This window comes from Tursiops truncatus, chromosome 3, assembly GCF_011762595.2.
Source record: "Tursiops truncatus isolate mTurTru1 chromosome 3, mTurTru1.mat.Y, whole genome shotgun sequence".
In the NCBI taxonomy this organism is placed as follows: Eukaryota; Metazoa; Chordata; class Mammalia; order Artiodactyla; family Delphinidae; genus Tursiops; species Tursiops truncatus.
This window is the reverse complement of record NC_047036.1, coordinates 151,818,532-152,058,716: the sequence shown is the minus strand read 5'-3', so window position 1 is coordinate 152,058,716 and position 240,185 is coordinate 151,818,532. Positions and strand designations below refer to the sequence as shown.

The following is a 240,185-nucleotide window of genomic DNA, read 5'->3' as shown; positions in this document are numbered from 1 at the left end:
CTTTAGCTGCCCCTGAATTGCCACAGGAGTTCCCGGCTGTTGGGGTGGGAGTGCCCCAGTCTGCTTCAGCACCCCACCCTTCACCCCCAACCTTATTCCAAGGGCCCTGGCTGTGGGGTTGTGGGGCATGCAGAGCTGAATTCCAAGCTCTGGAAGAGCATGAGTCCGTTTTACTCTGGGGCAGTGAGCCAGGCTGGGCTGGGACTGAGATATTATACGGGACAGGAAACAGAGGCACAGTAAGGACAGAGGTGAGGAGCCTGTTTCCTGCTAAGGGTTGGGGATGGGGTTGGGATGTGGGGACCCTGGACTCACCTTGGTGTTCTGTGTTTCAGCTCCTGCTCAGATGCTCAGGGAAGCCCTAGGGGCCTGAGGAGAACCTGGGATCCTCTTCTTTATACCCTCGGGTCAAGGGCAAAGTCCCTGGAACCCTAGCTGCCCTCCCTCTGTTCCCCAATTAACCTCACCCCGGTAGATTCCTCCCGGTTAATTGCTAATCGTCAGCTCTGCAGGGGGAGTCTGTGGACAGGCTCTCCCCTCCCCCACACAGATACTCAGCTAGAACCATGACCCAGACCCAGCAAGGAGGGCACAGATGCATCCCATGCCCCCAGGCAGAGACCCTGATGCCACTCAGGCACCTCATTCCCAGGGTCCCCAGAGATTCCATGGCTCTGGCCCCTTTCCCTCCTTCTTGGCCTGACAGTACTCTGCAAGGAGTAACACAAACACCCTTCAGCCTTGCCTTGCATCTGAGTGTCTATGGGTCTCTCTGTGTGTCTTGAGGGACATTTAGAGGAGAGGGAGTGTGTGATGGAGGAAGCAACAGAAGACAAACCCAGAGAAGCTATGTAGCGCTGAATTGTGGAGGGTCCAAGACCACAGATCCAGGATGTGAGCCTGAGAGAATCTGCCCCTGGCCAGATGGGGCAGGGCCTGGTCTGCATTTTAGAATGGTCCCAGGTGTGTGGGGTTCGGATGTGTCAAAGGGAGTGAGTCTGGAAGCAGAGAGACCGGTTAAAAGGGTGATGAGATGGTCCAGGTGAGAGAGGATGAGGTCTGAATCTAAGTGGGAAGAAGAGGGATGGAGAGGAGAAGATGCATCCCAGGGATACTTGGGCAGGACAATTGGTGTTGGGAGGGTGGGAGGGAGAGGAAATATATCACAGTTGGGCTTCTGGATCAGGAAGTTGATGATAACATGAGGTCTGTTGTAGAGTCCCTGAAACCCAGACAGGGGTCTTAGGGAGTCTTTGAGAAGCTTATTTCTCTTTACAGGACCTTGGAGCCTGAGTTGGGGCCCATATTCACAGAGAGATGAGAAGGGAGCTTCCCTTCTAAGGGACTAAGATTTTCTCAGATCCAGGAGTGGTGAGTTCCATTCAAGATCTAGCTTGGGCAACTGTCTGAGTGACCTAACATCCATCGGCCCATCCATCCATCCATCCATCCATCCATCCATCCATCCATCCATCCTTCCATCCATCCACCTAGCCAGCCAGCCAGCCAGCCAGCCTTGTGTCTATCCATCCATTTCTAAGCACAGTAGTTGAGTTCCTATTCCATGCTGAGCCAAGATTGCAAGGCCAGCTTCTCTCCTGATCCAAGAAATGGTCCAGTCCCTGAGTCGGCCTGGGATTCTAAGTACTCACCTCCCTGAGCCCTAGTCCCTTCCCTTATAAAATGGCAATGAGCATGAATTTTTCAGTGAGTTGTAGGATTCAATGAGATAAATGACCCATCTCAGTGCCTAGAACAAAGTCCCTTAGCATGTTTGTTCTCTTCATGCTCTCATGCCCTTTTCACTGTCTCCAGGATGGCTGAAGTGTCCCCGCCAAAGAAATGGCCCCATCTCCTCTAGATTCTCAGCCCTGTTTCAGGTCAACAACTCTTGGCTCACCAGCTACTCTGTTTGCTCAGGGTCCCCTGAGCTACAAATCTTACTCAACATCTTACACATCTTAGGGCGACACAGACAACAGACTCTGTCGAAGTGGCTAAGAGCAGAGAACAGGCCAGCCTGGGTTTGGATCCCAGCGCCACCACATTGTGGCCGTGGTAGTTTAGGCCACAGAACCCACAGGGGAGAGAGGGGTTGGGGGGGCGGAGGTGCGGCTGGGATTGGTTTTGAGGAGAGTGACTGTAAGTCCTGGTTTGCCTGGCCAAGTCCGGGTTTATGACTGTTGGCCCAGAGTCCCCTTTCACTCTGCAAAGTGCCCTGGTTTGGACAATAAGCCATATAGTCTTATGGCTTGTTCTGGAAGATTCTGGGGAAATAAGGCAGGGAATCAGCTACGCAGTGCTTGCTAGAAAGGCCTCCATTCATATCAAAAAGGAAAATAAAGACAATCCTGCTTCTCAAAAACATCACCGTGTTGTTTAAAACACCGCCTTTTGTCCTTTTCCCTGTGCCTTTTCTATCTACTTTGGATTTTATTGTCTCTGGAAGATTGCATCTTGCTTTTTTTCATCTAACATAACATAAGCCTTTTCCTGTGTCTTTACACTCAGCACAGATGTTGTTTTTAATGGTTGCATCACGTTCTGTCATGAACCCTAATTTATATGGTGAACCCTTGGGTGTCCTAGAACCTCTCCTACCTGGAGGGAGTGATTTGGGTAAGACTGGCATTCATGCACGGGTGGGAGGGGCGTTGCTGATCCAGGGAAATGCAATTATTACTGAGTTCTTGTGTTGGATTCATCCTTGAGCTGATGGGCTCAGAGATTGTCTGGGTACGTCCTCTCCCCTGCCTGCTCCAGTCAGACCCCGGGCGGGAGCAGAGGTATCCAAGGCACTCCTTATGGGCTGGGGGTGTGTCTCCTTTTTAATAAGGTTTGGATCTTTGACAGCTTTGAAGCCTACCTTCCCTGCCCTCGTGGAGCTCAGGGTTTAGCGGGAGAGGCAGTTATTAATCAAATGCATTGCAAGAGAAACAATTATGTAATGCTATGGATCTCCACCACTTGCAAAAATATTTTGTGGGGAGTGGGGCTGCCACAGCCCTAGCAAAAGCATGGAGACTTGGGAGCTGACCAGAGCTGCCTTTGGGACTCTTGAGAGCAGTGGAGAAGGTGGCCACACCCCAGACCCCAAGCATTTCAGCCCCTCTGCTCATCTCAGCCCACTCCTGCTCATGGCCTACCTCCTCTCTGTCTGTGACAGACCCTGTGTTCCCCTGAATGGTAAGTCCTGCCCTGTCTGCTCACCTGCACTCTGGCCACGGCTTCCCCCAGACCTCTGGGCCCGGAGCCTGGGTGGCTGGTGGTGTCTCACACTGAGAAAGGCACCCAGGAGGAGGAGCAGTTTTGGAGGGAAGATGCAAAGATCCGTCTGTACTGAACTGTACCACTGTGTCTGAGGTGTCTCTGGCGCGAGCAGTTGGAGCTGCGGGTCTGAAGCACGCGATGTTCTCCTTTCCCCAAATGGGGCCTCTTGCATGTTCCAACCTCAGTGAGCAGCATGTGGTCCAGACACGGAGCCAGACATGGAGGAGGCATCTTTGACACACGCTTCTTCTCTACCTCTTGGTCTCAAATTCATCCCCCAATTCTCCCAATTTTCCTTTTCTGGGAGCTCCCTAATCCTTTTGCCCCCTCCCCGGTCTGGCCACCATCTCTCAGCTGGGTTATTGTAGTAGCCTTTCTCTCTGATGGCTCCCCTCAATCTAGTCTCCAAAAAAGCAGCCAGCCAGCCTTCCAAAATGCAAACCTCACCATGTCACCCCTCTTCCTTTTAAATCCTACCCCTGCTAGCCCAAAGACCAGCATCCTGTCACAGCCTCAGGGCGCAGCGTGACTTGGCTTCCTGCCTGAGTGGGCTCAGGTGAAGGTGCCCCCAGGGAGAGTGTGCACAGTGAGGAGAGACCCAGCCAAGCCCAGAGGAGCACCCACATTTGAGGGAGGACACAGGAAGAGGCACAGCAGGGATAGGGAGGAAGAGCAGAAAAGCAGATGCCCCAGAAGCCAGGGTTGCCCATGTTTTGAAAGAGATACCCTGGTCAGCAAGATCAAATGCTGCTGAGGTGTCAGGAAACGTGAGAACAGAGTGGATTTAGTGGCCCTCGAGAGCCTAGTCGGGGCAGTGCTGTAGGAGGGGAAGGAAAAGGAGGTGGGAGCAGAGATAGCATGGCTAACGTGCATGGGACAGGCTGACAGACACTGAATTTCGTCACACCGACGACAAGGATTTCTCCAGGAGCGGCATGATTGCTGAACGGAGTAGAGAATGGTCCCAAGAGCAAGTGTGTGGTCCAGAAAGGGAGCAATCTGGACCACAATCTGGACCAGCAATCTGGGAGAACAACCAGCTCCAGTTATTCTCCTTTTCTACAATTCTCTGTTAAGATCCATTTGCTCCTTAAATACACACAATTTGCTGCACGTAAGTTTTCTGCAGGACCAAAAGTTTAACGACAATCAAAGGAGGAAAAATTGACATTCCAGACCATCTGTTCATGACCTGGATTTTTTGAGGGGATCTGGTTAATGACAACAGGGTTTCCCATCAGCACAGTTTGAGAAACTTGTGCCTCTTCTCATCAATATGTTTATTTAATATTCAACCAACATATAAGCCCCACGGAGGCGGCACGGTGCTGTACACCGGGAATATGGGCATCAACATTCCTGCCCGGCATGCAGCCAGCACAACTGCACACCAACACAGCATGAGTGTGCATTGCACACATGGGTGCATCCTCTCTGTGTCTGTGGTCAAAGCATCCACTCTCACCAGCAGGCTGAGTGACACGGTAGGGGTCACCTGTCACCTCCCTCTGGGAACAGAGCAGTCCCCCCCCTGGCCCTCTTGACTGTCCTCTCTTAGAGAGCCTGGATTTTGATCTGAGCTGCCCGGCACAGATCAGGCAGGGCCCTGAGACATTGTCCCATCTGAGCCCCACTTTCCAGAGGGGTAGCCCAAGGCTACATTAGATCCTCTGGGTCCAGGGCAGGGGCGGCTGACCTGAGGATGCCCTGTCCTTGTTTGGGGGATAAGTGCCCCATGTAATGATTAATCCTGGTGGCCCAAGTGCCGGTCACTCATTGACTGACAAGGCCAAAGTCTGTGGCCAAAAGAGCTGAGGCTGCTTTGGGCTTTTCTCAGAAATCACCTCTTCCCCCGCAGTTCCCTTCCTTACATGGCCCCAGCCCTATGCCCTTCCTGCTGGCCTCAGGGACCAGGCCTGAATGGGAGGCTGTGGACTCCCAGTTGGTTGTCCCAGGCTCTGGCTTCTGAGTTCCAGACCTGAAGCTCGGAGGTTGGCTTCAGACTTCAGGTCCTGGCCTTCATGCTCTGGGCCTGGAGCTTGTCTCCAATTTCTGGGGTCCCCACTCTGGTTCTGGCCTCAAGTGGGCTCCAGTATCTGAGTTCCAGTCTCGGGCTTCAGTTTTAGACATCAGATGTCAAGCTCGGGGCTCTGGTTCTTGGCACTGGGCTCTGGGTTCTGAGCCCTAATCTTCAATTTCAGATTCCAGACACCAGGTTGGGCTTCTGACTCTTGCCTCCAGGTTCTGGGTCTGTGCTTCAGGCCCCAGATCCAGGCTTTGTGCTCCAGATTCCAAGCTCCAGTTCCACACTCCAAGCTTCAGGTTTTTGGTCTGGGTTCTGGGTTCCTTCAGTGCTTTGGCAATGGGGCAGGAAGATGGGGGCCTCCTCGGCTTGTAGGGTTACCCCGGTCCACCAATCTTAGCTGGCCACTTCGTCCTAGCAGCTGGCACTCTGGGCTGGCCTGCAGGTAGGACGCTCATTCACCTCCTTGGCTTTCTGTCTCCGCTTTACCCCCAAGCCGGTTCTCTGGAGACAGGAGTTGAGATGGTCACAGAGCACCACTCACTCAGTCCCTCCCTGCAGGAGTCAGGACACATGCACATGTTCATGTCCCTAGCTCTTCTTGGACACCCCCAGGACCATGGTGGACATGAATGGTGACCCCTGTGGTTGTACAGTGGTACGGGCCTGTGCCCAGCTCTGGCTACATTTGACTCACTGTAACCAACCATATGTGTTCCTCCCCATCTGGGCCTTCATTTCCCTGTGGAAGCTGAATTCCAGCCTCTAATCCCCCAGAAGTCTGAGTCACCTGATCACCAGACCAGGCCCCCTACTGGGTGCACTCTGTGCTCGCCCTTGGGGGTGGGGTGGCTGTCCCCAGAGAACAGTGCATCAGCACTTGCAGCCCAGCTCCAGGTGAGCAGCCAATGCCTGTAACTGCCCCCACGCTGGCCCAGAGCCAAGGTCACTGTGTGCCCTGTTCTCGCCCTGTGCCCATCCCGTACCCCAAGGCTATTAAGGTGGGTGGGGGGACAAGAGACAGATTCTTAGAGGCTTGGAGCCACATGGGGTTGGGCCCCACGGGTGTCCTTGAGGAAGTCACGCCTCCTCTCTCAGCCTGTGAACTCTGTAGGATGGGGGTGTTGGAGGCTGCAGAGTGGTCAGCAGATGTGTGTTCGCTCCCTTCCTTCACACTGGGTGCTGGGTGAACAGGCCGACTCCTCTCCGGGCTTCCCACCTGGTGGGATGAGGGGAAGCAGCTCTGCTACCTTTCCCGACCACCCAGGAGTCCACCTCTGTGCAGTGACTTTGAAACATGGCCTCAGGGGTTAACCAGCTGGTGCTCCTGGCCCCCTTCCTTGTAGCTGGGGCCTGACCAGGCTGGGACAGTGAGGGCTCAGGGCTGCTTCAGGGGGCATGATGGGGAGGAGATCACAAGGGGATTGTGGCAGAGGGACACACCCAGCCAGTCAAAATGGGCTGAGGGGGCAGTGGGCTGAAGCCCCTAATGGAAGAGTTGGGTACCACTTCTGGAGAAAGGGATGGCAGGCCAGCAGTGACAAAGAAGTGGCTTTGGGGAGTTCTTTGTGATATTATAATTATTTTTAATTGCATCCTTTAAAAAAAATTAAAGCAAAGGTGAAAGTCTCCTTTGACCACTACCCCTTCTGCTTCCCACCTCCCTGTCAGTTTGGTATGTATCCTTGTAGAACATTCTCTCTCTTTTCTGTACATTTATAAGTGCCTGTGTGTTTGTGGTTTATATAAAGGTATCATGCCATGTTCATTGCTCTGCATTCTCTTACCAAACTGTCTTAGAGAACCTTCCATGGCAGGACATGCTGTACCCAATTCTTTATCTGCTGTGTGGTATCGCAGAGCGTGTGTGTGTTACCCTACCCCCCGCCCCTATCCACTTTTGCCAGTTTTCAGGCAATAGACAACCCTGCAGCGATGGGCCTCCACGTGCCCAGAAGTGAGTGATTCTCTAGTGGCACTGCTGGAGTCACATGCCGTGTGTTTTTAATTTTTAGCAGAAATTCCCAAACTCCCCCCAACCCAGAGTAGCCACATCAATGTGCCCTCCTCTGAGAGGGCCCTGGCTCCCCAGTGGGGGTTTCTACAGCATCCAGGCCCTCCTTGGTGTGTGTCCCTGCGTCAGACAGCCTGAGTGCTGGTGACACCCCAGCGGCAATCCCCTGCATGATCCTGGACTAGTCACTTACCCCCCTGCAGCCTTGATTTCATCCCCACCAGGCTGTTTTGTTGTGAGGACAAAATGAGATAAAGGATGGAGGACGCCTAACTTGGGGACCTCGGGAGATGTGAATTCCTCCTCCTGTAGGGGCTGACCTCTACGGAGGCTCTTCTACCTAGGCTTCAGCCCTCTGCCCCCTTAGCCCATTTTGTTTGGCTGGCTTGGCCCAGCCCTCTGGCTGTTGAGGTCATCTCATGAGCCAGGCTTGGCTACTCAGTGTGGTTCAGGAATGACCCTCTGACCCCAGTCAGAATCCCAATCCTGGTCATTTTCTACCGTCCTTTGGGGATTTGCAGAAAGGACATGCAGGGAGAGAACACGCGTGCAAATGAAGCCAACACAAGAAAGCAGGACTGAGATGGACAGAGATTCCTGACTAAAATGATCTAAACTCCTAAATTTACCCAGCCACTCCTAGACTTCTTCATTAGATAAGCCAATGCATTCTTTCAGTGTGTGTGTGCTTGTGACTCTGAGTGGGATTTCTAAGACTTACAAACACAGAAGTCCCGCTTCATTGAAGGTCTCAGCTTACACAGCTCAGGAGAGCTTTCCTGGTCACCTTGTGCTATGGTCTAAATATTTGTGTCCCTCTGAATTCATATGTTGAAATCCCAATGCCCAAGGTGATGGTATGTGGAGGTGGGCCTTTGGGAGGTGATTAGGTAATGAGGATGTAGTGAGATTAGTGCCCTTACAAAGAGACCCCAGAGAGCTCCCTGACCCCTTCCACCATGTGAGGACACAGAAGTTGGCTGTTACAACCTGGAACAAGGTCCTCACCAGAACCCCACCATGTTTGCACCTGATCTTGGAGTTCTGACCTCTAGAACTGTGAGAAATAAATTTTTCTTGTTTACAAGCCATGAAGGCCCCCTGAGGAAGGCTTGCGCTTGACTTCTAGAGAAAGGCCAGCAAACCGCACTGATCTCTCCCAGGAACTTCAAGGGTGAGGAGCCAGTTACAAGATAGGGGGCAGGTATGGGGAGCCCCTGGCAGAGGGGACAGAAAGTACAAAGAGCTAGAGTGGGGAAGAGAGCTCAACCTGTTGGAGGTGGTCAAGAGGGCCCCTCACTCCCCCAGTGCCTTCTCAAGGCTCCTGCGTCCCCTTGTTTCCTCTGTCACAGCAGCACCGGGACTGAGTCTAGCTTCTCTGCCCCCAGGCTGGGGCTCTCCTTCTGGGGTTCTCCCTGTTCCTCCTCCCTGTGTGGGCTGTGGGCTTCTCTGGCCACTGGGGGACAGAGAAGACCACCCAGCCAAAGCAGGCAGGGGGCAGAACCTGCCCCCACCACAAAAACCAGTGTCCTCCTCGAGGCCTTCGATGAATCCAAAGTAGCCCACTGCCATGTCTACAGAGACACTTTCAGTCCCCAGTAGAAACAGGACAGTGACCAGACACTGTACTCAGATTCAGAGAACAGCACAATGACACCAGCAGAGGCACAGCTGCCCAGAGGGGTCTACCCCTCCCTCCTCTTCCTCCCTCCCTCCCCTGCTTCCTCCTTCCCTCCCTCCTTCTCTCTGGCTGTCTCTGTCTGTCTCTCACACTCACACCCCATACTCTGTGCAGTCAGGAAGACAGGTTCTGACAACAGGAAGTCAGGGGGTACATCCTGAGGTCCCCAAGGGCTTCCTGGCATTGACCCTGGTGACAGAGGCAACACAGTTTGGGGGTGGGGGCGGCACACAGGGTAGACTGGCACACAAGGAACACGCCCTATGGCAGAATAATAATTATTATTATAACAATATCATACATCCAGGACAAACCCAGCTGCCCCAAGCCAACTGCAAAATCCAAAAGTTCAGTAGCATCTCTGTGGGTAGAGGGAGGGGCTGCCTGCCTGCCTGCACCCCCAGGCCTTACTCATACCAGCTCCCCGAGGAAGAGCCGGCCCCTCTTCCTACTCATTGCTGAGGCCTGGCACATGGTGGGGAGGCTGGCACTGCCAACGCCGCCCCTCCGTGTTGGGCACACCTGCACTGGGGGCTAGGCCCACTTCCCCCTGGTGGCCTGGCAGCAAGGGATGGACGAGCAAGCCTGTAAGGGACCAAGTGGTGGCAGCTGTGGAGTGTCACTCCTCTGATTCGCCTCTCCATCCCCTCCCAGCTCTTCCTGCGGGCCTGCCCGTGGCAGGAAGGGGCCAGGGACACTCATGGCACAGACAGGGCATGCAGAGCGGGCCCATGGCATGCTTGGCCCGCCAGGTGCCATGCAGCCGGCCTGGACGGTTGGGCAGCTGTCAGAGGGCCGAGTGCGCAGTGGAGTCTGAGGGGCTCCCCTTGGGCTGGGCCGCTGATTCAGTCTGTGTTGGGGCTTCCTGGGAGTTGGCTCCTTGGGCAGGCAGCTGCAGAAATTCTGGAAGCACCAGGTCCTCTTTGCGCAGAAGGCCCCTCTGGTCATGGGCTCCACTGCTCTGCACCCGGTTCAGCAGCTCCACCAGGCCTGGGGATGGCCACAGAGTCAAGGGGACCATGGGTGCAGACCCACCTATGCTGCCCTTACTATGGCCACAGCCTCCCTGACCCCAGCACCAATGCCCCCATCCCGCCCCCTGTCCCAGCCTTTCTGGTCCCTCAACCCCAGTGGACCCTGTTCCAGCCCCAGTGACATCCAGGCCCCTGCCTCAGCTCAAGGCTCTCTAAGGCCACCCACCCTCAATGGTCCCCAACCTTCTGGTCCCTAGCCACCATCATCCCCAATGTACCTTCAATGTCACAGGTCTGCCGCTTCCCAGTGATACTACTGGGTGCCTGGGCCAGCGAGTTCAGGGACAGTGGAGGGAGGTGGGCGGCCTTGTCCTGGATTGTAGGCGGGCCACCCTGTGAGAATGTGGGGTTAGAGCCACAACCGGAAGGGGAGGCTGGCGGGCAAAAGAGGGTGCCCAGTCCCTCGCTCACCTGGCTGAGGCAGGGCGATATGTCGCCAGCTTCAGTGATCTTCACACCTGTGGCAGAGAGGGCCACCGTTCCTGTCTGCCTCTCGCCTGGACCCCCTTCCTCTTGGGCCAGAGCTGTCCCTTACGAGCCCCTGGGCCAACGTCCCTTACCTGGGAGAGCGTCCAAAACCAATCTCTCGGCCGCCACCGAACTCACTAGCTTCCTCAGATCTAGTGGCTGCTTCTCGCCTGGCTGAGGGGACAGGTCAGCAGCCCGCGGGACAGGCAGTCCGCCCCGCTCCGCCCCTGCCCCTCGGCTACACGGCTCACCCGACGAAGCGACACCTGTTGCGGGCTCAGGCCGTGCTTCGCCAGGATGGGCTGCAGCGCCTCCTGCAGCCGCTTGGTGGGCTTGGCGGAGATCCGCACCACGCGCTCCAGCGGCGCCAACTCGAGCCTGCGCGGGACCCCGGCGCTGCGGAAGGTCGGAGAGCCCGCCGCGCCTCTCCCCCAACCCACCTGGGACTGGCCGGAGAGAGGGTGGAGCCTGAACTGGGGAGGTGGGACCTCTTGGGGGTGGGGCCTTAGCCTAAGGGGCGGGGTTAGCGCCAGGGGCAGGACTTGGAGGGAGAACAGCAGCCAGAACTGGGACCCAAACGAGTGCTGGGACCCCCGGACCCTAGACTGGAGCGACAGACACTTACTCGAAAGTGATTCTGTTCTCCAGCCGCACTTCCTGGTCCGCCAGCACGGTGCAGTCCTGATCCAGGACCAGGGCCTTCTGCAGGAGCCAGGCAGGGTCTCAAAATTCCTTCTCCTTCCCTCCTCCCCCATCCCCGGGGTCTGAGGGAATAATCATCACTTCCTCCCAGGGCCTCCACTGAGGCTCCCTAAGGGCCAGAGGGAAGGGCCGGTGGTCGGGTAAGCCATAGAGATGCCGACAGAATACAAGACCGGGCTGGATCAGAGCCTAGTGGCAAGAACGCTGGACATGGGGCTTCTCTGGTGGCGCAGTGGTTGAGAGTCCGCCTGCCGATGCAGGGGACACGGGTTCGTGCCCTCGCCCGGGAAGATCCCACATGCCGCAGAGTGGCTAGGCCCGTGAGCCATGGCCGCTGAGCCTGCGCGTCCGGAGCCTGTGCTCCGTAACGGGAGAGGCCAGTGAGAGGCCCGCGTACCGCAAAAAAAAAAAGAATGCTGGACAGACTTGGAAAAGGAACAGAGTTATGAGAAACATGGAGGTGGGGTGGGCACGAAATGGTAATGGGGCTGCTTGGTTAAGGGGTAGGCTTAAGTCCTGGAACATGGGGGCCACCTCTTCCTGAGCCAGGTCAGGATCTGCCTCCTGGACAGCTGCCCCTTGTCCCTCAGGCATGGGAAAACCAACTGGACCAGCTGGACGCATTTCCTCCCTCACCACCTACCTTTGGTCAGCCACCCAGGCCTTGTCCCTTTTTTTTACACTTGTCCACTTCTCTCCATTCCCACCTACTAAGGACACTTCTTGTCTCCTCACTGCAAAAAGGGCTTTTCCCCGCAAGACAGCTGTGAGGCCAGAAGGATGCGAAGTATCTGGCACAGTGCCTGGCACACAGTAGGTACATAAAAGTAGCTGTAGTAATTACCACCCCTGGAGGCCCTGCTGCCTGCACCAGCCCGGGGCTGGGAGGCAGCCTCTTCCAGGCAATAGGCCTGTGCTGTGCTGCAGGGACAGGTGGAGTGTGGGTGGTGAAGTTATATTTAGCAGACATGAAAACCCATCAGGGCTGCAGAGGCTGCCTGGGTGGCCCAAGAAAGTGGGCAGAGCTTCTCTTACTGTGGCCCTCATACTCCCATGCTCCAGGCCCCTGAACCTGTACTGCACTTCTTCCCACCTGTGCCTGGAATGTCCTCCCCGCACAGCTCTGCCAGGCAAACTTGTCCTCATCCTCATCAACGGCCACCTCTCCCATGAAGCCTCCTGGGACCAACCAGAAATGCCTTCCTTGACCCAGAAACTCTCTGGAACTTCAACTCCTCCTCCTGATCACATCCTGCCTAGCTCACCTCCAGCCTTTGGACCTGGAGGACAGAACTCAGCCTGGCTCCCTCTGCCCCCACCTGGCAGGGGCTTAGGACTGTTACTGGGTGAATGAAATCCTGACGCGTCTCCCTGGGATACAGCATCCTTCCTTTAGATTTCCCCTTATTGGATGGTTTAGTTTAAGTGAATTTTGCCCTAGCCTCCTCTTTAAAGCTATGCTAGTTTGTACCTAAAGGAAAGTTTTTCATAGGTTGGGTGCAGTTGGGTGCCCCTGGTGGCAGAGGAAGTAAGGGATCCCCAAATGGCCATTTCAGGGATGGGCAGTCTGAACTCTGGGAGTGACAGGGAAAAACTCAGCTCCAGCAGTGGTTTTCCCCTACTCTTCCTCCCAGAGACTATCACAGTGAGGATGATGGCTGAAGCTAGAAACCAGGATGGGAATGGGGTGGGGACAGGATTTTCATGGGATGAGAGTGGATATCTGAGTTTGAGTGAGGAGTTGGTGCTGGGTTGATTTGGAGTTGGGCATGGGGCAGGGGGCTGGAGTTAGGAAGGGGGTGGGGATAGGGGATGGGGTTGGAATTAGAAGTGGAATTGGTGTTGGGGTCATGGCTGAGCAGAGACAGGAATGGGGGTGGGTTCAGGATCAGAAAGGGAGTTAGAGTTGGGGAACAGGCCAGGTTCGCACCTGCTCATTGCCCACCAGGTAGACCTTGATGTCAGGTAGAGAGAGGCCTCGTTTCTCACAGATGCCTTCCAGCATGTCACGGATGGTGAGGCCAGGTCGGGCTAGGGCCAAGGAGGCTGTGCCATCAGGCAGGTACACGCAGCAATACTTCCCTGGTCGGCTTTCACTCTCGCCTTCTGAGCTCCCAAGGCTCTTCCGGTGGCTCTGATTCAGAGCAGGTGTCAAGGGAGGTGATGTGTACACACGCAAGGACACACAGACAGGTACACAGACAACGTAAGCTCACTGGGGCACACACAGGCATACACATGCCCAAGGGCACACTTGTAGGCAGGCAGGATACATCCTCCTACAGGAATACATGTATGCTCACCCAAACGTATGGGCACCCAGAGACAGGTCCACCCACTGACTGCTACACACGTGTTGTACACACCTGGGCACCCACATGTGCACACACATCAGCTGAAGAGGATGTGCACCCATAACATGCATGGGGCCCAATGTGGTGAGGACAGGAAGAAAGTGAGGAGGCTGAGTGGTTGGCCATGTGGATCAAGTGGAGGATGAAGTGGGGCTGGTGACTTGGAATGAGGGTGGTCACACAAAGGGGCCTGAGTAGTGGCCCGAGCCCACACCACGTCTCCCCCAGCAGTGGGCTCACCTCAGATTTGCTGCTGACAAAGGCAAGAAAGCCGAGGTCCAGACTGGCAGAGGAGTTGAGGGACCCCTGGGACTCTCGGCGCAAGGCTGAGTTTGACGCGCCGCCCCCTAGTTCTAGGGGAGAGGGAGAATGAGCAGGACAGCCCCTCCCCCAACCCCTCTGCCTGGGCCTCTCCCCAGCCAGGCGGACCCTGTTGGAGCCCTTTACAGGGGTCTAACGTGGTTTGGGTTCCTGGAAGCTTCGCTGCTGAGGGGGGCTTCCCAAACTTCTGGGGTCTAGCGTGGGAACCGAACCACCAGGGGAACATGGGGGGCACACGGACCTGCATTTCGATTTTCACAGTCTTAGAGACTGCGGGACCAGTAGGAGGAAGGGGGTGTTCTCCAGGCTTGCCCGGACTCCCGACCCCGCTCATCTCTGCGGCCCGCTCCTGCCCTCACCTCTGCGGAAGGACAAGCGGAGTGGGCGGCCCCCAGGGCCCTCAGCAGGAGGCAGCTGCCCCAACTCCTCCACGCCCAGCGGCAGCGACTTTCCGGGCTTCAGCTTCGGCTTCTGCAAGATACAGGGAAGCCACTGGCACTGGGCCGGGCCCCACCCGCAGGCAGACCGTGGGCACACCCTCGCAGATCTGCACCCGGTCGCCTGCCCCCACAGGCCGTCGTCCGCACCTTTCTCGTGGCGTCAGGGCTGCCAAGGCGCGAAGAGCCAGGTTCCCGCAGGGGGCGACCCTCGGCCTCCGCAAGGAGGCACTCGCGGTACAGCGGGGATTTGACGAAGCGTGCATAGCTGTCAAACTTCATCAAGTTGAAGATCTGCGGAACCGGCGCCGGGGCGGTGAGCTGGAGTGGGCGCTCTGCGAGCCGCCAGAGTCCCAGACCCGGCCCTGGGGCTTGGCGGCGTCCGCAACCTAGGGAGCGAGCCCCTAGCCCTTCCTTGCTCCAGGTCCCGCCCCTAGTCCCTCCTTCACTGTCTCCTCTAGTCTTACCTCTGACCCGCGCCCTGCCCAACGTTTAGCTGGGTCCCAGCATCCAGATTTGCACTCTTCCCCACCCCATCCCCACCATCTCTGCCGCTCAAGGTCCGCCGCTGGATCTGGCCCTGCCTCTCCTCCACCGAGCTCCCTTCCAAGGCGCTGCCCCTTATCTCAGGCCGCGCCTCCGGGACCGCTCACCTGAAGCTGCTGTGCCCGGAACATGTCTGGTCGGGGCTCTGCCAGCACCTCCTCGCCGAGCCAGGCCTGCCTGTCGATGTTCACAGGGCTCAGTGCCTGGCTGGACAGAAACTCCTGGTAGATGTTCCGGGCCTCCTGAGCTAACTGGGGCAGGACGGACAGGAGAAGGTCAGGGGCATGGCTCAGGCCCTGGTCTCATCTCGCCACCTCAGTTCCCCCTTCTCCCCACCTGCTGGGTGTCGCTGGCGGGGATCTGCTGGAAGCGCTCGCAGGCCTTCCAGAATGTCACGTTCTCAGCACTGAACTCCTTCTTCAGGAACTCCTGGGGGTGGGGAGAAGGGGGCACAGACACAGAGGCGAGACACAGAGACCCAGTCAGGGGATGTGGTCCAAGAGATTGGTATAGAGAGAGGGCCAAGAGGCCAAGCCAGACAGATAGGGTCAGACAGACAGATGGGATGAGATCCGGAGGCACAGAGAGAAAATAAGAGGCAGAGAGAAGGAAACATCCCAGCTGGGAGAAGAGTAAGAGAGTGCCAAAGAAAGGCCAGATGAGGCAGCTGACAGAGGAGTCCCACTCTGGCCAGCCTGAAACTCCATCCATGCCCTCTCCCATGCCCCCCACCCTTCCCCCCATGGTGGCCACTGCCATCTGCCCTCCCTATCCCACCCCAGGGCTTACAGTGAAGTAAGCCAGGCCCAGCGGGTCCTGCAGCAGCCGCTCGAAGGACAGGCCCCAGCTGGCCACAGGCTGCTCCTCGGTGGGGAAGGGGCTGCTGGGGCCACTGGGAAGGCTGTGGATGCTGAGGGAGCTGCCTCGGCCCTCTCCCTGGCCCTGGGGCCCCGCCGTGCTGCTCAGCTCTGCAGGGGGATGGACAAGTGCAGCTGAGCCTTGCAGCCTTCCCCAGCCCCTGGCCCAATCCCATCTCAGGTACTTTTCCTGGAAAGACAGCAAATGGCAGGGGTATCCCCACGCTGTTTCCACATACACCCCCCTCAGCCCCCACCCCCACCCCAGCCAGGCTTCCTCCACATACTCTGTCACTTACCTCCATCTGAGACAGCCACAACCTACAAGAAACCCGAGGTAGAAAGTCAGAGTAGAGCCCAGGGTGGATTCTCAAGGGATAGTTCTAGGCCCAGCCCCCAAGACTGGAGCTGTGTTCTCTGCCTGCAGGGCCACACTGGGCATTCTCAGCCAGGTCACTGCTTGCTCAGGGTTTTGCTCAGGCTGCCCCTGGCTCCCCTTCCATCATGTGCCAACCACTGTGTGCACTGGGACTTATACCAGGTACATCCCAGTCACCCCTGTTGACCCCCAGCACCCACTGGGTGAGCCTGGGTGTAGAGCATGGTGGGTAGGAACACAAACTTTTAATCTTGTCTCTGCCACTAACTAGTTGTATGACTTTGGGCAAGTAACTTGTTTGTCTCCATCTGTAAGTGAGGGATGATGATAATAATAGTTAACTTACTTCCTGGGCCTGCTGTGAGGATCAAATCAGTTTAATATATTTCCAGCGTCTAGAATAGTGGCCAGCATGTGGCAGGTGTTATAGCAATGTTTGCTGTTGTCTTTGAGGAAGGAGAGGTGTCTCTGTAACTGATGATCTCCTTATTGCAACTGCCTCCTCTTGGAAACACCCCACCATGGGCAGGGCATAGGATGCTATTTTATAGTAGAGAGCAGTGGTTCTCAAACTTTAGTGTGCATTAGAATGATGGCGGGGGGGAACCTCCAGAGATTCAGTTTCAGGAGAGCCTAAGACTCTCCGTTTCTGACAAGATTCCAAGCACTGATGCTGCTGGTTATGGACTACCCTGTGAGTAGCTGTAGAGGCCAATCCCTTCCTCTGCGCATCCCCCCTTCCCCCACATGCACAACTCTGGCTTCTCTGGGAATCCCAACCATTAGTGAAACAGAAAAACCCTCCTTTCAAAATGACTCTTGCAGTGGTTTCCCTCGGTCTTCCTACCTTCCTAGCAAATCCTCCAGCTTCCTCATCATCTATACACACAAGGTGGTCTCTACCCCTCTCTGACTCTGTTCTGGGCCCTTTCTCCCTCCCACATCTCCCCAGCTTCAAACACACATAGCCAACTTCCTGCTGACATCTCCACCCAAATGCCCCACAAGCCCTTCCAACTCAGCCAGTCCCAATTGGAAACCACGTCTGCCACCACCAAAGCAGGGCACGGAACCAACTTCCCTGAATCTGGTTTTCCTCCCATCACCTGGGCTCCTAACACCAGGGCTTGACTGATCCCCAGTTCCTTCCTCCCTCTCACCTCCTACATTTTCACTAGGTCCTGTCACAGGAGCTTCTGCCACCTGTCCCTTCGTTCCATCCCTACTGGAAACAAGTCTGCAAACATCTCCTCCCCAGGAAGCTTCTCCCTGCCCTCCCAGCTGGAATCTCCCTCTCTGTTCCCCAACCTGGGAGCACCCGGGTCACATATCTGTGGGCCAGAGCTGGCCTGCAAATAAGTAGGACATTATTAATATCAGAATGTTTTTGGTTTTTTTAAACTTTAAAGGGGTTTCCCACATATGAAAGTCAGGAGTTTTACATGAAACCCCAGCTACCTTGAGCTTCTTCCCAGCATGGCAACCTTGGCTGGCCCTGAGCAGCAATCGCTTTCCCTAGAAGGGTTTCACACTCTCCTCAGAGGTCTCTGGGGCCAGTTTGATGCATTTATGTTATTTATGGAGGCAGACCCCACACTACCTGAGTTCACATTTGTGCTGTGTGACCTTGGGCAGAGTACTTTACCTCTCTGTGCCTTAGTTTCTCCCTCTATACAGATGGGGCAAATAATGGTCAGGACTTCAAAGGCTTGCTGTGATTAAATAAGTTAAATATACATAGAAAGAGAACTCATAACACTGTCTGGCATGTGGTAAATATTTAAGGAACATTACTATTATTGTTGTCGCATTAGTATTGGTGTCTGGCCCTGCTTCAGCTTTCAATTTTGCCAAGCCCTGCGGTAGAGGGAAGAACACAGGGATCGGGTCTGTCAGACACGGATTCAAATCCTAGCCCTGTCTTTTTCTAGTTTTATAACCTTGGGCCCCTCCCTGAGCCTGCCTCCAAGCTGGAGCACAGGGCTAAGACATTATGGAGGAGGAGGGAAAGCTTGTGCAGAGGGAGGCTGGACATGGAACTACCCTGCACGCCCTCCCCTGGCTGCCCCAGCCTTCGCCTTCCTGCCTTTGCACTTGCCCATCTCACAGCTTCATAGGAATTCTCTCCCGGGGCTGCAGGACAAAGTCTCAACTCCTGGGGTGTGTGAAGGGGACAAGTTGAAGCCCAAGGTCCCTTCCAGCTGTTCTTTCCCTTTCCTGGCCGCTGCCCTCATGCCTGCACCTGCCTGTCCCACGTTCTTCCTCCCCAGGCTGCTCTGTGGCTGTTCCCAGCCTTGGTTACTGCCCTCCGTCCAGGTCTCCAGGAACCATCCTGACTTTCCTCTCCCACTCTGCGGTGGCCACCTGGCCCTCCCTCTTCCCCGCACCCAGCACACACCGGGCCTCTCGCTGGCCCACCCTCCAACCCAGGACTCAGCTTCTCCCTTGCTCAGGGCTCTCCACGGCACTTTTCGTGTGTCAGGGGGTGGGGCACGGGATGCTCTTGGGCAGCCCAGGACCCCAGGGAAGGCAGAGGGCTCTGGGCTTGGCTTCACTCCTATTTCGTTTTGTTCTTTACATCCTGTTGAATGGATTGTGTCTTTATGTGGGGCTGGCTCCCAGGCCCTCTTCCGGCCCCACTCCTCACTCTGGGAGGCAGAGCAGTTGCTGGGTTACCGCTGAAGCTCTGCCTGAGCCTGACTAATAAACCCCTTCAGCCTCCCCCATTGCCCTCCCCCTCACCTCCACCCTACACTTCATCAAACTTCTATTTTCCCCACACCCCTTCACACTCCTGCTTCCTGCTTTACTATTTCCTCTGCTTGGTATCTGCTCCTGCTTCCCCCACCTTACAGCTCTCCAGTCTCTGCCTGTTGACATCAGTCTTCCCTAAACTCCAGTTGCCCCGAATCCCCCTGCCCACCACACTGCTGCCCACCTATTTGTAGGCCTCTCCCCTACCAGCCTGTAGCTCCTGGAGGGCAGGCCTATACCGTAGGAGAGAATCAGCCTGAACTCCCTCCTCAAAGAGCACCCTCTTTGCCCAGGTGCTCCCAAGCAGCCACAAGGGCCCAAGTTGCCCTCCCCTGCCCTCACAGGAGGCGCTGGCACCCCCTTTGCCAGGGATGCTTTGACTCCGAATGCCCCATGCAGTTCTTCCTGGGCCCCTCTAGATATTAATAACCTGGTCTGAGACAGGACGGAGATCCAGAAGTGGCAGGGAGCGGGGATGGGGTCCAATTCCAGATTGACCATTCTGAGGCAAGTAACTTCCCTTCTCTGGGGCTCAATTTCCCCCTGGGTAGCATAGGGCTCAGCATTCCCAACCTCCTGGAGCTGCCAGGAAGGGTGAGTCTGCGAGGCCCCATTTGTGAATGTGGCAGGTGTGCAGCAGGGAGAGTGGCATGCTGCTGCTGCCGCTGCCTGGGGCTCTGATCTGCCCAGGCTCCTGGGTCTGGGGAAGTTGTGCTGAGCAGGGCTGGCCTTGCCCCACCCTGGCTTGCCTGAGGAGAAGTGGTGAGTGAATGGGAGAAAAGGGGAAGAAAGGAGGAGGAAGGGTGTGGTGGCCAAGCGGCAACCCCAACCCATGGTCTGGACTCAGTTTGCCAAACATTTTTCCTTGGAAATGGGCCCTGGGGGAGCCACTGGTATCTGAGAATACAAAGATGAGGGTGACCCGACATTTCCTGAGCTCTCTGACAGAGAGAGAACATGGACGGCACACATCCATGTCACACATCCAACCTCACATCCTTATCCTATGTGGCAGGTATTATTATGCCCATTTTACAGATATGGAAACCTTGGCCCAAAGAAATCACACAGCTGGGAAGTGCCTGAGCTGAAATTAGGGCCAAAGTGTGCCTGACTCTGGAAACCTAAGGTCTCCCCTCCACTGAGCTGCCTTCCTGGGTGAACAGCAGACGTACCGGGGACCTGGGAGCCCCAGGGCCTCAGCCCTTGTGGCATAGATGGGCAAGGTCGATTGGGGTAAAGGGCTCAGGGGCTCCTGGATGAATTCTGCCCCCTGGAGGGGTGACTTCAAAGGGAGGGCTGATTTACTGAGCGTCTTCTGGGCTTGGCCCTCTATATCATCATCTTATTTCATCCTGGCTTGGGGTGACTGAGGCCCAGAGATCCTCTCTGGGTAGACCCACTGAGAACCCTGGCTGCCTGGCTCTTCAGCCTGAGTCAGCTTTGTGGAGCTGGCCTATGGCCCTGAGCTAGACTCCAGGAATGTAGGCCAAGGTACAGTGGGCTCTGCTTTCCAGGTCTTCCTGTGCAGGGAGACTAACTGGGCACCCTGAGAGTGACAGGATGCAATAACTGCTCCTCTCCAGGCTTTAGGCTCGCCAGCCCTTGGGCCTTGTCCCTGTACACACATCATGTTTCCCTGCATGTAGGCCTTTCCCCATGCTGTTCCCTCCTCCAGCTGGCACATCCTTTCAGGACATCTTCCACACCAACAATGCATGAAGTGAGTGGAGAAGTTTGTTCTCCCTCCCGGTCTTCCTCAAGCTTTCTCTATTCCTGACCTACTGCTCTTATCCAAACCTTAATTTTATTCTGGTATTTGCGCTCGTGCCTTTTGTGCCTTGCCAGACCAGGAGCTGTTTGAGGGCAGGGCCTAGGGCGATGGGCCTTGGTCTTGATGCCTGGGACAGGGCCAGCACTGAGCAGGCCCTAAGGAGGGATTGTTGAATGAATGCATGAGTGAACAAATGAAGTGGGAGTTGGGACTCTGTGAAGGCATCTCTGGGAGGGAGGCTGGGAGCCATCTGTAAGTGACAGGTTTCATTGCAACCCCCTGACAAGCTGAGTGGCAGAAAGACGAGGCTGACAAATGAAGTTGCCTCAGCAGGGAATGACGGTGGTGGTGGGTGGGGTTGGTGGCAGGAGGAGATGGGGGAGGACGAAGCCAGGCAGTTCTGGGAGGTGGAGGAGACCTGGCGTCGAGTCAGATTGGCCTGGTTCAAAAGCGGGTCCCTCTCTTGCCAGCTGCCCTTAGCATGTCATGTACTCCTTTGAACCTCCCTTAGGAGGTGACTCATGGAAGGAGGCTGACAGCTGGCCTACATCTATGCACATCCAATGCTGGTCTGTCCCTCCCTGTCTCAGCTGAGTGTGGCCTCAGAAGGCTGCCCGATGGCCAGCAAGTGGCCAATCTGTGACCCTCGGGATTCCAAGAGGTGGCACAGAGTTCAGAATGGGCCCGGAAAGGGCAAAGATAAACCTGTGTGTGAACGTCGCTGAGAAAAGCAAGTCCCTGGGCTTGCAGGGCTGGGGGTAGAGCTTGGGGGCCTTCCCTGCTCTGAATGACTCTTGAGTAGAGAAGCTATAGGTTGATGTGGGATGGGCAGAGGCTGGGTCTGTCTCTGGGCCCCCTCAGCTGCCCTGCAGTTCTGGGCACTGCCCAGAAGCAGCAACCCAGTTGCCCTCTGGGGTGGGCGTGGGAGTGGGTGTGTTCCTCCTTGGCCTGGATGCTTTGGGAGGGGTGAGCCAAGCATCATGCCTCCAGGGAGTGCGAGGCCCATGGATGCTCGAACTTCCAAAGTCATTTTGATGGTAGAGATAGTGAGGTGGGGGACATGGCCAGCTTGGAGGGATTTGCCTCTCTCCTGCCCAATAAAGAGATGCTGGAGGAAGAGGTATGGAGACAGGTCTTGGGAATTAGGAGGAGGAGTAAGGGTGGGGAGTGGCTCAGCTTCTTGGTGAGGCAGGGGATCCTTGAAAAGGGGCTGAGAATGAAGGGGGGCATTGGGCTGACATTTATGGAACCCCCATGGTGGGTCAGGGGGCTCATATTCATTATTCCACTTAATCGTCTCAGCAAGCCTTTGAAATCCCTTTCAAACTCCTCCTTTTATAGATGAAGAAACTGAGGGTCAGAGAGGACCCTCTAGTAAGGGACAGCAGAGCTGAGATTAGAACCCAGGTCTCTCTGGACCCATTGGCTTTGTCCCACAGTACTAGGCTGGGGCTGGGTAGGCGACTAGGACACTGGACTTTCTGGAGTTTTTAGGAGGGGCTGGGACTCTGCCAAGTGGCCTGGTGTCCTAGGGAGAGAAGAGAAGACCGACACAGCCAGTTCCATCTGCTGAAGCGGGTCTCTTCAAGGGCAGCTCTCACCTGGATGCCAAGCAGCCAGGGAGAGGATTTAGCAGCAGCCAGGGGCACCCTAGTGCTCAGCTCCCCCCACCCGTCCTAGTAGCCCAGGAATAGAACAGACAGAAGCTGTGCCAACCGGGCCTGACCCTGCTGACCCATCCCAGGCTGCCCAAGGACGGCTAGTTCTGGCAGGACGCCTCTGGAGTAGGTCTAGGTGGAGGTCAGTGACCCATTAAAGGCTGCCCCTTACCTGACCTTGGGCATCAGGACACTGGGTGAGGGAGGGGGCTGAGGTTAAGTGAGGTATGGGGGCTTGGGTCCCCGTAGGGGTATACAGGGGGCAAAGGGCATGCCGGGACTCCCTGCTACCCTAGGATGCAGTCAGCCCCAGATGGTGCCAAAGTAGTAGGTAAGAGAGCAGTGGGGACTGGGCCAGAAGCCTATGCCTGCTCTCCTCTGGCCTCATCACCGGAGTGGCCCCAGGTCCCCATCAGAACCATCTGGAAGGTCCTGGGATGAGAGTGCCAGGTTCTACCACCTGCTGCTGCCTCTCCCCAACTTCTCCCGCCCGATGGCAGCATGCAGGCTCTAGCCCAGCCCTGCCGGGTGTGCCTGTTGGGCTCCACCCTGGGTGTGCCCACCCCCTCCCTGTGGGCCTGGCCTGGAGCCCGCACTCACCATGCGTCCGTTGGGGACGCCCAGGTGCTTGGGCTTCCCTGGCATGCCGCTGCTGTTCACGGGTCCCCACTGCGGGGGGCGCCCACCATGGGGACTGTAGGCAGCTCTGGCCAGAGCCTGCACGGCGAAGGGCAGGCAGCAGAGAGAGAGCCCAGCTCCGCTCCTGCGGGCCCTCACATCCTGAAACACCAGCTCACTACCTCTTTTCTCTTCCACAGGAAGTGTCTCTATAGAAACCGAACCACAGAAAGAAGCAAGGTCTAAGAGAGCGAATGTTTCTTCCTACACACACACACACACACACACACACACACACACGCGCGTGCGCACGCGCACACACACATTCACATGCACATACACATGCTGCCAATGCACCCTTGGCAGTGCCCCATGCAGGCACCAACACACAGCAGAGGCCTCTGTGTGCCCAACAAGGAGCCCAGCCTGGTCTGGCCCAGCCTGGGGAGTTCCAAGGGCACATCTGGGCACACAGAAGTACACATTCACACACCTAGGCAACTTCATACACCCTGCAGGGGCTACCATAGACACAGGGACATGTGTACTGTGATGTAAGTGTCCACTTACGTACTTTACTTAGCACATACCTATCCCACACCGGCTGTGTGCTTGGCATGTGCACACTCAGCACCCCTCCCCCGGCAGTTGTGCACGTGCAGTTACTACCTCTGTCCTGAGACATCTCCAGGCTGTCCTTTGCAGGCCTGTTCCTGGGTGTGGACAGATACATTGCATGCATGGTCATGCACACACAGACCCTTCAGGTGTACAGGTTAGAAACACACAGGTTCTCCCTCATCAGGAACACCTGAGCGTTCGGTCATATGTATGCACAGCCCTTCGGACATGTGCATGTGACAGGCACATCTGCCTGTCACATATGAACACAGGCACATATGAACTCAGACACCCCAGTGACATGTGCAACCAAGTATGCACACGCTCGCCCACCTGGGCAGGGAACAAATAAGGTGCATCTGTGCCCAAAGACACGTGTGCGTTTATAGTCATTCACATAAAAGTCCTACCTTGGTGTAGTACTGTCGACTGAAGAGGGACACCCTGCTTCCTCAGCCTGGCCCAGTCCTCAGTTGGCCTCTTTCTTACATGTGCATGTACCCACTATGGGACTTGTATTTTACCTAAGTATGGGCTTACTTAGAGCCCTCAAGTCACCCACCACTCCAGTTTGGACCCCTCTTTCTACAAGGATAAGGTGACATCCCTCTTTCATATTCTACCCTCTACTCCACTGCCCCCTTCTAGGGCCATGACCCAAAACCTTCAGAGGTGGAAACTGAGTGATTCTTCACCACAAATTCATGTCCTAGTCCTCCTGGGCACACAGCTAAACTTTAATTTCCCAGGCTCTCTCACAGTCAGGTGTGGCCATGTGCTAACTAGTTCCCGCCAACTGAATGTGAGTGGAGTGATGTGTGCCAAGGCTTTTCAGCCCTTTTTGTCCTCCACATTCTCTCCTTCCCCTTTAGCTGACTGGATACAGAAGATGATGAAGCCCTAAGGGCTTGTGGAGCCACAAAAAGGAAGGAGCCTAGGTCTCCACATTAGTGTAAGAAGACAAGCCATCCATCAACCAGGAACACCAGCCTTGGACTGTTAAGGGAGAGAGAAATCAACTTCTTCTAGCTGTTTTACACATTAGAGTCTATTTGTTATAGCAGTTAGCATTATCCTAGTTAATATAGCTCTTCACCCAGTCCTAACTCACTTCTTTCCAGACACCTTGTTCCAGGTCAGACAGACAGAGAGATTCAATAAAGTCAGACTTGGTGTGTGTATTGGGAGTTGCATTTGGGCCTGGAGCATTGCCAATGGTGGTCTGAATAAGGTGCATGACGGTGTCAGTATACCTGTGATGGGGGGTGGCTGTGTCATGGATCCGGGCCTAGCCTCATAGGGGGTTTTAAAGTTTACAAGCTCTCCCCCCTAACATGACCTCTAGACCAAACATTCATTCTTTCACCAATTACTTATTAATCAACTTCTATGTGCCAAGCACTTTTCTAGATGCTGGGGATTAAGTAGTGACTATAGCTGATAAAAATCTAAGCCCTCATGGAGGTCTAGTGAAATGCACATGTCCTTGTTTGCACAGATACAGATAAATCTCTGAAATATACATACATATATATATCGCTAATTTTAAAAAGATGTCTCAGCACTTAATCCTGAAGAAATTCATTCAACAGGACAACTTCTTAAAGGAGCAGGAAACCAACTGTCCCACCCTGTGATCTATAACAGGGGTCATTAATTCAAGCGTCTAGAAGGGCCAGGCAGGTGCTGTAAATTAGTGGCCAGAGTGGAGACTAGCTTAGAAAAGTAAGGCATTTTTAGCAGGGCAGCCCCATGAGCCTAGTGTGGTTGGGTCTTCCAATTTTTCCTGAGAAGCTGGAAACTTGGATTTTTAATTTGAATTTGTCTCCTGATTTAAAATATCGGTAAAGTCGTTTACTGAAATAGCATCAGCAAGAGCTCTATTTGGCTGTGGGCCACCAGTTTTCCACCTTTGCTCCACGGCCAGCTTTCCCGGACCTTTCCTGGACGCTTCCTGCTGCGCCAGGCAGGCACTACAATCGTTTGGATACGAATGGGCCCCAGCTATCACTGGGACGGGATACGGGTCTGCTCCTCCTGCTGAAACCCAACTGGGCCTGAGGAACTGGGAATGCTGGACGCCATCAAGTAAAGGAATTCTGTTTCCAAAGGCGTGGAGCCAGAAATGGCTAAAAAGTCTCGCCCTAGTGAGTTCTATGCGGCGCGGGAGTTGGAATTCTAGTCTCCGCCTTCAATTTAGAACTCACTTCTGCTTGGACTGGGAAAGGTTACTCCAGGGACGCCACCAGTGGCCAGAAGCCAAGAGAGTTCTAGGCTTCGTCTTCCCAGCCCGCGCGAGCGGCCCATGAAAACTACAAGTTCCAGCATGCCCCACTTCACAGACGACCCTCGCGCTGCCCGCCGACACAAATCATCCCTCTGCTCCCCGTTGGCCCACAAGCCGAAAGTGCTGTTCCATGATTGGTTGCTGCTCTTGTCGCTCATAAGAACCCACTGCTGAGGCTGGCTGACAGGTGCCTCGCAGCCGCCAAGGCACTCGACCAGGATGGGAGGCTGCTCAGCAAATACAGCCGCCGTCTCCACGGCAGCGAGGCTTTACTTTTGCTGGCAGTTCCCAGGTGACACTAGGGTTGGAGGGCTTCCGGCCGGAGGCTATTAGATGGAACACCCGGAAGGCGGAAGTCCTAAGACGGAAGTGGTCGAGAGGAACGGAGAATGGCGGCGGCGGCGGTGGCGGCGGCAGGCTGGGTTTGGCGCTGGGGCTGGGGCCGGCGATGCCCGGGGAGGCCTGGGCTTCCCGGCCCCGGCCCTGGCCCCACTACACTTCTACTTTTTCTCCTGTTTCTGGGGCCGGTGGCTGCCGATATAACTGACGGCAACAGTGAACACCTCAAACGGGAGCATTCGCTTATCAAGCCCTACCACGGTGAGGCCTGGGGCGGGAATGAGTTCAGGGTGAGGGCGAGGCTGGATGGGGTTGGGGAAGGGGTGCCCTTTATCCTGGTCAGAGCAGTTAAGTGGGTTCTCTGCCTCTGGCAAAGCGAGTCCTGGCCTGGCCTTTTACGCACCTGTCTGTGCCCGTGTCTCTGCCCACAGGGGTCGGTTCCAGCTCCACGCTCCTCTGGGACTTCCAAGGCAGCACAATGCTCACGAGCCAGTACGTGCGTCTGACCCCTGACGAGCGCAGCAAAGAGGGCTCTATCTGGAACCACCTGGTGAGTGGTTCCGAAGAGGCTAGGCAGAGCATTAAGTAAGCCACTGCAGTCAGCAGCCTAGACCTGAGCTTAGTTTGAATGCCGCCCTTCCCTCCTCCGTCCCCTTCCCCATCTTGGTCACACCCGCCAGTAATAACAGGTAATGACAATTGAAGTAACCATGTGTAAGGAGCTGTGCTTGACATTTCGTACACTCTTCTTACTTCCTTCCTTCAAAAGCCATGTGAAGTAACTGATGTTATCTCTGTTTCACTGACTAAGAAGCTAAGACTCAGAGTTGAAAGTGCCTTCCCCAAAATCACATAGCCAGTAAGTAGTGGGGCTGTCATCTGCCTGAACTGAACCCTCTCATTAGTGGGATAAGTGGAACGAGTGGGGTCTTCATTGGGTATTTTTTGTGTGTTAGGCACTGACTTCAACGTGCCTTATCGCACTTAATTCTCAAACAGACTGATGTAGATGGCTATCCTGAGTTTTTGCAGAGCTAACAGACAGCGAATGGCATAAACAACGTTTAAACTCTGATCGGTCTCATTTCCAAGCCCAGCAATTCATTTGCTACACTTGACCCAGCCTGGACAGTGGAGGAACCCCTTAGAAATACTTGCAGACTCAGTCCCCTTCCTTAGTGCTTGATTGAGGGTCTAGTCATCAGTGGACTCATGGGCAGTTTAGTTTCTGTGACCTTTGCTGTAGAGGTTAGGGAGCCTCAGGTGTCACTGGTGTGTCATATATAAGCAGTGGCCAAGATCAGCTGCTGCACAGACTCCACACCAAGGAAGATCAGGAAAGGGGTGAAAGGGGAATAATTGGGGGCAGAATGTACTCCTTCCTCAGCCTGCCTGATCCCAACCGTTCCCATGGCCTAAGCTGTTGGCGAGTGTCCTAGTTTTCTTTGTTACTCTGCTCTTTGGTCCCTTCTGGATGACGTCCCCATTTAGTTCTGAGAGCCCACACTGTCCTTGTGTTGCCTCATCTGCCTGTTACCTCAGCTCCACCTCTCCTTCCAGCTAGGGGCATCTGGGGATACTTTGTTTAGCTTTCACTCTGATCCTCAGAGCCTGGGGTCTCCTGTGAAGGGACAAACATGCATTATGTCTGCACAGTCCGGCCTCTAGTGCCTGACATTTCCAGTCATTCGCTCTGTTAATTTTGTTCCAGCCTCTCTGGCTGCCTTCTTGCCTCAGGACCTTTGCACTTGTTACCTCTGTCTGGGACACTGTCTCCAGTCTCTTCATGCTTGCTTGGTTTCTTCTTATCTGTTAAGTCTCAGCTCGAGTGCCACCCACTCAGAGAGTACTTCATTAACTATTTCCCCCGGAGTCACATTCTGTCACATTTTTCTGTCATATAAATTTTTTAAAAAATTTTATTTTATATTAGAATATAGTTGATTTACAATGTTGTGTTAGTTTTAGGTGTACAGCAAAGTGATTCATTTATACATATACATATATACATTCTTTTTTCAGATTCTTTTCCCATAGAGGTTATTACAGAATATTAAGTAGAGTCCCCTGTGCTATACAGTAGGTCCTTGTTGTTTATTTTATATACAGTAGTGTGTATTTGTTAATCCCAAACTCCTAATTTATCCCTCCCCCACGTTTCCCCTTTGGTAACCATAAGCTTGTTTTCAAAGTCTGTGAGTCTGTTTCTGTTTTGTAAATAAGTTCATTTGTATCTTTTTTTTTTTTTTTTACATTTCACATAGAAGTGATATCATATGATGTTTGTCTTTCTCTGTCTGACTTACTTCACTTAGTGTGGTAATCTCTAGGTCTATCCATGTTGCTGCAAATGGCATTATTTCATTCTTTTTTATGGCTGAGTAATATTCCATTGTATATATGTACCACATTTTCTTTATCTATGTCAGTGGACATCTAGGTTGCTACCATGTCTTCACTATTTTAAATAGTGCTTCAGTGAACATTGGGGTGCATGTATCTTTTCAAATTAGAGTTTTGTCTGGGTATATGCCCAGTAGTGGGATTGCTGGATCATATGGTAGTTCTATTTTTAGTTTTTTAAGGAACCTGCATACTGTTCTCCATAGTGGTTGTACCAGTTTACATTCCCACCAACAGTGTAGGAGAGTTTCCTTTTCTCCACACCCTCTCCAGCATTTATTGTTTATAGACTTTTTTTTTTAATAGTTATTTATTTGGTTGCGCTGGGTCTTTTAGTTGTGGCATGAGAACTGTTAGTTGCGGCATGCATGTGGGATCTAGTTCCCCTGACCAGTGATTGAATCTGGGCCCCCTGCATTGGGATCATGGAGTCTTAACCACTGCGCCACCAGGGAAGTCCCTGTAGACTTTCTGATGATGGCCATTCTGACTGGTGTGAGGTGATACCTCATTGTAGTTTTTTTTGTTTTTTTTTATCCTTAGGTAGCTTTTTATTATATCATCATTCAAAGGAGCATATGATAAGAGAGCAGTGGTATAAAGTGCCAAAGAAGATCAGGAGAGAGTTGACTTGTTGACTTCAGGCTGGGGTGAACATGGCTTCACAAAAGAGGTAGCCCTTGAGCAGAAGTAGGTTTCTTCTTTCTCGAGAAACCAGAACCCCTTTTGCTTTCTCCAACAAAACATCCATTCAGAATACTATTCTTTGCCAAAAGATAAAATTTTGAAGTCATCTGAGGCCATCAAGGAATTACATAACAAAAATCATGATAGGTTTCCAACTTTCTTCAACATGCAGGGTTATCTGCTCCTTCATGGAAGCTAGAATAGTGGTAGCTGTGGTCTCGGGTTCCATGCCTGGGCCAGTGGAGGCAGCTTCCTGATGGGTCTGTGGTTGCCTCTCCTCCACCAATGAGGCCTGCTCAGGAGCTGGCATTCTTCTTTCCAGGTTAGGCAGCGGCCGTTGTCACCCTGGGGATCAGGAACATCAGCTCCAGGGGTCGCCTCTGCGGCACCCCAAAAAATTTAAAGAGTGCCGCAGCCGAGCGGCTGCCTGCCTTTCCTTCTCCCACCTGCTCCCTACCCGGAAGTGGCTCTCCTCCCCAACCCCCCCCCCCCGGCAGCGGTGGTGGCCAACTTGCCCCTCTACCCTTGCCCGTGGTGCCACCCCAGAGCCCCGTCTACTGCCCAGAGGCTGCTGCCACCCACCTAGCCGCCTGCCTGCCTGCTCAGCCACCCCCTCATTCTAGTGTTGATGTGCACTTCTCTAATAATCAGTGATGTTGAGCAGCTTTTCATGTGCATCTTGGCCATCTGTATGTCTTCTTTGGAGAATCGTCTATTTAGATCTTCTGCCCATTTTTTGATTGTATTGTTTGTTTTTGATATTGAGCTGCGTGATCTATTTGTATACTTTGGAGATTAATCCCTTGTCCATTGCTTTGTTTGCAAATGTTTTCTCCCATTCTGTGGCTTGTCTTTTTGTTTTGTTTATGGTTTCCTTTGCTGTGCAAAAGCTTTTAAGTTTAATTAGGTCCCATGTATTTTCAGATAACTTTTTCTTTTGGCCTCACTGTGCGGCATGCAGGATGTTAGTTCCCCAACCAGGGATCGAACCCGGGCCTTCTGCAGTGGAAGCGTGGTGTCCCAGCCACTAGACCGCCAGGGAAGTCCCCATGTTTTCTGGTAACTTTTAAAAATTATAATGTAGCCTTATATTTTTCAAGGAAGTGAGTTCAGCATAACATTACAAAAATTTTTTTTTTTAAATGAGGTACAAATAGTGCTGGAACTGCTAGAAATTGGTTCAGTCCCCAGTAACTTAATTATGGTTGGAGGTAGTTGGTGGTTGGCAGTGTCACAGGCTGAGAGAATTCTGTACTTGCCTTCATCAAGTTTTTCAGTCTGGAATATAATTGTGCTGTCTTTCTTCCCCCGCCTCCTGTTCAGTGGAATCTAAATATTGCAATTTGAGATCCACTCTTTTATTTATTTATTTATTTTTGGTATCTTTATTGGAGTATAATTGCTTTACAATGTTGTTAGTTGCTGCTGTATAAGAAAGTGAATCAGCTATATGTATACATATATCCCCATATCCCCTCCCTCTTGAGCCTCCCTCCCACCCTCCCTATCCCACCCCCTAGGTTGTCACAAAGCACCGAGCTGGTCTCCCTGTGCTGGGCAGCAGCTTTCCACTAGCCGTCCATTTTACATGGTAGTGTATATATGTCAGTGCTACTCTCTCACTTCCTCCCAGCTTCCCCTTCCCGCCCTGTGTCCTCAAGTCCATTCTCTACATCTGTGTCTTTATTCCTGCCCTGCCACTAGGTTCATCAGTACTGTTTTTTTAGATTCCGTATATATGTGTTAGCATACGGTATTTGTTTTTCTCTTTCTGACTTATTTCACTCTGTATGACAGACTCTAGGTCCATCCACCTCATTACAAATAACTCGATTTCGTTCCTTTTTATGGCTGAATAATATTCCATTGTATATATGTGCCACATCTTTATCCATTCATCTGTCAATGGACACTTAGATTGCTTCCGTGTCCTGACTATTGTAAATAGTGCTGCAATGAACATTGGGGTGCATATGTCTTTTTGAATTATGGTTTTCTCTGGGTATATGCCCAGTAATGGGATTGCTGGGTCATGTGGTAATTCTATTTTTAGTTTGTTAAAGAACCTCCATACTGTTCTCCATAGTGGCTGTATAATTTACATTCCCACCAACAGTGCAGGAGGGTTCCCTTTTGAGATCCACTTGAATAAGCCCAAATTGTACATCATTTTTAAAAATTGAACTTGTATTTTCATTTCATTTCCCACACAGAATTTTAACTTAATGCAGTATATTTAATGCTTGAAAATTTTACTGATTAGCCTATCATGTACCTCTGCAAATAAAATAAGTGTAATAATTTAAGCTTTTAACCTTGTTGGGACCTTGAAATTAAGTTTTAATATTTTCTTTGGGATTATTATAATTATCATTGGTATACAATTGATCAAAAGAAATGCCTTACCCAATTACACAATTTTTGAATAATTATTACACAAAGTAAACATTTATCGAAATGCATCTCATCCAGCTGTCATCTCCCCACCCCTGTTTGGATGGATGTCATTGTCAGAATGAGAAGCTTTAGCGTGACTTCTGCTTTTTGTTCTTACCTGTGTGAATGCTGAGAACTTGTGTTTGCTTAAATAGTAGATGGAGATGCAGGGAGTTTTGTTATAGCAGGGTCACTCAGTGTTTTGAACTTCTTTGGTTTATAAACCCTAAATCATGTAGTGATCTTTCATCAAAAATTTTAACAATGTATCAGCTGACTGTTAGGTTAGCTCTGCCTGGATGTGGATAGACCTAGAGACTGTCATACAGAGTGAAGTAAGTCAGAAAGAGAAAAACAAATATCGTATAATATTGCTTATATGTGGAATCTAGAAAAATGGTACAGATGAACTTATTTGCAAAGCAGAAATAGAGTCACAGATGTAGAGAACAAACTTATGGGAGATTGGGATTGACATATATGCACTACTATAGATAATATAAAATAGATAACTAATGAGAACCTACTGTATAGCACAGGGAACTCTACTCCGTGGTCTATGGTGACCTAAATGGGAAGGAAATCCAAAAAAGAGTGGATATATGTATACGTATAATTGATTCACTTTGCTATACAGCAGAAACTAACACAACATTGTAAAGCAACTATACTCCAATTAAAAAAAAAAGGATTAGGTCTGCCTTTCACTTTATTGCAAGCCAAGACACAGAAACTACCTAACTGTAAAATGGTCTGTGACCGCCAATGATTGATTCTGATTTAGTTGGCCTGGGGGAGGGCCAGGGCATTAAGATTTCTGAGCTCCCCATGTGACTCAGCTGTGCGGCCAGGATGGAAAACCATGGCCATGTCATGTTCTGCCCTCAAAAGCAACTTCTACATCAGTTCTAGCCCGTACCTCATCTGCTTAAAATCCTTCTTTATATTGTCTGTATCACAGTATTCTGTCTGATGTTCTGCAGTCTTACCTGCAGTACACAGAGACTTTTTAAGGCCGGGATAGTCTTGGAGGTCTAGGTCTAGGTCTAGGTCTAGGTCTTCTAGGTCCTCAACTTCCATGTGTACTCTTTCCTGAAACTGATCTCCCTGCAAACATGCCAGGGACAGGAGGGGAGGTTTTCCTTTCCCACCTTCCAGTGCATCGTTGCCCTTCTCAGAGGCACACCTCCCACCAGCTTGGAGTCTTATTCTCAGTGCATTGTTCCCAGGCATAGAAAACTCCTGGGCACCAAAGAGCCCATTTGAAATCTTAGTTTCTAGGCTGACTTTTGTGTATGTAAGATATGTTTTTAAGTTTTTTCAAATACATGAGGGCTTTTCTAGTTATCTTTATTTTTTAAGTTATTGATACCTAGTTTAATTTCATCGTGGTCAAGGAACAGGTTCTGTGATTTCAATCCTTGGAGGTCTGTTGAGACTTGCAAATGGTCCTTCGAATGATCAGGATTTTGGGGAAACATTCCATGTGTGTTTCTGAAGGATGTGGATTCTTTACTGCTTGAGTGAAATGTGCCATTTAGATCCTTAGGTCATGTTTGCTGATTGGGTTCAAATCTCTATCTTTCTGACATTTTTGCTTGTTTTTATCAGTTATTAGGAGAGGTGTATTAAAATGCCTGTGTATGGATTTGTCTTTATCTTTGTAGTCTGTCAGTTTCTGCTTTATATATTTTGAGACCAAAATTTTCCTGAAAAATGGAGTCTTTTGTTCTTAAGAAGAGTCCCCTTCTAAACTTTGTTATTGGCATAGCTGCACAAGCTTGCTTTTGCTTAGTTTTTGCATGCAATATCTTTTTCTATCCTTTTCTTTTTCCCACTTCTTTATGTTTTAGAGTTGTCTCCTGTAAACAGCATAAAATTAGGCTTTTGGACAGTTATTCATTTATTTTTATTGTGGTAAAATACAATAACATAAAATTTACCATTTAACCTTTTATTGTTTTTTACTTTTAAATACTTTAATATTTTAAACCATTGTCTTCAGTACGATACTCAATGGCATTGGGACAGTTTTTTTAAATGTAATGGTCACCACAAAGGATGCAAGAATATACAATGGGGAAAAGACAGTCTCTTCAGCAAGTGGTGTAGACAGCTGCAATACAGCTGCAATCAATGAAGTTAGAACACACCCTCACACCATGTGCAAAAATAAACTCAAAATGGCTTAAAGACTTAAATATAAGACATGACACCATAAAATTCCTAGAAGAGAACATAGGCAAAACATTCTCTGACATAAATCCTACCAATATTTCCTTAGGTCAGTCTCCCAAGGCAATAGAAATAAAAGCAAAAATAAACAGATGGGACCTGGTCAAACTTATAAGCTTTTGCACAGCAAAGGAAACCATAAACAAAATGAAAAGAAACCTATGGACTGGGAGAAAGTATTTGCAAATGATGCGACCGACAAGGGCTTAATTTCCAAAATATACAAACAGCTCATACAATTCCATAACAAAAAAAAAAACCCAACCCAATCAAAAAATGAGCAGAGGGCTTCCCTGGTGGCGCAGTGGTTGAGAGTCCACCTGCCAATGTAGGGGACGTGGGTTTGTGCCCCGGTCTGGGAAGATCCCACATGCCACGGAGTGGCTAGGCCTGTGAGCCGTGGCCGCTGAGCCTGCGCGTCCAGAGCCTGTGCTCCGCAACGGGAGAGGCCACAACAGTGAGAGGCCTGCGTACCGTGAAAAAAAAAAGAGCAGAAAACCTAAATAGACATTTCTCCAAAGAAGACATACAGATGGCCAATAGGCACATGAAAAGATGCTAATCATCTCTGATTATTAGAGAAATGCAAATCAAAACTGCAGTGAGGTACCACCTCACACCGGTCAGAATGGCCATCATTAAAAGGTCTACAAATAATAAATGCTGGAGAGGGTGTGGAGAAAAGGGAACCCTCTTACACTGTTGGTGGGCATGTAAATTGGTGCAGCCAGTATAGAGATTCCTCAAAAAACTAAAAATAGATTTTCCATATGATCTGGCAATCCCATTCCTGGGCATATATCCAGATAAAACTCTAATTTGAAAAGATACATGCACTCCAGTGTTCATTGCAGTACTATTTACAATAGCCAAGAGACGGAAACAACCTAAATGTCCATCGACAGATGAATGGATAAGGATGTGGATATAGAATGGAATATTACTCAGCTACAAAAAAGAAGGAAGTAATGCCATTTGCAGCAACATGGATGGACCTAGAGATGATCATACTAAGTGAAGCAAGTCAGACAGAGAAAAACAAATACATCAATTATATGTAGAATCTAAAATATGACACAAATGAACATATTTATGAAACAGAAAGAGACTCACCGATATAGAGAACAGACTTGTGGTTGCCAAGGGGGAAGAGGGTAGGGGAGGGAAGGATTGGGAGTTTGGGATTAGCAGATGCAAACTATTATATATAGGATGGATAAATGACAAAGTCCTACTGTACAGCACAGGGAACTATATTCAATATCCTATGATAACCCATAATGGAAAATAATATGAAAAAGAATATATATATCTGTATAACTGAGTCACTTTGCTGGACAGCAGAAATTAACATTGTAAATCAATCTTCAATATTTAAAAAAATGTAAATACTGTAAAAAATGTAAATACTTTGATTACTGTAAATATGTATCTGCATGAAAAAGAAAATAAAATTTCTCAAAATATTTTTATTGTAACATAGAATGACATAAAAGTTACCATCTTAACCACTTTTCTTTTTATAATTTAAAAAAATTTATTTATTTATTTTTGGCGGCATTGGGTCGTTGTTGCTGTGCAGGGCTTTCTCGGCGAGCAGGGGCTACTCTTCATTGTGGTGCGCAGGTTTCTCATTGCCGTGGCTTCTCTTGTTGTGGTGCACAGGCTCTAGGCATGTGGGCTTCAGTAGTTGTAGCGTGCAGGCTTCAGTAGTTACAGCTCGCGGGCTTCAGTATTTGTGGCACGCAGCCTCAGTAGTTGTGGCTCATGGGCTCTAGAGCTCAGGCTCAGTAGTTGTGGTGCACGGGCTTAGTTGCTCCGCAGTATGTGGGATCTTCCCGGACCAGGGCTTGAACCTGTGTCCCCTGCATTGGCAGACGGATTCTTAACCACTGCGCCACCAGGGAAGTCCCTTAACCGCTTTCAAGTGTACAGTTTAGTGGCATTAAGTACATTGACCTTGTTGTGCAACCATCACCACCATCTATCTCCAGAACTTTTTCATCATCCCAAACTGAAACTGTACTCATTAAACACTAACTCCCCGTTCCCTGCCTCCCCACAGCCCCTGGTAACCACTATTCTACTTTCTGTTTCTGAATTTGACTCTTCTAGGTATCTCACATAAATGGAATCATAATATATTTGTCTATATCTGGCTTATTTCACTTAGCATAATATCTGCAAGGTTCATCCATGTTGTAGCATGTGTTAGTACTTCATTCCTTTTTATGGCTAAATAACATTGTGTGTGTGTGTGTGTGTGTGTGTGTGTGTGTGTGTGTGTGCGCGCGCGCGCGCACACCACATTTTGTTTATCCATTCATCTGTTGGTGGACACTGGGTGGTTTCCACCTTTTGGCTATTGTGAACAGTGTTGCTACGTACATGGGTGGACGTAGATGGTTGTTTTCACTTTTTTTTTGGTAAATAACTAGGAAATGGAATTGCTGGGTCATATGGTAACTCTTTGTTTAACTTTTTGAGGACCACCAAACTGTTTTCCATAGCAACCACACCATTTTACATTCTCACCAGCAGTGCATCAGGGTTCCAATTTCTCCACATCTTTACAATACTTATTTTCCTTTTTTAAAAAAAATTTATTTATTTATTTATTTTTGGCTGTGTTGGGTCTTCGTTTTTGTGCGAGGGCTTTCTCTAGTTGCGGCAAGCAGAGGCCACTCTTCATCGCGGTGCGCGGGCCTCTCACTGTCGCGGCCTCTCTTTTTGTGGAGCACAGGCTCCAGACGCACAGGCTTAGCAGTTGTGGCTCACGGGCCCATTTGCCCTGTGGCATGTGGGATCCTCCCAGACCAGGTCTCGAACCTGCGTCCCCTCCATTGGCAGGCAGACTCTCAACCACTGCGCCACCCCCTGATTTAGTGAATGGTCAGACTGAAGTCTCAGTCTGACCCTTTCCAGTTTTTTGATGATAGCCATCCGAATGGGTGTAGAGTGGTATCTTGTGGTTTTGATTTGCATTTCTCTAATGACTAATGATGTTGAGCGTCTTTTCATGTGCTTATTAGCCATTTGTATATATTCTTCTATGAAAAAATGTGTATCCAAGTCCTTTGCCCATTTTTGAATTGGGTTTTTTGTTGAGTTTCAGGAGTTTTCTATATATTCTGGACATTATATATGATTTGGAAATATATTCTCTCAGTCTGTGGATTGTCTTTTCATTCTCTTCATGTTCTTTGACGTGTAAAAGGTTTTAATTTTGATGAAGTCCAATTTGATTTTTTTGTTGTCTGTGCTTTGGTGTAATATCTAGAAAATTATTGCTAAATCTGGTGTTGTGAAGATTTTCCCCCATTGTTTTTTCTAAAGAGTTTTGTAGATTTAGCTCTTAAGTTTAAGTCTTTGATCTGTTATTTATTTTTAAAATTAAACTTTTTATTTTGAGATAATTGTAGATTCACATGCAGTTGTAAGAAAAAATACAGAGATTAAGATAAGTCATGGGGATGTAATGTACAGCATAGGGAATGTGGTCAGTAATATTACAGTAACTTTCTATGGTGACAGATAGTTACTAGACTTATTGTGGTGATCAATTCGTAATGTATATAAATATCAATCCCTGTGTGGTGCACATGAAACTAATATTGTATATGAACTGTACTTCATTAAAAAAAAGAAGAAGGAAAAATAATACAGGGAGATCATGTGTACCCTTACCAGCATTTAGTCTATCTACATTTAGTAAGATTACTGATACGTTTATTTGGGTTTAATCTGCCATCTTACTATTCACTTTCTGTTTGTACTGACTGTTCTCTGTTCATTCTTCTCTCGGGTCTTGGCTTCTTTTGGGTTGGCTAATTTTTATTACACTTTTCCTCTTCTATTAGGTTGAAAGTTCTGTGCTTATTTCCCAATATTTTAATGGTTTCTCTGGAGTTTAAAGCACACATGTTTTACCAAAGTCTAATGATAACGCGTACTTCTAACTCCTTCCAGGACAATGCAAGGCTTTTAGAGCACTTTAACTCTTTTTACCCCATTGTTATTAATCTTTCTGTTTTAAATCACACAAAGCATTATTGTTTTATGCAGTCAAATATTTATTTAGATTTTTAGTCTCATATCTACTTTAGTCATTGTTCTTCATTCCTTCGTGAATCTCTGACTTTACGTCTGGATCCGGATCACTTTTCTTCTCCCTGAAGAATGAAAGATAACTTTTTTCTTTTTTTTAATGAATTTATTTATTTATTTTTGGCTGCATTGGGTCTTTGTTGCTGTGTGCGGGCTTTCTTTAGTTACGGGCGAACGGGGGCTACTCTTTGTTGCAGTGCGCAGGCTTCTCATTGCGGTGGCTTCTCTTGTTGCGGAGCACGGGCTAGGTGCGTGGGCTTCAGTAGTTTTGGCTCACGGGCTCAGTGGTTGTGGCTTGTGGGCTCTAGAGCACAGGCTCAGTAGTTGTGGCGCACAGGCTTAGTTGCTCCGTGACACGTGGGATCTTCCCGGACCAGGGCTTGAACCCGTGTCCCCTGCATTGGCAGGCGGATTCTTAACCACTGCGCCACCAGGGAAGCCCCTGTGTTTGCAAGATTTTTTTTGCTGAAATGTGAGGCTTGGGTGCGTCTGTTTAGTCTAATTTCAGGGATTGTGAGGACTCATAGCTGAGCTACAATCCCTGGGAGGCCTTTCTCATTCATTCTTACTTTTCAGTTGCAGTTTTTGTCGTCTCAGTCCAAAGCAAGACTGGTTCACCAGGCCTTCCATCCCCTCAGCAGGTCTTGGACTTAGATTCCGTGCCCATATGTCCTTGAGACCTGGTTCTTATCACCTCACAGTTGCCCCCTCCAGAATCTTCAGGGTCTCCCAGAGCCAATGAACTGTCAAGAACTGGGAGGGCTGACTTCACACTGTGTCAGGCTGTAGTGCAGGTGCCTGCAAACCCTTTGTTCTCAGGGGCCAGGTCTCCTCACCTGGGCTCCTGGTGCCCAGGCCCAGAACAGTGAATCTGGTAAATCAGTGATGCACAAGCCAGATCACCCACAATGGGACATAGGGTTTTTATTTTTCATTTGAGTTTTTTCTAATTACAGAAGTAATATGTTCAATACAGAAGATTCAGACATAGAAAGTAGACATTCCCCTCCCAGAGTTAGCTTTCATTAATGTTGGTTCATATTTCTTTCAGTTCCTTCTTTCTCTACACATATGCTAATTTCTTTTTCAAAAATGAGCACATAGTGCTGATACTGTTTTGCAACTTATCTTTCCTCTTTTAGTATCTTTAATATCTTGATCTTGAACTGTAAGTGCTTATGGAACTCCCTTATTCTGTTAAAAAGCTGCCTCAGCAGCCTTGGGATACTCTGTGGCCTCCCACTCCCGACCTGGGAGGCCCAGCAGCCCCTTTCTCCCTGCTGAGAATGCTGGGGGGTCTGTTGGTCAGTGACACTCATGACCCTGCTGCCTGGCCCTGTTCTGAGTGTCATCTCGGTGCAGGGTCTGTGCCCGGTCACCTCCATCTGGCAGACAAGCTGGGGAGCTCTGAACAGCCCTCTCTGCTCTCCCTCTAGCCTTGCTTCCTCAAGGACTGGGAGATGCACGTTCACTTCAAAGTCCATGGCGCAGGGAAGAAGAATCTCCATGGTGATGGCATTGCCTTGTGGTATACCCGGGACCGCCTGGTGCCAGGTAGGGTGGCGCTCGCACAGGTGGGACCTGTGCATCTGTGGCCAAGGATCCTCCACTCTGCACCCCTTGTTAGGGCGCTGCTGCTCCTCTTTGAGGAAACCTGGGACCTGGGGGCAACTGAAGGGAGCGTCCTTTTAGAAGATGACCCTGTGGCTCAACTCTGTGCCCCATTGTGGCCTGGTGTTCTACACCAGCTAATAATGGTTTTACCATTCTACCATTTTATTTTATTTTATTTTATTTTATTTATTTATTTAGGCTGTGCCAGGTCTTAGTTGCAGCACGGGGGATCTTTAGTTGCAGCATGTGGACTTCTTAGTTGTGGCATGCATGCAGGTTCTAGTTCCCCAACCAGGGATCGAACCTGGGCCCCCTGCATTGAGAGCACGGAGTCTTACCCACTGGACCACCAGGGAAGTCCCTCTACCATTTTAAAAAGGATAAAACAAGGAAGACTGTGTGACAGAGACCATCTGTAGCCCACAAAGCCTAAAATGTTTGCTGTCTGGCCTTGGACAGAAGGGTTAAGGGATGGTTCTTACTGTAATGGCCACCTGTTTTTCACAGGTTGGGTATCCCCTTGTCACCTGACACCTCAGAGCACATAGGCAGGTGCTGTTCCTTCACAGTTCAGGCTTCAAACTTGAGTCCTCTCTGCCACACCCCTGAGACCACCCTCCAGTCCCCCACCCCACCCCCACTTAAAGATCCCTTCTCTTTCCTGGGAGAATGACCACAGATTAACCCACCCATGCTGGCATTACTTTGTCCTTCAGGTATCCATGGGACAACTCCAGTTTCTCCCGTTACAGGAGCATCTCCTTCTAATTCCAGGGCCTGTGTTTGGAAGCAAAGACAACTTCCATGGCTTAGCCATCTTCCTGGACACGTATCCCAATGATGAGACCACAGAGGTAGGCCCCTGCTCTCCTGCAGAGCAGAACGGGACTTCTCCCTGGTCCCTGCATGAGAGGAGCCTCCAGGGATCAGGGTGGTGGGTGCCCTGCGGCCTCCCACGGGCTGGGCTGGGCTGGCCTCAGAGTAACCCGTGTCTTGTTTCAGCGTGTGTTTCCGTACATCTCCGTGATGGTGAACAATGGCTCCCTGTCCTACGACCACAGCAAGGATGGCCGCTGGACCGAGCTGGCAGGCTGCACGGCTGACTTCCGCAACCGCGATCACGACACCTTCCTGGCCGTGCGCTACTCCCGGGGTCGCCTGACGGTGAGCGGGCGGGAGGGGCGGCTCTGGGGGGGCTCGGGAAGGTGGGCAGGCCGGCCCCAGGCTGCCCTTGACCTGCTGGTCGGCCGCAGGTGATGACTGACCTGGAGGACAAGAACGAGTGGAAGAACTGCATTGACATCACGGGCGTGCGCCTGCCCACTGGCTACTACTTTGGAGCCTCAGCCGGCACCGGCGACCTGTCTGGTGAGTGTGTGGGCTGAGCGAGGTGTGAAGTCTCAGTCTGACCTTCCCTGGTACTTTGGGAGCTTGTGACACAGCCAGTCCCTGTCCTTCTGACCTTCCTTCATTTGATTCCACGCTTGCCTGGTTTTCTTCCTCCTTTTCCCATATCCATGAGCAGTCCCTCACCGCCATCTCTCTCTGTCCTCTAGGGGCTGGGGTGCTTTGAATCTGGATGCAGTGGACCCCCAGATTTCCATCTCCAGACCTGTGTCACCAGCATCCTGCTCAGCATCTCCGCCTGGTGCCAAGCAGGCCTCTCAGCCTTCACACACCCACAGCCAGAGATAGAAACGAACCTCTGTCCTTGTAGTTGCTCAGGTCAAAACACCTTGGTATCATTCTGGTCTCTGCATTTTCTCTCACACGTCACCTCTCATCCGTTGGCTGGTCCTGCTGGCTTTGTCTTCTCCCTGCCTCAGACCACTTTTCTCCCTTCCTCTACTGCTGGCACGTCCGGGCCACCATCCTCCCTCACTCGGACAACCACAGGAGCTTCCCGGGGGTCCCTCTTCCCACGCCAGCCCCAACAGTTTCTCCCAGCACAGCAGCAGAGCTGCTCCTCCCACCTCCCTCCCAGCGGCACACTGCCAAGCCTGTGTGCCGCCTTCCCACCCCCTTCCCTCTGGCTCATCCTCCCTGCTCCCTGGTGACACTGCCCCTAGCCGCTCTTCAGACCCACCCCTGCCCTCCTGCCTTGGGCCTTTGTGCTTGCATCTCTCCCTTGGCTTCTCCAGGTCTTGCCCAGATGTCACTTCCTCAGTGGGACTGTCCCTGATTCCCTCATTTAAAGTCGCATACACACATCCCAGTCCCCTGCACACTTCCCATCACCTTTCCTAGCTTTATTTTTCTTCATAGCACTTAACCATCCTGGAATCTGCCATGTAATTTATTTCATTATCTGTGTCCCCCTCACTGAATTGTAAGCTCCACAGAGTCAGGGCTCTGTCTTGTTTGGCCCACGGTGCATGCTGTAAGCATTGGGATGCTGCCTGCCTACACAGGCCTCTTGGGGCCACCAGGCCTGGGTGGCACTTGATGGTGGCCTTTGGCCTTGGTCCTTAGTCCCTTCTCAAGGTCCTTGGGAGGCACCAAGCCTGGGGCTGGCTCCTGCCTACCAGAGCTAGGAAGCAGTGTGGAGAACTAGTCAGAGGCTTGTTTATTGTCAGGACAGATGTTTCCAGGGCCTGTGAGCCAGCACCGTTCAGGAGCCTGCCCTTCACCATGCAAATACCTGGGTCCACCCTGTCCCAGTGTCTATTTTGCGGGGCGGAGGGGGGGGTTTGTTTTTAAGTTTTTAATGTGGAAATTCCACTAAATACCCATAAGAGGGGAGGTGGTCTAATAAGCCCCTTGTTGCTGTTAACCAGCTTCAGTAATTACCAGCTCATGGCCTGTCTTGTTCCATCTGTGGATTCACTACAGCCCTCCTCTGGGTTACTTGGAATTCCATCTGACAGTGTTTCAGCAGGTGTCATGAGAAGGTTCTGGGAACAGAGCCAGATCTGTGGCAGGTGGATATTCTCTAAGGTTGTTTAGAGAGGCCCCGGGAAGGGCAATGGAGGGAGCCATGCACACAGTAGTGTCCGACCATTAGTTGGAGGGTTGTGCACGCCAGCCTCCCGTCAGGCATCGCATGCATAAAGGCACGTGGTGTGTTCTTAGATAGGTAGCCGTCTCTTTCCCATTTTATACACCTGGGACCATTGGGCATTTGGGAGTTGAAGGGATCTTGTCAAGTTCATGCACCCAGGGAACGGCAGAGCTCAGATGGGACCTACCTGATGCCTGACTCCAGAGTCCATGCTTGTCCCTGGGCTTCCAGGGGCTGTGCATACTGGTGTCAGGTATGGCTGGGCTCTGCCCAATCCGGCCACGGGGGTCCTTGCTCTTTAGGCTCTCCCTTTTCTGGACCTTTCCTCAAATTCTAGTCAGTTAGCTGAGCTGATAGCTGGAGTCAGGTCCTTGACTGGGACCCTTGTCTTGGTTCGGAGCCTCAACCTCCCCATCTCAAAAATGGGTTGATCAGTTATTGTCAGTGTCATTTAGAGGTTCTCTCCTGCCCATACTAGTTGGACCCAGGCCTTTCTCAAGTCTCCTCAGGTACAGTCGCTTGACTGTGTGTCTGGCTGAGCTTTCAGCTGGCTGCCAAGTCGTTTGTCCGCATTCTGTATTTGGGTCTCTGTGACAGGAATGTCTGGGGGCTGCCTGCCCTTGGGAGGATCAGGCTTCTCAACCAGTCATAGAACAATGTGTGGGTCCTTATCTGGTTCTGTTTTCAAAGACATACTATCTGCAAGCAATACGCCTGTGCCTTGTCTGTACTTTCTCATTTATATGCCTTGATAACCATGCAAGATGGAGATTACCACCTGCATTTACAAATGAGGAAACTGAGCCTCAAAGAGGACAGCAGAGCCAGGATTAGACCCAATGATTTTCATTGTAAAACTCCTACTTTTTCCTGTCTGCTCTGCCTCCTTCCAGGTTTCTTGTTGCTGAGTTCTGGAGGTGTTCCAGCCCCTGGAATGCTGCCTGCTGGGGGCTACTGGGTTCTCCCCAGGGAACCTGGCCACTTTATGTGGTGGTGGGGGTGGTCGTTGGGCCACGTGCGCCGAAGCGTCTTCAGGCCCCTTAGAAGCTAACTCTCATCCTGCAGACAATCATGACATCATCTCCATGAAGCTGTTCCAGCTGATGGTGGAGCACACGCCTGACGAGGAGAACATTGACTGGACCAAGATCGAGCCCAGCGTCAACTTGCTCAAGTCGCCCAAAGGTATGCACTTGCAGCCCCTCCCGGTGGGGCCTGGGCCGGCTCGGGCAAGTGCCCGGGGTCCATCTGCCCTTCCCTGGTCCAGCCAGGCCCTTGGATCAGCAAATAGTGCTCATGAGCAGGTGTGTGGGCACCTGGTGTCTGCATCCTCCTGCACTCAGTGCTGGGATAACGGCCAGTGAAGCCAGAGGGGCTGTTTGTTGGTGTGGGTGGTGCGTGGGGCACTCTGATACCTCAGTGCGCGGCCTCAGTGAACGGCGTGGAAGTAGGTCCTGTGACTGCTGGGAGAGCTGATCCTCAGGTTTCCTCAGCTAGAAAGAGGTAAAAAGGCAAGATGTGAACTTGAGTTTTGGCAAAACCCCAAGCCTGAGTTCTTCCCAGAGTACTAGTCAGCCACCACTTCGTCCTCATGGAGCAAGGGTTCTCGTGCGGGAAGTGAGGCCCCTGTGTGTGTGTGTGGCGAAATCTATCCCAGGGGCTCCAAAGTTGTGCATGTGGGCCCAGCGGGTGATAGAGCACCAGTGGAACCCAACATTTTATGTGACATCTCACTTTTCTAAGATTCAAATTGCTTTTAAATGTTTTGGGGGCCAAACAAATCCTGCCATAGACCAGTTTTGCGACCTTTGGTTGAAGGCTTTCTGCTGCCGAGGGTTTTCGGACACATCATCTGCTCTAGCCCACCCAGCAACCCCATGCAGCTGGCCAAGCAGGGGTTAACTCGTTTTCAGTTGGGTGGACCCATTGGGGTAAGAGGGTCAAAGCAGAAGGATGGGGGGTTGGGGGTCGGGGCCCTGGGAGAAACCGAACGCATTCAGATGTGATTGAGGGCAGCCTGTGGCCAGGGCTGTGTTTCTTCAGATGGGGACCTCAGACCACTGCATTGGGCTGGGAGTGGGCTTGTGAAAGCAGGTCCTGGGCCCGTCTCAGGCAGACTCAGGCTGTCAAGGAGACCCCAGGAGTCCAGTGTTCACCAGTTTCTTGTAGCAGAAAGCACCTCAGCCTGGATCCCTGGGAGCCTTGATCCCTGGGAACCTTGGTCCCAGTGAGGTTGGACAATCTCTGTGCATGCCCCTGCCCCTCACTGGTGCGGTGTGAGCAGGCCATAGCTGACGCCTCTAGGGTGGGTGTGGGGGCCTAAACGGGCTGTTGCCCTGCTCCCCCATCTCCTGGGAGCCTGTCCGGCCTCTCATTCCCCCCTCTCTCCTCCCTCAGACAACGTGGACGACCCGACGGGGAACTTCCGCAGCGGGCCCCTGACGGGGTGGCGGGTGTTCCTGCTGCTGCTCTGCGCCCTCCTGGGCATCATCGTGTGTGCTGTGGTGGGGGCCGTGGTGTTTCAGAAGAGGCAGGAGCGGAACAAGCGTTTCTACTGAGCAGCGGGCGCTCGATTTGGGGAAGGGCCCTGGCGCTAATGTGAACTTTTTTTTTTAACTAGGATTATAAAAGAAAAATAAGATGACCTTATTTCTTAACCATTTCAAAGAAATAATTAAAGAAGTATTTTCGTACATTTTGCTTCTTGCCCAGTGGGGACAGGCTTCAGGGCTGGGGAAAAGGGTTTGACATCCCCACAGCTGGGTGCAGAGGCCCTTGCCCTATGCCAGCCTCTCAGGAGCAGGAGGTCTGTGCCTGGTGCTGGGTCGAGACACCCGCAGGTGGCTTTTGAACACTGGAGGCCCCCAGACCACACTGGGGTGGGCATCTGAGGACATGAGCAGTGATCTTGTTCTGTGCTGTGTGGTGTGTGTGACAGAAGAGGAGGCCAGCTGGGGAGCCTGGGCCTTCCTGTTCACCCTCTGAGCTTCTTTCCAAGGCAGACCCTTGTGGGAGGCTGGAGGAGCAGTTTGGTGGGGCCCATAGTGTGACGGTTTGCTAAATAAAGTGAAATAACCAACCTCAGCTGTGTGGCTGTCCTAAGAGACTTGCTTTTCTTTTCTTCAAATGACATCCAGCTGGCCACGCTTTACAGCTCCTAGCCTCGTCCCCTCAGGCCTGCGGCACAGCCCCAGGAGGCAGGTGCTGTGGTCCCCATTTCCCAGGTAGGGAATCACAGCTCTTGCAGGTCAAGCAAAACGTGCCCAGTGTCACACAGCTGGTGGCGTCATGGGCGCGGGGCCTGCACCATCTCCATGTTCCCTGGGCCTCTGTGTGAAAGGATCCGGTGAGGTGAAGATGTGGTTCCCATGTGGTGGGTGCGACCTCCACCCAAGGGAACTCTAGGGGCTCCGGATGATCTGGAAGGGATTGTGGGTGCAGGAGGGCAGGTTGGGGTCAGCAGTGGTGTTCCCACTGGTGCCATGAAGGGTCAAAGGCGGTTCAGGGAGTGAAGAAAGCCCACAGCGGAAAGTGCCATGTGTGGCAGCTTCTGAGGCTCTCCCCGCGGTGCAGCTGGCTGCTGCGTCCAGTCCTCCCCTGACCCCCTGCCCACCATGGGACAGGGCCTCCATCCAGTCCAGCATCTTCCCACTCACAGTTAAGCAACATTTCAGCCATCACTAACTGCTTGATCACGTTCCTTCTCCACAAAAAGAGTCATGGGATGGCCAATAAATTGAGAGTTTCTTTTTTTTTTGGCTGTGCCCTGAGACATGTAGGCATGTAGGATCTTAGTTCCCTGACCAGGGATCGAACCTGTGCCCCCTACAGTGGACGTGTGAAGTCTTAACCACTGGACCACCAGGGAAGTCCCTGAGAGTGTTTCTTCATGATCTCCTTTATTCTTCTTTCCTCCAAGGACTTGGTTTGGTCTTCTTTCAGATACAGAATAATCTTTCTTCTACAGCCCATAGGTTTGCCTGTGTCAGTTCTAACCAGATGGTCCTTCTACAGAAGGCTCTAGGCATACTGCTCAATGTGTTTGGTGATAAAGACCACTTTCAGCAACGAAATAGGCAGAATAAAACTCGACACCAAACTGGTCAGTCACAGGGAGGCTTCGTACCAGCCTAAAAAGCCTCCATGAATGCTTTGGTCCCAGACTTGGTGATAGCACCAAGGATATTGATCAAATCATCCTTGGTCATTCCTATTTTGGTACCCACGATAGTGAGGGTTTGATCTTACTTGTCTGGAGTGAGATTAATGTGCAGCTGTTTCCCAGAGTCTAGTTTACTGGGATCTGTCAAGCTTTCATATCATGATTTTGTCCAGAGCATCTGATGAATTTGAAATAAGCTCCCTCAGAAAGAGCTCTATTCGAGTAGAAAGTATTGATGCTCAGTAACATCAACTGGGCAATTTCTGCCTGAAAGGCAAACGTCTCAACCTCCTCCTCCGTCTTGGATCTGGGTTTTCTTAAGCGTCTTGGCTGAAGAACCACACGGGCTCTGCATCGACACAATGCCAGGACACAGAAGCAACTGAGCCTCCATCTTAAAGCAAGTGCAAACCCTTGCTCCCCGTTTCGGCCAGGCTTTTTGTAATTGACGTTATCAGTTAGATTTTCGTTGTGAAATAGATCGTGTGGAAGTAGATGAGGTGAAGGGTAAGAACTTATTTTCTCCTCGATCTTTCAGGCTCACTCCCAGAGCTCTTCTCTGATCTACTCTTAACTGTCTCCTGTCCCTCTCGATGTTTCCTGCACATACACAGGTTAGGTGTTGAGAGATTGTTCACAAGTTTGACCAGGAGGTCTGAGCTGCCTTTCCTTTCCCTCACATGGGTCTGGGAGCTTGCTAATGAAGCCATAAGAGTAAACATGATCCTCATTAAAATATTTTATTGAGCACTTTCCTCAAAACAGTTTACTTACTTGAAAAGTAGCTAACATGGAGTGCTTACTATGTGCCAAGTGTGGTTCTAAGCGGTTGTTGTGGATTAACTCACTTCACTCCATGCCATTTACTCACGTGGAGGCAGAGAATCCTCTAGGGAGGGTGGCTCCGCCTCACCGAGCATCTCCCTCCTGGAGGGGAGCGCTGTGTCCACACTGATACACGTGGCCGAGACCTGGAGCTTGGAACCCTCCGTGGCCTCAGCAGCCATGTCATCAGGACCACACTCACCATACTTGATCTCCCCTGAATTTCTGAAATAGGCAAGTTGGCATCTGGTACTATATGGTTCTCACCCTTGACTGTGTGTTAAAGTCACCTGCAGAATGAAAGCGAGCCTGCCTCATTCTCCAGCTCTGGTTTAAGAAGTTGGTGGCCCAGGCAAAGGCAGTTTTACAGTTTTAAAAGCACCCCCACTCCCGCCCGAGGGTTCTCATGAGTATCCAGGCTTGAGAACCAGCAGGTGTTAAGGTACTGATTTGAAGGCAGAGGTTAAAGTGATGGTGCTGGTCTGTGCTTGGCTCAGGGGCTTATTTGCATCCCTTTCAAAGTTCACACCTAGAGGTGCTTCCTCAGAAGATTAGTTGGTTAGATGTGTGTTCTTAATCTGTCTTTTCACACATATGGGATCATGATGCTGTAACCTACATTTTTCCCAAGTGTGTTTAAAAATTGAATTATTTGATCGTTTGAAAGTTACATATAAATTTATATCCCTGGAGCTGCTGTGCAGTATGGGAAAAAACATTGCCGACATGCTTGCATACCTCTTTGTCCCCTGCCTTAAACCTGTGTCCTTCCCCCCAGAGGTGACTGCCCCTGGTTCTGACTTTTTATGTGCTTCTGAAAAATTTTACCATGGAAGTATGTATACCTAAGTACATAGTATTATTTTGCATTTTTAAAAATTATAAATGGCACACAGATGTATTCCTCAAAGTTTATTTATTTATTTATTTTTGGCCGCACAGCACGGTTTGTGGGATCTTAGTTCCCCAACCAGAGACTGAACCCTCGCCCTCAACAGTGAAAGCACAGGCTCCTAACCACTGGACCGCCAGGGAATTCCCTTCCTCAGCATTTAAAATTCAGCATTGTTTGTGAGCCTTTGGACCTCATGTAGCTCAAGATGTGGCCTGAGCAGACTCTAGTTCTCCATTCTGCACTGTTGGACATTTAGGCAGTTTCCAGGTTTTTCCCTTAGAGCGCTGCTCTAAACATTTGTGAGCAGTCTTTACGCACAAGTGTGCAGGAGCTACTGTTGTAACCCATGTGCGTTTCAGTTTTACTACAGGTCAGGGTGCTCTCCAAAGGGGGTTGCATCCATTCTGCACCCATCTTGGCTGCCAGCTACCTGCCACTTCTTAGCACTTGATGTCATCAGAGTGCTTAATTTTTGATAGTCTGCTGGGTGCAAAAGTTTTTCTGTTTTTTAACATCTTTATTGGAGTATAATTGCTTTACAGGGTGCAGAAGTTTTAATTTGTGTTTCTCTTCTAGTCAGTGGAGGATCTTTGTATCCTCAAAGAGGCATCAAGAGCTTGGAATGCCCTATGGTTGGTGCTCAGGCCTGTGAGAAGGTGGGAACTAGCAGATACCTGGACTCCAAAGGAGGCACAGCCTGGGCGGGGAGGAAGTGCAGTACAGACACTGATGGACAGGGCAAGGTCTGTGCCGCTGAAGAGGCTGGAGCCAGCTGGCTACTGCTGCCGGCCTTGGAGAAAAGGAAATCAGCCCCTTCTGCCTTCTGCTTCCAATCTGCATCTAGTACTTTCCAACAGCAGAACCCAGCAGGAGGCTGGCTGATTAAGGAGGCTGTGAAACGTAATTTACATAGTTCCAGACCCAGAATCACAAAACAGTATAGAAAAGTGGGCTTGTGGCTTAGAGGCGATGATGAATAACCCGCAGGCAGCAGGCTGCTGGCCGCGAGGCTGCCTGGAGGGTGGCACACCAGGGTCCCTGGACCTGCCACTGCTGAAGCGGGCATTCACAAGGAGAGAAATCAACTTCCATGCATGTGTTGTTTCCTTTTATTCATGGTTGAACCTAATTCTAACTCGTGCAAGTGTAATCAGAGGGAGAATCTAATATGTAGAAGGAGGAAATACATTAAATGGCTAAGTTGGTAAATTTAGGAGAAATTTCACCAGTCATTGAGAATGTGGGAGGGAGTGGATCTCATGGAGAGGGAAGGTTAGGAGGGAAAGGGGCAAACCCTGCACTGCCTTGCCGGAAGCCTTGCAGGGGAGATGATGATTCATAATAAACTGGGTGGCTTGGGGCAGACCCTCCCAGTCTCAGCTTTACCTGAACCGGGGTCCTCTAGGGATCCTGTGGTAATAATCTTGCCCTCACCACCATCCTGGGAGGGGTGGAACAGAAAACCAACAGAAATTATTTGGGATTTTGGTTTTAAACTGCTACTTTAAAAATATGCACTGACTTGCCTTCCTTGTCTCTTTGCTCTCCAATTCTTGTGTCCCAGGTCCTCCTTTTGTGTTTTTGGGTTTTGTTTTGTGGCACATGCCCTTTAGAAACTCTCTTAGAGATGGTTCAGGGGAGGTTATCATTCTGAACTCCCCTCTGCCTGAAAATAGGTTTATTTTGATCTTATACTTGTGTTTAGTGTTGCCAACTAGAAGTCTGACGTCATCTTCTGATTCTTGTTCCTCTTCAGTAGGTTCTTCTTTCTGGAAGTTTTTAGGAGTAGTTATCTTTGGTGATTGGAAACATTGCCAGGATATGTCCAGATTTGAGTCTTTTTTTTTTTCTCCTACTTGGCACTGGGGAATCCTCTTTCGATTTGAAACTTGTGTCTTTTTTCAGCTCTGGGAAATTTTCTCCTGTTATCGTTTATTATTTACTCTTCTGATGACCTACTATGTTGGTTCTACAACACTGCCCCGAGGTCTTTGATGTTTCTCCCCTCAAGAGGTAGGGTCCATGTTCTCTTTCCCCCTCCTTGAGTCTGGCGGGTTTGTGATTGCTTCCATTAGTGGAGTATGGCAGAGGTGACATGCTGTGACTTCCAATGCCGGGCCATAAAGGCCAGGCAGCTTCACCTGCTTATCTGGGACACTGGCCCTTGGAGGCACTTTGGAAGCAGGCCTACCTTCTGAAGCCCCAGACCGGGGAGCCCTGGGCAGGCCTCCAGGTGACAGTCCCAGCTGGTCCCAGTCCCAGTCCCTTCCTTAGCCATCGGAGCCCAGATGTGTGAGGGAAGAAGCCATCTGGGCTCCCACATCAGCTGTTGAGGTCATCCCAGCAGAAGCCCCAGACGTTGTGGAGCAGATGAGGAGCAATCTGTGCTCTTTTCATATCCCTGACCCACAGAATCCATGAGCATAAAAAAGGATTGCTGGGAATTCCCTGGTGGTCCAGTGGTTAGGGCTCCGCGCTTTCACTGCATGGGGCACAGGTCTGATCACTGGTCAGGAAACTAAAATCCCATGTGCCATGCGACACAGCCAAAAAAAAAAAAAAAATTCCAAATGCCCATCAATAGGTGAATGAATAAACAAATTGTTAGAAAAAAAGGGGGGGAGATTGCTGTTTTACACCACCAAGCTTTGGGTGGGCTTTTATGCAGTAGTAGATAATTGGAGCATACACACACCCCCACCCCTCCTCACCATCTCCTGATTCTCTCCTTCTAAGCTCCATTCGAGGGGAAAAAGTGTTGAAGTGGCCTTGGCCTTAATCATCCTGTGGTCTTGTGCTCTCGGTCATCTGATCGTTGGAAAACAGACATTTCCTACAGCAGATGTGAGCCTTTTGCCAATGCCTTATGTTGACTCTGCCGTTCAGATTGGTGATGTTTGGACTAATGTTGTACTGACCCTTGGAGACATGGCACCACCACTCTGGCCTCCTCCCACTTCTGGCAGGAAAGGGCAGTCCCTGCACATACAGGGCCACAGGGATGCATTATCAGGATAAGTGGCTGCTGACCTATCCCACCTACTTTAACATACCACAAGCATGCTGTGCAACTAGTAACCAGAGACGTTCTTCAGAGCATTGGGTGCCGAAGCCCAGGTCTTTGAGGACCGTGAGCGTTCCCCTTTCCAGTCTTGGGAAGGTTGGGTACAAAAATCCAAGCGATCAGCATAAGGTAGACTATGGCTCTCAGAGTGGGGTCCCAGAGGCACCAGGCCTACTGACCCAAACTGTTGGGGGCGGTGCCTGGGAATCTGCATTTTTAATAAGCATGTGAGGGGAGGCCTGTGCACACCACAGGTTGAGTCATGCTGTCCGAGTTAGCATTCTCTGGTGGCTTACACAAACCCACTACAAAACATTCTGAAAACCTATGATAATAGTAAAACAATCCAATAAAAGTAATGCTTTATCTGGTCTAGAATGAAACTGGGGAAATTTCAATATTCATCATCGTGGACACAAAATCCATTTGGTAATGGTATTCCCTACTCTCCCCCAGAAGGCAGACAAGCACAATATTGAAACTCTAAAGCCCATCCATCTCCTTAGCCAATCTCCACTTAAGGGTGGGTGCAAGGAACAGGGTTGGGATAAGCCCCAGAAAGCGCCCCCTGGTGGCTCATTCCTGCTAACACTCCAGAGTCAAATATGGAATCACTTACTAAGAAAATTTGCAAACTGAGGACGGAATCCAGTTGGAATTTTAATCTCATATTTTCTATCTCAGAGACCCAATGTCAGAGTTCTCTCAGTTTCCGAGAGCACAGCCTCCCTTGAAGGGAACTTCATTCGAGGGAGAGCCCCCAATTTTTCCTGGGCTGGTTTTTGAAGCCCCAGAGTTGTGGGTTGGAGCTACACTTTAAGCCAGCTCTGCAGCCTTGAGCGATCTGATTCAGGATTTTGATAAGGAGACTCTCTAAAATCTACTTATAGAAATTTCAACCTGGAATGCAAAAATAAACGTTTTTAGGATGCAGTCTAATTCTTAACATCATTACTTGAATTGCTTATGTTTCTGTTCATCCCTGCACATGATTTGGAAACAAATTTAATATCACCCAGAGTGTGCACAGCAATACAAGTTCCCTTAAATAAGCCAGCTCGCCATTTAAGTAAGAGGGTATCATCCCCCTGATGCAAGAGAGTCATGCCCCAGAAATGTTTATGACTGAAAAAGGATGAGACCCTCTCAAAGTAGAAACTTATCATATCAGGAACTGAAGTTTTCACCAAGGAAAGAAAAGACTGTGCTAAAAACAATCATGTGTGTTAATTGAAATAATTTATACGTAGTATCAATTCTGTTCTGTGTTTAAAAACAGAAATAATACATGCAGTTATTTAAAAATCAAATATACCGGGCTTCCCTGGTGGCACAGTGGTTGAGAGTCCGCCTGCCGATGCAGGGGACGTGGGTTCATGCCCCGGTCCGGGAAGATCCCACATGCCGTGGAGTGGCTGCGCCCGTGAGCCATGGCCGCTGAGCCTGCGCCTCCAGAGCCTGTGCTCCGCAACGGGAGAGGCCACAACAGTGAGAGGCCCGCGTACCGCAAAAAAAACCCCCCAAAAAACCAAAATCAAATATACCACGCACCGCAATGAAGAGTAGCCCCTGCTGGCCACAACTAGAGAAAGCCCGTGCGCAGCCAAAAATAAATAAATAAATAAATAATAAAATAAAAATCAAATATACCAAAGGCCATAGCAGCAGCAACAAAAATGACCACTCTCCCATGATCCCAGTTCCCTCCAGGGACAGTGATTTTCAACTCTTTTAGCTCTTTCTCCTGGCAGTTACTTTTGTATTTCTAAATGATATGCCTGTTTTGTCTTAATTTGTAAGTGTTCAGCATTATATATTCACTTCCTTGTGTGATGCTTGAGGTTTAGCTCTTTTACATCCGCCTTCTCTCCAACCTCCAAGTGTGATTATGTCCCTATTTTTAGCTAAATACATGATAATTATCAAGATGCAAATGTATTCTACTCTCAAGCCAGGTAGAGCGCCCCAGATACAGCACCCCGATTGTGCAGCTTTGAATTTTTTCTTGAGTTGACACTTGCCTCATTTTTAACTTGGAATATTTCCCATGTACAAATCCTCAGTCCTTCCTAAAGCTCCTTCACGTCATCTCCGCCTCCTTTCCCAGTCGTTCCCTCTCCGGCCCAGGGTGGCTGCCCGATGCCCAGGTCTTGGTTCTTTGCCCTCCTGAGTTGGAGCCACTTCTCCAGGGCCTCATTCTCTCTCTTCCCAGGCACAGCTTCCTAGTTTTGCTAGAATCTAAACTCTGACTCCTGGTGTGACCTTGGGTTCTCTTTCTACTCCCAACTCTAGAATAACCATAGACAGAACTCTAATCAAGCATCTACCTCAGGCTGTTACATGCACCCAACAGCTCCAGGCCCCTCCTTCCCAAACACACTGTAAAGAAAGTACTTTAACCTATACAACGTTATGTCAATTGTACCTCTGCAAAGCTGGGGGGAATTACATGAAATTTTAGATTGAAATAGTGACAAATGTGGTGGTTATAGACATATGGCTGTGCTTGAATCCTTCCTTCATCCTTTTCCAGATGTAGGAAAGGAGCAAGTCCAAATCCTGTGTGTCTCAGCGTAATCTTAAATAGGGGGTCATGTTACTGTCTGCCTCAGGACTGCTGGGAGTAATGCATGCATGAACCCATTACACGGAGTAATGTCTGTCTGCTACAGACGGAGCCCCCAGTAACTGTTGCCATTATTAAAAATTATTCTCATGCTAATTCTTTCTATTTTGTAACATAGACTCTCCGGTTGTGCAGATTAGTTTTGTGTCCCTCAGAAAAGTTGGTAGTTTTCTGTTTAAAAATTTCTATTTCTCATTACTTTCTTTTTCTTTTTTTGGCTGCGTTGGGTCTCCACCGCTGCGTGCGGACTTTCTCTAGTCGTGGCGAGCGAGGGCCACTCTTCGTTGCGGTGCCCAGGCTTCTCATTGCAGTGGCCTCTCTCATTGCAGAGCACAGGCTCTACGTGCGCGGGCCTCAGTAGCTGTGGCACGCGGGCTTCGGTAGCCGTAGCTCACGGACTCTAGAGCACAGGCTCAGCAGTTGTGGCGCACGGGCTTAGCTGCTCTGCGGCATGTGGGATCTTCCTGGACCAGGGCTTGAACCCGTGTCCCCTGCATTGGCAGGCGGATTCCCAACCACTGCGCCACCAGGGAAGCCCTCTCATGACTTTTATTCTAATTATTTTATTGTATGTTGAACTCAATCTAGTTTATTAAATCTTTTCTGTTATATTTTCTCATTTCTCTTTTAAAAATAGGCGATTTTTGTTTTGAATTAATTGAAATCCAGTATCTATTTTACTTTCTAGTCATATCACCCTCAAACAATAAAAGATTTTCTATCTAAAAAGTAAAAGAAAGAAGGGCTTCATACATTGCAGTTGGGAGACTGCTAGCTGTCTCCTGGATACGTACTGTCTCCTTCTTCCTTCCTGTCAAAACCTAGATTTAATCTGGGGTGACCTTTTCTATCTCTCTTCCTGATGGTGGTTAGAAGTTAGTGGGAGTCATCAGGTGGTGCTTCTAGAATGTTCTTTGAAGGGGCTGGCTCAGGTGGAAGATCAACCTTCTGCCCCTGCCCCTGCTCCTTCTTGGGATGCCCACCTAATGTTTGGAAGTGCAGTGGCCATCTAAGACCATGAGGTGAACTTCAGAATGGCATCCCATGCTAGGGATGGCCTAGCAGAAAGGCAGAAGGAGCTGCTGGCTGCAGCCGTTCAGCTCCACACACCTGATGCTGAACACTTCCTCTACCTGAGAGAAAAACAATATATAACAAAACAGAAACAGACTGGGACTTCCCTGGTGGTCCGGTGGTGAAGACTTTGCACTTCCACTGCAGGGGGATGCGGGTTCCAGTCCCCGGTCAGGGATCTAAGATCCCGCATGCCACGCGGCAGCTCAAAAAAACAAAAAGAAAAACAAAAAAAGAAACAGACTCACAGATACAGAGAACAAACTAGTGGTTACCGCAGGGGAGGGGGAGGGGAGGGGCAAAATCGGTGAAGGGGATTACGAGATACAAATTACTATGTATAAAATAAATAAGATACAAGGATGCAATGTACAGCACAGGGGATATAATCACTATGTTATAATAACTTTGTATGGTATGCAATCTATAAAAATATCGAATCACTGTTGTACACCTGAAACTAATATAATTTTGTAAGTCAACCATACTTCAATTAAAAAAATTAAAAGCCCTATGTGATTAAACCACAGATTGGCCTCTGTCACCAGCAGCCTGACTCAGTTTCTAACGGATGCGTGAGAGACTTCAATTATTTAATGAAAAGACTGCTTTCCCTAAAGGATGATTCTGAAGAGTCCCAGTTAACTATGAAGCGATGTACATTTACCCAAAAATGTGTCTGGGAGCTAATTCTTAACTCAGAAAGATTCAAGCCCTATTTGTTTTTTATTTATTTATTTTTATTGAAGTATAGTTGATTTACAATGTGGTGTTAATTTCTGCTGTACAACTAAGTGATTCAGTTATACATATATATGCATTCTTCTTTTAATGTTTATTTTCTTATTAGTCATCCATTTTATACACATCAGTGTATACATGTCAATCCCTATATGCATTCTTTTTTAAAATATTCTTTTCCATTATGGTTTATCATAGGATATTAAATATAGTTTTCTCGTGCTATACAGTGGGATCAAGCTGTATTTGAAAGTAGAAAAGGAATCGCCGCATTTTCATGAAAAATGTTTACGATTCTGCAGTTATCTCTTGTATGCTCTGAGTCTCACCTAAGGGCTCGCGCATTTTACTCAGCTGTGATACCCCTCATCCTGTGTGCAGGGCGGTGTGGGGAGATGGCTCACCTGGCTCTCCCGCAAGCCCTTCCAGGTGTGCAGGGGCAGAACCCTGCTGGCATTTTTGCTTCTGTTTCCCATGCCTTTCCCATTTCCCTGAAGTTTTTCAGTGCTCTCCCCTCTACTCCTCCGAATGTTTGCGGCCCAACTTACTCTGGTCTGCCCCTGGATCTGTTCACTATTTGTAGAGCAAATTACACGCCCACCTCCCCAGACCACACAGATGGAAACCAGTGTCTTATTTTAGTTCTCTTTCCTTGAGTGCTATCTACTTCTGAACAGTCTTATCCTGTGGGTTTGGGGGTTTTGTTTTTTTCTGCTTTAGTTTTTCTGTTAGTCTGTACTCAACTTCCCGAAATTTCTCTCAACATTATGGGGGGTGTGTGTGTGTGTGTGTGTGTGTGTGTGTGTGTTTTCTAATTAATGGGGTTTTTGGAGAGGGGAGAATTAGACACACGTGCCTTCTGTTGGGATCTGGTCTGTATTATTCTTCTGGCAATCAGTTGAGCTTTTCTTTGTGATGTAAAATGTAGATAAGCTCTTGCATTGTGATTGTACAGTTGGTCTTCAGAGGTGGAGCTCGATCTGTTTGCGTTAGGTCAACCTTATTCTATTGCTCAGATACTCTATATTTTTCCTTTTTGTGGTTTGTGTGATGAACAATGAGAAAAAACAAATGAGGTTGTTTGTTTTAGAGTACTGTTGGTATTTCTGATAACTTTTTTTTTTTTTTTTTTTGCGGTATGCGGGCCTCTCACTGCTGTGGCCTCTCCTGTTGCGGAGCACAGGCTCCGGACGCGCAGGCCCAGCGGCCACGGCTCACGGGCCCAGCCGCTCCGCGGTATGTGGGATCTTCCCGGACTGGGGCATGAAGCCGCGCCCCCTGCATCGGCAGGCGGACCCTCGACCACTGCGCCACCAGGGAAGCCCTCTGATAACTTTTTATTCATGCATAACCATAGGTGGTATTTTTTTAATGTTTTTTTTTCTAAGAGGCGTATGAAGAAGCGCTTGACTTTCTTCTTGTCTGTCTCTAGTCTTTAGTTTACCAGGCTGTCCTTATACTAACTAGAATGAAGCAGTCTTTGAGTGATTATATTGTTCCAACTGAATGAAAACAATCAGTACTAAGGAAAAATATCCATTGGGAGATCATGTAGATTACAGGCTAATAATTAGGGGAGATCTTAATAAGATATTGATTCTTTGAAAATAGGACATATTGACTTGCCTTTATCTACAAAACCACCCAGATTTGTGGTCAAATGTTAAACAAACTGCCTGCGCTAAGTCACTTTACTTAAAAAAAAATGTTTAATAAAATGTATATAAACATTAAATTGACCATTTTAACCATTTTTCAGCATACAGCTCAGTGGCATTAAGTTTTGCATTCACAGTTTTGTGCAACCATCACCACCATCTGTCTCTAGAATTTTTTCTTCATCCCAAACTGAAACTCTGTACCCATTAAACAGTAACTCCTCTTTCCCCGCTGCCCCAGCCCCTGTGAACCTCTATTCTACTTACTTTCTCTTAATTTGCCTATTCTAGATTCCACATTTAGTGGAATCATGTAATATTTATCCTTTCGGGTCTGGCTTATTTCATTTCACATGTTTTCAAGGTTAGGATTAGGGCTTCAATGTCACTAAGGTTAAAAAGTATCAGAATATGATGACCAAATAATATTCCATTATATGGATAGACCACATTTTGTTTATCTATTCATCTGCTGTTAGACACTTGGGTTGCTTCCACCTTTTGGCTATGGTGAATAAGGCTGCTGTGAATGTGGGTGGACAAGTGTCTGAGTCCCTACTTTCACATCTTTTGGGGATAAACCTAAGGGTAGAATTGCTGGGTCATATAGTAATTCTGTGTTTAACTTTTTGAGGAACCTTCAAACAGGTGACCTGACTTCGCATGGTGCTGTAACCACTGGCATAGGCCCAGTCAGTCGGCCCTCCTTCCTGCAGGGTATTGCTGGATAGACCGGACTTGTGACCATGCCGCGCCCAAGCCGTGTCCCACTCACTCAGGGCTGGCTGCCCTCCCTGGGAGCACACGTGGAAAAGATACCTGTAAAGTGTTTCAGGAAGCAGGCCTGCTGTTGGTTTGATGGTCCATGAATTCCCAGCCTATGGGCAGTAAGGAGGTCACTTCCTGGCAAGTCAGGCATGTTGGTGAACTTGGGATCTCAAGAAAGACGAGGAACTGCTGAGGATCTTAGATAATACTTCCTGCTTGACGGAAGTTGTGAAAACTATGACCATGGGGGCTTTACCAAGCCCCAGCCTCAGTGCCAAGGTCAAGTTTTGTCAACTGCCTAAAGAGACTGTAAGTATTAAAGAACAACTTTTGTTCCACCTCTGTAGGGAAAACATGCCAAATAGTACTGCACAGCAAGGTAATTATACACATTGAAAAACATGGTGAAGGTTCTTACCTCACTGGTGGAATTATTGGTTCCCTGACATGGTCTCAGGATGAACGGGTTGGCTTTTCCAAGGAGCAGTGTTGTTGGTGATGGAGCTGTAATTGTCCGAGGTACTTGCATGTGCTTTTGGATCATAGTATCTCATTGAGCAAATTCTGTTCAGTCCAAGCCTCTACCTTGACAGGCACACGGTCCTAGGACAGACGGAAACCAAGCAACTCTTCGTACCGGATGCCCTAGGGCACCTCCTCCATCCTCTTGGCTATTTTGAACCTCAGTGGCCTACAGAGGTGACCAAGTCCATGACACCCCCTTGTATTTATTGACTTCCCTGCCTCTCACTCTCATTTCCTTGGCCTCCATTTCTGTTTCGTTGGATTGTTTCTCAAAATAACCCACTTGCACACAAGCCCTGGCTGCAGCCACCACTTTCAAGGGTGGGGAGGACCTGGCCTAGAAGCCCATCTAGTCCAGCCTAAACCCTGATACCTAATACTTGTTCCCATCCCTGCCAAATGCAGAATATGACCAAAAGGGGAAACTGAGGAAGGCCCTGACCACAGTAAGTGTTGGACTCCATCTTTGCTTGGTTTCCTGCTCTGGGTTGGTTTTGTCAACATCAGCAGAGAACAGACAGCCCAGCTTTCAGAAAAAACAAAGTGTAATAGACTGGATCAACCAACACAGTCCTTTGGAAAACCACAAGTTCACAGATCAGTAACCAGCCCAAGCTGTGCACTGCTGCACCCAACCAGTTCTGAATGGACCACCCACGGGCTTCACTAATGGACCATTCAATTTTGTGTGTGGATTTTGGTTTTTGATCTTTTGGCTTTTGTAAGCCTTGCCTTTGTGCTTTGTTCAGGAGAAAGTCTTAAGAGAGACTGTTCTCTCTGGCATGAAAAACATCAGTCCTATGGTCCCCATGCTCCAGCCTCAGGGAACCACTTTTTAAACTCCTCTAGTTGTTTCTTCCAACCCAGGATAATAGTGGTGGGAGGACACAGGCCCACAGAGAGGCAGAGACCTAAGGAGCACCTGGCCCAGATGAGAGCAAGATGACACAGGACTCGGGTTTGGGGCTTGGGGTGGGTGTAGATCTTAGGCGCAGCATCATATCCTGGGGACAGAACATTTGAGAAGAGAAATGTGTTAGGTTAAGAAAAATGCACACAGAATATATTTGGCTTTAGGGTTTATTAAGGTGTATGTACGTCATGAGATGAGCTTAGAAATAGTCTATGATATATCTGGAGAAACAGAATTAATAGATTTGTGAGGACATAGCTTGGTCCATGTACTAGTTTTCTTTTCTTTTTTTCATGTACTTGTTTTCTGTTGCTGCTGTAACAAATGTCTGCAAACGTGGTGGCTTAAACAACACAAGTTTAGTTCTTGCAGTTGTGTTGGTCAGAAGCCCAACCAACTGAAATCAAGGTGTCACCGGGGCCACAATCCTTTCTGGAGGCTCTAGGGGAGAACGGTGTGCTTGCTTATCCAGGTTGTGCCAGGATTCACTTCCTTGCGGACATAGGGCTGAGTCCCTGCTTCCTTGCTGGCTGTCAGCTTAGGGCCATCTCCCGCTTCCAGAGGCCACCCGCATTCCTTGGGTCGTGACCTGCTTTCTCCATCTTCAAAGCCCGCAATAGTGGACAAGTCCTTCTTACACTTTGAACCTCTTCCATCATCACATCTCTCCGACTTCTGCTGCTGCTTTTGAGAGCCCATGTCATTACATTGGGCCAACATGGATAATCCAGGATAATCACCCTATTTTAAGGTCAGGTGATTAGCCATCCTAATTCCCCTTTTGCGATGTAACATTAACATATTCACGTGTGTGATGCCAGGGATTAGGATGTGGGTATCTCTGGGGACCATCATTCTTATTACCATGGTCCATAAGCTGAGACCTGGGTAAAGGTCTCGCCTGGACTGCTGAGTATTTATATTCAACAACTGCTGGGAGGGCAGAAGCCAGGATCACAGAGTAGCTGCCCTGAGCAGAGGCTCCCCTGGGTCTGAACTGCACAGATATCAGGGCCTTTCCTACTGTTTGGATTTTTTTCCACCATAGTCTAGTCTTGCCCCCTTTAGAACTTCTTCTCAATGGAATCATACAGTATAATTTTTTGTGTAAGGCCATTTTCACTCAGAATAATGTTTTTGAGATCCATCTCTGCTGTTGTGTGTCTTAGCAACAACATGTAAAGACCAGCCACAGATTGGGAGATGGTTTTCACAGATACGTGTCAAAGAACTTGATCTAGAGCATATAAAGAGCTCTTAACACTCAATAATAATAGTGGTTTTTTTATATAAGTGGGGTGAATCTACATGCATTGTTCTATTGCTAGTTTTTATACTTAATAAATAGATTGTGGGTGTTGTAGGCTAAATATTGGCTTCCCCAAAGATGTCCACATCCTAATCCCCCAAAACCTGTGACTATGTTACTTTAGATGGCAAAGGAACTTTGCAGTTGTGATTAAGGATCTTGGGGATGGGAAAACTGTCCCAGGTTACCTGGTTGGGCCCAATGTAATCACAGTGACCTTAGAAAAGGGAGGCAGGAGGGTGAGAGTCAGAGGAAAACAGATTTGAAGACGTTACATTTTTGGCTTTGAAGATGGAGGAATGGGTTACAAGCCAAGGAACGCAGGTGGCTTTAGAAGATGGAAAAGGCGAGGAAATGAATGACCCTCTAGAGTGTGTAGAGGGAACCCAGCCCTGCTGTCTCCTTGATTTTAGCCTAGTGAGATTTCTGATCTACAGAACTATAAGATAATAAATTTGTGTTGTTTTAAGCCAATAAAATTCCACACAAAAGGCAGTAATAAGACAGTTGATCCAATAATACAAGTGCAAAAGATTTGAACATATGCTTAACAAAAGAAGACATACAGATGGCCAATAAGTACATGAAAAATACTCAACATCGTTGGCCCTGCCTGCTTCTCTGGGCCTTTCTCTCCAAGAAAAAATACTGAATCTTCTCAGTTTCCTTTCACTTTATTTATGATGTCCTTTGAAGAACAAAAGTGTTACATTTTTTAAAAATAAAATTTTAATTTCAGAACAGTTTTACAGAAAATTTGCAAAGATAGTACAAAGAATTCCCATATACGCTACACCCAGTTTCCTGTGTTATTAACATCTTACATTGGTATGGTACATTTGTTACAATTAATTAACCAATATTGATGCTTTATTCAGATTTCTTTAGTTTTTACCTAGTGTCCTGCTTCCGTGCCAGGATCCCATCCAGGGCACCACGTTACATTTAGTGATTGTGTCTCCTTAGGCTCCTCTGGGCTGTGACGATTTCTCAGACTTTCCTTGTTCTTGATGACCTTGACAATTTTGAGGAATACTGGTCAGGTATTTTTTAAAATGTCCCTTAGTTTGGGTTTATCTGATGTATTTCTCTTAATTAGACTGGAGTTAAGTGTTTTTCTGGAGCAAGACCACAGAGGCAAAGTGCCATTTTCGTTACATCGCATTAAGGGTACATACTCTCAACATGATTTATCAGTGTTGATGTTGAACTTGACCACTGGGCTGAGGTAGTGTTTGTCAGGTAAAGTTGCTCTCTCCCCCACCCCCTTTCCATACTGTCCTCTTTGGAAAAAAATCACTATGTGCAGCCAACATTTAAGGACTGTGGAGTTATGCCAACTCCTTGAGGGCAGAATAGCTACATAAATTATTTAGAATGCTTCTGCATGGGTGACTTGTCTCTTCTTCTCATTTATTTATTTATTTATTCAATCATTTATTTATATCAGTATAGACACATCAATATTTATTTTTATACACCAATACAACTTTATTTATTTTGTTGCTCAGATTGTTCCAGCTCTGCTTTGAGTTGGTCCTGGGTTCCTTTGACATTATTCCCATCACTCTGTGTGTGTGTGTGTGTGTGTGTGTGTGTGTGTGTGTCACTTCTTTACTTTCTGGCACTATAAGATGTTTCAGTCTCATCTTGTATAAATTCTACCTGGTAGTACTAGAATCAGCCATTTCTCCAAGGAGCCCTGGTTCCTTTTACTGGAGAATGGTATTTGAAACCAAGATCTCAGTACTAGATGTACACTCAAAATTTTAAATTTTTATGAAGTTCAATTTATTTGTTTTTTCTTTTGTGCTTTTGGTGTCATATCTAAAGAGGCTTCGCCTAACCTAACTTCATTCTAAGAATTTTATAGTGTTACTTTTTTCATCTAGGCCCATGATCCATTCTGAGTTCATTTTTATGCATGGTGTAAGGAAGAGCCTAGAGCCCGTGCTCCACAACAAGAGAAGCCACCGCAATGAGAGGCCCACATACCGCAACAAAGAGTAGCCCTTGCTCGCCACAACTAGAGAAAGCCCGTGCGCAGCAATGAACACCCAATGCAGCCAAAAAATAAAATAAAATAAATAAATTTTTAAAAATCAATTGATATTTCTTCAATTCTTTTTTTTCTTCATAAATTTATTTATGTATTTATTTTTGGCTTAGAGCACGGGCTCTAAGCATGTGGGCTCAGTAGTTGTGGCACATGGGCTCAGTAGTTGTGGGTCATGGGCTCTAGAGCGCAGGCTCAGTAGTTGTGGCTTGTGGGCTCTAGAGCACAGGCTCAGTAGTTGTGACGCACGGGCGTAGTTGCTCCGTGGCATGTGGGATCTTCCTGGGCCAGGGCTCGAACCCCTTTCCCCGGCATTGGCAGGTGGATTCTTAACCACTGTGCCACCAGGGAAGCCCCTTCTTCAATTCTTGAATGTATAATTGGAAAAGACACAGCTGGCAACTGGAAGAATGTTGATGTTGGCTCCCTGACCCATGGAGTGAAAGCTGCCATGGTGGGGAACTAAGTGTAAGCACCAGAAACTTCCCCTCTGTACCAAAATAAGAACACAGAAACAATACTGCATCCCAGGGGTAATTGCAGAGGTTAATGCCACATCCCCATTTAACTCAGCTGTTTGGATGGTGCAGAAGTCAGATGGAACTTGGAGAATGACTGGCCTGTCATAAACTTAATCCATTGGTGACTCGGATTGCATCTGCTGTCCCAGGTGTAGTATCTTCACTGGAGCAAGTCAGCACAGCTCCTGCCACTTGGTAGCTATTGATCTAGCTCATGCCTTTTTCTCTATACCAATTTGTAAGGACCTCCAGAGGCAGTTTTTTTCATCTGCTGCAACCAACAGCTCACCTTCAGTCTTGCCTCAGGGCTATGTCAGCTCTCCTGTTCTGCCATAATATGATCTATAGACCGCTTGACCACCTTGACATCCCATAAGACATCACAATGATCCTCTACGTTGGCATGCTGCTGATCGGTCTGATGAACAGGAAACAGCAAATACTTCAGATATCTTAATAAGATGTACACAAATCATATGCTGAGCAATAAACCTCATACAATTTCAGGGGTCCACCACTTCCTCACTTGGGGGCTTTGATGATCTGGAGCATGTCAAGATATCTCTTCTCAGATAAAAGACAAATGTACCTTACACAACCTACCACCAAAAAAAAAAAAAAAGGCACAATTCTTGGTGAGTCTTTTCAGACGGGGGAGACAACACACACCATGTTTGTGTGTGATCCTTTGCCCAACTGCGAGCCACCTGGAAAGCTCCCAGTTTTGAGAGGAGACCAGAGCAATGGCAGGCTGTGCAGCAGTAAAATCTGCTCCAACACTTGGGCCTCATGATCCAGCAGAACGAAATGACACTTCCAATGTCTGTGGCAAATAGGAATGCTGTGCGGAGCTTCTGGAAAGCACCAAGAGGACAATTATAGCACAGACCTCAGGATTTTAGAGCAAATTCACCCCCTCCTTTTCATATAACCATTCTCCTTTTGAGAAACAGCTTCTGGCTTTGGGTCAGAAAGGCCAAACCATGGGACATCAGGTGATGATGCAGCCTGAGTTTCCCATGACATACTTGGCATTGTTTTCCTTATGTGTAAAGTTGGGTGCACACAGCAGCAATAGAGCAGCAGTGGCAATGGCAAATTAGAGAGTGAGCCTGGGCGTGTCCAAAGGTACATGTAGGGTACACAAGGAGGTGGCTTGGACTCCTTCACTGCCAATTCCTGCTGCGTTGCCTCCTGTCCCTCAGTCCAGGCCTGTGACTTTATGGGAATTCTTCATGGCCAGTTGACCAAGGGAGAAAGAACTTGGTTTACAGATGGTCTGCATGAGAAGCTTTTGGCATCCAGAAGTGGACAGCTCCAGTGCTACAGCCCTACTGTAGGTCAGAAATCTCACTGGCTAAATCAAGGGGACAGCAGGGCTGGGTTTCTCCTAGACACTCTAAGGGGTCATCCATTTCCTTGCCTTGTCCAGCTTCTAGAAGCCACCTGCATTACTTGGCTTATAACCTCTTCCTCCATCTTCAAAGCCAATAGTATAACATCTTCAAATCTGTTTTTCTCTTGACTCTGACCCTTCTGAATTGGGATCAGTGGTGAAGAGAAATCCTCTGGGCAGCACATCTGATTGTGCACTTTGTCTGGAGTGAGAAATGGCCAGAATAATGGGTGTAACCTGATGTACGGGCAGTGGCTAATGATTTGGCTGGATTCTCATGGTCTTAAGAGGATCAGAATGGGAAAATTAATAATGAGGATGTCTGGAGAAGAAGTATATGTATGGACATTTGGAAGGGAACAGACTGTGAAGGTTTTTGTGTTCTGTGTGGATGCCCACAAAAGGGCATCCGTGCAGAGGAGGCCTTTCATAATCAGGTGGAAAAAATGAGACATTCTGTGGGTGTCCATCAACATTTTCCCAACCATAGCAGGCTCAATGGACCCATGAGCAAAGTGGCCAGAGTGGCAGCAGTGGAGCCTGGGCAGGGTTCAGTACCATGGACTTCCCCTGACCATACCTGACTGGGGTAATGCTGCCGCCGAGTGACCCATATGACAACTGCAGAGACCAGCCCTGAGTCCCTGATGAAGGAGGAGTAGCCATCCACCTGGTTTCTATTTGATTACAGTGTACGTCTTATCACAGAGGGGACAGAAATTCACCCTTACTGAAATAGACACAAACCCTCAATCTAGATCTGAGACTAGATGTGTCTTCCTTGCCCCTGATACTTCTTTCAGCTCCACTATTCTGGACTCACACAGTGATCTACCCACTGTCATGGTACTCTGCACAGCGTTGCTTCTGACCAAGGAATTAATTCCACAGCAAAGAAGCAGCATTGGGCCCACTACTGGTCTTGTTACCAAGTCCAAGCTCCTACAGCTCCAATAAGTCGAGAGACGAGGTGTTGGGGCAAGGAATAGCAACTTTATTCGGAAAGCCAGCAGACTGAGAAGATGACTAGTGTCCCAAAGGACCATTTTACCCGAGTTAGAATTCAGGCTTCTTTTATTCTAAAAGGGGAGGGGGTGTGTGACTGGTTGTTGTACACTTCTTGGTGCCATATTCCCTTAATCCTTTGTTCTTGCAGCTCTCAGCATAAGTCTGGTCACAATGTTCCTGTAAACCTCCAACAAGACAATTGTTATTTTCTGTTCTGCAACTTTTTATCTCTATATGAATGGAAAAGTGTTATACCTTTAAAGGTCAAGCCTGGAAGGCAGAGCATTGAGAAAGGCCTATTATGTATATTTCAGGCTCTAGGCAACACTCTTTCAACAGGCAACAGGGCACAAAGGTTAGAGCTAAAGGAATAGATCCAATATGCAGTCAGGTTTGTTCTTCTCTGTCACAGCCTTACCACATACTCTGTCACCCAGGAGTGGCTGACCCAGTAGAAATGTGGAATAGCTCTCTGAAGACTTAGCTATGGTACCTTCTGGGAGACAACACTGCAAAAGAATGGGGTTCTGTCATACAGAATTCTGAGGCCATTATATGGTGCTGTTACCCTCAGAGCTATGAGTCTGAAAATCAAGGTGTGGAAGGGGCATGATTGTACCAATAATTATGCCCAATAATGAGGACTATAGTGGCTTTGCAAGTCTTCTTTTTGATGTCTATATGTGAGTGTTTATTTGTATATGCTACTTTCTTTTTTTTTTTAAGTTTTTTAGAAAGTTTTATTTATTTATTTAGGCTGCGTTGGGTCTTCATTGCTGTGCATGGGCTTTCTCTAGTTGTGGCAAGCAGGGGCTACTCTTCGTTGCGGTGCCCAGGCTTCTTACTGCAGTGGCTTCTCTTGTTGTGGAGCACGGGCTCTAAGCACGTGATCTTCAGTAGTTGTGGCTCGCAGGCTCCAGAGCGCAGGCTTAGTAGTTGTGACTCACGGGCTTAGCTGCTCCGCGGCATGTGGGATCTTCCCGGACCAGGGCTCGAGCCCGTGCCCCCTGCATTGGCAGGCGGATTCTTAACCACTGCGCCACCAGGGAAGTCCCTCTTGTTTTTCTTTATTCCAATTATTATGTCCAAATGGTTGGAGATTAAGTTTACAATTTACTTTTTAGGTAACAATATTCAGTGGGGCTGTGACCTGAGTTTGAGGAGTAATTACTATAGCCAGTAATGGATATGGTGATTGTTGGGACAGTGCTTCTTCTTGTGCTGAGGAAAGAGTGATAATAACTTCTTCCCTTGTAGAAAGGACAGCTGTATGTTGGTGGAATGCAGAGTTGATTTGTTGTCATATAGAAGTTTAATCTATATAGAAGGCTGCCTGTGGAAGCTGAGTAGCCAGGAGGTAGACTGTGTCAGTTATCAATTTATTGCATCTTAGCTCCGAATCCAGCCTTCATTGCCTTGCTTGGAATATTGGAGCTGGACCCTGCAGACATTTTTCTTTGCCCTCTGCCATGATAATAAGCTCTGTCAGTAGAAGGAGCTGGACAGATACTATGGGAGGAAGGGGCTTCTCTTCATGGTCAAGATGTGTCTTTTTTCTTCTGCTGCAACAGTGCAGCAGTTTGTGTGCAAGACATTCAGGGGTGCTCATCTTCCAGAAAATTTTGTAGCAAGTTACAGCTCACAGTTCCCTGCCTACCGTCTGTGGCCCAACAGGACCTGAGCATGGGCTTCCAGCTTGCTAGTTCTGGCCAGTAGTTACCTGCCTACCACCCTCGGTCCAGCAGATGTGGACCAGCTGTGGCCTGAGACAGGTCAATAAAAATTCTTCACCATCGAGTGAGCTGCAGTCACACGCTCTCCAAGGATGTCTAAATCCCAGCCTTTGATAAAGGATCCCCCCAACTAAGTTTGTTCCATCCATAGGTATTCTCTCTCAGCCTAGGGTATTCTTTAGAATTCTCTTTTATTTTCTATTAGTAGTTAATTCCCTGTAAATAGCTAATAATTCTTTACATTAAACTTTCTCTGTTCACATTTCCCTGTTTGGTTTTGGTCTTCTGGCCAGACCCTGACTGATACAGGCAAGCAACTCTCTTGGGCTTATAATCCCAAGAGATAGCAGAGGTCTACTATCACTGGGGGAGGGGTGGGAAAATCCTCCAAAGAACAACCACAATATTAAGCAGATTCTGAGTGCCACAGGGAGAAGGGCCAGGGATGCTTAGAAGGTGCATCCTTGGGCTTCCCTGGTGGTGCAGTGGTTAAGAAACCTCCTGCCAATGCACGGGTTTGATCCCTGGTCCAGGAAGATCCCACATGCTGCAGAGCAACTAAGCCCGTGTACCACAACTACTGAGCCTGCGCTCTAGGGCCCGCGAGCCACAACTACTGAGCCTGAGTGCCACAACTACTGAAGCCCGCACACCTAGAGCCCATGCTCCACAACAAGAGAAGCCACTGCAATGAGAAGCCCGTGCACCGCAATGAAGAGTAGCCCCCACTCACCACAACTAGAGAAAGCCCGCACACAGCAATGAAGACCCAATGCAGACCAAAAAAAAAAAACTTAAAAAATAAAGAAGCTACATCCCCAAGGCCCAAGCAGATAGGACCTGCCTAAGTCTGCATGTGGACCAGGACAACAGTAGAGCTCCCTGCCCCACCACAAGCATAGCATCCAGTCAGAGAAATAGCAGCCTATCACTGAGGAAGGGGCAAGAGGATAAAGAGAGACCGTCTCTGTGGCACAGGTGGGTAGGAAAAGATGAAAGCTCAGGGGGAATAAGGAATACTAAGAAAAACCTCTCTGGCATTTCAAACATTATCCTAAGCATTAGGCACCAGCAGCCCTCTGCTAGAAGAATTTGAAACCTGTGGTACACTTAAGGTAAAAAGAGCAACTGTAAAATGCAATCTCAGCCCAACTCCTGCCTAGCTGGACTTAAGTCACCATATTAACAGCCTGACTGAAGAAGAGGTGTGGCCATTTCCAGGTATAAAAACTATTTACTGCAGTTTCTTCTGTTTTACCCTTGATGTCTTATTATTCAATGAGAAAATTATTAGTAAACATAAAAAGTGAGAATAAAACAATCCATCGTTAAGAGATAAAGCTGTGAACAGACCAGACGTAGAGATGACAGGGACTCTAACTATGGTTAGTATGTTAAAGATATAGTGGAAATGTTATACAACGTGCAAGGACAGACGGGGAACTTCAGAAGAGACAGAACCAAAAGGATAAGTCAAATGGAAATACTAGAAGTAAAAACCATGAAATCAGAGATGAAGAATTCCTTCAGTGGATTCACTAGTCAGATTGACTCAGTGAACTTGAAAATCGGTCAATAGAAAGCATCCAAACAGAAATTCAAAGAGAAAAAAGGTAGGAAAAAAATCACAACAGAACAGAGTAACCATGAGTATGAGACAATATCAAGTGGTCTAACATTGTGTAACTGGAGTTCCAGAAGGAGAAGAGAGAAAAGTGGCAGAAGAAATATTTGAAGAGGTAATGACTGAGAATTTTCCAAAACTGATGAGGGACATCAAGCCACATATCCATAAAATTCAGAGAACCCCAAGCAGGCTAAGGCTTCTCCTCTTCAGAATAAAAAACAAATACAGAGAAACAACATAGTAAATCTGCTGAAAACCAAAGATGGAGAAAATCTGGAAAGCAGTGGGTAGGGGAGAGACACATTACATACAGAGGAACAAAGATAAGAATTATAGCATATTTCTCATCAGAAACTATGTAGGCCAGAATAAATGGGCAACACGTTTGAAGTACTGAAAGATAAAAAGCTGTCAACCCCAAATGCCATACCCAGTATAAATATCTTTCAAAAGGGAAAGTAAAGAATTTTTCTGACAAGCAACAGCTGAGAGAATTCATTGCTAGCACATCTGCATTACAAGAAATATTAAAGGAAGTTCTTCAGGCAGAAGGAATATGATTATGATAACTGAAAGAGATATTGGTCAACCCAAAGAAATGAAGAGTACCAGAATGGTAAAAATAAATAAAGGTAGAAAATATATATTTCTCATTTTAATCATGTTAGAAAGTAAATAACTATCCAAAGCAAAAAGAGTAACACTATATTCTGGAGTTGATACCATATGTAAAAGTAAAATGTATGAAAACCATAGCACAAAGGATGGCAGGAAGGAACTGGAAGTATACTCTTGTAAGTTTCTTACACTGTATGTGAAGTGACACAATATTATCTGAAGGTAGACTGTGATAGGTCAAAATATATATATTGTAAACCCTAAGGCAACCAGTATTTTTTTAAGTATAATAGCAAGCCAATAATGAAACTAAATACAGTCATTTTAAAAACTCAGAAGTTAATTCAAAAAGTACAGATGGAACAAATAGAAAACAACTTTCACGATGTAGCTTTAAATCCAGCAATATTATTAATTACATTAAATGTGAATGGTCTAAACAACACAATTATTAGCCCCAAAACGTATCCAATTATTAGATTAGATAAAAAAGCAAACCCAACTAGTTGCTTTCTACAAGAAATGCACTTTTTTTTTCTTTTTCTTGGCTGCACCATGTGGCTTGCAGGATCTTAGTTCCCCTACCAGGGATCAAACCCTCACCCTGGCAGTGAAAGCACTGAGTCGTAACCAGTGGACCGCTAGGAAGTTCTCAAGAAATACACTTTAAATATATAGACACAGGTAGGTTAAAAGTAAGAGGATGGAAACATTAATCAAGGGAATATTGGGCTTATATGTGGAATCTAAAAATATGGTACAAATGAACTTATTTACAAAACAACAATAGAGTCACAGATGTAGAAAACAAACTTTTGGTTACCAGAGGGGAAAGGGTGGGGGGGGGATAAATTGGGAGATTGGAATTGACATATACACACTACTATATATAAAATAGATAACTAATAATGACCTACTGCATAGCCCAGGGAACTGTACTCAATACTCTGTAATGACGTATATGGGGAAAGAATCTAAAAAAGAGTGGATATATGTATATGTATAACTGATTCATTTGGCTGTACACCTGAAACTAACACAACATTGTAAATCAACCATATTCCAGTTAAAAAAAAATTGGATTGGATATATAAATATTAGACCAAGTAGATGTCATTCTAAGGATTATTACTGGGGATAATTAGGGTCAGTGATAAGATGATCAATTTATCAAGAAGTCATAACAATCCTATGTGTACATGAACCTTCAAAACACATGATGCAAAACTGATAGAATTCAAAGGAGAAATAGAGAAATTCATAATTATACTTGAAGACACTCTTTACAAATTAAACAGAAAAAAACCAGAGTAATAATAAAGAAGACCTGAACAACACTATCAACTTGGCCTAACATTTATAGGACACTTTCCTGAAAACAGCAGAATGCATATTCTGAAAACAGGTACATGTGGAGCATTTACCAAGATAGACTGCTGGGCCGTGAAACAAAGAATTTAAATCATGAAAATATGGTCTATGGCCACAAAGGAACTGAATTAGAAATAATTCACAGAAAAATATCTGGAAAATTCCCCAATATTTGGAAATTTAAAAAAAACTTCTGAATAAACATGCAAGCTTCTAAATAACAAATACAGCAATGTATAAAAAGGATAATACATTATGACCAAAGGAAGGAGGCAGTTATCCCAAAAATGCAAGGTTGGTTCAACATTATAAAATCAGTTACTGTAATTTGCTATATCAACAGACCAAAGAATAAAAATCATAGGATCATGTCAAAAGCTGCAGAAAATGCATTTGACAAAATTCATTATCATTTATGATTAAAAAACTAAGCAAACTAGAAACAAGAGATCTTCTTCAACCTGATAAAGGAATCTATGAAATTTCTACAGCTACATCATTCTTAATGGTGAAAGACTGGATGTTTCTCTACTGAGTTCAGGGACAAAGCAAGGATGTCCAGTCTCATGACTTTTATTTAGCACTGTACTGGGAGTACTAGCTAATGTAATAAGGCAAGAAAAAATAAAGTCATATAGATCAGGGGTCCCCAACCCCCAGGCCGCGGACTGCTACCGGTCTGCAGGTTAGGAACCAGGCCGCACAGCAGGAGGTGAGCAGCTGGCCAACGAGTGAAGCTTCATCTGCCGCTCCCTATCACTCTCATTACCACCTGAACCAAACCATCCCCACCTTTCCCCCCTGCCCGCCCACCACATACATGGAAAAACTGTCTTCCGCGAAACTGGCCCCTGGCGCCTAAAAGGTTGGGGACCGCTGACATAGATTATAAAGATACAAAACACAGACTACATGATTGTAGTCCTACCTAGAAAACCCTAAAGACTACAAAAAATTACTAAAATCAATGTGAGTTTAGCAAAGTTACAGGTTACACGGTCAAAATACAAAAAAAATCAGTTGTATTTGTACACACTAGCAACAAACACTTGGAAATTGAATTTTAAAATAAAAACCAGTACTGTTTATAATAGTGCTGAAAATTGTAAGATATTTAGGAAAAAATCTATCAAAATATATGTAAGAATTGTATGCTGAAAACTACAAAATATCTGTGGGACTAATCAAAGAAATGCTCAATATATGAAGAGATATATAGTATTCATGAATGAGAAAACTCAATATTGTTAAGATTTCAATTCTTTGTAAATTGATCTATAGATGCATACAATCTCACCAAAAAAATCAGCAATTTTATTTGTAGAAATTGAAAAGCTGCTTCTAAAATTGAAATGGAACAGTAAAGACCTAGAACAGCCCAAACAATTTTGAAAAATGAGAACAAATTTGGAGCACTCATTGCCCCTGATTTCAAGACTTATTCTAAAGCTATAGTAGTAGCCATAGTAGACACTGTGGTATTGGCTAAAGGATGGACATATAGTGGAAGACAATAGAATCTAGAAATAGATCCATACATATGTGATCAATTGATTTTTGACAAAGGTACAAGAGTAATTTAATGGAGAATGGATAGTCTTTTTAAAAATGGTGCTGGAACAACTGGACATCCACACAGTTTTACATTTAGGTTGATGATCCATATATAAACATACTTTTGTATGTGGATTATCAACCTAAATGTAAAACCTAAAACTATAAAATGTCTAGAAGAAAATCTTTTGTGATTTTGGGGTTAGACAAAGACTTCTTGGGAGTATCATACAAAGCAAGACAAATGGGAGCAACATTTTGTTTTGTTTTGTTTTGTTTTGTTTTTTTGCGGTATGCGGGCCTCTCACTGTTGTGGCCTCTCCCGTCGCGGAGCACAGGCTCCAGACACGCAGGCTCAGCGGCCATGGCTCACGGGCCCAGCCACTCCGCGGCATGTGGGATATTCCCGGATCGGGGCATGAACCCGTGTCCCCTGCATCGGCAGGCGGACTCTCAACCACTGTGCCACCAGGGAAGCCTGAGCTGGAGACTTTTTAGTGCAGGGAGCAGGAGAAGGTGGGGAGAGCCTTCAGACCAAGTTGCAGGCCAGACACCTGTGCACAGAGAGAGGGAAGAATGAAGAGCCGGGTGGGAAAGTCTCAGACTGCAGCACGGTTCCAAGAAAGATTCAGTCAAGCATTAGAGGAGTTCTCAAGCCCAAAGGGAGACTCATCTTGCCTGAATGGGTCTGCCTTTCTACCCAAAGGTAGACTTGTGGTCAGGCTTTGGCTCGGGGACGTGGGGCTCTAGTGAAAGCTTGGCAGTGGGTCCAGAGAGTGAGAGGCAGGGACCATTTTCACACTCTCCAACCAGCATACACTCACAGCCACGACAGTCCACTTGTTGCACCACACAGATCTCCAGGCTCAGGAAGGACCTCCTCCATGGGTCCTGTTGGCCTCTTGTCTTGCAGGAGGATAACTTAGAAAAGGAAGGTTAGTGAGACAAACTACACTCACCGTTGCCTGCAGTTGGTGTCAGGGCTGCAGCTAGTTTCCATCCTCACCTTCTTCCAGTATCCACTGTAAGTTTTCCTCATCCTCAGCTATCACCTTAACAGGTCTTGGTGGCTTATCTGGTGATGTAACCCAAACCCTCATTTCTGAGAGATCTGGATTCCTGATAATCACACCTTTCTCAGGCCAGTCTTGCTGCCTGTGAACAGTAATTGGACTCCATTCTCAAGGGCTTGGGGAGAGCCAGACCCAGATGTTCCTGTTTCATTAAACGTTGAGCCACTGGTCTCCAGGGATGGCCCCTGACATCCCACTGGGTCAGGGGACGAATGGTGACAGTAACAAGCAGACAACGGCAAAGAGGTTTGCCACCCGAAAAATGACGTTTGTAGGGTGCCATGGTCCCTTGAGGAGTATACTCTCACACTGACTCCACGAATGGCCCGTGACACACGAGAGAGCAGGTAGTGGAGTACTCTCCCACTACTCCACAGAACAGGCCAGAATTTTGACTCAGCAAAGCTCAAAGGGAAAAGGGGTGGTGGTTTATCAAGTGCCCCAGGAGCATATAACATCCCAGACACTAGGCACTTTCTATAAATGACTCAGTCAGCCCCACCAATGGTCTGCTGCCTGGTCAGTGGATCAGACTTATCTCATGGCACCAGGAGTGAAGTCACTCCTTGTCCTCTGTAGGGACTATTTGTAGGGACTATAGTTATAGGTAACTATACAGTTACCTGTACACCCCCAGGCACTCTGTCCTGGACCCTGGGTGCTTTGCCTACATGGAGAAAGATGCCCCTCGGCACTCAGTCTCAGACACTTGACGCTGTAGCCTATGCAGCAGCTCAGGGAGGACTCAGCTTTTCATGATCCACAATTTAGGTTGGAATTCCTTAGCAGCACCCCACAAAAACCAATATGGTGCAACAGCCAACAAGAGGCAGGCACACCAACAACCAGCAGTGCCTTCCTGGCAAGTGCTGCTGCCTGTTGGATCCAGTTAGTAAGCCAAGAGCAGTTTGTAACTATCCTGCTCCAATTGTTAGAGTTCCTGGGATTTGTTTTAATCAAGTATTGTAAGACACACAGACAGGAAATGACCGTCATGAAGGAATAAGTTAATACTCAGAGTCCCTAGAAACTGGAGGCATGCCAGGCCATGAAGGGCCACACGGGGTTAAACTTCAGGTGGTTTCAGTCTCCTAAAATGGATTGGGAAGCATTCCCTCCTTGGTCAGGAGGCAGAGGGGGAAATATGGGCAAAAGCCTGTATTGCGGTTTCTGCAGGAGGGAATGGGTGAGGTGGGGTAAGTAGGCTTAGAATTGGCTAATTTGAATAATTTCAGTGGGCTGTCCAGCGCTGTCTGTTAACTGGCTCTGGGGTGATCAGGGAAGGGGAGGGGGGTGATCAGGGAAGGGGGAGGGTGACCCAGAGTGTAAGGGGGGTGGTGTGGGCTCCAGATTGGTTGGTTTGAGTATGAAAGGTGTACTCGCAGATGAGTCGCTCACTGTCTCTAGGAATTGGGAGAGACGGTGGGGTATGATGAAGCTTTCATTCCTGGAGGGCCATGTGTTCACCATGGTACAGAACTGCAGCTATGCCGTGATCAGTTACTGGAGGCAAAAGTCAATAATGGGAGTTAGAAATGATAGAATCCACTCCCAAGGAGTTGGTTCACTGGATGCATAGAGAAATGCAAAGTAACAAGAAATAAGTGAATTACACTCTGCCTTGTGTTATCTGTAATAGCTACAATGAAAGCAAAAGAGAGTGTTGAGGCAGATCCTGAGACTGGACCAAGCTTGGATTACAGTTGGTCTGAGCTATAGACAGTAGTCTTAGGGCCACTATCGAAGGGAAAAATGATACTGAAACAACAAACAGTGAAGATGGTTGGAATGAGTCACGAGAGACTGGGGAAAAACAAAGGGAGGGTCATGGGACGCATCCTAGCAGCATGGAAATCTGTCAATGATTATTTAGTGATGGGATGAATAAGGCAGACCTTTATGGGGGTCAAAACAAAGGTCATAATCCAGCACTCTTGGAAGTTTTGTGGACTGATGAGAGCCCTGATATATATATATTTATTTATTTAAATATGGAATGCTTCACAAATTTGCATGTCATCCTTGTGCAGGGGCCATGCCAATCTTCTCTGTATTGTTCCAATTTTAGTATATGTGCTGCTGAAGCGAGCAGGAGCTCCAATAATGAAGGGCCGTAAATAAGTCTGCTTTATTTACCCTCGTATGGAGGAATTTTAAAAGCTGGAAGGCAAAGATGGCTAGAGACCTCCAATTACCTGGGGCAATGGTCCTGCAGTTTAATCAAGATAAAGACTGACCCCTGCTGGAGGCCCAAAGCCATATGAACTTGAGTGAGTAAAATGGTCAGAGGATGCTGAAGAGACTTTTCTGGGACTCCTTGTTATGGGACCCCCCCCCCCCATGCACTGTGATTCCAAAATCTGTATGTGAAGTCCTAACAGTGCTATAGCTAGATTGTGAGGATATAGGAATGCAGTGGTTGATGGGATAAAGGTGAAAGTTTGGATGAAAATTGAAGGTGTGAACAGACTATGTGAAGTGGTTGCATCTTCTTTACCTGAATGTATTATGGGGACGGATATTGTGTCTGACTGCGGAAAGCTTCCCCTACCAGCGTTGTAAATCAGAAGGCATGGAAATCTACCCTTCCTCCAGTATTGATTGAACACGCTCAGTGGGAACCAGTGAGATTGCCAGAGCCCAACAGGTTGTTAATTTGCTGTACCAAAGCCCGGTGTGGAGTGCAGACTGGAGTTTACAGCAAAAGCCTGTGAGTGCCACCTAGTGGCAACTTCTGGGATTTGGGACCAGAATATTTGCATTTGAGAGAAAATCAGTACTAACTAGCTTGCTTTTGGACTCTGAGATTTCCCCTGTGACTGAGGGACATAAAATAACCTTGAAACCTGAAACACCCACAATTCCTTGGGTGATGTTGGAGAGATGCTCTAATGGGGAGGGCAATGCCCAGGAGGGTCGCATCATACAATAGAAATGGTACAGGAACGTGCTACCAGAGAAGGGAAGGGTGTACTCACTCTTTTCCTCCAGTGCTGACTCTGGAACCACCTGAGGAACTGCTGGATCCTATGGTCACAGGGCTACTTGGCCAGTGCCCTATGAACAGCCCTCCACTGACCACCAAAGAGCTGCTTGGTTTGTGGATGGTAGTTCCATGGTGAGTGGACAGCTTCCTGTTTGGAAGGAAGATAGAAGAAAATCTTTGGTAGAAAATTTGACTTTCTTTGATAGAAGAAAATCAAAGCAAATCAACTCAGGGAGCCAGATTGCTTTTTCCCTAGCAGTGATGGAAGAATTGGATAATAGTAAAAAGCCCTTATATTTGGGTTTTTACCGACTCACAGACAGGGGCCAATGGCCTGACCATATGGTCAGGCAGAGGGCAATGCAAAACTGACCTATTAACAGGATGACCATATGGGGCACAGCCCTGTGGAAACCATTATGGGAATTTGAGGGGTGCATTAAAATAGTATGTGATGCCCATCAGAAGAACCCCTTCCAGGTTTGGAAGATGATTTGAATTAACAAGTAGGTTTCCTGAGGTGCTCACTTGAGGTGGCCGCCTGGGTTCATGAAGTGGGTGGACAGAGATGTCATCCTGAGAGTAAGTTTTATGGAGAAGTGAACAGACAATTCAAACTTTTTTAAATTGAAGTATAGTTGATTTACAATGTTGTGTTAGTTTCAGGTGCACAGAAAAGTGATTCATTTATATATACATATATAAAACTAAAATAATCTGAAAAGGAATATATATATATATATATATATTCCTTTTCAAGTTATTTTCCATTAGAGGTTATTACAAGATATTGCATACAATTCCCTGTGCTATACAGTAGGACCTTGTTGTTTACCTATTTTATATAAAGTAGTATGTATCTGTTAATCCCAAACTCTTAATTTATCCCTCCCCACCCCCTTTCTTCTTTGGTAACCATAAACTTGTTTTCTATGTCTGTGAGTCTGTTTGTGTTTCATAAATACGTTCATTTGTACCACTGTTTTAGATTCCACATGTAAGTGATATCATATGGTATTTGTCTTCCTCTGGCTTACTTCACTTAGTATGATAATCTCTAGGTCTAACCATGTTGCTGCAAATGGCGATATTTCATTCTTTTTATGGCTATATTCCACTGTATATATGTACCACATCTTCTTTATCCATTCATCTGTCAGTGGGCAGTTAGGTTGCTTCCATGTCTTGGCTATTGTACATAATGCTACTATGAACATTGGGGTGTGTGTATCTTTTCGAATTAGAGTTTTCTCTGGGTGTATGCCCAGGAGTGGGATTGCTGGATCATATGATAACTCTATTTTTAGTTTTTAAGGCCTCTATACTGTTCTCCATAGTGGCTGTATCAATTTATATTCCCACCAACAGTGTAGGAGGGCTCTCTTTTTTCCACACCCTCTCCAACATTTATTATTTGTGGACTTTTTGAGATGGACATTCTGACTGGTGTGAGGTGATACCTCACTGTAGTTTTGATTTCCATTTCTCTAATTAGCAATGTGAAACTTTTTTTTTTTTGTCTAAAACGCGGAGAAATAAAGGCATGAAGGGCTGGTTTATACACCATTATGAGTGTGCACTCACAGTCAGCATGGGGGGGGGCAAGGGATAGTCCCCACTAGATAGATCCTCTGCTTTTGGGGGAGTGGTACTTGGGGAAGAGGAGGTGGGAAGGGTGGTATAACTGGTATAACTATACTTTTTTTCTTTTTTCCTCACATCACCTCAACCTCTTTTGTCCTACCTGATGCAGTGGTCCCGGGGCAAGGGCTGCAACTGCAGGTGCTGGAAGCAGATATGATCCCTAAGAAACTGTCACTATACCTTTAAACCTTTATGTCAGATTCCTAAGGATCTGATGGTGTGGGTTGTGCCTTCACCCCATCTGGCAAAATTGGCACTGAGAGTGAATGCAGCTATATTGCTTAGTAATTGGGATGGCCCACCAGTTCTGTACCCTTTTAACCCTACCCCACAGGAGTGAGAGTGGCCTGTGGGAGGGCAAGTGCTAGACTAGACTTGTATTTTTTTTTAATTAATTAATTAATTTATTTTTGGCTGCATTGAGTCTTCGCTGCTGTGTGCGGGCTTTCTCCAGTTGCAGCGAGTGGGGGCCACTATTCGTTACGGTGTGCGGGCTTCTCATTGCAATGGCTTCCCTTGCTGCAGAGCACGGGCTCCAGGTGCGTGGGCCCCAGTAGTTGCAGCGCGCAGGCTCAGTAGTTGTGGCATGCGGGCTCAGCAGTTGTGGCTCACGGGCTCCAGAACGCAGGCTCAGTAGTTGTGGCACACAGGCTTAGTTGCTCCACGGCATGTGGGGTCCTCACAGACCAGGGTTCGAACCCTTGTCCCCTGCATTGGCAGGCAGACTCCCAACCACTGTGCCACCAGGGAAGTCCCATAGACTTGTATTGCTGCTGACAATCTGGACCAGCACAGTGGCCACCCCTAACGCCCTCTCCCAAAGTGGGAAAGTTAGGGTATGAATGGAGAGGAGGAGGAGGAATGGTAGCTGAGCATAAAGTTTAATGGTTTTTGCAATGAGAGAAATCCAATATTACACTGGTGCCTTGGGAGAGGCTCAGAGTGAGACGTTATTGTCTCTTAGCTCGGTTACACCAGAATGCCTGAAAGGATGATGACATGTTGCTGAGACCACTCCTGCGTTTGGAGCCTAAAATAATTGAATGGAAGTCTGCAAACCTGAATGACATCCATCACTCTGGGAGACATTTCTATAACTGGACTAATTGTTAATGGCCGAGTGGGACTCTGGTCATGTGCCAGAGCTTTTCAGGTCACGTCTGCTGCCACACTGAGGATAGGGTATAACACTGGCCTTGTTATGATACTGATATTCATAGTCAAATGTATTGGGAAATTGAGTTAAAGCCCCCTAAGGAAGTAAAACAGGTGGAAAATGACTGGCCTGAGGAAGGACTGGATTTACCTAATCATCAGCTAATTTCTATGCTAAATAGTTCTGCACACGTTTATCATAAGATACAAGGGGGAAATTAATAATTGAATTAGTACAAAAATATGAAAATGTATGTACTGGCTTTATAGGACAGATAGTTGTTTTCTTAAGTCTATCCCTATACCAACACTGGCCCCCCAACTCTTAGGCAATAGGATCATTTTGCTGTAAGAGTCTTGGCCAAAAGCAAGGGGTGGCCTGTGTCCTAAAGAATTTAACTTTGCCCCAGAAGAGGTCTGGATTTTGCCCTCAGGTTCTGGGTGATATCTTTTTTTCTCCTAAATTATGCCTTATTCTCTGGGGGCCTTGGGCTAGCCAGAGAACAAGGCATAATTTAGGGTGGGTGCTGACTACACCTTAGGGTGGGGACAGGTCACACCAGAAAGACCACACAGATGATTTAGGGTTACATGGTATCAGTTGATCTGGAGACTGAGATTAACCAATCAATCAATCGCGCCTAAGTAATGGAGCCCCTAAAACTGAATACTGAGGCTCAGAATAGCCTCCCTAGTTCACAGTAGTCTGTGTATATTGTCACATGTTGATACTGGGAAAGTAATATGTCCTGACTACACAGAAAGCAGGAGCAGAAGTCCCACATTTCTTTTTTTTTTATTTTTAACTTAAGTTAATTTTTATTTATTTATTTTTTGGTTGCATTGGGTCATCATTGCTGTGTGCGGGCTCTCTCTAGTTATGGACAGTGGGGGCTACTCTTCATTGTGGTGCACAGGTTTCTCATTGCGGTGGCTTCTCTTGTTGCAGAGCATGGGCTCTAGGTGCACAGGCTTCAGTAGTTGTGGCACATGGGCTCAGTAGTTGTGGCTTATGGGCTCTAGAGCGCAGGCTCAGTAGTTGTGGTGCACTGGCTTAGTTGCTCCACGGCATGTGAGATCTTCCTGGACCAGGGCTCGAACCCGTGTCCCCTGCATTGGCAGGCGGATTCTTAACCACTGCGCCACCAGGGAAGTCCCAAGTCCCACATTTCATACTTCCCCAGACTCATGAGCTTCTTCCCTTGGCTAATCTTAATCTGTATCCCTTCCCTGTAAGAAACTGTATAATACAGTGTTTATAGTGAGTATAATAGCTTTGAGTGGGTTCTGTGAGTCCTAGAAAACTGTCATCCCCAACAGTGGTTTTGAGAAACCCCTGAACTTGCAGTTAGGGTCAGAAGTGATGGTGGTCTTGTGTGGAGTGTGTTCCTTCTAACTGTACAGTTCGCTAAACTTCTCACAAAGCTCAGCTCAAGAGGAATCTGAATGATGGGCCTCTCCCTCTGACTGCCAGATAGGTAAGGACTTGCACTCTTAAGAAAATAACCAAAACAAAGCAAAACAATATATACCTCAATATGGTTATACTCCATTACATTTTCCCTCACTTTTATATTCTAGAATCAGTAAAAAATTATAAGACATGAGAAGAAGCAAGAAAATGTGCTTTAATTTTAAAGAGAAAACAGAGTCAATAGAAGTCCCCTCCACATAAAAAAAAAAACCAAAATGCCAAGTTATTGATATTAGCAGACAAGGACATACAACAACTATTATAAATATATAAAATACTTAATGGGAAAAGAACAATAATTGGGTTAGAGAAGGGGGAATAATGAGTTGAATAGTGTCCCTCAAAAATTCATGTTCACCCAGAACCTTTGAATGTGACCTAATTTGGAAATAGGGTCCTTACAGATATGGTTATAAAATGAGGTCAGCTTGGGCCCTAATCCAGTGACTGGTGTCCTTATAAGAAGAGGGAAGTTTGGGACTTCCCTGGTGGTCCAGTGGGTAAGAGTTCACGCTCCCAATGCAGGGGGCCTGGGTTTGATCCCTGCTCGGGGAACTAGATCCTGCATGCATGCCGCAACTGAGTTTGCATGCTGAAACTAAGAAGTCAGCATTGCCGCACTAAGAAGCCCACATGCCGCAACTAAAGATCCCATGTGCTGCAACTAAGACCCAGTGCAGCCAAAATAAATAAATAAATAAATATTTTAAAAAAAAAAAAAGAAGAGGGAAGTTTGGACACAGAGAGACACAGGGGAGAATGCCTTGTGAAGATGGAGGCAGAGACTGAAGTGATGCATCTGCAAGCCAAGGAAAACCAAGAATTGCTGGCGGCCCCAGAGGTGAGGAGAGAGGCCTGAGACAGATGTTCCCTCAGGAGGGAACCAACCCTGCTGGCACCTGGAGTTTGGACTTCTCCAGAACTGTGAGAGAACAAATTGCTATTTTTGAAAGCCACTCAGTTATAATACTTTGTTATGGAAGCCCTAGGAAATTAACACGTGGGATAATGAGATATTCTGGGATATGGATAGAAAACTTTCAGAAAATGACTAAGTGGAAATTCTAGATCTGAAAAATATGATAGCTGAAATAAAAACCACAATGGATGGGCTAAACACCAAATTGGATGTTACAGAAGAAAGAATGAGCAAACTTGAAGACAAGTAAATAGAACTTATCCACATTGAAGCAGAGAGTAAAAAAACACATAAATACATTAACAGCATCAATTACCCTTGATATACTATGAAACTGGGAAACATACATGAAATTGAGGTCAAAGAGATGAGAGACAGAATAGGGGAGGAAAAAATATTTGAAGAAATAAAGATTGAAAAATGTTCCAGAAGCTCAAAACACACCAAGCAAGACAAACACAAAGAAAACCACACGCAGGTGTACCATATCCAACAGCTGAAAATCAAAGATAAAGAGAAAATATTAAAACAAAATAGATCTTTACAGACTCGCTGGTCCCTGACAGCACATGACCCACAAGAGGCCCTAGTATGCAGATGAGGATGTGACAGTGAGTTTGGAGTGGCATTCAACTCTGAAGGTAACAGAAGCACCAAGCAGAAACTCTTAGAGAAGCTGAAAGAAGCTAAAGCATTTAAGAACATATTAAATGGTTATCACTTCTTATCTTGGGATGTTCTCAAATATCATAGTATGAGATGGTGGCAATGTGGATATAAGATCAAAGAAAGATGGCAGCAACAGGCCATGGTGCACCTCTGCAGTCTGCTGTCCATCTCCACAGGCACCTCCTGCCTCCACAGGTCCCACCCAAGGATTCTCAGAGCTGCAGGAATGATAGTTTTTTCCAACTTCTTTCCTCATGTACCTTCTTTTTTTTTTTTTTTTTTTTTGCGGTACGCGGTCCTCTCACTGCTGTGGCCTCTCCCGTTGCGGAGTACAGGCTCCGGAGACACAGGCTCAGTGGCCATGGCTCACGGGCTCAGCCGCCCCGCGGCATGTGGGATCCTCCCGGACCGGGGCACGAACCCATGTCCCCTGCATCAGCAGGCGGACTCTCAACAACTGCGCCACCAGGGAAGCCCCCATGTACCTTCTTGAGGGCTGTGGTAAACTATTTCTCTGTAGTAAAAAATATCCGTGATACTGCCTCTCTCTACTGCCTCTCTCACGTCTAAGATGGCAGTATTTAAATCACTTATATTGGACTTTCCTGGTGGCGCAGTGGTTGAGAGTCCGCCTGCCGATGCAAGGGACACGGGTTCGTGCCCCAGTCCGGGAAGATCTCACATGCCTCGGAGCGGCTAGGCCCGTGAGCCATAGGTGCTGAGCCTGCGTGTCCGGAGCCTGTGCTCCACAATGAGAGAGGCCACAATAGTGAGAGGCCCGTGTACCGCAAAAAAAAAAAAAAAAAAAAGCTTATATTTAATGTACTGTCATATTTCCAAAATTATTTACATGGTAAAATAAAAATATACTCTTTGAATCTGCAAAAAAAAAAAAAAGAAATAGAGGAAAAAGACACATTACATATGTGGGGGGAGAGCGATAAGAATTCCAGCTGACTTGGAAAAGAAATACTAGTCAGAAGGCAAATGAGTGACATAACTAAAGTGCTGAAAGGCAGTCAACCTAGAATCTTATATGTAGTGTAAATATGCTTCCAAAATGAAGATGAAATAATACATTTTCAGTCAACAAAAGCTGGTAGAATGTGTTGTTAAAAGTCCCACACTATAAGAAACGCCAAAGGCAGTTCCTTTGGTTGAAGGAAAATGGTACCAGGTTAAACCCAGCTCTACAGGACAGAATGAAGAATGCTGGAAATGGTAAAGTGTAATGAAATATAAAAGATTGCTTATTCTTAATTTTTAAAAAGTCAATTGACTGTTTAAAGCAGGATTATAGCAATGTTTTAGGAATTTTAACACATATAGAAATAAAATATATAACAACAGTAGTAAAAATGGTGGTAGAGAGTAAAAGGGAGCATAATGGTATGTTTCTTACATTATGTTTAAAATTGTATAATATTAATTCAAGGTAGACTGTGATAATTTAAAGACATATATTATTATAGTTCTTTTTTTAAAAATTAATTTATTTTGGCTGTGCCATGTCTTAGTTGCAGCACTCGGGATCTTCACTGTGGCGTGCAGGATCTTTAGTTGCGGCATGCATGTGGAATCTAGTTTCCTGACCAGGGATCGAACCCGGGTCCCCTGCATTGGGAGCACGGACTCTTACCCACTGGACCACCAGGGAAGTCCCAAGATTATATATATATATATATATATATTTTTTTTTTTTTTTTTTGCGGTATGCGGGCCTCTCTCACTGTTGTGGCCTCTCCCGTTGAGCACAGGCTCCGGACGCGCAGGCTCAGCGGCCATGGCTCACGGGCCCAGCTGCTCCGCGGCATGTGGGATCTTCCCGGACCCGGGCACGAACCCATGTCCACTGCATCGGCAGACGGACTCTCAACCACTGTGCCACCAGGGAAGCCCAGATATATATTATTATAGTTGTTAAAGTGAACACTTGAAAGACCACTTGAAAGAGGTAATGATAAGAAGCCAATCGTAGATACACAATGGAAGTCTGATAAAGACAAATAATCCAAAAGCAGTCAGAAAAGGAAGGAAAAGGGGAAAAGGACAGATGGGACAAATACAAAATAAAAATCAAAATGATAGACCTAAAATCAACTATGTCAAAATAATTTTATTAAACACAATTCAAAGGCAGAGATTATCAGACCACAGGGGGTGAACTCCCCAATCATATGCTATTTGCAAGATAAACATATTAAATACTGACACTGTTAGGTTAAGGGTAAAAAGATGGGAAAAAACACACTATGAGAACACTAATCAAAAGCTGTTGTGACTATATTAATATCAAAATAGTATTAAAGAAAAGAAGATTGCCAAAGATAAAGAGGGATTTTTCAGAATACAAAAATAATTAGGTCAACAAGAAGATATAACAATCATAAATGCATATGCACCTAGAGTTTCACAACATATAAAGTAAAATGTGACAGAACTAGAGAGATAAATAGACAATCCACAATTAAATTTGGAGATTTTTAAAACTTATCTCTTGGGCTTCCCTGATGGCGCAGTGGTTGAGAGTCCGCCTGCCGATGCAGGGGACGCGGGTTCGTGCCCCGGTCCGGGAAGATCCCACATGCCGCGGAGCGGCTGGGCCCGTGAGCCATGGCCGCTGAACCTGAGCGTCCGGAGCCTGTGCTCCGCAACGGGAGAGGCCACAGCAGTGAGAGCCCCGCGCGTACCGCAAAACAAACGAAAAACCTTATCTCTCAGTACTTGATAGAACTAGTAGACAAAACAAAATCAGTAAGGATATAAACTTTTTTTCTTTTTTGCAACACAATGAACCAACTTAATTTTTTTAAATTAAATTAAATTTTTTGGTTTTGTTGGGTCTTTGTTGCTGCGCGTGGGCTTTCTCTAGTTGTGGCGAGCGGGGGCTACGCTTCATTGCGGTGCGCGGGCTTCTCATTGCGGTGGCTTCTTTTGCTGCGGAGCATGGGCTCTAGGGCGCACGGCCTTCAGTAGTTGCAGCACACGGGCTCAGTAGTTGTGGGGCGCAGGCTTTAGGGCGCGCAGGCTTCAGTAGTTGTGGTGCATGGGCTTAGTTGCTCTGCGGCAGGTGGGATCTTCCCAGACCAGGAATCGGACCCGTGTCCCCTGCACTGGCAGGTGGATTCTTAACCACTGTGCCACCAGGGAAGTCCAACCAACTTAATTTGACACTTTGAGAACACTACACATAACAACCGGAGGATGCACGTTATTTTTACATGCCTATGAACCTTCATCAAGATAGATCATGTACTGGACCATACAACCTTGATAAATTTCAAATGATCAAAATCATAAGAGTATATTCTCTAACCACCATAGAATTAAATTACAAACCAATAAAAAAAGACATCTAGAAAATTCCCAAATATTTGGACATTATGGAAAACACTTCAGATTACCCACAGGTCTCAGGTCAAAGAAAAATTCTGAAAATATCTCTATGTGGATGAAAAACAAAATAAAACAAAACTATAACACATCAAAGTTTTTGGGATGCAGTGAAAGCAATGTGCAGAAAAGAAGAAAGGAATAAAGTGAATTATGTACATTTCCATCTTAAGAAACAAAGGAGCAAAAGAAATCCAAAGTTGATTCTTTAAACAAATTAACAAAATTGATAAACTCTCAGAAAGACGGGCGGGGGAGAGAGAGAGAAACTACCTATATCAGGAATAAAAAAGTGGACATACTACAGGTCCTACAGAGGCCTTTCCCCGGTGACCTCATCCAGGGTAACTGGGACTGTAGTCTAGCCAGGCCTGGCCTCATGGCCTATTCCGCTGCACTTAAAGAGGGAGCAGCTAGCCTCCCTGACTCTGTCAATCACTGTGTTGTGCAGCTCCTGACAACATGCCTGGGGGGTGTGGCATTCCAACTGTGGCCTCCAAGTTGGGGGCCTGTTGACTGCTACAACACCAGCCTCTTATGCACATAGAGACCCAGGCCCACCAAGGCCCACAGCCCCCTGCTCCTCCACTATAGCCTGGCCAGGCCCCTTTCTTATCACTGGAAGCCACAGTGGTTATAGTCAGACAGAGGTGGCTGACCCTGAGGGACACAGGGCCACTGCTGCTTTCAGAAGGGTGCTCTGAAAACTGGAGGCCTGAGAACTTCCTGGAGGAAGTGACAGTTAAGCCAAGCTGGCAGAGGCAGGGAAATGGGCAGGGGCAGGGTGTGTGGCCTGACATGGCAGGAGGAGGGGCACAGCCCAGCTTGAACTTTGTCCTGAGGGCCGAGGGACTCCTGGTGGGCCTTTCAGCAGGGGTACAACCTGGTTAGCTCAGTGACAAAGGAATGCTACTCTCTGGGAAGAGGGGAGGATTAGTGAAGTGGGAGAGGCTGGGACAGGGAGCATAGGGAGGGGGCTGGGCAGGGTCGGGGGTCTGAGCCAGGCCCTAGCTCCAATACTGCCCCAACTCCCACCTCCCCTCCTGCTGTTACTCTCAGCTGCGGGGAAGGAAGTGAAAGGGTTCTAGGGGAACAGCAGGAGCCATCTCCTCAGGCATCCTGTCCTTAGGGTGGGAGAGGATGGTGAGCCTGGTGCCAAGGCCCTGCAAGCTGCCCTCTTCAAGGAGTCCTACTGGGTCAGGACAGCAGGGTAGGGGTCTCCTTCTCCTCTCGCACTCAGGGCACAGAGGCAGACACTGTCCCTTGGAGCCCAGAGGATACTGGTTTCTGACAGAACCTGCACTGAAGTGCAGGCAGCATAGCCACAATTAGTGTAGGCAGGAAGGGCCAAGGGGTGGGGAGACAGCAGGGAGGCCACAGGCTGCAGTGTGCAGGCTGGACCATGCAGGACCTGGGGGTCTGGGGAAGAGGTTCTAAGACCAGTCACTGCTGAGGGGGCAAGAGCCTTGGAGGCCTCTGCCCAGCCCTGTGCAGATGGCACTAGCACTAGCATTTTCTCAGAGGGGCCCAGAAAGGCATCCAAGGGCTTGGGGCAGGAGCCCCATCCTCTCCACCTGCCTGCTCCCTGGGAAGGATTGCTTCCTCCTCCTCTGGCTAGTGGCCCTGGCCCAATTCATGGGAGCCCTGAGGCCATGTTGTTCCCTAGCTCGAATCCTACCCTCCTAGGACGAAGTCCAAACTCCTCAATGCGGTTACTTCAGCTCCCCTTGCAGCCCCTGCCTCACTTCCACAGCCTCCAGCTGGAGCAGCCCTAACTCTTTTTATAAGAGCTCCCTCCCTCTGCTGGGAGCTCTCCTCCTTCAGACACTCCCCCACAACCCTGCCCCAATCCTACCCCTGCTCCAAGGCTGGGCCACCTGGGTCCCAGATATCTGACTAGTGGGTTTGTGCCTACACTGTGTGGGTGCTGACTTTAGTGAAATGAAATTGGAAATTCATTCACAAGTCTTGTGACTCCTTTCTTCAGACGTAACTAATTGCAGGTGGGGGTTTGGGGAACACTTCAGCCTGTTCTGGGCCCTGCCAGCCTCTCCAGTGTCAGCCTGCTCCATGCTCTTTGATCTCTCTATGCTGGCCACATTGGCCTCTTTCCATCTGCATACATTCCTTTCAGCCTCAGGGACTTTGCACATGCTGTTAGTGTGACTGGGATTCTACATTCCTCCTATACATAGATAAAACCTACTCATCCACCTCCCCAGAAAAACCTTCTTTGACCTCCCTGATTAGGTCAAATGCTCCTTAGGACGTGCCCTTACATTGTGTCTTTTCCTGTGAGGACCTGTCACAGCATATCTCTACTGTGTGATTACTATGTCGGTCTCTCTGCCCCTCACCTGAGAGCTCTGCAGAGGCGAGAACCCTGTCTGGTTTTGCCCACGCTTGTATTCTCCAGCTCCCAGCACAGTGCCTAAGGTCCAGCAAGTGCTCAGCAAATATTTCATGAGTGAATGGATGGGTGTAGGGGTGGATAGTCCCAGGCAGCAGTTCTGGCTGGGCATGTAAGTGACTCCTCTGGAATTGACTCTTAGAGAAACTCAAAGGTTTTTTTCCAAGGAACTGAGGACTGACTGCCATGTGCCATGTGTTTACCCAGGACTGTCTCTTTATAGAGAATCTAGTTCCTCCTTCTCCCTCCTCTCCATTTCCAGGTCACAGATTCAGCCCCAGCCTGGCAGTAATGCTCCACCCGGTAACAGCTGCTTTTATCTTCCAGTCTCCACCCTTAGACTGTCACTGTCCCCGAAGGTGTGGCTACACCTACTGGTGCTGCCCCTAGAAATCACCGCATCATCTTCTTTGGGAGGCTAGAAAGTCACGTTAGAGAAGGGCTCATGGGGACTTCCCTGGTGGTCCACTGGTTAAGACTCCACGCTCCCAAAGCAAGGGGCCCGGGTTCCATCCCTGGTCAGGGAGCGAGATCCCGCACACTGCAACTAAGACCCGGCGCAGCTAAATAAACAAATAAATATTGAAAAAAAAAAAAGAAGAGCTCATGGACTGAGTAAGGCATCCAGGGGCTCTGTGGGAGGAAGAAGCCTGCGTGAGGTTGCAACAGGCCTTGGAAATGCACGGCATAGGCGTGGTCTCTGATCTTTCAACGACGCTGTCTCAGGGCTTCCCGAGCTTACGGGAGGGAGGGCACTTCCCGAGTCACACAGCTGAGAAGTAGCGGTGACAGGACAGGAACTCAACTCTGTTGACTCCAGAACCCAGGACTCTGAAGCAAGCCAGTTCTCAAGTTGCTACCCTTCTGACGTTTTCGTAGCAACAATAGCTTCCCTGCAGATGAGGAGGAGGAGCCCAGCGGGGGCTACGGGGGCAGATGGCAAGCAGGCAAGGGCACAGACCCTGGAGCGCAGGAGCCAGGTCCGCGCCCCCTCCCCCGGCGCTTGCGCACTGGGCCCTGTTCCCCGCTCAACCCCGCCCCCATAGCCAGGGTTTTCAAATTTGAAACCTGCTCCTTTTCCCGCCCGAACGTGTTGACCAGCAGCGGGAGAGGGCGGAGCCGCACGCAGCCAATAGTGCCTGAGAGGCCCCCTGCCCCGCCCCCAAGGTGACGTCCGCGAGCCTCAAGAGGCAAAGAGCAAATGGGCGAGGGTGCCCGCCGGCCCCACCTCCGTGGCGCCCACGTGCAGCGGCGGAGCCAGGGGCCTCCCCGGGACCACTGGCCCAGAGCACCACTCAGTGTGCGGGCCTCTTGCCACCAGCACGGGGCTGGAGACTGAGGCCCAGAAAAGCCAAGTAACCGGCGCTGGGTCGCTGAGCGAAGCGGCAAGACGCAGCACAACCCCACCCCCACCCCCAGCCCGGGAGTTCGCCCAAGGGCCGGGCCTGGATCCGGCGCCCATAGAAGCCCTACGGGAGTCCTAGGGGGCGGGCGGGCTCGCGGAGGGTGGGCTGCGGTTCCCGGGCGCGCTCCAGGGGCGGGGCCAAGAGCTGGGCTGTCCCGGGGCGGGGCGTTCCGGGGGCGGGCCGGGCGTCTGTGTTTGTTGCACCGTGTCAGTTACATTGTAACAAAAGTGGTGCAGCCGCTGCTCCGGCCAGCATCCTAGGCCCGCCCGCAGCCAGCTGTCGCCGACATGGAACCCGTGGCCAGCAACATCCAGGTCTTGCTGCAGGCGGCGGAGTTCCTGGAGCGCCGTGAGAGAGGTGAGGAAGAACCCTTGGTCGGACTCCAGGCGGCGACCTCGCTGACACTGGCCTGGCCTGGACTTGGCTCCCAACTTGGATGCATGGCCTTAGGGCAGTAGTCCTGGGGCACCCCCGCCCTCAATTTAGGGGTCCGCGGGCAGTGGGGCTGGAGGGGGTGGGGAAATGGCCCTGTAGCCAAAAGCCCCTCCCTGACCGTGCCGTGCCAGGGGATCCCGCTGGAACTAGCCCCAGCCTGACGTGGGCGGGGGCTGTCTCTCGCAGAGGCAGAGCATGGCTATGCGTCCCTGTGCCCACACCGAAGTCCGGGCCCAGTCCACAGGAGGAGGAAGCGGTCTCCCCAAGCTCCTGGCGCGCTGGACAGTGGGCGGTGAGGAGGGCCTGGGGCAGCGGGGAATGGGGGGGGGATGGACGCCGTCCTTCATCGGGCCCCTCCACTGCCACCTTCCTCCTTATTGCTCGCATCTTCTGGGCCAGGTACCCTGCTCTGAAGGCATTCAGACACCTCCTGCCGTTTCCCCATCCCCCAAACACACACTCTTCGTTCAAGGACTATTTCTCGAGGACCCCTGATGTGTTTGGAACGGTGAATAGTTCTGGGTCCTGCTTCCACTCACACTCCTAATACACCACATATCAAACCACTCGCTTTCCCCCACAGGCTTTCTCCTTTTCTCTCCTACTCTCAACCCTTTGCACACTGTTCCCCCCAATTTGAATGCCTCTCCCCCCACTACCCATTTTGGGCAACTTGTGTTGCTGGGCTCAGCTCACATGTCACCTGTTCAGGAAGCCCTTCCTGATTGCTGCTAAGGGGCCTCCTTTGGACCCCACAGTCACCTGGGCAGGCCTCCTGTCTCTGCCTCTGCCTGGGACTCAGGTGCCTGAGGCCAGCACAAGGTCCCCACAGTAGGCTAGTTTGGGATACACATCTGTAGTGAATTTTGAGGCCCTGGGAGCCCTGGGACTGAAGGTGTGGGCAGTAGCTGACACCCCCTCACCCCATCCTCCCTGGCATTGGCAGGTCTGTGCACAATGAGCTGGAGAAGCGCAGGTGAGTCCCAACCCTGCCCTGATAGCACCAGGCCCCAGGAACTGCCTCCCTCTGGCCTTCCCTCCCCTGCCGTCCCTCATCTGGCCAGCAAGCCTGGGCTGGTACTGCCCTCTAGACCCCTTCCCCCACAGGAGGGCCCAGCTGAAGCGGTGCCTGGAGCAGCTGAAGCAGCAGATGCCCCTGGGGGCTGACTGTGCCCGATACACCACACTGAGCCTTCTGCGCAGGGCCAGGATGCACATCCAGGTAAGAAGCTACTCTGGCGCCCCAGGGCCAGCTTGCCAGGATGCTTGGAAAGGGGTAGTAGGGAGGGGCTGGGTGGAACTGGGGAGAGAGGTCTGAGGTGATAGCCCAACTGCCTGACATTGGACAGTTCTCTGTGCTTTTAGTTTCCAAATTTGTTAAGTAGGAAGAAAAGCAGAAAATAACTCAGGATTGTTCTGAGGCTTTAAGCAAGTTCCTCCAATAAAAGTTCACTTGTTATTACAGCAATTATTACTTGGATCCCAACTGTGAGACCCTGAGCGAGTTATGTAGTCTCTCTGGACTTCATTTCCTCCTCTGTATGGGGGGCATTCTGTGAGGGGTCATGTGTAAGGGTCCCTCGGACTGGAGAGGGCTGTTTCTTGCTCTTCCTCTCCCCCATCCTTGAAGGCCTCCTGTTCTCGGCGGTTGGGTGAGGGGCGGGGGGGTGTCCCAACGCTGCTTTGGGAGGCAGCTCCAGAGGCCAGGAGGGGGAAAGTACCAAGAGGACGCCAGTGAGCCACCCTCCCAGGGCTCTTGCTGCTGCCCGGGCTGAGCTCAGCGCCCCCTGATGGATGGGAGTGGGGTGTGCTGACTCAAGCACAAGGCAGCTCCACAGAGTGGGGATTAGAAGGGACTTGGAAACAATAGAGGCCTCTTCCTGCTCTCCTGGCCCTTTTGACAGAGGAAGAAATGGAGGCAGAGCCGGCTGATGAGAGGCAGATTCAGAACCGAGGCCTAGGTCTCCTGACTTGCATTCTTTTCTTCAACAAGTGAGCACCTGCTCTGCCAGGCCCTGTTGTGGGCACAGGGGGCAGTGGCAGAGACAGATGGAGGTGCCATGCAGCAAATAAATCGTGGTGTGGAAACTGTCAGCACTGTCCCAAAGGTGCCTGCATTCTCCTCATTGTGGCTGAATAACACCCTGGCCAGATAGCCGGCTCCAGTTTCTCACATGGAGTTGCTGATTTGGTTCCTGGAGGGATGATGTGTGACCTTGGGTGCTGGCTGGCCCGTGGGCAGGACCTAGGGATTGCTCCTTCCTTGAAGCCCCATCACCCCTCTCCTGGACTCCCTGCTTCCTGTTTTGCCTCCACCTGGCTGCCCTCCCCACCTTGCCCTAGAATGTTCTCTTTTTTTTTGCGGTACGCGGACCTCTCACTGCTGTGGCCTCTCCCGTTGAGGAGCACAGGCTCCGGACGTGCAGGCCCAGTGGCCATGGCTCAAGGGCCCAGCCGCTCCGCGGCATGTGGGATCTTCCCGGACCGGGGCACGAACCCGTGTCCCCTGCATCGGCAGGCGGACTCTCAACCACTGCGCCACCAGGGAAGCCCCCTAGAATGTTCTCTGTACCACATAGATCTGTCCAGGTCTGCCTCCTGCTGAAAACCTTCCATGGCTCCTGACAAGGACAGTTTCAGTTTCTTTCTTCCTGTGATACTCAAGGCCCTTCACAACACAGGCCTTGCCACTGGTCTCATCTTTCCCCATTCCGCACCAAAAAAGCTGAACTCTCCATGCTTTTCCCATTTTCTCTCTGCCTGGATGCTTCTTCCTCCCCTATCTTTGCCTGGGCAGCTCTTAGTCATTCATCTACTCCCAGTCCAAATGCCCCCTCACCCAATTCTCCCCTTCTTGCTGACTGAATGCAGGCTTCCGTCCATTGAGGACCCTGATGGGAGAACCCTTGGTCCTCCAGTCCCTGGAACTCAGGGCTGGCAGAGCTTGCGTGGGGGCAGCAGAAGGGGACTAATGCTGAAGACTTAGGACTCCTGGGAGGGTCTTGAGGAGTTACAAACTGGTAGCCTTTGTTTGGTCTGTAGTTTTCTAAAAATTTAAATTAGTTGGCAGCACTTAAAAGGACATTTGACATGAAAAAATGTGATCTCCCTGCTTCTCTTTAAAAAACTGGGCGATCTGGCAACACTGGGCCTGTTTCCATGTGGCAGTAATTGGCCTGGGCCACTGCCTTGAGCCTTAGTATGCACTCGCTGGTGTGCCCCAGTCCCCCACAGTCCCTGTTGCCTGACACCAGACACTCCACTCATTCACATCACTTGACTGGGCCCCGAGGGCCTTTGAGATTGTGGTGCCCTCCCTTCCCCACCCATCTGGACAGACTTCCTGGGCCATTTACATGGGACAGAAGGGCAGGAGGGCCTAGCTTCCTGTAGGATGTGGGAGCGACCCTCTGGGGCCCAGATCTAGTGAGCCCGTGTGGAGCAAGCAGTCACCACGTGGCCAAGGTTCGCCGTTAAGTGGTGTTGGGCTGAGGCCCGAGACCCCAGGTAGCTGACCCCAGCCCCTTGCTCCCTCGGATCTGCAGAAGCTGGAGGAGCAGGAGCAGCGGGCCCGGCGGCTCAAGGAGAAGCTGCGCAGCAAGCAGCAGAGCCTGCGGCAGCAGCTGGAGCAGCTCCGGGGGCTGGCCGGGGCGGGCGAGCGCGAGCGGCTGCGAGCAGACAGCCTGGACTCCTCAGGCCTCTCCTCTGAGCGCTCCGACTCAGACCAAGGTAAGTGCCCTCAAGCGGAGGGGTCGAGTGGGCTGAGTGGCCCAGTCCCCTGACTGGCCTGCTCCCCGTGCAGAGGAGCTGGAGGTGGACGTGGAGAGCCTGGTGTTCGGGGGCGAGGCTGAGCTGCTGCGGGGCTTCAGCGCGGGCCAGGAGCACAGCTACTCACACAGCAGCAGCACCTGGCTATGACCCTCACCTCCTGGAGCGACCTCTGCCCTCAGCCCACCCTCTGCTCTGCCAGGCTGGAGCCCTCACCAAGCCTCCAGGGCTGCTCAGAGTACTGCTGGAATGGACTAAAAGGACCGTGTGGGAACAGGTGCTCCCCGTACCTTGCTGCTGGCTGCTGGCAGTCCCACCTAGGACGGGGCGCCGAGCCCTCCTGAGCCCTGCAGGGCAGGCAGCTTGGGCCCAGGCCACCCTTCCAGGCGTTTTTTGTAGCACTTGGCTCTGCTGTCCACAGGGGCAGGAAGCCTCTTGGGTCCTCATGTTCCTTCCTAAACAAGGGCCCCTGGCCTTTGCCCTCCACATACTATATTTTCATTAAAAGCCTCTTTCTTAACTTCCTGTCCATGGTCTTGCCTGGTGAGAATGGGGGAACTCCCAGCCACAAACTGGAAAAGAGGAAATGAGATCCATAGCCACCATAAACACTGCTGTCCACACCGGGCAGTGCCCCTTTACTCCTCACAACTCGGAGGCCTCAGTCCCTGTCTGTCACAGTGGGACTGAGGCTGAGTGACGTGACCCGCCTGAGGTCCAAAGCCAGGAAACAGTTGAGTCAAGATTTGAACCAAAGCTTTCTGACTCCAGAGCTGGGGCCAACTGAATTCAACAAGTATTTATTGAGTGCCTGTTATGTGCAAGATTTTGTTTCAGGTACTTGGGACACATCAGAAAATAAAACAAAGGTCCCTGCCCTCATGGAGCTTACAGCCTAGCGTTTATGACCACTTCACCTGGACGTGACCCTGCGCAAGTCACTGTACCTCTATCTTCAGCCACCTGATGCAGGAATAAGCAGGCCCAGCTCAGACATGGGTAACGGCCTGGTGTGCTGGAGAGGCCAAACAACACACCCACCCCCAGCCCACCACCCAGACAGTAGACAGGGCTGGAAGCTGATTTTTAATAATAAAGTACAAGGAGGAAAGAGCACAGGGACTGGAGCAAGTGGTCTGCTGTGCTGTGGCCCCAGGGCCTGGGCTGGCTACACAAACTGCTGCTGCTGCTGCTGCTTCTTGGTGGCTGCCTTGCTGGCAAGGTCCTTGGCCTTCTCTGTAGCTGCCAGTGCCGTTTCCTTGGCCTTCTCCTTGGCTTCCTTGGCTGTTTCAACAAGGGTTTTGGGAGGGGCCTCACCTGGAGCAAAGGGTGGGGACTGGTTTCAAAGAATGCCAAGACCCACCTAAATCACCTCCCAGGACATTCATTTCCTGTGCACCAGGCCCTGAAGGAAATACCCAGGGTACAGATGAGTTGCTCAGAGTAGGGTGGTGACAGCTCCAGGCTCCAGCCCAGGCAGGGCAGTTAGGACTTGACTCAGCCTCTGCCTGTGTGCAGAACCCTCACCTTGCAGCTTGGCCAAGATGTATTCAAAACCCTTCATAGTCTTGGTCACGTTGCTTTTGAACCGGGCGAGACCAAATTCCTGGCAAAAGATGAGAAGGGGAAGGATTCTGAGCTGCCCACTGAACCCCAGCCTGGACTCTATGTTACATGCCCTGGGCCCCAGAGCCCCAGCACCACAACAATGCTGCTCACCTGGACAGCTCTGGAGACGCCGAACAAGCTAGAGGAGACCCAGGCTTCCCGGCAGATTTCGGTCCAGCCGCTGTTATCAGAGTTCACACGGTAAACACATCGTTCCTCTACCACCTGTGCAGGCAGTCAAGCCAAGCACAATTGTGTGGGAGTCCTTCACTTTGCCAGCTTGCACATAAATTTGATTCCCTGCCTCTTTTCACTAGGGAAAGCAATAAAATGAAAACCGATTCCTTTCCCTTACTGTATTCCCAAGCTGCACTTTGGGAAGAGAGTAAGAAGATGAAAAAAAGTCATTTTGCTCTCTAAAAACCTCTCTTCTGACCCTTCAAACGAAAAGCTACATGGACTCTTGAGATCAGCAGAGGGCCTTCCAGCTCCATCCTGGATGTTTTGTACCTTTACATCTAGACATGTGTGGTGTTTTCAACCTGGCTTCCACCCACTTTGGCCCTTGAGCTCCTGACAATCCAAAAAAAAGAGAAAAATCCGGCAACCACCACAGCTCATTATCAGAGAGGAGAAAGTGGACCTGCACTTCCAAGAGAAACACTTAAGACACCTGTCACAGCTGGACTGAAAGACATTTCTTAGAGCTGGATCTTTTCTTTGTAATTTACAAAACACAGTTGTAGTGCCCTCAGGGCAGTCAGCTGTGAGGCCCTCAGATAACTCAGGGGCAGAGCATTAAGCTGCCTACTCACTCTGTGACTTCCCCTCTCTGGACTTCACTTTCCTCTTTGCACAATAGAGAGTAATACCCACCTCCCTGTGTTATTGTGAAGATTAACTGAGAAAGAAAATAACAGTTCTCTGGAAGCTTTTAGGGTACTCACAGGTGAGAAGATACTGTAGGATGTTCCTTAAACCAAACCACAGGTTTTCAAGCCTTTTTTATTTTTTTTAAAGCAAAGGTATATGCAACCCTTTTCCCCTGAAATCTCAGGCAGAAATCCACTACATAAGACAGATAAAAGACTCTAGTCAAACTGGTGCAAGGGGCCCAGATCCTCCCCCTCTAAGGTACATGCAAGGTACCCTTTATGGCTTGACAGATTCCTGTTTGAAAACCACTGCCTCCCTCCGTCCCTCAGCATCATGCCTGTGGCCCAACCTGCACACATGCCAGGCACAGTGTGAGTGCTCTGCATTTAGTACTTACAATGACTCTGTAAAACAGGTAACCCCCTCCACCACTGTATGAATGAGTCAAAACACAGGTCCAGAGAAGATGACCAGCTGAAGAGATCATCTGAGTTTGTACTCTAGCGCCAACACTCCTCAGATCTGCTTGGATCATAGAAGCTCCCTCATGGCTCCCTAGCCACATGTACCTGGAGCTCTCTAGTTCTGGGGGAACCAAGAGGGAGGGGTCTCACCATCAGCCGCGCATGGTTGATGTTCCAGGTGAAGGTGGTCATGGTCTGGTTCTGTGGGTCCACAATAGAATCCTCCAGGATGTACACTGAGTGAGCAACATTGGCAGGAAATAGTCGCTCAGCCCAGCGGGGCATCCTGTTCGTCTTGGTCAGGAGTCGCCGGGACAGGAGCTTCTGGTCAGGGGTCACCTCCCGGTGCACTATGTCTTCCGTCAAGACATGTTTGCTGCAGGTGTCAGGGTGAAGGTGACCCTCAGGAGCCTGGCCCTAAGAGACTGCCTGTTGGGGTTCCCATCTGGAGCCTCCAGGTCCAGAATGACCATGACTTTCCCCAAACTTGCAGAGTGATCTGTGTTGTGGCTCAGACCTGAACTAGAGTCCCTTGAGCCTAACCCAGGGCAAATTCCAACTCCCGCCTCCTCGCTGACCTGGATTCCTAGGCCTTCCAGCAGGGCTGGACCTCATGATTTATTGCACCACTGGAGAGCGTCATGGCAGAGAAGTAGACAAGCGCCCGGATTTCCAACCCCAAGATCCCTCCCCAGCTCCGGTGCCGCCGCCTCTTCCTGTCTCACCACCCTGAGATGAGAGAACCTTTCACTAGGGCCTCAAGTAAACTACTGCCCAGACCCAGCCTCCTTCCAGTACTAGCCTGGCCGCTTCCCCGATAGGTCCTCTCGTCCTAAACGTGGCCACGGCTCCGGCGATCCCCCCACTCGAGGTCGAGTCTTTCCCGGCCCCCACACTCCGATCTCCAAACAGCGAGGTGGGAGGGTTGCTCTTTCCAGGGCCACGTACCTATAGGGATTCGGGTACCGCTGCCAGAAGGCAGCGAACACTTGGTCCCAGGAACTCCGGAGCACGCTCTGGCCCAGGAAATACTTCACCATTGTCCAGGCCGGGCGGGCTCAGTGCCCGCGCAACATCAGGGGTGCGGAGCCCGGGGGGCACGCGGAGACCGGGCTGGAGCTCGACGCTCGGCCGCCAAGCTAGCAGCTCAGTCACTCCAGCGCCGCACCCAAAGAGGCGCCACCGCCGCCATGAGGATTTGTCTGGCCGCGCGCCACTTCCGGCGCAGCCGCGCACTGCCCACCTCTTCCGGCGCCTGCCCAAGTGACCGGGCGGCCCCGCCTCCCCAGCCTCTACCTCCTCCCCCGACGCGGGAGTCGCGGTGCTCCGGGCCGGAGCCAGGTTGGAGGGACTCTTCCCAGGCTCTGTGGGGAAACCGTGCCGGAGCGGCCCCTAAGCCGGGCGGGCAAGCGAGTAGCGGAGCGAGCTAGCGACCCGGACGCCGGCGTTGAGTGCGCTTCCCCGCACGCTCCCAGGCCGCCCCGGGTCCTGGGCTCTCAGAAGGAGGATCAGCACCCGGGGCCGAAGAGCGGGGGCGGACGGAGGCGTTGCTGTAGCTCAATATCGTCGCGGCGTCTGGAGCCTTAGATTGGCGGCTGGGGTCGGGGACTGAGGCTCGGGCGCTGCCTTTCGTAGTGGAGATCCGGTTTGCCTCCCGCCCCCGCTCAGGACCCTGAAGCGGGTGAGGCAGCCCCGGGAGCATGAGCGGGCAGCGTGTGGACGTCAAGGTGGTGATGCTGGGCAAGGAGTACGTGGGCAAGACAAGCCTGGTGGAGCGATACGTGCACGATCGCTTCCTGGTGGGGCCCTATCAGAACGTGAGTGCGCCCGACGCGGCCCAGCACGGGTGGGAGGGGGCTAACCCGCATCCGAGGCCCTGATTGCTTCCCCTTGGTTGCAGACCATTGGGGCCGCCTTCGTGGCCAAGGTGATGTCCGTCGGAGACCGGACGGTGACTTTGGGTATTTGGGTAAGTTCTCTGGGCAAGTCCTGGGAAAACCCATTCCTGAGGAGGCGTAGGTCCTGCCTATTAATGGCTGACTTGTGGCCTCACAGGCCATTTCTGTTCTCTAGACCACAGTTTAAAAACGGGGTCTGGAGAACGTGGCATTAGTTTGCAGTTTTGGGGAGTAGCTCAGCAACTCAGGCCAGGGCTGAGCCTCCCCCTGCCCTTCAGGACACAGCAGGCTCTGAGCGCTATGAGGCCATGAGCCGAATCTACTATCGGGGCGCCAAGGCTGCCATCGTTTGCTATGGTAAGGATGGTTTTGGCCTGTTTCTCAAACAAGAAGGGGAGGGTGCCAGGCTGGCATTACAGAACAGCTTCTGACCCTTGGTTGTGTTTCCTGCGTGTCCCACACCAAGACCTGACGGACAGCAGCAGCTTTGAACGGGCAAAGTTCTGGGTGAAGGAACTGCGCAACCTAGAGGAGGTAGGTGGCCCGACCTCACCAAAAGACGAGACGGGCTGGGGATCTGGTGGTCCGAGGGGGGTGACCCTCACCTTGTCTTCTGCTCCAGGGCTGTAAGATCTACTTGTGTGGCACCAAGAGTGACCTGCTGGAGGAGGACAGGCGGCGCCGACGTGTGGACTTCCACGACGTCCAGGACTATGCAGACAGTAGCTGCTCCTTAGCTCCCTAGGGCTGGGGGAGGGAAGTGGCTACTTGGGTGGGTCACAGAAAATAGGGACTGCCTTGGCTACCATGGCAAGATCCTCCATGGGAAGACTTTCTCTGGCCTCCCTGAATCTGTGGGGTTCAGAAGATTCCCTGTACTTCTAGCCTTCCCCTTTGTCTGTGTCCACCTAATTCTCAGGTATGAGGCTTTAAACACTTCTCTTTACAGATATCAAAGCTCAGCTCTTTGAAACATCCAGCAAGACAGGCCAGAGTGTGGGTGAGTGCTGTTCTGGGCCTCACAGCAGAACACGCAAGGGCAACAAGGGAGACAGAGAAAAGCCTAGAGGGCTGGTTACTTGGGTGATCCCAGGGCCACTGGCATTTGATCCTCACCTATCACCCTTTTTCCTGCCAGATGAGCTCTTCCAGAAAGTAGCAGAGGATTACGTCAGTGTGGCCGCCTTCCAGGTGATGACAGGTGTGTCCTTCCCTAGCTCCTGTGGAGACTTCCTCTAGGCCCACAGCATCTGGCCCCCTTCATGAGTTACCTGATCCCTCAATAGAATGATGCTGAGCTGCCACCTCTCTCTCTGACAGAGGACAAGGGCGTGGACCTGGGCCAGAAGGCAAACCCCTACTTCTACAGCTGTTGTCATCACTGAGTCACCACTCACCTGGCCTGGGGGAATTAAAGGAATTCCCCCAGAGAGGCTGGACCTAGCTTTTGTCTGGGCTTGGGTGATCACACGTCTGAGCTACCCTGGGTCCCCATGGCGGCAGAGGTGGCACCTGCCTGTGCTGGCCCATGGAACGGAGGCAGCATTTGGGCTGACTGATGGGCACAAGGAGGGTAAGGGCTGATTTGGACCCCAGGCTTCTGCCCTGGACAGCACTTGTGTCTACAAATTATTTAAGTGGCTTCTGATTTGTAAATAAAATCAATGCACTGTGAATCACACTCAACCCCTTTCCCTGCTGTGTGGATTGGGTGTTAAGATACCTAGTACTTTCTGGGGCCACCTGGCGGCCCTCGCTTCCTATATCAAGGCTCCTCTTAGCTCTTACTTTCCTTTGGAAACCAACTGGCTTCACCCCAGGGTTGCAGCTGAGACAATGGAGAAGCAGAAGGGCCCTTTCCTATTCCTTAGTGGGGGAAAAGGTAGGGCGAGAAGCTGGGGTTGGGGCAGTGCAAAGCTCACACTTCCTTCTTGGTGCTAAGAGCAAGGAAGGCACTGAAGTAGTATCCAGAGATCAAAGGATCAAGCACTTCTACCTCAGACTGGTTGGCTCTACTGCACCTCTGTCATGTCTAAGTCCATGAGTCATGCCTGTGGCTCAGATCCTAAGCTTCCTAGCAACACCCTATAATGTGGCTTAACAGAAAAATCATAGGTTCTGCAAGACTTAGAAAGGTTTTATGGATCCAGATTGGGATCCAACTCAGCTACTCAGAAAAGGGACTTAAACTTGGCCTGTGTTTCTCATCCGTAAAATGAAGTGACCACTACCCAGTTCAGGACTTGAAGATCATGAGTGAAAAGTAACTGTAGGACTAAATGCTTGTCTTCCCACACTCTTCCCTGGGGTAGAAAGTTCAGGACTAAGTCAGAAGGGAAGCAGATTCCCAGGGGTTCCTGAAAGTGTATTTTTGGGCCTTGGACGTCCAGATATTTCTGAAGAATCAGATGTTACTGTAGACAGGACCAACCCTTCAACCAAAAGGAAGCATATGGCAGCCTTTTCTGTTATGGGATGCTCAGCCCCTTTGCCTCACTTTACCATTTTAGGCCTAGGCTGAGTCCTCTGCAGTGCCCAGCACCTGCTCTAAAAAACTAAAAACTTGGCCAAAATGTCTAGACTCACACTCAGAAAGTGCTTTGGTTCCACTTCCTTTTTAAAAACCTCAAAATACCCTTCCTTCGTGGGTGATGGAGGCTTCCTGTGTAGGGACTGAAACTGATGCCAGCCACTCACAAAAGCAGCAGAAAGACATTCTGACAGCTGTGGCTACTGGGAGGAAACCCACACCACTCCCATGAGGTGCTTGGAGGAAGGGCTCAGTTCCGTGTCCCTGGGAACTACCTCAGGGGCTGGCTTCTGCTCTCACCCCAAACCCATCCTCCCTCCTGTTAGGCTACATCTCCCCACGGACAACAAAACAAAACACAGGGCAAGGGCCATAAGAGTAAAGTTAAACTTTACTTTACAGTAATTTTTTTCTATATACAAAGAATTACAGTACATGTTTATGGGGACTCCTAGCACAGGGCTCCCCTCTTTTTCACTAAGAGTTCCACTTATCACTGACAATCTATTGGGGTGAAGGGGGCAAAAAAAGTGATGGACCTCAGCTGACACCCCCTCTGCCCCTTTCTTAAAAATATAAAGATAGATCTCTATTGTCAGCTTGTTTTTTTGCCAAGACTTAGCTGCTCTTCCATGAGCTCCTGTGTGCTGCACTCGCCCGTCTTCCAACACTCTCACCTACATGCACACACAGGCAGCACCCACCTCAGACCTAGAGACCACCTGTTCTCTGCCCCTACCCTGGAAGTCTAAAGCACCAGAACCACTCATTTCTGCTCCTAACTCCCTAGGCTCACCTCCTGTCCAAAAAGCTTTGCTCGATTTCCAGGGTGTTACACCTGAAGCCCTCAACAGCCTGATGTTTTGAGAGTCATGGGAAAGTAGCTCTAGAAAAGGGACCATATGAGTTTAACATGTGCTATTTTTGCTTATGTTGATAGGAAACATTTCTCCCCAGGCTGTGGATTTCTAATTAAAATAAACTCTTTCCACTTCCTTAAGAAATATTACCCTTAATCTTCATAAGCAATAGAGGTGCTCCCATGAGAGTGGAAGAGGTAGAGAGGGGCAGAAGGTAGCTGAGGGAGACCCCACACTTGGAGCTCTCTACCAACCTGTTCAGGCAGTGCGGACAGAGGCTATGGACAAGGTGACACCAGCCCTGAGAAACTCAATGGCCACCCTCATCTGGAAACAGCATCTCTTCCACCTCTGGACTGCACTGGACTATTTCAGGGTCAGATGCAAGATTCACCAAGGCTCTACCTTCCCCTCCTCTAATAAAGCCTCAAGGAAACTACATAAGATCTCTTCTTCCCAAACAGGAATCTGGGTTTCTCAAGTCACCAGTCCCTCAACCCTTGGCAGTGCTTATTTATACCAGGAAATTAGCACCATCATTGCATTTTTTGTGTGTGTACAAAGCAATTACCTATTCTTTTTTTCAATTTATACTACAGCAACCTCTGGCCCTGCTGCACTAACTCTAGGAAGCTCAGCTGAGAGCTAACTGTCCACAGCCAAGGAAAGTCTCGTGCAGCAGCTACCCAGCTCTAAATGATCTGGAATGTCTAACACATGGAACAGCCCAAACATTATTCAGCAGGAAAAGGGGCTTGTGGCAGCTCCTTTCCTGCCATGATCTCAGAGAAGTAAGGACACTGGGCTACTCTGACCTCCTGACAGACCCCAAGAGGATGACAGTGTCCCCCAAAAAAGCCTTAGGAGAAAACCTGCTTTATAGGAGCTGATGGGGGGAAAAAAAAAATCCATCCACATTTAGTGCTCTCCTGATTCTTCTCCACAGGGGAAGCTGCCAGGACCAGCCTTCCTTCCTGCCACTCTGTTCTCACGAGGCAACCCGGGAGTCCAGCTCCTGTGAGTAGACGCTACCAAGCCTGGAAAAGGATCGCTGATGCACTTCATGCCCTGACTGTAGTGTGGGGTGGAGGATGTAAAGAATAGAATAATTATTTTCATCAATGCTAAAGATGTAGATTTGGTAGTTGTTCAGAAGAGGATCGACACAGTGATTTAAATCACTTCAAACTCAGTAACTTCAGGGGGAAGCAGACATTTAAAAACTTGGATGCTTTTGTTGCAGTGACAACTATTTTGCTATTAGAATGGGTTTGCTCCAGTAGAGAAGCAAATGAGGCTTTGAATTCAAATTTCAACAGTTTCCATAATTTTTTCTGACTTAACAGGGCCAGGACAGGTATTAGTTCTCTAACTACCTATGGAAGCTATGGCTTACCCCTCAGAAAGGCTTCCTGGGGAACTGGCTTAAAGGCAGACGCTCTATTGAGATCCTGATTTACAAGCACTTGGCCAAATGCCAAAATAGCATCCTACACAAAGATCAGGAGTTTCTAAGAGTAAAGATTTCCTTTTAACTGCCAAGTCACACCCCCTGGAGAAAAGGTCTCAGTATAGGTTCCAGGAGAATCCCCTAAGGATGGCAAGGTCACCCCCCGCAAAGGGTCATGCAAGAGTCTCACTTCCCAAAAGTCCTTCCGACTCTGCTTCTAATTGTATAGTGACTGCTTTCATGATGTTAACAATCTAGTATCAAATGCTATCAGTGGGCCTGAGAGTTGAACATCTAATTTCCAATCAACCTAAGAGAGTCTTACAATGGCCCTCATGAAAGCCAGGCTGGCTGTCCATCCATTTAAATAAACAGCTTCAGAAGTTGTTTCCTACGCAGGTCTGGAAGGAAGCTTTCCAGTGAATGGGAGAATGGAAAAAACTGAAACAAAACCACAAAGTGGCCCACCTTTCCCTCACTCCTTCCTGTCCTGTGAGACATATCTAGAGTGGCTGTCAAGTCAATTACCTACCAAAGCCTACATAAGAGAAGCTCCTTCAGGATCAAACTTCTCCACTTAAAAATTTTACATAGCCTGCACACCCCACCCCCCAACAAAATTCACAGTTTATTTCATGAAACAAAGAGCTACGGTAATTTAACACACAACACAGTGGAAAGAGATTCTGACAGCGCAGTGCGGATATCTTTTTCTGATCACAACTACAGATGACAGGAGAAAAAAAGGGCACAGGACTGGCACCAAGCAAATCCTACTCATACAACCTAAGAGAATAGGGAAAGGGACCTACTAGCTGCAGTTATATACTTATTATTCTCACACATGATAAATACTTAATATAATGAACTTTAATGTTCTGGGTGGATTTCTTTAAAAATATCTTTTCCATGGTTTAAAATTTTTTTAAAAGAAAATAAGATGCTTTGTTTTCTCTTCCTCTAAAACAAAGAGCTTTTCCTCTCTGATGATGTGGGAAGAGAGACAGGATGCAAGAGGAGAACTAGGCAGGTGGAATTTACAGAGGAGAGTCCGAGGTCTAAGTGAGATGCAAGAATAGGCCCCTAAACTCAGGGCAGCCCTGCCCAGCCTCATGCCTCTGCCTGAGTTCAAATGTCTCAACCCCAGAGACAGACTTTGGGAAATAAAAGCAAATTCTTTTTTAAATCTTTATATAAAGCGCAAATGCTTCTATAACAACAGTTGTTCCCTCCTTAGAAGTATGGGAGTAACCTCAATAGAAACTCAGGAGGAGGAAATTGGGACAAAATACAGAATCCTGTTGAGGGTGTAAAAGCCATAACTGAGACAGAAATGACCAGGAGACCTTGGGGCCAGGAGATGGCCTGTTGGCTAAAGCTGCTGGCTAAGTTGGCAAAGCAGAGAGGTAAACATGTTTGGTCTAGGGACAAAGAGGGGGTGGGTGAATGGGAAGGAACTGGCCAAACAGCAATTCCTGTTGGCAGTCAGTGAGCTGGGTGAATGGTAGGGCAGGGTAGCACCAACAGATTTCCCAGCCCTTGGGCCCCAGCTCAGGGCAGCAGTAACAGATAATCAGCAGTTATGAGGAGTCATTTCTTGGACTGGACGTTGCTCTAAACGCCACATCTTGCCAGTCATGGGGAAGGGTTCTGGCTTGCCTTTGAGCTAAGTCAGCAGGCAGGTGTTCTCAATACAGAGCACAGCATTTCTCAGGAAGAGGGTGGTAGAATCCACTAGTGAAGAAGACTCCCTCCATTCAGGTAGGAGGGCAAAGGATCAGGAGAGAAGTAATTTCTTGCCAGGATCTGGCACTCTCCCTGAGCTGGTGGTGGATCTAGCCCAGAGCTTGCCAGAGATTCCCTAGGTCTACTGCCCGAGACTCTGAAATCTGAAAGCACCTGAGTGTTTGGGGGACAGGCATGGGGTGGGTTGATGTAAAAGGAGGAAAATCTGTAGAAAAGAAAGGTAAGCTTGCCAATTGCCTTCTTACACTGAGGGAAAGCTGTGTCCTCACAGAGCCCAGCCCCCCAACCAACTGCTCCACCAAGGACAGATCTTTAGACTCTCCAGAGCCCAGACAGAAGCAGCAGAGGCTGCCCAGCCAACAGGCCCTACCTGCCTATAGAGGAGACCTCCGCATGAGTGTACACACATGCACATACACACAGGCACACCTGACCAGGAGACACTCAAAACAACCACTTCTGGGGCCACAAAGGGCATGACAAAATGAGCCCAGAGCCCCAAGGCCCCTCAAACTTCCTGTTATTTCCTGGTCAAAGGTTCTTTAAAAATAACCTGGGAACCCAGGCAAGCATGTTAGGCTCACAGGGATCAGGTCTTATTTATCTCTGTATCTCCTGCCAGTGACTAGCACCAGGCCTAGCACACATGAATGTTCAAGAAATCACCACCGATTTGAATGGGTATCAGTTCCTCCCAAGGGTTCATCAGGTACCCTCAGTGGGGCTTGGTAGGGCTAGAGAAATAGCTTTGAGAGCCCCGCTACCTTCAACCTGACCAGTGGAATCGAATCCCATGCTTGACTCCAGAGTGGACTTTTTATTTCAAGTTCACCATGAGTAACGGTTGGGGGAAAGAGACCCGAGTCTGTCTGTCTCCTTGGCTGGGGCCCACTTGGATTTCCATACATGGTTCACACAACCACAAGCCCCCACTGGCTAATGTAGCAAGAGTTCTGAATGTTGGGATATAAGGAGAGAATATCAGTGGAAAAGTGTTGGGGTCTGTTTTTTAAGAGGGAAAAATAAGATTTTTCCCTTCCCCAAGAACCCTGGGGGCAGCTGGTCTGGTCATGTGGCATTTACTGGTATTATTTCTGTTCTGACTCTGCACACTTGTGACTGGAAGGAGCCTGGTTAAGAGCTGGAAGGGTATTTTGCTCTGATTTAGGGTCTTGCCCTCTTCCAAGAGACCAGCAAGTCTGTGCCAATGTCTGTGTGCTCCCAGAGGACCAGCAAGACTGTGCCAGTGTCTGTCCAGCCACCATGGGCCAGAGCCCTGGCCCTGGTGAGGCCTTGCCCAAGGCCCAGGGACTCTGCTCTGTGGTTGCCAACTTCTTCTCTTCAGTGGAGAGGGAGGATGGGGCCTTCCCAAGAGGCCTGAAGGACTGCCCACTCTTGGCAGCAAGTCCAGGTAGTTGCTGGCCTCCGGCCATCTGCTTCACCTGCTTCACCAGGCCTGGTGCTTGGCTGGGAGGCCCTGGGGTCTGCTCAGCCCCTGCAGGTGCTCTTCCTGAGGCCTGAGTTGCTGGCTCATACAAAAAAGCCTTGGCAGGGGGCTGAGAAAGAAGTCTGGCCTGGGTGAGTGATTTAACAGCTTGCCAGGAGTGCTCTGAAGGGGCCGCTGCTTTGCCCGGTGGCTGAAGGACAGGATCTGACACAATGCCTCTCTCAATGGCTCGTGACATCTGTCCCAGACCTTTGCTGGCAGGCCACGAGCTCGACTCCAACACTGGCATCTTCTCATCAACCTGTGGTGTGATCTCATGGGGAGAAGCTCCCCGTTCCTTCTGGCGAGGAGTTAGGTCTATGAGATCCATCACCAAAGCAGCTCTATTTTTTGACTGAGTATTCTGGTCCACAGGCCTCAGTGCTTTTTCTTTAGCTACCAGGGTCTGGACCACAGCTGATAGTACTTTGTCAGGAGGTGGGAGTCTCTGGGACAAAGAGGCATGGGATTTTTCAGAGGGCCTGTCTGAAGTCTGGGGTTTGGGACCGCTGGTGACTAGCAGTTTGTCTGGCTGCGGAAGTCTCAGGCCAGTAGGGACAGGGGTTTTCTCCAGTGACTGGGGCCTTGGGCTGGCAGCACCTATGGATTTATCCAGCCTTGGGTCAGCTGTCCCCAGAGGTCTTTCCAGTGGTTGTGACCTGACTGAGGGTGAGGAGCTTGGGCCGGTCACTGGAGAGGGTTTGTCAGATAGTTGGGGTCTTGGTCCTGCCATTGCAGGTGGCCTGTCCAATGGCTTCTGGCTGGATACCAAAGATTGGGGTTTGGTCCCTGACCCAGCAAGGTCCCTGACCCTATCTACAGGCTGGGGCCTGGAGTCAGTTCTATCAGGAGGCCTTTCAGGCAGCGGTGGCCTCTGACAAGTCCCTGCCAGAGCTTTTCTGGACAGCGACAGCGTCTGGTTGGTGTCAGCAGATGGCTTGTCCGACATCTTGGGCCCCTGAGCAGCTACTCCTGATGATTGCTCTGCCAGGTGAGTGCCTGGGCCTGGAGGCAGCGGTACTGTAGGAGGTACATACTCACGGATCTCCCCAGGTTCCAGAGGGTTGGGCCCACAGGGATCATGCTCAGTACAAGACAGACGCCCATCCAGTTTGGAGATGAAGAGCATCCCTTCCCGATGCTGCTTACAAAAGGAGCTGGGACACATCTCACAGAAGGAGGCTGCTTCCTTTCCGCAGATGTCACACTGATGCCAAGGACACTCCCATTTCCCTGAAAACACAGGTGTGAAACAAAGGCTTAGGAAAACAAGACATGCATATGAGATGGGTCATGGCTCTGGAACTAAGTCAAAGGAGTGATTTCAAACTGCTGCGTTCTGCAGAGAGCTCATGCCACTTGCCCACCTCCCCTCCCCCAGGATCTCAGCTTTACTTTCTGCAAAATGCATAAAAATAACAGCCAACTATCAAGTAGCAACTGAGCATCAGTTAAAACCCAAGCAGGAGTAAAAAACAACAAAAAGGACCCAAGCAGGAGTAAACCCTGATTTCTACAACTATTTCCAACAAGGAGAAAAGCAACAACAATAAAACAAAACCCAAAGCTCCCCTTAGATGGAATGTGAAGATATTACTTTCATATTTTTACAAACTCCATTTGTCCTGTACAACCTTTAAATATTCAACCCTATGGGGAAAATCTCAGCCAATTAAACTGCTTATTTGGTTATTACTAGGAACAGGGAGCAGATACACAAAGGTGAAAAATGGAAGCAGATTTACCTTTGCTCAATGTTAAGTCTGGAAACTAGCACAAACTTTACCTGTGTTGTCCACACAGAATCAGCAGGAAAGACCCAAAGCCAACCCAAGCTGCTCTCTTTTACCCTCATTTCATGATACCCGAATCTCTGCCATGGACAGTGTTCCATCCCAGCTCCTTCCAAGTAAACTATGCTAGAGCTCACTCCTGGCTCATTGGCAAGATCAGTTCTATCACAACCTGTGCCAGCTACGGCCCTGAGTAATTGCTTCTGAAACAATTCCCCATTTCCATTTCCTGGCACTGAGGTCAGTGTTATGGCCTTGCCCCTACACTACCTTAGTTTCTATTATTTCATTACCCTGGCAACCACATATTGAAGGAAACCTAATTTGGGGACAAACTCCTGTCATTCCCACCCCTCTCTACGGGTTGCTGGGAGGATAAAATAACATAAAATGCTTGACAGAGCGAGTGAGTTTCTGTTCCCTTCTCTATAACCTAGGATTCCAAGCCTTTGTTGTCATTTATTTTGACACCTCTCAACACTATGCATGGGAAGACCAAAGGGCTCTGAGAATTCTGGCAGAGAACAAGGAGAACTCTAAATGGATTTTGGCACCAACCTGCTGGTCGCTTGGTTAGATTGAGACAGTCTGCATGGTAAACTTTGGGGCAGCCTGGCTTCTTACAGGAGACGAGCTGGCCAGCATCCCCACAGCTGAAACACTCATCCTCTCGCTCCTTTGTGATTTCACCCTGGGTCCTGCGCTTCCCCTGTTGCTTCTTCTTGAATTTCTTTGACTTTTCCTCTGTGGCAATGGGTTGATTCTAGAGGTCAAATATTGTCGACACATTAGTTGTATGATCTTGACCAGGTTAACTATCCTCTCTGAGCTTCAGACTCTCCTCTGGGAAGACACAGTCCTCATAGACTACTGTGAAGTTAAGAGAAAATGCAGGAAAAGCACTGGGCATATCATAGGTACCCAATGAATGGTAGCATGAATTTTATCTGGTATCAACTACTCCTACCACTTGAGCGAATTAAGAGAGAAATGTGCTGCTTTCTGTTGATACATAAGACTGGTATTAAAGATCATCCTTTAACAGTAAGTTTTATTTTTATTCTTATGTTTGTCTAATTTCAAAAACTAAGGAAGACTTCTCTGGGTGTATGTGTCACACACATTTCTTAACTTATTCAACAAACCTTCACTGAGCACTTAGTATGAGCCATGTGCTAGGAAGACACAGAAAACTAATTTGTGGCCCTTGCTCTTGACAAGCTATGCATCTTTACCTAAGTCAGTTTAGGTTCATGTCCACCACTCCCCAAGATAGATCCTGGTGCAGCCCACAGGTCTACTCTGTGCTCCCTGCAGACCACACTTGGTCATCAAAATGCATGGTTTTCATCACATTATTTATCTCAGCCTAGGAACATCCAGGACCAATCCAATTTATTGCCAGCCCACAGTGATCTCCTCCCATTTCTAAACTTCTGCTCCCGAATTTCCCTTTCACTGATTCATGTGTGAAATGCTACACAGACCCTAAAGATATAGAAACTGACATCCCTAGTGCACCTAACACCATTAAACTCTGTTACTATTTTAATTTATAGGGACTAAGTCAACCGCACATCTTAAGGAACAAGACCATTTAACCAACTAACTAAACAAAATACAAAATCCAATATAAATTTTCTTATTTAATAAATAAAAGAATAATCACTGGGTGTTCTTCATTTATTATAGCTCAAAATGATTACCCTCTTTAGCTAGTGGTTTCCATGCTAATTTGCATTTTTCAGTTCTTAATGTTGACTTCACAATCAAACAAGCATAATGGGAAATACCCAATTGGAGTCACGGTGTAGTCTACTTTGCATCAAAATTAAATTTCAATTTTCAGCATGCTGTTACTTACGATAGAGAAATCTGGAAGCATCCAGATGTTCATCTATTATGGTTCATCCATTATATAAAAATTTAAACAGTCACTAAAAATGATGGTTATGAAAATTATGTAACAGCAAGGAAAAATGTATAATATTTAAGAATTATAAACAATTCTTAACAGTTATAGAATTATAATTCAGTTAAAGTACACATAAAAAACCAGGAAGTAAGATACAACAAAGTTTATACTGGTACATGGTTAAGATTAAGGGTCCTTAAAAAAAAAAAAAAGTTCTATGTTTATCTACAGTCTTATAGTACATTTAGAATCTTAAATTCAATATCAGATTCTTTGATATCTTTAAAAAGGCAAAAAGAGACACAGAGACTGAGAATCTTTCTTAGGAAATGTAAGATCAACTAAGACCAATAAAAGACATGGGAAGTAATCTACAGGTTCCTATTTTACAGCTTTATGTTTAAAAGGTACCTTTGGCCTTACACCCAAAAAGCCACTGCAGTTCGGAGCTCCACATTTGCAAACAGTCTTTCCATTCCCAAGACATTCTAGGTTGTAGTTGAAGGTAAGTTCAGTGCCTGCATAAAAGACCATGAAAATATTAATATCTATGGCTTTAATTACATTATTTCTCTATTAATCACAAAAGGCAGACTTCCAAGAGAACAGATGAATTTTTAAAAGAGGATTAAAAGGATTAACTCTAATCACACTGTATTATTAACATACTAATAAATCCTAATCATATAACATTATTAATGAGCTAATATAACTTAATAACAGAAAAACTTACATGACTTAACAAGTAATTTTTTTTTAAGATTTTTTTGATGTGGACCATTTTTAAAGTCTTTATTGAATCTGTTACAATATTGCTTCCATTTTACCTTTTGGTTTCCTGGCTGCGAGGCATGTGGGATCTTAGCTCCCCGACCAGGGATCAAACATGCACCCCCTGCACTGGAAGGCGAAGTCTTAACCACTGGACCTCCAGGGAAGTCCCAACAAGTAATATTTAAAATAACTTTTACTATAGATGTGTTAATCCCAAATTGTTTTTTATTTTTTTCTAACCATTCAGATTCAAAATATATTATTTCATTACCAAAAGCAGACAAACAGCAATTTATTGTGCACTGATGTGCCAGGCACTGGGAAAGCAAGTATGAAGGAAACCTGTCATCTGTGCCAAGGTGAGTACATCTTACCAGGCAGCACTTAAGGGAGAGAGACATGTCAATACAGAATAATACCAGAGAACTCTAGACCACAAGACCTAAGCCCTGGCTATACATCCCAGTTACACCACAATCTAGCTGGCTGATTTGAGCCGAAGAGTCCATTTATTAAATGCAGATAACAATCTCACAAGCTTACTGAGAATGACATAATGTACATAGCAGAAATTTGTAAACTTTAATAGGAGATGTACAAATTTAAGGTAAAAAAGTCCCCTTTCTGTCACAAGTGCATTTCATCAAAACTGAGAGCAAATAAATCACACATTCAAACTCAAAGCATGTTAGGGAAAGCCTAACAAATAGAAGAATTTTATACAGACATACAAAGAGGTTATCTCTGGGTGGGGGTCATGGCTTACCGTTAATGTACAAAGTGATAATTGTTCAGTCAAAATTGTCAAAACTTAGGAAGATTTCCCTTTGCAGAATGACAAATCTTCTATCAGTGAGACTAATTAATATATACAGTTTTTCATCTAATATTGGAAACAATTATTTTTTAATTTGGTTGAGCAAATTATAAAGCAGCTGGCTTATATTTAGGAGTTCATATGGTACAAATGCTAGAATCATTTGTGGCCTGGTAAGAGGCTCACATTGTGAGGAGCCTGTAGGAACCAAGACTGACCAAGGTAACAGCAGGGTCACATCTCCCCTCCCCACTGTGAACTTATTGTACTGAATGATGGGTAATTCTATTCACACTAATCTTATTTAAAAATTTATGAGCATATAGCTGAATTTTCATATATTTAATGTGCTTACAGTGCAACTCAACCACAAGATAGCAAGATACTTGGCATAACTTGCTGCTCACTCAGCATCCACTGTGTAAACAAAACCACACAAGGAGATAAATCAGAAGGTATCATCAGTGTGCATACAGGAAAGCCATTCTAGAAAACAGTCCAAAATACAATAATCTGCAATCTGGGGGATGGCAAATGGCACTGGAGAAGAGATAAACAAGGAGTGAGTATGACACATTGAAGACAGAAAGTAACAGGTATGTGAAGAGCCCATGAGGTTGGATGTGTAAGGAGGAGAGCAAGCTGAAAGTTCTGATTCCATTCGCAAGGCTGAAGCTCCTATGGGCACTCTGCATGGCAATGAGCACATTCTGTCTCAATTCCCCCACCTACCCTTGCAGACTGGGAGGACAAAAATAAGGTCTGTCAATTCCCACACCATTCTACCTGAGCTGAATGAATATGGGAGAAGAGAAATTTGTGGCTAGACATGGTAGAAGAGGCCATCCCCATGGACACAGACTAAAGTTCAAAGTAGAAGTGTGGTACTAAAAGCAGTCAGGACAGAGATAAGAACTGAAGTCACATGGCTAACATTTAAGTAATTAATACAGAGGAACACTGCCCCTCCCTCCCCCAGTGTGGTTACAGAGAAAAATGGAGAAAAGAATGAGAGATATATCAGATCCAAGAATCCAAGTAACACAGATAATGCTACCAAATACTTTACAGTACTTTTGTAAGGATTAAATGAGACAATATGCTTGGAACAGTGTCTGGCATTGGATAAATGGTAGCTCTTACACACTCACTTGATAATTCCTGTTACAAAGCAGAAATCTACCCAATTTACTCTGAAGCCATCCATTCCAAAAATTTGATACAACTTACTGATTTTAAAAATCACTATCTTTTAGTCCAATAGAGCACAGTGCACAGTGATGCTCAAGCATTGTTACTTTCATCATTAAATACTTTTATGTGAAGCAATGCAAAACAGTGGCTCAATTTTTAAAATATGAAAACTGTCAGAGCCTTTAAAATTCTAAAGAGCCTAAAAGACTCCTGGGCAGCAGTATATTTAAATTATAGAGAAATAGATATATCGGGGGGGGGGGGGGGGCGGGGGGTGTTGGGTGTTATCCACAGATTGAAAAAAAGAAAAGGCAACAGACAAAAAGCTGACAAAATTGCTCTTTAATTACTTTATCTTGATTAGTGTTTGCTGAGGTAAACGACACTGACTGGGCAAAGCAGAATGCTCATATGGGATTTCTGCTTTGAAAGTCATTGGACTACGCTGCTGTCAATTACAAACTACCCAGGCCAGTCTGATCTCATTTTGAGTTAGGAGAGTGATCCTGAAAATGCTTTGTTAGTATTCATGCAAAACTTATTTTGAAAAATTATATACATCCTTATACATTCAAACTTATACAAGTCTAAATATTTTAAAAAATCATGCAATTTAGAGGGTGTCATATGTATATGTATATACGATATGCTTACAACTTTTTCATCAAAACCTTGACACTAAATTTTAAGCTCCTTTAATTGATGGAAAATATCCATCATATAACTTTACTTTCAAACCTCTTAGCCCTATCAGGTTTACTTTCAATTCAAATAAACATCTTAATATTGTGCTGATTACAACTACCTCACTTCTACACTCTGAATTCTCAGAGACGTAATAGGCATCTAGGCAGGCCACAACATAGCTGTGCATTCTCCAAATGTCCAGTTCTTTGAGACCCAAGAGGTGAGGGTTTTTGTTTTTCTTAGCCTTGGGCTCATAAACCATAAAATTCAGATGGGTAAGAGGTGGATATTTGGTTTATAAAGTGGATGAAGGGCAACTGTAAAAGGAGACCTGGACTGCTGACACTTTCTAAGGCAGACCAATTTTTTTAAAAAATAAATTTATTTATTTCTGGCTGCGTGGGGTCTTCATTGCTGCGCACGGGCTTCCTCTAGTTGCGGCGAGCGGGGGCTACTCTTCGTTGCAGTGCACGGGCTTCTCATTGCGGTGGCTTCTCTTGTTGCGGAGCACAGGCTGTAGGCGCGCGGGCTTCAGTAGTTGTGGCACGCGGGTTCAGTAGTTGTGACACACGGGCTTAGTTGCTCCGCGGCATGTGGGATCTTCCCGGACCAGGGATCGAACCCGTGTTCCCTGCATTGGCAGGCGAATTCTTAACCACTGTGCCACCAGGGAAAGTCCTAAGGCAGACCAATTTTTAAGGAGTTCATATAAAGGCTATGGAAAAGGTCTGGAAATTTATTCCTTTAAAACCATCCAGGAAATTCCCTGGTGGTCCAGTGGTTAGGACTTGGTGCTTTCACTGTGGTGGCCCCTGGTTCAATCCCTGGTCGGGGAACTAAGATCCCACAAGCCATGTGGCACGGCCAGAAAAAAACAAACAAACAAAAAAACCCCAAACATCCATGCCCAAACCTTGAAGACATCATGCTAAGTAAAAATGAGCTAGCCACAACAAAACAAATATTGTATGACTGCACTTACATGAGATTCCCAGAGTAGCTAAAAAAATCACAGAGACAGAAGATAAAATGGTGGTTGCCCGGGGCTCGGGGAGGGGGGAAATGAGGGAGTTATTGGTTAATGGGTATCTTCAGTTGGAGAAGATAAAAAGTTCTGGAGATAGATGGTGGTGATGGTTGCACAACAATGTGAATGGACTTAATGCCACTGAACCGTACACTTAAAAATGGCTGAAATGGTAAATTTTATGTAACGTGTATTTTACCATACCACCACCAACAAAAAAAATACCTGGTACATGCTAAGTACCACCTGGAAAGTCTTTTATGTATCCTTGGGAATTTGCAACCTCATTTTGGATTATAGAACATATGGGATTTTTAGATAATAAAAACTGAAATCCCATTCCTAGCTCCAGAATCCTTAAATAATTCTTACCTGCTTTAATGTCACTCAAGGCAAAAAGGCCAACACGGGTATCTCCATTCACAGACCACTTCTGTGTTTCACAGTTGGGCTGGCAGCAATGATTCATGAATCGAGCATAGTTTCCTTTGGGACCAGCATCAATAATACGATCCTAGAATTCCAAGAGATGCTGTTCAGCAGACCTCTACTATTATTGATTAAAATTAGAGTGATAATAAATAAGCTGGAGTTTCTATTTGTAAAGTTTGATTCTTCCAGAGGGGTGGTCTCAGAGTGTAGTCCCTTGACCAGCACTAGTATCACCACCTCGGAATCCGTTAGAAATGCAAATTCTTGGGTTGCACTCCAGATATACTAAAGCAGAAACTCTGAGGCCCAGCAATCTGTGTTAAGCCCACTAGGTGATTATGATATATGCTAAAGTTTGAGGACCACCATCCTAGAAACAGTAGCTTGTTCCATTCTCTAAATTAGGTAGTCCTGAACCCTGGCTACACATCAGAAATCACCTAATATTTTAATAATGACATCAAGACCCCATCCCGAATGAAGATCAAGAGTATCTTGAGGTGAGAATCTCACAATCCATAAAAGTACAATTCGGTAAATACAAAGTTTCACACCAAGAAAGGTCTATTATAAAAGTTAAAGGAGGGTGGGGGAGAGGAACCTAGCAGAACATAATACTCAGGTACAAAGAGGAATCTCAGTATACACAGAAACAAAACACATTAGGATGCTGGAATTAGAAATAAATCCCATAAACAACAAGGTCCTACTGTATAGCACAGGGAACTATATTCAATATCTGGTGATAAATCATAATGCAAAAGAATATGAAAAAGAATATATATGTATAACTGAATCACTTTGCTATACAGCAGAAATTAATACAACATTGTAAACGAAATATACTTCTATAAAATATTAAAAAATAAATTTAAAATAAATAAATAAAACATGTTGGAAACACACACATACAAAAAAAGAAATCCCAAATATAATTCTAGACACCAGTGAAATGTAACTCATCAGAAATTCCAATAATTGGAGAGCTGACTTGGGTTTGTAAGCTGAGTTCTATAGTCAATTTATATGACCTTCTCAATGCACTAATTAAATACGAACAAATCAGTGTCTCAATCTGTAAAATAAAAAGTAAAAGAATTATTATTTTTCTGGCTTCAAGTTTTAATCTTATAGGAAAAACACTAAAAGACATAATCACTTACATTGGACACTGAAAAATAATGCTAAAAGCAGCTGTATTGCCTTTTGCCATGGATGTACAGCTAGAAATGAGCAACCTTACCTAACTCCAGGACCCTGATCAAGCAATCCCTATGAATATGGGGGAAAGACACTGTTTTGGACAGTGTATGACATGCCTATGAACACTATAGCTGGGACAACACTAATTCACAATCTTATAACAGTGGAAATAACACTTTTCATTACTTACTTTGTCTAAAGTGAGCATATAGAAATTAGTGATATCGTGTTCTTGGGCATAACGGATTCGAGCTCTGCACTCTTCTTCATCTATTAGCTCACCCACATATTCATTGACAAATTCACCCTGGAACAAGAAATAGCTCTTCACTTAAGTGACAAAAAGCATAACTGTGTTCACAGGTATACCTTATTTTAAAAAATTAATGAAAACAACAGATTCTCCAAAGCAATTCATGCACATTTAACTAGTCACTTTAACAAAGGTTTATTCAAGAAACCACATAATATAAATATGATACTTCAACTATTTGAAAATATGAACCATCTCCCCACTCCTACCACAGCCAACAGCAGAAAACTTGGGATACACCTTAAGATCAACCAAAATAAAAGTAAGTAAACTAAAGCTCCACTATAATGGTGATATGGATAGTTGATCCCTTTACCTGTCCAAGAACCTAAAAGTCAATTTCGCTAAACTATCCTCTTTTTCCTTGGAGCATGCCCTGCCTACTGCCCTTCCACCACATTTCACATCACTGTCCTCCTGACTCACTATACAATAGTCATACTGGCTTTCTCTCATGCTGTCCCCTCTACCTGAAATGCTTGAACACTCAACCAGCCTAAGCCAACAATTACTTATGTTTCAAGCCTCAATTTAAAACATTCTCAGGGGGCTTCCCTGGTGGCGCAGCGGTTGAGAGTCCACTTGCTGATGCCGGGGACACGGGTTCGTACCCCGGTCCGGGAAGATCCCACGTGCCATGGAGCGGCTGGGCCCGTGAGCCATGGCCACTGAGCCTGCGCGTCCGGAGCCTGTGCTCCGCAGCGGGAGAGGCCACAATAGTGAGAGGCCCACGTACGGCTAAAAAAAAAAAAAAAAAAAAAAAAAAAAAAAATTCTCAGGGACTTCCCTGGTGGTGCAGTGGTTAAGACTCCACACTCCCAATGCAGGGGGCCCGGGTTCGATCCCTGGTCAGGGAACTAGATCCCACATGCATGCCGCAACTAAGAGTTCACATGCCACAACTAAGAAGCCCATGTGACACAACTAAGGAGCCCTTGAGCTGCAACTAAGGAGCCTGCCTGCTGCAACTAAGCGCAACAACAACAACAACAACAAAAAAAAAATTAAAATTCTCAGAGACAAGCTAGTTTCAGGCCCTTTGCCACATGCCTCCAGAACCCTTTGTGTTTCCACATTGGGTGATTACTTGTTCAATGTCTCTCCGCATCTAGAATGTAAACTGTATGAAAGCATGGACCATGTCTCTCTTACTGAGCACTGCATCACACAGCAACATGCCTGACACACAGACAATATATAATGGTTACTTAGCAAATGACTAAAATAGACCACCCCATATTCACTTCCTTTCCTAGAAACAAACTTCAATAAAATTCTTCAGAAGGTATAACCAGAGTAAGGTTTATTCTATTAAAATGTCAAATATAATTTATTCTACTCAAAGACTGTACAATACCATCTATTTATTAGAAACCTGCAGGTCCTTCCAAGTTTCAAGTTGAAGATGTTACTGCATTTTCATTAGAGAAGACCTAATCCTCTTCTCCTGCATGTTCCATGAACCCAAACCTATTTTTCTCTCAGTAAAAATAGATTTTATTTTATTAGTTGGTGATTAACACCACTGTATCATGCTCTCACTATCCTAACTACAGGTTCCAGGATTTCCGCAAACGAGCAAACAAGTATCTCTATGAATTTCCCTCATTTTTATCATTCTCATACATAGTGAACATGATCAATACTTGAACTTTAGAAATAAAGGAGACCATCTATTTTCAAGCCTCTAATTTCTGGAAGGATTGGCAAGATATAAAAATAAGGTTAATCCTCACACAATATTATTTTCCTCCATGATCAATTTTCTCATATTCATCAAGAACAATTACTCATATTAAGCAACTGCAAAGAAAAAAAATCTGAAAATTAAGAATAGGTTTCTTCACCTTTTTGATATCTGTTTTTGTCCGGAGACCCCAGCCCCTCTGTAATGTGCGAAAAATTTCAACCTCTGGATACTGGCGCTTAGTAAAGCACTGGTTTTGGCAGCGCCCTCCAGCAGGACATACTGTGGGGTGACACTCATAGAGCAGCATGCGGTTGATGCACTCGGAGTCTATCCCACAGGGGTTCTCATCAGTAGCTTTACAGTTGCAACGGGGAATTTCAGACAAGTCTGCAGTGAAGATCTGTACCCTGCCAATAGGACGGTTCACCTGGAGTAGAAACACATACTATAGTATAGCAGGCAAGTCAACACAAGACAATTTAGGACCTATGAAAGGCAGATTTCTTTCCTTTAAAGTCACATGCCACATTTTACATGATTTTGAATTATCAAGATTTAGCAGAATTATTCACAATAACTTAAATGTGGCAACAACACAAGTGTCCACCGACGAATGAATAAGCAAAATGTGGTAAAAATAATATAATCTCATTCAGCCTAAAAAGGAAGGAAATTTTGACACACGATACACAACATGGATGAACCCGGAGGATATTATGTTAAATGAAATAAGCCAGTCAAAACAGACAAATACTGATTCTACTTAGATACAAAGAGACAGAAAGTAGAATAATAGTTGCCAGGGGCTGAGAGGAGGGGAAAATGGGAAGCTACTGTTTACTGGGGTATAGATTTCAGTTTTACAAAATGTAGAGTTCTAGAGATGGATGGTGGCAACGGTTGCAAAACATTACAAATGCATTTAATACCACTGAACTGTATACTTAAATATGGTTAAGATCAAAAATTTTATGTTATCTGTATTTTACCACAATTAAAAAACTGGAGGAGGGCTTCCCTGGTGGCGCAGTGGTTGAAAGTTCGCCTGCTGATGCAGGGGACACGGGTTCGTGCCCTGGTCTGGGAAGATCCCACATGCCGTGGAGCAGCTAGGCCCGTGAGCCAGGGTCGCTGAGCCTGTGTGTCCGGGGCCTGTGCTCCGCAACAGGAGAGGCCACAACAGTGAGAGGCCCGCGTAGAGCAAAAAAACAAAAACCAAAAAAAAAAAACCTGGAGGAAATAAAGATTTAGGCAATTTGACATAAAAATAAAGCCTCACTTGATACGCAAAATGTAAATACCACAAATTTAAAAAATTCATCTCTTAAAAAAAATCATAATTTCAAGGCTGGTAAGCCAAGTAAATTGTAAAATGAGTTTCTGCTATTGCCACATGGTGGCGCCACTTTAGCTGCTACATTAAAAAAAAAAAATCACCATTCTCAACTGATATTTAACATGAAAAGGTCTCTGAGCAATCAGAGTCCTGTTTGTGAAGATGTATTTTAATATTGACTATCATAACTTGAAATCTTTTTAATAGACTATAGCAATGTCACCCAGGCATTCATTTTTAGTGGTGCTAGTACTGAAAACCACCGTGAAAATCCAGTGTGGTAAAACATAGAGGCCAAACAATTTCTGTGATTCTGAAGCCATTAGAATTTTCACAAATACTAACAACAATGTGGAGAAAAAAAAAAAGGATGTTCCACAACAGAGATGGATTTGTGCACTATAAGAATGGTCTCCCCTAATTGGGGAGGGAGGGAGAGGGGGAGAGAGAGAGGGAGAGAGAAGGAAGGAGGGAGGGAGGGAGGGAGGGAGGGAGAGGGAAAGGGAGGGGGGGGAGAGAGAGAGAGAGAGAGAGAGAGAGGGAGGGAGGGAGGGAGGGAGGGAGGGAGGGAGGGAGGGAGGGAGTATGTGGGGGGCACTGGGGAGTGGGAGTTTGGGGTTAGCAGATGCAAACTATTATGTATAGAGTGGATAATAACAAGGTCCTACTGTATAGCACAGGGAACTGTATTCAATATCCTGAGATAAAACCATAATTAAAAAGAATATATATATATGTGTATAACTGGCTCATTTTGCTGTATGGCAGAAATTAACACAACATTGTAAATCAACTATACTTCAATAAAATAAAATAAAAACGAGTCTCCCCTACTTGATATTATTTCAGTGGGAACAGTCAAACCACGAGTCTTCAAAAACCCATCCTATACATAAAATTTGACTCCTCAGGAACTGCATGATTTTGACAAGTCACTTTTACTTGCAAGACTGTTGTGGGGAATAATCTGTTTGTAGAAGTATACTGCCCTCAAACGTTCTCCAGAACAACTTAAAATGACGGAGAACAACTTAAAATGACGTAAGTCTCACTGCCAGATCTCTTCCCAGCTTCTTTAAAATACTGATAAACAGTATTAACTTGTTAATGGAGGAACACCCTCACCATATGCAACTGGAAGTCACAAACCTACTGAGTAAGGCAAATTCTAAGGCATAAACAAGGGCTGAGCTCAATCACCTGAGACTACAGGTCCTACATAAGGCATCTGAATATTCACCTCTGATTCAAGGTGAATACCTTTACCTGACTGACACACTGGCATCCAAAAAAAGTTTCATCCTACTCCTTTTCTCTCTATAAAGGTATGTTTCAATCATTCCTCCTTGACATATGATCTAACCTGTTATTAATCCCAAATAAGTTTCTTGCCTAACACAACATAAAGCAAAAACAAAACCCCACACATGGTTAAGTTAAGAACAACACAGATATGTAATTGTAGTATTTACACTTGCTCTAGATCAGGGATTGACAAACTTTTTCTGTAAAGGGCCAGACAGTAAGTATTTTATCTTTTGCAAGCCATAGATCTCTGGTGCATGTTGCTCAACTCTGCCACTATAGCTCGAAAGCAGCAATAGACAATATGTAAATGAATAAGCATAGCTGTGTGTCAATAAAGCTTTAATTATGGACACTAATATTTAAATTTTATAAAATCTTCATATGTCAGGAAATAGTCTGTAAAAAACAAATTTTCCCAGCCATACATAGTAGGCCAGATTTGGCCCATGGACCATAGTTTGCCAACCCCTATTCTAAATCTTTTTCCTGGAAATACGTTTTTGTTTTAAAGGTGGAGGAAAGAAGTTGGTGTCTAAATTCTGTGATTAGATCATGTATGGGACGTTAGTTGGTTTCTCAATATACAGGTTCAATACGGTTGACGGGCTACTCTGAAGGGCCTAACTTCTGCTATATGTGACATCTACGACTGTGGAAACAAATTACTTTCCCTTTTTCTGAGGATGAACTACACCTCAGTGTTATGTCTCCATGCACAGTAACTCCATTTAACTCTCAGTTTTACCATCAGGGTCCATTTAGACCCAATTTTAGGTTTTGTTTTGTTTTGTTTTTTTCCCAACAGTTTTAACTATTCGTAAGGATTGATATTTTATATTTTATGACACTTTCTCAGAGGTCTTTCAAAAAATCAAGAAGAAACTTTACTTATTAAAAAAACTCATTCTATATTGCAACTACTAGGCAGGTCCATTAGACTTTTATAAATCTAATCTTTATTACGGAGTTTTAGTGTTCTTACTTTTCCTATATCTCATAATTCTTTACTAATTCATCATCACTCTTTGTTACTCATCAATGATTGCCAACTATGCTAAAAAAGACAAAAATAATAAGTGGAATGACAGAATCATAAAAACATGATGCAACAGTGAAACAGTCACAGTTTAGTTTCTGCACTGCATTACCCAAAGTACTACATCTTCTCTCCAGAAAGTATAAAAGACTGGAGATAACATCTTTCAGTCTACTTTTAGTAGGGTTGCTAGATTTAGCAAGTAAAAATCCAGGATACCCAACTGAATTTGAATTTCAGATAAAAAACAAATTGATTTTTAGTTTAAGTACGTCCCATGGAATACTTGGGACATACTTAACACACTAGACTCTAAAAATTGATCTCTAAGTGAAAATCTCAGACTTCAGAAACTCGAAAAAAAAAATCAATGAGTACACAAATAATGCTTCTCTAATGACAAAAAATATATATATATATGGTCTTCCCATCCAGGAATGACATCATCACAAATATCTTGCAACAAGAACTTGGGCAATCTCATTTTGTTAATAGAGCTTATAGTATTCTTTCATGTGGTCTGATATTTGAGCACCAAAACTAACTTGATTAAAAGGTTTTTAAAAACGAGGTTTCAGTAAATACTTACTAAAATTCCTAATAAGTTTTTTCCTCACTATTCCTTTATTTTTACTTCTGTAAAGTATTTATAAAAATGACTTAACAAGGGCTTCCCTGGTGGCGCAGTGGTTGAGAGTCCACCTGCCGATGCAGGGGACACGGGTTCGTGCCCTGGTCCAGGAAGATCCCACATGCCGCAGAGCGGCTAGGCCCATAAGCCATGGCCGCTGAGCCAGCATGTCCGGAGCCTGTGCTCCGCAACGAGAGAGGCCACGACAGTGAGAGGCCCACATAACGCAAAAAAAAAAAAAAAAAATGACTTAACAATATAAAGGGTCTACTGGACCCAGATGAGAAATGATGATGACTGTTTTACCAGGTACACTAGCATCAGGTACACTTAACATGTATTCTTGTGACCTTGGGAATCCTAGTCACACTGGCCACCTAAAATATCTTTACTATTAGCCATTACGAGAAGACTTACCATGTGTATTATTCACACTATCTCAGGGCCATTTATCATTTTTTATCAAGGCTCTTCTTTCCCTTTCAAACCACAAGGTTCGTTGACTGTGAACAGAATCTATTCCAATCCACTTTATGAAAAGACTTTCGAAAGCAACAGGAACAACACTGTATCAACACACAACTAATTTTATAAAGTGCACACAATGTGCTAGAAATGGTGCTCTGGCACTTTTTTCTTATCTTCTTTCAAGCTCATACCTCTACCTAAAAGCAACTGTGCTTGCGCTTCCAGTTCTCCTCATGAACAGAGCGGGAAGCAGGCAAGCTATTACAGGGTCTCTCCTGAGGTCTTTTCTCACCTTTATATGTTTATAAGGCGGTGGCTTCTTGTCATTCTTTCGATCTTCCTGCAGCTGTCTTAGCTCTTTTTGGGCCTTTAACTCCTCAAACCTTGCTGCAGCTTCCTGAAGAGCTAAGAAAACATATAGCACAGTCACTTAATCTCTGGGTAGTGTTACTTATTTCGCTTTTTCCCCCTTTTAAATTGGAGAAAATTCACGTTTTAGACAAAAATCTAAGACATATATATGATTTCTATTTTCTAGTAAGTTACAGTCCCCAGAGTGTTCATATATGGCATTAAAATAAAACATAATCCATCATTAAATGGCACTATACAGACTACCAGTGTCAGAGGAAAACTTAAAACAAAAAACAAAGCTAAATAATTTGAAAAAGCCCACATATAACATCTCCTAACAACAACTAGACTGCATCTGCTCAGCAAAGTCACTGCCTTTAAGCCTTTTTCCTCAGTTTTGAGTTTTCTGCTTCCACAAATAACGTGCCTCCTAGGTGTCCAGGTAACATGCTGTGTTCCTTTGGAAGAAATTAAAATTAGAAGTTTTCCTTTCCTTCTTCCCTATTGTCTGGAGCACCTATCCTACTCTTCTCCTAAAGCTCATTCTGTAAATATCAGTTATTAGCCTAATACAAAGATAGATCTTTGCAGCTAATCTGCATACAAGTCCTGAACTTTCATATGTTTAAAAGATTGTAGTGTCTGAAAAGTCTGAAAAAAATCTTAATCTCATTCTTCTCCGCTTAAAACAAAATTTTAATTCATTATTCTTGACTCAGGTTAAAAACTCTTTAAAGAATTCCAAATTTTCCCACTTTCCTCTCTGTAGTTTTCCCCAAGCTCTGCCAGTTCTTTAAAGAAAATCTCCCCTCTAATCCACACCCCTTTCTCCATTTCCTTGTCACCATCTAGCAGACTTGATGTTGCCTGGAGTTGTTCCCTCCTTCATTCATCCTATTATTCAGCACGTCCTACCTAGTTTATCTACTTAATGTCTATCTAGTACCCATCATCCTCTCGACTCCATGCGCTATTCTCTGTGACAGTCTCATTATCTCTGCCTGAAATTACTAAAAACAGCCATCTCGCTGACATTCCTGGCTACAACCTCTCACTTTCTATGGTCCTGACATTCTAGTCAGACTGAGATTTCTAAAATCTGCTCTGACCATGTAACTTAGCCACCTTTTCAGTAAAGCAGTCCAGTGTTCCCCCAACCCCGTGCTTAAACCACAGCAAATACTTGGAGGTCACTAACTCATCACGTTCGACTCAATGTGTGCTTTCACATAGGCTGTCTTTTTGTTACAACATTTAAGTTGTTAACTTCCTCACAGTCAGTGTAGGGGTTAAGAGTTTGGATTCTGGAGCCCAACTATACTAGAGTTTGAAACCTTTCTCTATGACTTACTGGCACTGGAACCTTGTGCAACAAATTTAACCTTTTTTTTTTTTTGGCCACGCCACGCAGCTTTCGGGATCTTAGTTTCCTGACTAGGGACTGAACCCGGGCCCTGGCAGTGAAAGCACGGAGTCCTAACCACTGGACCACCAGGGAATTCCCCAAATTTAATTTTTATGTGCCTCAATTTCCTCACCTATGAGATAAAGATAATGGCATCTAACTTATAGGGTTGCTGCAAAGACTTAAAGCAGAAAACACACTTTGAACGGGGCCTGGCAATCAACAACTGGTAACCGTTATTATAGTTCTTCTTCAAAGTATCACTTAAGAAAGAAGCCATCCATGACTTCCAAACCTTGATCCCCAGCACTGTTTTGCTTCCTCTTGGTCTGCTCCCACAGCATACCATGCACACTTCTGCCACAGCACTCTCGAAGAATGGCATTTTGACTACCTGTATCTGTGTCCAATTCCCCCACAAAACTGTGTGTTCCTTGAAGGCAGAGGCCAGCCTAAGGTCAAGGTACAGAAAGAGCAGAATTGCAGAGCTTCAGCAGGCTCAGACTTGCGATATTGCCTACACTCCACTTTCGTCCCCAGCCTTGACGGTGGCCAGCTCTGTGCAAAGATGTTGGTCATTTGGTCCCTGACCATCTGAGACTATAAGACTCAAGACCCAAACTCCTGTAGTATTAGTACTGATAGTGCCTATCTGCACAGAAAGCACACTGTCAACAGGTAAGTGAGGACCCCTGAAATAACATGAGGGCAACAAAACCTCTGTTGAACTTTTTCCTTATGGACATCATTCTCATTCCCCATCCAGGAAGTTTCACCTGCTTAGAATTTTATGGCACCTCACCAGGAAGTTTCACTTGCTTAAAATCCCCTCTTCACCTCACCATGCAAACAAAATCTTATACTTCAGTGTCCAAATATATTCAAATAACAAGAGATACCTGTATTGCCTTTCAAAGAACAGCTAAAGGAAGAAGCTAATTATCATTGATGGGATACCAACTATATGCCCTTCAGGATGATTTTTGTATTATCTCATTGAATTCTCAAAGCAACCCTTACTCGTTATATTGGCAGAGAGAATGCTGTCAACCCCTCCTGGCCTCAAATACCCCCTCTCTCCTTCACTGTTAGGCCAGCTTACAAAAACCTCTTTGATTAGAACATTTATGCGCCTTTACCATCTTACGTTGCTCTATAATTTTGGGTGAATTTTATTTCTTCTCAACAAACTAAACAAACAAACAAACACCTCCTTGGAACAAATGTGGCTCTGCTAGATATTCTTGCCCTTGCCTTGCAAACTGTAGTGTTTATTCTACAAAACAGTTTCAAAGTTCTGGTACCTACCTGATGAGACACTGACAAAACAGAATTGGTAAGATAAGGAACTTCCCTTAAGGAAATTCTAGTTAAGTAAAGGTTAGGTTCAAAACTAATGAACTACATGGGTCAACTTCTCTGTAAAATCCTGTAGCCACAGCCACATACTGCCCCGGAAGGCAGAACATAGCTGCTAACAGAGCATATATGAATTCTAAAACATACAATTCTAACAGAGAGCAGATACGTGGGCAACAGAGGTCTGTGTTGGCCTGAGAAACAAAAAGGATAGATAAAGTTACCTTTTTTATATGTACCGTCCACTCCTTTGCCCATCTTATCCTTGCTGCTCACATCCCCCTCCATGTAGGGAAAGACTCGGGCCTGGTGAGTCCACAGATAGTCATTAGACCCAAAGAAGAGCACAGGGAACTCGCCCACATCATGTCTCATCTTGTCAATATTGGAAGGTACAGCTCGAGGATGGCAGATCTCAGCTGGCCACCACCTGGGAAAGGTGAAAAGAAGGAAGGAAACCTCTAGAAGGCTGCAAGGAATGAAAAAGAATCCTACTTTTGGGACAGGAATAAGGAAAAGCAATGTCTCTCTAACCCACATTAATGTCCGACCCAGAGCATTCTTACAATCTAACTAGAGAAGAAACAAGCAGTATGTGCCAAAAGGCTGAAGATGCCCACCCTCACGCACATGCTCAAATATACACACACACACTCCCTTAGACCGTTGTTCTACTTCAAGGAATCTATAAAAGGAAATAATTAGAGATATGAACAAAACTTTATGACTATAATGTCCATTGAAGTATTATCTGTAAGAATGAAAACCTGGAAAAATTTTAAATGTTCAACAGTTAAGGGAACGACAGATGCTATACAATGAGATACAAATTGGCCTTTGAGAAGGAAACTACTACAACGACTTTTAGGAAGACAATTTGGCATTAGCTATTAAAGCTGGAAACCCTGACCCTGCTATTCTATCCTGAGAATGGCCTAGAGAAGCTCCCATGCATGTACACCATGAAACATTGATAAAATATTGATAGTCCAAACGTGAATGTGAGAATGGATAAATAACTACACCACACTGTATGACTATATAAAGGAACACTGTAGAACAGTGAAGTACGAATGAGCTAGAGCACTGCACTAACCATAATATATCTCAGGAGTGTAACAGTGAATGAAAAAAGCAAGCTGCAGGAAAATACAGCAACAATTCCTTTATATAAAGATCTAAAACATACAGAACAAAACACACATGTGGTAAACCTATATAACCAGGCAAAGAAATAAAAAACATAAAATGCAGTACAAGGTGCCAGTAAAGTACTATTTTTTTTACCTGGGAGGTACATACACAAGTGTTTCTTTAAAATCAAGCACGTTATAATATTTTTTGTACATTCCATATCCAATAAAAATAATTTTAAAAAGAAAAAGCAAGAAACAAAACTGGGTACAAAGAACGATAAGGCTAATTAATTATGTTGAAGGTGCATGTATTGGTGTGTCTGCAAGTAAATATGCCAAAATGTTAGCGATGTCTCTTCCTTGTTTGTGAGATTATGGGTTTGTTTTAATTTATAAAGTTCCTACAGAGGATATATATTATTCCTATAATTGCAAAGCATAAAACAAAGTCTTTTTCTTCTATAATGGATATTCCTATAATTGCAAAACATAAAGCAAAGTTTTTTTCTTCTATAATGGAAAATTAATGGGGGAGGGGGTGAACCTTGTTTAATCAGACCATTTTTTAAAAAAAGTTAAGCACAAGAAACAGAGGCTGGTAAAAGAACTAAGTGCCAGTCTCCTTCATGCTTACTTACCTGTATCGTCCAACTTTTACCCAGACAATTTCCCTGTAATGTGGCTTTTTGCCTGCCTTACAGTCATTGCAATACCAGTTTCCTTCAGGGATATCAATGTTCAGGCATTCACGATGAAAAGCAGCAGGGCAAGAATCACAGCACAGAAGGCTGCCTCCTGTGGGAATCAAAAAATCTGGCACTAGCATCACAAGGCTGCATATAACGACCCAGCTGAAACAGCTCTTGCTCAGCTCCTAACCAATTATTTATCTCCCAGCCAAGGGCTTAGTAATTTAATTATTCAGAAAGACTTTTCTGCAAGAGTATTCCTTCTCCAATGTACTTGAACCACAGAACCCCTGGGGGTCTGTCAGATTTTACCCTTATTGGCAAAATTAGGTTAGGGCAATGAGGGCAGAAGTAAACCTCTAAAAGTCATATATGTACACACACACACACCCCACACACACTTCTTCCTCTTCATTAAGAGACAACACACTATAAAGAGAATATCAATGATACACAATGCCAGAGTATAAAGAGCACAAGCTTTAACTGATGTCAGACTGGAGCTCTAAGATCATATGACTTTGGGGAATTCTCTTTCTTTGCTGAGTTTTAATTTCTTCAGTGGTAAGGTATTTTCTACAATGAACAATAAATAATCACACCTGTTTGAGAACTAAATAAGTTAAATAAATTGCCTAGTAGTGTCTGACACGTAAGTAGTCTCCACAAGGCCAGTTTCTTCCCTCTTTTTAAATTACATTTTAATCTTTTTTGTTTGGCACTCTCACAACACCTAAAGGCCCTCTGCAGAATAACATTTATAAATGCATAAACATAATACACAAAAGAACATAGATTATATTAAAATGATCAGAATGTTAGAACGAGAGATTAGAGTTATATATGTTTCCTTGTAATGCACAAATAAGAAGACGTAGCAGTAGTAATGACTGGAAACAAGACTTCAAGATATGTACAACAAAATTCACTGGTGACAAAAATCACAGGTACTGATGTTCTTTGTAGCCTAAACTTCAGTTAGGTATAAGATCTACCCTCTCCATCCAAGTTTTCGGATACCAGATTAATTACATATATTGCAGTGATGATGAATTTCCACTTCTTAAAAGATTTTTACCCAAAGTGCGTCACTTTACATATCTGAATCTGAAATCCTCATGGTTGCAGATAATAAAGAATTTCAGGTAAAGAGGTTTCACATTTAAGGAATACAATAAATGCCTTATTTATCTTATGCCAGAAATGAGCATGCTTCAAACATGCTAGACTCAAGCACGTAATTCCAAGTTTCATCCTGAAGAGACAGTGAGGGATAAAGTCATAAGCAAGGTATATACTCATGTCTATCTTCTTGGTTTCACTGTGCTTCTCTTTCCTCATAAAAACCTATGAAAAACTTAATTTTCTGACACCCCATCCTTAAACGATTTCTACCGTGCCTTTTCTTTTTCTCAATAATCGAGAGCAGGCTCTTAAAACAAGCTTTGCGGTGTTTGTTTTGTTGGGGACAGGGATGTGCTTTTGAGACCCAACTCCTGCTTCAACTAGAGAAGCTCTCCTTTTATCTGTGTTGTACGCTGGAGATTGTACACCTCAGATTCAGAGTGAGGTTTCATTTGGGAAGAAGGTCTGTTGCTACAAGTTCCAAGAACTTGTTTACTCAATACATATAGCCTGTACTCTATGCTTTCAAAGTCATATTTTGCTATTCTTGTGCATTTTGTGGATGAGGTAAACAATCTTTGCATGGGACACAGAGTGACACACAGTCACATAAGTGACTGCCCCAGTAATGGGATACCTTCTACAACATTCCTCTCTATGCTTAGTTATCTGCTGAGTTCAAAATTTGATTAATAACAATTTGCCAACTACATGGCCTTGGTAGAAAAATCTTCCTTTTACTAAGCTGACATTCATGACAACTAGAAATATGTCATGTACAATAAGGCATTTGAATTAGGCCTTCAAAGAAGGCATGAAAAGAAATCTGGACAGAAGAATAACCAGTGAAGAACAGTCAATGGTGGCAAGCACAACAATTTTGCAGGGAAGGACATAATGGGATGAGCTAAGGGAGAATATGAAGAAAGAAATTGACAGGATTAGTCTGGGTGATGAGTGGGAGGCAGGCAGGAGGGTCTGTCTGGTAGGAGTAAAGGAAACATATAGGAGAAAGACAGGAAGACGAAAAGAGGGAAAACCACATGAACCATCATAAGAAACCAAAAGATGAAAAGGTGATATTTGGTAGAAGACAGTAAGAGAAAATAGAGTTTAAACATATTGTTGAATTCTAGGAAATGATTATTTCCAATTTAGCGATTTACCATACTATTACCATAACACTCTGATAACCACCTTCGGTTTTCTCCTATACATGAACAAACAAAATGTCCCAAGACTCTACTCTTTCCTTGTCTTCTAACAGCAAGATAATCCTAGATAGTGGGATCAACAGTTCTTAGGCTTTTTGGCCTCACGAACACTTTATAGTTTTGAAAAATAAGGAGATTCCCAGAGAGCTTTTGGTTTTTTTTGTTTTGTTTTGCGGTACGCGGGCCTCTCACTGCCGTGGCCTCTCCCGCTGCAGAGCACAGGCTCCGGACGCGCAGGCTCAGCGGCCACGGCTCACGGGCCCAGCTGCTCCGTGGCACGTGGGATCCTCCCGGACCGGGGCACGAACCCTTGTCCCCTGCATCGGCAGGCGGACTCTCAATCACTGTGCCACCAGGTAAGCCCCGAGCTTTTGTGTTTATGGGCTAAAAATACTGATTAATTCATTTAAAAGTAACAATAAATCTATTATGTTAACATAAATCACATTTTTATGAATAACTATATTTTCCAAAATGAACATTTTTAATAAGCTCAGTGTTCTACATTTTATTTTATTTTTGTTCTTCTTTTAAATTGAAGTGTAGTTGATTTAGAGTATTTCAGGTATACAGCAAAGTGATTCACTTATACATACACACACACACACACACACATATGTATTCTTTTTCAGATTCTTTTCCATTACAGGTTATTACAAAATACTGAATATAGTTCCCTGTGATATACAGTAGGAGCCTGTTGTTTATCTATTTCATATATGTGTACGTGTTAATCCAAAATTCCCAATTTATCCCTTCCCTCCCTTTTCCCTTTGGTAACCATAAGATTGTTTTCTATGTCTGTGAGTCTATTTCTGTTTTGTAAATAGGCTCATTTGTATCATTTTTTTAGACTCTCCATATTAGTGATATCATATGATATTTGTCTTTCTCTGACTGACTGACTTCACTTAGTATGATAATCTATCTCTAGGTCTATCCATGTTGCTGCAAATGGCATTATTCATTCTTTTTTATGGCTGAGTAATATTCCACTGTGTGTGTGTGCGCGCGTGCGCGCGTGTGTGTGGGTGTGTGTGTGGGTATATATATATATATATATATATATATATATACCCACACACACACCACATCTTCCTTCTCCATTCATCTGTCGATGGACACTTAAGTTGCTCCCATATCTTGGCTATTGTAAATGGTGCTATGAACACTGGGGTGCATGTATCTTTTTGAATTAGAATTTTCATCTTTTTTAGACATGTGCCCAAGAGTGGGATTGCTGGATCATATGGTAACTTTATTTTTAGTTGTTTTTTTTTTTTTGCGGTACACAGGCCTCTCACTGCTGTGGCCTCTGCCGTTGCGGAGCACAGGCCCTGGATGCACAGGCTCGGCGGCCATGGCTCACGGGCCCAGCCGCTCCACGGCATGTGGGATCCTCCCGGACCGGGGCACGAACCCACTTCCCCAGCATCGGCAGGCAGACTCTCAACCACTCTGCCACCAGGGAAGCCCTATTTTTAGTTTTTTTAAGGAACCTCCATACTGTTCTCCATAGTGGCTGCACCAATTTACATTCTACCAACAGTGTAGGAGGGTTCCCTTTTCTCCACACCCTCTCTTCAGCACTTGTTATTTGCAGACTTTTTGATGATGGCCATTCTGACCAGTGTCAGTGACGATCATATTTTTTTGCAGATATTTTTACTTAAATCTGTTGTAAAATGTTGTCTGGTTGATGTATATGAAGAAAATCTGGTCTCTCACAGATAAACAGGTGGAAAATGGCGTATTTTAATAACCTGTTCAATAACTACATATTCTTTGATACTATACACTAAAACTTCACAGGGTAAACCTTAGTTGCAGTGTCTAATCTGAAACTGTATCAATATACTATTGATATGTTACTAATAGCTACTAATGTAACTATTACATTAAAATTCTTTTATCTGTCTTGCACTTTGAATGGATCTTTTACATACGCATGGTTTTTAACATCATGCATTGTTCATGTGGAAAATATTGGTTTGCTGAGTCTGGTAATCTTCCAAATGTTGATCTATTTCGTTATGTAATACTAAAATGTCACATTTATTAATATCCCCATGATTTCATCAGTAAATACTAGGAAGCAGTTAAGCTCAGGGTGGGTAGATGACAGTTTTCCAAAATTCTAATTTTCACTTAAGAACTCAAATTTTATCATTGGCAACAATTTGCCAGTTGTTTTTCCTTGAATTGACAGGCTCCTTTTTATCCATTTTCAAGAAATGTCTGACAAATATCCAAGTATGAAGAGCCATAGTTTTTTAGTAATTTTTAAAATTAATTTATTTTTATTGGAGTATAGTTGATTTACATTTTTAGTAATGTTTAAGACTAAAAATGGTGTTCCATGAACAAGGCAGCCAGTTCAGATTGCAACTCAATTGCATGAGTGCTTTAACTTAAGATAACCACCAGTATGCAACAGAACTGCTTTATGTATACTTCCCATTTTATCACACCGAATATTAAAACAATGTTCACATGACAGTTGAGATTTAATACATTTTACTTACTTTTTAAAATCGAGGACATAGTTATGTGAAATGTCCAAGTTTTTACTGCAAGTGTGTGGTGACACAGAATTCAATGACTGCTATTACTTGTGCAGTTTAGAGCCATCACCCTGATTTGCACTAAGGTGCTAGCAGTTTTACTCACTATTGGCTTTGCACCATCTGTGCAAATGTCAACAAAGAAAAAAGGCAAGTAACATCTTGGTATTATTATGAAAAGAATTATGATCTCATGGAGGCTCCTGAAAGGGTCTCTGGATCTTCTCCACTTCCCAAAGATCAAGATCTGAGAGCCACTGCTGCAGCTACTAAGTTTTCTTGGGGACTAAGTTTTCATTATGAGTATCCATTATTATGCCACAAGTTAGGACTGCCAACACAAAGGAACCTCTACTCTGAAAACATTTCATTCCACTATGGAATGAAAAACAGTCTAATGCTGAAACTGTTTCATCTCCCCATCTTCACAAAACATGTAAAATTTTTAGAGCCTACATTTCAGCCTCCCAGACATCTATTTTCATTCTAAGAGCAGAATTATAGAATGTTGTATCTAAATGCTATTAAATATCAAAATTGTCTTTAACTTTCTTCTAAACAAAAGACAGGTGGTATAATGATAAACAGGCAGCAGTGTTCACCACAGTTTTATAAGGAACAGATATTATAAAAGCAAAGAGGAATGTATGATACAGGAGAATCACAAAGCTAACATATCTAAAACCAAAAACAGCATAGTACTTTGTGCACTAAAACATCCCTAACTATATCAAAATTCCACCCACATGATTGCACTTAATACTCTATTTTATTTATTCTATATTAGAACTAGTTTGAGGATTACAACTATGTCCTGATGCAAACTCTAGTCATGTTACATAAATCTTAAGAGCAACAACAGCAACAACAAAAAAGTCCCTATTGACCATTTTCAATCATATAAAGGAGTCATAAAACTTCTTTTATGGCTTTAGCACTATTTAGTATATCCCAATTTCTCAAAAGGGATGCTAATTCAATTACACATGTTGACTCTTTTAAAATTAGTCCTTCAGAATGTTCATAACCAGCCAAATTTTTGTGAAATTGTATCACCAATAAGTAGATCTTAAAAAACAGAAAAATCAAGGAAATTGTTTCCCCCAAATTACTAATCAACAAAATTTAGTCAATTTGAAAAGGAAATGAAAAAACTGTATAAGAGAACTGGTGCCACCCTCAACACTAGAAAACAGGGGAGCAATGTCCACAAAAGTTTTGGAAAAAGAACAAGCAGTCTAAGATCTTATAGTAACCCAATGTGTGCTTCTAGAACAGAGGCAAATGAAGAACCATCTCAAGCAGAGAAATGTAGGACCTGTGGGTGTTTCTCAGAAGTTCAGCCAACCAAGAGAAAAATTTAAATAAGGAATTCAGAACTACAAGCACCCCAGTAAATAGACTGGTGGAGTACTAAATCCTCCACTTAACAAAATAGCAAAAATCAGGCTGTGAGGAATGGAAAGGAAAGAAAATGTTTAAGAAGGATAATATTGACGTTGCTCTAAATTAGGAGAAGTATGTTTTAAGTAGGGGTTGGAGAGGGGGGAGATACAGATAAAGATATAAAATTTATTTGTCCTCCACTGAAGACCTTGTAGGAACTATTATCCCTTACAGTGAGAAAATATTTAACAGAAGTTCATAAATTCTTTTACTTTCACCTTGTTTATTCCCTTTAAACTAATATAAAATTGATTTTAGAAAAACCACACACAATTACCTGATAACAGCATCTTCTAGACTTGTCCCTATCCAGATATCTACCCCTTCTATCTGCTTATATGCACATATGTCTGGAGTATTATCACTTAATATTAAGCAATGGTTTTTTCTGATGTAGGACTTGGGGTTATCTAAGGTTTTTAAAATGTCTTTCTTATTTTATTTTTTTACCTCCAGTTTATTTTTTTTTTTTTGTGGTACGCAGGCCTCTCACTGTTGTGGCCTCTCCCGTTGCGGAGCACAGGCTCCGGACGCACAGGCTCAGCAGCCATGGCTCACGGGCCCAGCCACTCCGCGGCATGTGGGATCTTCCTGGACCGGGGCACGAACCCGTGTCCCCTCCATCAGCAGGCGGACTCTCAACCACTGCGCCACCAGGGAAGCCCTACCTCCAGTTTATTTTTTTACTTTTTTCCCCAGCTTTATTGAGATACCATTAACATATAATATTGTGTAGACTTAAAGTGTACAATATATATGTACTTGATATGTGCATATACCGTGAAGTGATCACCACAATAAGATTAGGTAACATATTCAACAACTCACATAGTTAAAATTTTAAGGGGTGTGTGTGTGTGTGTGTGTGTGTGTGTGTGTGTGTGTGAGACAGAGAGAGAGGGAGAGGGAAGGAGGGAGGGAGGGAGGGAGAGAGAGAGAGAGAGAGAGAGAACTTAGAAGATCTACTCTCACAGCAACTTTCAAATATACAATACAGTATTGTTAACTATAGTCACCATGCTGTGTATTACATCCCCCAAATTTATTCATCTTATAACTGGAAGTTTGTACCTTCTGACCACATTCCCCCATTTTCTAAAAACAATTTTGTTTCCTTTCTCTTTTCTTTAAGTTGCTTCAATTGTTTATCATTTTGTTAAAATTAAGTCATTATTCAAAATAACAAAAATAAAACCCTCTCTGTTGGGGAACAAAACCACTGTACTGTTATGTTATCAATAATTAAGGACATCACTTCCCAGTATTTCTTCTAATGGCAATGTGAAGAAAACTATACTTTTGTTTCAATTAAAATACTGCATTCATCTCTTTTTAGACTATTCATACATCAGGAAGTCATGTCTTACCTTCTGAGCATACAAAACACCAGCTAACATTAACATGCTCATGATTTCGGCAGCCACGTCTGGGGGTAAAGTGATTGGGGCAGATGATGCTATTGGATGCAAGGATCTTTGACCCAGCAGCCAGGCAAAAATCATTGGCATGGTATGCCACTGGGCAGCGGACACAGCGCATCAGTCGACCTAAAAATAAGAGAAAAACCAGGGAGAGACAAAAGAAAAAGGGATTAAACATAAAAACGATGTGAGTTATTCAAGTTTATTTGCTAGCACTGGGAAAATGCCACAAACAAATGGAAGCACTACTAGATCAAGAGACCTTAAACACCCAATTCCCTAAGAAAAGCTCAGATGGGAACTATATGATAAATGGCCTTAAGGAGTCCAATCTCACAACAGTAAGTGAGTCTACCTCAACAAGAATAAGCCCTACTCAAACCACTGTCCTGACTGGAAAACAGAATCAGCTGCAGACGAAACGGTGGGGGTTGGTGTGTGTGTACAATCAGATTAAAAGACCAGATGGGAGAAACACTAATGCTTGCTTTCCTTGGCTGGTACTCTGTGATTCTTAAAGCCTTTTAGGTGAATGAATGAACCTCTCTACCTCCACCCCCCCATGAGACATATCCTCTAACATACTTTACAAACTAAAAACCACTACCCAAACCACCCCAATGCTACCTACAATAGCAGCTGAAAAGGAGAAGGTAGCTGATGGTTAAGCTGCAATTTTGATCAAGCATGTTACTGTACTTAGGACTGACAAGATCTATAGTGCCAGGAAATCATCTTACAGAAGATATCGCCAGTCTGATTAAAAGAAAAGTCAACACTGCCACATTTTTCCTGCCAAATCCCCTTTGGGAGAAGTGGGCTCTTTGGGCCTACAAGCATTTAATAGTAGAGATACAATATTTGGCTTTCAGAGAAATCAGTAAGAGACCCACTAGTACTGAGCAGAAAGAAATGATTGGGGCTTCCCTAGTGGCACAGTGGTTAAGAATCCGCCTGCCAATGCAGGGGACACGAGGTCAAGCCTTGGTCTGGGAAGACCCCTCTTGCCGCAGAGCAACTAAGCCTGTGAGCCACAACTACTGAGCCTGCTCTCTAGAGCCCACGTGCCACAACTACAGAGCCTGCGTGCCACAACTACTGAAGCCTGCATGCGCCTAGAGCCTTTGCTCCACAGTAAGAGAAGTCACCGCAATGACAAGCGCCCTTGCACCACAATGAAGAGCAGCGCCCGCTCGCCACAATTAGAGAAAGCCCACACGCAGCAACAAAGACCCAACGCAGAAATAGATAGATAGAATCCGCCTGCCAATGCAGGGGACACGGGTTCAAACCCTGGTCCGGGAAGATCCCACATGCTGCGGAGCAACTAAGCCCCTGCACACAACTACTGAGCCTGCACTCGAGAGCCCGTGAGCCACAACTACTTAGCCCACGCGCCTGCACCCCATGCTCCACAAGAGAAGCCACTGCAATGAGAAGCCTGCGCACCGCAAGGAAGAGTAGCCCCCGCTCGCAGCAACTAGAGAAAGCCTGCACGCAGCAACAAAGACCCAATGCATCCAGGGGAAAAAAAAAAAATCAATAAATTTATTTTAAAAAAAAAAGAAAGAAATGATTGTTTTCCCACTGGGAATGGATTTAGAAACTTGAGTTTATCTGCACCCACATAATAGTTTTGGAAACCTCAGCTCTCAAGCTAACCATGAAGCAGGAAAAAATTTTCTGGATAGGAATTTCCATTTAAAAAAATAAAACAAATCAGCACAAAACAAAAACCTCAATTCTGCCCTATATGCATGTCTGAATGATATCACATCTGATAACCATACATATAAGGGCCCACAGAAGAAGAATACACTTTATTCTGATGAAGGAAGACATCCAGCAGAGGAAAGTCCCTGGTGGTCCAGTGGTTAGGATGCTGTACTTTCACTGCAGAGGGCGCGGGTTCAATCCCTGTTTGGAGAACTAAGATCACACAAGCCACATGGCGCAGCGCAGAACAGAACAAAACAAAACAAGATGTCCAGCAGAACACCTTTTCAAACTAAATGTCACATGAATTCCAAATATTTAAAACTACCACATAATGCCGGGGGTTCCATAAAGCACATGTAAAAATGTGGTGACTGCTAAATTTGTCCATTACTCTCTTATCTCTCACATAAAATGCTGGTACTCTGACAAAAGCTAGAGGCTATGAAGAGATATGCCAGATAGCATCTGAAACATCCATTGCCAATGAGACTGAGGTTCTATAATTAGATTGGTCTACACAAACCCATACCTTTAGATGCAGAAACACTGGCTGGATTAGCAGCATGGCAGGTTATACATATGTGGAGGGAACACCGGAAGCCCTTGTTCTGCAAGACAGTGGGTGGGTATTTCTGGACACACTCTTCATGGTAAAACTTTCCACATAAGGGCAGAAGGCACCTTTTAACATCTTCCCCACTCTGCTTGCATACAAAACAGGTATGTATTCCTAGGAAACAGGAAGAAACAAATTAATACTAACTCAAGAATTCACTCAATGCTAAACCATTAGATGAAAAGTTAGTGAGTACACAATTCTGCACCAAATTCCAACATGGGGTGGGGGTGGAGGGTGCCCACACCACAAAGCAATTCTCTGATACCATCTGGTATCCTACAATTCAACTCAATTCTGACACCATCTACTTGGAGATAATATCAGATCCCACAGATTAAGTAAGGGTTCAGTCCTACAAGACTGCCTCCCACCCCAACCCTTACCAGTTCTAAGTCAAGGCTGTCATCTGTACTTCTGACCAACTGGCTATAAATCAGAGGTTGGGTTCAATTAACTTGCAAGAGTGGGTCACAGAACTCAGAGAAACACTTTACTTACTAGATCATCAGTTTACTAAAAAATGATGTAGTTCAGGAACAGCTAGTTAAAAGAAATGCATAGAGTAAGGTATGGGGAAAGGGCTCAGAGCTTCCAGGGCCTCTCCAAGCACGCCACTCTCCCCTAATCTCCATGTGTTCACCAACCCAGAAGCTCTCCAAACCCCATCCTTTTGGGTTTTAATGGAGGCCACATTACATAGGCACGACTGATTAAATCACTGGCAATTGAGGACTAATCCAACCTCCAGCACTCTCCCCTCCAAAAAGGTCAGGGGGGAGATGGAACCCTCTAATCACATGGTTGGTTCTCCTGGCAACCAGCTCCCATCCTTAGCTAGTTCCAAAAGTCATCTCTCATTAACATAAAAAAAGATACATCTTTATAGCCCTCATCACTTAGGAAATTTCAAGGGTTTCAGGAGCTCTGTGCCAGAAACTGGACAAAGACCAAATATGTATTTATTAAAAATCACAATATCATAGTGAAGAACATTATAATAGACTGATCAGGATGACAACACAAACCTACTGAACAATCTTAATACCACTATTAAGGGGGAAAATTTAATACATGTTTGCTGATGTGATGCTATAGGAAGTACACATCCCCCACAAAGGATTCTTGCCAAAGGAAAATTGATTTGACCTGATCCAGCCTCTAGATCTAACTACAAGTTTCCATAAAATACGGAGGACAGAGGAGCAAGTAAAAGGGACACCTCAAGGATGCAATCAGCCAAATTTAGAATGTAGAAAACTTGGCAGACAAATGACCATTGTCTCAAGAAATAAAGAACATTAAAAAATTGGGTGAGGGGTCCCTCAAATATGTGCAGTTATTGGGATCCAGCAATGAGGTTTGTCATGTAGGGGTGACAAGTAAGGTTTGATTTAGCACAGGCCCAGTAGGGAAACCACATTTGGATACTGAGCACTTAAAATGGCACTAGTCTAAATTGAGATGTGTAGTCAGTGTCAATACACGTTGGAGTTTGAAGACCTAGCACATAAAAAAGAATGTAAAAAATTTCAGTCATTTTCACATTAATTATATGCTGACATATTTTGAATATATTGGGTTAAATAAAACATATTTTTGTTGTAAAAAACAAAAATAATTGGGTGAGGGGAATAGTACTGTTGTAGATTAAGAGAAGTTTAAGAGATGAATTTTTTAATTAAAAAATACAATACAGGGACATTATTTGGATCTTGATTCAAAACACTATAAAACAATATATTTTGAGACAAAGTGGGAAAATTTGAAAGTGGGACTGGGTAGTTGATGACACATAGGAGTCATTGTATACAATGGATATATATTTTTAAAATGTTAAAAAAAATATGCTAGTTACATATATTTTGAACTATATGAGTAAAATGAGGCAAGAAGTTCATAACTACTGAAGCTAAGTGATGAATATGTTGAGATTCTTTATACTGTTCTCTCTACTTCTGTATATGTCTGAGGATTTCTGTAATAAAAAGTTTAAGAGAAAAAAAAAATTCTACCTCTCGCTGGGAAGCAAAACAATGTAAGGGAAAGAGCCCAGGCTTGAGGGACAGACAGACCTGAACACGAATCCTGCCTTTGGCAGCTGCTGGAAATAGGAACACAGTAAAATAATCCACCTCATCTTTATAAACAGTGAGATCACCAACTAATAATAATTTTAGAAAAAAATTTTAAATAAGTATTTGAAAAGAAGCAATCTACTGCCTGATACTGAATAACTGGCAGCCAATACTTAACTGGAGTAGCCTAAATTATGGTGTGGTCATCCTACTATAGGAAAACAGGGTGACCCAGAAGAAATAGTAAATGACTCCTTTATTCTTACTCTATACACCTTTACTAAAACTAGGGTAAAATTTTCTACCCTCAAAAATAATAACCTCTCTTTACCTCACATAACATATAAAACTTAATTCAATATAGATCACAGACCTAAATGTGAAACTAAAATTAAAAAATTTTCAGCAGAAAACAAAATCTTTGTGACATTGGGTTAAGCAAGATTTCTTAACCAAAGTCCATTAAAAAAATTTGATAAACTAGACTTCTTCAAAATCAAAAACTTTTGCTCTTCAAAGGATACCATTGAGAAAATTAGAAAACAAGCCACAGATTGGAAGAATAATTTGGAAAGTATATATCTGATAAAGGACTTGTAGCCAGAATACATATAAAGAACTCTTAAAACTCAACAGTAAGAGAACAACCCAGGACTTCCCTGGTGGTGCAGTGGTTAAGAAGGCGCCTGCCACTGCAGGGGACACGGGTTCGAGCGCTGGTCCGGGAAGATCCCACATGCCGCGGAGCAACTAAGCCCATGCACCAAAACTACTGAGCCTACACTCTAGAGCCCGCGAGCCACAACTACTGAAGCCCGCGCGCCTAGAGCTTGCGCTCCGCAACAAGAGAAAACACCACAATGAGAAGCCCGCACACTGCAATGAAGAGTGAGTAGCCCCCGCTCGTCAACTAGAGAAAGCCCACGCACAGCAACGAAGACCCAACACAGCCGTAAATAAATAAATTTATAGGGAGAAAAAAAACCCAAATTAAAAAAAAATTTTGAACACTCTTCCTCAAAGAAGACAGAAAAATAAGCACATAAAAAGATGTGCAACATCATTCATCATTAGTGAAATACACATTAAAACCACAATAAAATACCACTACACATCTGTCAGAATGGCTAAAATTAAAAAGACTGACAATACCAAATGTTGATGAAGATGTGGCAGAATTAAAACTCTCACAGACTACCGATGGGAATATAAAATGGTACAAACACTTTGGATGTTCCTTGAAAAGTTAAGCCTACCATATGCAGCCATTCTGCTGTTAGATATTTACACAACAGAAAAGAAAGTGTATCCATACAAAGGATACACAGTGCTTTATTTATAATAGCCAAACCTGAGAACTATCCAAATGTACATCAATAGATGAGTGGATAAACCAACTCTTATATCCATACAATGGAATACCACTTGGCAATAAAAAGAATGAATTCTCAATACCTGCAACAATGTTGTTTAATCTCAAAGTAACTAGGCTGAGTGATGGTTTCAAAGGTGTATGTACACAAACACACACCAAAACGTCACAGTGTACACTTTGTGTAGTTTACTGTACATCAATTACACCTCAATAAAGCTGTTTTAAGAAAGAAAATGAATTACTGATACACACATCAACACAGATGAGTCTCAAAAACATGCTGAGCCAGACACAAACTCTAAAAAAAAGGCAAATCTAACGTGCTCTGAACAGAAAGCAGGTCACTGTTTAACCTGAAATTGGTGATGGGGGTGAAGGGGTGAGGTGCAAAAAAGACTGACTGGGTCTGATCACAAAGGAACTTTCTGGTGTGGGTGTATACATTTTATCGAAACCTATCAAAACATACATTAAAAGGGGTACATTTATAGTAGGCAAATTACTCTTCAATTAAGTTGATTTTTTAAAAAAGTAGTTCTGCCTTAGATTAGCCTGGTTCAGAGAATATCACATCATAATAAAGATGAGACTAGCAAAACTGGATCACTGGTACAAAAGGCAGGAAGATCTCTCTAAATGGTTATCATCAAAAAATCCACAAACAATAAATACTGGAGAGGGTGTGGAGAGAAGGGAACCCTCCTACACTGTTGGTGGGAATGTAAATTGGTAGAGCCAGTATGGAGAACAGTACGAAGGTTCCTTAAAAACTAAAACTAGAACCACCATATCATCCTGCAATCCCACTCCTGGGCATTTGTCTGGAGAAAACATGGTCTGAAAGTATACATGCACCCCAATCTTCACTGCAGCACTAGCAGTGATAGCCAAGACATGGAAGCATCCTAAATGTCCATCAACAGAAGAATGGATAAAGAAGATGTGGTACATATATACAATGGAATATTACTCAGCCATTAAAAAGAATGAAATAATGCCATTTGCAGCAACATGGATGGACCTAGAAATTGTCATACTGAGTGAAGTAAGTCAGAGAAAGACAAATATCATATGATATCGCTTATATGCGGAATCTAAAAAAAATGATACAAATGAACTTATTTACAAAACAGAAACAGACTTAGAGAAGGAACTTATGGTTACCAGGAGGGAAGAGTTGCGGGGAGGGATAGTTAGGGAGCTTGGGATTGACACTGTACTCACTGCTATATTTAAAATTTGAAAAAGAATAGATATATGTATAACTGAATCACTTTGCTGTACAACTGATATAACACAACATTGTTAATCAACTATACTCAAATATAAAATAAGAAGTTAAAAAAATTTAAAAAAAAAAGAAGAAGGTCTTTCTAAGAAAATTAGGGCAATAGAGATATGCACGTATCTAAAATTTGTTTCTAAATTTTAATTACAGGGCCGGGACACCATATGGCACATAATGATCAAAAGCCCAACGTGTGTAGAAGGCAAAATAACCCCACAACTATCTTGTCTTCCAGCTTTTGTACCTACACTGCTGAAAGTGGTAGCAGAAAGATGAAATAACTCAATCTGACATGGCCATCTATTTACAGACACAAGTTAATTTCACCTCTTATTTCCCACAGGGGCTAGTCTAAGCCTACACTCTTCCCTTCAGGTTATAAACAATTTTTTTCCACCATTCTCACCAAGCCAAGGAAAAACCTCAGTGTTCATCTCCCTCACAATTACATGGTACATTCCCTTTTAATCTTTTTATCTCTTCAAGATTATCCTCTCCTGTCCCTGTGACTGTGCTCCAATTATTCCCCCTCCTGTTACGGAAATTTATTTCCCTACACAATTCTTAACCTTCATCCTACTCAAGATGTTCTTCCTCCTGACCCTCTAATATCCTCCCTTCAGCTACTGCTCCCTTTTCCACTGAAGTCAAGCTTCTGTAAGAAATAGTGTATACTGCTACCCATTCATCTTTCAGTTTGGATTAGTAAGGCACTCTCTCACTGCCAAATACAATAGATCTCCTTTTCACTCTAGAACCTCCTTGGTCTGTTTGCCCCATCTGCCTCTGCTGATGACACCCCATCCCCATGGCTTCACAGACATTCCTTCTTGAGTAGCTCCTCCTCACCCTCCAGTAGCCCCTTTTAAGTGGATATCCCCCAGTAGTGTCATTAGCCCTCTTCTCACTCTACAGACGCTTTCTCTTTGGGCAGCATCATGCTATGGTTTTTAATGACTTACGAGCATAAAATCTTTACTGTCAACCCTAATTTCTTTACTACTTTCATACTGTAACATCCATTCATAATGCTGAAAAAAGAGCAATCTCCTTGAGAGAGCACAGCTGTGAGGTGCTTTACAGGCTGGTCTCATCTGACCATGCCTAGTTTCTGACCCAATCCGTATATTGTAACTCTCACAAAACAGCTCTCTTCTTTTTGCTAAGCAGTTTTACTGATGTATAATATACACAGAAAAGTGCACACATTATAAGTTCACAAATAATCATGAAGTCAACATATTTCTTGATCACCACTCAGATCAAGAAACATAAAATATCATCAGTAACCCAGAAGTCCTCCTCGTCACTACCTATGCCTCACCTCTTCCCTAAAATATCTTAAAATATCTTAAACTCCAAACATACTGACCTATATGCTTCCTGTTCCCCAAATATTTCATACTTACTTTATTAGACCTTCTATCCTTCCCCTCCACACACCAATTTCTATTTCTCTCTTAAAACCAAACTCAGATATCTTCCTCTGTAGCACTGGTGCATCTTCATTCACACAGCACTTTAACATTCACAACAACACGTTTTGCACTGTATTATACTATACATTCATTATTCACTTGAGTTTTTTTGAAGGCAAAGACCACAGAGCACCTATCTCTATGTCTGTAGGAATTAGCCCAGTATTGCCACAAAAAAAAGTGTCTCCAATAAATGATTTTTTCCTAAAAAACTTGAAACTCAAACCTTCCTTGGAAGAAGACCTTTCTCTAACTACTTTACCTGTGCGACATTCATTGCAGATAAATTTTCCTCTGGGCATTTCAGTTAATCCAAGGCACTCCAGGTGGAAAGCCCCACAGCACTGAGCCTCACATAATAGCAGCTCACCCAGTTTCTCACAGTTCTGTTAAGAGAAAGAAAACAGATCTGTCTATAGAAAAAGATTTTTAAAAATCCCAAGCAGAAGGTCTTCATTAAAGCAAAAGTTAAGAAGCAGCTTTGCCAGAAACAAAAAATCCCACCATTCATTCAGCTAGTATTTAATGATTACCTCCTCTATGCCAGGTACCACAGGTCCCTGGCTCCCATCATTCTTATACTCTAAGGATACAAAGATATAAGTAAACAATTAAACAAACAAAAGATATCAGAAGATGTAAGTATTTGGGTAGAGCCCTCAAACAACAACTTTGGATTGGGTGATTAGGAATGACTTCTTAGACTGGGCTCTGAATGACAAGTCAGCCACATGATCTGAAGAAGGGACCAAGAAGGCAGAAAGTACAGAAAGCCCACAGACAGGAAAAATCATGGCATTCCTATGAATCACAATGAAAGCCAGTGTCACTGGACAAAAGTGAACAAAAGTTAGAAGTGGTAGAAATGAAGTAAGAAAAAGGCAAGCAAGGGCCTGACTGTGTGGCCTTACAGATTACGGTACAGAGTTTCAGATTTTATTCTAATTGCAAAGGTGTGCCATTATAATGAGCGCTGTACCAAGGGAAGGCTGAAATCAGGTATTCATCTAAAAACAGATCCCTATGACTGCTACATGAAAAATTTCAAGAGTAAAAAGGTGAGAGGAAAAGCAGAGATAATCAAACAGGTTACTGCAATGGTTCAAGCAAGAGATACTGGCCAGCTGGGACTTGGGTCGTAACAGTCCAGAAGGGCCCTGATTAAGATTTGAACAATCCCTGAGATACACCTAGAACCATATTAAAATCAGAGAGACCACCTTTCTGAGACAATCTCACTAAAACAGGGTGTCAATGATGATACAGCCTTAGGAAATAAAGATCGGGATCTGTTGCTTTTGAAAACGTTGTATGATTTATGAAGATTCTGCATATTCCCAACATTTGTTACTTTTCACCCCTCTAATATCCTGACTTGTTTCCCCATAGTGATTAGCAGAAAAATGATAAAAATGAAAAAACTCTTATACTTATTCTGTAAGACAAGAAAGGGGGAAAGATGGCCAGGCAAGTCTAATATCCTCAAGAACCCAAAGAAACAGAACAGGTCTTGGCCACTTAACATCAAAGCTTAAATAAGCAAACGAGTAGGAGAGCTTTGGGAATAAAAGGCCAGAGGCAGCCAGGGATTAAGAGGGGACCCCAAGGGATTCTGAGCTAGTCTTTCATGTTTGGCTCTCCCATGATCTACTATTCATGACCAAAAATTGACAAATGCCATAAATGTTACATGTTTTGTTTTGTATATTCAGACTGCCAGCAACATCAGCTTTCCTGCACGATAAACAAATTCGCCTTCATCACTTAAACAGGAAAACTTCAATTACAGTATGTACTGAGGAATAAATTTTTCAAATTAACCAAATGTTACAGACTAACCCTTTAATTGGGATGAGCATGTAATTCATCCTTCAAACTAGGACACTTGAGCATGAAAGGAGGTGCTATTAATAAATTATACAAGCACAACAGATTTAAACAAAGACTGATCCAAACAAACCAGGACCATGGGTTACAATACCTTCTTATATGACAATCTTTGTGGGCTTAACAGTCTCTGAGGAGTAACACTGTTTGGGAGCAGGTCTGAATATAATCAACCTTCGTTATATAGCAGTGAAATGAACAGACAAAGAAACTGAGTTGAAATTATACTGACCATAATAATATTCTAGGCCTGGGGAAATTTTATTTTTTAGCAGTTTCAATTAGAAAAAAAAAACACTCATATTTTCAACTTTTTATATGCCAGTTTTTAAGTATTTACAAGGTTAAATCAAGACCATGAAAAGAGAATATAACCAATGCATCCATTTAACTGACTCTACTCCCAAGTAAGATAAAGGCATTTGACATTAAAGTGGAGGCACATTTCACAGAGAAGCAAGACAACACAGTGGTTAAGACTCAAAACCCAGATTGCCTGGGTTTGAATACTGGCTTCACTGAGTGACTACAAGCAAGCTATTTAACCTCCCTGTACCTCAATTTTCTTATCTATAAAACAAGGATAATAATGATCCTCTATCTTATGAGATTGTTATGATAACTAAATGATGTAATATTTACAAAGTGAATGGAAAAACACTTGACACAGTAAAAAAACACTGTATAAATGTTTATTAAATAAATAGAAAAATACAGGTGGTAGGTTCTCTAAAGTCAGTACTTTAAAGCAGAAAAAAAACCAAAAACAACAACAAAAACAAAACACACACACACACACACACACACACACACACACACACAAACCCAACAATCTATGTGAAAATTCTCCTTGAAAAATTCCTTAGAAACCCAAACATTCTCACACCATGAGAGATGCAGGAAAATTATCTTTGGCTGAGCAACCACAGATTCACCCCTTCCATCTCAGACCTACTTCAGGGCATCTACCCAGGGGCAACACTAAATATTTCTCTTCTTTTTTTGTGGGAAGAGAGAAGAGTTAAATCCTTAAAGTAAGTGATTCCACTGGAATCATCCAAGAGAATTTTTACTCTAACCATGACTAGGTCATCAAGAGACTGGAGAGGACTTCTCTTAAAAGATAAGCATGCAATTCAAATGCAAGTGGGCAAACATTCTCTACCTGACAAACATTCTCCTTGAGTGCAGCTCCTCCTCCTCGTTCACCCTGCAGTTTTTTAGATACAGGCATTCCGTGGTCATTTTCTACACCCTCCTCAATGGTTTCCTTGGGGCTTGCAGCTGTCCTGTGTGTCATCAGTTCTCCCTTGCAGAGAAAAAATAACGCCCCACATCTATATTATTGATGTCTCCTCCATCTGACCCCCTCCCTCTGGGCTGCTATTTGTCTAGCCATTAAGCACTTACAGATGTTCAGCCAATCACGTGGGCGGACTGCATGCAATGTTAGTTCTAACCCTGCTGTGATTGGGCGGGTAGTGGGCGCCTCATGCCCTGCCACTAACTGCTCTGAGGCTGTTCCACTGGAACTTTTTGAGCTGTTCCATTTTAAGGTTTCACTAAGGGAGAGAAAACATTCTTAAGTTTATTTGATTACTTATTTGTCCTTCCAAGATCAGTGTTTCCTAAATAATGCCCCCCTTGGGCATTCTATTCAAATTGTCCTGGAAAGAAACACTCTGCATCAAAATATGTGATGCTGACCTGACTTGTTCTAATTCTCTTTTAACCTGAGTTGGAAAGCTAGGGGTAGCATCAATGGCTGCACTGATGCTCTTCAAGAAAATGGCTTTAAACCTCTGTTTCCTAAAAGTCACTGTTTACAAACATTACTCTAAAATCAAGCAGTTGGTGGTCTCAATAAATAAGCAAATGAGTTTTTCCCCTAACTGCAGTCTCAACTTTTAAAGGGCAATACCAAGTTCATCTGGATTATATAGTTACTTGATATTGTGCTCTCTGGTTTTAGAACAAGTTTACTTCATGATGAAACAGTTATGTATTTCATCTGACACCTAGAGCATGGGGTGTGATCTTTTAAAAAGGTCACACCTACAGCTGCCATAGTGCTTTGACTTATTTCTACTAGAATCAGATTCATCTTTTTCTCCAGGATTCCTTATCACTACTAGCTGTTTCCACAGAATACTATTTTTAGGTAAACTCAAAGGGAAAAGGGATGTGGCCTCTACTGTGAAAAGCAGCTTTGCTTTGGAAGGTCAAAAGATGAAGAACTGCATAATACCTCGGAGCTTGGAGTTTCTTTTGATGAGTTGTCATTTTTCACTTTTTTACAATGCACCTTGGCTGTAGCATGTCTCTGTCGTTTTCGCTTCCTTGGTTTATCAAACAGCTTGGTGGTGCCTAGGACAGGAAAACAGGTGTTACCTGCTGGCTGATTACATGCATGTCCAAGAACTCCTATCCTCAACTAAAGGGACCTCACAGAATTATGGAATGTTAGAGTAAACACCAACCTTAATTTTAATTCTCCAACTTTGTAGATGAGGAAAACAAGGGCAGAGGAAAAAAAAAAAGACTTACCCATTAGTATATAACTAGTTGGGGAAATGGCTACATATATAAAAATTCTGCCTCATATGGATTAAATAGTAAACATACAGGTTATTAAAGCAATTTCATTTTATATGATTGATATGAAAGACTTTCTAGTTCCACAAAGGACTTTAATATCCTACAGATGGAGAGGAAATGCATTTAGTAGTCAGGAAAAGATACTAAAACCTGGCCTCCAAGATTAAAGACAATAAATTATATCACTCTATGATTTAAGGATTAAGACAAAAACATGAAATACATAAGATCTGACTTATACGAGGAGAGAAAAATACCTCCCTCCTCCAACCAATACATTTTTGGCCAAAAGGATATTCATGCAGGGACTTCCCTGGTGGGGCAGTGTTTTAAGAATCTGTCTGCAAATGCAGGGGACATGGGCTTGAGCCCTGGTCCGGGAAGATCCCACATGCCGCGGAGCAACTAAGCCCGTGCGCCACAACTACTGAGCCTGTGCTGTAGAGCCCATGAGCCACAACTACTGAGCCTGTGAGCCACAACTACTGAGCCCGTGTGCCACAACTACTGAACCCATGCGCCTAGAGCCCATGCTCCGCAACAAGAGAAGCCACCGCGATGAGAAGCCTGCGCACCACAAGGAAGAACAGCCCCCGCTTACCACAACTAGAGAAAGCCCGCGCGCAGCAACGAAGACCCAACACAGCCAAAAATAAATAAACAAATAAACGGGGTTTTTTTAATTAAAAAAAAAGGATATTCATGCAGCGGTACTATAACCCTGAATATGAATGCCTAATCTTGACATATTTAGAAAATGGAATTTAGTCTCTCACTCATTTTTTATTATACGTATTTCAACTCTTTGTTATAGAAACATTAAGAGGAATCTTTAAAGAGATATTCTGTAAAATGTTCCAGGATATTTAAGCTAGGTATCAAATACTTTGGAAGACTGCTTTAGGGCTCTCTTCTTGATCTGCCTGATCGAGATGGAGAAGCTCTGCTATCAAAGCTGCTGACAGCCTAAGACTAAAAGGGAAGAGTTAATATGATGGCAGAATAAAGCTTCAAAATTCTCACAAGTTGAAACATTTAGATGAAATTTACAGAGGATAAAGTGCAGGTTGTAGGTTTTACAGAAAACTAAAGTACAAATGTATAGGGAAAGAGCTGGTATTATTTTGAAAGCAGTTTTTTTTTTTTTTAAATCAAGCAAACAAGTTGACCAACCTATATTATAATTGCATACAGGGTTAAAATAAGTTAACATATCGTTTAATTTACTTGCTAAAAAACTTAATAATCACAGATCACATTCAAAGAAGTGTACATTTAAGACCACATAAAATATAATCTCCCCTAATATCCTTTGCTGATAGATCATATCTGATGCAGCGTGCTCAAATCTAAGCTATTATTTCAGGAATGACACCAATCAATAAATGGCATAGGCAGACAAAATGATCAAAGGGATAGAAAGAATTGGTATGGAGAAACACAGGGTGGATAATGAGACAGTAGTGTGGCAATAAATTTGGTCATGTCTGGATATAGTTCCCCAACCCTTCCAACCTCTTTCATCTTCGTGCTTATTCTACAAGACAGGGATAATATGAGTAATATCCTAATTCGTTGTAATGCTTTAGATTCATCAGAGGTAACAGTCCTTACACAAAGAAACTGGTAGAGTAGATACTTAAACTATGATTATTTTATCTGTTATTGAATGAAGGGCTGCCCATTCCTGCTGTGGGCAGAAATAAGATGACCAAGCAGAGGTTCCAGGAAACAGATTCCAATTTAATCTAGAAGATTCCCAAGGCCTTTGAAAGCAGCCATAATAGACTAGGCTCAAATGTAAGCTCTCTTTTTCAAGCATATGTTCATTGACCAAAGGTCACAGGTGTGATATAAGAAAGTAAGACTATGAAAGACTTGTTTAAGACGATTTGCAATTTCCCCCTCAACTCAAATTCTGTTATTTTCTGTCCTATAGGAATCAAAGCCAAGAAAGTAATGATGCAGTATGGAGAATTATCTAATAAGAAAATTAAGGAGCTGATTTTTCTTTATTGTTCCCAACATTTCCTTAACACTAATTCTAATTCCATTTAACTAACTTCAGTATAAAGTTGGAAATGAATCAATACAATTTTCTAGTGTCATATGCAGTTTTAGGAAGCATATATTGGGCAAACAAGTCTTAGAACTTGCAACCTTACTAGTCCTGCTTAGTAACTTTTCTCGTTAACTGACAGGGTACTTCACACTTATTTTTGCAATACAGTTCTTAAATCTCAAAAACACTCACCTCCACCAAACTCTTTAGAACGAGATGCAGCACATGATTCAGTAATGTCATTCTCCAAGTGACCAGCTTCATAACACTACAAATAAGTAAAATGCATCATGTTTTACAAAGGAATAGAAAACAAACCCTTTATACTATGTGCCAAAAGCTGAACTGTCTATTGCCAAAGATACAGAATCTTGGCTGTTTTTAACAATTAAAGGAACAATATAATAGTAAAGGGTTGAACAGAAACTTTGTGGGGAAAAGCATGAGATTTGGGTTTTTTTCATGCTCTAAAACTCAAAACCACCAACCACATACTCCAGTGGGGGGACTACGGACAACGACTGGCTTACTCAGAGACTCCCAATATATAAAGCAGATATAGAACACTGCTCTGATTAAAGTGGGAGAGAAAGAGAAAAAGTATGTGCTTATAGACCCACCAGCTCAATTCTGTTCCACACCACGGTGTATTTAAAATCTTCCTTCTTAATGTTATACTTACAGCCACTGGATTTTACACAGACTTATTTACTTGATGAATTCTAAATATTAAAAAGCTCTGAATCATGGAAAGTCTTTCTAATTTAAGTTGCTGCAGATTAATATAAATTAAAGCAACACTGAAACTAAAAACAAAACACTTAACATTGGGGATTCCCTGGTGGTCCAGCGGTTGGGACTCCACGCTTTCACTGCCAAGGGCCCCTGGTCAGGGAACTAACTAGGATTCCACAAGCCACGTGGCATGGCCAAAAACAAAAACAAAAAAACAACAAGAAAAACCTTAAACGTCAAGAGTAACTCACTACACATTTTATTCCCCTACTACTAATGCTTGTATGAATTAGTTCTATTCCAAGAAAATGTCTTCTCCTACAAGAATAATATTCTTCATCATGACTGTAAAACAAAATTTAGCGGTCACAAAAGTCAATATAATGGATGCTATTCTTGCTATGAAGTTCCCAAGTCTGAGGTTAAAACAAGATAAAATGCAGCTGTGAATTTCTGAACACTTATTATATACATTAATAAATCATAAGAATGTTCCTCATGTTCAGTGTAGATCAGAGTCTTATGAAGTCAAATAAAATGAAGGAGCAAATGTTAGGTACCTAGTTAAATGGAACAAAACACTAGTAGACAAACCCACAAAATAGACTGCATAATTTAAAGAAAACTACCATCTACATTACTTAGATAAGCAATTTATACTTCACTGTTTAACATTCACCCAAAAGCTGTGATGCAAAAACAATCAGAATGTTCCCAAAACTACAGAGAGTGATACAGAAAAAATTTTCATTTCTGATGTCAACAATTTTATAAGTTAAAATAGAAATAACAGCATGCACACGCACGCACGCACACACACCCCCCACACTACACTACATGAATAAAATTCCATCTGCTCTGCTTAGAATAAAAAAAGGGACCTCCCTGGTGGTCCAGTGATTAAGACTCTGTGCTTTTATTAAGATCCCGTGTGCCGCGAGGCACGGCTGAAAAATAATGATAATAATAATAATAAAATATATTTTTAAAAAAACCCACAGAACTCTGTAAGTGCCTTGGAGGACATGTCAAAGATGCCAGTAACTTACTTTATGCATAATCTGGTAGGATATGCATTAAGTCTGTGCACTCTTTTTTTCTTTTTTTAACATCTTTATTGGGGTATAATTGCTTTACAATGGTGTGTTAGTTTCTGCTTTATAACAAAGGTCTGTGCACTCTTAAGTTACCACTACCTCAACAGACAATCCCTCTTTCTCTAACCCACTGATTGATCCATCCAAAGACAAGGTGTGGCCTGCCTGGTAACCCATGGTGTAGTCCCAAGATGGAGCTGAATCATGGTTTCAACCTGATGGCAAAATATACCTCACAGTAAGCAGGACCTTAACTGTGAAGCTGACTAGGTCAGATAGCAGAACTCACTTCTAAAACAGAAAAGAGGTCACTTTTCTCCAGGGTCCAGGTCTAGCCATCACCAATAACTCTGGTTTTCTCTTGTTCTAGCACCAAATATGATGCCTATCTCCCTACCAAGAAAGGCTGAAATTCAACAGTGACAGTTATTAATTATATCTAATGCTTAAAGAGACCAAAAATATGAGAGACAGAGAACTGGATGGCTAACAGAGATTTTTAACTAATGGTGCTAAAACAATTGGACATCCACTTCAAAACTCCATCTCAAAAAATGAAGAACTGTATATAAATCAAAACCATAAAACTCCTAAAACAAAACACAGAAAGTATATCTCTGTGTTGATGTGGTAGGCAAAGATTTCTTGAAATAGACACAAAATATAAATAAAAGAAAAAACAAACTTTTAAAAATTCTTTCTCATGAAAGACTAAGGAAATGAATACGCAAGCATCAGACTGGGAAAAAATATTTAAAGCACATATATCTGACAAAAGACTTGTATCCCAAATATAAAGGCACTCCTAAAAAAGCAACCATAAAAACAATGAAGAGCCCAATCAAAAATATAAGTGTGCTTGAACAGTCGTTTGATAAGATATAGGAATGGCCAGTAAGCACATACTAAGGGGCTCAAAATCAATAATCATTAGGAAATACAAATTAAAAACATGATTAGATATCATTTCATATCCACTAGAATGGCTAAACTTAAAATGACTGACAATCCAAATGCTATTAAAGATGTGGAGCAACTGAACTCTGATATACCACTGGCGGGAACGTGAAGTTGTACAACCACTTTGGAGAAGTGTTTGGCAATTTCTTTAAAAGGGATATATTCATGAGCCAGCAATCCCACCCCTAAGTATTTACAGCACCAAGAAAAATGAAAATATATGTACACAAACAGACTCAGAATATTCATACCAGCCTTATGATTAATAGCCCTCAAATGAAAAAATGCAAATGTGCATCAACAGGAGAAAGGACAAGCAAATTGTACTTGAACTACTACTGAAATAGCATCCTTGTGGATGTATCTCAAATACATGTGTTGAATAAAAGAAGCCAGTTAACAAAAACAAAACAACATATACGACATTCACGAACAAGCAAAACTTATCTATAGTAACGGAAGTTAGAAAATTTTGCCTCTTGAAGAGATGAGAATGGGGAGTTGAGTGAAAAGGGGAACAAGAAAACTTCCAGGGGTGATAGATATAGAGCATACTTAGTTTGGGTGGTACTTAACATGGTATATACAACTGTCTAGAGCCATGAAACAGAACAATTAAGATCTGTGCATTTTATTGGTGTAAATTAAATCTCAAAGAGTTCTGGGACACTTTCGCCTATATAAATTAAAATTATCAACTAAATCATGCTTTTTATCCCCTTAGGGAAAAAATTAACCCACAAACACGACAAGTTAAATTTCAGATTAGAAAACTGCACTTGGCAGAGCAAGGTCATACAAATTATACAATTTTAAAGGTTATACTCCATTTACAGTTATTAAAAAACAAATTAACACTATTTTTTAAGTAATCCAGTCTCAAAAACATTGAGGATTCAAAATTCATCTTATTCCTTCAAATCATTAACTTATATATGCCAATTATAGCTCCATAAAGGCGGGGGGGGGGGGTCATTCACTTAACTCGCCTGAATTCTTACTTTCAATGACATTTGCAGCACCTCACCTCTAGCAGTAAGACAACAGCCTCCCATGACTCACCCTGTAAAATACCATTAAATTTATCACCTGATTGCAAACGTCACTTCCACACTCAAAATGTGCAACTGAATCCCAGTTTCCCTGGCCCTTCCCATCTACCTCTGCCAACAATCTTGCGCAGTGGCTAAGATTTGAATAATATAAATCCAGGAGAGAAAGCACTGCAGAAGATGACCACAGCCTTACTAGAGTGTGGGGTACAATGAAAGGATAGTGAGTTAGAGACACATTGTCACTGAAGGTTGCACAAACTGCAGAGAGAGTTCAGAGGGCAGGAGATGAGTCTAAGAACCACCAAAAAGTCCATGTCATAAAACGGCTTTGAGAAGAACAAAGGAACTAAAGTACATAATGTGACTCTTTAAATAAGGTATAAAAACACAAATAAATTAAATTTTACATTTACAGATGTGTGACTAACAAAAACTAGGAGCCTTAATATAGGATTAAAGGATAGAAGTTTGCTACAGCTAAGGAAAGAATTCCAAAAACTCTATTTATGATTTGATTACAATCTGCATTTTTTCTTTAAAGAAAAAGAATTTTTTAAAATAGGAAATCTGTGCAACTTACAACTGAATTTATAACATATACACTGAGTTACTCCTCAAATACAAAGAGAGCAGGATGTATCCTAAGGAATCAATATCCAGTTATCATCCATTATAGAATTAGAAAATCATATTTCCAACTACAATTTAATGATGCCTTCTTGGCTAATGGAAACCACGTTTGCAAAACTGAAGATCAAGTGTTTCTGCCTGGATTATAGCTGAGCTAGGTCTTTTCTGAGGTATTATGCAGACACGGCAATGGCATAAGAGTAGGTTAGTGGCTTGTAGAGACAGAAGTGAAGTAGAAATCAGGTAAGAGGTTTTGAGCCCAGAAAAGAAATTACAACAAACACAAACTTTACTCAACTTTAAAGCTTTTTTCATTTTCACTTGAAAAGAAAATCTAAAATCAAGTGATACACATTTTCCGTACAAATGCAAAACAGCCTCTTAATGTAGGATCTCTCAGATCACCAAGTGTACTCTGACATTCTATAATTTCTATGTATATGTGCACTGATGTCATAAGTATTACTAAAAGATTTGTTTTTAAAATCCCCTATTTCCTGGATTAAACCCTATTTTAGAATTGACTAAAATAACATACCTTTTTAGTAAGGCCAAGTTCCCCTTTCTTGGGCATAAATCCAGGGTCTAAATCATTGGATTCAAGAAGTTTCTTAGTTGGTTTTCTCTGACGCTTACTTTCATAATTTCCTGAAATGCATGTATCTTTTCATTAGATGATTTAGAAACTGGGCACAAGCTAATTTTTTAAAAACCTATATATATATATATATAATTAGTCATTTTTTTATATTTTTCTCAAAATATAAAAAATTAGTCATTTTAAAATATTTTTCTCATCATCTTGTGGGGAGGGACAAGGTAAACATTATTCTAAAATACTAGTTAACATAAAACAAGAAAATATTTCTCAATACAGATACAAACTAATGTGAGGATGTTCTTATGTCAGAGTGTGTGTGTGTGTATGTATACACACTTACTAAAAACCATATATGTTGATACATTTTTTAAAAATCACAAATGAACTAAGGAGAAATCAAAAGGGCAAAACTCCCTTTAGAGCAATCAACTGGTGGTAAGAACAAAAGGAGAAGTGAGGTAAGGTAGAGCCTGAATTCTGGGCATAAATAGACCAGGATTAGAATTCTTGTTCTGTTCCTAAATAAGTAAAAGACACTTGTTTACTTTGTAGGACTGCTCTTAGCAATTATATAAAAGAGCCTAATAACACAGTTTGGCACATAATGGGCAATGAGGTGGTAACTATCTTTATTATTCTTTTTGATTCCACCTTACTTGATTATGCACAATTGGGATCCCTTTTTAAAGAATAACATCACAAGCTACTGTTGGGAATGTAAAAAAGTTACATCCAGGGCTTCCCTGGTGGCACAGTGGTTGAAAGTCTGCCTGCCAATGCAGGGGACACGGGTTCGTGCCCCGGTCTGGGAAGATCCCACATGCCGCGGAGCGGCTGGGCCAGTGAGCCATGTCCGCTGAGCCTGCGCGTCCGGAGCCTGTGCTCCGCAACAGGAGAGGCCACAACAGTGAGAGGCCCACATACCACAAAAAAAAAAAAAAAAGTTACATCCAAAATTTTCCTTGGCTGACTACAATACTCAAGTCAGAAGGTTACTCCAATTAAAAAAAAAAAAAAAAAAAGTCAGAAGGTGAATTAGAGACAGTATGTTGTTTAGATTCAATTCTCACCAGGTGACATGTTTATACAGAATGATAAAGTGAAAAGAAATTGGTAATTAACTTCAAGGGAGTATTCACACTCAGCTGCTTGCTATGTGTCAGGTAAATTTCTTTATACATTGCATCACAGTCTCCATTTTATACATCGAGGAAACAAGTTCAGAGGTTAAACAACTTCCCAAATAACACAAAGATTGGTAAAGTCAGCATCTGAAGTATAATTTTTATGTGTTTACTCCACTAGTATGCAGTGCCCCTCCCCCAAACCCTGTTACCCTGGGTGTTGATTCACACTGTGGTTGATCAATAATCATGAAGAGCAATAACACTGAAAGAAAGTAGTTTGTAAAAAATATGTCTTCCTGACAGTACACCAATTAATGGTCATTAACTATATCCAATTAGCCAGTATTAGGGATTTCCCAGAATCAAAGTGGGTAGTTCGCTGTACAGAAATACACTACTGGCTTTCCATCAAAACATACTAAAATCTCCTGCTTCCTCTAATTATATCCACTTATATACTGAGACCCATCCCCATCTTACCTGGTGTTTTAACTAGCAATTCCTCAGACTCAAGGGCAGGCCGTGGAGAGACTTCCGGAGCCACAGGCACAGACAAGGTCAGCTGTGGCAACTCAGCATGTCCACCTCCAAGTTCTGACTGAGCCAAGGGCCCTTCCAAAAACGGAGCCTCCCTTTCAAGAACTGGAGGCTCTTCTTTGGTTGATATCAAAGAATTCTCATCCACCTGTTTGTTCTGAGCACTAGATCGACACCGGGCTAAAAGGCTTTCCTCTTCACGGCGGGAACTTACCTATGGGCAAAAGATAAACGTGGAATCCATAGGCCAAAGTCATTATAATTTAAGTGTCAAAAAGAATAATGTACTTATAAAGGAATGAAATTCTGACACGTGCTACAAATGGATGAAACTTGAAGACAACATTACACTAACTGAAATAAGCCAGACAAAAAAGGACAAATATTGTATGATTCCACTTATATGAGGTACCTAGAATGGTAAAATTCATAGAGACAGAAAACAGAATGGTGGTTGTCAGGGGCTAAAGGTATGGGGAAGTGGGAAGTTATTTTTTAATAGACACAAGAGTTTCAGTGTGGGGCCATGAAAAATTTCTGAAGATAATGGGTAGTGGTGATAATGGTAGTGGTTGCATAATGATGTGGGTGTACTGAATGCCACAGAACTGTACACTAAAAAATGGCTAAAGTTGTAAATTTTATGTTATATATATTTTACTATAATTTTTTTAAAGGGTAAAAATGTCATTGGATTGAGATACACTGAAGCTATAAAAATTCATTAAAGCCATAGTGATAATCTTAAAAAAAAGAAAAAGGGCTTCCCTGGTGGCGCAGTGGTTGGGGGTCCGCCTGCCGATGCAGGGGATGCAGGTTCGTGCCTCAGTCCGGGAAGATCCCACATGCCGCGGAGCGGCTGGGCCCGTGAGCCATGGCTGCTGAGCCTGTGCGTCCGGAGCCTGTGTTCCGCGGCGGGAGAGGCCACAACAGTGAGAGGCCCACGTACCGCAAAAAATATAAATAAATAAAAGAAAAAAAAAAGATTCCCTAATATATCATCGATAAAAGCAGCTAATAATAAACTTCCAAAGTTGAGTTGGTAAATTAACGGGAAAGCAATACATGCCTTTCATGTATTTCAGTACTATAAAATGACAGACTGACAGATAATATAAGTAGAAGAAATAATAAAATCTGAAAATCTTCATTTTGTAACCCCAAATGAAATTATTCATATAGAAAAGGATGTACAATTGATATTTTTTAAAAAACATCAGGGAAATGGCTGATGGGGAACAAGACATTCTCTTGGAGCCGAAGTAATTATACATATACTGCTGCTTGATCAAAAGAGGTAAAACATAACTGAAAAGAGAAATCAGTTAGTCACCGTGGTGAACTATTGAAGGTTAAATACCTTCCAATGTCATACAACATATGAAACCTACCATATAATCTAGCCAAAAATGTTTAACTTGAATGTATCAAATTGTTACTTATTAACTACTACCTAAAAGGGAACATAGACGCAATCACACAAATCAAGAAGGCAGATACTCTAAATGTGTTGCTCTCATTGCTTACATACGGTCATGAAAAGGGGGGACTGTCCTGGATTTAAGGTGATTTAAGAAATGTAACAACCAGATATAATGTGTAGTCCTAGACTGGATCTTGGTTTGGATAAATTAAATGTAAAGGTTATGAAATAATTGGGGAAATCTGAACATGGATTTGTTATTAGATAAACTGACCTTAATAGATATGACCATGATAAATTGGTTGTGAAGAAAAATGTTGTTTCTTAGAGGTGCATGTTATTTAGGGACGTGGAGTCAAAATATCTCTAACTTACTCTAAAATACTTTGAGTTTAAAGAAATTGAATTTAAAAATAAAGCATATAAGGTATTGTAACATTTGTTTGTAGAATTAGGATCATACTATTCTTTTTAATACCCTGTATTTTTTACTAAACATTTTATCATAACAATATTCCTAAATCAAATACATTTTGAAAGCAAAGGGGGAAAATACACTATATATACACACACTATACACACATAGTACATAAACTCATTTATACATTTCCTGTATAACTAGTACAGGCTAAGTACTGTGCCAGAAGCTGGAAAAAAACCCCTGAAAAACAAGATCCCAGTTAAGGAAATTATTGTCCCATGAAGATAAAATATGATATTGAAGGGAAAATTGCAGTATCCTAAAAGAACTGATGAAAGGTTGTTGAAATGGTGGAATGTACCTTGTGCACCTGTTCCTGTACCTTCTTTTGTTTTTTCTTAGGAGCAAATATCTGATCATATTCTTCTGTATATTCCAGAAGCCACTTGCTTGGCTTCCTAAGGCGTTTCTTCTCTGACCGCACAGCTAAAAGAGGAGAAACAAGTTCAGTATTAACCAAAAAGTTTGAGGGAAACCCAACGTTTTCATGCAACTATCTCTGTGCTTCCAAAGGTACAGAAATAGGAAACTCACAAAAACACTATGGCTATTTGCTATGGTTTATCCTATGCAAAATTTGGGAGAAAGGAGACTTTTGTTGCTCTATCCACACACACACAGCCTATCCAATGTTAACGAAATTAAACTGAAACTAGTGTCCTACAGTTACAAAGCTAACATTAAAATATGGATTCTAAATCAGGTAAATTCATAAAAAACACAATGAATTAACATTTTAAATAACATCTCTCTGGACTATGCAGAATATTGGATGAATAGATGATAGAATATTTACCTAATCAGCACTACCACATGAATTTCAAAAGCATTTTACATATACTTTATATCATGGTTATAGTGAGTTTCACATTAGAAACATCAAAAATATATATGCCTTTGTATACCATTGAGATAATGGTATACATAATAATGGTATACATAAAAATGGTATACATAATAATATGTATACCATTATCTCAATAACATTAAAAAAATGTATGCCATGTATGCCAAAGACAGAAAAGATAAAAGAGTATAGAATTTTGGATACTTTCTTAAAACAACAAAAAACAAACAAAAAAACAACTCTTGTCATGTTTTATGATCAAAATATCAAAGTATCATGCCATTTTTCCTTGAATTAATGGTGAAACAAATATCTATTATTAATTTCCCTATAAAACTTCATCCCAGTTTTAATATACTTAACATGCTATAATCATTTTACTATACTGTAAACTCTTTGGGAACAGAGCCTAATGCCTATAGAACGCAGGATACAATCTACTCACGAGGGCAGTATTTCATCATACGATGACCTCAGAGAAAGCTATTCCTGCCTCATTTGAATGTGGCAACACTGGTGTTCTCTCAATAAAAGAAACACAAAAGTAGAGACCAAAAAGGAAAGGTAACAGGCTCAGCAAGCTTGGCAAAGGCTCTTACTCCCTAGCACATATGGAAACAAGCCATAAAGCCTTCATTAGGACAAGATGTGGAAAAGAATTTTTTACTAATTCTAACTGCTGTAATTTCACATTAGTAAACAGTAGTAACACATCATTTAGTTTATTTCAAGTTAATGTAAAAGGTGAAAACTTAGAACCACATAAAAACCTGAACATGGATTTTTATAGCAGCTTTATTCAAGACTGTCAAAACTTGGAAGCAACCAAGATGTAGGTGAATGGATAAATACACTCCAGTACATTCAGACAATAGATTATTATTCAGCACTGAAAAGAAATGAGCTATCAAGTCATGAAAAGACATGAAGGAAACTTAAATGCATATAACCAAGTGTAAAAAGCCAATCTAGGGCTTCCCTGGTGGTGCAGTGGTTGGGGGTCCGCCTGCCGATGCAGCAGACGCAGGTTCGTGCCCCGGTCCGGGAGGATCCCACATGCTGCGGAGCGGCTGGGCCCGTGAGCCATGGCTGCTGAGCCTGCGCGTCCGGAGCCTGTGCTCCGCAATGGGAGAGGCCACAACAGTGAGAGGCCCGCGTACCGCAAAAAAAAAAAAAAAAAAGCCAATCTAAAAGTTTACATACTGTAGGATTCCAACTATATGACATTCTGGAAAAGGCAAAACTATGGAGACTACATAAAGTGGTTGCCAAGCTAAGGTAAGGAATATCAGAAACAAAAGAAGAATATGGCCTTTTTGATACTGGAAGGGAATATTAAAAGCTAGAAAATTGCAAAAGCCAATGGAACGAGGAGCAGATCATTCAAACCTCAATACATGGTACGCAGCAAACATGAAACCGAACAGGAGCTAAAATACACCACCACTAACTTTCTTGGCAAATACACATCAATTCCAAGCACAGAACCAGGACCTACTGTGCAGAATGGAGATGAATTGTTCATATAGGACAAGTCTAGCAATAGCTTTAGACTAGAGTGGACACATACCAGTTAAAATAATAAAATATCCAAAAAGCTGAATCAACCCCAAATGTTCACCAACTGATAAGTGGATAAGTAACATGTGGTATATCCACACACTGGAATACTATTCAACAATAAAAACTCCCTCTCTCTCTCCCTCTCCCCACCTCTACACACACACACACACACACACACACACACACACACACATATGTGTGTATATATATATAAAAATAAAATTCCCCACCCCTAGTTCTTGCCTTACCTCATGTATGTTACAGGGTCTGGCCCAGCACACAGGAACTAAACAGCCTGACACAGGATACCCAGGACCAAGGGCACTAGGCCTGAGGTAAAGGACTCAGAGCATTGGGGACAGTTAAGGGTGGAGGAGTGCATACCCAGGGTAGTCAAAGCGTGGGAGCCCAAGACATTGGGCGCAACTAAAGGCAGGCAAGGGTTGGGGAGCAGGGGACAGGTAAGCAGAGCCATCCATGTCTGAGGCCAGGGTGCCCAAGGTGCTAGGTGCAGAAAATATAGGGTCCCGAAGACAAAGGGAGCCAGAAAGTGGGGTGTTCTAGGCATGTGGCACCCTGGATGTGGGATTTTCTGGCACAGGGTGCAGAGAAAGGGGGGGTGCCCAGGCACAGGATGCACAGGACATGGGGTATCGAAGGCACAAGGCATGCGAGTCCCAAAATACAAGGTAGGATGTGCAAAGTGAGGAGCACCCTGGGAATAAGAAGTATGACATCTGGGACATGGGTACCAAACCATACGGTGCTGGCCACATGGTCATAAAGAACAAGATGCAGCCACGTGCCATGATATAAATAAACCACAGACACATTATGCTAACTGAAAAGACCAAGACACAAAAGATCACACATTGTATGGTTACATTAATATGAAACACCCAGAAAAAGCAAATCTACAGAGATAGAGAGTAGACTAGTGGTTGCCTGGGACTAACTATAAATGAGATAGCGTAATCTTATGGGAGTGGTGTAATATTCTAAAACTGATTTATGGGGGTGGATGCAGAACTCAGTAAATATACTGAAAACCATTTGTTGAACACTTAAAGTGTGTGAATTTTGTGGTATGTAAATTATACCTTGAGTGAGTTTTCTTCTTTTTTTCAAAACAGTGATGTTTCCCAGAAAACGAGAGTACTAACAGCAACATCACTCTGCCCATACATCTTATTAGCCCCTGTCATACCTCTACTCCCCTAGTTCTGGGACCTCAGAGGCAAAAGAACTTAAGGGGGGGAAAAAAGGCAAAAACCCAACCAATTCTTCATAATAATGGCAAGTTACTCAGCCCAAATTTCCTGTTGAAAGCAAATAAAAATGCCGTATAAAGTCTTCAAAAAACCACCTTAGGGACTTCCTCGTGGTGCAGTGGTTAAGAATCTGCCTGCCAATGCAGGGAACACGGGTTCGAGCCCTGGTCCAGGAAGATCTCACATGCCGTGGATCAACTAAGCCTGTGCACCACAACTACTGAGCCTGCGCTCTAGAGCCCGTGAGCCACAACTAATGAGCCCATGTGCCACAACTACTGAAGCCCATGCACCTAGGCCCCGTGCTCCACAACAAGAGAAGCCACTGCAATGAGAAGCCAGCACACCACAACGAATATTAGCCCCTGCTCACCACAACTAGAGAATGTCCGCGCGCAGCAACAAAGACCCAATGCAGCCATAAATAAATAAATAAATTTATTTATTTTAAAAAAATTAAAAACCACCTTAAAAGAAGCAAAAAACTGACAAAATTGTAAAGAACTACAAACCAAAAACTAATGGAGGGCTCCCCTGGTGGCGCAGTGGTTGAGAGTCCGCCTGCCGATGCAGGGGACGCAGGTTCGTGCCCCGGTCCGGGAAGATCCCACATGCCGCAGAGCGGCTGGGCCCACGAGCCATGGCCGCTGAGCCTGCGCGCCCGGAGCCTGTGCTCCACAACGGGAGAGGCCAAAACGGTGAGAGGCCCGCGAACCGCAAAAAAAAAAAAAAAAAAAAAAATCTAATGGAAAGTAATAACCCAGGGAAACAAGTAGAGAGCCCTGAAACTGACTTTGTCCTGAGGGCTTTTTGGCCATCCTGTTAGGAGGCAGAAGAGTTATGGTGAAACAGAAGTAAACCATGTCGCAACCCCCAGGAGACCACAAGGAAAGGTGCCTCAGCACAAAGTAAAAGGGGAGCAGGAGTGAGAACAAGTCCTTGAGAAATTGTGACTGGTCCTCCTGTGGATTTGCAGTCTGATAGGCCAGGAAAATTCAAGCCCCCAAAAGAAAACTGTAAATTAATATATTCATGTTAACAGAACAAACAGGAATAATCATCTCAATAGGCATAGAAAAAACATCTGAAAAACTAAACAAACTAGGTACAGAAGGGAACTTTCTCAACCTGAAAGGCCACCTATCAAAATCACAGTTAATATCATAGTTAAATGGTTAAAAACTAGCTGCTTTCCCCCTAAGATCAGGAGCCACACAAGGATGTCTGTTCACTCTGCTTACCCTCAACAATGCACTGAAGGATCTACCTAGGGCAATCAGGCAAGAAAAAGAAATAAAAGGCATCCAGATTAGAAAGGATGAAGTAAAACTATCTCTTTTGGCTGATGGCGTGATCATGCACATAGAAAATCCTAAGGAATTCACAATAAAATGATTAGAGCTAAAATATGAGTTCAGCAAGGTTGCAACACCTAAGATCAATATATAAAAATCAACTGTATTTCCATATACTAGCAATGGGAAATCCAAAAATGAAATTAAGAGACCAATTTTATTTATAATAGCGTTGAAAAAGGTTAAAATACTTAGGAATAAAACGAACAAAAGAAGTGCAAGACTTCTACACTGAAAAGTACAAAACATTGTTGAAAGAGAACAAAGACAGCCTAAATTAATGAAGAGCCATCCCTTGTTCATAGTTTGGAAAATTTAACATTGTTACAGTGCCAACACTGCCCAAACTGACCTACAGATTCAGCACAACCCCTATCTAAATTCCAGCTGGCTTTTTGGCAGAAAAGATAAGAAACTCCTAAAATAAATACAGAAATGCAAAGCCGAAACAATCTTGAAAAAAGATAAAGTTGGAGGACTTGCACTTTCTGATTTCAAAGCTACAATAATTAATTACTACAAAGATTAAGACTTTGTGGTACTGGCATAAAGACACACATACATATCAATAAAAAATAACTGAGAGCCCAGAAATAAACCATCACATTTATGGTCAAAAGATTTTCAAATAGGGTGCCATGACCATTCAATGGTGAAAGAATACCCTTTTCTACAAATGGTGCTTAGACAACTGGATTAGGCAATGGGTACTTAGGTATGACACCAAAAGCACAAGGAATCAAAGAAAAAACAGACAAACCAGACTTCATCAAAATTAAGAACTTCTGTGCTTCAAAATATATAATCAAGAATATAAAAGGTAAACCCACAGGAGAAAGTATATGCAAATCATATCTAATAATGGACTTATATCTAGACCATGTAAAGAATTCTTACAATTCAATAATAAAAAGACAAATAGCCCAATTAAAAAACAAGCAGGGCTTCCCTGGTGGCACAGTGGTTGAGAGTCCGCCTGCCAATGCAGGGGGCACGGGTTTGATCCCTGGTCTGGGAAGACCACATGCCATGGAGCAACTAAGCACGAGCACCACAACTACTGAGCCCACGTGCCACAACTACTGAACATTCTGGCAGTTCCTCAAAACTTATACATATAATTACCAAATGACCCAGGAATTCCACTCCTAGGTATACAGTAAAAATAAAAACACTTCCACACAAAACACTGCACACGAATGTTCATAACAGCATTATTCATAAAGGCCAAAAAGTAAAAACAATCCAAATGTTGATCAGTTGATGAAACAATAAATAAAACATGGTTTATTTGTACACTGGAATATTATTTGGCATTAAAAAGGCACGAAGCAAGAGCAGACAACAGCAAGCTGGCAGAATAGAAAGTCCCCACATTATTTCCCTCACAGAGATACCAAACTAACAATATATGCATCAAAATACCTTTATGAGTACTCTAGAAATCAGTTAAGAAGTTACAATACCCCAGGGCAAGTGCAAAGCCAAGAACAATAGCACTGAAATGGATTACAAGAGCCAATTCACTTTATCTGAGATTGCCACTCAGAAAGCAAGCACAGCTGACCTCCCCCTCAAAGCTGGGGAATGGAGGTGGGGATGTTCAAAATTCCAGCTTTTCATAGGGGTTCCCAAGGGGCCAGTTTCTGTCTAACCTGACTGGGAGCACAAACAGAAGCCACACAGTTTGGACTCCTCGGGGCACTGAAAACAAATGAAAGACTGGGCAGCATGTTGTGGAACCAGAGGGCCTGTAGTGACACAGATGGAGGCCAGCAGGGCTTGGTAAGATTGGGAGAAGGCACTCAACTCTTGGCTTCTCTCTACAAAGGGAGAAGAAGGGAGCATTTGGCAATCCAGATTTTTAGAAAACTGCCCAAGGGACTAGTATCTGTTTTGCCTGCTTCTGGGAGCTGACAGAGAGCCAACATGCTTCAGATACCTAGGCACCACTGAGAATTAAAGAGAGTGAGAAAGCTTGTTGCAGTAGCAATGGCTAACCTTCAGTACTGCAGAAAAACACTAGAAGAAGCAAGAGATTACGAGCTCCTGAAAAAGAAATGGACAAACCTCTCTAATTAGGAAATTACACACACAGGCCCAGAGAAGCCCATCCTCCAAAAAAGGTTCCAGAGGTCCCCAGAATCTCTAGCCAAGCTGATTGGTGAGTCTTCCCCTGTATGAAGCCAGTGTCAAACTCACAAAACTCAGGGGAAGGGGACTTCCCTGGTGGTCCAGTGGTTGAGACTGCGAGCTTCTACTACGGGGGCACGAGTTCAATCCCTGGTTGAACTAAGATTCCTACATGCTGCGTGGCACAGCCAAAAACAAAGACAAAACCCAAAAAACTCAGGGGAAAAAACTCATGAAGTACATGAAGAAACTAGGAAACATGGCCCAAAGGATCAAAATAAATCTCCAGAAACTAACAGAGATCTATGAATTATGGGAAAGAATTCAAAATAATTGTATTAAGGAAGCTCAATGATCTACAAGAAAACACGGAAAACTAAAAGAAACCATGAAAACAGTAACATGAACAACTGAGAGTATCAACAAGACAGAAACTATAAAAAGGAACTAAACAGAAATTCTGGAGTTAAGGACATAATAACTGAATTGAAAAATGCAATAGAGAGATTAAACAACAGACTTAAGCATAGGACAGAATCAGCAAACTCAAACACAAGTCATTTGAAATTATCAAGTCAGAGAAGAAAAAAGAAAAAAAATTGAAGCAAACCAATACACACATTAAGAGAGTTCCAAAAGGAGGAGAGAATTTGAATAAATTATGGTCAAAATTTTCCCAAATCTGAAAAAGGAAATGGGCCATCCCATATCAGAAGCTGAAGATCTCCAGCCAGAATGAACTCAAAGAGGCCCACAGTGAGACACATTATAATCAAACTATCAAAAGACCAAGACAAAGAGAGAATCTTGAAAGAAGTGAGAAAAGCAACTAGTCAAGGACAAGGGAACTCACATTAGATTATCAGTGGAAACCTTACAGGCCAGAAGAGAGTGGCATGATATATTCAAAGTGCTAAAATTTAAAAACTTCCAACCAAGATTACTATAATCTGGAAAACTGTCCTTCAAAAATGAAGATGAAATGAATTTTCTAAAACAAAAGCCGGGACTTCCCTGGTGGTCCAGTGGTAAAGAATCCGCCTTCCAATGCAAGGGACACAGGTTCAATCCCTGGTCAGGGAACTAGGATCCCACATACTGCAGGGCAACTAAGCCCACACATAAGAACTGCTGAGCTCGAGCACCTCAACAAGAGAGCCCGTGTACCGCAACTACAGAGCCCACACACAACTAGAGAGAGAAAACCCACACACCACAACTAGAGAGAAGTCCGGTGCCACAACGAAGAGCCTGCGTGCCACAACTAAAGATCTCACACGCCTCAACGAAGACCCTGCATGGCACAACTAAGACCTGACATGAACTTCCCTGGTGGCGCAGTGGTTAAGAATCCACCTGCCAATGCAGGACATGGGTTCGAGCCCTGGTGCGGGAAGATCCCACATGCCATGGAGCAACTAAGTCCGCGAGCCACAACTACTGAGCCCAAGTGTCACAACTACTGAAGCCCGCATACCTAGAGCCCATGCTCTGCAACAAGAAACCACTGCAATAAGTCTGCGCACAGCAACAAAGAGTAGCCCCCGCTCGCCGCAACAAAGACCCAGAGCAGCCAAAAAATAAAATAAATAAATTTATTTTTTTTAAAAAAGGACTTGACACAGCCAAAACTATAAATTAAATAAATTTTCTTAAAATGTAAAACAAAAGCTGAGTTGATAACCACTAGATCTGCTTTACAAAAAAATGCTAAAGGGAGTCCTAAAAGTTGAAACAAAAGGCCATTAGGGGGGCGGCTTCCCTGGTGGCGCAGTGGTTGAGGGTCCGCCTGCCGATGCAGGGGACGCCGGTTCGTGCCCTGGTCCGGGAGGATCCCACATGGCGCGGAGTGGCTGGGCCCATGGGCCATAGCCGCTGAGCCTGCATGTCCGGAGCCTGTGCTCCGCAATGGCAGAGGCCACAGCAGTGAGAGGCCCACAAACCACGTGGACACACACAAAAAAAGGCCATTAGGCAGCAACACCAAGGCATATAAAATAAAAATAGCTGATAAAGGTAAATATATAGGCCAATACAATACTTTAATACTATAATGGTGGCATATAAAGCACTTTTAAGTCTGGTATTGAATTTAAAAGACAAAAACATAAGTAATAACTATAATTATAAAACTATGTTAATGAATACATGTAATTTGTGACATCAATAACAAAGTGGGAATGGGAAGATGTAAAAGAGTTTTTTGTTTTTTTGCGGTACACGGGCCTCTCACTGTTCTGGCCTCTCCCGTTGCGGAGCACAAGCTCTGGACACGCAGGCTCAGCAGCCATGGATCACGGGCCCAGCCGCTCCGCGGCATGTGGGATCTTCCCAGACAGGGACATGAACCCGCGTCCCCTGCATCGGCAGGCGGACTCTCAACCACTGCACCACCAGGGAAGCCCCAAGAGTAGAGTTTTTGTACACAATTGAAGTTATATTGTTACCAGCTCCAAACAGTTTGCTATAACTATAAAATGTTTTATGTAAGCCCCATGGTAACCACAAAGAAAATGCCTATAGAAGATAAAATCAGAAAGAAATCAAAGTATATCAATATAAAAAAATCAAAGAAATACAAAGGAGGGCTGCAAGAGAGATAGAGGGACAGATTAGCTGCAAAACAGAAAACAATTAAAATGGCAATAAGTCCTTCCCTGTCAATAATTTATTTGAATGTAAATGGGTTAAAATGCTCAATCAAAAGACATAGCGTGGCTAAATGGACTGAAGAAAACAAGATGCAACTATATTCTTTCTACAAGATAACATCACCTTAGATGTAAAGACATATAGACTGAAACCAAAAGGATGAAGGATATTACATGTAAATGAGAACAGAGGTAGCCATAAATGGAAAAAATAGACTTGAGCCAATACTATCTCTAGAGGCAAATAAGGACATTATATAATGATAAAAGAATCAATTTACCTGGAAAATAAACAATTATAAACATATTTTAAAAGATAACAATCATAAACAATCAAAAATAAATATGTATGTAACATCAGAACACACAAATATATGAAGCAAACAGTAACAGAAATGAAAGAAGAAACAGACAGTAAAACAGTAACAGTAGAATTTAGGGACTTCTCTGGTGAAACAGTGGCTAAGACTCCACGCTCCCAACACAGGGGACCCAGGTTCGATCCCTGGTCAGGGAACTAAATCCCATATGCATGCTGCAAATAAGAGTTCCCATGCCACACCTAAGAGTTCCCATGCCACAACTAAGGAGCCCGTGAGCCACAACTAAGACCTGGCATAACCAAAATAAATAAATATTTTTTAAAAGAGTTTAATCTTTCAATAATGAAGAGAACAACCAGACAGAAGATCAATATGAAAAACAGAGAACTTGAACATCACTGTAGACCAACCTGACCTAACAGGCAAATACAGAACACTCAACCTTATAGCAGCAGAATACACATTCTTCTCAAACACACAGGGAACATTTTCCAAGATAGATCACATAATAGATCACAAAACAAGTCTTAACAAATTTAAAAATACTGAAATCATACCAAGTATCTTTTCCAATCACAATGGAATGAAATTAAAAATGAAGAGCAGTTGGGAAATAAAAAATTCACAAATATGTGGAAATTAACACTCTTGAACGACAAATTGGTCAGAGAAGAAATCTCCTCCCTCAAATTAGAACATACTCTGAGACAAATGGAAACAATAACACAATATACTAAAACTTATGGGATGTAGCAAAAAGAAGTACTAAAAGGGAAGTTTACAGCACGAAGTGCATACATAAAGAAAAAAGACCTCAAATCAACAACCTAACTTTACACTCAAGGAATAAGAAAAAGAATAAGCACAAAGTTTATTTGCAAAGGGAAAGAAGTAATAAATATTACAGCAGAAATAACCAAAATAGAGAATTTTTAAAAAATACAAACAAAACTAAGAGTTTGTTTTTTAAAAATCAACAAAATTGACAAGCCTTTAGCTAGATGGAGAGAGCGAGGGAGACACAAATAATGAAAACCAGAAATTAGAGAAGACATTTCAATGGAAGCCACAGAAACAGAATTTTAAGAGACTACTATGAACAATTATATGCTAACAAATTGGATAACCTACAAGAGTTGGATAAATTTCTAGAAACATGCAATCCACCCAGACTCAATCATGAAGAAATAGAAAACCTATAGTAAGGAGATTAAATCAGTCATCAAAAACTTCCCAAGAAAGAAGAGCCCCAGGATCAGATGCCTCCACTAGAGAATTCTACCAAGCATTTAAATAAGAATTAATGCCGAGCCTTCTCAAACTCTTCCAAAAAATGGAAGACGGGGGAGCCAGACAAATACACGTTAATAAAAAAAATTTTTTTAAAAAGACATACCAATATCCCTTATGAACACTTACACAAAAATTCTCACCAAATTAGCAAACTGAATTCAACAGCAGCACTTTAAAAGGATTATACACCATGAGCAAGTGGGACTCATTCCTGGGATGGAAGGATGGTTCAACATACAAAAATCAATAAATGTAATACAACACATTAAAAGAAGGAAGAAAATCACATGACCATCTCAATTGATGCAGAAAGGCTTGACTAAATTCAACACATTTTCCTGATAAAAAACACTCAACTAGAAACAGAAGGAAATAATCTAAAATAAAGGTCATTTATGAAAATCCCACAGCTAACACGACAGTCCATGGTGAAAGACTGAAAGCTTTTTCTCTAAGAATGCCCATTCTTGACACTTCTATTTAACACAATACTAGAAGTCCAATTAGGCAAGAATTAGAAATAAAAGGCATCCAAATTGGAAAGGGAAAAGTAAAATGATCTCTGTTCATAGATGGCATGACCTAATGTAAAGAAAACCCTAAAGATTCCACAAAAAAGCTGTAAGAATAATAAATGGATTCAGTAAAAAAATCAACCTTCAAACATCACTTGTGGGACTTCCACAGTGGTTAAAAATCTGCCTGCCAATGCAGGGGACACAGGTTTGAGCCCTGGTCTGGAAAGATTCCACATGCCGCGGAGCAACTAAGCCCATCCTCCCCAACTACTGAGCATGTACTCTAGAACCCATGAGCCACAACTACTGAGCCCACATGTCACAACTACTGAAGCCCACGCACCTAGAGCCCATGCTCCGCAACAAGAGAAACCAGCGCAATGAGAAGCCCGCGTACCTCAATGAAGAGTGGCCCCTGCTCACCGCAACTAGAGACAGCCCACACACAGCAACGGAGACCCAATGCAGCCATAAATAAATAAATAAATAAATTTATTTTAAAAATCAATAAATAAATTTATTTATTTATTTTAAAAATCAGTTGTTTCTACACACTAATAATGAACAATTCAAAAAGGAAATTAAGAAAACAATCCCACTTATAATAGCATAAAAAAGAATAAAAACGCTTAGGAATAAACTTAACCAAGGAAGTGAAAGAGTTGGGCACTTAAACTATAAAACATTGCTGAAAGAAATTAAAAACACAAATAAATGGAAAGACATCCTGTGTTCATGGATTCAAAGACTTAACATTAACAAAATGTCCATACTACTCAAGCGATCTTCAGATTCACTGCTCTATCAAAATCCCAATGGCATTTTTTGCAGAAATAGAAAAAAGACATCCTAAAATTCACAGGAAATCTCAAAGGACCCCAAATAGTCAAAATAATCTTGACAAAGAACGAAGATGGAGGACTCACACACTGTGTTTTCAAAACATGTTACAAAGCTACAGTAATCAAAACAATATGATAGGACTTCCCTGGTGGCGCAGTGGTTAAGAATCCACCTGCCAATGCAGGGGACACAGGTTCGAGCCCTGGTCTGGGAAGATCCCACATGCCATGGAGCAACTAAGCCCGTGTGCCACAACTACTGAGCCTGCGCTCTAGAGTCTGTGAGCCACAACTACTGAGCCCAAGGGCCACAACTACTGAAGCCTATGTGCCTAGAGCCCGTGCTCTGCAACAAGAGAAGCCACCCAATGAGAAGCCCATGCACCACAACGAAGAGTAGCCCCTGCTCGCCGCAACTAGAGAAAAGCCTGCGCGCAGCAACAGAGACCCAACACAGCCAAAAATATTAAATAAATAAGTGTAATTAAAAACAAAAAAAAATACGATATTACCATGAAGACAAACATATAGATAATGAAACAAAATAGAGGGCCCAGAAACAAGCCCTTACATGTATGGTCAAATTATCTTTGACAAGGGTGCTAAGACTTTACAATGCGGAAAAGATAGTCTCTTCAATAAATGGTGTTATATACAACAATGTGCATACAGTTAATACTGTAATATACACTTTAAACTTGTTCAGAGGGTGAATTCATGTGTTTTTTACCACAATAAAAATAAAGCGTTGATACACATGCTAAGTAAAAAAAACAAAGTACCACATATTGTATGATTCCATTTACATGAAATGTACAGAACAGGCAAATCTATAGATTGGGGAGAAATGAAGGGAGATTGAGAAAGGGTACAAGGTTTCTTTTTGGGGTGATGCAAATGTTCCAAAATTAATCATGTTTACAGATGCACAAGTCTCTGAGTATACTAAAAAACCACTGAAGTATATAAACTTTCAACAGGTGAATTTTATGGTCAGTGAATTATGTTTCAATAAAGCTGTTAGAATCTACTATGGTAAACAACATTGAAAACTTATGTTTAAGGAAAGGCAGTTTTATCCTCAATAACAATATTGTATAATATTATATTTTGAAAGACTCCTGCTGTTTTCCCTCTGCTGCTAAGGAAGGATACCCTGGTACTTCATATTTTTAAAAATTTATTCTCAAACCTCATTCCAGAAGGGATGCAAGACATCTAAGGCCTTCAAATAAGTACTACAGAACACTTACACTTTTTCAAAAGCACGTCCCCTTTGTCTACATAACAGGAGGACCTTCCTTAATACTTACAATACCAAATTGAGTCCCCAAAAGTTCACAGATTGAAAAAGGTAGGAAATGGGGAGCAGGGAACAAAATGTTCTTGAGACTCAATAAAAGCAAAAGAAAAAAGAGCTTCTTGGTAAAACAATTTCTGAAAGTATATGGAAACCTGGTCCTCAAAATTCAGATCCTTCTACATAAAGTCCTTTCTTCACTTCAAGTGATAATCCTTCCCTCCCAACTTACACTTAGGCCTTCCATGAAAACAGACCAACTTCAGAAGGGTATCATTATCATCACTTCCTCTAGTCCCTTTCTTTCACAGTCAGGAGTCCTTACCTGGTTCAGGGAGCTCAGGCTGAGGGGTCAAACTGGGAATTCCTGGCTCCTTTTCCACCTCTTCATTGCTGGCACTGGATTTATCACAAACTTTCAACCGTGGCCCAGCTGAATCTAAGCAGTCGGCATGATTTGGATCTGTCAGTGCATCCTCTAGTATGTTCGTCGAAGGAGGAGGTCTCTGTTCTGGGAACTCATCTCCCTTCTTTACAGGGTCAGCGGGAAGCAAGACCCCAAAGGCACCCTCAGAGTTTTCTTTCTCCCTAAATCTGTTAGTGCGCTTACGAGGTTTAGTGCGCCTTTGGTTTAAACGCTGCCACCGCTTTTTAGGCACCACTTGATTTACACTAGTGGGTTCATCATTCTCACTAATGATTTCAGACTCCAGCTCTGTCCCTTTTCTGTTTTCAAAAGAGGGGTCTTTTTCAGGAACTTTATCAGGGTCAGACTGGTTGACTTTATTATCAAAATTAACACTGGAAAAATGGGTACCATCTTCACTTGTTAAATGGCCCATTAATTGAAGGGGTTCTTCTTTACCAGGGTCTTCTGCCTCACCTCTGGAGGAGCTATTCTCTGAACCCCTACTCTCTCTGTCTCCCTGCAGTGCAGCCTCAAGAGTCACAGCTGGAAGCTGGTTCAGTTTTCTTTTGCGCTCTGTCTTTAAGGCTTTACGGTTCACTGTGTTCTTTCCCATCTGGGTTGAAAAACCATCTCTTAATTTGGATGGCTTTGCTCGACCACAGTTGCGCCTAGTAATACAGTTTGAACGATTTTTGCCAGAAGCAGGGAGGTCTCTTTTATCGGACACCAAGCCAGGTAGGGAGGTAGATAGCTCCCCAGACAGTGCAGAGTCACCCCCACTAGGGCTAGAACGGACTGGATCCTGAGTGCCATCTCCATTTTTTTCTGAATTGTGAGTGGAACCTCCTGAAACCAAGACCTTAGAAGCCCCCACAGGACTACTGGTAGAACAGTCCCCAAGACCAGGACTCCGATAAGAGACCAAGTTCTGAGCAGTCATTAACCGTTGCTCCTTGGTCTTACTATCATGCATATCTTTCAACATCATTAGTAATGTACTGAATTTGTAGTCTGGTTCAATAGGTATATGATTCTGACCAGAGGCAGAAGAAAAAAGTAATGGTTTTGATGGCTTTGACATTCCGGAGTCACTGACATCTTCACTTAAGGATCTATAAGAGAGTTCTTTCAACTCTGACAGAACGTGTTTCACCACTGCTGTTTCTATGTCACTCGAATCCCTGGTTTTCTCATGCATGTTGCTCAGTAGTTTTAGCCCATCCACTTTCCCACTTTTGGAAATGCTGGCCAAAGGAGAGCCTTTGGTATCAGAAGAGCAGCATTTCAAACTGCAGTCCTCATCTGCAACAGGCGGTTCTACTACAACTGGGTTTTCTTTATGTTTGCACTTGATACTTCGGATCTTGGGCTGTTTGCTTTTCGAATGTAACAGAGCTTGATTTGTAGCCCCACCTTTTATTATTGAGTTCTCACTGGAAATGCTTGATGGTGTGTTAAATTTTGGAGAAAGACCATCATTTCTAAAATCTGATTGGGGTTTTCGGACAAGAGTTGATACTTTAAGATCAGAGAGATTAACCTGAGACGTCTCAGTTCCAGGCTCTACTGTCTTGGTACAATCCATCAAGTGGTCTGTGTGTGAGTTAGTAATGAGGGTCTTCTGCTTTGCTTTTACCTTAGTGTTCGTGGCAGGATACCTAGAATACTTTACCTTTTCATTTTTCTGCACAGATAACATGTTCTCTGTTCTATCGAAAGCATCTGCAATTTCAAGGACACTATTATCAGACTCTGAACTATGATCTATGGGATCCAGATCACTGCTTCCATCATCATCAGAAGTGGTACAGATACTAATGGAATCACTTCGCTTTTCTTCATCACCTGCTCCAATATAGCAGAGCTGCACTTTTGAACTACACACCAGACCTCGCTGGAGTTTCTTCTTCTCCCCAGAACGTTTAGAGAGCAAGGCACCCTCAGACAAGCCCAGTAAAGAGTCACAATTTGAAGTCTCAAATTCTTTCTTTGCAGTGTTTTTTGCACAAGAAGAAAATAGGAAACTTCCTGGGGCAGAGCTGGGCCCTGTGAGGCTGTTTGCTATCCGGGAAAGTTCATTAGAGGCCTGCTTATCAGATACATCCCCAGAAATAAAGTTTAGGCCAAGGTTCTCTGGAATCTTTCCCCTCCGTTCTTCCTTATGTGCTTCAAATTGCATGTGGCCCTTTTTCACACTAGTCCTTTTTGGATTATCAGAGCTCTTTCTGGCTAGAGACTTAGCACAAGGTTTTTCCTTCTCATCTGCAGAATGTTCAGAGTCAAAAGCCAGAGATTTCAAGCAGCCATTAAGCAACAGGTCATGTTCTGATTCAGGGTCATTTGTACAGTCCTCAAACGGCATATCCTCCTCACTGTCCAACTTGAGTGAACTGGTGACACATTTTCGGTTCTTCGACCCTTTGGGAACATCATACTGCTCAGCAAGACCAACACTGGCTTCCCATTTACTCAAAATTTTCTGAGGAACCTTAAATTTAAAGAGAAAAAGATTATCACTAGTCTAAGAAATAGAAGGGGAAACAGGCAGATGATCAGTGAACACCTCTCAAATCAGAAGCTTTTCCAAGCCTTGTGCTTCTTCAAGGCTCTTTTATGGGACTGCCAGGTGGTCAACACCCACAGTTCACCCAGAACTTAGCTAATGGGGATTCCTCAACACTAGTTCTACCACTAAGATCTATCACTGGAGAAAGATTGATCCCATAAACCCTCCACTCCCCTTACCATTAAAAGCACAAAAGAGTGCACCATAAATTAGACTACAACATTACATTACTAATCAACATTATATTACTAAATCAAGGAATAACCAGACCACTCCTACTTACCCCTCCAACCTTAGAATAAAGATTTCCCTCCTGACTTATGAAGGCCAAGCACTTGCTCAGTTACATAAAAGAGAAAGCAAAAGGCTAAAGAAAGGAGATGCATGTGGAAAAACTAGGACTGGAGAAATGAGTAAGGCAGACCTGCCCTAGAAGAAATGAAATTTGGAACTCTGGTTATCACCAGGCCCTTGGCTAATCAAGATTCTTCTATACGTGTTACATACAATCTGGATTATAAGGACTTCCCTGGTGGTGCAGTGGTTAAGAATCCGCCTGCCAATGCAGGGGATAGGAGTTCGATCCCTGGTCCTGGAAGATCCCCCATGCCGCGGAGCAACTAAGCCCATGCGCCACAACTACTAAGCCCGCACGCCACAACTACTGAAGCCCGTGGACCTAGAGCCTGTGCTCTGCAACAAAAGAAGCCACCACAATGAGAAGCCCGCACACCGCAACGAAGAGGAGCCCCCACTCGCCGCAACTAGAGAAAGCCCGCGCACAGCAACAAAGACCCAACACAGCAAAAAAATTAATTAATTAATTTTCTTTTAAATCTGGATTATAACCAAGCAGTGTCCTGGGCTTAAACATGTAGTCCAGAGACATCAATACACCCTGGATGTATGACAAGTTACATATGCTCTTTTCTTGATTCCTCACAGCATAAGGACATTGAGGCTCTGTGAAATATACCTAATTTTCAAGACACTTATTTCCCTCCCTGGCTTCATACAATAAATGTCAGTCAAGGTTCTATCAGTTAGTGTTCACAAACACTTTAATACTTGTGAAAGGTCATGTTCTGCTGACCATGTAAAAATTAAGGGCACTAGACAGGAAGCCTCCTCTTATAAAGCAATAAACTGATCATCTGGTTTACTTTACACACAAACACACACCCATTGACTTTCTAACTATGACCATAGTAAATCAATTTTCCAGAACCTGAAAGCCCTAGAGAACTCCTCTGAAAAGGGGGTTGGTTAATCTACATAGTTAAAGGCTTGACACAAAAACTCTGACACCTCCCCACCACCAACCACCCAAAGTATTAGAAAGGATAAAGTTATCCTCTTCTATTCTATCCTAACAATAGCACACACTAGTTGTTTCAGAGCATCAGATGTATGACATATAAAATATTTATTTCTAATCCTCACAACAGTTTGACAAGGTACCTATTATTACATTAGCTTTACAGAGGAAGGAACTCCAGTTGTAAATAGCAGGGACTGCATACTGACCAAAAATTATCCTAACTGTGATTCTTATAAAATAGTCTAAAAGTCTGAAACACAAATCTAAGAGGAACTATTTCCTCTTCTAGAATAGACTATAAAGGAGTATCAAAAGAAACAGCCAAAACTTTAACACATCAAGCAAATGAAACAAAAACATCACGTTCTTTATTAAAACATAACCAGGTTTGAAACTGCTTAAGCCTTAACAACCACACACAAAAACCAAAACAACAAACAAAACAAAAATGTTTAAAGTCTTATCTTTCTCATTTTTAAGAGAAATAATTAATCCAGAGAGTGAAAAGTAGAATATTTCATTTTGATGATCATTTTCTTCTTACATCAGATATAACCAAAGATGACTGATCATGCCTTTTTTTACTATCACATCTAAGTGACATGGCAGAAGTTAACTGAAATCATTTCTCAAAAAATTGAGTATAAATATTTGGAAGGCTAGCCCCATCTCATCCCTGCAAAAAAACTTGCTTTCTGCCAATTTTTCTCACCAACATCCTACTACCAAAGGAAATAACTTATATTCCAAAAATATAATACTTCTTCCTTTGATTGATCCTGTAAACCCTCCCTACCTACACCCAAGAAGATAATTTGAGAGGCTTTTTTTTTTTTTAAATACCTTATGCCTATATCCTTTTTCTTTCTGCTTCCCTCTTCTCCTAAGGACAGGTAGCTCTTCAAATTGATGTCTGCCTTCAAACATGACGATTGCTTTTCCAGCCACCCAGGCTCTCTCAGAAGGATCTCCAAAAGCCTCCACGTAGTACTGTCGATAGGGCCTCCGGTTAGAAACTAGATAAAAATAAAAACCACAGTGTCATTGCTTTAAAAAACTGATATTCATCATCAAGAGAACAGCCACATAGCAGTGGCCAAAGAAGCCTCTTTTCACTTAAAACTAAAATAAAATAAAAACTCAACAAGCTAAAAAACCTACAGAACAAGAAACTCTGAAGTAGGTCAGATAGAAGGTAAATTTTCAATTTTCAATTTATGTGACATGAAAATGGTTAAGAGTGTAATGAAAGAATTTAATGGTTTGGTCTGATGATATGCTATATATTCCAAACCAGTTGGAGGATGATTAGCTAATCATATAACAAATTAATATAACAACTAAGTTTTTTCTACCATCAATCTATAAAATTTTATACCCTCATTACCAGAAATCACAAAAGGCATATGATAAGCCACAGCATCACAAATATAATAATCAACAAGAACTAACCACCAAATAAACTCTTAAAACATTATGCTAAAATACAAGGAGGAAGAAATGTTTCAACACCATGCCACGTATGATGTGCTAACATTTATGACACAGCTACTCTGGGCAAGGTACTATACTAGGTGCTTTGCATGTATTCTTCACAACAATGAACTCTAAAATATAAGTAGTATAATCTCCATTTTATAGACAGAATAATAAATCCAACGACTTCAGACAGGGAAAATTCAGAGTGAAACATTGGTTTTGCAGAGAAAGTGAAACTTGATATTTCAAACTACAGAATTTTTTTTTAAAAAAGGAAATCACAACAGCCCCCTCCCCACCAAAAATCCACTTATTCTATAGTTTCTTGGCTGTCCAAAGTTCTATGCATACAATTACCAAAAATAAAAATACAAATCTCATCCAGAAAAGATTATAATCAAATTTACCTAGTATGTGTTATCTTCTACACACTTACCATCTTTGCATTTTTCATACCAGTAAAAAATGTCACAAAAGAAATATAGTCAGGGCTACACAGATGTAATGATTTGTCTCTATTTAGAAAAGGAAATCATTTTATATAAAAATTCACTTTAACTCACACTGAATTACAACCTGGTAAAATTTTGTTTTATTGTACATTTTAAAAACAAGTTCTGTAAAAATAACAAACAAAAAAACCTGAACTCCTTAGTCTCTACCTACTAAATTAAACACATCAATAGAAACCACCTATAAAGGGGGATTAAATGTGTGTATGTGTATATATACACATACATACACACACACACACAGGTTCTTAAAGTCAGTCTGAAAAGTACATCATTCTCCCATAAGTAAGTAAATTCAACTAACACAGACTGAACATTCATGACGTCCCAGCACTATACAGAGGACTGAAAAGAACTCATTGCCTGGTGGGTAAGAGATATACAGTATAAAGAGATTATGGTAAAACAGCATGCTAATTGCGATAACATGAACATTCATTTTTTTTTTAATTTTTCAAGTATGTCTTGAGTACACTACATTTTACTATTCGATAGTATCTATTGGTGATGGCATTTTTTAAAATTGAGATATAACTGACAAATAACATTAGTTTCAGGTATACAACATAATGATTTGATATTTATATATATTGCAAAATGACCCCCACAATGTCTAGTCAACATCCGTCACCACACGTAGTTATAAAAAGATTTTTTCTTGTGATGAGATCTTTTAAGATCTACTCTCTTAGCAACTTTCAAATATACAATACAGTATTAACTATAGTTGCCATGCTATACATTACATCCATGTGACATTTCTTTTATAAATGGAAGTTTATAACTTTTGACCCCCTTCACCCATTTTGCTCCTCCAGTCTGTTCTCAGTATCCATGAACTTGGTTTTGTTTTTCCAATTTTGGTTTTTTTAGATTGCACATATAAGTAAGATCATACAGTATTTATATTTTCTCTCTCTTATTTATTTCACTTAGTAAAATGCCCACCAGGTACATCCACGTTGTCACAAATAGCAAGGTTCGTTCTTTTGTATGGCTGAATAATATTCAATTATGTATATATACCACATTTTCATTACCTATTCATCTATCGATGGACACTTAGTTGTTAACATTCACTTTTTTCAAAGTGAAAAATCATTAACTGGAGGACAAATGGGACACCTGAGCAGAAAATTTAAAGGTAAACAGTTTGTTGAGGGGAGAATTCCTATATAAGGGCTCAGAACCCTCAAAGACATGAATGAATAAAACGAATGAAATAGCTAGGAACTGCAAGTAGTTCAGAACACTAAATCATAAAGTGGAAGGAAAGGGAAACTAAGCAGGTAAGTAGTGGCCAGACCTGAACAGCTTGGATACCATGTTAAGAGTTTGACCACTGGGACTTCCCTGGTGGTCAGTGGTTAAGACTGCGCTTCTAGACACAAGAGGGAAGAGATATGGGAACATATGTATAACTGATTCACTTTGTTATAAAGCAGAAACTAGCACACCATTGTAAAGCAATTATACTCTAATAAAGATGTAAAAAAAAAAAAAAAAGACTCTGCACTTCCAACACAGGGGGCACAGGTTCAATCCCTGGTCAGGGAACTGAGATCCCATGTGCCACACTAAGACCCTCCATGTTAAGAGTTTGACCATTATCCTGTTGGCCCTGAACCTCATTTAAACTGTGGAACCACAGGCTCAGTTTTCCATCCTAAAAAGATAAATCTCCTTGACCTCTGAATAACACATTTAACAGGAAACAGGAAACTCAGGAGACCAGAGATTACCAAAATAGTATATACTCAAGATGACTAAAACCTAAACTAAGGTGGTAGCAATGGGAATTAAAAGAACAAAATATGAAAGATTTTTTTTAAGAAGACAAATCAAAAGGACTAGATATTAATTAAAAGTCAGATAGAATGTGACCACCTAGAGGGGTGGGATAGGGAGGGTGGGTGAACCAAGAGGGAAGAGATATGGAAACATATGTATATGTGTAGCTGATTCACTTTGTGATAAAACAGAAACCAGCACACCCTTGTAGAGCAATTATATTCCAATAAAGATGTTAAAAATAATAATAATTAAATTAAATGTAAAAAAAAAAAAAGTCAGATAGAAAAGATACTTGAACACCAATGTTTATAGCAGCATTATTCACAATAGCCAAAAGGTGAAAGCAACCCAAATGTCCACTGAAGGACGAAAGCATGAACAAAATGGAACATTATTGAACATTATACATCAATGGAATTATTGAGCCTTGCAAATGAATGATACACGTAATACAACATTTACCAGGGACTGAAGGTTATTGTTAAATTGTTAACAGAGTTTCAGTTTAGGAATATGAAAAAGTTCTGGAGATGGCTAGTGGTAATAATTGCACAAAAATGTTAATTTACTTAATGCCACTAAACTATAAACTTAAAAATAGATAAAATGATAAAATTATGTTACATATATTTTTTACCACCAAAAAAATCAGATAACAATTGGTAGTAAGGATATAGAGAGATTAAAACCCTCATCCAGTGCTGATGAGAATGTAAAATGGTACAGTAGCTTTTCAAAACAGTCTGGCAGACCTAGCTCTTCCACTCCCAGGTATTTATCTGAAGAACACAAAAACTCTAATTCAAAAAGATAATATGTCAGCTTCCCTGGTGGTGCAGTGGTTAAGAATCCACCTGCCAATGCAGGGGACACAGGTTCAAGACCTGGTCCAGGAAGATCCCACATGCCGTGGAACAAGTAAGCCCATGCACCACAACTACTGAGCCTACGCTCTAGAGCCCACATGCCACAACTACTGAGCCCATGCGCCACAACTACTGAAGCCCATGTGCCTAGAGCCCATGCTCTGCAACAAAAGAAGCCACTGCAATGAGAAGCCCGTGCACCACAACTAGAGAAAGCCCATGTGCAGCAACGAAGACCCAACACAGCCCAAAATTAATTAATTAATTAAAAAAATATATATATATGCACCCCTATGTTCACTGAAGCGTTATTTATAACAGCCAAGATATGGAAACAACCTAAGTATCCATTGACGGATGAACGGATAAAGAAGATATGGTATATATACACAATGGAGTATTACTCAGCCACAAAAGAATAAAACCCTGCCATTTGCGATACTGATGGACCTTGAAGGAATTTTGCCAAGTGAAATAAATCAGACAGAGAAAAGATAAATACTATAGGTTTTCACTCATATGTAGTATCTAAAAAACGTAACAAGTGAACAAACAAAATAAAACAAAAACTCATATATACAGAGATCAGATTAATGATTACCAGAGGGGAAGGGGGATGGGCAAAATGGGTGAACGGGGGAGACTGTATGGTGATGGATGGTAATTAGACTTGTGGTGCTGTACACCTGAATTTATATAAAAAATTTAAATTAAAAAAAAGTCAGGGGGCTTCCCTGGTGTCGCAGTGGTTAAGAATCCACCTGCCAATGCAGGGGACACAGGTTTGAGCCCTGGTCCAGGAAGATCCTACATGCCGTGGAGCAACTAAGGCCGTGCACCACAACTACTGAGCCTGCGCTCTAGAGCCCGTGAGCCACAACTATTGTGCCTGCGTGACTACTGAGCCTGCGCTCTAGAGCCTGTGCGCCTAGAGCTCGTGCTCTGCAACAAGAGAAACCATGGCAATGAGAAACCTGTGCACCGCAAGGAAGAGTAGCCCCCACTCACCACAACTAGAGAAAGCCTATGTGCAGCAACGAAGACCCAACACAGCCAAAAATAAATAAATAAAAATTAAAAAAAAAAGAAGTCAGGGAATTCCCTAGTGGCCCAGTGGTTAGGACTCGGCACTCTCACTGCCAGGGTCCGGATTCCACCCCTGGTTGGGGAACTAAGATCCCACAAGCTGGTGCAGCCAAGGCGGAGAGTGTGAGTGTATGTGTGTGTGTGTGTCTGTGTGTCTGTGCGTGTACCTCAAAAAGTCAAACAGAGTTACCATTAGAGCCAGCAAGTCCACTCCTGGGTATAAACCCAAAAGATAGGAAATATATGTCCACATAAACACTTATACATGAATACTCACAGCAGCACTGTTCGTAATAGCTAAAAGGTGGAAACAGTCCAAATGCCCATCAAATGATAAATTTATAAATAAAACATGTATAATATTTCATACAATGGAGAGCCCACGTGCTCTGTACCCTGCGCACCACAGCTACGGAGTTCATGCACCCTGGAGCCCACACACCACAACTAGAGAGAGAAAAACCCGCAGGCCACAACTAGAGAGAAGCCCTCATGCTGCTGCAACAACAGATCCCGTGTGCCTCAAGGAAGATCCCATGTGCCGAAACTAAGACCCAATGCAGCCAAAAAAAAAAAAAAAAAAAAAAAAAAAAAACGGAATGCAGCACTGATACATGGATAGATCTTAAAAACATTATGTTGAGTAAAAAAAGTAGTCACAAAGGACATATTATATGATTCCATTTATATTAAATATCCAAAATAGGCAAATCTATAGAGACAGAAAGTTGACTACTGGTCGCTTAGGGCAAAGGGGTACGGGAGGTAAAAAAGATTAGGGGGAAGGTAGGTAAAGGACATGGGTTTTCTTTTCCTTCTCCTCTTTTTTTTTTTTATTTTAAATATTTATTTATTTATCTGGCTGTGCCGGGTCTTAGTTGCGGCACTCAGGATCTTTATTGTGGTATGCACCTCATAATTGTGGCACGCGGACTTCTTAGTTGTGGCATGCATGCGGGATCTAGTTCCCCCACCAGGGATCGATCCCAGCCCCCTGCATTGGGAGTGTGGAGTCTTACCCACTGGACCACCAGGGAAGTCCCCATGGGGTTCTTTTTGGGGTGGTGAAAATGTTCTAAAATTTACTGGTTACACAACTCTGTGACTTACCAAAACCACTTAATTGTATACTTTAAAGGGGTGAATTGTATGCTATATGAATTACATCTCAATAAAGCTGTTTTAAAAAAAGGAAAAAGACTTAATGGTATAGGACACAAGAAGGAAGAAAGGGTAACTACTTGGTATTTGGTTTAAGTGACTAAGTGGCAGTAATTTATTCACTAAGGCAGGAAATGAAACAGAAAGTACTGGTTTGAGGAGGAAAATAATTAGGTCAGTTTTAAACAAGCTGACCTTAACTGCCTAATGGACCTCCTGGTGAAAGCTTCAAGTATAGAGTTGGGATGCAGATTTGAAGCCTGGGGAAACACTAGCACTGTGGATATGAATTCAGTTTACTGATGACAGTTAAAACTCAAGAGTTAATAAGGATGGAAAGAAGGAGAAGGAGAAGGAGAAGGAGGAGAAGAGAACATGAAAGTCAAGAACAAGATAGATAGTTACTACGAGGAAGAATTTTCCTGCACCAGACAACCAAAAAATTAAAAACTAGTATCCACTGTATTACCAGGTCACTAATGACTCTGCTTAGAACAAGGTTAGTGGAATAAAAGGAGAGAATGAGAAATTTCAGTGCGTTCAGAAACGAGTGGCCATCTGGAAGTGGAGAAAGTTGATGATTCCTCCAAGAGTGGTTATGAAGGGAAGGTGTCAGGAAGACAGAGTCATGGGTAGGAATTTTAGGACAATAGGTTTATTCAAATATTAGTTCCCTTCAGTACTATAAAGAGCCACACTAATTCTATGCTCTAATAAACCAAGTTAAGAAACATCTTTTTAAAAACTATTATTAGGGAATTCCCTGGTTGTCCAGTGGTTAAAACTCCACACTGCCACTGCAGGGGGCGTGGGCTCCATCCCTGGTCAGGGAACTAAGATCCCACATGCCTCATGCAGCGGCAAACAACAACAACAGCAGCAACGCTCTAGTCACCATCAATACCATATTCTCCTGGTATTTCTCTTCCATCTCTGATTTTCCCCCATCTCTTTTGCACACTGAAGTCTCCTCCTTACAGACCTCAAACGTTGGCTTCCTCAGAGCCATCTTTTATCTCACCATATATTTTATCCCAAGGCCATCTCATCCATGCCCTACCCATGGCTTTGACTAATATCAACAAGCAGATGTCATCTCTAAGTTATAGATGTTCCAGTGCTCTCAGTAAATGAGGACACTATGTATGTACTGGTAAAGCTAAAGACTTGGGAACCTGCCTGAGGTATAGAAACCTTAGGCTTCATTCTCCCTCACTCCCCATTATCTGTCCATTAGCAAATCATATAGATTTTATCTCCTAAATAGTTCTTCATTCCCTATTCACAACTATAATCTCACCATAATCCCTGCAATGACCCTTTTGATTATCTCCTCTGATTTGTGTCCCTCTCCAAATCATTTTCCACACTGCACTCAGAGTGAACTTTAAAAAACACAAATCAGATCACATCTCCCTCTGCTCATAGCTCTTTAATGGTATCCTATTGTTCTTAGGAAAAAATACAAAATTGTTAATGAAGTCTACAAAATGCTGCATGATTTGACCCATATCTATTTCTCCAGCCTCATACTGTACCACCTTCCATCAGTCTATGGGCGGCAGCCCTTTCAGGGATTGAACATATACTACTTTCTGTGCTTGGAACCATCTTTTTTCCCTGGTTAATTCCTACTTGTCCTATCAGGTCTCAGATCAAAGATAATTTTACTAGCAAAATTGGCCCTGACTACCCCTGAACCAAAAGTCCAGGTTAGGTACCCCCACTAATATCAGTGACTGTACATCAATATTTTGCCTTGAACACACCTCTCAGTTAACTATCTAATTGTCTGATTACTTGCTGGTGCCTTCACCCTTTAACTGGACTCTAATTATACACAAAGGGAAGCAAAATGTTTTGCCAATTACTGGATCCCAATACCTAGCTAGCATAGTACCTATAGAATGTACTTATTACTTGTTGAACAAATGGCATAGACCCAACTAGTGCATATAAAGAATATCACAATGAGTAAGAAACCATCAGTCTCACAGGCATAGGAAGGGTAGAGGGGGAGGACTAAAAGAATTTTCTACAGTAGAATTTAAATGTCCAAACAGGTCACAAAGTTTGATATCATTTTCTTTAAACAGTGAGCTATAAAGGTCTTTGGGAACTTCACTATTAATATTCAAAATATAAAATAAAATCCAACATACTACTTTAGGCAAGTTATCCTACAGATAAACAGACATGAATACATGAAACACAGTTATTATTTATAGCACTGTTTTGTAGGCACACAAACACACATGTGTATGTGTATACGTATGTATTTTATGTGTAATCTTTCTAACACAAGACTAGAAACAACCTAAATATCCATCAACAGGGGAATGGTTATATAAAGTACACCATATTCAAAAAAAGGAAAATTATAGAGCTGTTTAAAAAAAAAAGTTTTCAATGGAAAAATCTCCAAGAAGTGAAAAAACTGTAGAACAGGGGCTTCCCTGGTGGCACAGTGGTTAAGAATCCGCCTGCCAATGCAAGGGACACGGGTTCGAGCCCTGGTCCGGGAAGATCCTATATGCCGCGGAGCAACTAAGCCCGCGTGCCACAACTACTGAGCCTGTGCTCTAGAGCCCGTCAGCCACCACTACTTAAGCCCACGCACCTAGAGCCCGTGCTCCGCAACAATAGAAGCCACCGCAATGAGAAGCCCGCACACCGCAACAAAGAATAGCCCCCATCCACCACAACTAGAGAAAGCCCGTGCACAGCAACAGAGCCAACACAGCCAAAAATAATAATCAATTAAATAAATAAAATTTTTAACCCCCCCCCCAAAAAAACCCTGTAGAACATACATACAATATGCTATGTTTACGTTAAATTAAATCAAAGGGGGTAGGGAGATGAAACTATATAGTTGGATTTACATAAAGAAAGTCTAGAAAGAAACATTAATAACAGCTGGTTACTTTTTGAAAGGAGAGGTAAAGAGTGGGGCAGACCAGAGATTTTTTTAATCTTGTGTGTATATAACCAATTTAAAACCTAAAACACATATGTTAAAACTACAATAAAATCACAAACTATCTTAACAGGAAAGAGGGAGCTCAAAATGAAGTTTGAGCCCTTATCTTATACCATTTTTTTTTTGGGCGGTACGCGGGCCTCTCACTGCTGCGGCCACTCCCGTTGTGGAGCACAGGCTCCGGACGCGCAGGCTCAGCGGCCATGGCTCACGGGCCCAGCCGCTCCGCGGCGTGTGGGATCCTGCCGGACCGGGGTACGAACCCGCATCCCCTGCATCGGCAGGCGGACTCTCAACCACCGCGCCACCAGGGAAGCCCCTTATACCATTTTAAAGTTAAGACACGTAAGATTCATACAGAACAACCAAATAAGTAACAAACTTTAGTAACTATAGAGAATAGTCTAAATCAAGACTTTAAAATTCAAAATGACTTATAAGCAATCTTTATAACTGTTTCAGCTTTAAAACTAACAAAAATGATACAAACCTGAAGACTGAAGTAGAAAAACATAAATATACTGAAAAGTGATTCTGGACAATGTAGACTTTAGCTAATAAGCCTAACATTTTCTGGCATCTACAGATAGAATAATTGAGAATTTTTAAATCATAGAGTAAAATAAAACAAACCTTAAAAAAAAATCCAGAAAAGACAAAATACATAATAACAATTCATTAACAAAATGCTCAAAGGTAAGAATGAATTATTACTAACGGAAACTGCAAGTTGACAATTCTGTACTGTATTTTATCATGTATAATCAACTGCAAGTATTACCTTTCATTTTTGAGTGTGTGTTAATCAACGGATCAGAACAAATCCTGCAGGGCCACCAAGGGCGTCTCTTGAATTTTGCCCAGATGAGATCTCCAACTTCATACTTCAGTGGCGTAGCCTTTTTCTTGGGCTGACACTTGAAACAGACAAAACATGGGGCATCAATAAAAATCAGAACCTTTTGAAACAACATATCATCTTTCCACTAGCCTTCTGAGAAAGCATTACCAATGAATACTAGATGAAAACACTCCAGCTTAACCACAATTACAAAATAAGTACAATTAAAAATTACTGTCTTAACTATTTATAACACAGCGCTTTATAAAGTCAGTAGTAGCTCTCAATTTACATTTGCTTTACATAAGTAAACTACCTACATTCTAGGAAAATAAATAAGCTATTTCAAATTTTTAAAGAGCTAAAAACTGAAATAATAGATAAACAGAATCATCCCAAGGAAAAGATATCTTTGCCCAAGTCCTTGGATCACAACACAACAGGGGTGGGGGGTAGGGGGTGGAAGAAATTTAACAATGTCAAGAGACTCTGATACCACTACATATGCCAACTTTATCTCAGTAAACTGGGGGAAGGGGAGACTGTGGTCCCTTCTGCAGGTGATACTCTACATCCTTCTCAAACACAGACATTCTTATTAATTAATTTACAATAATGGTCTACTGAAATAATCCTGAAAGCTACAGGCTAGATTCTGGCAATGTCAGCACAACTGACATATTTTTCCCAGGACATGCAAGAGAGGCTGCATCCAGAACAGTACACTGCCCAACTCCAAGGGATACCATTGAAGCACAACACAATATGAATCAAGCTCCCTGGACATATCCAATGCAGAGACCCTGGCTGCATCTTTTCTCCAAAAATAATACCTAATTAATCTGCAATCCAAATGCTTCCATCTCAGCTCTAAACCTATACCCATGCCTTTAACACCGCATCAACAGTACGGAGGTCTCCTGCCCTCTGAGAGGAAGATGGCTTTGTGTTTAGTAGGACTGAGCTCCCCCCGCAGCCATAAACCACACAAAGGAGTTCACATGTGCTGAGCTGTTTCTGGGTAGCTAAAAGCAGCACCTAAGGTACTTGGACAAAGGACAACCTACTCCATTTACTCCAAGGGGGCATACAAATATTATGATTTTCTATAAATGCTATGTCCTAAAAAAGGCTTGGTGAGTTCCTCCCTCAGACTCAGTCGTCCCTCCTTAATGCCTAAAACAGTACCCACCTAGTACATATTAAGTGTCCAATAAAGAATATGCTGCATGAATTGACTGAAATCATTCAAATAAAAATGATGAGTAATACCTGGGGCTCAAGGATATCAAAGTATTGGGCTCAATTCAATGATTTGTAAGTTACCATTCAACTTTAAGACTGTGCATTCAGAGAGAAGTAAATCTCACAGAATACCCTTATTGAAAATAGTGTCATTAGTTCTTCATGTATATAGAGTTACTCGGAAATGAGACAGAAACTACAACTTTTAAAACATTTTTTTTTGAAAAGCAAGCCCCAAGGGCCATTTTTGCCTGTTATCATTCTGTAAGTTGTCAGAAAAAAAAATTACTTCAGAGCTAGTTGGCTTTGAAACTTTAAAACCATGATACCAAGATGGAATAGAAAACTCTTTTCCATGCCCCTGTACTGAAAACTACAATTTAAGTAGGTTCCCATAAATTTCGGATATAATCTGATTTGTAATCATTTATTTGGCAATCATTGATAAATATGGACTTGCTTATTTATCTGAGTCCTAAACGACTTTAAATATACTACCATTTACTTGATGTCTGCTATATACCAGGCACTGTTCCTCCTTTAATCCTCTTAAGGTAGATACTATATTATTACTCCTATGTTACTATATGCCTATAGTCATATAGTTATGTAGTAGGTAGCAGAGACAGGATTCAAACCTGGGCAGTCCAACTCAGGATCCCAAACTCTCAACTACTATCCCAATAACAATAAAACCCCATGATTATTACATGCTTTATGACAAATTCAGCCATAATCAATCTATAACATGATACTGGTTCTGTCTTTGCCATATATTACTACTACAAAGTGACTGTAGTAGTAATATATCAGGAATATATCAGTGATCAGGAAGTAAAGCCATAAAACACAAGGCTTCAATAACAGATGGATAAGAAAGACCATGAGTGGTACTGCTTAAAGCCAGAAGCCAGAATCACACAAAGCAGTAATGAGCTGTCTTCTGACTCTATCACAAATTGTGTCACCTTAAACAAGTCAGTTAATTCAGCATCAGCACCCTAAGACATAATAAAACCAGGAAAGAAACACTTGCTCTACCACGAACCATGAAAATGAAAATAACTATTAATTCTACTCCCAATATCTTAACCCAAAGGAAATAATCCAAAAAAGTAAAAGAACTGTAAAAAGATATCTAAAGCAGTTATTTATGACAACAAAAAGTTAACATCCTAGACAACCTATGGAATGAGAGAAAATATTTGCAAACAATGTGACTCTATATTACAAAATATACAAACAGCTCCTACAACTCAATGACAAAAAACAAACAACCCAATCAAAAAATGGGCAGAAGATCTAAACAGACATTTCTCCAAAGACATACAGATGGCCAACAGGCACATGAAAAAATGCTGAACATCACTAATTATTAGAGAAATGCAAATCAAAACTACAATGACGTACCATCTCACACCAGTCTGAATGGCCATCATTAAAAAGTCTACAGGGACTTCCCTGGTGGCGCAATGGTTAACAATCCGCCTGCCAATGCAGGGGACAAGGGTTCGATCCCTGGTCCGGGAAGATCCCACATGCCGCAGAGCAACTAAGCCCGTGTGCCACAACTACTGAGCCTGCACTCTAGAACCCGCGACCCACAACCACTGAGCTCGCGTGCCACAACTACTGAAGCTCACATGCCTAGGGCCCATGCTCTGCACCTCCACAACAAGAATAGCCACCGCAACGAGAAGCCTGCGTACCACAAGGAAGAGCAGCCCCCGCTTGCCACAAGTAGAGAAAGCCCACACACAGCAATGAAGACCCAATGCAACCAAAAATAAATAAATAAAAATAAAAATTGGAAGAAAAAAGAATGGATCAGATTCTACATAAAAAATAATAATAATAATAATAATCCGCCTGCCAATGCAGGGGACACAGGTTCAAGCCCTGGTCCGGGAAGATCCCACATGCCGCGGAGCAACTAAGCCCATGTGCCACAACTACTGAGCCTGCGCTATAGAGCCCGGGAGCCACAACTACTAAAGCTCACGCACCTAGAGCATGTGCTCCACAACAAAGAGAAGCCACCACAATGAGAAGCCCATGCACTGCAACAAAGAGTAGCCACCACTCATTGCAACTAGAGAAAGCCTGCACGCAGCAACAAAGACCCAATGTAGCCATAAATAAATAAATAAATAAATAGTCTACAAATAATGAATGCTGGAGAGGTGTGGAGAAAAGGGAACAACCCTCCTACACTGTTGGTGGGAATGTAAATTGGTACAGCCACTATGGAAAACACAATGAAGGTTTCTCAAAAAACTGAAAATAGAGTTGCCATATGATCCAGCAATCCCACTCCTGGGCAAATATCCAGAAAAAACTCCAATTTCAAAAGATATATGCACCTCAGTGTTCACTGCAGCACTATTTACAATAGCCAAGACACGGAAGCAACCTAAATGTCCGTCGACAGATGAACGGATAAAGATGCGGTATACATATAAAATGGAATTCCATGCAGCCATAAAAAAGAATGAAGTAATGCCATTTGCAGCAACCTGGATGGACCTAGAGAAAGACAAATATCATATGATATCACTTATATGTGGAATCTAAAAAATGATACAAATGAACTTATTTACAAAACAGAAACAGACTCACAGACATAGAAAACAAACTTACAGTTACCAGAGGGGAAAGAGGGGGTGGATAAATTAGGAGTTTGTGATTAGCAGATACAAACTACTGTATATAACATAGATAAACAAGGTCATACTGTATAGCACAGGGAACTATATTCAATACCTTGTAATAAACTAAATTAGAAAAGAATCAGAAAAAGAATGTGTTTGTGTATAATTGTATCACTTCGCTGTACACCAGAAACACAACGTTGTAAATCACCTATACTTCAATTTTTTTAAAAAAGTTAACATCCAACAAGGGACCTGTTAAACAAATTATGCTGAAAACTCCATGAAATATGCAAAGTGCAGATGAAGTTAAGGAATACTGAAAATGTAATACACAGCCACACATATGATATACCAACTATTTAGAAACTATGCCAAAACTATGATTAAAAAAAGTCACTGAGAAACACAAATAAAAGTTTCATTAAATTAAAGGTATCATGGGTAAAGATTTTCATAAACCTGAGACATTAATTTCCTCCTTACTATTTAATTCATTTACCAGGATGACCAAATAAAACAATATATACAAACTTATTGGGGAAAAATGTCTATACAAATACATATTATTAATGAACAGCAACATCCATTTATATACTAATTTTTTAGTATATAAAAAATTAGAAACAGGCAAGAAATCCAGACCAAAGTGAGGCTTCCAAACATGAAAATAGAGAAAATAACAAGGGAAAATTAAAGGTGGAAAAAAAAGGAATATGACTCTTCTCTTCAGAAGAGCTTAAAAATCTCACATGGGAAAGAAAGACTCCAAAATAACTCCTTGTAAAGCCCATAATTCAACTAAACACCTGCATACAAAGCTCAACAAGAAACACAAAGATGAATTCCTGTTTTAAGGCACTTGGAGAATATCAGGGAAGACTAGAGTGAACAAATGTCAATGTGAGCTTAGACTGGCCAGATAGGCGCATTTCAAAACAGCTTTCCCTAATATCTCTGTATGTCCAGTTGGATGAAACATATTGGTGCTAATTCCCTGGTCAGGGAACTAAGATCCCGTATGTCTGTGGGGCGTAGCCAAAAACCAAATTTTAAAAAAATACAAAATTTAAAAAAAAATGTTACACTAGAAAATGTTTAACACCAAAGAAGGCAGTAACAAAGGATTAGAGGAACAAAAATACAAGACATAAAAAACAAAGAGGAAAATGACAGATATCAATCCTACCTTATCACTATTTACATAAAATGTATATGGATTTAAAATTCAAAGGCAGAAATTGACAGAAGAGATTAAAAAATATTATACAACTACACTGTCTAGAAGACACACTTCAGATCAAATTCAAAAAAGGGACTGAAAGAGGATGAAAAAGAAATAACATGCCAACAGTAACACACGGAAGGAAGTAACAAAAGTGGGGACATAAGTACTGATCCTATAGAAATAAAAAGGATTATGAGAGCAGTAGCAACAGTTGTGCACCAACAAATAGGATAACTCGGATGAAACAGATGAAGTCCTAAAAACACAAAACCTACCAAGACTAAATGACATAGAAACAGAATATGTGAATAGACCTATAACTAGTAAGGAGACTGAATCAGTTGTGAGTAATCAAAAAATCTCCCCACAAAGAAAAGCCCTGTAGGGACTTCCCTGGCGGTCCAGTGGTTAAGGTTCTGCACTTCTAATTCAGGGGGCACAGGTTAAATCCCTGGTCTGGAAACTATGGTCCCGCATACCGTGAAGCGTGGCAAAAAAAAAAAAAAAAGCCCTGGACCCAGTGGCTTCCCTGGTAAATTGTACCAAACATTTAAAGAACTAACACCACTCCTTCTCAAACTTTTCGAAAAAAACTAAAGAGGAATAAACTCTAACTTACTGTTTGAGGACAGCATTACTGATACCAAAGTCAGACAAAGAAAAAGCTACAGACCAATATCCTTTTTTATAAGTTATTTTTATTTATTTATTTATTTTTGGCTATGCTGGGTCTTCATTGCTGCGCGCAGGCTTTCTCTAGTTGCAGTGAGTGGGGGCTACTGCTCGTTGCAGTGCGCAGGCTTCTCATTGCGGTGGCCTTTGCTGCAGAGCACAGGCTCCAGGCATTCAGGCTTCAGTAGTTGCAGCTTGCGGGCTCCGGAGTGCAGGCTCAGTAGTTGAGGCACACTGGCTTAGCTGTTCCGCGGCATGTGGGATCTTCCCAGACCAGGGCTTGAGCCCATGTCCCCTGCACTGGCAGGCAGATTCTTAACCACTGAGCCACCAAGGAAGTCCTAGACCAATATCCTTTATAAAGACTGATGCAAAAATCCTCAACAAAATTCAGCAGAACAAGTTGAACATCATATTAAAAAACCATAATATAAGTATCAATCATTGTTCTGAACAGCTGAAACTAATATAATGCTATTATGTCATTGTATCTCAATTAATAAAAAACAACCAAAACAAAACAAAACACCATGACCAAGTGGGATTTATTACTGTAACACAGGACTGTTCAACATATGAAAATAGATAAATTTAATACACCACATTCACAGAATGAAGGATAAAAATCACATGATCATCACCACTGATGCAGAAAAGGCATTTAATAAAATTCAATGCTCATTCATGATAAAAAAAATACTCAACAAACTAGGATTAGAAGAAAACTACCTGGGACTTCTCTGGTGGCGCAGTGGTTAAGAATCTGCCTGCCAATGCAGGGGACACGGGTTTGAGCCCTGGTCCAGGAAGATCCCATGTGCCTCGGAGCAATTAAGCCCGTGTGACACAACTACTGAGCCTGCGCTCTAGAGCCCGCGAGCCGCAACTACTGAGCCCGCCTGCCCCAACTACTGATACCTGCGTGCCTGGAGCCCATGCTCCGCAACGAGAAGCCTGTGCAGCACAACAAAGAGTAGCAGCCGCTCGCCGCAGCTAGAGAAAACCCGTGCACAGCAACGAAGACCCAATGCAGCCAAAAATAAATAAATAAATATTTTAAAAAAGGAAAAAAGAAGAAGAAAACAACCTAAACATAATAAAAGCCATATATGAAAAATCCAGAGAGCATACTGCTGAATGGTGAAAGACTGGAAGTTTTCCCTCTAAGATCAGGAACACAGCAAGGACGCCAGCTTTCTCCACTTCTATTCAACATAATACTGGATGTTCTAGTCAGAGCAACTACACAAGAAATAAGAGGCAACAAAATTGGAAAGGAAAAAGTAAAAATCTCTATTCACAGGTCTTATATGTAGAAAATCCTAAAAATTACACACACACACACACACACACACACACACACACACACAAAAACCTTATAGAACTAATGTATGAATTCAGCAAAGTTTGAAGATACAAAGTCAACACACAAAAATCAGTTGAATTTCTATAAATCAATAATGAAGACTCGGGCTTCCCTGGCGGCGCAGTGGTTAAGAATCCACCTGTCAATGCAGGGTACACGGGTTTGAGCCCTGGTCCAGAAGACCCCACATGCCACGGAGCGACTATGCCTGTGCATCACAACAACTGAGCCTGCACTCTAGAGCCCGCGAGCCACAACTACAGAAGCCCACACGCCTAGAGCCCGTGTTCTGCAACGAGAAGCCACTGCAATGAGAAGCCCGTGCACCGCAACGAAGAGTAGCCCCCACTCGCCGCAACAAGAGAAAGCCCACACCCAGCAACAAAGACCCAACTCAGCCAATAATTAATTAATTAATTAATAAAAAAAAAAGAAAGTCAATGTGACCTACAAAATAGGAAGAAATAAAGTCAAAAAAATGATTCAGGGAGAGGAAGACATGTCTTTTTTTTTTTTTTAATAGTAATCTTTTATTTACTTATTTATTTATATTTTTATTTTTGGCTGTGTTGGGTCTTCATTTCTGTGCGAGGGCTTTCTCTAGTTGCGGCAAGCGGGGGCCACTCTTCATAGCGGTGCGCGGGCCTCTTCACTATCGCAGCCTCTCTGGTTGTGGAGCACAGGCTCCAGACACGCAGGCTCAGTAGTTGTGGCTCACGGGCCTAGTTGCTGCGTGGCATGTGGGATCTTCCCAGACCAGGGCTCGAACCCATGTCCCCTGCATTAGCAGGCAGATTCTCAACCACTGCGCCAGGGAAGCCCAAGACATATCCTATTATGCCCTTTTACTGTGAGTGAGATAGAAGTCTTTGAAGGGCTGATATTTTAAAAGGATCACTCTGACTGCCATGGTAAAAACAGCCTTAGGGTGCTAGGGTGAAAAGCAGAGCGACCACTCCAGATGAGATGTAATAGTTATGTGAACCTAGCTGGGATTGGGGGAGGGGGGGCACGAAGCAGGAAGAGCCAGTGAAATTTGCTGATGGATTGGATGTGTATGCTACAGAAACAGAGAAATCAAGGATCATTCCTTTATAACTTAAATACTGCAATGATGGAGTTCCCATTTATTAAAATAGAGAAGACTACAGGAAAAGCAGGTTTGGGGAAGTACATCCGGAATCTGGTTTTGAACAAGTATAACACTCCAATTTCACAACCTAATGAAAAAGTCAAGAAAGCCAATGTATATATGATTCTGGAGTTCTGAAGATCCAGACTAGAGAGAACTTTGCGGAGTCTTGATGACAAAAGATCATCAAGAAAGTGAGTACAGGGACTTCCCTGGTGGCGCAGTGGTTAAGAATCCACCTGCCAGTGCAGGGGACACAGGTTCGATCCCTGGTCTGTGAAGATCCCACATGCCGTGGAGCAACTAAGCCCGTGCACCACAACTACTCAGCCCGCGCTCCACAACTACTGAAGCCTGTGTGCCTAGAGCCCGTGCTCCAGAACAAGGGAAGCCACTGCAACGAGAAGCCTGTGCGCTGCAACAAAGAGGAGCCCCGGCTCGCCACAACTAGAGAAAGCCTGTGCACAGCAATAAAGACCTAACGCAGCCAAAAATATAAATTAATTAATTAATTTTTTTTTAAGTGAGTATAGTAGAGAAAGGTGCCTGAGAACTAAGTCCTGAGAGGTAGAAACAGGTAAGGATTCTTTTTAAGCTCTGCTAGAATTGCTTGGCCAACATATTCCCCAAAACTCCCTGGCTTGGGAACGGGCACTAAATTTGGGACAAGGATAGCATATCAGAATTTAGTCACAGAGTATTATATTTCAAAGCTATAGTTCTTAAAAAAAAAAAAAAGCTATAGTTCTCTAAGCAACTTTCAGATTACCAGTTAATCTCCCACATATCCAGATTTTGGAAAGGGGGCACACTTTGGCTATTCAAAACAAATATTCTGGTACAATGGAAGTGTCTCTTTCTCCAACATTTATCCGTCATGGTGTCATGAACTGCTGTTAGTCTATTCAGAAACTGGGTACGCTAACAAATTTGGTTTCATGAAAGCTATGGAGTTAACCCTAGGTTCTAGGGAAGGGTCACAGACCAACCTTCCTCTCTGCCTCCCTTGGCTCTGCCTTCAACCTTTCTAAGCACAAGTGAAAATGGAACCCACTTTTAATGTTTTATTACTGTGTGTTAGAAACATCCCCAGCCATTTTCGTTTTATTTTTTTTAATTTTTGTTTATTTGTTTGTTTTTATTTTTGGCTGTGTTGGGTCTTCGTTGCTGTGCGCGGGCTTTCTCTAGTTGTGGTGAGCCCGGGCTACTCTTCGTTGCAGTGCACGGGCTTCTCATTGTTGTGGCTTCTCCTGTTGCGGAGCACAGGCTCTAGGCACACAGGCTTCAGTAGTTGTGGCACGTGGGCTCAGTAGTTGTGACTTGCAGGCTCTTGAACACAGGCTCAGTAGTTGTGGTACACAGGCTTAGTTGCTCCGCGGCATGTGGGACCTTCCCGGGCCAGGGCTTGAACCCGTGTCCCTTGCATTGGCAGGCAGATTCTTAACCACTGCACCACCAGGGAAGCCCCCCCAGCTATTTTCAATTATTTTCGATGGAAGCATTCATAGTCATGTGTGAGTGCTCAAAATCATTCTAGGGTCCCCAGCCCTCTTCAAAGATAGTTTTAAAAAAAAAAAAAAACAAAATAACTCTCCAACCCAGTCTCACAACAGTATTTCATTCAAGTCAGAATTGAAGAGGGTTAAAAGTGCATCTCAACCACATCACACACTGAGTAACTGCTAAGTAAAATTACTAAGTATAGTGATCTAGCCAGCTACATTTGGTTACAATAAAACTCAGGCACTCTGCTGAACACTTAATACTGAATTATCTCTGATGTCCCAGTAGCTTCTAAGAATAAAGTAGGAGTGTGTTTTTCTCCATATCATGCATGCAAAAACTGAGGCAGAAATTAAGTCATTTGCCCAGGTTCACAAAACTAGTACTAAAATATCAATGCAGGGATTCAAACCTGACTCCAATAAAAATGCTTTTAGGGCTTCCCTGGTGGCGCAGTGGTTGAGAATCTGCCTGCCAATGCACGGGACACGGGTTCAAGCCCTGGTCTGGGAAGATCCCACGTGCCACGGAGCAACTAGGCCCGTGAGCCACAACTACTGAGCCTGCGCATCTGGAGCCTGTGCTCCACAACAAGAGAGGCCGCGATAGTGAGAGGCCCACGCACCGCGATGAAGAGTGGACCCCACTTGCTGCAACTAGAGAAAGCCCTCGCACAGAAACAGAGACCCAACACAGCCAAAAATAAAATAAATAAATAAAACTTAAAATTAAAAAAAAAATGCTTTTAACATTGCACCAGTCTATTCCCAGAAGATAAACCAGAATTTTCTTTACACAGGATTCTACACTTTACATATGAATTTCCAAAATATTTAAATATAACTCACATCCCCCCAAATATCTTGGAAATCCAATATTCCCCTATCAAGAACAACTAACTTAAGAGAATTCCCCGGCGGTCCAGTGGTTAGGACTCGGGGTTGTCACTGCCAGGGCCCGGGTTCAATCCCTAGTCGGGGAACTAGTAAGATTCCACAAGCTGCACAGCGGGGCCAAGAAAAAAAAAACACACACACACATTAACTAACTTTAAAAAGTCTATTCACACAAGCAAAGTCACTGTAGCTGTTCTGCAGCTGTCAACACATTTTCTGGTTTGCCAAGAGCCTTTTCTTCAGCCACGGAGGGCAGTAACTAAAATCTCAGAAACAAGCAACTATACTTGAATTTAAAAAAAAGAAAAGAAAAAATACCTCAGAAATGATTTGAGAGAACATGGCATACTTTAGAAAAACTGTACTTTAAATGTAACTTAATCTCTTCACTTTTTAAATGATGGAAGAAACGAAAATAATCTAGATGTTGGACACAGACTTGGCTAATTACAGAACACCTATACATTTGAATGCTATACAGGAATTTTATACATATATACTAAGGGAAAAGGCATGTAATACAATGATCTCAAATCTTACAGAGATACATTTTCATACACAAACATACACAAAAAATGTCTGGAAGGATAGAGGTCAGAATGATAAATGGATCTGTGGATACTGTCAAGTGATTTTTGGCTTATCCACATTTTCTAATTTTTGTACACTGAACATGTATTATGTGCATAGTTTTTTTAAAATGAGATAAAACTCACATATCACAAAACCACCTTTTTAACCACTTTAAAGTATCCAATTTCATGGTTTTTAGTATATCTTGCACACTATTTTAAAGTAAATTTTAACACACATTTCCTTTGAAGGGAAAAATAAAAATGTATAGAAATGCAGCAAGACAGAATTTCCTACCACAGTGAGAAAAGTGCACCAAAGAAATAAGCTTTTTTTTTTTTTTTTTTTTTTTGCGGTACACGGGCCTCTCACTGTTGTAGCCTCTCCCGTTGCGGAGCACAGGCTCTGGACGCGCAGGCTCAGCGGCCATGGCTCACGGGTCCAGCTGCTCCGCGGCATGTGGGATCTTCCCAGACCGGGGCACAAATCCGTGTCCCCTGCATCGGCAGGCAGACTCTCAACCACTGCGCCACCAGGGAAGCCCAAGAAATAAGCATTATAATCCTCTGAACTGCCTGCCTTGATAAATATCTGAAAGTGCTTTTGTCTCTGTGCCTCATTTGTATCATCTGTAAAATGGGGACAATTAATAATGCCTACTTCACAGGGCTACCGGAAGTATTGAATAAGCTAATATGTAAACATTATTTTATTTATTTATTTTTGGCTGCGTTGCGTCTTCGTTGTTGCGCGTGGGCTTTCTCTAGTTGCGGCGAGCAGGGGCCATTCCTCACTGTGCCGCAAGAGCCTCTCATTGCAGTGGCTTCTGTTGCTGCAGAGCACAGGCTCTAGGCGCACGGGCTTCAGCAGTTGTTGCACACGGGCTTAGTTGCTCCGCGGCATGTGGGATCCTCCCCGACCAGGGCTCGAACCCATGTCCCCTGCATTGGCAGGCAGACTCTCAACCGCTGTGCCACCAGGGAAGCCTCCTATGTAAACATTATTAATATGTTAAGTACCAGTAGCTGGTAATGTGTTAGCACTATAGGTGTTAACTTACATTACTTCAAAACCCTGATATCAGAAACTTGTTCTTCCTCCTCTATTCAAACCTGATTCTACCCTAAGTTGCAACATTTAAGGGCTCTATTTATTTTTTATGTTAATTAGTATAAAGGTATCATTTTAAGAGCACAGTGTAATGGTTAAAAACCTAGGCTCTCTGAAATCATACTTCATAAAGTTATAAAGCGCCTAACACATAGTTACAACTCAAAAAGCAGCTGCTGTAACATTATTCACTGTATTTCTTTGAAAAGGTACATTTAAACTACTTTAAGGATTAATATGGCAGTATAGGCACTTAACCTCCATTTAACACTATGTTTACAAAAATATTTCAATTTCCAAATAACTGACCTAAAAATATTTAAGTAGTAACACAATTCCAATGCTGTTACATGATCTATATGGTATTATAACATTAAAAATGAACGTCCTCTCTGAGGGATAAACTATTCCCAAACAGAATATGAAAGACAGAGGGACCAAATGACTTGTCTAAGACTATGAGATAAAGCAGGGTAAGAAGATAAATATCTGGGCTTCCCTGGTGGCGCAGTGGTTGAGTCTGCCTGCCGATGCAGGGGACGTGGGTTTGTGCCCCGGTCCGGGAAGATCCCACATGCCGCGGAGCGGCTGGGCCTGTGAGCCATGGCTGCTGAGCCTGCGCGTCCGGAGCCTGTGCTCCGCAACAGGAGAGGCCATAGCAGTGAGAGGCCCGTGTACCGCAAAAAAAAAAGAAGATAAATATCTATACTATTCTGTGCATTTGTAATTCACTAAGTCTTTAAAGTCTTAATCCCTTATATACATTACATTTGCTTACAATTAAAGGAGGAATTATACACACTGCCAGAATAGAGAGATGCATGGGCTTAATTTCTGCTATGCTCTTAAACCACCTGTGAGACTCTGGACAGTTACTTTACCTCTCTGAGCTTGTTTCTTTGCTTGTGAAAGTAGTATAATAATGCCTCCAATTTTGTAGCAGGCTGTTTCAACTAAACAACTCTATTTTTAATTGAGTACAAGTTACCAAAAATAAATGATAGCTATGGTGGTCCAGTGGCTAAGAATCTGCCTTCCAATGCAGGGGACACGGGTTCAACCCCTGGTTGGGGAACTAAGACCCCACATGCCACAGGGCAACCAAGCTCACATGCCACAGCTACATAGCCCGTGTACCTCAACTAGAGAGAAGCCTGCGTGCCACAACAAAAGATCCCGAGTACCGCAACTAAGACCTGACACAGCCATAAATAAATAAATAAATATTTTAAGTAAATAAATGATAGCTATTTTTAGTCAGTGATTACAATTCTTCTACCTTACAAGAATTGTGATTTCCTTTCCCAGTCTCAAACCAAAACTGCAAAGGAAATATTCAACTCCAGAATAGTATAAAAAGTAAAATACTATGTTAAGCATTTGCATTACTCCCACCTCACTCACAGCCACATAGCCTAATAAATACATGTGTGTATTCTAGTTGTCAAAGATCTTTTAACATCCATTATATCATATGAATCTCAAAAACAACCAAGTAAGGTAGGCAGCACAGATTTTATTATCCCATATTTATGGCAGACAAGGAAACAGAGGCTCAGAGTGACCCTGTCAGAAGTCTAGAAGCCTTCAAGAAAAGGCAGGGATTAGAGGCCAGCATCTTCTGATCCCTACTCCACCACACCAACCACAGAACAAAAGAGTGAACTAGAGTACTTGAAGTCTCCTCCCACCAATCCTCTCTACCTGGTAGATGGGAGTCAGAGCTAGGTCTATTAACTTGCACTGAGAAGAAAGGGGGATCTGAGACTGATGTAAGAAAATCTAGCAACAAGTAGTTAGATAAATGGTTTCTGGCAGCATTACAATTTTAGCCTGCAGCAGGCTAAGGCAAAAGACTAAAGACTATTGTGTAAAACTTAATTGTTACTGAGTAAGAAATGACCCTTGCTTATTGGCTAAATCCAGGAACAATATATCAAAGAGAAAGCATGGACAATAGATCAAAGGGAATCACTGAAGTCTTGGAAAAGGACAGCGTAAAAGCAGGGAACTGGTCCAATGAAAGCTGGAAAGCAGAGCAGCTGCTAGGTTAGTCATGGAAACTGGTGTACTGAGGACCACACGGTAAGGTTGAGGCTAAGGAGACTATTAGTGAAAGCCCAGCCTGTATGTAGCATGAAGCTGCTCACAGAGGGCAGCCTGCTCAAGAGGTAGAACAGAAACATGCAGGCCAAGGCTTTCCTGCTAGCCCAGGCCTTTGGCTTTATGCCGTAAGAATTTTCAGACCCACAATAAAACAGGGTTGGTGACAGTGCAGAACACAGGCCTGAAAGGGTGCAGCCCTCTACAACCCTAGAAGGTTTAAATTAAAGCAGGGAGGAGAGCTATACTCTCCAGCCTGACACAACAAAAGAAACTGTTGTATGCAGCTATGCCTGTATGTTATACTGGAACTGAATGATTTAAACATTAGTTTGGGGCTATCCTTGGGCTCTTAATCTGGAGAATTTCAAAACAATGACCATAGGCATTTTCCCTACAATAGAAAATCTAGTGCCAAATCACTCCAACAAAAATCAATTTTACTCTGCATAGTCTTTCTGGCCATAAATTTTTCTTTCAATGTTTGAGAATCTACTATGCACCCAGCAATTCTCATTTATCATTACATCATATCACCGTTGGGTATGACCTGGGGCTTATTTTTCCTCTGACTTCTGCTTTAGTCTGAGCCTTTCAGGGATTTGTTTCTGAGTGCTAGAGGAAGCAGATCAATGGTTCTCAACCCCGGCTGTACATCAGAATCACCTGAGGAGTTATAAAATACAGAACCTCCTACCCACCCACAGGCCTGGAGATTCTGATTCAGTATGTATGGGGGGAGGCTCTTGGCATCCAATTTTTTTAAAAAGCTCCACAGGTGATTCTGATGAACAGCCAGGGTTGAAAACAAATGCATCATATAGCTAGTTAGTATTTTATTGTAATTACAGGCCTGAGTGAGTTTGTTTTTGGGGGGAGAAGAGGTAAGACAGGATAACAAAAAAAGAGGTATCCTGACACAAGCAAGAGGTAACTGACTAATTTCAACAGTCACACAGGAAAAAGGAAGCATTTATCTGATACCCCAAGTACCAGAAACTGCTAAGAATATTTATATATTTTGTTTTTCTTTTAAACCTCATACTGACAATGAGGCAGGTATTAATTACTATCTCCTTGTTATAGCTGTAGAATCTGAGGCTCAGAAATGGGAAGTGAGCTGGCCAAATGCCAAACAGAGCCATGTCTGTGTTCTGTTCGATCGCCTGTGCTCTTTACACTAGGTCACAACACAGAAAAATAAATAAAAACATCAGCCTTTAGTATTGGTAACTGTACTTAACCTCAACACAATTAGTGACCTTACTCTCTTCATTCAATAAGGGAATTCTGCTCATAAACTCTCATGAGGCAAATGTTCCTCACAACACCTTTACCGCATAATTCAATTAACAGAAGATGCCTGTCTCTTCAAAAAAAACCGACACATCACATACATCTATGCTCCTTACTGTACTTCTTTACCTGGGTCAAAACTAATCAATGCTGTTAAAAGGCAAGTCACCAACGGATAATATTAAACTTAAGTCTAGAGTTAGCTCATGTGGAAAACACAGATACTTTCAGAAAACACAGTAAAACAATTTGTATATAGTCTTTTGCAATTAAAAAAAGAACAATTTTTACTCTAAACTTTACATGTACCTTACAAAAAAAAAACAACAACAGCTCTTTGCCACACCTAAGTGATTTTCTCAAGAGAACAAAAAGGCTAGAACATCTGGCCTTCTATTCTAGTGTCTTTTCCCTAAAGCCATGCTGTCTTTCCAGTCTTAGTATCATACAACCCCATCCCTCATACAATGGAGAGGCCCAGGATGCAAGAATTTTGGTACAGGCTGTGGTGACCTACAGACTTCATACCTGGATTATTTTGAAGCAAATCCCCAGATACCATTCATAATATTTCAGTATGTATCTCCAAAGAAACTTTTAATTAACATTATCTACTACTAGACTATTCTAAAGAACAGAAATAATTTCATGACAGCCCAAACACAGGTAAGTGCCTTCCTTCCCCCTTGCCTCCTCCACATGTGACACCAACTTTTCTCCCCCTCTAACAATGTATTTTACATTTATTGGTTTAGGTGATCTCTCCCTCTGGACTTCTGAAAATCCTTCTCTTCAAACTCCATCCCAGGGACTTCCCTGGTGGTCGAGGGGTTAAGAATCTGCCTTCCAATGCAGGGGACGCAGGTTCGATCCATGGTATGGGAACTAAGATCGCACATGCCGCGGGGGCAACTAAGCCCTTACACCACATCTAGAGAGCCCTCGTGCCGCAACTACTGAGCCCATGCACTCTGCCACAACTAGAGAGAAGCCTGCACGCTGCAATGAAGACCCCATGTGCTGCAACTAAGTCTGGACACCGCCAAATAAATAAATAAATAAATATTTTAAAAAGAAGAAGAAAGAAACTCCATGCCAAAGGTAGTTTCCATTGTGTTCCTCAGAAGAGTGTCCTGGAGAGTCCCCTCAGGTGCTGCCCAAGAGAGTGAGAAGAAAACCTGCCTGCTCTCTATCTCAAATTAAAGCAGCTCCATCTTTTTTCTGTTCTATACTGGTGTTCTGTATGAGATTCCATTTGAAGCTTAAAAGTAAAAACCAAGTCCAAGGGACTTCTTTGGTGGTCCAGTGGTAAAGAATCTGCCTTCCGGGCTTCCCTGGTGGTGCAGTGGTTGCGAGTCCGCCTGCCGATGCAGGGGACACGGGTTCGTGCCCCAGTCCGGGAAGATCCCACATGCCGCGGAGCGGCTGGGCCTGTGAGCCATGGCCGCTGACCCTGCGCTCTGCAACGGGAGAGGCCACAACAGTGAGAGGCCCGCGTACCACAAAAAAAAAAAAAAAAAAAAAAAAGAATCTGCCTTCCAATGCAGGGGACGTGGGTTCGAGCCCTGGTCAGGGAACTAAGATCCCACATGCCGCGGGGCAACTAAGCCTGAGTGCTGCAACTACTGAGCCCAACTACTGAGCTCAACGAGAGAGCCTGCATGCCGCAACTAAGACCCGGTGCAACCAAATAAATATTTTTTAAAAAATAAAATAAAATAGATAGGGAATTCCCTGGCAGTCCAGTGGTTAGAACTCTGATCTCACTGCTGAGGGTCCAGGTTCAATCCCTGGTCTGGGATCTAAGATACCCTAAGCCATGCAGTGCAGCAAAAAAAAAAAAAAGAAAGAAAGAAGAAAAAAAAAGAAATAGATTACCAACAAGGACCTACTATATAGCACAGGGAACTCTGCTCAGTGCTCTGTAATAACCTAAATGGGAAAAGAATTTGAAAAAGAATAGATACATGTATATGTATAACTGACTCACAACATCGTTTATCAACTCCACTCCAATATAAAATAAAAATTTTTTAAATCCAGTTATTGAAATCTTTTTATGTTAAAAAACAGCAGGGGGACAAGCCTCTTAAGATAGCCTCATCCACCAGAGGGCAAACAGCAGAAGAAAGAAGAACTACAGTCCTGCAGCCTGTGGAACAAAAACCACATTCACAGAAAGACAGACAAGATGAAAAGGCAGAGGGCTATGTACCAGATGAAGGAACAAGATAAAACCCCAGAAAACAACTAGATGAAGGGGAGATGGGAAACCTTTCACTAAAAGAATTCAGAATAATGATAGTGAAGATGATCCAGGACCTGGGAAAAAGAATGGAGGCAAAGACCAAGAAGATGCAAGAAATGTTTAACAAAGACCTAGAAGAATTAAAGAACAAACAAACAGATGAACAATACAATAACTGAAATGAAAAATACACTAGAAGGAATCAATAGCAGAATATCTGAGGCAGAAGAAAGGATAAGTGACCTGGAAGACATAATGGTGGAATTCTCTGCCATGGAACAGAATAAAGAAAAAAGAATGAAAAGAAATGAAGACAGCCTAAACGCAACAACGTTCACATTATAGGGGTCCCAGAAGGAGAAGAGAGAGAGAAAGGACCAGAGAAAATATTTGAACAGATTATAGTCGAAAACTTCCCTAACATGGGAAAGGAAAGCACAGAGAGTCCGAGGCAGGATAAATACAAGGAGAAACACGCCAAGACACATAGCAATCAAATTGACAAAAATCAAAGACAAAGAAAAATTATTGAAAGAAACAACGGAAAAACGACAAATAACATACAAGGAAACTCCCATAAGGTTAACACCTGATTTCTCAGCAGAAACTCTACAAGCCAGAAGGTAGTGGCATGATTTATTTAAAGTGATGAAAGGGAAGAACCTACAACCAAGATTACTCTACCCAGCAAGGATCTCATTCAGATTTGACGGAGAAATCAAAAGCTTTACAGACAAGCAAAAGCTAAGAGAATTCAGCACCACCGAACCAGCTCTACAACAAATGCTAAAGGAACTTCTCTAAGTGGGAAACACAAGAGAAGAAAAGGACCTACAAAAAACAAACCCATAACAATAAAGAAAATGGTAATAGGAACATACATATTGATAATTATCTTTTTTTTTTTTTTTTTTTTTTTTTTTGGGGTATGTGGGCCTCTCACTGTTGTGGCCTCTCCCGTTGCGGAGCACAGGCTCCGGACGCGCAGGCTCAGCAGCCATGGCTCACGGGCCCAGCCGCTCCGCGGCATGTGGGATCTTCCTGGACTGGGGCACGAACCCGCGTCCCCTGCATCGGCAGGCGGACTCTCAACCACTGCGCCACCAGGGAAGCCCATTGATAATTATCTTAAATGTGAAAGGATTAAATGCTCCAACCAAAATACACAGGCTTAAAAAAAAAAGACACAGGCTTGCTATAATGGATACAAAAACAAGACCCATATATATGCTGTCTACAAGAGACCCACTTCAGATGTAGGGACACACAGACTGAAAGTGAGAGGATGGAAAAAGATATTCCATGCAAATGGAAATCAAAAGAAAGCTTGAGTAGCAATATTCATATCAGATAAAATAGAGTTTAAAATAAAGAATGCTACAAGAGACAAGGAAGGACACTACGTAATGATCAAGGGATCAATCCAAGAAGAAGATATAACAATTACAAATATACATGCACCCAACATAGGAGCACCACAATACATAAGGCTAACAGCTATAAAACAGGAAATCGACAGTAACATAATAATAGTGGGGGACTTTAACTCCTCACTTACACCAATGGACAGATCACCCAAACAGAAAATTAATAAGGAAACACAAGCTTTAAATGACACAATAGACCAGATAGATTTAATTGATATTAATAGGACATTCCACCCAAAAACAGCAGACTACACTTTCTTCTCAAGTGCACATGGAACATTCTCCAGGATACATCATATCTTGGGTCACAAATCAAGCCTCAGTAAATTTAAGAAAATTGAAATCATATCAAGCATATTTTCAGACCACAACACTATGAGATTAGATGTCAATTAAAAGGAAAAAAAAAACACAAACACATGGAGACTAAACAATACGTTACTAAATAACCAAGAGATCACTGAAGAAATCAAAGAGGAAATCAAAAAATACCTACAGACAAATGACAACGAAGACACGATGATCCAAAACCTATGGGATGCAGCAAAAGCAGTTCTAAGAGGGAAGAAGTTTATAGCAATACAAGCTTACCTCAAGAAACAAGAAAAATCTGAAATAAACAATCTAACATTACACCTAAAGGAACTAGAGGAAGAAGAACAAACAAAACCCAAAGTTAGCAGAAGGAAAGAAATCATAAAGATCAGAGCAGAAATAAATGAAATAGAAACAAAGAAAACAAGAGCAAAAATCAATAAAAAGAAATGCTGGCTCTTTGAGAAGATAAACAAAATCGATAAACCATTAGCCAGAATCATCAAGAAAAAGAGGGAGAGGACTCAAATCAGTAAAATTAGAAATGAAAAAGGAGAAGTTACAGGATTCCCTGGTGGCACAGTGGTTAGGAATCTGCCTGCCAATGAAAGGGACACGGGTTCAAGCTCTGGTCCGGGAAGATCCCACATGCCATGGAGCAACTAAGCCTGTGCGCCACAACTACTGAGCCTGTGCTCTAGAACCCGCGAGCCACAACTACTGAAGCCCACGCACTTAGAGCCCATGCTCCACAACAAGAGAAGCTACCACAACGAGAAGCCCCCACTCGCCACAACCAGAGAAAAGCCTGCACACGGCAATGAAGACCCGATGCAGTCAGAAACAATAAATTAATAAATTAATAAAATAATAAAATAAATTTTAAAAAAAAGAAGTTACAACAGACACTGCAGAAATACGAAGCATCCTAAGAGACTACTACAAGCAACTCTATGCCAATAAAATGGACAACCTGGAAGAAATGGACAAGTTCTTAGAAAGGTATAACTTTCCAGACTGAACCACGAAGAAATAGAAAATATGAACAGACCAATCACAAGTACTGAAATTGGAACTGTGATTAAAGATCTTCCAACAAACAAAAGTCCAGGACCAGATGGCTTCACAGGTGAATTCTATCAAACATTTAGAGAAGAGCTAACACCCATCCTTCTCAAACTCTTCCAAACAATTGCAGAGGAAGGAACACTCCCAAACTCATTCTATGAGACCACCATCACCTTGATACCAAAACCAAAGATACTACAAAAAAAGAAAATTACAGACCAATATCACTGATGAATATAGATGCAAAAATCCTCAACAAAATACTAGCAAACAGAATCCAACAGCACATTAAAAGGATCATAACACCATGATAAAGTGGGATTTATCCCAGGGATGCAAGGATTCTTCAATATATGCAAATAAATCAATGTGATACACCATATTAACAAATTGAAGGATAAAACCCGTATGATCATCTAAATAGATGCAGAAAAAGCTTTTGACAGAATTCAACACCCATTTATGATAAAAACTCTCCAGAAACTGAGCAAAGAGGGAACCTACCTCAACATAATAAAGGCCATATACGACAAACCCACGGCAAACATGATTCTCAATGGTGAAAAACTGAAAGCATTTCCTGTAAGATCAGGAACAAGACAAGGATGTCCACTCTCGTCACTATTATTCAACATAGTTTTGGAAGTCCTAGCCACGGCACTCAGAGAAGAAAAGGAAATAAAAGGAATACAAATTGGAAAAGAAGAAGTAAAACTGTCACTGTTTCCAGATGACATGATACCATACATAGAGAATCCTGAAGATGCCACCAGAAAACTTCTAGAGCTAATCTATGAATTTGGTAAAGTTGCAGGATACAAAATTAATGCTCAGAAATCTCTTGCATTCCTATACACTAATGATGAAAAATCTGAAAGAGAAATTAAGGAAACACTCCCATTTACCACTGCAACAAAAAGAATAAAATACCTAGGAATAAACCTACCTAGAGAGACAAAAGACCTGTACGCAGAAAACTATAGGACACTGATGAGGGCTTCCCTGGTGGCGCGGTGGTTAAGAATCCGCTTGCCAATGCAGGGGACATGGGTTCGAGCCCTGCTCTGGGAAGATCCCACATACCGTGGAGCAACTAAGCCCATGCGCCACAACTACTGAGCCTGCGAGCCACAACTACTGAGCCCAAGTGCCACAACTACTGAAGCCCACACACCTCAACTACTGAAGCCCACGCGCCTAGAGCCCATGCTCCACAACAAGAAAGCCACCGCAATGAGAAGCCCGCGCACTGCAACGAAGAGTGGCCCCTGCTCACCGCAACTAGAGAAAGCCCGCGTGCAGCAACAAAAGACCCAACTCAGCCAAAAATAAAAATAAATAAATAAATAAAATTTAAAAAAAAAAAGACACTGATGAAAGAAATGAAAGATGATACCAACAGATGGAGAGATATACCATGTTCTTGGATTGGAAGAATCAATATTGTGAAAATGACTGTACTACCCAAAGCAATCTACAGATTCAATGCAATTCCTATCAAATTACCAATGGCATTTTATACACAACTAGAACAAAAAAGCTTAAAATTTGTAGGAGACACAAAAGACCCCGAATAGCCAAAGCAGTCTTGAGGGAAAAAAAACAGAGCTGGAGGAATCAGACTCCCTGACTTCAGAGTATAACTACAAAGCTACAGTAGTCAAAACAATATGGTACTGGCAAAAAAACAGAAATATAAATCAATGGAACAGGATAGAAAGCCTAGAGATAAACCCATGCACCTATGGTCAACTAATCTATGACAAAGGAGGCAAGGATATACAATGGAGAAATGACAGTCTCTTCAATAAGTGGTGCTGGGAAAACTGGACAGCTAGCTACATGTAAAAGAATGTAATTAGAACACTCCCTAACACCATACACAAAAATAAACTCAAAATGGATTAGAGACCTAAATGTAAGACCAGACACTATAAAACTGTTAGAGGAAAACATAGAAAAACTCTCTTTGACGGAAATCACAGCAAGATCTTTTTTGATCCACCTCCTAGAGTAACGGAAATAAAAACAAAAATAAACAAATGGGACCTAATGAAACTTAAAAGCTTTTGCAAAGCAAAGGAAACTACAAACAAGAAGAAATGACAGCCCTCAGAATGGGAGAAAATATTTGCAAATGAATCAACAGACAAAGGATTAATCTCCAAAATATAAAATCAGCTCATGCAGCTCAATATTAAAAAAACAAACAACCCAATCCAAAAATGGGCAGAAGACCTAAATAGACATTTATCCAAAGACATACAGATGGCCAAGAAGCACATGAAAAGCTGCTCAACATCACTAATTATTAGAGAAATGCAAATCAAAACTACAATGAGGTATCACCTCACACCAGTTAGAATGGGCATCATCAGAAAATCTACAAACAACAAATGCTGGAGAGGGTGTGGAGAAAAGGGAACCCTCTTGCAGTACTGGTGGGAATGTAAACTGATACAGCCAACTAAGGAGAACAGTATGGAGGTCCCTTAAAAAACTAAAAATAGAATTACCATATGACCCAGCAATCCCACTACTGGGCATATACCCAGAGAAAACCATAATTCAAAATGACACATGGAAAAAAAAAAAAAGACACATGCACCCAAATGTTCATTGCAGCACTATTTACAACAGCCACTACATGGAAGCAACCTAAACGCCCAACAACAGACAAATGGATAAAGAAGCCTGCACACCGCAACGAAGAGTCGCCCCCACTCGCCGCAGCTAGAGAAAGCCTGCGTGCAGCAACAAAGACTCAATGCAGCCAAAAATAAATATATAAAAATAAATTTATAGGGCTTCCCTGGTGGCGCAGTGGTTGAGAGTCCGCCTGACGATGCAGGGGACACGGGTTAGTGCCCCGGTCCGGGAAGATCCCACATGCCGCAGAGCAGCTGGGCCTGTGAGCCATGGCCGCTGAGCCTGCGCATCCAGAGCCTGTGCTCCTCAACAGGAGAGGCCACAACAGTGAGAGGCCCGCGTACCGCAAATAAATAAATAAATAAATTTATAAAAATGGCCCACATCAAAAAAAAAAAATCTTTAGGGACTTCCCTGGTGGTCCAGTGGCTAAGACTCCGCACTCCCAATGCAGGGGGCCTGAGTTCGACCCCTGGTCAGGGAACTAGATCCCACATGCCGCAACTAAGAGTTCACATGTTGCAACTAAAGATCCCACGTGCCGCCACGAAGACCCAGAGCAGACAAAATAAATAAATAAATAAAAATTTTAAAATCTTTTAAAATAAAACATGTAAGTGTTACAAATGTAATAAGTAATACCATTTTCAAGCAGGAAACAAAAAAGAATGACTCTAAAATCTTAACTGAAATAAATATTTCTTTGGAAGACATCTTGAGAGAGTATAATTAGAGCAGAGAGGAAAATCTGGGCATTCGTATAAAGAGTTTCCTCTCACCCTAGTCAGTGTGAATGCACAATCTAATACTGAATTTAAATAAAGAAGAAGAAGAAGAAAAAAAGAAAGGAAACCTGAATGGCAGACCCTCAGGATGTCCAGGATTCAATCATAAGCTCACAGACTTTGCACAATTACTGAAACTACTGTAGCCTTTACTCAAGCTGGTTCCTCTGCCTAACATGCTCTTTCAATTCCTTTCTCCCCTATAAAAAAGAATGAAATAATGCCATTTGCAGCAACATGGATGGACCTAGAGATTATTATACTAGTGAAGTCAGGCAGAGAAAGACAATCATATGATGTCCTGTATATGTGGAATCTAAAAAAAAAAAAAAAAAAAAGGATATAAATGAACTTATTTACAAAACAGACTCAGACACAGAAAACAAACTTATGGTTACTAAAGGGGAAAGGGAGGTGGGGATAAATTAGGAGTTTGGAATTAAAATACATACACTACTACATATAAAATAGATAACCAACAAGCACAGGGAACTATCTTGTAATAATCTGTAATGGAAAAGAATACATGTATAACTGAATCACTTTGCTGTGCATCTGAAGCACATTATAAATCAACTATATTTCGATAAAAATTTAAAAAATAAAAAGATATTAGCACATGCCAAGAAAAAAAATTCCTCTCTCCTACTCTCATCACCACACTCCCAGCCCCTTTTATGTCCCAGTTAACTTTGGATTCCCAGTCTCCACATCACTTTCTTAAGGAAGACTCCCTGAGCACCAAACTAGATCAAGTCTCCCCAGGATGCATGCTACGAGTTCCCTAAACTTCTCCTCTTCCTCTCCCCCGCCCCTGTGATGCGGCTTGAGGGATCTTAGCTCCCCAACCAGGGATCGAACCAGGGCCCCTGGGAGTGAAAACTCGGAGTCCTAACCACTGGAGCACCAGGGAATTCCCTACTTCTCTTCTTCCTAATCCTCAGTTTAACTGCTGTTACATAAGTATTGTGGAATATCTTATTAATTGTTTGTCTTCCCCACAGGACTCGGAAGATCCATGAGGGTCACTTTATTCCCAGTGCTTAAAATACTGTCTGGCACACTGTTAATGCTCAATATTTGTTGAATAATGAACGAATAAATGAAAGATTTAAAAAATAATGAGATACTGTAAAAGTTTTTATCTTCTACTTCAGTCCTTGCAACATAAAGCAACTTTAAGTCGTAATTATATGTAGGTGGGAAAACAGAGCATGCAATGCAAAGGGAAAGTCTGAATGCACAAAGGTGCAAAGCATCTGCTGAAGTGTCACACATATTTAAAAATCATAGCCAGTGTGCACTTTCTCCTCCAGTTGCCAGTAGTCTACTAGGAATATTCCAGAAATTTAACTAATCTCCTTCATTGGTGTATGGTTTGACTCCCACAAAGAAATAGGAATAACAAAATACAAAGAGCAGTTGAGAAAAGAAAGCCATAGCATCTGCTAAGAGGCTCCTGATACAAATATGAAGGGAACAGAAAACAAGTCTCACACTTTATGCACATTTCTTAGATCCTCAAAGCTAAACCTGCTGGATTTATGGAAATTGTGTATCCAAAGTTTCTGGTGAACAAACAGGCTCAAACACCAATTTGAATGATGAAGGAAGAGCCCAAAGGTCTTAGGTCTACTGAGTCAAGTAAGTATGTTGAGCTAATAGGTAACATTCATAACTTGAAAACCCAATGTTTGTGGTCCAGTATTTGAATTTTTAAAGAAAAATCTTGACATTTTAAAAACTGGGACCAAGTTGAATCTCAGGTTTACAGGAAAAAAACATTTCTGAGAACCTTCAACCATGTGCCAAGCCTTTTTACATATAATATAAATGGAATTACAATAAATGCTAATAGGTGGGTATTACCTCCATTTACTACTGAGAAACCCAAAACCAAATTTCCAATGTGACACCATTGTCAAGCTCAATTCTGACTAATCCCCAAAGTTTGGGTACCCATCATCTTGCTCTATGCAAAAAGTTGGGCCTGGGCTCTGGACTAAGTTCTGGAGTTAAAGAATCCTGAGCTCATCACCAGAGGATTTTTTGCAAAATAAACATTTAAAAAAATTTTTAAGTTGTTATAAGCTCTTCCAAGACAATCCTTTTAGATTTATACTGTACTAATCAGGAAAAGTAATGACAAAACCTATTTTAAACATTTCAGGTAAATGCACACAGTGTTCTGGATTTGCAATGATAAAAACTAAAAGAATAGTTTTTAACAGTTCAATTTCAAAACACTGAGTTTGAAGACAGTGAAATGAAGAAAAAGTAGAATTTTCTAATTTGAATGTTCACGTCGCAAGTAAGCTTTACTGTAAAATGCAGACAGGATATATCACTTGCCATTCTGGAGATTAATTTTTTAAAACTTTACCCTGCCTATTATTTTAAATGACATACAAAATATCCTTTTCCACGTGGTTTAAATGATATACTACATATTACTGTCAAAGCTTTAAGATTATTTGCCCTTGCAAGAATTACCCCGAATGAGACTTTTTAAATGCTATTACTTTCTATAACATACATGCATTCAAATTATCTTTCTACTCACCACAGAAAACTAATCTTAATCTTTTGTGACCATATAGTTGATGACACAGCCCAAAAACAAAATCAATACAATAATAAATATGTACAAGCTATACACTGATAAGTTAAAAACCAAATAACCATTTTGGCTATTGGTGCCTTGAATGTATAATAATTTCCTACAACTGACTCAGTCTCTGGAAAGTCCCTACTTATTTTAATTTATATCTCTAAAGTATAAATCTAGCTTTCCTCTCTGCAGGAGGATCAAGATGAGAAATGACCTAGATATTTCTCTAACAATACTCATTCTTTCCTCCTAAAAATATTTGCTGCTTACCTACTTATGAGAAACTGTAGTAGGACTCAAGGATACAAAATAAAGACAACACAATCCCAAGCTTGAAGTTGTAAGTTTACTCGGGGATACAGGACAGAACAATAATCAAAACATATTATGAAAAATGCTGTAACAGTATTATGGGAACACAGAACTTTTTATCCACGTTTCTGAAAACCAAGGAAAAGTATTAAGAGAGTAAGAAGAAATGCTAACCAAATGACAATATGAATATCAGACTACCTATAAACATCCTTCCGATTAACCAGAAAAGTTGTATTTGTAGTTAATTTAACTAATGAATTACTGTTTTCATTCATTAAAACTTAAAATATGAGATGCGCTTATGAACAAAATAATATTTTGACATACACACCAGAACTTGTAAACAAGTATTGTCCTTACAAGACCATTTAATAACTCTTAGGATAATATACACAGTAGAGCGATAAACTTTTTCTGTTAAGGCCAAACAGTAAATATTTCATAGTCTTTTTCCCAACTATTCCAACAGACCTTCATACATGGTCACTGAGATTTGAATTTCATATTAGTTTAACATGTTATAAAATATCTTCCTTTTGATTTTGTCTCATCCATTCAAAAACATAAAAACTGTTCTTGGCTCAAGGGCTGTTACAAACACAGGTGGTGGCCAGATTTATCTGCAGTTTGTCAAAAACTACCATTAACAAGTCAATTCTACATATTACATGATAAAAACCTTTCATGTTAATTCCAAACCACATGTAGAACCTAAACTGCGATCTATTAGTTTAACTTCTTCACCAGATTCAATCCTTACTTGATTTTCCCTAATAAAAACAAGGTCTGAAGACTATTACAAAAAATAAACTCCAAAAATATTTTGAGGAAAGGTTCTAACAGTCAAACGTGTCTCGAGTGACAACAGAAGAAATGAGGGAGTAGGGAACTTCAAGGGCCAGTACCTCCACAAAAATAGCAGATGAACAAGGGAAAAACTATCACAAAGAACTACACAAAAAACTATGAGAACTGGGGAAACTACTAAAAAGGTCTGGAACAACCAAGCAAATGCTTAATCAAGAAAAGGGCAAAGAGGGGCTTCCTTGGTGGCGCAGTCGTTAAGAATCCGCCTGCCAACGCAGGGGACACGGGTTCGAGCCCTGGTCCGGGAAGATCCCACATGCCACAGAGCTACTAAGCCTGTGCGCCACAACTACTGAGGTGCTCTAGAGCCCGTGAGCCACAACTACTGAGCCTATGTGCCACAACTACTGAGCCCGCATGCCATAACTACTTAAGCCCACACGCCTAGAGCCCGCGCTCTGCAACGAGAAGCCACCACAATGACAAGCCCATGGACTACAACAAAGAGTAGCCCCTGCTCACCACAAATAGAGAACGCCCGCATGCAGCAACAAAGACCCAACGCAGCCAAAAATAAATAAATAAATAAATTTATTTTTAAAAAAGAAAGAAAGAAAAGGGCAAGGATAGCTAGCTAGTGGGAAGCAGCCACATAGCACAGGGAGATCATATCGGTGCTTTGTGACCACCTAGAGGGGTGGGATAGGGAGGATGGGAGGGAGACGCAAGAGGGAGGAGATATGGGGATATATGTATATGTATAGTTGATTCACTTTGTTATAAAGCAGAAACTAACACACCATTGTAAAGCAATTATACCCCAATAAAGATGTTAAAAAAAAAAGAAAAGGGCAAGGCTGCTGGCTTTGTAAACTCGGACTGTGGGACATGAGTAGACAACGGGTGCCCCTGAGGCTGGGACAGGTCTGGCCTTAGCAGCTGTGGGCTGTGCGGGAGTATGCACGCGGAGGCTGGGCCGGGGTCCAGGCTGCTTCCATAGCTCACATGGCGCGACTACTCCAGTCCTGGTACCTGACTTCACTGGATCTGAGCTGGTGGATCTGTGCTGGTGGCTTTGTAAACACAGCACCTGAGGGTCACCAGGGTCTATTGCCAGCATTCCTAAGGTTGAGCAGGGAACAAGGACAGTGCCAACAACAGTGTACTTTGTGAGCCCACACAATGGGTTTCAGGTGACACCACAGAGCGCGCTCCCTGGTGGACAGTTCCAGTGGAGGAATACTCAGTAGCTCCTCTCCCAGTGGAAGCGCTCCAATCCTGCCGACCTCACACAGCAGCTTAGAAACGGATCTGGGACCTTCTACTCCAAAAAGTAAGGAGCGGATTCTGCCCCTAACAGGGCTGTGACAACCACAGAGCAAAGAGGAGGCCCCGCTCAACTTCCAGTGTGGGCTCTGGTCACCACAACACCAGTTACACCCCCTATCAAGGGGATATCGGCCAGCACACATTGAGGAAAGAGGTGGCAGGCATCCATACTAAAAACAGCCCTCACACCAAAAAATACTAAACCTATGCAGGCTACACAGGGACACTCCCACATAAAAATACCCCTCTAAGACCACAGCAGACAACTGTTTTCCTAAACTCATAGAGTAAGAGAAATATAAGTAAAATGGAGAAGCAAAAGAACCACTACCAATTAAAAGATCAAGAGCATTCTCCTGAAAGAAGGAACAATGAAACAGATCTCTTCAGTCTAATAGACACTGAGTTCAAAAAAGAGGTAATGAGGGCTTCCCTGGTGGCGCAGTGGTTGAGAGTCCGCCTGCCGATGCAGGGGACATAGGTTCGTGCCCCGGTCCGGGAAGATCGCACATGCCGCAGAGCGGCTGGGCCCGTGAGCCATGGCCGCTGTCCGGAGCCTGTGCTCCACAACGGGAGAGGCCACAACAGTGAGAGGCCTGCGTACCGCAGAAAAAAAAAGAAAAAGAAAGGCTATCAATAGAAATGTAGATTACCGTAAAAAAAGAAAGGCTATCAATAGAAATGTAGATTACTGTAAAAAGGAACTAGAAACTATAAAGAGGAGCCAAGAAAAATTAGAAAACTCACTTGCTGGATAAAACCTGAGCTAAAGACAATAAACTGCAGACTGAATAATGCAGAAGACGGAATAATGGAAATCACCCAATCAGAACAGCAGACAGAAAGCCAGATAAAAAAACTGAAAGCAATATAAGAAACCTATGATAATATAAAGCGTGCTAATCTAAACATAACAGAGATTCCAGAAAGAGAAGAGAAAAGGGGAACAAAAGTATATCTGAAGAAATTATGGCTGAACACTTCCCAAACCTCAAGAAGGAAACAGATATCCAGGTACAAGAAACACAGAGGGTCCCAAACAAGATGAACCCAAACAAATCTATACCAAGACATATTATAATTAAAATGACAGGGACTTCCCTGATCGCACAGTGGTTATGAATCCGCCTGCCAGGGTTTCCCTGGTGGCGCAGTGGTTAAGAATCCACCTGCCAATGCAGGGGACATGGGTTCAAGCCCTGGTCCGGGAAGATCCCACATGCCATGGAGCAACTAAGGCCGTGCACCCCAACTACTGAGCCTGCGCTCTAGAGCCTGCAAGCCACAACTACTAAGTCCACGTGCCACAACTACTGAAACCCGCATGCCTAGAGCCCGTGCTCAACAACAAGAGAAGCCACCGCTCGCCACAACTAGAGAAAGACTGCACGCAGCAACGAAGACCCAACACAGCCAACAATAAACAAATAAATAAATATTTATTTTAAAAAAAAGATTCTGCACGCAACAATAAAGATCTCACGTGCCACAACTAAGACTCGATGTAGTGAAATAAATAAATAAATCTTAAAAAAAAAAAAGGACATATAAATCGACAGAACAGAACTAAGAGCCCAGAGATAAATCTATATCTGTTCTCAACAAGGGTGCCAAGACCATTCAATAGGGAAAGAATAGTCTTTTCAACAAATGGTGCTGGAACAACTGGGTACCCACATGCAAAAGATGTTTGGCCCCTACGTCACATCATGTACAAAAATTCAAAATGCATCAAAGACCTAAGTGTAAGACGTAAGAACATAACTTTTAGCAGAAAACACAGGAGTAAATCTTCTTCATCTTGAATTAGGCAATGGTTTCTTAGATATGACACCACAAGGCAAAGAAAAAAAATAGATATATTGGACGTCATCAAGATTAAAAACCTTTGGAATGTCCCTGGTGGTCCAGTGGACTCTGTGCTTTCACTGCTGATGGCCAGGGTTCGATCCCTGAACAGGGTACTAGGATCCCACAAGCTGCACGGCATGGCCAAATACAAAAACATTTAAAAAACAAGAAAACAAAAAAAATTTTGTGCTTCAAGGATACCATCAAGAAAATGAAAAAACCCACAGAATGGAAGAAAATATTTGCAAATCATATCTGATAAGGGACTTAATCCAGAATATATAAGGAACTACAACTCAACAATAAAAATAGCCCAATTTTTTAAAAATATGCAAAGGATTTACAACACAGACTCCAAAGTAGCTATACAAATGTCCAAAAAGCACATAAATGGATGCTCAACATCATCAGGGAAATATAAATCAAAACCACAATGAGATAACATGTAACACTCACCAGGATGGCTTAAAAAAAAAAAAAAAAGCAAATGTTGGCAAGAATATGAAGAAATCACAACTGTAAAATGGTACAGCCACTGTGCAAAAACAGTCTGGCCATTCCTCAAAATGTTAAAACAGTCCCGTGGGGTTGGGACTCCACACTTTCACTGCTGAGGGCACAGACTCAATCCCTGGGTGGGAAACTAAGATCCCACAAGCTGCATGATGCGCCCCCCAAAAAAAGAAGAATCCCCACTGAATCCAGAAGAGGTATTTGTACACCTATGTTCATATCAGCATTATTCACAATAGCCAAAAGGTGGCCATCGACTGATAAATGGATAAAGAAAATGTGGTATACAGCAGAAAATCTTTAAAAAGGAAGAAAATTCTGACACGGACTACAACATGGGTGAACTCTTAAGGACATTACATTAAGTAAAATAAGGCAATCACAAAAAAGATAAATACTGTATAGTTCTACATGAGGTATTCAGAGCAGTCAAATTCAGATACAGAAAGCAGAATGGTGGTTACCAGGGGCTGGGAGGAAGGGGAAAGTGGCAAGTTGTTCAATTGGTAAGTTTTCTAAGATGGAAAGAGTTCTGGAGAATGGCTGCACGAAATGTGAACACACTTAATGTTATTTAACTGTACACATCAAAATAGTTAGGATGGAGAGTTCCCTGGTGGCCTAGTGGTCAGGATGCCGGACTTTCACTGCCACGGCCCTGGGTTCAATCCCTGGTCGGGGATCTGAGATCCCGCAAGCCACATCACACGGCCAAAAAAAAAAAACAGTTAGAATGGTAAATTTTATGCTATGTATATTTTATCAAAATTAAATATAGAGGCTTCCCTGGTGGCGCAGTGGTTGAGAGTCCGCCTGCCGATACAGGGGACATGGGTTCGTGCCCCGGTCCGGGAGGATCGCACATGCTGCAGAGTGGCTGGGCCCGTGAGCCATGGCCGCTGAGCCTGCGCATCCGGAGCCTGCGCTCCGCAACGGGAGAGGCCACAACAGTGAGAGGCCCGCGTACCGCAAAAAAAAAAAAAAAAAAAATTAAAACTAGGACTTCCCTGGTGGCGCAGTGGTTAAGAATCTGCCTGCCAATGCAGGGGATGGAAGATTCTACATGCCGCGGAGCAACTAAGCCTGTGCACCACAACTACTGAGCCTGCGTGCCACAACTACTGAAGTCCAGGCACCTAGAGCACATGCTCCGCAACAAAAGAAGCCACCGTAACGAGAAGCCCGCACACTGCATGAAGAGCTGCCACTGATCACCACAACTAGAGAAAGCCCACGCACAATAACAAAGACCCAACGCAGCCAAAAAATAATAATTAATTAATTAATTTTTTAAAAAGTTAATGGGGGGACTTCCCTGGTGGCACAGTGATTAAGAATCCACCTGCCAATGCAGGGGACACAGGTTCGAGCCCTGGTCCAGGAAGATCCAACATGCCGCGGAGCAACTAGGCCCATGAGCCACAACTACTGAGCCTGAGCTCTAGAGCCCGTGAGCCACAACTACTGAAGCCCACATGCCTAGAGCCTGTGCTCCACAACAGGAGAAGCCACTGCAATGAGAAGCCTGTGCACCGCAACAAAGAGTAGCCCCCACTCACTGCAACTAGAGAAAGCCTGCACACAACAACGAAGACCCAATGCAGCCAAAAAATAAATAAATAAATTTATTAAAAAAATAAAATAAAAATAAAAAGTTAATGGGGTGGGCTTCCCTGGTGGCACAGTGGTTGAGAGTCCGCCTGCCAATGCAGGGGACACGGGTTCATGCCCCGGTCCGGGAAGATCCCACATGCCGCGAAGCGGCTAGGCCCGTGAGCCATGGCCGCTGAGCCTGCGCATCCTGAGCCTGTGCTCCACAACGGGAGAGGCCACAACAGTGAGAGGCCCGCGAACCGCAAAAAAAAAAAAGTTAATGGGGCTTCTCTGGTGGTCCAGTGGGTAAGATTCCATGCTCCCAATGCAAGGGGCCCAGGTTCAATCCCTGGTCAGGGAACTAAATCCCACATGCATTCCACGACTAAGAGTTCGAATGCCGCAAGTAAGAGTCCTCATGCCACAACTAAAGTTCCTGCATGCCACAACGAAGATCATGTATGCCGCAACTAAGACCCAGAGCAGCCAAAAATAAATAAATAAATAAATACGTTTTTTAAAGTGTCACTACTTTGTATACTTAAGCTTTCTCCTTTAATTAAAACTACTTATTTCTTATTGGGTGGGCGTGGTAACCAGTTGCCCTAGATGGCCCCCAGTGATCCACACTTCAGGGTATTCCCCTACCACATTGTATCTCCTTGGATCTCCTTGCTAGGTCTCTCCTCTCTTGGACAACTCACTCTGGGGGAAGCCAGCTACATACTGTGAGCAGCCCTATGGAGAGGCACACATAGCAAGCAACTGAGGCCTCCTTCAGCCAACAGCCATATGAGTGAGCCATACTGGACAAGGATCCTACAGCCTTCAGATGACTGCAGCAGTGATGGACATCTTGCTTGTAATCTCGTGAGAGACTGAGCCAGAACCATCCAGCTAAACCACTCCCTGATTCCTAACCCTGTGTGAGAGAAATGTTTATTGTTTTAGACTGCTCAGTTTGAGGGTAATTTGTTAGGCAGAATAGATAACTAATACAGGATTTCCCTGGTGGTCCAGTGGTTAAGACTCTGCACTCCCAATGCAGGGGGCCTGGGTTCGATCCCTGGTCAGGGAACTAGATCTCACATGCCGCAACTAAGAGCCTGCATGCCACAACTAGAAAAATCCTGCGTGCCGCAACTAAGACCCAGCTCCGCCAAATAAATAAATTTTTTTTAAAAGATAACTAATACAAAGGGAAACATTCCTTGCACAGCTATATGAATTTGTTTTCAAAAAGAAAATTAAAGACTATAAAAATTATCATCAGCACAGTGCTGGATATTAAAATAAAATCCCTATTAGATCAATTTAAGGCTGTAGCAGACAGAATTTCTTCAAATTTTTATAAGTGTGTAAAGTTGGTTTATCCAACATAAAGAAGCTTCGAATCGATAAAAGAAACTACTCCAAACAGATCTGGATACATGAAAAATGAAACTTCGAGTCTACAACTATAGAAAATTAACTAAAATGAAAAACAGACTGAGAAGAAATATTTATGTCTGTAAGATAAAAGGATAATGGCTATAAAACACTACAATCCAGACAGATAAGTCAGCAAAGGATATGGACAGCAAAGGCCACAGGAGAAACACAAACAAGAAACAAAGAAATAATTTTCAACAATAAAGTTGTATTAATAAAATCAAACTTGCGGTAGAAGTATACACCTACTTAATGAAGTAAAAAACTTAAAACATCAATGCTATCAAAGTTGGCATGCTATCAAAGGGAGGAAAATGCTGTACTCGTATATACACTATTTAGAACTGTGTGAAATGGTACACTCCTTTTGGAAAGCCATAAAGAAGTAGGTACATCTGAGACAAAACATTTAACCCATTGCCCTGATAATTCCCCTACCAGCAGTTTATCCTTAGGAAATAATTCCACAGACATTACTATGAAATTAATAAGGTACCTACCAAGACTTTACTTAAAACTCTAATATCTGCTCCACCAAAGAACTAATTTCAGTGGTTTAATTACCTGCACTATAACACTTCTGCCTCAAAGCTCTACTATGTTTAAAAAAAAAAAAGGAAGCACTTCAAATGTAGAACTGTATTACCTCTCAACAACTGCTCTGCAATTCTTTACAGATCATGGCATGGTGGAAGTGTTTTTTCTTCATATGCTGATTAGATTCAATACATTGTCCATTGAACCAACTGAAATGTTAAAAAAATGCCTTTGGATATAATAATCCAATAACAATTAGCATGGCATTGATGTCTATTATTTTTACTGGATATAGATAAAACTTGAACATTGCCGACTTTCACCAGGGATCCCCAACAGCTCCAATTACCGCATCAAGAGAAATTAGAGATGCCAAGAGGAATATACCCTCAGTAATTTACAAAGAAAGACTACCTTCAGATTCTGCCTGGTATATGGGGAGACATCATATAACCAGTAATTATTTTTAATTTAATCTAATGTGTAAATATAATTGTTCATCCTCCAAAATGGATTTTATCCTTCCAACAATCTTTAACACAGTACTATGGTATTGATATTTTATGTAAGGTCACTGGACATGTAAAAAGAACTTTAGAGGCCTTAATAAAGTAATTTCACCTAAGAACAGTAACGAACACTAAAATCTGTTCCAATTTATTAAGGGGAACCCACAAGTCTGTATGATTTTATTGTTTCTTTAATAAGTTATCTAAAAGTAGAAACAATACTTAAAAATTATGACTTGTGTACAGGTATTATAACGAATGTAGATCATCTAGAATACATAAAGAACTCTCAAAACTCAACAATTAAAATCAAACAATCCAATTAGAAAATGGGCAAAAGACATGAATATATTTCACCAAAGAGGATATACAGATGGGAAATAAACACACAAAAAGATGTTCAGGGTTTCCCTGGTGGCGCAGTGGTTGAGAGTCCGCCTGCCAATGCAGGGGACACGGGGGTCCGTGCCCTGGTCCGGGAAGATCCCACATGCCATGGAGCAGCTGAGCCTGCGCTTCCGGAGCCTGTGCTCCGCAATGGGAGAGGCCACAACAGTGAGAGGCCCGTGTACAGCAAAAACAAAAACAAACAAACAAACAAAAGATGTTCAACATCATTAGCTATCAGGGAAATGCAAATAAAAACCATAATGAGGGCTTCCCTGGTGGCACAGTGGTTAAGAATCTGCCTGCCAATGCAGGGGACATGGGTTCGAGCCCTGGTCCGGGAAGATCCCACATGCCGCAGAGCAGTTAAGCCTGTGCACCACAACTACTGAGCCTGCGCTCTAGAGCCCGCAAGCCACAACTACTGAAGCCCGCATGCCTAGAGCCTGTGTTCCGCAGTAAGAGTAGCCCCCGCTCACTACAACTAAAGAAAGCCTGTGTGCAGCAACGAAGACCCAACACACCCAAAAAAGAAAGTAAAATAAATAAATTAAAAACAAAAACCATAATGAGATATCGTTACATAACTATCAAAATGGTTAAAACAGGGCTTCTCTGGTGGCGCAGTGGTTGAGAGTCCGCCTGCCGATGCAGGGGACACGGACTCGTGCCCCGGTCCGGGAAGATCCCACATGCCGCGGAGCGGCTGGGCCCGTGAGCCATGGCCGCTGAGCCTGCGCGTCCGGAGCCTATGCTCCGCAATGGGAGAGGCCATAGCAGTGAGAGGCCCGCGTACCGCAAAGAAAAAAAAAAAAAAAAAAGGTTAAAACAAATAGTGAAAACACTAAATGATGGTGAGGAGGAAGAGAAACTAGATCACTCATACACTACTGGTGAGAATGTAAATAGTACAGTTACTCTGGAAATCAGCTTGGCAGTTTCTTATAAAAGTAAACATGCAGTACCATATGATTCAGCAATGGTACTCTTGGGCATTTATCCCAGAGAAATGAAAATTTATGTTCACACAAAACCTGTATATGAATGTTCACAGCACTTTTACTTCTAATAGCCAAAAGCTAGAATAAACCCAGATGTCCTTCAACAGGTGAATGGTTAAACGAACTGTGGTAGATACGTATCACAGAATACTACTTAGTAATAAAAAGATATAAAATATTGATATACTCAATAACTTGGATGACTCTCCAGGGAATTTTAAATGAAAAAAACCCAATCCCAAAAGGCTATATATATACTGCATGATTCCACTTACGGACATTTTTGAAATGACAAAATTTTAGAAACAAAGGACAGGTTAGTAGTTGGCAAAAGTTGGAGGAGGAACTGCCAGGAAGAAGATAGGTGTGATATAAAAGGACCACAGAAGATATCCTTGTGGCATTAAAAGTGTTCAACATCTTGAGTGTGGTAGTGCACATACAAACCCACGCAGGCGATAAAAATGCAGAGAACTTAACATAGTACATACACACAAACAAGTACAAGTAAAACCAGGGACATCTGGAATATGTCCTTATAGAACTATAGAATTTTCTTTAAAAAAAAAAAAAATATGAAAAACATAAACTGGGACACCTGAATAAGATTGGTGGATTATACCAATGTCAATATCCTGGTTGTGATATTAGGTGTTTTTGCAAAACATTATCATTGCAAAATCAAGCAAAACATACATGGGATCTCTCTGTATTTTTTCTAACAACTAACAACAGCATGTGAACTTAGTGATTTCAATAAAATTTCAATAATAAAAAAATGGAGATCTACCTACATGCTCATATGAATGGATATCCTCAACGCATTAGGTATTCAAAAATATGTTTATCAGGCCATTCGTGTTACCAAAAGATAAAAAAAGGTACATAAACACAAAGAAAATTCTAATAAAATATAAAGAATGAACATGAGTGACAACTGGGAATTCCCCGGTGGTCCAGTGGTTAGGACTCTGTGCTTTCACTGCAGAGGGCTGGGGTTCAATCCCTGGTCAGGGAACTGGGATCCCACAAACTGCACAGTGTGGGCCCCCCCGCCCAAAAAAAAAAGAGGGAGCATATGAAGGGTGACAGAAATAAAGTTCCTTTTTGTTTTAATGTTCCATTTTTCACTTTTACCATGAATTTATATTACTTTTCTAACTAAAACTATTCATAGCAATTTCTTCAAAAGCCTACATTTTGAGATCATTAAAAAAGTTTCAGAAATGATCATTCAGTGAAAATCAAACCCACCACCAGAAAAGACGTGGTCTCTCCTGAAAACCAGGGGGTGGAAATGAAACATTTATATCCATGACAAAAGAAAACCGGCAAAAAGCAACAAGTAATAAAGTTAAACTACTTAATAGCTGGAGTGCAGAGAGATACTGATCCTATGGCCCAAATCAAATTCTCCTGATTACCAAACAAAAAAATGGATCAAATTCTCCTGATTATTAAACAAAAACAGAAAAAATACTTAATGCCTTTATCTTACCGATTAAGGAAGAACAGTTTACAAGAATAGAGAAAAAAGCAAAAGTGCAAAGATACGTTTCTCAAAATTCACAACTAACTCTTCCAAATGTCCATTTGGCTCTTGGCATATAATAATAATAGGCATCACTTACTGAGCACCTACTTCAGAACTAGCACTGTGCTAGCTGCTTCAGATAAATTATCTTGTTGCATCCTTTCAAACGCGTAGGCTACACAGTATTCGCCCAATTTAGAGATGAGGAACTGGGCCTCAGAGAGATTAAAGGGACTTCTACTAAACAGGTAGCACAGTACATTCTCAAGGGATCTATCCAAGTTAAAACTATTATGATTTAATATCCTTAATTAAGAGATTAAATGTGAGAATGGAGAGAAAAATGAATGCTTGAGATACAGGGAGCACAAATTCAAAGCCCTTAGAAATTAAATGCATGAGGAGATAAAGTCAAAAAAATCACTGAAGTTTTGAAATTTGGTACATTGAAGATGAGCATTCACAGTCTACTCATCACCTTCCTACCTAAAATTTACTCCCATTCCCAACTTGTATCTCTGGAATAGCACCATTCATTCTTTTTTTTTTTTTTTTTTGCGGTACGCGGGCCTCTCACTGCAGTGGCCTCTCCAGTTGCGGAGCACAGGCTCCGGACGCGCAGGCTCAGCAGCCATGGCTCACCGGCCCAGCCGCTTCGCGGCATGTGGGATCCTCCCGGACCAGGGCACAAACCCATGTCCCCTGCATCGGCAGGCGGGCCCCCAACCATTGCGCCACCATGCAAGCCCCACCATTCATTCTTTTACTCCATAAATATATAAGTGTCTACTACAAAGAAGGCACCATGCTACACATCGTTAAGATGCAAAAAGATGAATCACATCAGGGAGACAAAGGCTAACAGTTCAGCCTGGCTGAACCCTGCCAGGATTCCCTGGGTGTAGCATATGAGATTTGGGAAAGTCGGGATGAGGTCCTATCAAAGAGGACACTGAATTTGGGCTTATTTGTTAGGCAAATGGGGAGAGGAGTGAGGCACTGAAGATAAAGCTTTAACCAGAGACCTAGTTTTCTCATTTTGGAGGTCAGAGGTAATTTTGTCTGTCTCTCCAGACAGACTGGAGAGAAAAACTATATGAAGACCAGTAATAAAGACATCATAGTAGAATGGAAATAGCATAAAAATTCAACCCTACAGCATGGAATACAAGGCCTATATTTACACTTTATCTCCTGACAACCCCACTCCTCTCAGATTCCTATCAAAGAATTTCCTGCCACTTGCATATGCTATTCCTTCTTACTTACTGGCATGTCTCTGCTCAAATTATATATAACCCTCTATGAAGTTCTTCCAGATTACTCCAGGCATGGAGTAATCTGGAAGATTATATATAACTGCTCAAATTATATATAACCCTCTATGAAGTTCTTCCAGATTACTCCAGGCATGCCTTCCTCCACACTCCCATAGTACCTATAACACCTATCAGACCACGTGGCATTCTGTTATTGTCATTGTTTACACTTGTTTTCCACAGTAAAGTTCCTTAAAAGCAAGTCTACGTCTTTCCCTTTTTTAATACTAGCAGTGCATAGCACAGAGGAGGCACTCAAATGTATTATGAATCATATAAACAAATAAGTGACTCCAAGGTTTCCAGCCTCGAGAAGAAATGGAGGATGATGCCATCATTAAGACAGAAGGAAAAGCATGTTTGGCAATAAAAGAGATAGGGTCAAAAGTAAGTAAGTATGGGGACTTCCCTGGTGGCGCAGTGGTTAAGAATCCGTCTGCCAATGCAGGGCACATGGGTTCGAGCCCTGGTCCAGGAAGATCCCACGTGCCGCGAAGCAACTAAGCCCCTGCGCCACAACTACTCATCCTGCACTCTAGAGCCCGCATGCCACAACTACTGAAGCCCCCACACCCAGAGCCCGTGCTCCACAACAAGAGAAGCCACCGCAACGAGAAGCCCACGCACCGCAACAAAGAGGAGCCCCTGATCGCCACAACTGGAGAAAGCCCACGCGCAGCAAAGAAGCCCCAACGCAGCCAAATAAATAAATAAATAAACAAATAAAAATAAAAAAGCAATGTCAATAATTTTTTTAAAAGCTTTAAAAAAAAAGTGAGTATGATACAGATGGAAGAGAAACTCGGGTGGCAGTTTGAGTTTCTTGGTCTGAAGCTCAGAAGTCAGATTGAGAGAGTTTTCACACAGTAGAGAAGCGGTAAAGTGAATCAATGAAAGCGGATGAGGCTGCAGAGAATGAAGGAAAGAGGAAGAAAAGAGAACAAGCAGTCATAAAAGGAGTCGTGGTCAAAATGCTGCACATCTAGTAGGATAAGTATGGAGGTGTCATTTGTGACTCTGAAAAGAACAGTTTCAATAGCGTACAGAAGCCAATTCAGGGCCTCCCTGGTGGCGCAGTGGTTGAGAGTCCGCCTGCCGATGCAGGGGACACGGGTTCGTGCCCCGGTCCGGGAAGATCCCACGTGCCGCGGAGCAGCTGGGCCCGTGAGCCATGGCCGTGAGCCTGCGCGTCCGGAGCCTGTGCTCCGCAACGGGAGAGAGCCACAACAGTGAGAGGCCTACGTACAGCAAAAAAAAAAAAAAAAAGAAGCCAATTCACAGAGCTTAAGGAGACGTAAACAAAGTAGACAACTTTTTCAAGAAATTCACCAGTAAAGAGGAAAGATAATCGGAGAGGTTACAGGATAAAGGAAGATTCCTTTAGAATAGGAAGATGTCATTCTGTTTTTAGGCAGAAAAAGTGATGCAGTGAAGGTTGAGAATAAAGATCCCAGAGGGAAAGAGGAAAGAGTAATGAATAAAACCAGGGCCTCCAGCAAGGACAGAGTCAGATAAGGAGCAGAAACTGAGACGTGTGGAGACAGAAAAGCAGGGAGTAGAGAACTGCTGGGATGATGAGAAGGGAAGAGGAGAAAACCCCTGAGGAATCATTTTTGTCTCAGGCACCAACATGACAAGCCGTGGACATCGTCTGCACTTATCTCTTTCCTTCATTCCTTAAATCCAGGCTCCAATTTTGCCTCCAATCCAGGCAACGCTAAAAGGGCTGCCAATTTTCCCTTCTCTGAAATAATCTTTTGGACTTACCCCCTTTCTTTCTACTACTGACTCTGATCAATTCTAATTTTTAATTACTACTGCAACAGACTCCTACATCCTAACATTGCCTCTACTCTCTACTAGCCAAAGTTTTCCAAACACAGATTTCATTGAATCACTTCTCAGCTGAAATTGCTCACTGGATCCCAGTTCCTATCACATCAATACCAAATGCCACAGTCTGGATTTCTAGGCCTTATTACCTGAGGACACCCATCCCACCCAACCTTCTGAAAATACTATGTTCAATTTAGTTCTCTTTATCCAAAGTACCCTTCTAAACCTAACCAAACCTAACCCAGTCAAGACTAATTCAAGTCCCACTTCTTCCTTGAAGCTCTAAGTTTCATTCATCTCTCCATTGATCTCCTTAACCATGTAAACATCCATAGCACAGAACTTAGTACACGGAGTGGTTTTTGAGTATTTTCTGGATCTCCAAGATTGTACCGGGTGGATATTGTTACAACACCAAGATACCTTTTTTTTTTTGGCCGCACCACGCAGCATGCGGGATCTCAGTTCCCCAACCAGGGATCAAACCCATGCCCCCTACAGTGGAAGCTCGGATTCTTAACCACTGGACCGCCAGGGAAGTCCCAAGATATCTATTTTTAAGTGGCCAAGAAAAAGTCTCTATACAAACATCCATCCCATGTACGATACAGTGTCTGTCACTACCTAATGAAGCACTAACTAGTATTACATTGCAAGTCAATTACAAGGTAAAATTGCAAACAAATCTGGCAAAAAGATGCTGTGTTCCTTAAAGTCAATGTAAATAATAAAGAAGAATCACCCCAATTACAGGCAAGGAAAAGCTGATCTAGGTCAACCAGTAAACAAGTGACAACTGATAAGGATACAGGACAGGAGCTTCAAAGAGTGATATGAACATCAAAGGGTTAAGAAATGTTAGTGAATGACACAGTGGAGAGAGGATAGAACAAGACTGGCAAAATATCAGTGATTCTTTTTTATTGCAGGGGGAGGGGAGTAGCTGCACCTCGCAGGATGTGTAACTTCCTCAACCAGGGATCGAACCTGTACCCCCTGCAGCGGAAGCGCGGAGTCTTAACCACTGATCCACCAGGGAAGTCCCAATATCAGTAATTCTTGAAGCTAAGTGAGGAGCACATGGAAATTCAACTATTTTCTCTTTTTCGGTATACACCTGAAATTTTCCATAATGGATATTCTTAAAACAAAAACCTCAGTAAAACTGATTAAGTCCTTAAATATTTTTAAAAATTTATCCTCCTTATGATCATAATGAGAAAATGAAGCAAAATAAAGTATGCCATCTCCTATGGTACAATTTTGCTGGACAAAATTTTTAAAAATCTATTTGATTCTTGCCTTATTATAACAAATAGTTGCCATCATAATAAAAAAAATTTTTTTTTAGTATTTATTTATTTGGCTGCACCAGGTCTTAAGTTGCGGCATGTGGGATCTTCGTTGCCGTGTGCGGGCTCTTAGTTGCAGCATGTGGGATCTAGTCAGGGATCAAACCCAGGCTCCCTGCATTGGGAGCACGGAGTCTTAGCCACTGGACCACCTGGGAAGTCCCATAATCAAAATTTTGATAAAGGTTTAAAACTTACTTTTAAAGACTTCCCTGGTGGCGCAGTGGTTGGGAATCTGCCTACCAATGCAGGGGACACGGGTTCCAGCCCTGGTCCACGAAGATACCACATGCTGCGGAGAAACTAAGCCCATGCGCCACAACTGAGCCTGCGCTCTAGAGCCCACGAGCCACAACTACTGAGTCCATGTGCCACAACTACTGAAGCTCACGTGCCTAGAGCCTGTGCTCCGCAACGAGAAGCCACCGCAATAAGCCCGCACACCGCAAGAATAGTCCCCACTCACAGCAACTAGAGAAAGCCCGCGTGCAGCAACGAAGACCCAAGGCAGCCAAAAATAAATAAATAAAAAATAATATTTAAAAGATATATATATGTGTCTTTTCAAAAATAAATAAATAAAACTTACTTTTATAATTCTTAATTTTACTTTTCAATATAAAATCCTAAATAAACCTTTTTCTCCTTATTTACTTATGAAATTTTAGTCCTCATTTTGAGTGTATTCATTTTTAGCAGTCTTTAAATAAAGAGGATCACTAATATAAAATGTATATCAGACCATCCTGGAGGCTGGCTACATCCTAAGAACTTTGAGGATCCCCAAATTCATGAATACCACCATAGCATAAATTAACTCTATTCATATTTATCTCCATAAAATATCTAAGTGAGGAAGAGTAGCAAACAAACAACTGCTGCAATAAGCCTAGTGAGAAAACCATGAGTCACTTCAGGCCCAGGCAAGAGTGTCAGAGACCTTCAAAAGTCACTAAAGAAAACCAAGAGTACTCAGATAATTCTATGGTTTCAAGGGTTTCAGTCTTGTCTCCAATAACATCAAGTGCCTTGAAGGTTGATCTATGTCTTCTATGACATCTGTTTTTACTACAAGGCTATGAAGACCCAATAAGATAATACAGACCAAAGCACTTAATAAACTAAGTTATTGACTGCTTTAACTTGGAGCTCTGGGGACCAACCTTCCTTGAAGATTTTTTCCAAGTATCTACAATGTACAAAGCACTGTACATTGTATATGTACATAGGCAGAAATTAGACAGTATCAACACAATTAAATATAAAAGCACCAGGTCAGGATTATTAACTGTAATGACAACCATTTCACATCACTGTACACAGAAAAAACTGAAGGACATGAAGGTAAACTGAAGAGGCTGCTCGTTTATGACAGGAGGCGAAAAGTCTGCTGATAGCTAGTTGTACAAAACAACTGGCAATATGATGCTGAACTATGTGTCTTTCCCTAATTCCAGACAGAGGGCTTAAAACCCTAATAACTACTCTTAATCTCGCCAGGAGAATCTCATTCTATCACAATATTACAGACAGAAAAAAAGACAAATAGCATTTGCAAAAGATTTTCTAATTTCTAGCCCTGAACACAGGATCTAATACAGAGTAAGCACTCTGTACCTGCCACATCAACCAATCAACTGTGAATAGTCTCAAAACATCAAGTGTGTGGTTTATTGTTCAACTACATTTGCATTTTGAGATTGATTTCGCTTTAAATCCTCAGTTAAAAAATATCAAAGGCAAAAAATATATATATATACACACATCAAAAGCGAAAATCAAAGCAATAGATTTCATCTACAACCGGAATGAAAGAATAAAGATGGGAATTCCCTGGCGGTCCAGTGGTTAGGACTTGGCGCTTTCACTGCCGTGGCCCGGGTTCAGTCCCCAGTCCGGGAACTAAGCTCTCGCAAGCCACGAGCAGCAGAGCTGGGTGGGGGGGGCAAAAAAAAGAATAAAGATACTTGCTTCTTCAAGTCCATAATCTTTAAGCAATTTAGATTTTCTACCTGAAAAAAGTTTTTCTACATTTATATAAGTTTGTTAACTCTCATTTTAGATGCATAACATACTTTCTATAGGCTCCAGTATTTTCAACTGTTTTTAATAGAACCTATACTCCACTGACATTTCTTTGATAGATTTATATTTGTATGCTTCTAGAGAAATATGTATCTCCACCTTCAGATCTAAGTTTTTTTATGTAGTTCAAAAGACAAAACTATATACATGTAAAATAAATTTCAACATGAACCCACGAAGAAGGATTTGTCTGAGCTGCCAATAGGCTGCCAATACAGCCTATCTACCCTGAAAAGTACCTCGGACAATACAGACTCTAGATTACTACCAAAACAAATTTTTTAAATCTGCAACTGCAAGCTAAGAAATCAAGGAGTACTAAAGCATATTTAAGATATGAATCAACAGAAACAAAAGTGACACACCCACATTCTCACTCTAACTTTAAAGAACAGCAGGGCTATACAGTAAAATGAATGTTTAATGCACTCATAACTATCATCACACACCATAAAATTTTCTCTGATTAAATCTTTACATAGTATTTCGGCAGTATGTTGGGAGGAAATGGGATCCTCTTTGGTGACATTACAGGTGACCATGACAATGTGTCTGGACAGAAACAAAATCAGAATCAAATATTTAAAGCTGAAAGGAATCTTTTAACAATCAAGTTAAAACAATCAGATTTTAAAGGTGATTAAACTGAAGCTAAGAGAAGTCAACTGATCATTTAGCTAACTAGGAATAGTCAAAAAATTCTGCGTAAGATCAAACTTTTAAAAAAACTTTATCATTTACCACTATCTAACAATAGTATGTAGCACTAATGAGTAACTCAAATTACATTTTTTTCCATTTCTATACACATACACCCATACCACACATTTTTATACACTTCAAAATTTAAAACTTGGAAAGGTTTTAATGGTGGCAGGTACCTGAAGCATAGGATGCTGTACAACAGGTAGTTCAGGAAAATCAGCCCAATTTAAATTCTGACTGATGTCCAAGAAGGCCTTCTCATCTTAGCTACTATGAATGTTTACCCCAAATGCACTTCAACCTGCAGCAAAAGTCACCCCATCAACTAAAAATATAAGCCATGCCTTACGCAGAAACAGGACTCCAGGTAATTAACTGGTTCACCTGTACTCATGATACCAGCAAGCCAAAGCCAGGCTCACTTAAAAAAGAAAAAGCTAAACAAATGTATACCTCCACCTTGAACATTTAAATCTGAACTCAATCAAATGCCCTTAAAGTTTAACTCTTAGCCAGTCCTCAATGGAGAGTTAATTGGGAAAAATCAAAAAAGAACCAAACTCATATAATAGAAGATGATTTTTTAAATCAAAGTAAAATTTCCCCAAAGAGCTTATCGTTAGCAATAGGCTTTCATCTGTGAACTGATAAACAACAAAAAACCAATTAGTTATAACTGGTTTTTATAGTTTCCCTTTAAGTTGCCTGTATATATACATTTATGTATATATTTAAGTTGTACCAAAAACTGCTTACAAATGGCAATTCCTGTGAAGTAGATGATGATGAAGTTCCAGGTAATTCTAGCATGTTTCCTAATGTACTGGTACTGGAGTCTGGATCATCCTGAAAAGATAAATTTATCGAGTTTAATTGCTCTTCTATGGTAATGGTTGTATCTCCTAGTGAAAGGGGGGCTGGGAGAAGGGCTGCTTTTTCATTGCTGCCGTCCACTTCATTTCTTTGCTTATTTTTCTGTGTTTCAGTTTGAGGAGCTAATGGCAAGAATGGCGATTTGACTGCACCGTGTCTACTGTCTGGTGTGCTGTCTTGTTCATTTCCCATGGCCACGTCTACACCATTCTCTGATTTAGGCTCATAATTGCAGGTGGCATTGGTCTGAGTTTCCTCAAAGATCTCCTCTATACTCTCATCCTCTGTGACTGGCTGTTCTGGGTCCATTTCAGAATCTACATCTGCATCGTCCACACAAGTAAAATTCTCAAAGTGCAGAAAGCCATTCTTGATAGTCTTTGTTACTTTTACCTGGAGTTCAGGGGAGTTATTACAAGAGGGCTCCTGTTTCATAGCAAGTGCTGTTGGACCACCAGGACTCAAGGAAGTGCAAACAACTGGCGACTGAGCTCTTGAATCACTTTTTTCAGGGTCTTGAAAGGATTCTGATCCATCAGCAGACCCATTTAAATACTCTACATTGATCATGGAGGCCAAATCCTGTAGTCTCCGCAGTGGAATGTAACAAGATGGAGAATCTTGTCCATAAGCATTTTGGGATGTTCCACTGGCAGTCGATAACTGCATAGTACACCCATTAAGTGGCTCAGAAAAATTGGATTGACCATTACCGAAAGGGCTGTCCTTGTCTTCAGGGGCATCTAAATTCACTGGATTGGAAAAGGGCAGCAGACAATTTCTTCTAGGTAGTTCACAGGTCTGATCCATCCTGGGCCAGCATCAACCTGGAATCCAAAAACACAGCAATTAATCTGAGTTAATAGGCCATTTGGCTCTTATCTTCAAAATGGCAGCCACTTCAAGAGGCCTAGTGGCCTCGAAGCCTAGTTCTACTGCACTTCCATGGGCGGAAAAAGTTCCCCAGCTGACGATGGAAAAATGGCCTCGGAGAGACTCCGCAAACTCCATCTTCCCGGAGATAGGCAGATCTTGCCACATGGAAACAGCCGTCCCTTTTTTCTGCACTGCAGACTGGTGGACAGTTGGGCTGATCTAAAATTAAAATCCCTTTGGCAGTAGAAATTTCCAAATCTCAAACAGCAATAGTCCTTCCATTACCCGCTGGGGGTCCTGTGGCCGGATCTCCCGAAGGGAGGGGGCTGTAGGGTTCGAGGGGGGCTCCGGGACGCTGCACAAAAAGGTTATCCCCCCATCCTTTCTGGCTCGCTCGGGCGCAGCGGTCACAATAGCGCTGCACCCTGCGCCCCAGCCGGCGCCGGAGCCTTTGCAGCGGCCGTGCTCTGGCCGCAGGCGAGTCGGCCGAAGCGGGTGCACCCCGAAGCTCGCCTTTCTGACTGCAGGCCTGCTCGGTCCACGGCTGCAGGGCCCAGAGGCTGGAACGCGGCAGGGGGAGAAACGGAGGCAGCCAGTGAAGCCGAGTCAGGGCAGCAGCAGCTGCTACAGCTTGACAAACATGGCTGCTGCCGACGCCGCCGCCGCCTGCCCGGGCCGCGCTCCTTCCCGCAGCGCCGGCAGCACCTCCTGGCCGAGCCGATCTCACTCATCAATATTCAGCAACAAGCAAAGTTTGCTGCAGGAGGGCAGCCGGCCCCGTGCCCCCCAGCCGGCTACCTGAAGGGAGGCGGAGGCCGAGGTGCGCGCGGGAGGCCGGCGGGGCACTGGCCGCGCGGGGAGGAAGTTCGCGGCGTCCCGGCCGGCTAGGCCTGAGCCCGGCTGGTAGTGATGGAGGGGGAGGGGGCCTGCGGCTGCAACGCCGCCGGCCACCAACCCTGTGCCGCGCCCGGCCCTCCCCCGCGCCCCTCACCTCACGGCCACCACCATCTTCCCCGCCCGCCCGCCTCCCCCCTCCGCTCGCTCCTGCCCGCCGCCCACCCCAGCGCACTAGTTACCGTGCCCCGTGCCCCCTCCCGGGCCGGCTGGGGGGAGGGGGTGACCCTCATTACACTGGGGCGCGAGCGGAGCGGTGGGGAGAGCGCGGAGCCGCTCACCGCACCCCCCTCCCCCCGCGTCTCTCTTCAGGGTAGAAGGCAGCGAATGCGACCTGCCCCGGCCTATTCCGCCGCCGCCTCCTCCTCCTCACACCCCCACCGCGCGCGCCCCCGCGGCGGCGCGAGCGACCGAGCGCCTCGCGCCGGCCCGCGTGCGGCTGGGGCCCCGAGTGCGCGCGCACCCCTTCCCCCAAGGCGCGCGCTCCTTTGCCTCACTCTTCGGGGTTCAGGGCGGGTGAAGTCGGGCTCGCGAGCGCGCCGCCCAATCAGCGGAGCCGCCGCTGCCGCCCCCTCTCCTCCCCCTGCGCGCCAGCTCGCGGCCCGGGCCTACGGGCCGGCCCGGCTGCCCGGGCGGGGCCTGAGGCGGGCTCCCCAGGGGCCTCGCGCGCCTCACCGGAGTGTCGGGGCCTGCGGGCGTCGTGGGTGGCACTCCGATCCCCTCACCTACCTCAGGGAGCTGCGCCGGCCCCGGGCTGCACACGGTTCCAGCACCCTACCGGTCTCGAGCCCCAGCCCCGGCGGCACCTGGCCGGGCTGAGGCCTGTCCGACCGCCCCGCCAGCCCCGCTCGGGCCCGCGTCAGTCCCGGCCTCCATCTTAGGTTACAGCCCTGGTTCCCCATCCACTGGGCACCTGCCCTCAGCCCGCTCCGCTCGGCCCGAGGCCAAGGCAACCCCCCTCCTACCGCGGGGCTCACCTGGGGGCTGGGGCTGGGGTCTTCGAGGCCTCAAACCCCGAGCAGGCGCGGCCGCAGGTGAACCCCCTGCCCGGCCGCACCCCAAGCCCACACCACCACCACTACAGACCAAGCTGAGCAGGAAACAAAATGGAGGCAGCAGCTCGGGTCTGCCTCCCCGAGCCAAGCCTGTACAGCCCCAGGGCTCCCTTCTGCCGCAGGCCCGACGCCCGCGAGGCAGGGGGCTGGCTCGTCCAGGCACCAAAGGCAGCCACCCTAGAGCAGCGCAGACAGGCCGGGGACTCGGCCCTGCGGTCCCCACAGCCCCTCACCCACCACCCCTTCCCTTCCCCCTCCCCCCCATTCCTCTCCCTCCCCCTGCCCGGCCGTGCGGGGTGAGCGGCTCCCGGGAGCTGGGTCGGGTCGGGTTACCGGCCCGGGCACTGCCCGCCCAGCCGTGGCCTCGGCAGGGGGGATGAGGCCGGGCGACCCCCGCGCTGAGCCCACCGCCCCCCCCCCCCGCACCCGAGCCGGGCAGCAGTCTGACAGCGCGCCCGCACCTCGGCCTGCCGCGGTGCGGCCCCCGCCCAGTGAGATCGAGTCCCCAGCCCGGGCACCGCGGGGACGAAGCTCCCTCACCACCCCCGGGCCCAGGGGTCCTCGCAGCCTCGGGCGGGGCGAGGGGAGTGCTGGGGGAGGGGTCCACTAATCAATCCCTGCACCGCCTCCCGCGCCTAGTCCGGGTCTGGGCCTGGCACTGGGACTTGGGCCGGGGGCGCGGGCGGGCGTCAGTAGATGAGTGCGCGCGGGGCAGTGGACGCGAGCTGGGGGCCCGGAGGGGTCGCGCTTCGCACCGCGGACGCTGCAGTTCTCTGCACCCAGGCAGATGGCCCTCTCGTGCCACCTCCGCCCGGCGCAGGCCGCCTGCTCAGCAACCCTGCTCCCCGGGGAGCGCGCGCCTCACCCCCGCGGGCTGAGCATCGGGACCCCGGCGGAACAGCGCTGGGAGGGCGGACCGCCGGGCTGGCCCCGCCAAGCCTGCTGGCCTAATCCCTGGCCTGGGGCGCTCTGCTCTCGGGCGCCAGGCACCTC

General features: G+C 44.2%; 6 protein-coding genes, 2 non-coding genes and 1 pseudogene across 22 annotated transcripts; 4 read left to right on the top strand and 5 right to left on the bottom strand.

Annotated features, from left to right (window-relative positions):
* Positions 1-9,252: 9,252 nt before the first annotated feature.
* On the bottom strand, positions 9,253-23,048 carry RGS14 (regulator of G protein signaling 14). 4 transcript variants are annotated; one of them, XM_033853616.2, is made up of 15 exons: positions 22,873-23,048; positions 16,007-16,028; positions 15,640-15,818; positions 15,187-15,279; positions 14,958-15,101; positions 14,455-14,598; positions 14,227-14,338; positions 13,787-13,899; positions 13,123-13,326; positions 11,116-11,192; positions 10,742-10,868; positions 10,583-10,664; positions 10,434-10,480; positions 10,241-10,355; positions 9,253-9,978 (listed from the first exon to the last, which is right to left on the bottom strand). In XM_033853616.2, exons 1-15 carry the CDS (start codon positions 22,915-22,917, stop codon positions 9,776-9,778), a joined length of 1,707 nt encoding a protein of 568 aa, XP_033709507.1. In that variant the 5' UTR covers positions 22,918-23,048; the 3' UTR covers positions 9,253-9,775. The 4 variants fall into 4 exon arrangements, with proteins under 4 accessions (XP_033709507.1, XP_033709506.1, XP_033709504.1 ...); XM_033853615.2 differs by having other exon boundaries at positions 10,742-10,886; positions 22,873-23,046; XM_033853613.2 differs by having other exon boundaries at positions 10,742-10,886; positions 15,640-15,897; positions 22,873-23,000.
* A 2,994-nt stretch (positions 23,049-26,042) lies between these two features.
* LMAN2 (lectin, mannose binding 2) lies at positions 26,043-45,313 on the top strand. Its single transcript, XM_033853617.2, has 8 exons — positions 26,043-26,398; positions 26,569-26,687; positions 39,442-39,559; positions 40,394-40,473; positions 40,622-40,783; positions 40,873-40,987; positions 43,686-43,805; positions 45,018-45,313. Exons 1-8 carry the CDS (start codon positions 26,188-26,190, stop codon positions 45,176-45,178), a joined length of 1,086 nt encoding a protein of 361 aa, XP_033709508.1. The 5' UTR covers positions 26,043-26,187; the 3' UTR covers positions 45,179-45,313.
* A 1,153-nt stretch (positions 45,314-46,466) lies between these two features.
* Positions 46,467-47,789, bottom strand: LOC109551169 (heat shock protein HSP 90-alpha A2-like; annotated as a pseudogene).
* A 28,333-nt stretch (positions 47,790-76,122) lies between these two features.
* LOC117312073 (U6 spliceosomal RNA) lies at positions 76,123-76,229 on the bottom strand. The gene has a single exon (XR_004526241.1). It is a non-coding gene; the product is annotated as a U6 spliceosomal RNA (small nuclear RNA).
* Positions 76,230-89,995: 13,766 nt separating this feature from the next.
* Positions 89,996-94,916, top strand: MXD3 (MAX dimerization protein 3). 2 transcript variants are annotated; one of them, XM_033853611.2, is made up of 6 exons: positions 90,000-90,550; positions 90,815-90,920; positions 91,575-91,604; positions 91,736-91,850; positions 94,174-94,357; positions 94,431-94,916. In XM_033853611.2, the coding sequence occupies exons 1-6, from the start codon at positions 90,481-90,483 to the stop codon at positions 94,544-94,546; spliced, it is 621 nt and encodes a 206-aa protein (XP_033709502.1). In that variant the 5' UTR covers positions 90,000-90,480; the 3' UTR covers positions 94,547-94,916. The 2 variants fall into 2 exon arrangements, with proteins under 2 accessions (XP_033709503.1, XP_033709502.1); XM_033853612.2 differs by lacking the exon at positions 91,575-91,604 and having other exon boundaries at positions 89,996-90,550.
* Positions 94,917-95,170: 254 nt separating this feature from the next.
* PRELID1 (PRELI domain containing 1) lies at positions 95,171-98,531 on the bottom strand. 2 transcript variants are annotated; one of them, XM_033853610.2, is made up of 5 exons: positions 98,293-98,531; positions 97,495-97,720; positions 96,116-96,229; positions 95,924-96,002; positions 95,171-95,713 (listed from the first exon to the last, which is right to left on the bottom strand). In XM_033853610.2, exons 1-5 carry the CDS (start codon positions 98,382-98,384, stop codon positions 95,565-95,567), a joined length of 660 nt encoding a protein of 219 aa, XP_033709501.1. In that variant the 5' UTR covers positions 98,385-98,531; the 3' UTR covers positions 95,171-95,564. The 2 variants fall into 2 exon arrangements, with proteins under 2 accessions (XP_033709501.1, XP_073658937.1); XM_073802836.1 differs by lacking the exon at positions 96,116-96,229.
* A 125-nt stretch (positions 98,532-98,656) lies between these two features.
* RAB24 (RAB24, member RAS oncogene family) lies at positions 98,657-103,736 on the top strand. 2 transcript variants are annotated; one of them, XM_033853608.2, is made up of 8 exons: positions 98,657-99,161; positions 99,245-99,313; positions 99,521-99,599; positions 99,709-99,776; positions 99,865-99,964; positions 100,192-100,242; positions 100,381-100,443; positions 103,579-103,736. In XM_033853608.2, exons 1-8 carry the CDS (start codon positions 99,045-99,047, stop codon positions 103,734-103,736), a joined length of 705 nt encoding a protein of 234 aa, XP_033709499.1. In that variant the 5' UTR covers positions 98,657-99,044. The 2 variants fall into 2 exon arrangements, with proteins under 2 accessions (XP_033709499.1, XP_004323236.1); XM_004323188.4 differs by lacking the exon at positions 103,579-103,736 and adding an exon at positions 100,563-100,923 and having other exon boundaries at positions 98,668-99,161.
* Positions 102,146-238,595, bottom strand: NSD1 (nuclear receptor binding SET domain protein 1). Of its 9 annotated transcripts, none has more exons than XM_019942608.3 (24): positions 238,320-238,592; positions 237,081-237,194; positions 236,251-236,340; positions 189,453-189,588; positions 179,634-179,806; positions 174,820-177,391; positions 160,700-160,824; positions 158,438-158,708; positions 156,768-156,877; positions 151,945-152,020; positions 149,341-149,459; positions 148,258-148,401; positions 145,468-145,591; positions 138,900-139,100; positions 136,598-136,777; positions 128,831-128,987; positions 127,281-127,486; positions 124,231-124,343; positions 119,317-119,586; positions 117,347-117,463; positions 115,894-116,035; positions 111,434-111,540; positions 109,666-109,870; positions 102,146-108,547 (listed from the first exon to the last, which is right to left on the bottom strand). In XM_019942608.3, the coding sequence occupies exons 2-24, from the start codon at positions 237,108-237,110 to the stop codon at positions 106,917-106,919; spliced, it is 7,299 nt and encodes a 2,432-aa protein (XP_019798167.2). In that variant the 5' UTR covers positions 237,111-237,194; positions 238,320-238,592; the 3' UTR covers positions 102,146-106,916. The 9 variants fall into 9 exon arrangements, with proteins under 9 accessions (XP_019798167.2, XP_019798168.2, XP_073658935.1 ...); XM_019942609.3 differs by lacking the exon at positions 238,320-238,592 and adding an exon at positions 238,042-238,228; XM_073802834.1 differs by lacking the exon at positions 238,320-238,592 and adding an exon at positions 237,757-237,998.
* Positions 223,804-223,876, top strand: TRNAG-CCC (transfer RNA glycine (anticodon CCC)). Its single transcript has one exon. It is a non-coding gene; the product is annotated as a tRNA-Gly (tRNA).
* Positions 238,596-240,185: the final 1,590 nt, after the last annotated feature.

Excerpts from the sequence above, each read along its gene's own strand:
- RGS14 (XM_033853613.2), bottom strand. Across the intron at positions 13,900-14,226 it reads CCGCTTGTCCTTCCGCAGAG|AACTAGGGGGCGGCGCGTCA; the intron begins GTGAGGGCAGGA and ends CCTCTCCCCTAG. Across the intron at positions 10,665-10,741 it reads AACAGGTGTCGCTTCGTCGG|CCAGGCGAGAAGCAGCCACT; the intron begins GTGAGCCGTGTA and ends CTGTCCCCTCAG.
- LMAN2 (XM_033853617.2), top strand. The coding sequence starts at position 26,188 with ATGGCGGCGGCGGCGGTGGCGGCGGCAGGCTGGGTTTGGCGCTGGGGC. Across the intron at positions 26,688-39,441 it reads GCTCTATCTGGAACCACCTG|CCTTGCTTCCTCAAGGACTG; the intron begins GTGAGTGGTTCC and ends CTCTCCCTCTAG. Across the intron at positions 40,784-40,872 it reads ACTCCCGGGGTCGCCTGACG|GTGATGACTGACCTGGAGGA; the intron begins GTGAGCGGGCGG and ends GGTCGGCCGCAG.
- MXD3 (XM_033853611.2), top strand. The coding sequence starts at position 90,481 with ATGGAACCCGTGGCCAGCAACATCCAGGTCTTGCTGCAGGCGGCGGAG. Across the intron at positions 90,551-90,814 it reads CCTGGAGCGCCGTGAGAGAG|AGGCAGAGCATGGCTATGCG; the intron begins GTGAGGAAGAAC and ends TGTCTCTCGCAG. Across the intron at positions 90,921-91,574 it reads GGCGCGCTGGACAGTGGGCG|GTCTGTGCACAATGAGCTGG; the intron begins GTGAGGAGGGCC and ends TGGCATTGGCAG.
- PRELID1 (XM_033853610.2), bottom strand. The coding sequence starts at position 98,384 with ATGGTGAAGTATTTCCTGGGCCAGAGCGTGCTCCGGAGTTCCTGGGAC. Across the intron at positions 96,003-96,115 it reads GCGTCTCCAGAGCTGTCCAG|GAATTTGGTCTCGCCCGGTT; the intron begins GTGAGCAGCATT and ends ATCTTTTGCCAG. Across the intron at positions 95,714-95,923 it reads CATCTTGGCCAAGCTGCAAG|GTGAGGCCCCTCCCAAAACC; the intron begins GTGAGGGTTCTG and ends CCTTTGCTCCAG.
- RAB24 (XM_033853608.2), top strand. The coding sequence starts at position 99,045 with ATGAGCGGGCAGCGTGTGGACGTCAAGGTGGTGATGCTGGGCAAGGAG. Across the intron at positions 99,777-99,864 it reads AACTGCGCAACCTAGAGGAG|GGCTGTAAGATCTACTTGTG; the intron begins GTAGGTGGCCCG and ends CTTCTGCTCCAG. Across the intron at positions 100,243-100,380 it reads CAAGACAGGCCAGAGTGTGG|ATGAGCTCTTCCAGAAAGTA; the intron begins GTGAGTGCTGTT and ends TTTTCCTGCCAG.
- NSD1 (XM_019942603.3), bottom strand. The coding sequence starts at position 237,177 with ATGGATCAGACCTGTGAACTACCTAGAAGAAATTGTCTGCTGCCCTTT. Across the intron at positions 127,487-128,830 it reads GTAAAAGTTGGACGATACAG|GTGGTGGCCAGCTGAGATCT; the intron begins GTAAGTAAGCAT and ends CACCTTTCCCAG. Across the intron at positions 116,036-117,346 it reads ATATGCTCACTTTAGACAAA|GATCGTATTATTGATGCTGG; the intron begins GTAAGTAATGAA and ends TTGGAATTCTAG.